General features: G+C 46.3%; 5 protein-coding genes and 4 non-coding genes across 15 annotated transcripts in view; 3 read left to right on the top strand and 6 right to left on the bottom strand.

Moving 5' to 3' along the window:
- The window catches only part of pitpnm3 (PITPNM family member 3), an 856,450-nt gene extending 840,962 nt beyond the window's left edge, over positions 1-15,488 (bottom strand). For both annotated transcript variants that reach the window (XM_038814215.1, XM_038814218.1), the window contains exon 1: positions 15,332-15,488. In XM_038814215.1, coding sequence (XP_038670143.1) covers positions 15,332-15,353 — 22 coding nt within the window. In that variant the 5' untranslated portion in view covers positions 15,354-15,488. The remainder of the gene's footprint in view (positions 1-15,331) is intronic.
- Positions 15,489-53,247: 37,759 nt separating this feature from the next.
- Positions 53,248-128,008, bottom strand: kiaa0753 (KIAA0753 ortholog). Of its 2 annotated transcripts, XM_038814211.1 has the most exons (18): positions 127,699-128,008; positions 126,848-126,991; positions 125,156-125,759; positions 106,143-106,249; positions 103,587-103,649; positions 101,582-101,803; positions 96,467-96,677; positions 95,849-96,072; positions 95,126-95,277; positions 94,690-94,818; positions 92,435-92,524; positions 91,739-91,826; positions 89,778-89,861; positions 72,848-73,018; positions 72,097-72,178; positions 60,585-60,705; positions 58,104-58,325; positions 53,248-54,773 (listed from the first exon to the last, which is right to left on the bottom strand). In XM_038814211.1, the coding sequence occupies exons 2-18, from the start codon at positions 126,983-126,985 to the stop codon at positions 54,656-54,658; spliced, it is 2,826 nt and encodes a 941-aa protein (XP_038670139.1). In that variant the 5' UTR covers positions 126,986-126,991; positions 127,699-128,008; the 3' UTR covers positions 53,248-54,655. The 2 variants fall into 2 exon arrangements, with proteins under 2 accessions (XP_038670139.1, XP_038670138.1); XM_038814210.1 differs by lacking the exon at positions 127,699-128,008 and having other exon boundaries at positions 126,848-127,240.
- A 162-nt stretch (positions 128,009-128,170) lies between these two features.
- On the top strand, positions 128,171-139,729 carry txndc17 (thioredoxin domain containing 17). Its single transcript, XM_038814209.1, has 4 exons — positions 128,171-128,428; positions 136,848-136,929; positions 137,914-137,989; positions 139,177-139,729. The coding sequence occupies exons 1-4, from the start codon at positions 128,293-128,295 to the stop codon at positions 139,243-139,245; spliced, it is 363 nt and encodes a 120-aa protein (XP_038670137.1). The 5' UTR covers positions 128,171-128,292; the 3' UTR covers positions 139,246-139,729.
- Positions 139,730-143,804: 4,075 nt separating this feature from the next.
- Positions 143,805-206,670, bottom strand: LOC119974880 (Rab interacting lysosomal protein). 5 transcript variants are annotated; one of them, XM_038814203.1, is made up of 10 exons: positions 206,130-206,670; positions 188,760-188,883; positions 186,543-186,664; positions 176,701-176,913; positions 170,954-171,120; positions 169,201-169,323; positions 166,374-166,463; positions 159,738-159,836; positions 151,765-151,879; positions 143,805-143,949 (listed from the first exon to the last, which is right to left on the bottom strand). In XM_038814203.1, exons 1-10 carry the CDS (start codon positions 206,403-206,405, stop codon positions 143,926-143,928), a joined length of 1,353 nt encoding a protein of 450 aa, XP_038670131.1. In that variant the 5' UTR covers positions 206,406-206,670; the 3' UTR covers positions 143,805-143,925. The 5 variants fall into 5 exon arrangements, with proteins under 5 accessions (XP_038670131.1, XP_038670132.1, XP_038670134.1 ...); XM_038814204.1 differs by having other exon boundaries at positions 176,701-176,898; positions 206,130-206,669; XM_038814206.1 differs by lacking the exon at positions 159,738-159,836 and having other exon boundaries at positions 206,130-206,669.
- Positions 206,671-212,707: 6,037 nt separating this feature from the next.
- trnat-agu lies at positions 212,708-212,781 on the top strand. Its single transcript has one exon. It is a non-coding gene; the product is annotated as a tRNA-Thr (tRNA).
- A 340-nt stretch (positions 212,782-213,121) lies between these two features.
- trnat-agu lies at positions 213,122-213,195 on the top strand. The gene has a single exon. It is a non-coding gene; the product is annotated as a tRNA-Thr (tRNA).
- Positions 213,196-213,738: 543 nt separating this feature from the next.
- trnat-agu lies at positions 213,739-213,812 on the bottom strand. The gene has a single exon. It is a non-coding gene; the product is annotated as a tRNA-Thr (tRNA).
- A 2,481-nt stretch (positions 213,813-216,293) lies between these two features.
- Positions 216,294-216,367, bottom strand: trnat-agu. The gene has a single exon. It is a non-coding gene; the product is annotated as a tRNA-Thr (tRNA).
- Positions 216,368-220,855: 4,488 nt separating this feature from the next.
- prpf8 (pre-mRNA processing factor 8) lies at positions 220,856-264,148 on the bottom strand. The gene is made up of 42 exons (XM_038814202.1): positions 263,994-264,148; positions 260,840-260,944; positions 260,159-260,327; positions 258,393-258,557; positions 257,659-257,877; positions 255,301-255,513; positions 253,660-253,785; positions 252,166-252,271; positions 251,736-252,046; positions 250,138-250,327; positions 249,055-249,174; positions 247,655-247,789; positions 246,976-247,105; positions 246,611-246,807; positions 245,654-245,860; positions 245,096-245,259; positions 244,826-244,952; positions 244,511-244,703; positions 243,345-243,532; positions 241,048-241,286; positions 240,154-240,300; positions 238,829-239,039; positions 238,244-238,360; positions 236,881-237,128; positions 236,499-236,678; positions 236,284-236,419; positions 235,090-235,259; positions 234,745-234,874; positions 234,511-234,657; positions 233,967-234,127; positions 233,597-233,788; positions 232,871-233,108; positions 232,601-232,729; positions 232,128-232,241; positions 231,292-231,465; positions 229,228-229,421; positions 228,369-228,608; positions 226,734-226,875; positions 225,604-225,744; positions 224,998-225,137; positions 222,961-223,163; positions 220,856-221,334 (listed from the first exon to the last, which is right to left on the bottom strand). Exons 2-42 carry the CDS (start codon positions 260,931-260,933, stop codon positions 221,180-221,182), a joined length of 7,002 nt encoding a protein of 2,333 aa, XP_038670130.1. The 5' UTR covers positions 260,934-260,944; positions 263,994-264,148; the 3' UTR covers positions 220,856-221,179.
- Positions 264,149-288,358: the final 24,210 nt, after the last annotated feature.

Raw genomic sequence — 288,358 nt, 5'->3', positions numbered from 1 at the left:
TAAGACACTTAAAGTGGTAAACACAAATTTTCTTGCCTCAGAACACAGAAAAACGCCTGAACTTACACCAACAGTTAAAAACAACTTGCACAACACCCTGAAAAAAGCAGTCTGCACCACCCAAAGTGAAGAGAACAAAAAGAATTCCGAAACAACAAAAGATGATTTGTTTTTCGAAGAATACTACTCAGACACAGCTGAGTCAGTCGGATATGCTTATCACAGCATCAGCGACACGGTCGCAAAGTTCAACACGAATCAACTCGTGGTAGAAGAATCCAACCAGGATGATTTGTTTTTCGGAGAATACTACTCAGACACAGCTGAGTCAGTCGGATATGCTTCTCACAGCATCAGCGACACGGTCGCAAACTTCAACACGAATCAACTCGTGGTAGAAGAAGCCAACGAAGATGAAATGGGTATCAAAGAATACTACTCAGACATGGAGGAGTTATTTGGACATGCTGATCACAGCATCAGCGACACCGTTGCAAAGCTCAACACGACTCTACTCATGGTAGATGAATCCAACACCATGAGGCCATGGCAGCTCGTCGATACATTGGATGACAGCAATACCCAAGACGAAGACGACGCCACACAGAGAGCACAGGAAGACTCCACAGAGCGAGCGATGACAGGCTCCACAGTGCGAGTAATGAAAGACTCCAAAAGGGATGCAAGCAAACACTCCCTGGCGAACACCATGCATGAACAAGACCATGCAGGTAAACCCGCAGTATCTGAGCAACCGCAAGCAGACTATGAAAGTCTAACAAGCTCACATGAACAAAAAGAAGACAATGCACCTCTACCCACTGCATGCGAAGACAGTGACAAGATGATCGCACTCGACGTACAGGATCACAGCGAGACTGACAGTTCTCAGCTTGTCTGTACAGAAGCACAGAGTCGGGCCACCCAACAGTCCAGAGAGACGATGCCGAAAGAAAACATGCAGATTTTGACTCCAGAAGAGGAGCACCTGGAGTCCAAAGACACCAAACAAAAAGAAACCATGCAGATTTTGACTCCAGAAGAGGAGCACCTGGAGTCCAGTGAGATAACATCAACAGAAATCATGAAGATTTTAACTCCAGAAGAGGAGCGCCGAGAGTCCACAGACACCACGTCAATTGTAATCATGGAGGTATTGACTCCAGAAGAGGAGCGGCAAGAATCCAGAGACACCGCGTCAAATGAAATCGAGAAGAATTTGACTCCGGAAGAGGAGCACCAAGAAAGCAAAGATGAGGAATCCAATTCTCCACAAATGATTGAGGTCACCTGCACCGATGCAACATCAGATCATTCGCACCACTCTCGAGACGAAATGCTCAATGACTCAAATTATCCACTCGGGACACGAATAGAGTATAACAAAAAAAACAAAAGTCAAAAGAAACAAAGCAAGAACAAAAACCACATGAAGCGCGACAAGAACAACAACAATAGCAAGAAGCACAGCAGAAACGAGAACGACAACAGCAAGAATAAAAGCAACATGAAGCGCGACAAGACAAACAACAAAGTCAGGAACAAAGATAGCGACAACACCAAAGACAGAAACGACAAAAACAGCACCAAGACCGGCAACGAGAACAACAAAGTCTGGAACAACGACAGTGCCAACACCAAAGACGGAAACGACAATAACAGCGAAAAGTACGGCAACGAATACAACAAAAACAGGAACGACAGAAACAACAGCAATGAAACAACGACTTGTACGCAATGGTACTACGCGGCACATGAAGGACAATGCCGCAGCACACTGCAAAACGATGACAAGACTACAAACATGTCATGGGATGACAACGAATCGCACAAACTCACGTCTGCTCCAGAACGAGCAAGCACACCAGCATCCAAGGCGGATGAGACAATAAATCAACACCACAAGCACAGAAAAAAGGCCATGCCAGTCAACATCAGTGAGGTAACCATGCAAACACCTCGGGATGATGCATTGGGTACTTAAGATAACAAGGAACACCAACAACATTCACAGCGGACTTGCAATATCAATATCACCACGTCATCAACAACAAAAAGAAAAAAAGCTCTGAACAAATTCATCAAGTTTGGACTCATAAATGTTTTTATTGAGATTGGACATATAACTACATTGGCTTTGTAAAATATGCAATAGCACCATCACCTGTGTAGACACGCATATCATAAGTAACTGTTTTCTATAATTTTCTTTAACGATGTACAGCAAATATGTAAAGAGAAAAAGGGGGATGTGGTGATCGTAGATTTACTAGATACAAAACAACTGAGCAAACACCAGAGGGAGAGCTACAAATACACCGGGACAGGATGTACAATTTTCTTTAACGATGTACAGAAAATATGTTAAGAGAAAAAGGGGGATGTGGTGATCACAAGTTAACCAGATGCAACACAACAGAGCAACCACTAGAGGGAGCACGGGAGAGCCATATAAATAGATCAGGACAGGAAGTGAGGACACACTTCACTGAGGGCAGAACTTGGAGCAACACATACACAAGACACTCTTCACAGCAGGCGGGCTGGTAAGCAGGACACACAGCAAGCAAAGCTGGTAGTTAGCACTGGAAGGTGGTTCTAGGTCGAGCTCTGGAAACTGAACGAACTCACAATAAAGCATCTTCTCCACACTTGAGACTACGAGCTTTATTAAGACACGAGTAACAACACACTTTGTGGCCTGCCTTCCCTTATTTCCTTCAGGCAGCCCCACAATCAGGAGATTCTGTCTCCTGGAATGATTCTCCAGGTCCTCCACATTCTCCCTCAACCACGTCTTGCTCTCAGCCATGGGCATCAACTGTGCCTCCAACGACGCCAGCCGGTCCTCATGTTTCACCACCGACTCTTTCACCTTCTGAAGCACCAAAATGTGCAACTCCAGCCTCTGCTCCACTCTCTGAATAGCCGCCCTGAGATGCTCTACCACTGTAGCCAGGTCCTCTGAGACCTCCTGCCTCTGCTGCTGGAACTTAGCATTCAAGAAGTCCACCAGTTGCTCAATAGGCCACTGGGCAGGCAACAACGCCCTAGAGCCCTCCGCCATTTTTCTCTCTGTTGCACTTCGAGAAACCTCCCGGCCAGACTGCTGCTTCTTGCTGATTACACTCCTCATCTGATAAGCCGTAAACCAGCCCCACCAGCTCATGCACCTTACACCAACAAAAATCCCATAAATCGAGTGAAAAAGGACCAAACAATTCCGCCTCGAGCGGGAGCCATCAAATGTGCGACCACTCACTCCATGGCCACCACTGGAAGTCCCCAAGGTCAGAGTTTAATGATAGCCAGCAGAATTACTAGTTAAAAGATACATTGTACAATCTAGTTTCCATTCCTGACCTTCCAGTTGTTGTATGGATGATGGGATGCAATAGTCTACTAAACTTGTTAAGAGCATTATGCCTGCAAGAATACAGGTTCATCAAACCTGCGCAATGCCAGTATTTAATACTCGACTGATTTGAATTTGACAGCAGTCATATGAATCTAAACCTTTAAAAAATGGCCTGACCGACATGGAGCGACGTTTGACAATATTATTAATGATTCACTAATGCAACGCGCTCTCATTGTGCAAGACCTGTTACTTTAGGTTGACTTATCTACTGATTAGGATGCAGATTAAAGAATGACATTTACACTGGACAAATTAAACAGGAGTAGAAAGAATGCAATGTATAAGGGCAATTACTATCGGAACAAATGATTGCTGCATTTTAATTAATGGCCACAATCAAAGATCCTGCATCAATATCACATCAGAAGGTGGGAGAGCAGGGCAGCCATGGAAAAGTAATAAAAACGTCCAGAAGTACAAAGCTTTCTAGCTGAGAACTAATTGCGATTTGGGGCAATTTGTGGACAAAAGATTGTCTCATTGGAAAGGAAACACAGTAGATGTGGGTATAGTTTTAGAAATATCCTTCCCACCCCTCCTCGATAACTGTATTCACTACACTTCTGTTGTCTGACCTGAGATAGCAGATTGCAGTTGTCTCCCAGAATAATCACTGACATTGTGTTTTTTAACCAGCTGTCAGAAATCACATGGCTCACTCTCCCTCTGGCACCTCAAAACAGGAACTGAGTGCAATTGCTTTGCCGGACCCACTCCAACACTGAGTCTGGGAAGACCACCTTTACAAATCAGAATTGCCTTTGTTGTGGTGGAAAATTCTAGCTCGAAAGGAACTTGCTCCACCTTTGTCTTTAAAAATCCATCTTTGAAAATGTAACTTAAGAAAATGTTAAAATTATAAATGCCTCAATAAATTATTTTCTAAAAAAAAAGAAAATGTAATTTAAGCCCTTAGCAAGATGCAACCATGCATTGCATTGAGCCCATCCAAATGAGGTTTGTTTTTTTCTACATCAAAGCTAAATCTGTTGGGGAGACAGAGCACACTCCTCCCTAGACAACTCTGGTTGTCACAAATCATTTATTTATATTTGATATAAAATATTCCTCTGACATCGGTATGCGTGTGATTATCCTGATGAGTACAAGATGAAAAATTTTGACAAAATGTCTTTTTTCAGCAAGAATCAAGTTCTGTACCACCGAAGGACTATAAAATATACGGGTGAACTAAAAATGCAAAATGGTTGTGCATGAAGCAAAAGGCTACCTTAAAACAAATGGAACGTCTACTTAATATTTCATTTCGTACAAAAGGCGCTCTCATGGCCTAAGACTGCGACAAGGGCAAACGGAATACAAGATGGATTTATTGACCAGAAAAATCATTTGGTTTGTCTCCAATGAAAGAACATTGGTTAATAATCACCATGATTTGACTTGAAAATAAGATTCAAGCAGGTGCATTAGATCAAAGTTACAGCAGCTAATTTTTATGGTGAGGGAAAGAGAATATTTCACATTTTTATGTACAAAAGCACCACTAGTAAGAATCCGATTAAGTAAAATGTATTTTGTTTTCTTTAAATATTTTATTAAAAGTTTACATTTTTACACTGTACAAGAGATGGATGAAACGATTATTATTTACAATTTACACATTGTCACTTTTCGCCACCCCCTCTCCAACCCCCTCTTTGTTCCACCCCCCCCCCCCCCCCGACTCTCCCCCTCGCCCCCCCCCCCCTTTTCTAATGTCTCTGGGTCCTATCTTAGACCATTCCCTTCACCGTAGATGATTTGTTTTGTCTTTTGTCTTATAGCTTTGTAAGAGGCCCTCTGGTCCACGTGTCGGTCTCTCCCTGAGCTCCCTGCTGGGTTCCCTTAAGTCTCTCCCCGCTGTTGCCCTCTCCTCGTGCCTGTCTGCTTTCTGTGGCCCTGGTGGTTCCCATGCGTCCCCCCCCCCGTCCCCCCCATCCCCCCTCCCCCCCATTCTATCCATTGTTGGCTTCAAACAGGTCTCAGAACAGGTTGATGAATGGTCCCCATGCTTTGTGGAGGACATCGTCCGACCCTTGGATGGTGTATTTCACCTCCTCCAGATAGAGAAATTCTGACAGGTCTGCCAGCTCAACTGTGCGTGGTGCTGCCGATCGCCAGCCGAGTAGGATTCTCCAGTGTACGATTAGGAAAGTAAGTGCAAGGGCATCGGCCTTCTTCCCCATATGAAGTTCTGGCTGGTCCGATACCCTGAAGACTGTCACTTGAGGGCACGGCTCCGCCCTCACCCCCACAACCTTAGACATCGCCTCAAAGAAGGCTGTCCAGAACCTGACAAGCCCGGGGCATGCCCAGAACATGCGGGCGTGGTTGACAGTGCATCCCTGGCACCATTCACACTTGTCCTCCACCTCTGGGAAGAACCTGCTCATTCGGGTTCTGGTTAGTTGCGCTCTGGGCACCACTTTCAGCTGCATAAGGCTTAGCCTTGCGCAGAAGGAAGTGAAGTTGGCCCTGCTCAGTACTTCGCTCCCAAGTCTCCACCCTACTTCCGTCCATAAATCGTCCTCCCATTTCTGCCTTGTTCCTTCCAGTGCTGAATGCGTTCTTTCTAAAAGTCGTCCATACATGTCCCCGCAGTTTCCTTTTTCCATGCTGTCCTCATTACGAGTGCGTGAATCAATCCTGCCAAGAAACAGTGTCCACAAGAGTGTCACAATGTTAGGATATCATTTCAAAGTCTTAGCCCCGGTTATATTGATAAGTAGAGATTGGATCCAACCATTTGTTTGAAACTAATTGTAGCAAAGGCACAGCTCTCGGAGTTAAATATGTCAAATTAACTCCAACTTCAAGAATCTCATCGCCAAGACAAATTGCATGCCAAAGCCAACTTGGAGGCTGTGCAGTTAAACAGTTGGAGGATTTGCAGGCACATTTTGCCCTTCTGGCTGCCTGCCCAATCAGCTACAAGAAAACGATCTAAATTTGTTTTTGTATGCGCACATGAGTTAACATACACAGTGCCTTGCACCTGCACATTAGGAGACTCTACTAATCCTGGAGCCAAGATTGAAGAGATATGAAATCACAGCATACCTTCCAAAGCGTGTGTGGCACTTAAGGGACATTGGTTTGGCCTGCTTAAATCCCATCCATGGGCCTTTTCTGGAAAAGAGGTTGCTACCATTTCATTTGCTGAGTTAGTTTTCACAAGTTTGCAATGAGACTAACAAACACTGACAGAAATTATGCTTGAGGAGATAAACTAGGCCAAACAACAAAAACAATTAGTTCAAGTTTGAAACTTGGATTGAGGCAGGGGTCTCAGGTTTCCTATGGCATTCCAATAGCAGCTTGATGCGAGCAGTGATGGCAATTTAAGATCTGAATTATACTCCAATACTATGACACAAATATTGCCGTCCACTGTTGTACAAATGAACACATAAAATATGCAACATCCAATGGTCACCAGATCTCTGAATGCCATGATCTATGATTAAAATGCAACATGGAGGGACTTATTCAAGTAAGGAGTAACTATCTCCAGCACAAACTTTATTCTATATACATTTCAGCTTAAATTCTCACCCTTCATATATGAGATTCATAATTCACAAATTCACCCTACCTGAGAGCTGGTCTCATTGTCCCATTTCATCCTTTGCCTCATTTGCCATTGTTTCTTCCTTTCTGGTATCAAGGATCACAAGCTTCAACACTGATACCAAGACGCCTCTGGACCCTTCTTCCCTTTCACTTTCCTCTGACCCCCCCCCCCCCCCCCCCCCACCTTCAATCTCATTTTTCATCAACTTTTCATTGTTCCCTCTAATCTCAACTGATCAGTCCTCAGCAGAAGGCCTGACTGCACCCCCCCCCCAAACACATCAATGAACTTGAGTTCTGCATGATGCTTGGCTCTTCTCATCTTTTGTGTTCATTTCTTGGCCGAGTCTTCCCTTCCCCTTGGCAGACCCGTTCTACCATTTGCATAATTGTTTTTCCACCTGGACCCTTCTCTCTGGGCCCTCGCCATCTCGATTGTCAGGGTCACACCAGCAATTCAGAATGAAACAATCCCAATTTGGCCATTCCCCTTGTTTAAATTAACCTTCCCAACTTGCATCTGAGGGCAAGGATGGCACTGTTGTTGTTAGATAAACAGGCCTTGGCCTTGTAACGGCTGAATGCCAACTCTGGGATACCTCGTGGACCATAACCACCAATGGACATCAAGCTGTCTTTTCCCAGACCATCACTGACATTGACTCCTCTGGAGATGTCCCTCTCCAATCTGCACCTTTTAACCTCATAATTCCCCAAAACAGACAGTCTGGTTCTACTATTGTCTCGGGGTCTCTAGAAAGACAATGAGCCTGATAGAAAAATAGGCTATTTCTTCCTAGCGTAACCATTTCCTCTCTCGTATCCAGTCTCTTCTTTTTTTTATAAATTTAGAATATCCAATTCATTTTTTCCAATTAAGGGGCAATTTAGCGTGGCCAATCCACCTATCCTGCACATGTTTTGGGTTGTGGGGGCAAAACCCACGCAAACACGGGGAGAATGTGCAAACTCCACACGGACAGTGACCCAGAGCCGGGATCGAACCTGGGACCTCGGCGCCATGAGGCTAACCACTTGCGCCACTGTGCTGCCCCATCCAGTCTCTTCTGAATCCACATTTCCGATTCTTGCAATGCTCTCTGCCACTTTCAGTTTCCAATTTTCTGGCCTTAGCCACTTCCTTTTCATTACTGACATCAAATCTCTCCATTCCCCACCATGGTTAGCCTGAGGGTCTTCTGCTTCTTCCCTGAGAGGAGAGCCAACTAGTCCCATTCAACCATCACCCTCTTCCCCTGACCGAACATGTTTTTACTTTGGACAGCTTCACCACTGACTCCACTAACTGCCTTGAAAAATAAAAAAAATGTTGTTATAGGAACTCCTATGGATCTTAGCAACCTTTTTATTTGATAGGTGTAATATTCCTTGTTCCAGTCTTATTCAACACCGCTCCACCACCTCTTTTTCAACTACATAATTATTAATTGTATCATGGCATCTTTCTGCGTTCACACCACGCCAGAAAATGTCATCACCTTGACCAACAATTTCTAACCCTCCGTTGCCATCATGTGGTCAACCGCCAATTCTTTCCTTCCTCAACTTTGTTCTGAATTGGTGGAAGACTGATCTTAATCGGATAAGACAAGATTTGGCCAAAGTGGACTGGGAGCAACTACTTGTCGGAAAACATACATCAGGGTAGTGGGAGTCATTCAATAAGGAATTAGAGAGAGTATTCATTTCTCGTAAAGGTAAAGGGTGGGACCAAAAAGTCCCGAGAACTCTGGATTTCAAGGGAAACACAGGATTGGATCAGGAAAATCAGATGGCAGATACAGAGGGCTTAAAACAGAGGGGTATAGAAAGTACAAGAGGGGTCCCTAAAAAAGAAACCAGGAGAGTGCAAGGGGGCATGAAAAATACTGGCAGGGAAAATTAAGGAGAATCCCGAGAGGGTAACCAGTGAGAAGTAGGGCCTATTTGGGACCAAAGTGGCAACTTGTATGTGGAGCCAAAAGATGTAGGGGAGGTATTAAATCAGAATTTTGCACCTGTGTTCACTATGGAGAAGGACGATATAGATATATAAAGCAGGGAGGCAGACTGTGATGTGATTGAACAGATTAGCATTGAGAGGAAGGATATGATATGGGCAGCACGGTGGCATTGTGGTTAGCACAGTTGTTTCACAGCTCCTGGGTCCCAGGTTCGATTCCCAGCTTGGGTCACTGTCAGTGCGGAGTCTGCACATTCTCCCGTCTCTGCGTGGGTTTTCTCCAGGTGCTCCGGTTTCCTCCCACAGTCCAAAGATGTGCAGGTTAGATGGATTGGCCATGCAAAATTGCCCTTAGTGTCCACAAAGGTTGGGTGGGGTTACTGGGTTACAGGGATAGAGTGATAGTGTGGGCTTGGATAGGGTGCTCTTTCCAAAGGCTGGTGCAGGGCTGAATGATCTCCTTCTGCACTGTAAATTCTATGATTAGCGGTTTTAGTGTGCTTAAAAGTGGATAAATCCCCAGGCTCAGATGGTATGTGAGACAAGAGAAGAGATTGCAGGCGCTCTGACGTTAATTTTCAGATCCTCTCTGGCCACAGGTGAGGTGCCAGAGAACTGAAGGACAGCTAACATTATTCAAGAAGAGAAATAGAGAAGAATCAGGTAATTATATGCCAGTGAGGGGTAGGGAAATTATTGGAAACAATTCTGAAAAAAACAGAATTAATCTCCACTTAGAGAGGCAAGGATTAATCAAAGATAATCAACATAGCTTTGGCAAGGGGAGATCATGTATTACAAATTTGGATTGAATTTTTCACAGATGTGACTAGATGTGTTGATGAGGGCCGTGCAGTTGATCTAGTCTACATGGACTTCAGTAAAGCTTCTGATAAGATCCCACATGGGAGACGAATCAAGAAGGTAAGAGCCCATGGGATCCAGAGCAGTTTGGCAAATTGGATCCAAAAGTGGCTAGTGGCAGGAGGCAGAGGGTGTTGGGTCGAAGGCTTTTTTTGTGACTGGAAGCCTCTGTCCAGTGGTGTACTGCAGGGATCGGTGCTGAGTCCCTTGCTGCAGTGTACTTTAATGATGTAGACGGAGATGTGGATGGCATGATCAATAAGTTCACAGGTGACACTAAAATTGATGGTGTGGAAAATAGCAAGGAGGAAAACCTTAGATTACAGGGCGACTTAGACGGCTGGTCAGATGGGCAGAACAGTGGTAAATGGAATTTAGCCCTGAAAAGTGTGAGGTGATGCACTTTGGGAGGACTAAGAAGACAAGGGACTTCACCGTGAACTGTAGGACACTCGGAAGTACAGAGAACCAGAGGGAAATCGGAGTGCATGCCCAGCAGGACAGGTAGATGAGATGGTTAAGAAGGAATATGGGATACTTTCATTTCTTAGCTGAAGCACAGAATATAAGAGCAGGATGGTTTTGATAGAGCAGTTTAGAACACCGGTTACGCCCCAGCTAGAGTACTGTGTGCAGTGCTGGTCATTACATTATAGAAAGGGTGTGATTGAACTAGAAAGGGTGTAGAAAAGATTGATCAGTGTGTTGCCTGGGCTGGAGCGTTTCAGCTATGAAGAGAGGCTGGATAGGCTGGGAATGTTCTCCTTCGAGTAGAGAAGGCAGAGGGGAAACCTGATTGAGGTGTCCAAAATTATGAAGGCTGTAAATAGTGCAGATAGGAAGCAATGTTTTCCCTGAGTAGAGGGATCATTAACCAGGGAGCATAAATTTAAGGTAATGGTCAGTAGATTTTGAGGGGATTTGAGGAGAAACACTTTCACCCAGAGGGCGGTGGGAATCTGGAGATCACTACTTGAAAGAGTGGTAAAGGCAGGACACGCACAACAGTAAAGAAGCATTTAGGCATAGACATAGAATTTATAGTGCAGAAGGAGGCCATTCGGCCCATCGAGTCTGCACCGGCTTTTGGAAAGAGCATCCTACACAACCCCATACCTCCACCCTATCCCCATAACCCAGTAACCCCACCCAACACTAAGGGCAATTTTGGACACTAAGGGCAATTTATCATGGCCAATCCACCTAACCTGCACATCTTTGGACTGTGGGAGGAAACCGGAGCACCCGGAGTAAATCCACGCACACACGGGGAGGATGTGCAGACTCCGCACAGACAGTGACCCAAGCCAGAATCGAACCTGGGACCCTGGAGCTGTGAAGCAATTGTGCTATCCACAATGCTACCTTGATGCTTGGATGAGCACTTGAAACGCCATAGCAAACAAGGTGACAGACTACAGATCACGTGCTGGAAAATGGGATTAGGATGGATGGTCAGCACAGACACGATGGGCCGAAGGGTTTCTTTCTATTAATAATCTTTATTAGTGTCACACACAAGTAGGCTTTCATTAACACTGAAATGAAGTTACTGTGAATATCCCCTAGTCGCCACACTATTGCGCCTGTTCGGGTACACTGAGGGAGAACTCAGAATGTCCAATTCACCTGACATGCACGTCTTTCGGGAATTTGTGGGAGGAAACCGGAGCACCCGGAGGAAATCCACGCAGACACGGGGAGAACGTGCAGACACCGCACAGACAGTGACCCAAACCCTGAATCGAACCCGGGTTCCTGGCACTGTGAAGAAACAGTGCTAACCACTGTGCTACGGTCTTTCTGTGCTGCAAAACTCCATTACTCTATAACTATTCTGTCTATTGTTTTGGGGATACGCTATCAGCCGATATTTATTATAAGTCCACTGACACCCACAGCTATCTGATTACACTTCCTCTGCCCTCACTTCACTGTAAGGATTCAATTCCATTCTACCAGTTTCTCCACCTCTGTTCCATCTGTTCTGACATTGCCACCTTCCTCACGCATGCTTCAGACATGTCTTACTTCTGCTCGACCAAAGGATCTCCTCTACCACTTCCCATTTCCCTCACCCCTTCCCCTTCAAAACCATGATAGATGTTCCTCTGGTCCTCACCATGCACCGCACCAGCCTTTACAGCCTATCGATGCACCTGCACCTACAGTGTGATGCCATCGACACATCATCTCTTCCCATTTCCTTCTGGTTGTCGTGAAGGGAATGTTTTCTCTGCAGTACCCTGGTCCACTCTTCAAATATTCCCAATATCCATTTCCTCAGAAACGTTTCCCTGAAAGTGTGGGTAATACAGTGCTTGCCCTTTCACCTTCTCCCTTTTCACCATCCCAGGCAATTCAGCCCATGTGAAACAATAGCACCTCTATCAAAATATTATATTGAATTCACCACTGACAATGTTAGAATTCGAAGAGGAGGCAGAATCCCTACAGTGAAGAAGTATGCCATTCGGCCCATCGAGTCTACACTGACCCTCTGAACGAGCACCCTACCAATGCCCACTCCGCCACCCTATTCCTGTAACCCCATAACACCACCTCACCTTTTGGACACTACGGGCAATTTTAGCACGATCAATCCACCTAATTTTTGCGCATTTTTGGACTGTGGAATAAAACTGGAGCCCCCAGAGGAAACCCCCACAGACACGGGGAGAACGTACAAACTCCACACAGACAGTCACCTGAGGCTGGAATTGAACCCGTGTCCCTGGCGCTGTGCTGCTAACCACTGTGCCGCCCCAATGTGATCATGCTTTACATTGGGGAGACAAAACACATTGCAGAACTCTAATGAAATTACAGGATTTAGACCTAGAGCAGATTTAGAGTCGTTTTTGTCAATGCAGGCTTGATGGGCCAAAGGGCCTCTTCTGTACTGCATGATTCAATGATTCTTCCATTCAACCGGTGAACTTAACTCTGAGCTTCTGGTCACTTGCTATTTTAATTTGCCAACCCACCCTGACCTCTCTGCCCTCAGCCCCCTTATGCTGCCCAATGAAGGTCAACTGAAGCTTGAGGAACATCCCCTCATCTTTCACTTAGGCACCTGACAGTCTTCGGAACTCAACATTTCGTTCAACAATTTCAGATCGGGAAACCAACTGCTACCATTATCTTCAGACAACACACACTGGCAATAAGGGCAGCACCGTGTCACAGCAGTTGGCACAATGGTTAGCACTGCTGCTTCATAGCGCCAGGGACTAGGGTTCGTTTTCGACCTTGGGTGATTTGTCTGTGTGGCGTTTGTACATTCTCCCTGTGTCTATGTGGGTTTCCTCTAGAAGCTCCGGTTTCCACCCACAGTCCAAAGCTGTGCAGGGGAGGTGGATTGGCCATGCTAAATTGCCCCTTACTGGTCAAAGGTTAGGTGGGGTTAAGGGGATAGGGCATGGGGATAGGTAGGGTGCTCTTTCGGAGGACTGGTGCACACTCGATGGGCCGAATGGCCTTCTTCTGCACTTTAGGGATTCTATGAGTTGCCCCGTGGCCATTCACATCTCTACCAGACCCATTTTTATAGCTCGTCCCATTACCACCATCCTTTTAACATTCAGTCACCCTTCCTTCCATCCTTTCACACTCGTCCTGTGGCGATGAGGCAGAGATGGGCTCGGCGTTAACGCAGACCTTCCCCACGACCCAATATCCTGTCAACACAGACTGGCCAGCGGGAGTGCAGGAGGCGAGGGAGTGCAGGAGGCGAAAGAGGCTGGTGTGCTGGCCTTTGCGTCCCTAGTAGCCCGGCGAAGGATTTTGCTACAGTGGAAGGACGCGAGGCCCCCAAGCGTGGAGACCTGGATCAATGACATGGCGGGCTTCATTAAGCTTGAGAAGGTTAAATTCGCCCTGAGAGGATCGGTGCAAGGGTTCTTTAAACGGTGGCAACCTTTCCTCGACTTTCTGGCTCAACGATAGGGTACTGGGACAGTAGCAGCAGCAACCCGGGGGGGTGGGGGGGGGGGGGGGGGGGGAACGTTGATTATGTTGGCTTATTTTATTTAAATTTGATTTATCTAATTTTAATTTATGGTTAAGTTCTCTTGTTTGGGGGGAGGGGGGTGGGGGAATGTGATACATGTGATGTTACGGTATGGGAGGAATTGTGGGTGTTATGGGGCTGTTAGTTGCATATTACTGCTTTTTGCTATACTTGTTATATTTTCTGTAAAAAATTCCAATAAAAATTATTTATAAAAAAAAAACACAGATTGGCCAGCAATATTCAGGCAATGACCACTTGGATCAAGGGCAAACTCAAGGGCCACAAGAAGTAAATACCTCCCGGGCAAGGGGAGAGGAGAAAGCACAAAGACAGACCAACAGCAATTAAAGTGCACCATGCAGTGTGGGCGCGTCTAGCCCATTGCCACATACTTTTGGCCAGGTCAGAAATTGTGATGCCACTTATTTTTTTTAACTGCACAGCAAATATGTACGTCAAAGACTGTTGGAACGGATAACGCAGCACACGAGTGTCAGGAGCAATTAGCTGGCCACAGTGTTAACAGAGCAATAGACATTAGTGAATGTGCTGTCAACTGCAATCGGAGGTAGCATCTAGTGCTGTGTTCCGCACAGGTTCACTATTGACTGGGCAGATGTGCCTCATTTTCTCACCAGGATTTACTGCTGGCATGTGGAGTGCATCTACAAGGAATCTGGCGAAAAATTGATGAGAGAGAAAAAAAAAACAATTGCAGCCTGCCCTTCCACACCCCTGTTTTAGTTCGGCAACAAACATTCGGCGCTGTTTTGCAACACCAGATTACCCCGCACAAGTGTCAGTCGCCTGCCCGGCTCGTGTTGAATCGACAATAAATTCTAAGAAACAAGACAAGAGGAAGAAAGAGAGAGACACACACACGCAAAAAAAAATCTAAGGAACGTTAATCAACAAGTATTTCTCCCTTCTATATTATTCACTGGGTCTGAGACTGTCAATCCCAGTTCCATTCATGCAATGCAGAAGAGGAAAGTGGGTGAAATGATAAGAGATGGATTTTTTTTTGGAGGGGGGGGGGAAGAATAGGGAAAAGGTGAGTTTAAAGCTGGAGGAGAGGTTTCAGTTCAGGACACCGAAATGCTGGGGAAAGATTTTTCAACAAACGGCAGATCTCTGCATCTTTGAATGAAGGACAATTCCCCCCCTATAGGTTCAGTAGCCGAGTATCACTTTGGAAGCAGCGCTTCATCCAATTCGCAAATGTTTCCGCGCATCAATGTAACCTTTTTTTTTTGCAGAACTGCTGTGATCAATGGATACATTCCCAGTGACACAGCCGAGGAGTTGGACTAGTTTTAATTCTCCCCCCCCCCCCCCGCCCCCTCCCATAGCAATGCTCTGCAGTCTCGCATGGCAATAGTTTCACACTTCTTCAAAAGTGCAGACGCCAAAACGACAACAAGCAAAAATATAATATATATTTTTTTAGCAACACAACACAGCCGCAAAGGGGCAAGGAATTGGTGCCACTCGCCTTTCGCTGATGCCTTGGCCATTTCTCAGCGGCGTCTCGCAGCCCCCTCTTGTCGTTGTCTTGCAATTCCTCTTCCAGCACGACCTACAGTGGCAGGTAGCAAATGTTAGATTCCCCTGGTTTGGGGAGAGAGCCTGCCTTTCATTGCGACTTTGCCTCTCCGCTGGACGGTGACGTTAGATTGCCCCCAGTGGCGCTGCCGAGGAACTGTTCGTACTTGCAGTCGGCTCACTGTCGGCATCTGTTGCTGTGCCATGATCTCGAATCTCCACAACCAACACATTGCATTTCTGTGGAGCTTTTAGCCTGGGGATGTGCCCCAGGAGGACTTCACAGGAGTATTCAAGACGGATATGCAGATATTAAGACCAAAGGGTCTGGGTCAGGAAAGCCGATTTTGGAGGAATATGGGTGGCACGGTGGCACAGGGGTTAGCATTCTTACCCAACAGCGCCAGGGACTCGAGTCAATTCCGACCTCCGGTGACAATGTGGAGTTTGCACATTCTCCCCGTGTCTGCGTGGGTTTCCTCTGGTTGCTCCGGTTTCCTCCAACAGTCTAAAGATGTGCAGGTTAGATAGATTAGCCATTCTAAATTGCCCCTCAGTGTCTAGGGATGTACAGCTTAGGTTATGGGGAATAGGGCGGGGTGGGAGGTGGAGAGGACCTGGGTAGAGTGCTCCTTCTGAGGGGCTGTGCAGAGTTGATGGGCCAAATGGCCTTCTTCTGCACTGTAACAATTCCATGGTCTCTGATGAGAATTAGATGGAGGCATAAGAGGTTTATTCGGGCGTGAAGATTTCTGTTACATCTGCATGCTACTGAGATATCTGTCTCTTCATAGCTGCTCGATTGCCTGAATGGACATCCTGTTTAATTATTTTTTGACCTCCTCTCCTGCCAACCTCATGGATGTATTCTCATATCTGCTGATGTCTGATTCTGTACAATACGAATCACAGCCTCCTCACAGGGCTCCTGCTATTAAAAATGTCACTTAATTCAAAAGTAATGTTGCCAGATCTCCAAAGTCCCTCTCATTAAAGTTTAAGAGCCCACCCAGGTAAACTTACGGAAATGTAGATAAACTACATGCAATTATTGGACTGGTGTCTGGCATTTCAACACATTGTCACCAGGTAAGAGGCAGAGTTGACATTTGTTACAGTGTAAACACTAACGTTTGGATACTTTTGCTGCCAAAATCTCAAGAGTCCTCAATCCAGCTCTGATCACAGGCACCTATCATGCCATATTTTAATTAGTCAGCGAGTTCCCCATGATCACTGGGTATCAGAAAATTACCCCTCAAATGACCACCTCTCTGCAGTTCAGTGATAGATTGGAACCTGGGATCTTTCTGGTCTGCTCACCATTGCCCCTCATCTTTGTTAGGCTCCCATTCCCAACAACTTTCTCAGCCTACCAAGCCTGGGGAGATGCTGATGTGACATAACCCGAAACATTTTTTTCAAGAGGTTTCGTCGACCATGTTATTGGGTGGCCAACACTGCAAAAATCATTGTCACATATAAAATAGCCAAGCATGCTGAGAGCAAGAAAACTAAAAAATAGATCTTTTATTTCAGCTCTAAAAGTGTGACAAAAATAGAAAGTAACAAACGTGCAGAGGTCAGCAGGTGAGGAGTGTAATAGTTAAATATTTGACCACATTTGTGTACAGTTGAGTATTTCGCCCATTCAGCCTTCAGTTTTGCCACTGGACATTTGGGTTCATAAGGGCACAATCCCCATAATGATCTTTATTATACACATTCCCCCTTTTTTGTACTCATAAAGTGAACATAAACTAGATCGACACTCCAGGATTTTGTCGTGTGCATTCACTTTCCCGGTAAGTTTTGTTCATTTCGTTCTTTTGGCAAGTTCAACTATTTAATCCTTTGCAGAACTGCACCAAATCGAGAGAAATGAACACTTGCCCTGGAGCACAGCTGTCACTCTTCTCCTGCCCTTCACAGAACCACCCAACCTCACAGATTTAGAACAAGTGCAACGGTTGACAGTAAAAATCAAAGCCTGGGTATTGACAAAAGGAAGCTACAGTGTGAATCTGACAGAATTAATCTGGTGAAAGGCTGAATGAAAAGTAAGGAACAAATATTTTCACGGGATGTAGACGGGGCACCAGGTGGGCCCACTCTTGCCTTTCTGGTTCCCAAATCTGACGTTTTGGTCTCCTTACTTGAGAAAGGATGTACTGGCACTGGAGGGTGTGCAGAGGAGATTCACTAGGTTAATCCCAGACCTGAAGGGGTTGGATTATGAGGAGAGGTTGAGTAGACTGGGACTGTACTCGTTGGAATTTAGAAGGATGAGAGGGGATCTTATAGAAACATTTAAAATTATGAAGGGAATAGATAGGATAGATGCGGGCAGGTTGTTTCCACTGGCGGGTGAAAGCAGAACTAGGGGGCATAGCCTCAAAATAAGGGGAAGTAGATTTAGGACTGAGTTTAGGAGGAACTTCTTCACCCAAAGGGTTGTGAATCTATGGAATTCATTGCCCAGTGAAGCAGTTGAGGCTCCTTCATTAAATGTTTTTACGGTAAAGATAGATAGTTCTTTGAAGAATAAAGGGATTAAGGGTTATGGTGTTCGGGCCAGAAAGTGGAGCTGAGTCCACAAAAGATCAGCCATGATCTCATTGAATGGTGGAGCAGGCTCGAGGGGCCAGATGGCCTACTCCTGCTCCTAGTTCTTATGTTTACTAATCCACACATCCAGATGAAGGAAGATCCTTGGGATGGGGGTACAAGATGAAATGCAGAAATCTATGGCTGAGAGCTGCAAGGCGGTGGGATGCACCGTCAGATTTAGCAATTGAAACAGAGATCATTTCAAGGTTTAAGCATATGTTAGATAAGTAACTGAAGGAAGGAAACAGAAAGGAAATGAAAGCGGGATGAACAATTGGAGGAGCACTCCTTCAAACAATGGGAAAATGTTTAAGTTTTCACTCCTCTTTAATTCCATAGAACCCTCCAGGATTGTCCATATTCAATACTGAATTCAGGTGATAAGAGAGCGTTCGTTGCTGGTGACCACTGACATTGACACACTCTGACTGGTGGGAACATTTCACTCACCAATCTCCATCGATGTAATACGTTGTTTTTTTTAATGTTTTTCATTTTATTATTAATTTGAGGTAGGAGTAGTTCCCCTTCATTTTCTCTTCACTGCCTCAAGTACACTACAGTGTCATATAACAAATCAGATTGCACCTTAAGAATCATAGTAAAGCAGAAACCACGTCATTGTGAGTATAGTTTCTGTATAACTGCATCATTAGGCTGATTCATTCATTTTCAAATGATAGGTAGATGCTGATTTCTGAAGGGCAGCACGGTGGTGCAGCGGTTAGTACTGCTGCCTCACGGCAACGAGGACCCGGGTTCGATCCCCGCCCCGGATCACTGTCCCTGTGGAGTTTGCACATTCTCCCCGTGTTTACATGGGTTTCACTCCCACAACTCAAAGATGTGCAGGCTAGGTGGCTTGGCCACACTTCATTAGAAAAAAAATAGTTGCCTACTCTAAAATTTATTTTTTAAAACATGCTGATTTCCAAATATTTCCCTTAAGTTTTCCCTTGAAATTATTTATTATTAGTAATTCAAGTTATTTGATGAACATACCAAAGTATACACACACATTTCCATTTATGTTTTAGACTGACAACTAATAATTGTTGACATTTTGCTGAACGCCTATAGAAAGGACTAAGAATTTAGTTGGCTTTCAAACTGGTACATTATGGCAATCGACCTGCTCATTGTAATAATGTTAAACTTGTTGTTGTAAACTTGTTTTAACCTCAGAAATGATGGCAGTTGCTGGAAATTTGAAACAAAATAGATATTGGAAAAGTTGAGCCAATTAGCAATTTAGATACAATCTGTGAAGACACGCTCATGTTTCAGGTGTGGAACCCACATCAGAACTACATTATTTTAGTACAGTTACATACCAGTTGCAACTCACCACGCTGCATCATTTAGCAAACCATAATGCACATGGTGACAAAGGCCATTGGCATACCGGCAAATTTTTAATAAATGATTTCCCTTGGATGACACTTTTTAAAGGTGATAACATGCTCCGTAGAACCAGTGAGGCATAAGAGCTATTTTGTGATGTGCTTGGCCAACTCACATTAAGGCTCTTGTCCAAAAGTTATTTATCTACCCAGAAGCACACATGATAGATAGCAATAGGTGAGCTGCAAGAGTTATAGACAATCAATGACTTGGCTGGTCATTTTACAGTGCCGGATGAACCCTCTAATGTGTATAGATATCTTGAACTCTTTCATTTCTGGCCCAAGTCTTGTCCAGGGTGTGATCAAAGATCAAGGCAGATAATCCCGTGCAGTATGAGAGGGTGCTGCGCTGTTGTCAGTTTGGATGGGGCATCAAGCTGAGACCCTGTAGCACTTTTTTGGAAAAAGAGCAGGGGAGTTATTCCTGGTGTCCTGGTCAATGTTTATCCCTCAATCGACATCAGATCATACTGCTGTTTGTGAGGGTTTGCTGAACGCATGTTATCTGCCACCTTTCCTACATTACAGTAACTACACTTCAAAAAGTGCTTAATTGGCCAGAAAGTGCTTTGAAATATCCGGTGGTCATGACGCATGCTGTGTGAATGCAAGTCTTTCTTTCATAATTCATAGATTAAAAGGATACAACACTGTCCATTTAATTAACGAAAGCAGCTTTCATCCTCTGAAGGTTTTGGTATCAACAGAATTTTTTTTAAAGTTTCAAACGGTGACCGTGGCTGCCCTTGACACCAGTCAATGGGAATTGGAGGGGGGGAGACCCTCCACTGGTTGGAGACACACTTAGCACAAAGGAAGATGGTTGTGATTGTTGTAGGGCAAATTATTTTAGCACAAGGAGTTCATTAAGGTTATATCCTGGTCCCAAAAGTTTCACCTGCTTCACCGATGATCTTACTCATTGGAGTTGAGCAGAAAGAGAGGTGAGCTTTTTGACATGTATAAGATTCTGAGGAGACTTGACAGGATGGGTGCTGAGGTGATGTTATTTTCGGAGAATCTCGAATGGGGTGGACATAACTTCAGAATAATGGGTCTCCCATTCTAGGTGGAGATGAATTGGAATTTTCTCGCTGTGTATCATTGAGATTATGAAATATCTATCCCAGAGCACTGGAGTCCAATAATAATAATCTTTATTATTGTCACAAGTCCGCTTACATTAACACTGCAATGAAGTTACTGTGAAAATCCTCTAGTCGCCACATTCGGGTACACAGAGGGAGAATTCAAAATGTCCAAATTACCTAACAGCACATCTTCGTGACTTGTGGGAGGAAACTGGAGCACCCAGAGGAAACCAACACAGACACAGGGAGAACGTGCAGACTCTGCACAGACAGTGACCCTAGCCAGGAATCGAACCTGGGACCCTGGCGCTGTGAAGCAACAGTGCTAACCACTGTGCTACCGTGCTGGGTCATTAAATACATTCAAAGCTAAATTATTATTTTTTAAAAATTCTTTTCATTTCATCCAATTCATTTTTTCCAATTAAGGGGCAATTTAGTGTGGCCAATCCACCCAGCCTGCACATCTTTGGGTTGTGGGGGCGAAACCCACACAAACACGGGGAGAATATGCAAACTCCACATGGATATTGACCCAGAGCCGGGATCGAACCTGGGACTTCGGCGCCGTGAGACAGAAGAGCTAACCCACTGTGCCACCGTGCTGCGCTTTCAAAGCTGAATGAGACAGATTTTTAATCGAGAAGGAAGGGTTATGTGGAGCAAGCAGGAGACTGCAGCTGAGGTTAACATCAGATCCGCCATGAGCTTCACGAACTGCAGGGCAGGCTCAAGAGGCTGAATGTCCTACTTGCTCCTATTGGTTTTTTTTACATTCTTATCTTCCCTCCATCATAAAGCCAGAAGTGGAGATGTTCATTAATGACTGCACAAATATTCAGCACTATTCACGCTGCCTCAGGTGCTGACGCAATCTGAGCCTGCATGCAGCAAGACTTGGTCAATAGCTGGCTGAGAAGGGGCAATTAGGGCTGATTTTGCCGGCAAAGCTTACAAGATATAATTTTAAAAAACATGGCTGGGGGTGTGAAAAGGGTAGCCTTTCGCCTAACTACAAGAACAAATCTGCTAAAGATGCTGTCATGTGCTATAATTAAACAGGGAAAGTAACGTCCAGTAATTGTATAAAGATTATTGCAACCGGTAGCCATGTAAACATTGGAGAAAGATTAACAGATGCTCAGTCATTAAGTAGGTCGACTGAACCCTAACCTGCCTCCAGGTTGTTCCTGGAAGAAAGCAAAAGCGCAAAATGCATTAAAGCATGCATTTAGTCACCCATTGTATGGTTGTCAACTTGCCTTGTGTCCTTGCAGTATTGAAAATGAAACATTTCCAGACTTAAAAGTTGCTCTGTAAACACTTACATAATGGAAACAACATTGCTGTCAGATTTTTGTGGCAGTGGGTAGCATAGTGGGACAAAAGATGAACTCAAAGGCAGTATTAGAATGAAAATTTCCAACGAGAACCAAGGACAATCCATTATAATGCCAAGCCAAATATGACAGGCCTTTGAGGGCTTCTAATTTACTCCCGCAATGACAGCTTAGCTTTCCATGCAAGAAAAATCAGCTACCATGTTCGAATAGCTTATATCAGTGAATACATAGACTTGTGCAGACCTCGATTAAGATTCCAAAAGGGGACCTGTAAAGACCTAACTTGGGCAAAGTTTCTGGCTCAGGCTCCTCTTCCTGCAAGTAAGACCATAAGACGCAGGAGCAGAATTAGGCCTCTCGGCCCACCGAGTCTGCTCCGCCATTCAATCATGGCTGATATTTTTCTAATCTCCATTCTCCTGCCTTCTCCCCATAACCCCTGATCCCCTTATTAATCAAAAACCTATCTATCTCATTCTTAAAGACACTCAGTGATTTGGCCTCCACAGCCTTCTGCGGCAAAGAGTTCCACAGATTCACCACCCTCTGGCTGAAGAAATTCCTCCTCCTCTCTGTTTTAAAGGATCGTCCCTTTAGTCTGAGATGGTGTCCTCTGCTTCTAGTTTTTCCTATAAGTGGAAACATCCTCTCCACGTCCACTCTATCCAGGCCTCGCAGTATCCTGTAAGTTTCAATAAGATCCCCCCTCATCCTTCTAAACTCCAACGAGTACAGACCCAGAGTCCTCAACCGTTCCTCATATGACAAGCACTTCATTCCAGGGATCGTTCTTGTGAACCTCCTCTGGAACCTTTCCAAGTCCAGCACATCCTTGCTTAGATACGGGGCCCAAAACTGTTCACATTACTCCAAATGCAGTCTGCCCAGAGCCTTATACAGATTCAGAAATACATCCCTAGAAGGAAAACTTCAACCATTTCCCTGCTCAGGACCATGGTTAAAATAGCAGTCAATTCCCAATGGAGCTTGACCTGTATCTTTAAATTGATTTCTTATCAATTGGTCTTCTCATCTGTTCCGAAGAGCAGGTTACAAAATCTAAGCAAGCAAGGCATTGGCAGATGAGTCCGCCAAATGTTTTAACTTCCCGCTCACCTGACTTCCGGTGATGGGGATGTACTGAGAACTCGCACTTCAGGTGGCTCTCCTCCTACAAGCTTGAAAAATAGGGGGCTGGATTCTCTGTTTTTTGGCCTATGTTCCCACGCTGTCGTGAGAACTGTGGTCTTTTACACCAGGAAAACTGGAGTCAAAAGGCACAGATGCACAGCCTTGTGGGGGGGGGGGGGGGGGCTAGCAGGCAGCTGCCTTGGAGCTAGTAGCTCCAGCTGCTGATATGGCCCCCGCACTTCCGGGTCAGAGGCCTCGCATGCGCACGGCGGCGGCCTCCAGCGGACTCAGCCCACAGACATGGACCATGGAAATAGTGCCCCTGATCGGCCGCTCGCCCGCCCCGGACCGCCCGCACACATAGCCCCAGTCCCGAATGAGGCCCCCCCCCACTCTCTGATCGGCCGCTCGCCCGCACACATAGCCCCAGTCCCGAATGAGGCCCCCCCCACTCTCTGATCGGCCCGCCCCCAACTGTGGCGGTCGCGGACTGAGTCCGCAGCGGCCTCGCGAGTATTCTGAACGGCAGGATCAGATTAGATAGTTTTGCGCATACGCACCGATGATCGGGCACGCATGCGCAGAGCGGGCGAATATTTTTTACCTGTTCCTGCCGGTCGGGGATGGAGAATAGTGGGGCGGGCCTCATGCAATGGCTTGAGGCAGTGGATACCCGGCGCGGGGGGGGGGGGGGGGTCCTGATTTTGTGCAGGGAAAACGCAATTTTGGCATCGGGGTGCGGAGAATCCTGCCCAGGCTCTTTTTGCCTGAAAAACACCCACTAACACCAAAAGAATCCACACACCGCTGCCACAACATGACAGAGAGAGAAAAATTCCAAACATCAGCCACTCCAGAGGACGGGTAGAAACCTGGAGCGGTAAAAAGCCTAGACAAGCAAACAACTGATCTGGCCAAACCACGAGGTGGAGAAACTCGGGCATTGCCAGAGCAAGAGGGACTGGCCCCCCCCCCGCACAAGAAACCCACCACAACACGGGATGGGTGGAGGATGTTTTCTCTCAAGATAACTGAGAGGGAAATGGGAAGAGACAGTGTCGAACATTAAAGCTGCGGTGAAGGGTAGAGTTGCCGAAGCTATGGCGACCCTGGATAAGGCAGAAAGCCGACTGGAAGCCCAGGAGGAAACGATCGAGGAACTGGAAAAGGCTGCAACAAACGAGGGCGACCAGATCATCGTCCTAGAGAAGGAGGTGGCACGACTGGTCGCGATGCAAGGAAACCTGAAAGGGAAAATCGAGGACCAGGAGAACTGGTCGAGGGCCTACTGGAGGGGGATCGAAGGTAGGAATCCCACAGACTCTGTCAGACATTGTCAAACTTGGGGGCGCGACCCGCGGTTGGGTCACGGAGCCGTCCGTTGCAGCGCTCCCGCCACGCAAATCCGCGCGCAACAGCCGCAGCAGCCGGCTTTTAATAATGTCGGCTGAAAGCGGCCTTCAAAATGGCCAGGAACAGATAAAAAATATTCGTCCGCTCTGCGCATGCGTGCCCGATCATCGGTGCGTATGCACACAACTATGCGCATGCGCAGTGCGGCCGGATTTTCTAATATGGTCGCAGCCTTTTTTTTTCAAGTTCGGGGGGCCAAAGGGACCATGGGGGCCAAAGGGACCCAAAACCATTTCCCTCATTTTTGTCAGCAACAAACAAGGTAAGAGAAAATGGTGGGTCGCGCAGGTTGGCCGGCGTGCATCGCGAAGGTCGGCTGGGTTGGGTCCTGAAGGTTGGCTGGTTGGTAAAAATGGGTGCCCGGAAAAAAAGTTTGAAAAACACTGGACTATGTAGTCCAAATGCTGGGTAACCTGTTGGGAAGGGATAGCTTCCCCAACCCACCAGAAATCGATAGAGCACACCTGTCACTTCGCCCAAAACCCAAAACCAGGGAACAGCCGAGGGCAATAATCACCAAGATGCACCAGTACGAGGATCAGGAACAAATCCTGCGATGGGCCAGACAAACCAAAAACTGTGGGCGCGATTCTCCCAGCCCCGCGCCAGGCCGGAGAATCACCGCAACCATGCCACGCCGCCCCGGCGCCGGTGCACGATTCTCCGAGGTGCGGAGAATCGGCACCATTTGCGCCGATGCATTTGGCGCGGCGCCGGTCACGGGCCACTGTACGAGGCCAGGCTGCCAAGTCTCCATCCCAGATGGGCCAAGTGGCCGCGCGGAAAAAGCAGAGTCCCGCTGGCGCCGTCCACACCTGATCGCTGCCGGCGGGAACTCTGCGCGAAGGGTGGGGGGGGGGCCTGTGAGGGGGGAAGGGGCGCCGTCCCCGGGGGAGCCTCCGATGGGGGTCTGGCCCGTGAACGGGGCCCACCGATCGGCAGGCCAGCCTCTCCCTCCCCCCCCAGGCCTACTTTATTGCAGCTCCAGCCCCAGAACCCCTGCGCCATGTTACGTCGGGGCCGACGCATTCCGTAAAGCCACCGCACATGCCCGGGTTGGCGCTGCCCCGAGTGCGTGCCAGAAAGTGAGGCTGGAGCGGCGTGAACCGCTCCAGCGGCGTGCTGCCCCCCCCATGGGGCCAGAATCACTAATGCCCGCGCCTGTTTCGTGCCGTTGTGAAATGCGACGGCGTTCATGACGACGCTGACACTCTGTCCTGCGATCGGAGAATTGCCCCCTGTAACTGGGAAGGCCACTGGATTCGGATTTATCAGGACATTGGAGCCAAGCACCAGGATGAATTTAATAGGGTGAAGGTCGCGCTGTACAGAAACGGTGTAAGGTTAGGAATGCTGTACCCAGCCAAGCTCTAGGGCACATTCCAAGGCACGGAACAAAGCAGGAACTACGGATGCGAACATGTTCACCTGGGAGAATGGATTAGAGAAGCGGCAGCAAGGACAGCGATAAAGAGCCCACAGGCAGAGATTATAATGCTTAATATTTACCTTTTACATTCTGTACAGCCAACTGTGAACCATCGCCATATCGACCACTTCGGATTCTGCTGCCTCCTTCTGGAATGAGAGCTGAAAGAGAGGGAGGTATGAACGAGTGGTTCAGAGCGTAGGAGAAGGTGAGAGGATTGGCGGACAAGAAGCTCATGGATCGGGTGACTGGAGGATGCACAACTGATCCCAGGAGGGGGCCACCACACTAACGGGGTAGCTACACCGGCAAGCATGCAGGAGAGGGAGGCCGCAGTGCATCTCCCGCAAGGGGGAAAGTGCCTGGCGAGGGAGGACAGACACTGGGAATAGGGGGACTACTAGGGGACGAAACAAGGGGAAGGGAGAAGGGAGAAGGGAGTCTGTTTTGTTATGCTCTTGGCATAGCATAAACTGCTTCCTTGATGTGCACTCTGACAAAGGAAGGTTCGGACTTGGAGATAACTTGAACACGTTTATTGAACTGTTAACAATTCTCCTACTTGGATTCGACTCTCCTGTTAATCCTGCTATAGCTACTCAGACTGATGTACCAGTCTGCTACAATCCAGGTGGTGGGTGTGATGTGTTCAATCAATCCTGTGTACTCACTGAGAGTCTCCACTGGAAAGAGGAAGATCATGTGTGCTGTGTCCTTTTATATGGGTTGGTGTAATGCCCCCCTGTAGTAGTGTCACCTCTGTGTGTATCGTGAATGCCCATTGGTCGTGTCCTATCTTACTGGCCTATTGGTTGACTGTCTGTGTGTTATGTCTCTGGTGCTCCCTCTAGTGTCTATCTAGTCTATGTTTATTTACATTAACCCCTTGTGTTTACAGTGATGCATATCACCACAGGGGCAGCTACAGGGTAGGGGGGAAAGTGGACAAAGGGGTGAGAAAACACCACAAGGGAAAGATAGGTAAAGAAAGACTAAAGGCATTACGTTGGCTACAACAGGCCACACGTGGTGACTTGGAACAAAATGGCGCTGCAAGAAACCATTTTGGAGGGTCCCTGAACAAAGGGAAACCCCGGAGTGCAGGAGATCATCCACATAGCCTCACGGTAGCATGGTGGTTAGCATCAATGCTTCACAGCTCCAGGGTCCCAGGTTCGATTCCCGGCTGGGTCACTGTCTGTGTGGAGTCTGCACATCCTCCCTGTGTGTGCGTGGGTTTCCTCCGGGTGCTCCGGTTTCCTCCCACAGTCCAAAGATGTGCGGCTTAGGTGGATTGGCCATGCTAAATTGCCCGTAGTGTAAGGTTAATGGGGGGATTGTTGGGATACGGGTTACGTGGGTTTAAGTAGGGTGATCATTGCTCGGCACAACATCGAGGGCCGAAGGGCCTGTTCTGTGCTGTACTGTTCTATAGCGAACTCACAGCTGGCAGCTATGTTGGGTGGCCCTTGGTCAAAAGGAAACCCCGGAGTGCAGGTGCACAGTATCATGGGGTAACAGTGCCTGTGGCCATCTTGGATGCCCCACCCCCCTAACAAAGGAAAACAGCAGAGTGCAGGGGTGCGTCCACCAGGTAAGTATAGTTGATCCCGCAGGATGCGGGGACAAAAACCCCCCATCGGGATTGTCACCTGGAACGTCAGGGGACTTAACGGCCCAGTGAAGAGATCCAGAGTCTTCGCCCACCTGAGAAGCATGAAAGCTGAAATAGTCTTCCTCCAAAAGATGTACCTGAGAGAGAAGGACTGACTGCCGGTAGGAAGGGCTGGGTGGGGTAGACCAACCATTCCTGCAATGAGGGATGTTGAGGACGAGAGATAGGGGGTAGTCATACTGTTAAATAAGAGGACGGTGTTTAAAGCGACAAAGACAGTCACAAACCTAGGGGGACAGTATGTCATGGTCAGCGATGTCCTGGACAGAGCACCGGTAGTTCTGATGAACGTGTACGCGCCCAACTGAGATGACACAGAGTTTGTAAAGAAGACCATGGCAGAAATCCTGACATAGACACACACCGACTGATCATGGGGGGGGGAACTTTAACTGTGTACAGGACTCACGGACAGGTTGAATCCCAAAACGGGGAAAGTCTCCAACATGACGGAAGAACTCACCTGCTCACCCAATTTATTGGGGTTAAAACTCAGGCCTATAGATGAACACCTGTGCTTTTTCTTTTCGCTATCATTAGTGGCACGGTGGCACAGTGGTTAACACTGCTGCCTCACAGTGCCAGGGACCCGGGTTTGATTCCAGCCTTGGGTGACTGTCTGTGTGGAGTTTGCAATGTCATCCCATGTCTGCGTGGGTTTCCTGCGGGTGCTCCGGTTTCCTCCCACTGTCCAAAGATGTGCAGATTAGAGGGATTGGCCATGATCGATGCGTGGGGTTGTGCCTTTTTCTGCACTCTAGGGGTTCTATGGATTCACATTGATTCCAAAATCATTATTTGTGGAAAACTTCAAATCATAGCGATCTTTAGTCTCTATTTTACCTTGATTCTCCAAATAAACCCTAGTTATAACTATCAAGCCACAAGCCATACCACCTACTTTACACAATTCAGGATCAGATTTAACTATGACACACCCCAAAGCTTAACATCTGCAAGCACTGGTCCTGAACGCTAATGTGAGGAATGGTCATTTTGGAAAGGTCCAGAGGTCAGCCGGCTGTTGTAACATTGTTCCTAATGCAAGTCATTGCCTTCAGGGAAAAAAAACAGATCAAGAAAGCAAATGTAAAAAGAAAAAACTTTTTAAAAAATGTTTTATGAGCTCTCATAACAGCTGATGCATTCTAAAAAGCATTATGTGCTGCTTAATTTATCTAATTGTCCATCTTCATTCGGTCCATCGGTATAAATCCTATGAAGTTTTCCCATGACGTACTCTACCTTCAGATATACATTTATATATCCTCACAACCTGTTTGTACAATACTCGACCACTTCTGTCGAAAGGCATCTGTCATCTTCACACACCACAATAATAGAACTCCTTTCAATGTAGCAATAAAATGACACCGCCACCAAGTGGTGAGAATCTGTTCATTGATCCGGAGGAGAGCAGAGAATTTATAAATCAGAGAAAGTCCAGTGGAAAAATAAAACATCCAATAGAAAATTGCAACCCCGACAGACCTAAATATAAAAGAAAGCCTGTGTTTAGGGTCAGTATAAGAAGTGAAGTGGTGCGACTCTCCGTTTCAGAAACTAAGGGCTGGATTCTCCGAATTTGAGGCTTTGTCCGGAGCATGTGTCCAGTCTTTTGACTAAGAAGTCGGCGCTGACCCCGCACCGATGTTCCGCCCGGTGGGGGTCTAGCAGCCACGCCACGTAAAGCCCCCGCTTTACCTGCAGATACGGATGGAGAATTGCCAGATCTGTGGCCGCACACGCGCATGGCTGCGACCTGGAGCAGTCGCGCCAAACAACATGGAGCCGGCCGCATGCGGACCCGGCCTGCCAGATAGTGCCTCCCTGTAACGCCCCTCACCACCCCCGGACCAACCCCCACCAGTCCCCCAGCCCCTGCCGAAGCCTCCTGGGCCAGCGGAATGCCTTGCCAACCGACTGTGGCGGCGCTGGACCTCGAAAATTGTGAGCATACGTGCCCCACGCCGTTGGGAAGTCAGCCCATCAGGAGCGGAGCATCAGGGGAGGGCCTCAGGTGACGTCCTGATGCCATCCCAACGGCATGCGGTGTACTCAGCCATGATGCCGTTTTTGAGGGGGCAGAGCGTCCGAAAAACGCCGCCGCCCCGATTTCCAGTGTAGAAACGGATTCTCCGGCCAATCGGCGAACGCGGTTTCCGTGTCGACAATCAGAGACCCCCACCCTAAGTGTTGACGTAAGCACTGAATTGGTAGTGTCGTATGACAGGAAAACTGGCACCGTATCCAGAGGAATTAATCAACTGTTAATGAGCTAGCACCGGCACCACGTGGAACATGATCGATTCCAATGTAAAACGGTGTCCGATTCGCAGGAGTCGGGGTTGACATTCTGGAGGCTGACAAGCTGCAGCTGTACGGAAGCACTCGACTGCCCACACACAGCCAACAAGATGGCAGCAAGAAGAGCGGCATCCCGTTTCACCAATGCGGAACTGGAGTCACTGCTGGACACAGTGGAGGAGAGGCGAGTCACCTTGTACCCGGGGGTGGGTTGCCATCCACCGGCGTGCATTGGGCCCCCACACTGCCAGGACTGAACAGCAATGCCGTATGAAATTGCACAACCTCCTCAGGGCAGCCAGGGCGAGTAGGCAGCACTGTGTCCCTGGCACTAACCCCCGGCCCACACATCCCTAACCCCCACCCCCCCTCTTGCCCAGAGGGTGACTGAACTATCACCCTGCACCACAGGTCCCCGCCTCCATCCCCCAGGAGAAGCCGGGCCACAATCATTGGGACAGGGAAAAGACCAGAGGGGAACCGCCAGGCCTGTGGTGTCTCACCGCAGCAATGCAGCGGGCACTGGACATGATCGGTGGGTCCGGGGAAAGGGCAGTCACCGAGGCAAAGGTCGGCATCGGGCGAGCAAGTGAGACCCTGTGGTTCCCCATGTCAACTGTGCCATCACCCCCACCCCCCCACCCGCAGCCACCCCCCAATACCCCCCCACCACCCCCCCCACCCCTACACTCCCATCCCCCCACCACCCCCACACACCCCCAACCCCTACCACACCATCCCCCAACCCCCCAATCCCCACCATCCCCTCAATCACCAACACCCACCTCCACACCACCCCCCTCAATCCAGGGATGCCCATACCAGCCCCCCTTCACCACCCCCGCAGCACCCCCCTCCACCACAATATCCCCACGCCACCCCCCTCCACCACTGCCACCCCACCACCCCCAACCCCACACCATCACCACTCCACCACCACCCCCCCACCCCCCCACCCCCACACCCCCACCACCCCACCCACCACCACCCCCACCACCTCCACCCACCCCTAACCCCCACCACACCATCCCCCACCCCCCCCAACCCCCACCACCCCCTCAAACACCCACCTCCACACCACCCCGTCAATCCGAGGATGCCCATACCAGCCCCCCTTCACCACCCCCACAGCACCCCCCTCCAACACAATATCCCCACGCCACCCCCCTCCACCACTGCCACCCCACCACCCCCAACCCCACACCATCACCACTCCACCACCAACCCCCCACCCCCACCCCCACCCCCACCACCCCCACACACCCCCAACCCCCACCACACCAGCCCCCACCCCCCCAACCCCCACCACCCCCTCAAACACCCACCTCCACACCACCCCCGTCAATCCGATGATGCCCATACCAGTCCCCCTTCAGCACCCCCACAGCACCCCCTCCACCTCAATATCCCCACGCCACCCCCCTCCACCACTGCCACCCCACCACCCCCAACCCCACACCATCACCACTCCACCACCACCCCCCACCCCCCCACCCCCACACCCCCCCACCCCCACACCCCCACCCCCCCCACCCGCCACCACCCCCCAGCACCCCCACACACCCCCAACCCCCACACCATCCCCCACCCCCAACCCCCACCACCCCCTCAAACACCCACCTCCACACCACCCCCGTCAATCCGAGGATGCCCATACCAGCCCCCCTTCACCACCCCCACAGCACCCCCACCACCTCAATATCCCCACGCCACCCCCCTCCACCACTGCCACACCACCACCCCCAACCCCACACCATCACCACTCCACCACCACCCCCCACCCCCCACCCCCACACCCCCACACCCCCACCCACCACCACCCCCCACCACCTCCACATGCCTGGGGCATCTCAGCGATGACGGCGAACCCCACTGCCCAGGCAACCTGGTGGGCTCCATCCATGTTGAATTTGATGTATTGTGTCAACCAGCATATAGCACCACCTTGATGGCACAGATGCACCTATGCATGGAGGTCTGGGAGATCCATGGTGTGGTGAAAGTAATTCACACTGTAATATATATACCATATTATTGTAAGCGCAGTTGCGTTGCCCGACCACTAAGGGGAGTAGCACTGGGAATGCATAGGGGTTTGTACAGCGCTCCACCCTTGGCTCCACCCATGGCTCCTCCCACTGGACTGCTGTATAAAAATCGATGCCCAGAGCCAGCCAACCAGTTCATCCAGGGTTCATCGTGTTACAGGCTGGCTCTGTTGTAAGTAGATTAAAACCACTTTTCATATCTTAAAGCACGTGTCTCATGAATTGTTGGTCTCATCGCATGGCAGGTCCCCACTAGGCACCTGGAAGGACCCCGTGGCATAAAGGTTCAGGGCGACCGTCATCTTGAGGGCCACCGGGAGCAGGTGTCCTCCCCATACCCGCGTGATGTCAGGTGCGCCATGATCTGACAGATATGTCGCACTGTTCCACTCCTCAGCCAGAGTCTTCGATGGCATGCCCGGTCCGGCAGGTCCTTGAATGACAGCCGCTGCCGGTAAGTACACTGGAGCCTTATACGCAACTTCTTTCCACCTCCTCCTTGGCCTGTTGGGCAGCCGGCTCTCCATCCTCACTGGCTGGCTCCTGTTTCTCTGGGCAGGCTCTGCTGTTTCAGAGCCCCCTCGAGCACCTCCAGCTCGAACAGCCTCAGTGCATCCCCCAGGGCTGCGGTGACCAGGATGAAGACCACCATTCCTGATTGAATTCCAAAGTCCATTGTCTGCAGGGGGTGAAAGTCAGACATGTTAGCATGGTGTGTATCCCAGTGCATAACTAGTTCCACCAGCTACACAATGGCCCTGCTCCGCACTGCAGAGCCTGCCCCCCTCCCCAATCGGCCATTTCCCCTGGCACTCTGCCCTCCACACACCTGGCCCTGTCGGTGCCCGGCACCGTGGGGGCCTCAGGCTCTGGTACCTGCCCCTGCTGCCAATGGTACCGGTGGCTGGCACTACCCATGCCAGCTGTATGCTCTGTGACCCCTGTCAGGTGCCTGCAGGGGCTACTGTGGGCGTGCCTGGGTGGCGGCCAGTTGGGAGGGCAGAGTTGGTGGGGGAGGGTGCAGGGTGGTCGGGGTTCGGGGTTCCCCAAACAGGCGCCGGACTGTGGCGACTAGGGGCTTTTTACAGTAACTTCATTTGAAACCTACTTGTGACAATAAGTGGATTTTAATTTCAGCCTGCAAGGCAGCCATCTTGCTGCGCACCCCACTAACAGTCCATCGTGGCTCGCAGCTGTGCAAAGTGCGACCAGCCATCTTGGTGCTCCCACCCGATCACCCCCGCATCCCAGCCCCCACCCACTCGCCGACCACCCCCGCATCCCAGCCCCCACCCTCTCGCTGACCACCCCGCATCCCAGCCCCCACCCTCTCGCCGACCACCCCGCAGAGGGCCAGAAACCTGATGCACGATCAACTGTACAAAGACTAAGGTTGGATACAACTGTGGCTTTATTGCAGTAAGATGTGTGGCCTCCTACAGCAGCTGGCGAAATGGCTGCTGAATAGAGGACACGCATATTTATACTCTTCTTCCTGGGCGGGGCCAGCAGGCAGGGGCTACTGGCGAACCTGTAATACAGGTCCTACCTTACATCACCTAATACAGGTGTAACAGTGGTTTACCACATTCACCCCCTGTTAAAAATGAGTCCGGCGGGGGTAGTGGAGAACTATATACAGTAGTGAATTTATGTATAGTGTTTTATCAGGGGAAAAAAATGTCCTTTGAAAGTCTGGTGCCAGTTAGAGATTCAACCAGTCTGGTGCCTTGACGTTCCGCTGGGGGCGACGTAGCGGTGGCGGCGATGTCGATGCTGGTGATAGCGATGCTGGCCTGATGTTGGATGACTCCAGGAGTGTGCCAAAATCCTCTTCATCCTCTGGCGTGGGCAGGGGAAGGAGGTATGGTCCTGGTGGGGTTTATGTTGGGAGCGCCGGGGGAGGGAAGGGTGGCGCCGGGCCGGAGAAGTGTGTATGGGTGGAACCTGCTGGTGCCAGGTCCCTGAGGGAGACAGTATCTTGGCAGCCGTGGGTGATGCCACATAGGCATACTGGGGGTTGGCATGGAGCAAGTGCACCCTATCCACCAACGGGTCCACCTTGTGGAGTCGGACTTGCCTACGGAGCAGGACCAGTCCTGGAGCTACGAGCCAAGTCGGGAGCGACACCCTGGATGTGGACTTCCTGGGGAAGGCAAAAAGACGTTCATGGGGTGTGTTATTCGTAGCGGTGCACAGTAGTGACCGGATGGAGTGTAGTGCACCAGGGAGGACCTCCTGCCAGCGAGAGGCTGGGAGGTTCCTGGACCATAGGGCCAGTTGGACAGCCCTCCATACTGTCCTGTTCTCCCTCTCAGCCTACCCGTTTCCCCGGGGATTATAGCTGGTCGTCCTGCTGAGCAGTAACTGACGCAGCTCATCACTCATGAATGAGGATCCCCTGTCACTGTGGATGTAGGCGGGGAAACCAAATAGAGCAAAGATTGTGTTTAGGGCTTTGATGACGGTGGCAGACGTCATATCGAGGCATGGGATGGCAAAGGGGAATCTGGAGTACTCATCGACCACACTGAGAATATATGTGTTTCAGTCGGTGGAGGCCGATAGAAGTGCGGCTTGCACTCCGCACAGACCTGGCAGTCCCCGGTGACTGTCCATACTTCCTCGACGGAGTAGGGCAGATTGCGAGCCTTGACAAGATGGTACAATCGTGTGACCCCCGGGTGACAAAGGCTGTTGTGTAGGGCCCGGAGTCGGTCCACTTGTGCGTTGGCACATGTACCTCGGGATAGGGCATCTGGGGGCTCGTTGAGTTTGCAGGGGCCTTACAAAATCTCGTAATTATAGGTGGAGAGTTTGATTCTCCACCACAAGATTTTATCGTTTTTGATCTTGCCCCGCTGCGTGTTGTTGAACATGAAGGCTACCGACCGTTGGTCAGTGAGGAGAGTGAATCTCCTGCCGGCTAAGTAATGCCTCCAATGCCGCATAGCTTCAACGATAGCTTGGGCCTCTTTTTTGATGGACGAGTGCCGAATTTCTGAGGCATGAAGGGTGCGGGAAAGGAATGCCACGAGCCTGCCTGATTGAGGGTGCTGGCAAGTGCAAAGTCTGATGCGTCGCTTTCTACTTGGAAGGGCAGTGTCTCGTCTACTGCGTGCATCCCGGCCTTGGCTATATCAGCTCTGATACAGGTGAAGGCCTGTTGTGCCTCGGCTGTAAGGGGAAAGTGGATGGACTGAATGAGTGGGCGGGCCTTGTCCGCATAATTTGGGACCCACTGGATGTAATAGGAGAAGAACCCCAGGCAGCGTTTGAAGGCCTTGGGGCAGTGGGGAGGGGAAGCTCCATGATGGGGCGCATGCAGATGGGATCAGGCCCCAGAACTCCGTTCTGGACCACATAGCCGAGGATGGCTAAGCGGGTTGTGCTGAACATGCACTTCTTGTTTTAGGTGAGGTTGAGGAGAGTGGCGGTGTGGAAGAATTTGGCACGGTTGGCGTTGTGGTCCTGCTGATCATGGCCGCAGATGGTGTTGTTGTCTAGGTACGGGAAGGTGGCCCACAAACCTTACCGGTCGACTATTCGGTCCATTTCCCTTTGGAAGACTGAGACCCCGTTCGTGACGCCGAAGGGAACCCTGAGGAAGTGATAGAGACGACCGTCCGCCTCGACAGCAGTGTATGGACGGTCCGATTTACGAATGGGGAGCTGGTGGTAGGTGGATTTTAGGTTTATCATTGAGAAGACCCGGTACTGCACAATCTGAATGACCATGTCAGATATGTGTGGGAGGGGGTACGTGTCGAGCTGCGCGTACCAATTGATGGTCTGGCTGTAGTCCACAACCAATCTGTTTTTCTCCCCAGTTTTAACGACTACCACTTGGGCTCTCCAGGGGCTGTTGCTGGCCTCGATGATGCCTTCCCGAAGCAGCCGCTGGACCTCGGACCTGATGAAGGTCTTGTCCTGGGTGCTGATCCGTCTGCTCTTGGTGGCAACGGGTTTGCAATCCAGAGTTAGATTGGCAAAGAGGGAGGGTGGGTCAACCTTTAGGGTCGCGAGGCCACACACAGTGAGGGGTGGTAGGGGCCCGCCGAATTTGAGGGTAAGGCTCTGGAGATTGCACTGGAAGTCCAGACCTAGTAGTAGTGCAGCACAGAGATTAGGAAGGACGTAGAGGCGGATGCCGCTGAATTCTACGCCCTGGACCCTGAGAGTGACCGTGCAGAACCCCCTGATCACGATGAAATGGGATCCGGAGGCCAGGGAGATTCTTTGATTGGCGGGGTGGACCGCGAGGGAGCCTTACCGTTGGTGCTCCCAAAGTCCAGCAGGCAAGAGGTCACGTGACCGTCGATTCTCACACTGGTCGAAGCGGTGGCCAGGTTGTGCGGACAAGACTGGTCGATCGTCACTGAGGCGAGCTGCGGTCGGTCGTCGCTGGCATCAGAAGATGGAGAGCGTGGGGGGCCCAGGTCGTGGAATGCTGTCGGCATCCATGCCCCATGGGGAAAACAAGATGGGTGCACCTGAAGATCCTGTGGGGGACAAAACGGCGACGCCCATGGGCCGCATGTTGCAGGGGCTGGATAAGATGGGCAGCACGTTGACTGAGGGGGGGAAGATGGCGGCGCCCACTGGCCGCTCGCGGCCCCAGTAGGTGAAGATGGCGGCGCCCACTGGCCGCGCGTGGCCCCGGGAAGTGAAGTTGGCGGCGCCTACTGGCCGCGCGTGGTCCGGGAGAAAGATGGTGGCGCCTATTGTGTGTAGGTCAGGGGGGGAGGGTGTGATAGCGGCGACTGCGCGGGCCTGGCACACTGCGGCGAAGTGCCTCTTTTTGCCGCAAGCTTTGCAAATGGCAGTGCAGGCTGGGCAGCGTTGGTGGTGGTGCTTCTGCTGGCTGCAGAAGTAACATTGGGGACCCCCGGGGTGCACAGGTTGGCGTGTGGCGCAGGCGTACTGGCTGGGTAAAGCCCCGGCTGGGGCGGCCGTCTGTGCTGTCCACGAGGGATAGGTGGGGTGGGCGAACGGCCGGAGTGGTGGGCCTGAGCATTACGTGAGGCGACTGTAATGGAGAGTGCTAGCTTTTTAGTCTAAGCTAGGTTGAGTGTGGCCCCTTCTAGCAGTCTTTGGCGTATGAGGTCCAACCCAATCCCTGTCACAAACGCATCGCGCATAAGAAGGTTGGAATGTTCGGTGGCCGTAACGGCCTGACAGTCACAATCCCGGACGAGTGGGATTAGGGCCCGCCAGTAGTCTTCTATGGACTCACCAGGGAGTTGAGAGCGAGTGGCGAGTACGTGCCTGGCGAAGAGTGTGTTCGTTTGCTGTGCGTAGTTTTCTTTGAGCAGCGCCATGGTGTCTGCATAGTCTGGGGTTTCCTGGATCAGTGGAAACAGGTTGGAGCTCAACCTTGAGTCCAGGATCTGTATCTTCTGAGCCTCCGTCGGAGGGGTGGTCGCTGAGTTGATATAGGCTTTGAAGCAAGCCAGCCAGTGATTAAAGTCCTTTTTGGCGTCGCTTGATTGCGGATCCAGCTGCAGGCGATCTGGTTTGATTCGGAGGTCCATCTTTTAGAAAATCTTACTGCAATAAATTGATGCACAATCAATTGTACAAAGGCGAAGGTTAGATACAACTGTGGCTTTATTGCAGTAAGATGTGTGGCCTCCCACTGCAGCTGGTGAAATGGCTGCTGAATAGAGGACACACATATTTATACTCCTCCTACTGGGTGGAGCCAGCAGGCAGGGGCTACCGGCGAGCCTGTAGTACAGGTCCTACCTTACATCACCTAATACAGGTGTAACAATTGTTTACCACACAGCCCAAGGCCATGCCTTTGCGTGTCTTACCTCCTCTCTCTCCCTTATCGGCCACGGCGCTGATAACTAATTTTTAAAACCACAAGTGAAACTCACTGTCGGTAACTCCCCTGGCGGAGGCGGAGTATCGAGGAGGCCCCGGAGAATACCAGGTCGTGCCCGCTAATGATATACGAATGGCGTTTACTGTACGTGCCGCGTCGAAAACATTGACGCTGCTGTCGATGCACCGGAGCAAGGCATTCTGGCGTGAGCCTGGCGCCCGCCATGATTCTCCTCCCAATCACGTTCCGTGATTCCGGCGTCAGGCGACAGAGAATCCCACCCAAGATCTTTCTAATGTTCACTGCACATTGAAACAGGAGTAATCGCCTACAGAAATAGTAGCCTACAATTTTCTCTTTATTTTCAATTTTTAATTTAAAAAAAAATTATGGTTTTATTGGTAAATGTGTCAAGAGTGTCCGTGTAGGGTTTGCACATTCTCGCCGTGTCTGCGTGGGTCTCCCCCCACAACCCAAAGATTAGGTTGATTGGCCACGTTAAATTGCCCCTTAATTGGAAAAAAATAATTGGGCACGCTTAAAAATATTTTTTAATGTGTCAAGCAAAAAAACTCATATTACTCATGAATTGTGTACCTTTTACACCAGTAAAATGATCTCCCCCAACTCAGCACAACCTTCATATTACTGCATTACTGTTTATTCTATAGATAGCACAGCAGCACACTTGCTTCATCTAAAATAGAAACAGAATGTCAATGCAGCGCAGTTCTAGACTGATGGGAGTTATTACGTCATTCACAGAATTAATCAAAATCAAATGTACTTATTGCTTATTGATTGCGTGATGTATATAAAGAAATCATTGAAGACTTTGAAATGCAAAGTATATTCTCTGTGCCCTTGGTCAGAAATGGCAAAGGGCGATAATTCTACACTGAACGACAATGTATCCAAAATTGAAAGTGAAATATCTAAGCCAAATGTACTTTGTTTGATTATATTACACATGGGCTCAAATGACTGCACAGCACATTTTGGATCTTTTTGCATTTTAATCAATGCCATCCAAAACTCATTCACATTACAAAGTGATACAAATCACTGCTATAAAGGAGCTCAAAATATTGGCACCAATTTTCCCTGACCTTTACCCCTAAACAAGGCTAAGATCAATTTTTGCCAGGCCTGTCCCTCCTTAGGGAGCCCCAGGACATTTCCCGCTAATCAAGGAAAAGCAGTGTCCCCTGCAAGTGTAGTTGGCCCAGGCCCCTCAGCCACATACCAGAGGTGGTAGGGGATTTCCCACCCATCATTTAAAGGGGGCAGAGGGGCACAGTGTTTAGCACTGCTGCCTCACAGCGGCAGGGCCCCGGGTTCAATTCCGACCTTGGGTGACCGTGTGGATTTTGCACATTCTCCTCGTGTGTTTCCTCCGGGTGCACTGGTTTCCTCCCACTGATGTGCAGGTTAGGTGGACTGGTCATGCTGAATTGCCCTTTCGTGTCCAACAGGTTAGGTTGGGTCACGGTGCTCTTTCGGAGGGTTGGTGCAGACTGGATGGCTGAATGAATGTAGGGATTCTATCATCTCCATTTTCCTCACTGTCAGCTCAATGGGCATCCAAGTGGAAAGGTAACTGAAGAAACTCTGATGGGGCCAGTGCTGCGGCCCATGCAGGCTGTGAGCTCTGGGGATGTCATGGAACAACCCGATGATAGGAGGAGGCCTCACTTTTATTCATAACTTTACTACTTTAATTATTCAGGTTAGAGGGGTTACTGGCCGTACGATTGTCAGGCCTTTAGCTGCATTGAACCGTTTCCCCCTTTTGCCAATGTTAGGCCTATGCTGAGGTTATTAATAGCCCAAGACGGAAAATGCCAAACTAAATGATCCCCATGAGACAACCAATGGACAAGATATCACTTTTTATAACTTTTACTTCAAATCAAAATCAACAAATATTAAACATGAGTCAACACGCAAATTGCAATCAATATAAAGTACAATTTACACATTCAATAGCAGATACAACAAAGATAGATTTCACATATATTAGTTCCGTCAGCACATATGGCATCACCTTCAACCACAATGGCGGAATTCTTCCATTCTGAGACGAAGCGTGGCGGCGAAGGTTTCCAGCGGCATCTTTCCTGCTGGCCGGAATGGCAAGATCCCATATGGCTCCCCCCTACCCACCTGTCTTCACCAGACCATGCAGGATGTCAGCAACCCAGAGGGAAATGGTTAGCAGTCTCTTGAAGATTTATGTTTCTTGTTTCTACCACCTTCATCTGAGCCCATCCTCCGCAAAATGTCCATGTCTCACTAGAACCTCTATCTGCCGCACCTGAAGCACTCATCCATCCTCTTCCAGTAAACGATGTGGTAACCCTTTCACTCCCTTGCTTGTGAGCTTTTCATGCAGCTTTGTTGGGGTCCAGCTTTCCTCCTCTAGGCTTTCCGTTGTTCTTTTTCATCCACGCCCCTCAGCTTGCCATCATGAGCCCTCACCTTCAGCCACCCCCACCTTGCACAGCCCCCTTCCACTTCACCCCCGTTTCTTTGTCACTTTCGCACTGCCCCTGGTAACTGGCCAACCTGAATTCCAGATTGACGCAACCAGCGGTGGTGGGGGGGGGGTGGCGACGTTACAGTGGTGTGGTATATGAATGGGGCGGCCACAAAGGGGGGGGGCACCATGAAGAGGGTGCTGCGAGGGGAAAGTGCTGCGTAGGTGGGCACCACAAAGGGGGGGGTGGCACAAAGAGGGGGGGGGGCAGCACAAAGGGACGTTGTTTGTAAACACTTGCTATGATTGACAGTCCCTCGCCATATCAAAAGCAGCTAAGTGCTTCCTGCTGTGGAAAAGATGAAGTCAAAGGCATTGGCTGTTTTGATGTGGTATGTGGCTGTCAATCACAGCAAGAGCGCTTATAAAGTGGTTAGCATCAGGGCAGAGTAATGGGGATGCATTCAAGCATGAAGGGAAAGGGCAGTAAACAATCCACCAAGCAGCTGTCTCTGGAGTAATAAAACTATCAATCACTAGTTCATGCAATGAATTAACATGTGAAATTATATAGAAACAAATCTAGAAACTAGAAATTTGGCCCTTCCAGCCTGCTCCACCATTCATAGTGATCATGGATGTTCATCAAGCTCAATATCCTGATCCCACCTTCCCCCATATTCCTTGAGCCCTTTAGCCCCAAGAACTATATCTAATTCATCTTTGAAATTACACAACATTTCGCCTCAACTACTTCCTGTGGTAGTGAATTCCACAGATTCACCACTCTCTGGGAGAAGAAATTTCTCCTCACCTCAATCCCAAAAGGTTTACCCCTTAACCTCAAACTATGACCCCCTAGTTCTGGACTTCCCCACCATCGGAAACATTCTTTCTGAATCTACCCTGTCTAATCCTGCTAGAATTTTATAAGTTTCTATGAGATCCCCTCTCACTCTTCTAAACTCCAATGAATATAATCTTAACCGACATAGTTTCTCCTCATATGACAGTCCCACCATCCCAGGAATCAGCCTGGTAAACCTTTGCTGCATTGAAATTGCCCCTGAAATTGAATGCAATCATGGAATTTACAGTGCAGAAGGAGGCAATCCAGCCCATCATGTCTGCACCGGCCCTTGGAAAGAGCACTCTACTTAAACCCACACCTCCACCCAATCCAGTAACCCCACCTAAGATTTGCATTTCAAAGGCTGTCAAGGCATTTCAAGCCCTTTAAAGTGTACTGGGCTTTCTCAGCAGCCTCTGACACTTTTAACAGCTGCTGCTTTGAACACTTTCGTCTGAGGCAGCAGATGTTGGAAAACGAAATGTGAAAATGTGGTCATTTTTCACCCGAATGCCCGGACTGCTCTTCAGCATTCAGACAGGGGTCTGATGAGGGAGGGGGCGAGGTCTCTGATGGGGGGGGGGGGTCAGGCAGAGGAGGCAGGATTTGCATTGATGGGAAGGGATGTTCCGATGTACTTTGGGGGCACCTCCATTATGCACTGACCCCCTCGACCCACCGCGTGGTCCACCACATCAGGGCCACACTTGATAATACCTGCACCAATTCACGCCTCCGCGAATCCTAACAGAGAGACCTGGAGCATTACAGGGGCCTGGAAAATCAGCCCAATAATTGGGTGCGAATGACCCATTTGTATCTCCCCGCTGTCAAGGGGCATGTTGCTTGCTGCTGCCACCAGCGGGTCCAGAGCATCGCAACTGGATCGGCCAGCTGTTTTTAGGCTGTCACTCGATTCTAATCCAGATGGAGAAACCCGCTGTCGGCAGCAGAGAATCTACCCCTTCGTCATTATTTGAGAGAACCCTGCCCATGAGATGCACGTTTTAAAACTAGGGATCCATCCCAATGAGTTGCAGAGGCTAAGAGTGCTCCAACTTCAACCCTTGTAATTATCTGGTCACAGTCAGGGTGGGATTCTGGTGTTACAACCATCCTCACTGGGAGATTCTGTGACATTCGAGGCAAAACTATGCATCACCGGCATCCACACGTGCCACCTGGTCACGGTGTATTAAATGAGCTGGCAATGTGAACCTTCGGCAGACATGGATCTACACCTACAACGGGCTGAATCAGGTCTTTGACCTTTCAGCACTTTTCCTTTCATGATTATAGGCTTGAAGTAGCATGCAGATTAGGAAATTTACCTTTTATTTACTGTTAAGATGAGAACGTGAATATCTCATTACAGTAAAAACTGAAAGCATTTTTCTGTCTGGATTCAACCACTCATCGTTGCAAAAGCTACCTGTGCCTGAATATGGATATTATAATTCCTCTTCTCAGAACAATTAGTATGTATGGGCTCTTTTCTTCTGAGCTGTTCAATTACTTTGGCACCACTGTGAGTAAGAATTCATTTAAAATCCACCATCCTATTTGCATTTGTGCCAAAAATAGCACATTAGCCGGCGTTGTCACTATCAGGAAATGGCAGAGATGCTGAACAAATATATTGTGCCTGCCGTCACAGGAGAAAGCACATGCTACAATTCCAAAATGTAGAGCAATCAAGGAGCCAATACAAGTGAAGGCTTCCAATAATTAATATCAGCAAGAGAAAAAAACATGAGAGAAAATCAATGAGCTCAAATCTGACATATCCCCAGGACCTGATGGCCTACGTCCTCAGGCTCTAAAAGAGGTAGCAGCAGCAAACGGAATATACTGGTTCTGGTTTTCCAACATCACCGAGATTCTAGAACAGCCCCAGCAGATTGAAAGTTACCAAATACAACGTCACAATTCAAGAAAGGAGGGAAAAGAGAAAACATACAGGCCACTGAGCCCAACATCACGAGTCAGGATAATATTGGAATCTGTTAAAGAAGTTTTAATGATACACCTGGAAAATGGTCAAAGTCAACATAGTTCTATGAAAGAGGGAAACTCTTGAGTGGTTTTGATGATGCGAAGGATAGGGTATATAAAGGGGAGCCTGCTCAAAAAGCACGCCATAAGGGCACCAAACAAAACTTAATATGTAAGATAGGGACTCATGAGATGGGGGAAATATATTAGTCTAGATGGAGGGTTGTTGATAGGAAGCAGAGAATTGAGATTAACAGGGCATTTTCATGCTGGTAGGATGTGACTAGTGGAGTGTCATAATGATCATTGCTGGCACCTCAGCTATTTACAAACAGTATTAATTACTTCAATGGAGACTGAGAATATATCTAATTTTGCTGACTGTACAAAGCTAGGTGGGCTTTCAGAATGTCCAATTCACCTAACAAGCACGCATTCCGGGACTTGTGGGAGGAAACCGGAGCACCCGGAGGAAACCCACGCAGGCACTTGGGAGAAAGTGCAGACTCCGCACAGACAGTGACCCAAGCCGGGAATCAAACCCGGATCCCTGGCGTTGTGAAGCAACAGTGCTAACCACTCTGCTACCATGCCGTCCACTAACTGAGACGGTTACAGTTTAAATGTTGTTCAAGTGTAGATCCGTGGTTTTATTATTATTCCCGATTTTATTACAGAATCTTATGATCCAAACTCTATTCACAAAACAACCCCAAATCCTTAAACAAATTTATCAATACTATGAGGATGATTCAGCAACTGCATTGCACCCAGCTCGGATCCAAACATGCCGGGTGACTAGCAGGAAAGGCCAGAATCGAGATTTGCACCGGGCACGAACCATTTTGCAATTCACCTGATCTGCTCCTGATGGCGAGTTCCGGATCATGCCCAGAAGTATCAAGAATATTTTAAATCCTAATTTGCATTCATTTCAATCTCATTAACGAGATTGAAGTTGAATGCAGCGGTCTGCTGGAAATTATCCGACTCCCCAGCAGGAAGTCACATGGGCGTCGCTTAGTAACTCTTTGAAAAACAGGAAGCTAGCGTAATGGTTACTGAGGGGAAATGAGGAGGCGAGTAGCCATTTCCATTTTCCAACATGCAGCTCAAGGGCACTGAAGCTGCTGCCCCAGTGCTTGGGGGGGGGGGGGGGGGCGGGCTTGGTCAGGAGGCTGAAGCCTTCTAGGTCGGAGGTAGCCCCTCAGTCGGGGGAGGTGAGGGGCTTTGCTTCTGTGAGGCCTTCAAGCCATCTTTAAATATTATGGAGACCCATAACAAGGCAACTCCACCTGCTGCCTGTCTGTCCTACCAAACTCTTCCAAGACAGAGCCCTGCCACTGCTTCTATCCTGAAAGTCAATTTCACTCCCTTTGACTGTGAGCAACCTCTAGCTTCACAGCTGAAGGCTATTTCAAATGCGGAATTAGCCTCGTTAGTTGTGAGAGTACTTCGCAGCTGCAGGTTTGCTCCTGCTGGTGGCTACAGATGCCTGGAGGCCGCTGGGGCTCTTTCCTTTCTTTTCTGTAGTCGGAAAGAAGGACAATTTTTTCTAAGATACTTGGGTCCCGGAATGCCGGGCCCAGGGGTACGTGGTGAGTTCAGAAGGCAATCCGGGTTGAAGCAAGAAGACGCTGTGGGACCCGGTGCGCGACATTGTTCCAAATGGGCCATCTGATGACACCGCTGAAGAAATACTTTTGCAAATTGCAGATGGGTTTGTTGCTGGTGTAGTGAGTGCTGCATTAAACTGGCAAGGTACCAGTTGGCCACGCTGGAAGTCAAGGATGTTAGACTGCAACTTGAGCGGCCGTGGAATGTGTGGATGCCAGGAATTGGTTCCAGTGAGATTGGGCCGGTGAGATTGCACTGCTGCAGCTTCTGGATGGAGAATGATACTGATACGTGGAGCAAGTCACACGTTGACAAACAGATCATTTCTACGACAAAGTTCTGGACATGATAACACTTTCTCAGGCTTATCCTGTGTTTCTGTTCAGGAACCTGCGAGGGGTAATACCATGTGTTTTCTTTTTTAAGAAAATGAGCTGAAACAGCTTTTTAGTGGTACCGATATGGAATGGTGATGTTTCATTATTGCTCAATGCTTAGTGCGATATGTGGAATATTACATAATTGATTTTCAAATCTTTGTGACTGTTGAGGGTTGGCTGTGGGTGACAAGGGATAGTCCCTGAGGTCATGGCTGATGATGCCCATGCAGAGGCCTGAGACCGATATGGTGAACCACAGAATAAGGCCTATGCTGCCACCCGTACTGTCATTGAGCAGTGCATCGCCCTGCTGAAGATGCAGTTCCAAAGCCTGGACTGCTCTGATGGGGTCCTGCAGTACACCCCGTGAAGGGTCTCTCAACTTTGTAGTGGTCTGCTGTGCCCTCCACAATCTGGCACAGCAGCGGGGTAACATGCGCATGGGGGAGCAGGAGGAGGAGGGATATGCATCCGCATTGGAGGAGGAGCAATAGGCAGTCCAGGAGGAGCTGCAGGATGAGCCCATGGAGGAGCAGGAGGATGGAGGACAGGAAAGGGTCCGACATGCCAGGAAGAGCAGGGAGGCCCTCATTGTCTCCAGATTCTCTTAGGACAAGGCTGTGGCCATCAGCTCAACACCACCCCCTCAATTTCCCTCCCTCTCCCCTAATCTCCTTTCCCCTTCCAATTCCACCCATTCCCCCATCCCCCAATCCCCCCCCCCCACCATTTCTCTCCCCCCATCCCCCTCCCCCCACATTTCCCTCCCTCTTCCAGTCATACCCTCCCCCCACCATTTCCATCTCACCCAATCCCCGTCCCCCCACCATTTCCCTCCATCTCCCATCCTTAGCTCACACCCATCCTCTGAACGGGATCTGCATTGGGGGCTTGAGGTCTTGCCCGATGGGGGCGAGGAACAGGAGGTGGGGGGCATGCGCGCCATCTGTGAAGATTAACGTGACAGAGGCGTTAATGGGGTGTGACATGTGTTAACAGTGAACATATTACTGTGACAGATTTTCATTCCCCCTAGCCCTAGGTAGTGACCTCACCAATGCTGACTCAGTGCTCCTCACTCTTCCTGATCCTCCTTGGTCTATGCAATGTCCAGGTGTGCCCCCAGGATCCACATCAGAGGTGGTGGCAGCTTCCTTCTCTCCATGCCCTGTGACCTTTGGCCGATGTCCTCTAGAGGGCCTGGAGCTGGGAGGTGGGGACCATGTCCAACTTACTCATGTCATTGGCATTGCCATGACCTGTTCTGCCCACTGTCCTTGAGATGCGTCGGTATCAGGAGGGGGAGATTCGGACGAAAAGGAGACCCGGGTGGCAGGTCCCCTGTTGGCCTCTAGCATTTCCTCCTACCTTACGGTGCCCGCAGGGGCCTTGGCGGACAACATGGGGCAGAGGGGCAGCTGGATTGAACATCAGAGGCCTCGGAGTCATCTGCGCTGTCAGTCCTGGAGGTTCCCCATTGTCTGCACAATGGTGTCAATGTCCTCAGCGATGTTCCTCAGTGACAGGGCCACCTTCTTCTGGGCAGTGGGGAGAAACAGAAAATGGACAGCGTTAGGCAATCGTATGCATGCGGCACAGTGAGTGGGCAGCTGGTGACCTTTATGAATTGGGCACCCGGCTGTGATGGGCATTCTGGTGCTGTCATGTTGTGCAGGCAGACTGCTAGCGGGTGGGGTTTGGTCGCACTTTGGGTTGGGGGCGGGGGGGGGGGGGGGGGGCTGATACTAGAGATATGGTGCTGGCTACTCACCCTGGTCATCCCGAGGAGGTTGTGCAGCTTCTTCCGGCACTGCTGACCGGTCCTGGCGACGGAGCCCACGGTGCTCACAACCTCTGCCACCTGCACCCAGGCACCACATTATCACAATTGCACTGTTAATTATCTTATAGATCTCATGGGATCTTGTGGGCTGTGGTCACAGGTCGGATCCCTACAGGTAGCAGGGCGATGCCAACAGGGTGAGCAGAAATCTAACACTTCTCCTTGGGCATCAAGGCTGATCCTCCACCAACTCTAAACAGGGTGACGCTGAATAGAAAAGTAAAGATTCAGGGCTGCGTGGAAATCGGATGGGTAAAAGCTATTGGGCTTTTTTTTCAGGTGGGGGCCACCATGCTAGAAAACTTCCTGGTAAATGGGAGAAATGCGAGGGGGGAGCAGTAGATGAGGGAATGCACTCAAGAGAGGCTGAGAGGGATAGGACACCTGGCTGGGGAGGTTGGGGAGCAAGATAGGGGCCAGTAGAGGAGGGGGCAGGGGGTACATTGTTCGATTGAAGTTAGATTGAAGTTGGGGGAGGTGTAGAATGTTGGTCACACAGGTTACACAATGGTATGGGTGGGAGAAGGAAGGCAGCAGCAGCCATACTGGACAAGCCAGGGCAAGCCTGGGCATGCAGGGTAACATCCATGAGGCTGCCCTGCTGAATCCTGCATGAAGATAGCCATCTGGAATGCGCGGATGGCCCAGTCAAAAAGTCAGAAGTCTTCGCCGACCTGAAAATCTCGAGGGTCAATGTCATCGTTCTTCAGGAGACGCACCTAAGAGCCATAGACTAGATGAGAACAAGGAAGAGCTAGGTGGGATAAGCGTACCTATCAAGCTTCGAAACAAGGGTGAGGGAGGTGGCAATAAGAGGGTAACCTTCATGGCGACCAACATGGTGATGAACCGGGGGATGGTACATAATGGTGAATGGGATTCTGGAAGGACCCCCAGTGGTACTGGTAAAAGCGTACGCCACAAACTGGGATGACGCAGAGTTCATTAAGAAGACACTGGTAGCAATCTCCAATCTCGACTCCCACCAATTGATCATGGGGGAAGAGGGGGTGGGGGGGATGGGGACTTTAACTTCGTCCTGGACCCGTAGGTGGACCGGTGCTTCCAGGGGTAGTGGCGGACAGAATACTCAGCAATAGTTACTTCGGACCACGCACCACACCACATGGATGGGAGGTTGGAGGCAAGTCGGGCCCATCATCTCAATGGAGGCTGGACACGGCCATCCTTGCTGACAAGGCTTTTTGTGAAAGGATGGGACTATCCTGTAGACAAATACATTAGCTATAACGAGAACGGGAAGGCCCTCCTTCCACATTCTAGGAGGCACTGAAGGCAATGGTCAGGAGAGGGTATACAGGTAACATAGGGATGGGAAAGGGGAGAAAGAGGGCAGCTAGACAGTGGCAGATCGACTCCATACTGGAAGTGAATCCGCAGTACCGACTGTGGAGCTGCTAGCGGATTAGAAAAGACTACAAATGTGTTTGAGCTGATCTCAACCAGAAGACAGTGAACCAGCTCCGCCGGACATGGGGGACCTTCTACCAATACGGGGCCAAGGCCAGCTGCCTGCTGGCCCACCAGTTGAGGAAGCCGGTGGCTGCACAAGAGATTGCACATATCAGGGACAAGGGGGAGTGGTGGGGTGGCAAAAATGTGGTCATGGCTCCAGAGATCAATGATGCCGTTGCAGCCATCTACAATGGACTGCACACAGGTGTCGCCGAGGTGAAGTACTTGCTGGACAGGCTGGTCTTCCCAGTTGTGGGGTAAGAAAAGGGACAGGGATTGGAAGCACCGTTGGGTGTAGAGGAGGTCATGGAGTGCATCAACTCCGTACAATCCAAGAAGGTGCCAGGACCTGATGTGTTCTGGATGGATTACTACAAACGTTTGTGGCAGTGCTGGCCTCACAACTGCTGGATACGACTCACTGCCGAGGGAGGCTTTGCTGCCCATTCTGGCAGAGTCTTCGACCTCACTGAATCTGAAATAAAACTCGGCGGAGTGTGGGTCATACAGATCCATCGCATTCTTGAACACTGACACAAAATTCTGGCGAGACGACTGGAGAGCCACTTGCCAGAAGTTATCACAGAAGATCAAACCGGGTTTGTCAAAGGCAGGCAGCCAACAGCGAGCATCAGACACCTGCTAAACATGGTCATGTCCCTACCCAGGGAGGAGACATCAGAGGTGATCATCTCCGTAGACGCAGAGAAGGCTTCGACCAGGTGGAGTGGAAGTATCTCTTCTAGGTATTGGAAGAGTTTGGGTTTGGGCCAGTGTACATCTTCTGGGTGAATCCGCTGTACAGCGCTCCCATGGTAAGCGCTCAGACAAACGTCACTAGCTCAAATTACTTCCATCTACACAGAGGCACAAGGCAGAGATGCCCATTGTCCCCACTGCTGTTCGCTCTGGCAATTGAGCCACTGGCTATTGCACTCAGATCGGTGGAAGAGACAGAACCATAGATCCCTTCTGGCCAGAATGGACACCCCTTGGAGAAGGGAAGAAGAGTGTTGAGGTTCAAGGACATGTATGTGGATGGCAGAGTGGCAACCTTGGGAGGAACTAAGTTCCAACTCCCGAAAGGGAGCGAGCTCCAATATCTCCAGATACAGGACTTCTTCCACAGGGAGGTCCCATCTTTCCCTCGGTTACCCAGAAACGCCTTGCTAGACAGACTAATAGCACAGGATGAGCTAGGGGAAGGAAAATGTACAGATATGTAGAGGAAGGGCTCCACTGGACTAAACAAGGAGGTGGAAAGAGGAACTAGGCCTCGAGCGAGCAGGAGGTCTCGAGCAAGATCTTGCACAGAATAAACTCTGTGTCCTCGTGCGCAACTGAAGATGGTGCACAGGGCACACCTGACCAGGACATACATGAGTGGGTTCTTCCCAGGGGTGGAAAGCAGTTGTAAGCGATACCAGAGGGGTCTGGCTAATCACTCCCATATCTTCTGTCCCTGCCCAAAACTGGCCGGATTCTGATCCATGTTCTTCAAAGCCATGTCTGAGGTCATGGGGGTCAAGGTGGAACCACGCCTCCTGGTGGCATTCTTTGGGGTGTCAGAACGGCCAGCATTCTTAAAAGTGAATGGAGCAGAGGTCTTGGCCTTCCCGACAGCCTAGCGAAGACGCCTACTTGAGTGGAGATTGGCAGTGCTGCCTAATGCCTCAGCCTGGCTGGCAGACCTATCGCGAGATTTAACGGCCTCGTCTTGTCACCCAGAAGGATGCAACGTGGCCATTCAATCGCGCCCTATATATTTGTTGTAGTGAGTTGTATTGAAATCATGGAACGGCCAACACAAAAAACAGCAAAATGCAAAGCTTCTCCCGACCACTAATATTCTCTTTCTGGCTGAATAAGCAGCCGAACCAATCAGATCAGAAGAGTCTCACAGTTGAACCTCCAGCTAGGTCAGTAGTACTTGGAGTTAGAGAGGGGATCATTCAGCCTGGCTTTCATTTCTGATCGTGTTGCGGCAGATGAGAATGGGATCAAGTTTGACTGTGATTTATTAAAATTCCACTACTGACGTTGGCAGGAATTTCTTATACAACCTGTTAATCTTTAGTTACTTCCCTGGCCACAGGTCTACAGGAAGGTACAAAATATTTCACTTCCAGAAATTGCATGAGTCTTGAAATACATATTTACTGAACCAAAAGATTCCTCCAAACTGCAACACATACCAGCAAATAATTTTAAATGTTTTATTTCATAAATATTTATAAATATAAAAGAACAATTTTCCATAAAAGGTCAAAATCATCCCAAACATATCCTTAAAAAAATGTTACAAAGTATGTAAACATAATTGGTTAGCAATAATCTTATGACGGCTAATACAGGTCCAGAGTATTGAATGTTTCAAAGTATTTCAAAATATTAACACAAAACTGTGGAAGCGCCAATAACTGTTTTAAAACTGTATATTAAAATTAGCTTCAGACAAGCACCACAAAAAAATAAGATTTTATATACATGAACTGAAGGTCTGACCCCCCCTAATGGAATAAAGTTCAACTCTACTTTGCATATATGTCTCTCTTTCCACTTGTGCTTGATGTAAAACTGGGCTTTTTCTGCAGTCAGTGGACTCAAAGGTAAACTTACTACTTGGCGGATGACCCTGCAGCTGTTGATTTTCAGTTTTCCAAAGTTTGCGATACCTTATGAAATTTTGGGTTTCAGCATCTGATCAAAGCACAGAGACAGATACCCAAAGCCGGAATTGAACCCAGGTCCCTGTGCTGAGGCAGCAGTGCTAACCACTGTGTCACCCCAATATCATATTTATTAAACAAAAAAGAACCACAGGAGTACCAAGCACAATCAGAAATCACTTCCTTGCACCAAGGCCCCATTAATTATTCCCTTCAATCAAATGCTAAGTTACAAAAGTCACATTTTCCTAGGAGTATAATAATAATCTTTATTAGTATCACAAGTAGGCTTACATTAACGCTGCAATGAAGTTACTGTGAAAATGCCCGAGCCGCCACAGTCTGGCGCCTGTTCAGGTATACAGGGGGGAAAATTCAGAATGTCCAATTCATCTAACATCATGTCTTTTGGGACTTGTGGGAGGAAACCCCCGCAGACACGGGGAGAACATGTAGACTCCATACAGTGACCCAAGCTGGGAATCTAACCCGGGTCTCTGGTGCTGTGAGGCAACAATGCTAACCACTGCTAGGGGCTTTTCACAGTAACTTCATTGCAGTGTTAACGTAAGCTTACTTGTGACAATAAAGATGATTACTATTACCACCGTGCTGCCCATATTTCCCATTAACTGTTACTTGGTCCCATAACCAGCATTGCCAAACTTTCTCCATCTCAGTTTCTTGCCAATTGAATGGTTAGAGAAGATTAGCAGCACAGCACCAATGTGTGTTGAGTGGTTGCCAGAATGATGATGCACCAAATTTTTGATGTATAATTGCCGCATCCCTCAATGTGGCTGTACTCCCTTTACACCAGTTTCTTTTAATAGTTATGTGAGCTTTCACTTGTCCAATTATGCTGAACAGCATGTGCCATTCCAACTGTAACATCCATTAATCAGCTTGAGGATTCCCAGTTGCATTACAATAAATTGTGGGAATATTATTCTTCCCTATCAGTCAAACTAAAACATTTATAAAATTATCCAATTTAGTCACTTTATTTAAATAGATTTGTGGAATATTTTCTGCCTGGAGCTTCTGGCATCCTTTGGGACGTGCTGATATGGAACATATTTTCAATGTTCTAATCTGCAAGTCTTAAAGACAGTTTGGATGCTGTAAACATCTTTAGTTTTGAAATATGCTGCAGTTTTATTTTAGCACAGGGCTAAAGAGCTGGATTTTAAAGCAGACCAAGGCAGGCCAGCAGCACGGTTCAATTCCCGTACCGGCCTCCCTGAACAGGCGCCGGAATGTGGCAACTAGAGGCTTTTCATAGTAACTTCATTTGAAGCCTACTTGTGACAATAAACGATTTTCATTTCATTAATACCATTTTATGTATGCATTGAATTTTACCCAGAATGCATTTCCTGAAACTAATTAGGTACATATGTTTGGAACTGCAATGTCCCATTGCTACTTACTAACTTGCCAAGCTGGCAAATTAATCTGAAAATGTAGGTAAAACATGAGTGAAGTTCCACGTTTGTCATCTTGGCAGATTAGTCTTACAAGTAGGATTCGTAGTTCTTGACATCATTCTTGAAAGGCAGTGAGCCTTTGTAATTACAACCCAAGTCTACATGATTTCCTTATATAAGCATATAATTTTCTCAACACACATCATGCTATCATGTCTCAGAAATATTCCAAACTAATTTTGTATGGAGATGCGTATATATTTAATCCATAGGTTACATCCTTAACAGTGATTTTCAGATGCATGTGGTAAATAGGTGGAGAATGGACAGAAAAAGCCAGCAGTGTATGTGTAATTGTTAGTAGGCAAGTCACTGTGTGTCGGAATCTTGAAAATGTAGAGGTGGGAAATCAGGTAGCCTGGCTGCTTATCAAGGACCTGCAACTGCGACTCAATGTGGTGTCAGGTGCCCTTATTGTTTGAAGAGTGGAAAGCAATACTTTGGTTCAGCAGGCCACATCGGTGAGCACCTATAGCAGCAACGTCACGCACTTTCAAATCACTGAACACAGAAATAATACCCACAAGCTATTCCAAAAATAGACTTTCCAAAGCTCTATAAGGCTTTATCTAAAAGTAAGAGGGAAAATATTTTAAATATAATTCCAAATGGCCATTTCCTAATGTACAGTTGCTGAGTAAACATAGAAAATAGAGCAAGAGTAGTTCATTCGGCCTTTGATGCCTGCTCCACCATTCAATATCATGGCTAATCCTTGATTTCAACATCATACTCCCATGCTCTCCCCATACCCCTGACACCTTCAGGGTCTAGAAAACTATTTCCTTCTTAAATACATTCAGTGACTTGGTCTCCACAGCCTATGTGTTGGAGAACTGCAAGGGTCACCACCCTCAGCGAATAAATTTCTCCTCATCTCAGTCCTAAATAGCCTAGGCAGTATCTTGAGACTGGTGGCCCCTTGTTCTGGACCACCCCCTCCAGGCAGAGGAAATAACATTCCTGCCTCAAGTCTGTCCAGCCCGGTCAGAATTTTATACGTTTCAATTGAGATACCCTCTCATTCTTCTAAACACCAGTGAATACAGTCCCAGCCGACCCAATCTCTACTTGTATGTCAACCCTGCCATCCCAAGCATCAGTCTGGTGAACCTTCGCTCTTTGGCAAGTTTATCTATTCTTAGATAAGGAGACCAAAACTGCACGCAATACTCCAGGTGTGATCTCACCAAGGCCTTGTACAGCTGCAGTAAGACATCCTTGCCCCTGTACTGGAATTATCTTGCAATAAAGCCCAACATACCGTTTGCCTTCCTAACTGCTTGCTGTACCTGCATGCTTGCTTTCAGTGACTGGTGTACTAGGACACCCAATCGATCACCATTTAAATAATACTCTACCATTCTGTTTCTCTATCCAAAATAGATACCTTTTCACTTATCAACATTATACTGCATCTGTCATGTATTTGCCCACTCTCTCTACTTGTCTAAATCACCGTGAAGCCTTGTAGGGACAAGAATTGGCAGTAAGGGTATAAAATAGTGTTGGGTGCTAAAGAAAATCACTCCTAGCTCTGTGCACAAATTTAGGAGATTAATACGTGTTTCAGACAAGAAATAAAAAAATTATATTTCCAAACAGGCTAACATTTCAGTCACAAGTATCTTCTAGACTCCAGTGATGCTGAGATTAATATGTGCTCAGTATTCATGGTAACAGGTAAACATGTTGATATTACATTACTTTGAAAACAGGTCTATCCGCAGCACAATTAACGTAGAATCTTTCAAATGATACTGGATAATGTCTCTCGCAGCAAGATATCCACTCTGAGCACGGCTTTAGACCACACATCAGTATAATCTAAAGAGTGTACACAGTTCAGAGATAAAATGATGGTGGTCTGTGAAAGTAGCAAGTTCTACATGGCTTCGAAAGTCTATTTTGAGAAATGCAAATTTAATAATGAAATTAATACAGCAACTTTCAAATCATTAAATTGTATGGCAAGACGAAAGGTAAAATAAAAGGAATTGTTATACATTAAATTGAATTTAAAAAAAGAATCAACTCCAAATGAATTTGTGATGAGCATTCCATGTACAATGTACAAGTCATGCTTGGCGTTGTGTTTTCAGGTGACAACTAATGTTTCTTTCAAGATCTCAGGATTCACATTCAATATCCCTCTTCCAGTGACACTGGGGCACGCTTGTGTTTTTCTTTTACTCTACAGGCTGCACAAACTCAGAAGTGAACAAAGCTTCTGCATACTCCTCACATACATTTTGCAGTTCAGCTGCTACATCATGTAGACCTTCTTCCATTAGCTCTTCAGCCAAGCTAGGAAAAATAAAAGACAGGGCATATCAGCAAAACTATCCAGTCAGTCAAGCGAACCTGTATAAATCAAAACCAACCACGCTACAAAAATATTGATGCTCAGAGATTAGCAGGTAACCGTGGAAAATACATCTTCTCATCATGCAATAATATTCTTGCATAGTTTTTTTTCCAATTATTTCAATGCTTAAAATTTACCAGAGAAAAATAAATAAAGCTCCATTTAACAACCCATATCAAATCAGGACAATGGTTCATATAAAGTTAGATGCATTTAAAAAAATGTTACAATAGTCATTTAATAAAGCAAAAACTGTACTAGAGGTCTATTGGGTAACATTACCCTATCAATCTACAGAACCTGTCGAGCTTTAACTTAATTGTGAGAACCACATTTTCATTAAGTATGTTTAACAAAGTACATCTTTTCATTGGTCAACATATTACAAACATCTCACCAGTAGAACTGTCATTATCGCTTAACCTAATTCTCAGAAGCACTAAAGAATTGTACCATACCATAAATAAATCATAATTTGAACAATTTTGCATGGCACATAAATGTAATGCATCACACTAACTTCAAAATGAATGAGTATTTGAGCCTGTAAACATTTTCATTTAAAGAGTAACAGTTATATGTCACCATTCTGCACCAAGCAAGGTTTAAGAGGATAATTCTGCACCAAGCAAGGTTTAAGAGGATAATCAGGTGCCTTTGAGTTATCTGCCAATGCCACCCTGTAACCAGCAAGACAGCAACTCAAAATAAATTATTTTCATTCACTCCTCTCCCACCCTGGAAGGATCAAGATTGAAATTTGCAACTGTTAAAATTGTAGTTATGAACGTGTATCCTGGTATGCTTACACTAGTATAGAAAATTACTGGTTTGAAAAAAAAAACTGTTACATCCAGTGCATTAAATCTCGGCCAAAATGCAACACCTACACATGCTTATATTTCATTCTAGGTTTTTATTTGTTAAATTTAGAAAATTCTAAGTCACAGCACCCCCTAATTCCTGGAATTGCTAATGCAACATAAATACTAGAGTACAAACTGGAAAGCCATAAAATTTTGTTCCCTTTAGCACTTGAAGGAAAATGTTTCTATTAGAGGAATATTGAGTATGTTTCTACACTTATCACTCTGAATTTGGCAACTCGGTATTGTAATAGAAGTTCATGGGTCCATATCATACGCACAAGTTCTCTGTACCCGTTCCAATTTTAAAAGTTCTATATCTTTTAGAACCCAATTAAGCTGTAACCCCATGAATCAATTATTCGAAAGCTTTTCATTTCTTAGAAGATAATTTAGTAACCTTCACAGAATCTTCAAGCAGAGGGGTAAAAATATTTAACGATATGTCCAAGGTGTCATGAGAATGTCACTTTAAGAAATGTTTGGCTACTCATTTTACTGCAGTGATGTCAGAATGTGGGTGGAGTCGAGCTCTGGTTCTGCTTTTTAGTTTCACTTTGAGAAAAGCTTGGGCATGTCTGTCTTTTTGGTTTTGTTTTTCAGTGTGTTGCAGCTGAAGTCCGACAAAGCAGCTGTACTGGTGATCTGTCTGTCATGAAGGACTATCTCTTAATCATTTGGTGAATTCTGAAGAATTATAAATGTTTTCAGTAGTGAATGTAAATCTGATGTGTTTATGTTTAAAGGTTTGTTAAGTCTTCTGGGTGTTAAAAGAACAGCATACAGATTACTTAGTGTTGTATTCTTTGGGTGGCGTATTTGATTTATTGATTGCTAAAATGTTCACTATTTGTTTTAAAAAGGTTAACTCGAGTTCATGGAATAAACATTGTTTTGTTTTTAAAAATATTGGTCCATTTCTGCTGTACTCTAGAGTGAGCCGTGTGCTCCCCATATCACAATCTATTAAAAGTTGTGGGTCAGGTGAACTCCATGATACACTTTGGGGTTCTCTAAACCCTGGCCCATAACACAAGGAAATTAATACTCAGTAAAATTACAGTCGATACTTTTAGAATGAAATAACTGGACACTGGCAATATCATTGCGAACATTAATTGCAGACAAGCCAAATCCAATTAAATCTACATTGGGTACTAAATCTATCGTACAATAATTGTCTAAACTGGAATTGCCCTATTCAGTAAGTTGTAAGAAAGCTGTAGTTCAAGTGCAATCTTCATTTTTTAAGATTCTACTTTCAAAGATGCGAATGTCAAAGTACAGTGAGCAAATACAATTAATACCGAAAATAAAAGCAAAATACCGTGGATGGTGGATATCGGAAATAGAAACAGAAAACGCTGGAAAAACTCAGCAAGTTTGGAATCCGTGGAGAGAGAGAGAGAGAGAGCTGACAACACCCAAAAACTTGGATTTGTTTGGCATTATCTCAAAACAAAACAATTTTTACGTTCAGCCTTTTGTCAATAAAACTACATTTTTGCCCAAAGATATAGCAAAACAGTCAGTATCAAATTAATCTTATCTATACATTAAAATAAACTTTGCTGATGCTGGAAATGTTAACAAAACATTCCACTATTCAACAGATCATCCTTTTCTCTTCTTTCCTAAAAGAAAGGTACAAATTCCTGAAGTAGAACATGATTGTTGTTCCACATCCTGTTCTTTATATTTGTCCAGTTACTGTAGCTAGTATAATACTGTTCAGTCATGTCAAAACATACAATTGCCCAGAGCTCTGAGAGACAGCTATTCACAATTATTTCTTCCAATCTAAACGTATAGTGTTCGCTGAAAAGCACAAGAGGAAAAAAAAATGCAGACCCTGGAAACCTGAAGCAAAATCACTAAAAATGCATGCCAGATCAGATCAGCAAGCTTCTGAAGGAAAACAGACCCAATTTACTTTGGGCACATATTCTTGGAAGAAAGGCTTGCACCCAGAATGTAAATTTACCTGTTCTGTCCACAGATCCCGACTGATCTACTGCATGTTTTCAGTTCTGGCCCTGGGATTCAATGCTTACAGCATAGTTCTCGCTGCAGTTGGAATACCAACCACAGGATGAATGATGTTTATGTCGCCCAACTCCTTCATTCTGTGTTGACTTGTTGGTTGCCACTTCAACTCCTTTCTCTTTCCACTCTGATTATTTTTAAGTTAAGCACCAAATGGTAGATAAACTAAATGAGAGTAACACTTTGGTTTAATGTAATGAAATGGAGTGGAGAAATCTAGCACAAACTCCAAATCTTTATTGGGATATTTAAAAACTGGTAGATATACAAGATATACAACGTAATATGAACTAAACAAACCAATAAGAACAGTATATGGTGAGTATTACTTGCCCAACGATATGCTTTATTAATTACCTTTCAGTAATTAACCATGGGTTAAAGCTCCCTACAACCTCATGCGAGATCATTTTTAGATGTTGCTCAAATCTCTCATGGTAGTCAAATATCCTTTGAACCATTCTTTGTGGTATTGGAAGTGCAATACCACTCTGCTTTTTCCTGGATGACGTCTGGGCCAAAGGTTCCAACACTGAAGCAGGCTCTGGTTTTCCACTCCAATCCAAGTCCTCAGCAGGGCTAAATTAAAACAAGAAAAGTTAAGACAGTGACACATTTATTTTCATTAAAGCAACCTAAACATGACCTTAACCAGAATGTATAACTGACATGAAAGTCATATATTCAAAAGCTAAAGATTTCACATTGCAATAGATTTATCATGATTCGCAATTGAACTGGGTTTCACATAGTGCTCTCAAAGCTGGACTCACATGTTTTGCCCTCCATGAACTCACTGCCACCCATATAGTAACTTGCAGCAAGTTCTGTTCATCCATTACCCTGTGCGCACTGATCTTCGGCTCCCAATTTAACAATGTCCTGAGTTGTAAATTTTGATCCTGATTTTCAAATCTCCGATGACCTCGCCCTTCACCAGCTCTGGAACCTCCTGCAGGCTTACTACCCTTGGAGATCTTCGTGTTCCTCCACTTCTCGCCTCTGCCACATTGTAATAACACCCCACTGGCAACCATGCCTCAAGTTGCCTGGGTTCTCTGCTCAGGAATACCCTCAGTGAGCCTCCATCTGTCTAACATTCTATCCTCCATTAAGACGGTCCTTAAAAGCTATCTCTTTGGCAAGCTTTCGGTCGACCTTTGCTAAATGCACCCTATGTGGCGAGTGTCAAACTTTGTTTGATATCACACCTCTGCAGTTATTTGTGACATTTTAGTGTAATACAACACTATAATACATAAAAGCAAGTTGTTTTTGGAAGTACTTTGGCACAGCAAGTGAAAATCATGCAACTTTCTCAATTTAAATAGTCCTGAGGAATTGAATATTTGTACTGGCATAGCCTCACCAATTTAATACAATCCCACAAAGGGTTTCCAGAAGGGTCATTACAACTTTAAAGACATAGCTGGTTCAATGGATGATAAAACTGACTCCATCAGAGTCAACCATCCCATTTCATCTAACCTCTTGGATTCTCTGTTAGGAGCTATGGGAAGCAGAAGGAACTGGATGCTAGGTTCCAACTGTAGTTCAGCCAGAATGGCACCAAAGATACAATCAAAACCAACTTATGAAAAAAAACTCTACTGGTAGCTCAGTTATCACCCTTGCCTGAAAAATGGATACAGCAATATTAATATCAAACACTTAGCAACTGAAACATGGGAAAAGGGTAATGTTTTAACTGCAGAAATTAGAGATAAAAGGGATTGAGGACATAAATTTATAATTAACTGTTTGCAGTGTTGTCTGAACAATGGCTATAAAAAGCCTGTTTTAATTGACATTTAAGCCAAATTTATCCAATATAGTTCAAAAAAAGACAATTTCACTATGAGCTACACTTGTCAAGGACTTTGGCTGCAGTTATCGGCCACTTTTGAACTCATGCAAATTTAATTTGAAATCATGCCAGGCCAACTCACAATTGTGATCCTAAAGTGCGCAGTACAAATCCAATCTTTGACCGTACAAAGGTCTGCACCATACATTAAGAAGATACCTCTTGAAAAACCAAGATTACCAATCCTATAATACAATATGTGGCCCTACTTAAAGCTGCACATGTCGTTCCTCTAGAAATCCTACTTCAATCTTAATCTTGGAAGCTCAAATGAAGTGCGATGGGTGCCAGGCTGATAATGTTACAGCAAAACAAACTGTGGGGCTGATTTTCAGGAGATGATCGGGAGGGCAGAATAACTAACTTGCTGACTTTTTGCTTTTTTTTTTAAAAGGACCACCCTATTTTCTTACCAGAATAGGGTCCAGCCGAGAGCAAATGTCAGGAGCCCTTTGGATTGGGTAAAAAAAAATTACAACATAATGGCAGATGATCAAATCCCTGAAAAGAGCAACAAAAGGTGACGGATCTGCTCATTGTGATGGGTAAATTTAACCAGAAAACAGAGTGCTCCATATTTTTCTGGTTTCTAAATTATTAGTTCAAACATGTGCAGGTTTCAATTTTTGTTTTTAAATGGCTATATTATGCTGTTTCATTTGGAGATAAAGATACCATGTAATGGTGCACCAAGGTGATATCTGGACGTGTAAATGGTAATTTCTTGTCAGCACAATACAAAAAATAGAAACAGCATATACCGATGTAATTCACCAGAGGAGAGCGCGTGCAAAGGGAGGGGGGGGGGGGGGGGGGGAAGGAGGAGGAAATGAGCGAGGAGAGAGCGCAAGAGAGGCAGAGAGAGTGCAAAACCAAGCGAGAGAGAGTGAAACCGAGCAAGGGAATCAAGCAAGAGAGGGGGAAAGCCAACGAGGGGATCAAAATTAAGCAATAAAATATTCATAACTTACTCAACTTCTAAAGGCCTCTGAATTATCGTATTCATAGTTGGGTCACTTTGTTCGACAGTTCTGGTGATTCTGATTGGCTGTGGGGTACGTGGCTTTGTATCAATTAAGACAAACTCTCTTTCTGTGAGAACAGAAACATCAGTAGAACAGTAATCAGATGCAGGATTTCTTTTCAAAACATCAAATTAGCTCAACGGGTTTTCTTTCTGCACTTTTGAACTTGATTTAATCTGGTTGATGATTGTAGTATCATAAAGGCAGAAGTATCTATCCATAACCATGGTCATTTAAAAATTAATTCTAGGACAACATTACTGACAGTCTGTTTGAATAAATCATTCTGGCTGCTCAAAGATGTATTATACAAGGCATCTAGTAATTTTTCCATTGAAATTACATTGTTACCATGGATTAAACATTTTCACTAATGATTTATAATTACGTATTGTTGGGAAACAAAAGTTGTTTTAAGTAATCTTTTTTGCATTTGTGGGTTATTAGAAATAAGATATAGCTTCAAGGAAGTTTAATTTTGTGTTTCTGTGTAAGATAGGGCTGAAACTTTAGTTAGCTTCATGTCAAACAAAAGGTGCCTGCACGTCTGTGGGTTTTGGTAACTTCAAACTAGGCCTGCATTGTAATTAAAACATTTACAACATGAAAACAGGGTTTAAAGAAAGACTAGGCCTTTGCTTAGCAACGAGGGACTCACTGAAAAGCATAAGCATTTGTGGGTCAGTTAGAACCAGGTATCGGAGAAGAAAGTAGCTCTCACAGAAACTGTCAGCAGGGAGGCAGGACAATGGAATAAGGGGCAGAAAGCAAGTCAAGAAACCAACGGGCGAAAAGAGGAATCGCATGAAAATTGAAGTTTTTTCAAATTCATTTATGGGATGTGGACGCCGTTGGTTAGGCCAACTTTTTTTGCCCATCGCTAGTTGCCCGTCAGAAGGTGTTAGTGAGCTGCTTTCTTGAACCGCTGCAGTCCTTGAGGTGTAGGTATACCCACTGTCCAATAGGAAGAGGTTTCCGGATGTTGCCCCAGCGACAGTGAAGGAGCGGCAATATAGTTCCAAGTCAGGATGGTGAGTGACTTGGAGGGAAACCTCCAGGTGGTGGGGTTCCCAGGAACCTCATTATCAGAGTCATTGTGAATGGTGCTGAACATGTGCAGTCATCTACAAACATCCCCACTTCTGACCATATGATGGAAGGAAGGTCATTGATGAAGCAGCTGAAGATGCTTGGGCCTAGGATACTACTCTGAGGAACTCCTGCTGTGATGCCCCGAGTTGAGATGATTGACCTCCAATCACCATAACCATCTTCCTTTGTGCCAGGTCTGACTCAAACCAGCAGGAAGCCCCCCCCCCCCCCCCCCCCCCCCCCCCGGCCCCCATTGACTCTAGTTTAGCTAGTTCCTTGATGCCATATTCGGTCAAATGCTGCCTTGATGTCATGGGCAGTCAGTCTCACCTAACGTCTGGCATTCAGCTCTTTGTCCATGTTTGAACCACGGCTGTAATGAGGTCAGGAGCTGAGTGACCTCAGCGTCCGTGAGCAAGTGATTGCTGAGTAAGTGCCACTTGATAGCACTGTTGATGACTCCTTCCATCACTTTCCTGATGATGGAGAGTAGACTGATAGGGTGGTAATTGGCTGGGTTGGATTTGTCCTGTTTCTGGTGTACAGGACACACATGGGCAATTTTCTACAATGCCAGGTAGATGCCAGTGCTGTGGCTGTACTGGAACATCTTGGCTAGGGGTGTGGAAAGTTCTGGAGCACAAGTCTTCAGTATTATTGCCGAAATATTGTCAGGGCCCATAGCCTTTGCAGTATCCAGTGCCTTCAGACATTTCTTGGTATCACATGGGAGTGAATTGTATTGACGGAAGACTGACATCTGTGATGCTGGGGACCTCGGGAGGAGACCGAGATGGATCATCCACTCGGGACTTCTGGCTGAATATTGTTGCGAATGCATCAGCCTTGTCGTTTGCACATATGTGCTGGGCTCTTCCATCATTGAGGATGGGGATATTTGTGGAGGCTCCTCCTCCAGTGAGTTGTTTAATTGTCCACCACCACTCACGGCAGGATGTGGTAGGACTACGGAGCTTAGATCTGATCCTTTAATTGTTGAATCACTTAGCTCGATTACTTGCCGCTTATGCTGTTCGGCACATAAGTAGTCCTGTGTTGTAGCTTCACCGGGTCGACACCCCTTTTTTCGGTATGCCTGATGTTGCTCCTGGCATGCCCTCCGGCACTCTTCATTGAACCAGGGTTCATCCCCTGGCTTGATGGTAATGGTAGAGTGGGGGATATGCCAGTTAAAGGGACAAATAGAATTTGAATCGAAACAAGATGCTGTTAACTGAAGTTAATGAAACGGGCAGAGAGGGGCTCCCAGTTAGAGAGAGCTGAAAGTGCAGATCTGGAGAAATTGGCTAGTGAGAAGCCAGACTTCTTAAGTAATCCTAAATTTGGTGACACCTTAATATAGCCTGTGAAGCATATAGCCTGTGAAGCAGAGTGTTCTGTTGGCATAGCTGGGTAGGCGAGAGATTGTATGGAAGCTTGAATGGAGGTGGTAATTCAAGGCAGAGGAATACTGAAAGGAGAGGCTGAAATCCTGGAAGTTGATCTTTGGTGGGCAGACAAGAGATAGTGTTGTTTGGGAGAAGATTCTAAAGCATGTTTTTAAAGGGTAGAATTTAGAAACACTTGTGTGGAAGCTAGATTCCAGTGTAGCCAGTTGGCTTAGTGTGATCAGCATCTGGGGGTGATTTGATGAGAAATCCATGGAAGTTCAAGCGGGTGGTATTTGTCACTTGGTTTCAGAGTGTGGTGTGTCTGGCCGCAGTTGGTTGGTTGGTTTACGTGGACTGTGTATTTATTGAGAACATTGGAGTACAAAATATATTTTGTAACTGGTGTTATTCATAAAATCTGTGAAGATATAGGTGAAGGAGTATTGTAATTTAGTCAATCTTTTCATGTTTAATAAATATTGTATTATTTTGTTAAAAGTTAATTGGCAGTCCTCGGACTCTGTCCATCTACACCTCTTGGTCTATTGAGCTCTGGATTCTTATTAGAAAAAAAAGTGAAACTGACACTTAAAAAAAAAAGGACTATAAATATGATTCCAAAACCAAGCAGTTATACATGCCAGGAAAGGCTGAAAAGGCTGGTGCTTTTTCTATAGAAAAGAGAAGGCTGAAGAGTGACCTAGTAAAAAAGTTGTTTAAAACTCTGAAGGGGTTTGGTAAGGTTAACTTTAAGACGTTTCCACTTGTGAGGTCAAAACTATGGGTCACTGTTGTAAATTTGGTAGTCTGCTTGAACACACCAAGATCACAGGATAACAACCAGGTCATCCACTTATTAGGGTTTGGTTGAGGGATAAATATTAGCCAGGAGTTAAAGAAAACCCATTCTCCAAAACAATACTGTAGGCTCTTTATATTCACCCTGGAGGGTTCCAGTTTAAAATCCCATCCGAAAGACAGCATCTCTGAATGGTATAGGCTGAAAAGCCTCCAAATAGGCCTTTTGAGCAAAAATGTCATACAAGAGTGTCGCAAATAAGTCTTCTATTCCTTAGCATTAGCCTTGGAGAAGATGGGAGCCTTTTGGGATGCAACGGGTACATCTGAATAGGAAGAATACTGCAGCAAGTCCTCGCTTAAGGTTGCACGTACACCTCCAAGCACCCTCCACGTGTACGCTTTTGATGCCAAATTACAGAGCAGTTGCTTCCATGCTGACAAGAGGAAATCGATGGGCAGAAACTGTGTACCCATTTCGGGGAAAATAAGTTTGAAAAATACTGTTCTAAAGTACAATGCAGAGAGGCGAGTACTGCCATGTTTTCAAATTTTGAATTTGTGTGTTGCAGGATTCATCACATCTTCTTTGCATTTGTACTCTATACGAACCAGAATTCTCCAATCCTCCCTAGATACAGGGGTGTTGTCAAAGAACTGGAGATCTGCAAACATTAGACCCTATTCAAAAAAAGGGTGCAAGGCTAAGGCAGCTACAGGCCAGTTTTAAGTTCAATGGAAAAGCTTCTAGAAATGTAATTTGAAAAAAAAATATTAGCCACACTTGTCCAAGTGACTGTTAAGTAGAGAAAGCCAGGATGCATTTGTTAAAAGCAAATAATGTTTAATTAACTTGATAAGCGTCTTTGATGAAGTAGCAGAGTGGGTCGATGAGGGTAATGTGATTGTTATGGTGTATATAATTTTCAACAAAGGCATTCGTATAGCTAAGCAAGAAGAAAGAAGTGCTAGGATGCTAGAACTCCAGAGAGCAAAAGACATTAAAAATATTAGCCATTGGGACTTCCGGTGGCGGCAATGCGCAGTTGAGCCGCACATTCGGCGGCTCCCGCGATTAACGGACTTCGGGGCTTTTTTTAGGGCCCCCAACGGAGCTGAGGAGGCAAATCCTGATGGGGGAAGAGGCCAGGAGTCGCCCCAGCGGTCCCATGGTCTGGACCAGGAGTGGGGCAGAGAGAAGATCGAGGAAAACACCCAGGAAAAATCGTGGGCAGGAAAACAAAATGGCGGCCGGCGAAAGCTTTGAGGAGCTGAGGAAGTGGGTCCAGGAGCAGCAGACGATTCTGCTGCGCTGCTTCCAGGAGCTGAAGTTGGAGCTGCTGGAGTCCCTGAAGGTAACCAACAGGGAACTGATGGAGACCCAGACAGCCCAGGGGGCTGCGATCCGGGAGCTGCAGCAGCAGGCCGCCGAAAGGGAGGACGAGGTCGTGGCCGTGGTGGGGAAGGTGGAGATGCACGAGGCGCTCCATAAAAGATGGCAGGAGCGGTTCGAGGAGCTGGACAACCGGTCGAGGAGGACGAATTTACGGATCCTGGGCCTCACGGAGGGGCTGGAGGGGTCGGACCTAGCGGCCTATGTGGTGATAATGCTAAACTCGCTGATGGGGGCTGGGTCCTTCCAGGGGCCCCTGGAGTTGGAGGCGGCCCACAGAATTCTGGCTAGGAGGCCCAAGCCGAACGAGCCGCCGCGGGCGGCGTTGGTGAGGTTCCACCGGTTCGTGGATCGTGAGTGTGTGCTCCGGTGGGCCAAGAAGGAGCGGAGCAGCAAATGGGAGAACACGGAGGTGCGGATCTTCCAGGACTGGAGTGGGGAAGTGGCGAGGCGGAGGGCCGGGTTTAACCGGACGAAGGCGGTGCTCCACAGGTGAAGTTTGGAATGTTGCAGTCGGCGCGTCTGTGGGTCACCTATAAGGATCGACACCACTATTTTAGTCCCCGGAGGAGGCGTGGGCCTTCGTGCAAGCCGAGAAACTGGACTCAAACTGAGGGTCCCCCTGATGGGGGATGCTGCATAATACTGTATTTATTTATACTGTATTTGTATTTGCTGGGTTTAGGGTAAGATGTGGGGTGGCTTTAGGGTGGGTGGGGTGATGTCGTACGGGTTTTTTCTTTATGGGTTTTCAAGCAGGGGTTGGGTGGACGGGTTCGGGCAGAGGGGTAAACGGGGAGCTGGTGGGGGGGGACTGACAATGGGAGTGGCCCTGGAGGAGGCGGGGCCTGGCAGGGCGAAAGCGCGGGCTTTCTGCGGGATTCCCGCACTGTGAGAGGGCGGGGGCGTGTTTTCTTTTCCCGCGCAGGAGCGGGGGGAGGGTGGACTCGTTGACGGGCACTCCCACGTTGGGAGTAGCCGAAAGTAGGGCGGGAGCCGCCGGGGTCAGCAGAAGTTAGCTGGCTCACGGGAGTGCTGTAGAGGGGGGGGGGGGGGGGGGCTAGGAGGGGTCCTAGCCTTGGGGGGGGGGGGGGGGGGGGGGGGTACCGGGTTGCTGCTGAAACGGTCAGGAAGGAGCTGGAGGACGCAGGGGGTGTTGGAGGGGGGAGTTGCCGCCGTGGGAAACTGGCAGAGCGTGGGACGCTGGCCGGGGGTGGTCAAGGGATGGAGTATGGCTAATCGGCAGGGGAAGGGGGCAGGGAGCCCTCGGATCCGGCTGATAACCTGGAATGTGAGGGGGCTGAATGGGCCGGTCAAAAGGGCCCGAGTATTTGCGCACCTGAAGGGACTGAAGGCGGATGTGGCCATGCTCCAGGAGACACACCTGAGAGTGGTGGACCAGGTCCGGCTGAGGAAGGGGTGGGTGGGCCAAGTATTCCACTCAGGGCTGGATGAGAAGAGTAAGGGGGTGGCGATCCTGGTGGGGAAGAAGGTGTCGTTTGAGGCGTTGAAGGTGGTGGCTGATAGTGGCGGGAGGTACGTGATGGTGAGTGGCAAGCTGCACGGGGAGCGGGTAGTGTTGGTGAATGTTTATGCCCCAAATTGGGACGATGCGGGGTTTATGCGGCGTATGTTGGGCCGCATTCCGGACCTGGAGGCGGAGGGGCCTGATCATGGGGGGGGACTTTACCACAGTACTGGATCCCCCATTGGATCGATCCAAGTCCCGGACGGGTAGGAGGTCGGCGGCGGCTAAGGTGTTGAGAGGATTCATGGACCAGATGGGGGGAGGGGGGGGGGGGGGGGGGGGGAGTGGACCCTTGGAGGTTTGCGAGGCCAAGGGCCAGGGAATACTCGTTTTTCTCCCATGTACATAAGGCCTACTCGAGGATTGATTTTTTTTTCTCCTGAGCAGGGGGCTGGTGTCGAGGGTGGAGGAAGTGGAATACTCCGCCATTGCCATTTCGGATCATGCCCCGCACTGGATGGACCTCGGGCTGGGGGCAGAGAGGGACCAACGTCCGCTCTGGCGCATGGAGGTGGGGCTGCTGGCAGATGAGGAGGTGGCCGGAAGGGTCCGGGGGTGTATCGAGAGATACCTCGAGGCCAATGATAACGGGGAGGTTCGGGTGGGGACGGTCTGGGAGGCATTGAAGGCAGTGATGAGGGGGAATTGATCTCCATCCGAACCCATAGGGAGAGGGGGGAGCAGAGGGAAAGGGAAAGACTGACAGGGGAGATGGTGCAGGTGGATAGGAGATATGCGGAGGCCCCAGAGGAGGGATTGCTGGGGGAGAGGCATAGCCTTCAGGCCAGATTTGACCTACTGACGACCAGAAAGGCGGAAGCTCAGTGGAGGAAAGCACAGGAGGCGGTGTATGAATATGGGGAGAAGGCGAGCAGGATGCTGGCGCACCAGCTCCGGAAGCTAGACGCGGCCAGGGAGATTGGGGGAGTGATGGATAGAGCTGGGAAGGTGGTGCGGAGGGGGGTAGATATCAATGGGGTCTTCAGGGACTTCTATGGGGAATTGTACCGGTCTGAACCCCCGGTGGAGGGGGGTGGAATGGGGCGCTTCTTGGACAAGTTGCGATTCCCGAGGGTGGAAGAGGAGCAGGTGGAGGGACATGGGGCGCCGATCGAGCTGGAGGAGGTGGTCAAAGGGATAGGGAGCATGCAGTCGGGGAAGGCGCCGGGGCCGGACGGGTTTCCGGCTGAATTCTATAAAAAGTATTTGGACCTGTTGGGCCCCCTGTTGGTCCGGACCTTTAACGAGGCAAGGGAGGGGAGGGCTCTGCCTCCAACTATGTCACGGGCGCTGATTTCCTTGATCCTGAAGCGGGACAAGGACCCTCTGCAGTGTGGATCATATAGGCCGATTTCGCTGCTGAACGCCGACGCTAAGCTGCTGGCAAAGATCCTGGCCACTAGAATAGAGGATTGTGTGCCTGGGGTCATACATGAGGACCAGACGGGGTTTATGAAGGGAAGGCAGCTGAACACAAACGTACGAAGGCTCCTCAACGTCATTATGATGCCGGCTGTGGAAGGGGAGGCGGAGATAGTGGTGGCATTGGACGCGGAGAAGGCCTTCGATAGGGTTGAGTGGGAGTACTTGTGGGAGGTGTTGGAGAGGTTTGTGTTTGAGTGAGGCTGCTCTACGAGGCCCCGATGGCAAGTGTAGCCACAAATAGGAGGAGGTCGGAGTACTTTCGGCTGTATCGGGGGACGAGACAGGGGTGCCCCCTGTCCCCCTTGCTCTTCGCGTTGGCGATTGAGCCCCTGGCCATGGCACTGAGGGAGTCAGGGAACTGGAGGGGCCTGGTGCGGGGTGGGGAGGAGCATCGAGTGTCGCTGTACGCGGACGACCTGTTGCTGTATGTGGCGGACCCGATGGGGGGATGCCGGAGGTGATGAGGATTCTTAGGGAATTCGGGGGTTTATCGGGGTATAAGTTGAACCTGGGCAAGAGTGAGGTGTTTGTGGTGCATCCGGGGGATCAAGAGGAGGGGATTGGTAGGCTCCCATTGAAGCAGGCAGGGAAGAGCTTCAGGTACCTAGGGGTCCAGGTGGCGGAGAACTGGGGGGCCCTGCACAAGCTCAACCTCACAAGATTGGTGGAGCAGATGGAGGAGGAGTTTAAGGGATGGGATATGTTACCGCTGTCACTGGCGGGGAGGGTGCAGTCCGTCAAGATGACGGTGCTCCCGAGGTTTTTGTTCCTGTTTCAGTGCCTCCCCATCCTTATCCCGAAGGCCTTTTTTAGGAGGGTCAACAGGAGTATCACGGGATTTGTGTGGGCGCATGGGACTCCGAGGGTTCGAAGAGTGTTCCTGGAACGAGGCAGGGATAGGGGGGGGCTGGCGTTGCCCAACCTCTGTGGGTACTACTGGGCGGCCAACGCAGCGATGGTGCGTAAGTGGGTAATGGACGAGGAAGGGGCAGCGTGGAAGAGGATGGAGGCGGCGTCTTGTGTGGGCACGAGCCTGGAGGCACTAGTAACGGCGCCGTTGCCGCTCCCTCCAACGAGGTATACCACGAGCCCGGTGGTGGCGGCTACCCTCAAAATTTGGGGGCAATGGAGACGGCACAGGGGAGAAATGGGGGGCTCGATGGAGGCCCCGATACGGGGGAACCATCGGTTCGTCCCAGGGAGCATTGATGGTGGATTTCTGGGCTGGCACAGGGCAGGGGTTAGGAGGTTGAGGGACCTGTTTGTGGAGGGGAGGTTCGCGAGCTTGGGGGAGTTAGAGGGGAAGTTTGGGCTCCCCCCGGGGAACATGTTTCGGTACATGCAGGTTAGGGCGTTTGCCAGGCGGCAGATGGAGGGGTTCCCCTTGTTGCCCCCACGTGAGGTACGGGACAGGGTGCTCTCGGGGGTGTGGGTTGGAGGAGGGAGGATTTCGGACATATACCGGGTAATGCAGGAGATAGACGAGGCCTCGGTGGAGGAACTGAAGGGTAAATGGGAAGAGGAGCTGGGTGAGGAGATTGAGGAGGGGACATGGGCGGATGCCCTGGAGAGAGTGAATTCCTCCTCTTCCTGTGCGAGGCTTAGCCTCATACAGTTCAAGGTGCTGCATAGGGCCCACATGACTGGGTCGAGGATGAGCAGGTTTTTCGGGGGCGAGGACAGGTGTGCTAGGTGCTCGGGGAGCCCAGCAAACCGCGCCCATATGTTTTGGGCGTGCCCAGCATTGGGGGAGTTTTGAAAGGGGGTAGCAAGGACGGTGTCGAGGGTGGTGGGATCCAGGGTCGAGTCAGGCTGGGGACTCGCAATTTTTGGGGTTGCAGTGGAGCCGGGAGTGCAGGAGGCGATAGAGGCCGGTGTTCTGGCCTTTGCCTCCCTAGTAGCCCGGCGGAGGATCTTGCTCCAATGGAAGGATGCGAGGCCCCCAAGCATGGAGGCCTGGATCTCTGATATGGCGGGGTTCATTAAATTGGAGATGGTGAAATTTGTCCTGAGGGGATCAGTACAAGGGTTTTTCAGGCGGTGGCAGCCTTTTCTGGACTTCCTGGCGGAAAGGTAGGGAAATAGGCCGATAGCAGCAGCAGCCCGGGGGAGGGGTTAGGGGTAAGGATTGGGGGAGGGAGAACTGTGCACATGGGTTTGTGGAGGGTGCTATCTCTCTCTTTTTTGTTTTTTTCTGTTTTCTTTTTCTTTGTTTTTGTTCTTTCCTTTTGTTTGAAGTTGCTCTTGAAGCTGGGGGGGGGGGGGGGTATTGTTCATGGGGTGTTACCGCGGTTGTATGTTAATAGAGTTAAGATGTTTATATTTTGTATTTTGTAAAAATTTCAATAAAAATTAAAAAAAAAAAATATTAGCCATCTTAATTTTCAGTTCATACTGTTTTTCTCCCTTATAACCATTCCTCCATTTTTTCTCCTCTGCCTCCTCATTGTTTTCCAACCACGCTACTTCTTTCAAATTCTCCCCAACACTAATTGTTACTCGGAGGATATTGGCCGCCGCCAGTGCTTTATTTCAATTGATGGGATGCGTGCATCATTAGAAGGGCCAGCATTTGTTGTTCATCCTTAATTGCCATTGAATAGGTGGTGGCTAGCCAACTTCTTGAAATGCTATGGTGTACGTGCACCCAAAGTACTGTTAGGAAAGAAGTTCCACAGTTTTAGCCCATCGACAGTGAAGGAACAGCAATATAGTTCCGGGATGGTGTGTGGCTTGGAATGAAGCTTGCAGATTGTGGTGTTCTCCTGCATCTGTCCATCGTGGTGGGAGAGATCACGGGTCTGGAAGATGCTGCTGAAGTAGTCTTGATGCGTTACTGCAGTGCATCGTGAAGTTGCTAAGCACTGCAGGCACAGCGTGCGGCAGTGGAGTATATCAATGTTCAGGTAATGAATGGGATGCTGCCAATCAGGCTGGCTGTTTTGTCCTGTATGGTGTTGAGCTTTGAATGTGTTGGAGCTATACTCAGCTAGGCAAATGGGGAGTATTTCATCACACTCTTGAATTGTGCCTCGTAGATGGTGGACAGGCTTTTGGAAGTCAGGAGAAGAGTGGAGATATTTGCTACATAATATCCAACCCCTAGCCTACTCTTATTGCCACAGTATTTATGATTGGTCCAGTTTCGTTTCCGGTCAGGGCATTAGATCAGGTGATGATGATTATCCTTTTGCTTTTAATCTAAAAACATGCATCATATGACATGAGGAACATGTGGTTACCTGTTGTAGGTAAGGAATACTATTATTCCAGCCACACAATTTTCACTCTCTCTGGGGAAGTTTCATACAAACCACTGCTCCACAGGCATTGGCCTAAAGCTGGTCTGCGGGCTGGACTGTGACCACATGGACAGAATGTGCAAACTGCACACGGCAGTGACCCGGGGCTGGAATCAAACCCGCGTCCTCAGCACCATGAAACAGTAGTGCTAATCTTCATCCCATAAAGCTGTGGAGGTCAATTCCATGAACATTTTCAAGGCTGAGATCGATAGGCTTTTAGGGGAGTGAAGGAGAGAAGGTAGGGAAGTGAACTTAGTGAGTGCTAGATCAGCCATGATCTTATAAAATGGCAGCGCAGACTAAAATATTTGAATGGCCTATTCCCGTTCCTATTTCCTATGGTCTTCCTTGCTCCTCGGCCCCGCATCTAAAAAAAAAACATGGAAATGCGGCCCCGCCCACTCAAAAAAGGTTGGACAAGTCTGCTATAAAAGTAACAGACCCAAGTTAGCAACTAAAGACTGCAACTATACAACAGAGCTCAAACTACTCAAAAAAACAGATTCACAGCTCCATGGCAAATTACCTTGCTTCTCTTCCTCAGCCCAAAAGTCAGGATCAGCATATTCGATCTGGCAAATTCTTCTGCAAACTGCCTCTTGGTATCTCTAGTAATTTATTGAAACAAAATAGCAAAAATAAGAAAATATTGAAAAAAGTGCAGACTGTAAGACTATTAAAACATGCCAACATTAAGAACTTGCAAAATTAACAGTTTCTCTTGGCAAATGTGGTATTAGCCTCGGCTCTAGTGGATTACTAGTCACGCAGGTTAGCGAGCTGGTTTGTGACGCAGAGCGAGGCCAGCAGTGCAGGTTCAATTCCCATATTGGCGGAGGTTATTCATGAAGACCCTACCTTTTCAATCTTGCCCCTCGCCCGAGGTGGTCTTCAGCTTAAATCACCACCAGTCAGCTCTCCCCTCAAAAGGGGAAAGCAACCTATGGTCATCTGGGACTACGGTGACTTTACCTTTTACTAGGTCACAGTGAGATCACAGTGGATTACCATTACCACACTGACATTGTCTCCATCCACCCCCAACTTCTCCCCACAAAATTAAAAGTTAGAAAATTCACACTTTGTTAGAGATTATCCGTTCGGCCACAAACGGAAACCTTTAGAAATCAGTAACTCCACGTAAAAGTCGGTTTGTTGAATGAGGTATACTTGCGTTTACCAAGTCATAATTATTGCTGGGGTACCTTAGAAAGTCTAATTTTTATACTTGTGCAATGTCAAATTTCTACAAAACCCAGGCCATCGAACATGCTTACTTCCATCTCCTCTATTCTCTGCAGCATGTTCTCTAGCGTAGAACCATCTTGCAGCACCAAAGCTTCGGAATGAGCTTTTATATTTAGCTCCAGATTCAATAACTCCTGTGCCGTGTCCTCCAGCAGCTCATCTAATAGTTTTTCACCAAGGACGTCCGCACTCGCTGCAGCCTTTAAAAAAGTAACACATGCAATTTGATTTTTACAATGAATGTGCCGACATATTTTTACAGGGAAAAAAATAATAATTCTCTACTGGTCAATAGTTGGATAGAGTTGGGGTTGTTCTGCTTTTTACAGGAGAGGATGCCTGCTAAAAATAATTGTAAATATTTTTTAAAAGAGTTGCAACTCATTGCCAAATTTATAGCATCAAAAGGATCAAAGCACCGTTGCCACATTAGGATATGGTGGGTTTATGTGGTCAAGCTGAATACCGTGAATCACCAAGCACTTTGTCAAAATAAAAGAAAAATAGTGTGACATTCACCCCAGCACCCAGAAAGAATTGAGATATATGCTTTGTGAGCCCCTCTTCAGTATCTTTAACAGGCCATTACACTCATGGACTAATTGCTTGTACTGGAAGAATGCTCAGAGTTCCATTTTTTTTTTAAAGGGTAAAAGTGGCAAAACCAGGGAGTTATTAGCCTACTTAGTTTGACTTTGGTTATCGACATGCTTGAAGGGGTTACAAGTATACAGAAAAGCTGGAACAGCGTATTAGTGATTAGTGTAGTCGGGGCTGGTTTAGCACAGTGGGCTAAAAAGCTGGCTTGTAATGCAGAAGGAGGCCAGCAGCTCGGGTTCAATTCCCGTACCAGCCTCCCCGAACAGGCGCCGGAATGTGGCGACTAGGGGCTTTTCACAGTAACTTCATTGAAGCCTACTGGTGACAACTAGTGATTTAAAAAGTCGCCGGTGTTCCATGCATTTGGTGAAAATGCTGATAAGAGTTGCAATTCCTAAATCCTTCCTTTTCGATGTTTCTTTTTCCAGCTTTGGGAGTCGTTTCCAAACCTGATGGTGCCAAAGAGGATTACCTTACCTTCCTTAAAAAAGTTGAGTATGGTGTCCAGGGTGGAGTGGAAGCCTTCTTTGGACTCATTATTGGAGGGCGGCATGTTGCACAGGGTTAGCACTGCTGCCTCATGGCATTGAGGACCCAGGTTCGATCCCAGCCCCAAGTCATTGTCCGTTTGCACATTCTCCCAGTGTCTGCGTGGATCTCACGCCCACAAACCCAAACTAAATTTATATTTAAAAAAAATCATTGGTCTCCAGGGTTGGGGTGTTGGCACTCATGACCACTGCCTGCAGCTTCTTGGCAAGTTGTAGACAGAGATTCAAGAAGCATTTGCTGATGGTGTGGGAGCTCCAAGAATCGGTTGATGAGATCATTTTTGATGGCAAATCTAATTCCATGCATCCCGGGCTGATCCTCTGTTTTCTTCTGCAGAAGGTGTGACCACTGCCTTCTTTCCTCAGTTGCCCTTCGCCTGCTCTTTGAGTCTCTTGCAGAGCAGCAACGTCAGTGTTGAAGTGGTCGAGTTCAAGGGCAACAAAGGCAGTTCTCCATTCCAGTTGATTGCTTTGCTCGTTATCCATGAAGGTTCATACACCAGGGGCGAAATTCTCTGCAGACCGTCGTAACGCCGATTTCCGGCGAGCAAAATTGGTGTAGATGACTCCGGCGTGGGGACCTTATTTTAGGCGGCTATTCTCAGTTCCCGGAGGGGCCAGCAGCGGACTGACGCGATACGCGTCAGTTTCACCAGCTGCGGAAGTGGTGAGACCCGCCGCTTTTGGGGGGGGGGGGGGGAGAGGAGGAGAGAGACAGACCGGCGTTTGGGGGGGGGGGGGGGGGAGGAGGAGAGAGACAGACCCGGCAGTTGGGGGGGGGGGGGGGGGGGGGGGGTGGGAGGAGGAGGAGAGAGACAGACCCGGCATTTGGGGGGGGGGGGGGGGGAGAGGAGGAGGAGAGAGACAGACCGGCATTTTGGGGGGCGGAGAGAGAGAGAGAGAGAGAGACAGACCGGCATTGGGGGGGGGGGGGGGGGGAGGAGGAGGAGGAGAGAGACAGACCGGCATTTGGGGGGGGGGGGGGGGGGAGGAGAGAGACAGACCCGGCATTTGGGGGGGGGGGGGGGGGGGAGGGGAGGAGAGAGAGAGAGAGAGAGACAGACCGGCATTTGGGGGGGGGGGGGAGAAGAGAGAGACAGACCCAGCGTTGGGGGGTTTGCGGCGTTGAGTTGAGTTGAGTTGAAGGGGGGGGGGGGGGGGTTTGCGGCGTTGAGTTGAGGGGGGGGGTTGCGGTGTTGAGTTGAGAGAGGGGGGGCGGCGTTGGAGGGGGGGACGGGTGGTGAAGGGGGTAGGGGTGGTGAGGGGGGGGTTGGGGTAGGGGCAGCGGCGGGGGGGCGACGGATGCCCGGGGCCAACGCACCGTCGCCCCCCCTCTGCATGCAGCTGCCCCTACCCCCTCCCCTCACCACCCCTACCCCCTTCACCACCCCTACCCCCCTCCAATGCCGCACCCCCCCCACTATCGCCGCACCCCCCCCCTCACTAACGGAGGAAGGAAAGGGGGGAGGAGGAAGGAAGGGGGGGGGGGAGGAGGAAGGAAGGGGGGGGGGAGGAGGAAGGAAGGGGGGGGGGAGGAGGAAGGAAGGGGGGGGGGAGGAGGAAGGAAGGGGGGAGGAGGAAGGAAGGGGGGGGGGAGGAGGAGAGAGGGGGGTGTGGGTACCGGCCTTCAGAGGGAGGGGGGGGGTGTGGGTACCGGCCTTCAGAGGGAGGGGGACGGGGTGTGGGTACCGGCGTTGAGGGGGGGGGGGAGACCCGGCGTTGAGGGGGGGGGGGGGGGGGGGAGACCCGGCGTTGAGGGGGGGGGGGGGGAACCCGGCGTTGAGGGGGGGGTTGCGGCGTTGAGGGTGGGGGGTTGCGGCATTGCGAGAGATGGGGGGGCGGCGTTGGAGGGGGGTAGGGGTGGTGGGGAGGGGGTTAGGGGTGGTGGGGAGGGGGGTAGGGGCGTTGGAGGGAGGTAGGGGTGGTGAGGGGGGTGGTTGGGGTGGGGGGGTGGTTGGGATAGGGGGCAGCGGCGTACAGAGGGGCGGGGCGACGGTGCGTTGGCCCCGGGCATCCGTCACCCCCCCTCTCTGCACGCCGCTGCCCCCAAACCCCCCACCATGCCGCAACCCCCCCCCGATGCCGCAACCCCCCCCGATGCCGCAACCCCCCCCCCCCGATGCCGCAACCCCCCCACCCCGATGCCGCAACCCCCCCCCCGGATGCCGCAACCCCCCCCCCGATGCCGCAACCCCCCCCCCCCCGATGCCGCAACCCCCCCCCCCGATGCCGCAACCCCCCCCCCGACACTGAACGGCGGCAACCATCATCAATGGTTGACGCCGTTTTAAAGCTACTGTGATTTTCGCCGACGTGACCCGTGGCCACGTCGGCGGGACTTCGGCCCATCCGGGCCGGAGATTTGTGGAAACAAAATATAATGAAATCCCGCCGGCGCCAGCTGTTTTCAGAGGCTGCCGGCGGGATTTGCACAGCGCTGGTTTTTGGCCGGTCAGAGAATTAAAAACCCTGCGGGAGCGGGATTAACGCCACTGCCGGCCGATTCTCCGACCCTGCGAGGGGTCGAAGAATTTCGCCCCAGGTTTCAAAAGGGAGTTTTAACTTTGATTTTTTGGAGTCTTCCGGTGGCGGCTATGAAGGAGAAAGTCGCACATTTGGTGGCTCACGCTCGGGTCGGACATTTGGACCTTTTCCTCCTGATTTCCTACCGGACTTGAACTGTAAAACTGAAAACAGAAGCAATTGTGTACTGAATTCCCACATCGGTGCATGGAGAGAAAGACTAGAAGTGCTCGTAAAGGCAGAAACAGAAAGACAGAGAAGGCTTGGGCTGAAGCTACAGCGGGAGACAGCATGGCGGAGGACCGGACCTCTGGTTTGTCGACCCAGCAGTCAACGGAGCATCAGGAAGGCTCTGCTAAGCAGAAACAGGACTGCTTGGACCTGATAAAAGAGTCGATTGAGCGGCTGGAGCTTAGATTGGATGCCCAAGATCGGGCGATCCACAAGGTGGAGAAGGTGCTGGCTGAGCAGGAGGAACATCAAACTACGGTGGAGTTGGTGGTGGGGATGCTGAGAGACCAGCAGAAGAAGCTCCTGGAGAAGGTGGAGGACCTAGAGAATACGTCCTGCCAGCAGAACTTGAGAATCGTTGCGCTCCCAGAGGGGTCCAAAGGAGCGGGCGCTGGGGCATACATCGCAGATATGTTTGAGAAGCTGCTGGGGGATGGGGCATTCTCCCGACCCTTGGAGGTGGACAGGGCTCACAGAGCACTCGCGAGGAAGCCGCGAACGGGAGACCCGTCGAGGGCAATGGCGGTGCGATTCCACAGTACTTGGATAAGGAGCGGATTCTACAGTGGGCCAAGCAGAAATGGAGCTGTCAGGTGGGACAATAGTATCCTGCGGGTCTACCAAGACCCGAGTATGGAGGTGGCCAGGAGAAGAGCAGGCTTCAACCAGATTAGGTCAACCCTTTTCAAGAAAAAGGTGAAGTTCAGACTGTTGTATCGGGCGCGTCTCTGGGTCACATACAAGGAACAGCATTTTTATTTCGAGTCGCCTGAGGACGTGCTGGACTTCGTGAAAAGGAAAGGACTGGTGGTGGACTGAGAACTTTTGCACTTTGCTGCAACGTTCATGTTTTTTTTTCTTTTTGTTTCTCTGTTCTTTTGAAAAAAAGTTGCTCGTTTTTAGTTTTGTGGAAGCTGTTTGTAACGCCTTCTGTATTGATTTGGAACCAGTGGCAGAGCTGAGTGAGTTAAGGTTTTCATTTGCACTGTTGGGGGATGGAGGTGTGCTTGTTTAGATTTTGGTGTTTTTCTGTCGGGCAATTGTGTGGGGATTGTTTGATGTTGGAGTATGTTTGTATGAGTGGGGGGGGGGGACGACGACGACGACAGTAGGTGGGAGACTATCCGGGCCAGGGATGGGGGCCACCAAGCTAGCTGGGCAGACGAGCTCACGGAAGCGCAGTATGTTCAGTTTATCAAAGGGGTTGGGTTACAGAGTGTTGTTACTAGGGGGAGGAAAATGTTCTGCTGACGAGGGAGGGACTCGGGCCAAGGGACAGAGGAGGTTGGGGGCGGAGGCTGCCTGGGGGCAGGCCGGTGGAGGCGCAGAGCATGCTGAAGGCGGGCCCAAAAAAGGGATGGCTGATCGGCGAGGGCAGGGGGGGGGGGGGGGGGGGGGGGGGGGAGAATGAGCCCCCCACCTAGGCTAATCATCTGGAATGTTCGAGGGTTAAATGGGCCGGTCAAGAGGGCACGTGTGTTTGCGCATCTTAGGGGACTGTAGGCGGATGTGGTAATGTTGCAGGAGACGCACTTTAGAGTAACTGACCAGATTAGATTGAGGAAAGGCTGGGTTAGTCAGGTCTTTCACTCGGGACTGGATTCAAAGACTAGAGGGATCGCGATCCTGATCAATAAACGGGTGGTGTTTGAGGCAGATAGAATAGTTTTGGAAGGTCAGTACATTATGGTCAGTGGGAAACTGGAGGGGGTGCAGGTGGTATTAGTAAATGTGTATGCGCCAAATTGGAATGATGTGGAGTTTATGAAGAGGATGCTGGAGAAGATACCGGACCTGACTCGCACAGGTTGGTCATGGGAGGGGACTTCAACACATTTATTTACCCTGGCTTGGACTGGTCAAGCTCGAAAACGGGCAGGGTGCCAGCAATGGCAAAGGAACTAAAAGGATTCATGGACTAGGTGGGTTGGGGGGTGGATCAATGGAGATTTGGGCAGCCAAGGGTGAAGGAGTTCTCCTTCTACTCACACATGCATAAAGTGTACTCCCGGATAGATTTCTTCATTTTGAGCAGGGCCTTATTGGCAGGAATGGTGGACACGGGGTACTCGACAATCACAATCTCAGACCATGCTCCACACTGGGTTGAACTGCAGGTTAGTAAAGACAGTAACCAGCGCCCGCACTGGAGGTTAGATGTGGGACTTTTGGCTGACAAAGGGGCGTGCGACCGGCTGAGGAAATGTATTCACAGCTACCTGCAGGTCAACGACACAGGGGAAATTTCAGCAGTAATGGTCTAGGAAGCACTGAAGGCAGTGGTCAGAGAGTTGCTGATCTCGATACGGGCCCATAGGGAGAAGGTGGACAGGGCAGAGGCGGAACGACTGGTAAAGGAGATATTACAGATCGATAGGAGGTATGCAGAGACCCCAGAGGCAGGGCTTTTAAGGGAATGGTGGAGGCTACAGGTTGAGTTCGGCTTGTTAACCACAGGGAGGGCGGTGGGGCAGCTGAGAAAGGCAAGGGGGGGGGGGGGGCGATCTAGGAGTATGGAGAGAAGGCCAGCAGAATGCTTGCACAGCAGCTTCAAAAGAGGGAGGCAGCAAGGGAGATAGGGAAAGTAAATGACGGAGATGGGAACCAGGTTGGAGATTTTGATGGGGTGAATAAGGCGTTTAAGGATTTCTACAGTAGGCTGTATTGGTCAGAACCCCCTACGGGGCCGGAGGGGATGAGGCACTTCTTGGGGGGGGGGGGGGGGCTGAATTTCCCAAAGGTGGACAGGGAGCTGGTAGAAGGACTGGGGGCCCTGATCGGGTTGGAAGAGATAGTGAACCCGGAGCTGTGTGGGTCCTACAGGCCGATATCCCTGTTGAATGTAGACGCCAAACTGCTGGTCAAAATTTTGTCCTCCGGAGACTTCCAGTTGCGGCTATGCGGAGCTAAGCCACACATTCGGCAGCTCCTGCTATTTAGGGACTTTTGGGCCGTTTCGAGGGCCCCAAACGGAGCTGTTTCTACGCATCCCGGTGGGGGAAGGTGCCTGGAAGAACTTGCCCCACACTATATGGTGCTCACCTGGAGTGGGAAGAAGAAAAAGGCTGCAGTAACTCCCCCAAAAAAACGGGGGAAGAAAAACAAAATGGCGGCCGGCACTCCTGCTATTTAGGGACTTTTGGGCCGTTTTGAGGGCCCCAAACGGCGCTGTTTCTACACATCCTAGTGGGGGAAGGTGCCTGGAAGAACTTGCCCCACATTATCTGGTGAAAAAGGCTGCAGTAACGCCCCCCAAAAAACGGGTGAAAAAAAACAAAATGGCGGCCGGCGCTCCCGCTATTTAAGGGCTTTTGGGCCGTTTTGAGGGCCCCAAACAGTGCTGTTGCTACATATCCCGGTGGGGGAAGGTGCCTGGAAGAACTTGCCCCACACTATATGGTGAAAAAGGCTGCAGAAACGCCCAAAAAAAAACGTGGGAAGAAAAACAAAATGGCGGCCGGCGCAACACCCGAGGACTGGTGGAAGTGGGCGCAGGAGCAACAGGCCTCGCTCCTACGTTGTTTTGCTGAGCTGAAGGCTGAGCTGCTGGACTCCATGAATGCAACTGCGACCAAGCTGCTTGGGACCCAGGCGGCACAGGAGGAGTCTATTCGGGAGTTGCAGCGGCAGGCCGTTGAAAGAGAGGAGGAGGCCGTGGTCCTCGTGGGAAAGTGGAGTTGCACGAGGCACTTCATAAAAAGTGGCAGGACCGCTTGGAGGAGCTGGACGTTCGCACGAGGCGAAAGAATCTGAGGATCCTGGGCCTGGCGGAGGGGCTGGAGGGGTCGGATCTCCCGGCGTATGTGACCACGTTGTTGAGCTCGTTGATGGGAGCAGGGTCCTTCCATTTGCCCCTGGAGCTCGAGGGAGCGCACAGAGTGATGGCCAGGAGGCCCAAGGCAGATGAGCCCCCGAGGGCGGTGCTGGTGCGGTTCCACCGATTCAGTGACCGGGAGTGTGTGCTGCGCTGGGCCAAGAAAGAGAGGAGCAGTAAATGGGAGAATTCGGTAGTGAGGATCTACCAGGACTGGAGTGCGGAAGTGGCTAAGCGGCGGGCCAGGTTCAACCGGACGAAGGCGGTGCTTCATGCTAAGCAGGTCAGGTTTGGAATGCTGCAGCCTGCGCGCCTGTGGGTGACATACAAGGACCGGCACCATTACTTCGAGTTCCCGGAGGAGGCGTGGGCCTTTGTACAGGCGGAGAAACTGGACTTGAACTAGGGCCTGGGAACATACTTTGGCCGGCGTTGTTTCCGCTGTGGCTGTTTTGTTCCAACTGTTTCAACTTTTTCAACTTCGAAATGTGTGTTATGTATGCTGGTTTTCTTTTTGCTCTGTTTACGGGTGGGTTTGTCTGTTGGGTATGGTTGTGGGGTAGGTGGGGAGTGTTGGGGGTTTGTGTTCTATATGTTCTCTTCTGTACGGGGCTGGGGATTGAGGGGAAACTGGATTTTGGGGAACTGCGTCAGAAGGATGGGGTGTGGCATTGTGAAAGCGCGGGCTTTCCTCTGGTTTCCCGCGCTGCGGGGCAGGGGGGTGGAGCTTGCGATGGGGGAAGGGCCTCTACGGGTCTTTTTTCCCGCGCTGCAATAATGCCAAGGAGGTGTGGCAAGAGGGGGATGACCCCAAGCCGGGAGGGGATAGGTTTTGGCGGGAGCTGCCGGGGTCAGCAGAAGTCAGCTGACTCACGGAAGTACCATGGAGGGTGCGTCGCGGCTAGGAGGGGTCCTAGCCTGGGGGGGGGAGGGGGGTGGGGGGGGGATACCGGGTTGCTGCTGGAACGACTAGGAAGGAGCCGATGAGGGCCGGGGGGGGAAGAGGAGAGGCGCTATCGCCATGGGGAACGGGTCGAGCGGGGTATGCTGGCCTGGGGCGAACATCTGCCAAGCTATGGCTAGTCGGCAGGGGAGGGGGGCGGGTTGCCCTCTGATCCGGCTGATTACCTGGAACGTGAGGGGGCTGAACGGGCCGGTTTAAGAGAACCAGGGTGGTCTCCCATCTAAGGGGGTTGAAGGCGGACGTGGCTATGCTCCAGGAGACCCACCTGAAGGTGGCGGACCAGGTCCGTCTGAGGAAGGGGTGGGTGGGGCAGGTTTATCATTCAGGATTGGACGCAAAGAACCGGGGGGTGGCGATTCTAGTGGGGAAGAGGGTGGCGTTTGAGGCGGCTGAGGTGGTGTCGGACAAGGAGGGCAGATATATCATGGTGAGGGGTAGGCTGCAGGGAGAGAAGGTGGTGCTGGTGAACGTATATGCCCCGAATTGGGATGATGCTGGCTTCATGAGGCGCTTGTTGGGCCGCGTCCCGGACCTGGAGGCAGGGGGCCTGATCATGGGGGGAGATTTTAACACAGTGCTGGATCCCACACTGGACCGGTCCAGTTCAAGGACGGGTAGGAGACCGGCGGCGGCCAAAGTGCTGAGGGGATACATGGACCAGATGGGAGGGGTGGATCCCTGGAGGTTTGGGAGACCGAGAGCGCGGGAGTATTCCTTTTTCTCTCACGTCCATAGGGTTTATTCCCGGATAGACTTTTTTGTCCTGAGCAGGGGGTTGATCCCGAGGGTGCAGGATGCCGAGTATTCGGCCATAGCGATTTCGGACCATGCCCCGCACTGGATTGATCTGGAGATGGGGGAGGCGCGGGACCAGCGCCCACTCTGGCGCCTGGATGTGGGGATGCTGGCGGAGGAGGAGGTGTGTAAGAGGGTTCGGAGAAGCATTGAGGGGTATCTGGTTACCAATGATACGGGGGAGGTCCAGGTGGGGATGGTCTGGGAGGCTCTGAAAGCAGTGATCCGGGGGGAGCTGATCTCCATCCGGGCCCACAGGGAAAGGAAGGAGAGGAAGGAGAGGGAGAGACTGGTGGGAGAGCTTCTGGAGGTGGACAGGAGATATGCGGAGGCACCGGAGGAAGGGTTGCTGGGAGAACGGCGCAGGTTGCAGGCCAATTTTGACTTGCTGACCACCAGAAAGGCGGAGACACAGTGGAGGAGGGCGCAGGGTGCGGTATATGAGTATGGAGAGAAGGCGAGCAGGATGTTGGCGCATCAGCTCCGTAGGCGAGATGCGGCTAGGGAAATTGGGGGAGTGAAGGATGGGGGTGGAAATGTAGTGCAGAAGGGGACAGAAGTAAACGGGGTCTTTAGGGACTTTTACGAGGGATTGTACCGGTCGGAACCTCCGAGGGGGAGAGAGGGGATGGAGAGCTTCATGAACAGGCTATGTTTCCCAAGGGTTCAAGAGAGGCTGGTTGAGGGGCTGGGGGCGCCGATAGAGTTGGAGGAGCTAGTCAGGGGGATCGGGCAAATGCAGTCAGGTAAGGCCCCGGGGCCGGACGGGTTCCCGGCAGAATTTTACAAAAAATATGCGGACCTGGTGGGTCCCCTGCTGGTGCGAACTTTCAATGAGGCGTGGGAGGGGGGGGCTTTGCCCGCGACATCGTCGGGGGCACTGATCTCTTTGATCCTAAAACGGGATAAGGACCCCTTGCAGTGCGGATCATATAGGCCTATTTCACTCCTTAACGTAGACGCTAAGTTGCTGGCGAAGATCCTGGCTACCAGGATAGAGGATTGTGTGCCAGAGGTAATTCATGAAGATCAGACAGGGTTTGTCAAGGGGCGGCAGCTCAACACGAATGTGCGGAGACTGCTCAATGTTATCATGATGCCGGCAGTGGAGGGGGAGGCGGAGATAGTGGTGGCGCTGGATGCAGAGAAGGCGTTTGATAGAGTTGAATGGGGGTACCTATGGGAGGTGCTGGAGAGGTTTGGATTTGGGGAGGGATTCATCAAATGGGTGAGGCTGCTTTACGCGGCGCCGATGGCGAGTGTAGTCACAAATGGAAGGAGATCGGAGTATTTTAGGCTTTATCGTGGGACCAGGCAGGGGTGTCCCCTGTCCCCCCTGCTCTTTGCACTGGCGATTGAACCGCTGGCCATGGCGTTGAGGGAGTCAGGGAAGTGGAGGGGTCTGGTGCGGGGGGGGGAGGAGCACCGGGTATCGCTGTATGCAGACGACCTGCTGTTATATGTGGCGGACCCAGAGGGGGGAATGCCGGGGGTGATGGAACTGTTAGCGGAATTTGGGGGCTTCTCGGGCTATAAGCTGAACTTAGGAAAGAGCGAGGTATTTGTAGTGCACCCGGGAGATCAGGAGGAGGGAATTGGGAGGCTCCCCTTCAGGAGGGCAGTGAAGAGTTTCAGGTACCTGGGGGTGCAGGTGGCCAGGAGTTGGGGGGCTCTTCATAAGCTTAACTTCACCAGACTAGTGGAACAGATGGAGGAGGAATTTAAAAGGTGGGACATGGTGCCGCTATCGCTGGCGGGCAGAGTGCAATCCGTCAAAATGACGGTTCTCCCGAGGTTCTTGTTCCTCTTCCAGTGCTTGCCCATCTTTATCCCTAGGGCCTTTTTTAAAAGAGTGACCAGCAGCATCATGGGATTTGTTTGGGCGCATGGCACCCCAAGGGTGAAGAGGGTCTTCTTGGAGCGGAGTAGGGATGGGGGGGGGCTGGCGTTGCCCAACCTCTCGGGGTATTACTGGGCGGCCAACGTGTCGATGGTGCGTAAGTGGGTGATGGAGGGGGAGGGGGCAGCATGGAAACGGATGGAGGAGAGCGTCCTGTGGGGATACAAGCCTGGGGGCCCTGGTAACGGCGCCGTGGCCGCTCCCTCCCACGAGGTATACCACGAGTCCGGTGGTGGCGGCTACCCTCAAGATTTGGGGGCAGTGGAGGCGACATAGGGGAGAAGTGGGGGGCTCGATGGAGGCTCCATTAAGGGGGAACCATAGGTTCGTCCCGGGGAACATGGATGGGGGATTTCGGGGATGGTATAGAGCGGGCATTAGACAGCTGAAGGACCTGTTTATCGACGGAAGATTTGCGAGCCTGGGGGAGTTGGAAGAGAAATTTGGGCTCCCGCCGGGAAACATGTTTAGATATCTGCAGGTAAAGGCATTTGCTAGACGGCAGGTGGAGGGATTCCCTGCGCTCCCCGCGAAGGGGGTGAGTGACAGGGTGCTCTCGGGGGTCTGGGTCGGGGAGGGGAAGATATCCGATATCTACAAGCTTATGCAGGAGAAGGAAGAGGCGTCAGTAGAGGAGCTGAAAACGAAGTGGGAGGGGGAACTGGGGGAACAGATCGAAGACGGGACATGGGCTGATGCCCTGGAGAGGGTAAATTCTTCCTCCTCGTGTGCGCGGCTTAGCCTCATCCAATTCAAGGTGCTGCATAGGGCCCACATGACTGGGACGAGGATGAATAGGTTCTTTGGGGGTGAAGATAGGTGTGCCAGGTGCTCGGGGAGTCCAGCGAACCATGCCCATATGTTCTGGGCATGCCCGGCATTAGAGGAGTTCTGGAAGGGGGGTGGCGAGGACGGTGTCAAGGGTGGTGGGATCCAGGGTCAAGCCAGGATGGGGACTCGCGATCTTTGGGGTTGGGGTAGAGCCGGGAGTGCAGGAGGCGAAAGAGGCCGGTGTGCTGGCCTTTGCGTCCCTAGTAGCCCGGCGAAGGATTTTGCTACAGTGGAAGGACGCGAGGCCCCCAAGCGTGGAGACCTGGATCAATGACATGGCGGGCTTTATTAAGCTTGAGAAGGTTAAATTCGCCCTGAGAGGATCGGTGCAAGGGTTCTTTAAACGGTGGCAACCTTTCCTCGACTTTCTGGCTCAACGATAGGGTACTGGGACAGTAGCAGCAGCAACCCGGGGGGGGGGGGGGGGGGGGGGGGGGGGGGGTGGGGGGGGGGGGGGGGGTGGGGGGGGGGGGGGGGGGGCGTTGATTATGTTAGCTTATTTTATTTAAATTTGATTTATCTAATTTTAATTTATGGTTAAGTTCTCTTGTTTGGGGGGGGGGTGGGGGAATGTGATACATGTGATGTTACGGTATGGGGGGAATTGTGGGTGTTATGGGGCTGTTAGTTGCATATTACTGCTTTTTGCTATACTTTTTGTTATATTTTCTGCAAAAAATTCCAATAAAAAAATTAAAAAAAAAAAAAAAAAAATTTTGTCCTCCAGGATTGTGTTCCGGACGTTATTAGGGAGGACCAGGCGGGGTTTGTTAAGGGTAGGCAGTTGGTTGCCAATATAAGAAAGTTGTTAAATGTGATCATGATGCCCCCGGAAGGTAGGGAGGTGGAGGTAGTGATCGCAATGGATGCAGAAAAGGCTTTTGATCGAGTAGAATGGGATTATCTGTGGGAGGTACTGGGACGGTTCGGATTTGGGCGGGGCTTTATTGACTGGGTCAGAAATCATGAGGATTCTAGGGGAATTTGGCCGGTTTTCAGGGTACAAGCTAAATATGGGGGAAAGTGAGATGTTTGCGGTCCAGGCAAGGGGGCAGGAGAGGCAATTAGGGGAGCTGCCGTTTAGATTAGTAGGGGAAGCTTTAGGTACCTAGGCATTCAAGTGCCACGGGAATGGGACCGTCTGCATAAATTAAATCTGGCCCGGCTAGTAGACCAAATGAAGGACGATTTTCGGAGATGGGACGCGCAGACGGTGAAGATGATGGTCCTCCCGAGATTCCTGTTCGTGTTTCAATGTCTCCCCATCTTTATCCCACGGTCCTTTTTTTAAACGGGTCAACAAAGCGATCTCTGGCTTTGTTTGGGCGGTCAAGACCCTGCTGGTAAGGAAGGTAATGCTTGAGCAGAGTCAGGGAGAGGGCGGGCTGACGCTGCCAAATTTTAGTAACTATTACTGGGCAGCGAATATAGCCATGATCAGGAAGTGGGTGGTGGGGGAGGGGTCAGCATGGGAGCGTATGGAGGCGGCTTCATGCAAGGGCACCAGTTTGGGGGCGTTGGTAACTGTGCCTCTGCCGTTCCCGCCAGCATGGTACTCCACCAGCCCCGTAGTGGTGGCGGCCCTGAGAGTCTGGGGGCAATGGAGGAGACATGTGGGAGCATCGGTCTGGTCCCCAATCTGTAATAATCACAGGTATGCCCCGGGAAGTATGGATTGGGGGGGGGGTTCCGGATATGGCGGAGAGCAGGGATTGAGAGGATGGGGAATATGTTTATAGAGGGGAGCTTTCAGAGTACGAGGGTGCTGGAGGAGAAGTTTGGGTTGGCGAGGGGAAACAAATTCAGGAATCTGCAGGTGCGGGACTTCCTACGTGAACAGGTGTTCCTACCGCTCCTACCATTAAGGGGGATTTAGGACAGGGTAGTTTCCAGAGGGTGGGTAGGAGAAGGTAGTGTCTCGGACATTTACAGGGAACTTATGGGGTCAGAGGAGACGCAGACCGAGGAGCTGAAGCGAAAGTGCGAGATGGAACTGGGAGGAGAGATAGAGGATGGTCTATGGACGGACTCGTTGTGTAGAGTCAACGTGTCCGCAACATGTGCCAGGCTCAGCCTGATAAAATTTAAGGTCCACCAAAAAATACCTCAATAAAATGTTTATTTTTTTAAAAAAACTTTGATTTTCTGGGACTTCCGGTGACGGCGGGCGGGAGGCAGCCGCACACTGGAGGGCTCCCGCTCGGGAATAGAAATTTTGGAGTTTTAACGCCCGGTCCCAGGGCAATGGAGGTTGAAAAAGCTGCAAGAAGGCATAGGGAGGAGAAATGTTCACGTTTGGAAGAAAAATGGCTGTGAAAAAGGGGGTTAATGAAAGTCTGCCGGTGAGTGGAAAAGTCAGCGCAGGAACTGTAAGGAAAGCGCAGGGTGTAGCACCAGGGGAGGCCACATCGCTCACAGCAGAAGAAAGGACCAAAGTGATGGCTGTGGAACTTGAAAAACATTTCACAAAACACATGGAAGCGATGAAGAAGGAGATGGGGGTGGGATTGAAAGTGCTGGCGGAGGAGACGATTTCCCCGGTGAGGGCAGCGGTATCAGGCGCAGCAACGCAAGTGCGGGAGCAAGGCGAGACACTGAAGGAAGTGGAAGAGGCATTATCGCAGCACAGTGATCAACTCACCTCGATGGGGAAGGAGTTGCAGAGGGTGATAGAGACCAACAAGGGTCTGCGAGTCAAAATGGAAGACCTGGAAAACAGAACCAGGCGACAGAATCTGAGGATTGTGGGTCTGCCCGAAGGGGTAGAAGACACGAGGCCGACGGAGTATTTTGCCATGATGTTGGCAAAGCTATTGGGGGAGGGAGATGATCTCTCCCGATATGAACTGGATCGGGCTCATCGGTCGTAGAGGCCTATACCAAAGGCAAGTGAGCCGCCAAGAGTAATAACTGTGTGTTTCCATAGGTTTAGTGTGAAGGAGAAAGTCCTGTGCTGGGCAAAGCAGAAGCGGATGGTGCAGTGGGCTGGAGCTGGTATACGCATATACCAGGACTTTACGGTGGAGCTGGTGAAGAGGCGGGCTGCCTTCAGCCGGGTGAAGAAGGCACTGTCCATAAGCAAGGTGCAGTGCGGCATTGTGTATCCAGCGAAGCTGAGAGTGACCTACAAATCCACGGATTTTTATTTTGGGACGGCGGAGAAGTTTGCGAAGGCAGAAGGACTGTGGCAGAATTGAGAAATGGTTGCGTACCGATGTAGCCCCATGTAACTTTATTTTTTCACTGCGTGTTGGTGTATGTACTAAATGAGTCGACGCTGTATATATTTGGACAAGGAAAGAGATGGGACTTTTATTTGCAATGATGGTTATTTGGGGCTTGGGTGTGTATGCGGGGGTTGTGTGCTGAAGGGGATTTCTTGGCTTTCTTGGGACCGGGCAAGGGTGAAGGAGACCCGGGCGGGGTCGTCTTAAGCCGGCCAGTGAACGCGTGTTGAGGTGGGGGGAGGGGCTGCGGCCTTCAGAGCCTGGTAGAACAGGTTTCGGTGAGTCTAGTCGGGGTGAAAAGTTGGGGGAAGGAACCGAGGTTGGGGGGAGGAGTTTACAAGGGGAAGTGATGGGGAGCAGTCTGGGAGGGGGGGGGATGTCTATAATTCATGGGTGTCATTCACTGTACTCTTTTGGGGATTGGATAGTGTTGAATATTGGGGAGCGGGGGGGTGGACTATATATGTCAATGGTGATCATGACCATAGGCGATTCCGGATTTCTTTTTTCCTTTTTTTTCCACCTTGGGAGGGTTTGTTTTATTCTGTGCTTATACTGTCAGGTGGGCCGTTGTTTTGGGGTGGTGGGAGGATGGGATCGTTGTTGTTAATAAGGGGATTGACATTGTATTCGTTACCGTTTTCTGTTTGTTGGTGGGGGGTAAATTCTGAAGAAAATGTGAAAATGGAGAATAAAAACATTTTCTGACCACAGGTAAGATGAGCCTGCTGGGAGTGTTTTCAGACAGATCGGAGGCAGAATAGACTATTTTTAGGGCTCCTTTTCTCGCCCTTTCTCCGTGCGGGGTGAGAAGAGTGGATCCTGAAGAGGGCTGCTCAGTATATACGCCATCAAACGAAACGAGAGCAGTACTAGGCTCTTTGGCCCAGTCTGCTCCATTATTCAACAAGATCGGTTTGTTTGTGTTTCAAATTCCACATTCCCACCTACCCCTGATTAGCTTGGATTCCCTTGCTGAACAAGAAACTAACCACCAACGCCTCTGGAGGCAGAATCCAGAGTCACACAATCTTGAGGGAGAATATTTCTCATCATCTGTCCTAAAAGGGCGACCCCCCCAACTAGTTCTGCTCTCAGGTGGTGTATCAGGCTAGCTCCTAGAAGAAGAGCTGGCATTCTTTGTGAGGAAGGCAGTTTTGAAAGACACTGCCTGAGATTGACAAGCATAGGCCGAATAAGATCGCTCTTGGTTGTATCTGCAATTCATAGTTTATAACCAACCGTAATTCATGTTTAACATACTGATTCTGGATTTTAGATCAGTGTTTACCCAAGACAGTATCTGGCGTTTGCTTTGACTCTTGTATAGTAAAAAAGGTCCTGCTTTAAATGTTGTAGCTTTATTCTTTCGGTACATAACTGGTATTTTGGATTCAGATTCCTTTTTGAATAAATGATACTGGTCTCGACTGACATAAGAGAAGAAAAACAAGTTCAAATTCTACTTCAATTGACAACAACTTGGATGTGGAGCACTATCACTGGTTTATAAATTTATTTACCTTTTCAGCAACTTGTAATGATAGCTGATGTTGTAGTGAAGAGTCTTTGATTCGAGTTCTCTTCTCCCAAGAATCACTTACAGCCTAATGAGTAGAAAGAACCCACATTTATGTAATACCTCATCACATCCACAGGCTGACTCAAGGTACTTCAGAACCAACGTATTACTTTTCAAATACGGTCAATTCTTGTATTCAGGTGAACGTTATGTTACGCAGATTTTTCTTTTCTGTCCTTTGGTGGCCTCCTAAGCTAACAACCATCAGAGAGGCATAAAATCTATCATAGCAGACTTCAAAATAATGCTGCAGGTAATTTGAGTGGGTGCAGCACAAGAACAGGGATAAAGTCAAGAAATCGGAAATCTCCACTGACTACAGATGAGCAATGAGCGACTTAGCTCAGCAATTCAGTTGCGAGGCAAATATATCTCAGCAAAGAAAACCTCACGCTAGTATTGCCTGATACATTTACATTTCGATAAGGCACACACCATTAACGTGGCTCATGTTTCCAGCACTTCAACAGCCCATAATACTTGATGTTCAAAAAGCAATTATAGCCCATACTTTTCTCTCAAAGTAATCATGAAGCTAACAGTGTTTGCTATTTTTCATGCACGAATGGTACACCAACGTCAGGCAAAGAACAGATCTAGGTTAGGCTCAAAACAACCGAAGGTTGATGCCCAAGATGCACCACACTGTCATTAGGATCTCTTTCTACTTCACCATTGGATTTCATTGTATTCTATTCACTTACTGTACTTGCACGGGAGATACAAACTGATCTTTCTACTTTGTCAATCTTGTCATTTAAAGAGTACTTGGAGCAGTCTAGATAATAGTCTAACAACTACTGCAGTCTAATAAATGTTAAAAGTTAACTTTCCCATGTATTTTTCTCTCTTCTAACCTTTTGTTGCCTCTCTCAGCTCTATCTGTATGCAATTCAACAATAAAATTCATCCACTCCATTGTTAATTTCACATTCATTCAATTTGGTTGGTTAAGGAGTTACACTGTTGGTATCCAAATGAACGGAGCAAACAAATTTCCAGTTTATCTCAAAGTGAATTGATCAGCTCTCACTTTCACCAACCTGGTCCTACAAAAATCTTCAGCCCTAACCAATAGCAAACACAGTTGTAAGCCCTACTACAATAGAATATGGCCATTTATTTTTCCTATCAGATGAGGGGCAAAGGAAAATAAAGAGAGCACTACAACTTCAGCAGAAGAAACACTGTACTGACTGTCCAGTGAATAAAATGTGGAACCCTTAATTGAAAGCAGCTTCCCGAAATCAATAACGTACTGAACTGAATGATGTCCGATATGATGTCTGCAATTTGTCTCACCCTATTGGAGCATAAAACTCACATGTAACGCTGTTCCAATGTTGCCAACGTAGCAACATTGCCAGCACAAGTGTTTAGGTGGCCTGCAATTGCATTATCAGAAATCAAACACTGGAGTCAACAACTGCTCTGGCATTTTGACATTCATAGATTATCATAGAATTTACAGCGCAGAAGGAGGCCATTCGGCCCATCAAGACTGCACCGGCTCAACACCTCCACCCTATCCCCATAACCCAGTAACCCCACCCAACACTAAGGGAAATTTTGGACACCAAGGGCAATTTATCATGGCCAATCCACCTAACCTGCACATCTTTGGACTGTGTCAGGAAACCTGAGCACCCGGAGGAAACCCACACACACACGGGGAGGATGTGCAGTCTCCGCACAGACAGTGACCCAAGCAGGAATCGAACCTGGGACCGTGGAGCAATTGTGCTACCCACAATGCTATCGTGCTGACATTGCATAGCATTTAGTCAGAATATAATGACCGAGATGGCTGTAAATTCACAACATTTGAAAAGCAAATGTCCGACTGTTCTGACTTCCAAGGGAGTTAAAGCCAAGTCAATTAAAGCAGTATGTATTTGATACCTGTGCTTGGTCTAGCAAGGGCTGAAGCATCTCCCGAATTTCCTCCTCTGCTTTTACAATCCATTTGCTGGGGGAGTCAGCTTCAGATCTGAAGAATATTTAAGTAAATATTTTTATATCATACATTGTCTAATTTTATGGCAATATTTTAATTATTTATTTCAAATCTCTGTAGCTGGGAAGCTATGAATATATAAATAAATAATTTTGCTTTTAAAGTTAGGTCATTGGTACTATGGAGGCGGTGGCGTAGTGGCATTGTCACTGGACTACTAATCCAGCGACCCAGGGTAATGCTTAGGGGTCCCAGGTTCAAATTAGACTATGACAGATGACTGAATGAGAATTCAATAAAAAAATCTGGAACTAAAAGTCTAATGATGACCATGAAACCATTGTTGATCATCACAAAAGTTCATCTAGTCCACTAAAGTCCTTTAGGGAAGGAAATCTGCCATCCTTACTTGGTCTGGCCTACTTTTAATTCCAGATCCACAGTATGTGATTGACTCTCTCGCAAGACACGCAGTTTTCAAGGACAATCAGGGATGGACAACAAATTGCCAATGATGCCCACATCCCAGGAAAGAAGAAAGTATAAAAAAAAAGTTTTTAAAATCAATGAGGATTCAAGGATGGCCTCCTAACTGGTTTATTAAAGATCTACATAAAAACTCGAAGTTGCAGAAATAGTACCTAATTTTCTTAATTCTGTCCATTTCTTTTATGCAGAGTTCATTGAGCTCCCTCATCCTGCGGGCAGTCTCAGAATCAAGCCAAGCCAACCTAAAATTGGTTTAAGACAAAAGAAATATGAGCGATGTGAAATTTATGATATTCAGATAACACTACTGTTAGTGTTAAATCCACGGTAGACAGAACGCATAGCGTCATAACCCCAATGGAGATCATGGGAAATCGTATAGTCATGATCCCGAGACCTCCATTGCGGCTATAACACTATCCGTTCTGCCTACCGCGGATTCAATACTGGCCACGAGGATGGGATGCGATCCCATGCGTGCAAAGCACAATGGATCTGCATCCCATCCTTATCGCCAGTGTTGAATCCGCGGTAGGCAGAACGCATAGTGTTATAACCCCAATGGAGGGGCCAGGATCACGACTATACAATTTCCCATGACCTCCATTGGGGTTATAACAGGTAACAGAAACTAACTGAGCTCGGTAACGTGTGCCCTTAGAGGGACATTATATTGTGGCTTCCAAAGAACAAGAGTGGAATTCTCCGTTCTGCAACGCCGAAATTGCAATTGGGCGGAGAATCACGCGTTGGCCGAAAATAGACAGTCACCAGGTGCCCAACAGAATGCCATGCTCCAGTGCCTCGACAGGAGCACGAATGCATTCCATGCCACACGCTGGTGTGACATGCAAATTGTACACATTAACGGGCCAGGTCTCCCATGATGCTTCGCCTCCACCAGGCTGGATTACTGGCGGTGAGGTTCACTTGTGGTATTGAGAAATTGTGAATGGGCGCCATGGTTGCTGAGGGAGAGAGAGACGAGAAGTGTCCAGCATTGCAATTGTTTGCTGACAGTTGTGCCGCTGGTCAGTGGCATCTGCCAGGGACAGGAGTAGTAGTGATGGGGGGGCCGGAGGTGGGCCATGGGGTTGGGGTGGACGTCACACACCATCATTGCCACTGCCTGCAAGACAGCCATGTGGATGCGCAGCCGTTAACTGTCCACTGCAAACTTAGTGCCGTGAGTTAGATGGGTGCCTCCCAAGGCTACTCCCCTAGGTACACTCTGGCCCCAGCCAACCAGTCAACAGGGTGGGCATGCTCCAGCACGAACATGTGCCATCTTCTAGGCTGGGATGAGGGGGTGTGAGGAGTAGAGTGCTTAAAAGGTAGCTCCTGTTCATCAGGCTCTCCAATGCTGATCCTGACCAGTTGCATTTGACACACCGGCATGCATTGGAATCGCACTAGTTCCATGTGGCGCCAGTGCCAGCCCATTAATGTGTCCTGAATTGCTCCGGGACCGGCGCCGCTTTCGGGGCAGTAGAATACTTGTGATTCAGTCACGGCGTCAGCACTTGAGTATGTCAAATGGAGAATTCCACCCCAATTCTTTCAGCAGCAAGGGGTTTCAACCATTTGATGCATCATTTTTTGATAACTGATACTAGTTAGAAATCCAACAGACACGGATGCTTGCTGGATAATATACACAAAATAATTTAGGAAGTTTTCTCAATAAGATTATTGTAGTCTTGAAAATAAAATTAATACAGCATCTGCAATCATTTTAGTTTCAGTCCCGTTCAGCCTTGGGAATAGTAGCATCGGAGAATAAAATAGCATCAAGCACACCCAGGCCAGTGAAAACATGGTTAGAATAAAATAATTTCACTCTCTTTTTTCAGCTTAGAAAATAGCACTGCATTATTTTGCCATTTTCCCCACACCAATAGTACTCAGACTGCCAAATTAGGGATAGTTTTGTGCTATGAGTCGATAAACTGTATAAACTATAGACTGCCCAAACTAATTTCAAATAGAAACATTATGCACATTGCCAAGGTACTTCCAACGACTGAATCCAACCAAGTGATGAAAAAACAAGTCCAGCCATCTACATTATTGCCTTTCCTTGCTGCATTTTTCAAATAAACTGGTCCCCATCTATAACAATTTTCTAAACAAATCATTGATGTAGCTTAACTGCAGGGGGGAGAACAATTTTCAAACTAGCAACAAGTAATTTTAATGTTAATATCAGAATATTTTTCAGACAGAATTTTTCATACAGAATGAACAATGTGTAGAAAATGATGAAGCATTGGAACGGTTTGTCCAAGGACAGAACATTGCAACTGAAAGCATTAGAATTTCCTGGAATGCATGAAAATGGGCCAAATGGCCTCCTGAATTTTGCAATTATTTTAGAATCAATGCTCACTGAAACTAGCAGCTCTACCTGATTGCTTCAGTCTTTGCAGTTTCTTGCCTTTCTTGTTCCATTTCCTTTAGCAAGTTAGTTTGACTTTTGTCTGCAGGTTTAGATCTGCAACATTCCAATCTTGTTTGCTGTTTCTTCCATGGAATTCTAAGCAAATCACAAAAATTATATTCTAGTCATAGAACATAGAACTGTACACATGCACTAAATGTTTTAAAGCATATTTGTCTAATCCAACAATAATAGCAGCACAGGCCAAATTTACATTTTTTGTGTTGCAACTAGAATAAAAGCAATCATATTTTAACAAAATACTGTGTCAAGTTTATAATAATTACCTTTCAAATAACTGAAATATTCCGTTTTTGTTTTTTTTGCACAGGAAACATGTTCCGAGTATACCACTGAGACAACATTACAATTGTGTTTGCACATTATTGTACAGGTTACTTGCCGTTTAGAAGATGCAAGGGGGGAGGAGGGGCATCCTGGAATCCAGGGAGGTCTGCTTTCTTTAAGTGGTCCCTGATTTTTCTTTAGTTCTGAAGATACTGTAGCTTTCTGAAAGCAGGCTTGCATTGCAAGAGTGCTCTGTCCCTTTTGCAGCTAAATTCATTCCATAAATTAAAGAAAAATAAGCAAAAATGGTGATGGACTAAATTACTTGACCTTTCAATATAATCAATGAGATTCAATGAAGAATTCTAAAACTGTAGTTATAATGGCAGATGTTCAGAGCCAGCAACAAACTTTGCAGTCATTGACAGTAATCCCTAGTTACTATGCACTGGTCAGAAGCCAATACATGCTTATGAGAAATTAAAGCTGGCAATGTGGAGTTGCACTGCTGACTCCTGTTCAATTTCTGACTGCACAGGTTTTAACACTATCAGTCCAGACTCATGCTTGATTGGGTAATTGTCCCAAGTTCACAGCATTACAGGAAGACTGCAACAGTGCAGCCTGTGGAAGAACGGGACATCACAGAAAGCAACTTCTGGAATCGCACTTTTAATGCAATGTGAAGTCAGAAACCACTGTCAATTTCACTGTGTAATAACAGTGAACACTGATGGTATTGCTATTATTAGTACAGCAAAATCCAGACCATGAGATTAGTAGGAAGAAAGCATCAACACCAGCCACCAGTATAAATACAACCAGTGTGCAAACTTACGCATGACCTGTTAGGCAGCAGCACCCCTTTCTTAGTTGCCTTTCTTTCCGTAACAGATTTTTTCAAGGTTCCAACACGCTGTAAGGCATCTAATCCAGCCGTCAGCACAACATTCCGATCAGGAGTTGGAGGGTCTTCCCCCCATTGTTGTTCCTCATGTAGAGGTAGGGACTCTTTACCACATTGCTGGGCTCTGGGATGTTCAGCAACATGGACACTTTCATCTGTGCAGAAAATGTAATTTTAAGAAACCACATTTTATTGATGGATGCACTAATCCAAAAATATTTATATTTCTGTCCTAGAGTCAAATTAATAATGGAAGAGTATTTTCACACAGACCATGAAATATTTGTTGTTTCCGACCAAAATTGTACAAGTGATTATAATGTAATGCATTGTAATTATCTGTAACAAAGACAAAGTAGAATAATTTTGTTCTGCTAATGGTTGGTAAAACTTTGCATTTCACGCAAATGTAATTTCAGAAGAGATGACTTGCTAATCTGTGTAATGAGAAATTGTCCACGTCACAGGCACATTTAAATCTTCCCCTTTTCTCAATATTAGTCTCATCAGATTTGACAGGGAAAGTTTTAAAGAAATGAAATGACTTACCAATTTGCACTGTCTTAAGAGGAGGCAATTGTTTTGGAGCACCTGGAACAGTGTCCTTTGAGACCGATGGTTTTTGTGCTCTTTCAGCAGAACGGCTTCTATGTCTACCTACGGACCCTTTTCTGCATGGTGGGGAAACACTTCGGGCTCTCTGTGGCAATTGATTTGATTTCTTTTGAGGAGGTTGCTTCCCAAGCAGTAAATCCAGGTCCTGATAAATGAACAAAATTAAACATCTTTGGTCTCTGAAGTAAGACTTTATATTCATTCATGAATATTTTTTTCTCCCCATCCTTCATTATACAGAAAAAGGGGGTATTTTGGGGAACACAAATAAAATAATTGCAATTGAGGGACGAGCAAAGGGAACCAGGTTTGCAAATACAAAAGCGGGTTGCAATAAAAAACAAATCGATGGGACAAATAAGGTTTGATGTTTAAATCTGAGGATTAACGACAAAACAAAGTCCATGACGAATGTACAAAATAACAGTTAGGCTACATAGAATCTTCAAATAGTTTCAGCACAGAAGGAAGCCATTCAGTCTGTTGTGTTCATACTAGCTCTCTGAATGAGCAACTCAGCTAGTCCCACCACTCCATTGCCCTTTACTTGTAACCCTGCATTTTATCTCTTTGGATAATTAGCCAATTTCCCGTTAAAAGCCATGATTAAATCTGCCTCCACCACACTCATTGCATTCCAGATCTTAACAATCTGTTGTGCACAAGAGCTTTCATACCACCTTTGGCATCATTCATCTTAAATCACTGTCATAACCCTTCCACCAGCTTCTCCCCGCCTACTCTGTTCAGACTTCATGATTTGAACAACTATCAAATCTCTTAAACTTCTCTAACCCAGCTTCTTCAATCTATTCAAGTAACTTGAACCCTTCAACCTGGAACTAGTGTGTTAAATCTTTCTGCACCCCCTCCGCGTGCCTTCACATCCATCCTAAGGTGTGGTGCCCAAAAGTGGACAGAATACTCCAGGTGAAGCTGAAACTATGCTTCATAAAGGTTTACTGTAACCTCCTTGCTTTTGTACAAGCTTAATAAAACCAAGGGTCGTGTATGCTTTATTGACCACTTCCTCAACCTGGATCATCCGCTCCAGGGGTAACATTTTAACTTAAATTTGTTAAGTTTCTGCTGGAGTTTGTGTTTAATTACACTGTCCTCAAGGGGCTGGCAACTTGTTAATTAGTTTAAGTAATATACTCAAAAGGGTCTCCCAGATCTCCCTGTTCCTGCAGCTCCTTTAGAATTTTACCCTATATTTTATATTGCCTCTCCTTGCTCTTCCCACTGAAATCCATCACTTTGGACCTTGCTGCATTAAATGCCCTGTGTCTGGTCATTCCAAATTTTCTCCTGAGGCAATCGGTCAGGTTTGAGGGCTGCTTTCTTCCACTCTAGTTCAATGGGTTGAGTCTGAGATGGCTGATAAACCAATCTGCAGTCTGACACATGCAGGGCAAGTGGTGCTTGGAGGGCCGGCGAGGTGAGTTGTTGGGAGATTGTGTACTCTCTTGGACACCTCCAGTTTCTGCAGGAACTCAATAAAAGTTTCCCGATCTTTTCAGTACGTTCCAAAATGAAACTTATCCATTTGGTCAGTCACCAGCCAAGGGTGACTGAGTCAGCAGGGAGCAAAAGACTTTGATCTGTTGCTGAGCCTATGCCTGGCTACTGATTCGAGTGGGTTTTCAGTTTCAGCTAGTGGTCGATTCAAGAGGGAGTCTGCAGGCCTTGGGAGGTTCAACCAAAATGTATTTAAAAGATGTTATTTAAAACACTACATACTGTGATGTTAGACTGCCTGGTTGCCCATGCAAACAGCCAATGACATCATCTCTGATGGTGTCACTATCAGACTGTTCTCTCGTAAGATCATTCTCAAGTGCCCCTGTTCAACTACAAGGCTGCTTGTGAGGAAACACCAAAAACAGTATGAATACATAACACAGCTGGCCCAGCAAGGAAGATTGAACATGGGCCTGGAAAGCAGCAAGGATTTGGGTCCAGAGATCAAAGATTTGAGGCCCCAGGTGTGATGTGGAGTACTTGTGGGGAACTAGGCCCCAGCGAGCCCTCTCATAAGGGGGGACACGAACCTTCATATGATCAGGCCCGTTCTACCGACCGGTCTATATCAATCATAGAATCCCTACACTGCAGAAGGAGGCCATTCGGCCCATCGAGTCACACCAACCCTCCAAAGGACCACTGTCCTCGTAGTCCCACCTAACCTGCACATCGTTGAACACTAAGGGGCAATTTAGCATGGGCAATCTACCTAACCTGCAGATCTTTGGACTGTTGAAGGAAACAGGAGCGCCCGGAGGAAACCCACTCAAAAACTGAGAATTTTGCTGTCACCCAAGATCAGAATCAAACCCGGGTCCCTGGTGCTGAGGCAGCAGTGCTCACCACATGAAGCCTCCGCTATCTTTCTCACAGTTCACAATATTTCCAAGTACAATCCACAAAATTTTGAAGTGATACCCAGAACACGCCACATCATCAATATGAGGCATATAATACCGACCGAGAGGGAACTGCACTGTACACATTCCTCCAGTCCGAAAAGCTATTTTCTATCACTCGCATTATTATTTCCTATCAGTTAACAAAACTTTGTACCCACTGTCTCTTTTATTCCAGTTTGTCTGCCCATTATGTGGTAATTTATCAAACACCTTTCTGAAGTCCACTTACATCATATCAACTGCATTATCCTTATCAAACCCAAGTTACCTCATCAAAACACTCCAGTTAACAAATCCATGTTGTCTTTCCTTCATTAATCTACATTTGCTCCAGCGGCAGTTAATTATGTCCTGTATTTTTATTCCCAAAGGCTGCAATACAGTGTACAGTTTTGAGCTCCATGCTCTACTGAAGATAAAGCATGTTCAACATTAAAATAACCATCATGGTAACAAAATAAAAAGCAGAATACTGCAGATGTTGGAAATTGGAAATAAAAAACAGAAAATGCTGGAAGGCTCAGCAGATACAGGGCGTGATTCTCCGACCCCCACGCCGAGTGGGAGAATCGCGGGAGTGCTGGGCGATTCCCGCCACGCCGCCCTGGCACCCGCACGCGATTCCCCCACCCCCCAAAGCGGCGTGCCGCGCTACATGACAGGCCGCTCGGGGAAATCGCCGCTCACCGTTGCGAACGGGCGAGCGGCGATTCTCCGGCCCGGATGGGCCGAGCGGCCTGCCCAATCCGACGGGTTCACGCCGGCCAACCACACCTGGTCGCTGCCGGCGTGAACAGCGTGTGTGGCCTGTGGGGGTGGGGAGAGAATAGAGCACCAGGAGTGTGCTCAGTAGGGGTCTGGCCCACGGTTGGTGCCCACCGATCGGCGGGCCGGCGTCACTAAAGGACGCACTCTTTTCCTCCGCCGCCCCGCAGGATCAATCCTCCATGTCTTGCGGGGCGCCCGTGGGGAGGACGGCAACCGCGCATCCACGGGTTGGCGCCGGCCAACCTACGCATGCGCGGGTGCCGTCATTTAAGCGTCAATGGCCGCGTCATTTATGCGGCGCCGCTTTGACACGATGCCAAGGCCCGGCGCGTGTAATTGACGCAGCGCTGCTCCCAGCCCCCTCGGGGTGGGAGAATAGGGGACGAGGAGCAGCCTCCGACGCCGGAGTGAAACACTCCGGTTTTCACTCCAGCGTCGGCACTCAGTCTCCCGTTGGGAGAATTGCGCCCACAGACTTGAAACATTAACTGTGTCTCTCTCTCTCTACAGATGCTGCCAGACCCGACAGCATTGTGGGCAATGAAGGGCAGGCAATAAATGTTGGCCTAGCCAGCGACTCCCACATAGTGTACATTCATTTTTAAAAACCAGCTGAGTCTTTCCAGCATTTTCTGTTATTACTTATGCAGAGATGATAGGTCAGAGAGAAATATTAGGGCGCCTAGGGGCGCCTAAAATCCCACCCCCTCCATGGCAGAGATTCTCCGCCACCCGGGAAGTGGCGGGGGCAGGAATCTTGCCACTCCGATCGGAGTGGCCCCTGCGGCGATTCTCCGGCCCGGATGGGCCGAAGTCCCGCTGCTGGGAGGCCTCTCCCGCCGCCGAGGTTTAAACCACCTCTGGAATGGCGGGCTCAGCGGCGCGAGCAGGCCCCCGGGGTCCTGGGGGGGCGGGGGGCGATCGAACCCCGGGGGTGCCCCAACGGTGGCCTGGCCCGCGATCGGGGCCCCCCCCCCTCAGAGTCCGGGCCAGTGCCCTGGCTGCTCTATTTTCTTCCGCGGCCGCCACGGCCTCCGCCATGGCGGAAACGGAAGAGAACCCCACATCGCGCATGCGTGGACTGGTGAAAGCCTTTCGGCCAGCCCCGCTGCCGGGGGCGCCGGTTTTTTGCGCCGGTCTTCTGGTGGCAATCGCTCCGGCGCGGGGCTGGCCCCCAAAGGTGGGGAGAATTCCCCACCTTTGGGGAGGCGCGACCCCCGAGTGGTTGGCGCCACGCCCCTACTCCGGGACCCTCCGTCACGCCGGGTAGGGGAGAATGCCGCCCCAGAGCTGAACATAGTTAAAGTGTGAAGACTGAGGGGGGAAAATTAATTTTCATTAGTTGGTAAAGAGATGACAAAACTCACAATCTCAAAAGCACTAGATACTAAAGGGGGTTAGTTAGGAAAACAACTGTGCAAGCAAATAATTAATGGAAATATAAAAGGCTTTACTACAAATGGCAATTGTTGTTATTCAATTAACTGAATTACAGCTTTCTAAAAAAAAGTACTGATAAAGAACATGGAGAGTTTGGGCAGAAAGCAGAAGATGGGACTTTGTAAAGTCAGTTCAATGAAACAAATTCATGAGTTAAAAACTGAATAACTTTGTACACAAGTTTACTGCACTAGCCTATTTTACAGTAAACAAGAGGATAATTTCAGCTTGCATATAGCCATGAGGAGGGATGGAAAAAATAGCAACCCTTTGCAGTCTGTTTTGGGTGTTTTAGGAGTTCAAAAACTCTGTTAAAGGTGTCTATATTACAGAGGCGCTCCTAAATTCAAACTTCATTTTAGCACTGGAATATTACACCTTATTATTTCTTACATTTTTTACAAAGACTTACCTCAACTTGCTGAAGGATATTAATAATGGTTTCGGATATAGAAGAGTCCATATCACTTTCCATTCTGGCAGAGCAAAGGGAAAGCTGTCGAATCAACTGACCCAGCTCCTTGTAATAGGTAGGAATCTGCTGTTCTGATTGTCCAGAAAGCTGACCAACAAACATTTGTAATGCACGCACAGCCCCTCTATGTGCAGCTGCTAACCGAGTCATGGCTCGAGACTGAAAGATGTAAAAATTGCAACAACAGCCATTTCAGAAACATTTATGTTAAACTGTTGTCAATAATTTGATAGGTAGAATCATTGTTTATTAACCTGTGCTTTTGTTAAAGATGAGCTTACTTTTATATTGAGCATCACCCAAGGAATTGCCATGTAGAAAAAGCAACTGCGAGCTGATAACATCACAGTGGGGGAAATAGGGCATTTGGGACACATGTCAACAGGTCAAACAACTATATATCTATCCCCTTAATCAATCAGGTTGAAAGATTGCAAAATAAATACAGCAAGAGTGAAAAAGAAGTACAAATTAGAATGGGAAAGGTTGGAGGCTGTTCAGAGTTGGTTTACTAGATTGATACCTGGAATGAGTGTGTTGTCTTGGTTGGAAAGTTTAGGCTTGTTTCCACCAGAGTTTAGAAGAGAGTGAGGGGTGTCTTGATTGAAGTGTACAAGATCCTGAAAGGTATTGACAAGGTGGATGTTGAAAGGCTGTTTCCTCTTGCAGGTGAATCCAGAACTAGTGGGCACTGTTTTAAAATTAGGGGTAGACCTTATAGGACAGAGATAAGAATTTTGTTTCCTCTCAGAAGATTGTGAGACTTTGGAACTTTGGTTCAGAAGGTGGTAGAAGCAGAGTCACTGAATATTTAAAGCATAGGTAGATAGATTCTTGTTAGGCAAGGAAGTCAAAGGTTATTGGGGAGGCTGTTAGGAATGTGGGACTAAACGATCAGCCATAATCTTATTGAATGGCAGTGCAGGCTTGAGGGGCCAAATGGCCTATTTCTGCTCCAATTTCATCTGGTCATTATGTCAAACCAGGTAAAGGAAGAGAAATAAAAGAAAAGTGCCAAAGACAAAAGCTTGAATAGTTTCACATTTTAAAATCTCTAACAATTAAAACCTGAAGGAATAAGACTCAAAGCTTGTAATAGCAAATGTGTGGTAGCAGAGAAGTTGATTGTTAAAAGCACTTAGGCTGGGATAAACCAGACTTAATTTAGATAGCATGTTTATTCCTATCTACAAATACAACAACCTCGCGCCATTCAATGTATTCACCATGAAGAAGGCTGCAAAGTGCTGTTTTTTGCAAAGCTAATGATGGAGCAGTGCAACTTGGACATCATTTTTGGTTATTTGAGTTTTAACAACACATCTGCCCCGTCTCCCAAATTTGATATACCATTTGCACATATATAAAATGGTGGGCACCATTAACCCAATTTATATTGACAGGGAAATCTGGAACAATATATTCTACCTGTTGTATCCAAATAATAATTTAGTTAAATCAATAAAGGTTGACTGTAATATTGAAGAAATGGGACGTGGGGGGGAGGGAGAACTACCCAAGCAAAATTTAGAACATACATAGGACATACAGTACAGAAGGAGGCTATTTGGCCTATTGAGTCGGCACCGACCCGCATTAAGCCCTCACTTCCACCCTATCCCCATAACCCAATAACCCCTCCTAACCTTTTTGGACACTAAGGGCAATTTAGCAAGCCCAATCCACCTAACCTGCACGTCTTTGGACTGTGGGAGGAAACCGGAGCAACCGGAGGAAACCCACGCACAAACGGGGAGAACGTGCAGACTCCTCACAGTCAGTGACCCAGCGGGGAATTGAACCTCGAACCCAGGCGCTGTGAAGCCATAGTGCTATCCACTTGTGCTAGCGTGCTGCCCACTTTCTCTCATCTTTAAAAGAAAAATATCCAATTGCACCAAGATACATATTTTTCCAAAAAGAAAATATTTAACTTTCTTACCTTTTTGGTATGTTTTATTTTATGTGGACTTTGTTTCTCTATCTCGTCCTGTATTTCATTTACCTTAATTAAACAATACAAATGAGTACACGGTCAGGAGAAACAATTGCCTTGATCAGGCATAAGGGCATAAACAAATCCTGTTTCATTACCGGCATTTTTAAATGATTTGGATACAGAACAACCAGCTGCTAGATCTTCACAAAATATTTAAAACATTGTTGAAATAAGTGCATTTTGAAACTTGTGTTTTTAAAAAATTCATATAAATACTATCCTCTCCAGTATATTCATTATGTTCCTTTTTCAGCTGCTACACCAGTGCATTCACTATGTTCTTGTTTCAGCTGCTACACATCTCAGTTTCCCAAAAAAGTGAAGCAGGCACTCAGAGGAGCACATATCTCCACTATACTATGTTAACTTATTGTTATTACAATGCCACAGATTTTCCTTGATGATTTTCACCGTTTGGCTGATGCTCTTAACTACAAATCTAAAAAAATATATATTTTTATTAAGCGTTTCCATCTCACCTAGGAAGCTACAGGCTTATCCATATCCAACAATCTGCTTTGAAACCACTGCTCACATTCTGACAGCTGTAATAAATTCCACCACAGCAGCTGAGACAATCCAGAACATTTTAAAATAATCAGCAACATTCTTTAAAGCAAGGCATTTGTCTTATCTCCCAAGGTAAAAAAAATAAGAGTATCCATATCGGCATCTTCGTCAAAAGCTACTCAGTTTTTCCATGGGCCGGTGTACCAATTTTCACTGAAATCCATCCATTCATTTTCAAGATATATTGTTTACAAACTAAATGCATTATGTAATAAAACTTCTATTTCAAGTCTATGAATGCAAACATTAGGATTTATCATGCAAGCCACCTTTTTTCAGCAAGTTGAAACAGTAATTTCTACAAGGTGAATAGGTTATGGCAAAATGTTCTTCTTTTATATAAAAAAAGCATACATTTACCAGAATAAAAATTATGGAAATTCCAATCCCGTCAATAAAGCTTTTACAATCAACATGCAAGATTTAACAGAGGGAAATGCTCAATTGTTATTATTGCATGTGTAATAGTCCTTCCTGTTTATTTCCGTTGTTCACATTTCTTTTGCTTAATTTTGGTCCATAGACCCAGAAATCGCACTAACCAGGTTCAAAAACCGCTTCTTCCCCAGTGTTACCAGATTTCTGAATGACCCTCTTATGGACACACATCTTCTCAACTTAGTACTACACTCCGTTTGCTTCACCCGATGCCTGTGTCTATGTATTTATGTATGTGTTATGTTTTTCATGTACGGAACAATCAGTATGGACTGTATGCGGAACAATACTTTTCACTATACCTCAGTGCACCTGACAATAAATCAAATCAAATGTGCCTTTAAGCAGAAGTCTCAAAGTTAAAACAGCCCACTTGCCAGGTCACAACATCCCTAGGTTTTGTATTCTGGAGAAGAAGCCAGACTCCACGGCATCAAGTGGATCTTGGGGACCAGGTTTTGTGGGGAGTCAGTTCGACTGGTTAACAGGCAACTGGTAAGTTGGCTAGGGACGGTGTTCTGCCTAACAATGGTCAGTGATTGGTTCTTGCGCTATGCTTTTAGAGAACTGGGCAGGTGTGATTCGACTTAGAAGTGCAAGGAGCTCTTGTCAGCACGCTGGAGAGAGAGAGAGAGAGAGAGAGAGAGAGAGATATAGAGAGAGAGAGAGAGAGAGAGAGAGAGAGAGAGAGAGAGAGTGACAGACAGAATTGCTCTATTGTTCTGAAAAGAGTGAGTGCCTGGCACATCCTTTGCTGTGAAACTGAAATGATGCGGAGTCTGAAGAGAAAGTAGACAACCTTGCCATAACCTTTTTTTGTTCCTAATAAAAGAGGTTACTTATGTTTTAAAATTACAAACCTCGTGCTTATAGTTTATTGGGCTCAACCAAGGACGTTGGACATTTTAAATAAAATAAAATTTCACCTGTGTGGTAACTCTGGGTTAAGTGGGGCTGGAATAGACTGCGCACTAGCCCAGCGTGTTGTGACAGGTCATAAAAGTTGTGAGGATACTGGTTAAGATTTGAAGGATAGCAGCTAATTCGTTAAATACAATGGTGCAATCCAAATAAATAAAACTATCCAAATAAACATGTATTATACAGTCATTAAGTTTTTTTTTAAATTTAGAGTACCTATTTCATTTTTTCTAATTAAGGGGCAATTTAGCAATCCACCTACCATGCACATCGGAGTTGTGGGGGTGAAACCCACATAAACATAGGGAGAATGTGCAAACTCCATACGGACAGTGACCCAGGGCTGGGATCGAACCTGGGACCTCGGCGCCGTGAGGCAGCAGTGCTAACTACTGCACCACCATGCTGCCCGAGTCATTATGTTTTTGCAAGTGACAAATTCATGTGACTTGTTGACCTTTCATGCACCATTTAATAAGTATGCAAATTGTGTCACCTGGATTTGATCTGCAATGGAAAAACTGATCACAATCAACTATATACTTAGTAACATTTAATCTCAGTTCTCACTTGCTGCTGCAAAACATACAGCATCCTCGCAGAGCGGGTGGCCTGTTCCTGTCTTTTTATCTGCATTCTGCGCTCTTCATCAGGGTCCAGGACATCCGCATATTTCTCTAACAAAATAAAACAAACCTTATGTATAGTACATCACCAGGGTAAATTAGAAACAGCAAAATGATTTTCCTGTTCATCACAAATGTCACATTATTCAAAGAGCTGCTATATTTTTGGAAATATGCCAGGTGAAAGACAGAAGAATCAATCTGCATGCTGTGAACTGTTAACATTGGTTAACAGCAAATGATGGGCTGGACTTTGCTCTTGGCAGCCAATGAATGATGCTAGCTATTGATTGTATTAGCACACCGACCTCCAATTGGATTTTGCACTGGAACTTACTATAAATAGAAAGCTATTTAAGCTTCTTTCAGGGACAGGTTACAGTACAAACAACTGTGAATTTCCTGAACCAGAATGAAGAACCTTTAATAAGCAGTATGCAATCTAAACTGGGCAGCATCAGTTAGAATAGTTATTATTTGGTAAATCAGAAGAGAAAGAAATTATGAGAGAGCGCACAACAGAAATAATGTTTTTAAGGTTTTAATGTATTTAATTTTTTTTTAAACTCTTCAATAATTCCATATTCATAGAAATTAATTTTCAGTATAAACAAGTTTGCTTGGCAGGACTCAAGACTTACAACATCTTAAAAATTTACTTACATAGGAATGGACAAGAAACAAGGCCTAATTTTTTTCTGGCAAATTTCATGGGTATATATTACAAAAATACAGGAATTTTACACCATCCCCTGTGTCTGCACGTATATAACAGTTGCTGGAGGGCCAGGTTAACCCAGACAACAACATCCTGATTTCTGTTTTTATCTATACGTGTAGTTGCTGTCCAATTTACACTTTAATAACAATTAGTGACATTAGCCTCACCATTATTTCTACAGTAAAATTGGTCAATACAGGTCTGAAATAAATACTCTCAAATTTTCAACTACTTGCAATTTATTTCCACAGAACAATACACATTTCCAACACATGTGGTCAGCACGGTAGCACAAGTGGATAGCACGGTGGCTTCACAGCGCCAGGGGCCAAGGTTCGATTCCCCACTGGGACACTGTTTGTGCGAACTCAGCGGAGTTCTCCCCGTGTCAGCGTGGGGTTTCCTCCGGGTGCTCCAGTTTCCTCCCACAGTCCAAAGACGTGCAGGTTAGGTGGATGGGCCATGATAAATTGCCCTTAGTGACCAAAAAGGTTAGATGGGGTTATTAGGTTACGGGGGGTAGGGTGGAAGTGAGGACTTAAGTGGGTCGGTGCAGACTCGATGGGCCGAATGGCCTCCTTCAGCACTGTATGTTCTATGTAACCTAAGTCACTATGGTAACTCTTTGATAAAGCAAGCCACTCAAAGAAATTTATCATCATACAAGAACAGTCACAGAAAACAGCATTAAATTCCAAAATTAGTACAGTCATCCAAAAGGCCTTCTTGATTAATTTGATTTCCCCCTCATTAAAAAAAGGTTGAAGTTATACTCAGCAAGAAAAGGTAAACCATCACCTTTTATTTCAAATTCTAACGAACTACACTAACCATATTACACAATCAGTGAAAGCATTTTTTTAAATGTGGAATAGAAATTCAACTGGATCATAAGGCAATTGTCAGATCTGCTGTGAAGTACTGACTTTGAAGTTACGATTAGTTGCAATATAGACTCCAGCAAAATGTATATTAATCTGGAGAAGTCCAATATGCCAGCTGATCTGATGAAAGGTCACAACCTGAAATGTTAACTCTGCTTCTCTCTCTCTACAGATGCTGCCACACACATTGAGAATTTCCAGCATTTTCGGTTTCGAATTCTACCCCTCCGGGCAGCACAAGTGGATAGCATTCTGGCTTCAGTGTCTGCGTGGGTTTCCTCAGAGTGCTCCGGTTTCCTCCCACAGTCCAAAGACGTGCAGGTTAGGTGGATTGGCCATAATAAATTGCCCTTAGTGACCACAAAGGTTAGGAGGGGTTATTGGGTTACGGGGATAGGGCGGTAGGGAGGGCTTAATTGGGTCGGTACAGACTCGATGTGCCAAATGACCTCCTTCTGTACTGTATGTTCTATATTCTGGCTATTGTTATGGGATCTAGACCAGAACTCTGCGAAGAAATGTTACTGCACCACAGGAGTGATAACAGTGACCAGTAAACAGTTTTTATATTAAAACAAACTTTAATTTGAACACAGAATTAAGCACATTAGCAACAAAGTGTCAGGTGGATGAACCTTTAAGAAATGGGTGTTTATCAAATAGCTGCAGTGATGTCAGTGTGTGGGTGGAGCTGGGCTGTCTGTCTTTCACTTTTGTTTTTGAGCTGGCAGCTGCAGTGTGTGTTTGGTTTCGTTTTCAGAGATGAAGAGCTGCATTCAAAGCAAGCAGTTGTATAATGATCTCTCTCTCTACAAGCTAAATAATAAGACCATAAGACATAGGAGTGGAAGTAAGGCCATTCGGCCCATCGAGTCCACTCCGCCATTCAATCATGGCTGATGGGCATTTCAACTCCACCTACCAGCATTCTCCCCGTAGCCCTTAATTCCTTGCGACATCAAGAATTTATCTATCTCTGCCTTGAAGCCATTTAGCGTCCCGGCCTCCACTGCACTCCGCGGCAATGAATTCCACAGGCCCACCACTCTCTGGCTGAAGAAATGTCTCCGCATTTCTGTTCTGAATTTACCCCCTCTAATTCTAAGGCTGTGCCCACGGGTCCTTGTCTCCTCGCCTAACGGAAACAGTTTATTTGCGTCCACCCTTTCTAAGCCATGTATTATCTTGTAAGTTTCTATTAGATCTCCCCTTAACCTTCTAAACTCCAATGAATACAATCCCAGGATCCTCAGCCGTTCATCATATGTTAGACCTGCCATTCCAGGGATCATCCGTGTGAATCTCCGCTGGACACGCTCCAGTGCCAGTATGTCCTTCCTGAGATGTGGGGCCCAAAACTGGACACAGTACTCCAAATGGGGCCTAACCAGAGCCTTATAAAGGCTCAGTAGCACATTCATGATTTCAAAGTAAAACCTGTTTCTGCAGAGCATTTAAAACTGCTGTCTTTATTTTAAAACGGGTTTAACTTATGGATGTTGTTTGGGAAGTAATTACGGGTTACCTATAGAATATTGCATTTGGGAAAGTATTAGTGTGTGTAGTTGATAAAATGTTTACTGTGCGTTTATAAAATGTTAACTGGATTCATAGAATAAACATTGTTTTGTTTTAAACATAGTTTAGCTCTCCGTTGCATCACACCTGTACAGTGGGCCATTGTGCTCTCCACAACCAAAATCTATTTAAAGTTGCGGGTCAGGTGAATGCCATGATGTACTTTTAAACCCTAGCCTATAATACAAAGAAATAGATTTACAATTAACAGGTTCAACATCTCAGCTTGCTTTCTGAAACCTGCCTCTACACTCCAATTAATCGACCCATATATTTCAAATACCACTATGTATAAAGTTAACAACCAGGTTTTACTTGTTTATCTTGGTGCAGAGTCCTTGGAGAGAAAAACCTCTTTTAGGAACAAGCTGAAAACCTTCTGCTCAGCTTAGCGCCCTGGAAGCAACTTTTGTGTTGACAGACCTGGCCCCTCCCATTAGCTACACCTTCTGCACTCAAAGCACACAGCATTCTTTTGTCTCTTGTTCCAAGATGTGCCTTGATTTGATCAGCCAGTCTCGAATGGATACAAAATTACATTTGCTCTATATCTGCAACGAGGTAAAATGGCTTTTAATATCCAATAGCAGAACACTTCACCTGCAAAAATCACTGATTACCTCACTTTTAATCACACCTCCGGCAGAGATGCTATTTGCAAGCATTTAACCCAGGTTTTTGTTACTGCAAAAATACAAACTATAAAGTATGACAATTTCTTATATTCATCACCACTATCTAATTGACCCAACCTTCAAGCAATTTGACGGTCTTTAGGAATTACACAAAACATCATTACAACAATGGACCAACATATAGACCAGTCCAGGCAGACTTCTTGCACGAGTGACGTTCCTCAAACTCCCTGGATGACATCAGTTTGCTGCCTCCACCCAGGCTTGCTACCCCACAGCCTTCAGTTTTCACGTACTAAACACTGAGCCTTCCACTCCTCTGACCCATTGCAAGTATTTCCTTTTAGAGACCTGCGACAGTCACAAAATAACAAATTTTCCCCATGAGACCTTTCAATATTTTGCCTATTTGGTAAGCTACTGGTTGACATAGTTCTTGCAAAATTACAAATTAGTAGCTTTAGAAGAAAAATAACTGTGAAACACAGGCAAGACCAGGATCTAACTTTCTATAATGTTCATATGTTTACTATAACAAAACCTCATGTAGATTAGAATATTCACATGGTCGTGATTTGCTCATTCAGAAATTCTTAAAAGTTCACTCTCAACACAACTGCAGACTGCCATCATCCCAGATCTTGGCTCGACTCTTTGGAATCCTACTAAGTGGCCTACAGCTGCCATGATTCTGCTATTCACAGGCAAAGGCTAGGACATCAGCGTTCCTCCCCTCCTGGAGCGCCAGCGAGTCCAACACCCAAAGATCGCCACCAATGGGCACAGCTCCAGCCTGATTTCCACAATCTCCAACATGAGTCTCCTTTGTTGAGATTAAAACTCTCAGGGCCAGAACGTGTGAATGGCTCGCCAGCCCCCTCAAACAACACTCACACCTATCCTCTAATCCGGGGAAGAACCCACTCATGCGTGCTCAAGTTAAATGCGCTCTGTGAACTACTTTAAACTGTATCAGCCTCAGCCTGGCACATGATGAGGTGGAATTCATCCTATGCAAGATCTCGCTCCACATCTCTCCTCCCCAGCTCCTCCTATAGTGCTCTCCCTGTCTCCAACAACCCTCATATATATTGGATATCTTCCCACCCAGTCTCATCTCGAGATAGCATCCCTTTAAAAAAAATAAATTTAGAGTACCCAATTCACTTTTTCCAATTAAGGGGCAATTTTAGCGTGGCCAATCCACGTAGCCTCCACATCTTTGGGTTGCGGGGTCGAAACCCACGCAAACAAGGGAAGAATGTGCAAACCCCACAGTGACCCAGAGCCGGGATCGAGCCTGGATCCTTAGCGCCGTGAGGCAGCAGTGCTAACCCACTGCGCTACCGTGCTGCCTTGAGATAGCATCCTGACTATAAGTATAGGTCCCGGTAACCAGGGGAACAAGGTTTAGCACCTGCAAATACCTGAACGAACTCCCCCCTCGGGAATTGAAATCTCTCCACCATCTCCTCCAGTCGTGCAAACCTACCTTCACCAAAGAAATCCCTGAAGCTCTCAACCCCTTCAATCTTCCAAATCTTATACATTGCATCCATTCGAGGTGGCACAAATCTATGCTTCTCATAGATTGGTGACAGTAATGATATTGCTCCAAACTTAAGGCTGCTTAAATTGGTTCCAAATATTTAGAGATGCCACCACAACCAGGCTCGGAGAGTACCTGGCTGGAGAAAACAGAAGAGGGACCATAACCAATGCTCTTCGACACAAACCTACACAGCAAGCCTTCGCCATCTGCTCCCACGTTGGCATCGACTCCTTCATTCACCCTCGCATTTCCATAGAAATTAGAGTGCAGAAAGATACCATTCGGCCCATCGAGTCTGCACCCAGCCCTTGGAAAGTAACCCTACTTAAACCCACGCCTCCATCCTGTCCCCAGAACCCAGTAACACCACTTAATGTTTTTGGGAACTAAGGGCAATTTAGCATGGCCAATCCACCTAATCTGCACATCTTTGGACTGTGGGAGGAAACCGGAGCACCCGGAGAAAACCCACGCAGACACGGGGAGAATGTGCAGACTCCGCACAGACAGTGAACCAAGGTGGGAATCGAATTTTGGACCCTGGAGATGTGAAGCAACAGTGCTAACCACTGTGCTGCCTTCTATGTTCTCTATGTTTGCAACCCAGCAATAGATCAGATTTGATAGCACCAGCACACCACATTGCCGCTCCCTTGCAGGAAAGCTCTTCAAATCGTGGGAGTCTTACGACCCAAGACAAAGACCAAGATTGAACTTATCAACCCGAATGAAAATTTTTTTTTTTTTTTAAATCATAGAATTCACAGTGCAGAAGGAGGCCATTCGGCCCATCAAGTCTGCACCGGCTCTTGGAAAGAGCACCCTACCCAAGGTCAGCACCTCCACTCTATCCCCATAACTCAGTAACCCCACCCAACACTAAGGGCAATTTTGGACACGAAGGGCAATTTACCATGGCCAATCCACCTAACCTGCACATCTTTGGACTGTGGGAGGAAACCGGAGCACCCGGAGGAAACCCACGCACACACGGGGAGGATGTGCAGACTCCGCACAGACAGTTAGGGAGGAAGATCGGGAGACATTGAAACACAAATGAGAACCTTGGCAGAATGTTCATTTAACCATCAGCACTCTCCCTGCCAGGGATAACAGACGGACATCCCACCTCTTCAAGTACCCCTTCACCCCCTCCACCAGACTGGCCAGGTTCAGTTTATGCAGCAAGGTGCAGTCGTGAGCCACTTAACTCCCTAAATTCCTAAACCTCATCTTGGCCAGCCTAAATGGCAGTCTCCCCAAACCCACTTCCTTCCCCAGGGGACGCACAGGGACAATCTTGCTCTTATTCACATTCAATTTGTGAAGGACCCAAACTTAGTTCCATTATCCTCCCCACACCAGAGAGGATCTGAAACAGAGAGCAACAGGTCATCCACGTAAAAGGACATCCTGTGCTCCGTGCCCAACCCCTCTCTCTGTGCCCCTCCACCTGCCTGACAATCTAAGCACGATGGCCAGTGGCTCAATGCCAGCACAGACAGCAACGTGGACAGTGGGCATCGCTGCCTTGTACCCCTGTACAAACAGAAGTACCCTGAACTCACCACTTGGTACGTACACTAGCTGAGTGGCACTGTACAGTAGTCTCACCAAGTTGGCCCAAACCCAAATCGTCCCATAGTCTTGAAGAGATACTTCCACTATATACGATCAAATGCCTTCTCTGCATCCATGGAGATAATTACCTCTGAACATTCCCCAAGGAGGACGACAGGGGAAGCACGGTAACACAGTTGCTTCACAGTTCCAGGGTCCCAAGTTAGATTCACGGCTTGGGTCACTGTCTTTGTGGAGTCTGCACGTTTCCCCCGTGTCTGTGTGCGTTCCTCCGGGTGCTCCGATTTCCTGCCACAAGTCCCGAAAGACGTGCTGTTAGGTGAACTAGAAATTCTGAATTCTCCCTGTGTACCCAAACAGGTGCCGGAATGTCGCGATTAGGGGCTTTTCACAATAACTTCATTGCAGTGTTAATGTAAGCCTACTTGTGACAATAAAGATTAATAATTAATTAATTTGAAAGTCCCCTGATATTGACCAACAACTGTCGGCCCTTGACAAACCCATTCTGGTCCTCAGAGCACCCCTGGCAAGCACTCCTCCAGACACGTTGCCAACATCTTTGCATCGGCATTCAACAGTGAAAATGGGTCTGTAAGACCCACACTCCATGGGATCCTGGTCCTTCTTCAGAATCAAAGAGATTGATGCCTGCACCAACGTGGCCGGCAGCACCCCTCCCCCTCTTCTAGGACAGAGTCATTAAACATCCCCAATAAATGTGGTGCCAACAAGGCAGCTATTGTTTATAAAATTCCAACGGGAAACCATCCAGCCCTGGTGCCTTCACTGTATGGAACTAATATAGTCCATCATCTCCTCCAATCCCACCAGTGCCTCAAACCCCTGCCTCTTCTCTCCTTCCACTGCCGGGACGTCCAACCGATCCAAGAACTGCTCTATCCCTATGTCATCCTCCGAGGCTCAGATTTATACAGCCCCCAGTAGAAAGCATCAAATGCCCCATTAATCACATCTGGTGTGGTAATCTGCCTTCCTCCCTCCTTGTCCTTAACCTGCACGATCTCCCACGTGTCTGCCTCAACTAGTGAAGGCTGGCCTTCTCACCATACTCCATCTGTAGCCTCTTTCTCCCGGCTAACATCTCCACCATTGGGCCGGAGTATTGCCGGTCCACCTCCAGAATGCAGTCAATCAACGTCTGCCTTTCCATCCTCCAAACCTTAACCCTATCTGCAAAATTATCTCTCCCCTGACCACCACCTTCAGCGCCTCTCAGAACGTGGAGCGACCTCCCCATTCTTGTTAAAACCCACATAGTTCCCCGAAGCAACCTTCTCACAACGCTCCTCATTTGCAAGGAGCGTTGTGTCATCCTCCATGGTGGCCCTGGGCTCAGCCAACCTCCAGCTACTTATCCACATGTGGGGTGCAATTCGTTATTACAATCACCGAGTACCCAGCCCCCATTACCCCCGGGAGTAATGATTTCCCCAGCGTAATGAAATCTATTCGGGGAGTAGACCCGGTGCACGTGCGAGAAGAAAGACCCTCCATCGCCTGGGTATCGAAACCTCCACGAATCCACCACCCTAACCCCCCCCCCCCCCCCCCCTCCCATCTGTTCCATGAACACTGCCAGCTCCTTCAGCATCCCCTAAAGACTTGAAAATTAGCCTATCCATCCTTGGGTCTAATACACAATTGAAATCTCCACCCGTAATCAATTGGTGCTCCTGGATGGCCGCCAACACCTTCTTGATAAAGTCTGTGTCGTCCCAATTCGGTGCACTAATGTTCACTAAAGCTACCGGAGCCCACAGGGCTAAAGAGCTGGCATTGAAAGCAGACCAAGGCAAGCCAGCAGCACGGTTCAATTCCCGTACCAGCCTCCCCGAACAGGCGCCGGAATGTGGCGACTAGGGGCTTTTCACAGTAACTTCATTTGAAGCCTACTTGTGACAATAAGCGATTTTCATTTTTCATTTCATTATCGCGTATCGCACTTGTCCCCCCCCCCCCCCCCCCCCCCCCCCCCCTTCTTCCAGGGTCCATCAAAATACTGGCTGCTGTGAAGGCCATTCCAGTTGATCAATACTGCCCCACAACATCAAAATTAACACCTGCCCCACCCATCCCTTCCTTAGCCTCATCTGGTCCCTAATCCACAAATGAGTTCCCTGCAAAAAGACTACATCCATCTTCAAACCCTTCAAGTGGGAAAATACCCAGAACCTTTAACCCCCTTCATGTTCCATGTAACCATCCTAACTGGATAAAAGACAGACACAAAGCACGCTCAGTAAGCTTTGCGCAGGTGAAGGAGACACAGCCTGAGTGAGTGAGACACAGCCAGAGTGGGAATTGGAACTTGGTAATTTGGGCAGTGTGGTAATTCGGCACAGAGGGTGAGGAGGTGCTGTTTGCCTTTTTGTTCTGTTTCCTTTGTTTGGCTTTGTAACTGGTAATTAGCAGGGAGAGGTCCAGAGTGCATTCCGGGAAGCAGGGAGAAAACCAGGGAGCACCCTGGGAAGGTAGGGGTGATATAAAATCTTACCCCCAGGTACCAGCAGCCTTCATTTTCGGGAGCGACAGAAAGAGAGAGCGAGAGAAAGAGAGAGATGGGGAGCAGCTTGGGAACATGCAAGTGATAGATATTATGCTATTCTGAGTGATCCGACTGGGGGAGGGGGGGATTGAAAAGTAACGTCACAGGAAAGCTGTGACCGGATTGGCTGATAAGGAACCTGCACTAAATTTAAAAATTAAACATTGTTTTTTTAAATAAATTTAGATTACCCAATTATTTTTTCCAATTAAGGAGCAATTTAGTGTGACCAATCCACCTACTCTGCACATTTTTGGGTTGTGGGGGCGAAACCCACGCAGACACGGGGAGAATGTGCAAACTCCACACGGACAGTGACCCAGAGCCGGGATTGAACCTGGGATCTCAGCGCCGTGAGGCAGCTGTGCTAACCACTAGGCCACCGTGCTGCCCTAAATTAAACATTGTTAAACTAATTAAACATAATTAATTACTTAATCATATTTAGAGGGGTATCTCAGCCAGAGATCGGAGAGTACTGTATTTAGCCTTTACATTTGTAGAAATTTAATGCTGGGAAACATATAGTTAACAGTAACTTTTTTTTCTTTAAAAAAAAATGTAATTTACTAATTAATTAACGCAATGTCAATTAGAGGGGTGCAGTGCTCTGACTGTGAGATGTGGCAGGTCCGGGAGGCTTCCAATGTCCCGGATCGCTACATCTGCAAAACGTGTACCCAACTGGAGCTCCTCACAGACCGCAAGATTCGGTTGGAGCAGCAGTTGGATGCACTTAGGAGCATGCAGGTGGCGGAAAGTGTCACAGATAGCAGTTATATAAATGTGGTTACACCCAAGATGCAGGCATAAAAATGAGTGACCACCAGAAGGGGCAGGCAGTCAGTGCAGGAATCCCCTGTGGTTGTCCCCCTCTCGAACAGGTATACCCCTTTGGATACTGTCGGCGGGAATAGCCTATCAGGGGAAAACAGCAGCAGCAGAGCAGTGGCACCACGACTGGCTCTGATGTTCTGCATGGTGGGTCAAAGCGCAGAAGAGCAATAGTCATAGGGGACTCGATAGTCAGGGGCACAGATAGGCGCTTCTGTGGACATGAAAGAGACTCCAGGATGGTATGTTGCCTCCCTGATGCCAGGGTCCAGGATGTCTCTGAATGGGTGTGCGGGCATCCTGAAGGGGGAGGGAAAACAGGCAGAGGTCATTGTACATATTGGTACTAACAACATAGGCAGGAAGGGGCATGAGTTCCTGCAGCAGGAGTTCAGGGAGCTCGGCAGAAAGTTAGAAGACAGGACCTCAAGGGTTGTAATCTCGGGATTACTCCCTGTGCCACATGCCAGTGAGGCTAGAAATAGGAAGATAGAGCAGCTAAACATGTGGCTAAACAGCTGGTGTAGGAGGGAGGGTTTCAGTTATCTAGGCCACTGGGAGCTCTTCCGGGGCAGGTGTGACCTGTATAAGAAGGACAGGTTGCATCTAAACTAGAGAGGCATAAATTTCCTGGCCGTGAGGTTTGCTAGTGTCACACGGGAGGGTTTAAAACTAGCAATAGGTCAGAAGGTGAGAAAATTGAGGGAGAACTAGGAAATAGGGCCATTATGGCTCTGAGGAAGAGCAGACAGGGAGATGTTGCTGAAAACAGCGGGACTGGTGGCCTGAAGTGCATTTGTTTAAATGCAAGAAGTATAACAGGTAAGGCAGATGAGCTTGGATTAGTACTTGGAACCATGATGTTGTTGCTATTACAGAGACCTGGTTGAGGGAATGACAGGATTGGCAGCTAAACATTCCAGGATTTAGATGTTTCAGGCAGGATAGAGGGGGAGGTAAAAGGGGTGGAGTTGCGCTACTGGTTAGGGAGAATATCACAGCTGTACTGCAGGAGGACACCTTAGAGGGCAGCGAGGCTATATGGCTAGAGATCAGGAATAAGACGGGCGCAGTCACAACATTGGGGGTTTGCTACAGGCCTCCCAACAGCCAACGGGAGGTAGAGGAGCAGATAGGTAGGTAGACAGATTTTGGAAAGGAGTAAAAGCAACTGGGTTGTTGTGATGGGAGACTTTAACTTCCCCAATATTGACTAGGACTCACTTAGTGCTTGGGGCTTGGACAGGGCAAAGTTTGTAAAGAGCATCCAGGAGGGCTTCTTAAAACAATATGTAGATAGTCCAACTAGGGAAGGGGCTGTACTAGACCTGGTATTGGGGAATGAGCCCTGTCAGGTGGTAGAAGTTTCAGTAGGGGAGCATTTCGGGATCAGGTGACCACAATTCAGTAAGTTTTAAAAGTGCTGGTGGACAAGGATAAGAGTGGTCCTAGAGTGAATGTGCTGAATTGGGGGATGGCTAATTATAACAATATTAGGCGGGAACTGAAGAACAAAGATTCGGGCGGATGTTTGAGGGTAAAATCAACATCTGACATGTGGGAGGCTTTCAAATGGCAGTTGAAAGGAATTCAGGACCGGTATGTTCCTGTGAGGAAGAAGGATAAATATGGCAAATTTCGAGATCCTTGGATAACGAGGGATATTGTAGGCCTCGTCAAAAAGAAAAAGGAGGCATTTATCAGGGCTAGAAGGCTGGGAACAGACGAAGCCCGTGTGGAATTTTGATACCCATTGATGCCCCACCCCAAACAAAGAAAACCTAGCCAACCTAGGCTAGTAACAAAATACCCACAAAGCAAAAAATACCCCCCCCCCCCCCCACCCCCCCCCCCACCAGGTAACCAGCCACAGCTCGACTCTCTCCCCTACTTTCCTCCCAGCTAGCATACCTGCTAGCAGGCTGGCCCCCAGTAGGGGAACAAGACCAAACAAGAAAAAGCCAAAAACCCTCTTTTCTGAATTCCTCATCGATCAATTGCACATACCACCCCCCTTCGATGAAACAAGAAACCCCATACTACCATGGGAAAGAAAAAATAGAAAACATAAAAGCAAAAACACAAAGAGGCAAGAAACACAAACATGTAAAATTCAAAACTCCACAACGTCCAACAACCACAATCAGATCTTCCCCAAGCCATTGTTACTCAAAGTAATTTGCCTCCTCCAGCATTAAAAGAATGTTCTCTATCCTCAAACGTGACCCATAACCATTTTGGGTACTCCACTCCAAACTGCACAGTGTTCTTGTAGCGTGTTGCCTTAGCCTTGTTGAACCCAATTCGTTGTTTTGCCGGTTCTGCCCTAATTTCTTGATAAATTTGGCTGGGATGGCCCTCCCACCTGTTCTCTTGCGTGGCCTTTGTCTATTTAAAAATCCAGTCCTTGTCCAGATACCCATGGAGGCGGATTATGACTACCCGCGGTGGATCCTCAGATCTGGGTTTCTGTTGCAATGACCGGTGGGCCCATTCTACCTCAGGAGGGTTCAAAGAACCCCTCCCCCACCAATTTCCCGAACATCTTAGCCACGTACTCTGTGGCATTCATACCTTCAACGCCCTCCAATAACCCAACAATTCTCAGATTCTAGCACCTGGACCAGTTCTCCTGGTCATCCACCTTGGCCTTCAATACCTTTTAGGCCTCCGCCAACAATGCCAGTTCTGCCTCCAAAGAAGTAATCCGGCCACTGTGATCTGAGACCACCTCCTCCACCTCTCTGCAGTTCCAACTGCTGTTCCACCCTATACAAAGTAACGCCAATGTGTACCACCACCACCTCAAATTGCTTTGCCCATTGGGAGGGCATCGACAACATGGGAGGGCTTTTCCATGTTTTCTTCCATGGGGGCCTTCACTCAACCTCTGTCTCGTGTAGTATACTGTAGACATCCCACACCAGAGGAGAAACCAACAAACTTCAATTACTCCACCTTTCTTTCCAAAACCGTGCTCGTAAACCAGGCAAAAATGGGCCAAGAAACCAAGTCTCCAAGCAGGAGCCACCTTGTGTGCAACCATTCACCTCATAGCCACCACTGGAAGTCATCCAAGAATTACTTAAATATGTTATAAAAATAAACTCAGTACTCAGACCAAGAAGGCTGTGGATGCTCAGTCTTTGAGTATATTCAAGGCTAAGACTGATTCCACTACAGTCCAAAGATCTGTGTCCAAAACCAGCCACAATCTTACTGAATGATGGAGGAGGCTTCAGAGGTTATATTGCCTATTCCTGCTCTTCATTATGCTCCAATTAAACCATGAAATCTTCCACTAAAAGATACATTCCATAATCAGAGACAGAAGACAAGCCAACAAAGACATAGGCTTGGGACAACAAATTGAGAAATTAAAGATGTCCTGTCTTATCTGGGGCAATGTGAGACCTCTACGAGGAAAGACCCAGAGTAAATAAATGATCTGGCATGTTTATGATTTGGAACACATCAATGGGTATCAAAATTCTATCTGAGGTGACTTACTTGCATCACAGAATCTTTACAGTGCAGAAAGAGGCCATTCAGCCTATCGAATCTGCACTGGCTCGCTGAATGAGCATTGTACCTAATCGCCTCTCCTGCCTTATACCCCTGTAACCTTCCACATTCTTTATTTTCAGTTAATAATCCAATTACCGCTGGAATACCTCCATCAAACCTGCCTCCACCACCCACTCAGGAAGTTTGTTCCAAACTCCAACCACCCTCCAAGTAAACTTTTCTTGCCTCTCATCAGTTCTACACTTTTTGCCCATTATTTTGAATTAGTGCCCTCCAGTTCCTAATGTACTCGAGAGGGAATAGTTTCTCACTATTTACCATGCGCATACCCGTCAGGATCTTAAATACCTCTCATCAAGTTTCCTCTCAGCCTCCTTTTCTCCAAGAAAAACAGATCCAACCTCTTCAATCTATCCTCACAGCTGCAATTGTTTATCCCTGGAATCATTCTTGTGACTCTTCTCTGTACTCTCCTCAATGCCTTCACATCATTCCTGCAGTAAGGTGCCCAGATCTGGATGCACTACTCCAGATGAGGCCCACTAGTATCTATACAAGTTCAAGTTGGGTGGCACGGTAGCACAGTTGCTTCACAGCTCTAGGGTCCCAGGTTCGATTCCTGGCTTGGGTCATTGGCTGTGTGTAATCTGCACGTTCTCCCAGTGTCTGCGTGGGTTTCCTCCGGGTGCTCCGGTTTCCTCCCACAGTCCAAAGATGTGCAGGTTAGGTGGATTGGCCATGCTAAATTGCCCTTAAGTATCCAAAAAGGCTAGGTGGGACTACTGGGTTTCGGTGTGGGTTTAGGTGGGATGCTCTTTCCAAGGGCCAGTACAGACTTAATGGGCTGAATGGCCTCCTTCTGCACTGTGAATTCTATGATTCTATGAACATGACCTACTCTTGTACTCAATGCCCCCATTAATAAAACCCAGCTTTCATATGCTTTAATAACTGCTCTCTCAATATGCCCTGCCACTTACAACGGCTTCTGTACATATATAGAGGTCCCTTTGTTCCTGCACCCCATTAAGTGTTTTACCCTTTCCTTATACTCTCGCCACATTCTTTCTGCCAAAATGAATCCCAGCACACTTCTCTGCATTGAACTTCATCTGTCACTTGTCTACCCAATTTATCAATATGTTGAGGTCCTTCAGAAGTTAAAGACAATCCTCATCATGTCATTTGCAAATTTTGAAATAATGTCCTGTTCACCATAGTCTAGGTCATTAATATATCTCAGGAAGAGGGAGGGTTTTAACACTGTCCCCATGGGAACTCCAATCTGAAAAACAACTATTTATCACTACTCTGTTTCCTGTCACTCAGCCAATTTCTTATCAAAGTACCAATTTCCCCTTTTATTCCAGGAACTAGAATTTTGCTCACAAGTCTGTTAACCTTCTCAGTTAGCACCTCAAATAACTGTAGCAAGTTGTTAAACATGATTTTTCCTTAATAAATTCATGCTGGCTTTCCTTAATTATCCTGCACCTGTCCAAGTGACTATTGACCTTGTCCGGAACTAACGTTTCCAGAGGTTTCCCTACCACTGAAATCAAACTGACCAGTCTGTAGTTGTCGGCATGATCTTTGCACCCTTTTTGAACAAGGGTGTGTTGCAATTCTCAGACCTTCTGCCACCACCCATGTGTCTAAAGTGCATGTGAAATTTCCATTCACCTCCCTCAGTAGCCTTGGATGATTCACATCTAGTCCTGAGCAATTTTAAGTAACGTAGCCTTTCTAACACCGCCTCCTTCTCAATTGTAAATTCCTCGAGTGTGCCAGTTACCTTCGGTAATAGGGAAGATGCTGGAATCTATCATCAAGGAAGAAATTGCGAGGCATCTGGATAGAAATTGTCCTATTGGGCAGACGCAGCATGGGTTCGTTAAAGGCAGGTCATGCCTAACTAATTTAGTGGAATTTTTTGAGGACATTACCAGTGCAGTAGATAACGGGGAGCCGATGGATGTGGTATATCTGGATTTCCAGAAAGCCTTTGACAAGGTGCCACACAAAAGGTTGCTGCATAAGATAAAGATGCATGGCATTAAGGGTAAAGTAGTAGCATGGATAGAGGATTGGTTAATTAATAGAAAGCAAAGAGTTGGGATAAATGGGTGTTTCTCTGGTTGGCAATCAGTAGCTAGTGGTGTCCCTCAGGGATCCGTGTTGGGCCCACAATTGTTCACAATTTACATAGATGATTTGGAGTTGGGGACCAAGGGCAATGTGTCCAAGTTTGCAGATGACACTAAGATGAGTGGTAAAGCGATAAGTGCAGAGGATACTGGAAGTCTGCAGAGGGATTTGGATAGGTTAAGTGAATGGGCTCGGGTCTGGCAGATGGAATACAATGTTGACAAATGTGAGGTTATCCATTTTGGTAGGAATAACAGCAAACGGGATTATTATTTAAACGATAAAATATTAAAGCATGCCGCTGTTCAGAGAGACTTGGGTGTGCTAGTGCATGAGTCACAGAAGGTTGGTTTACAAGTGCAACAGGTGATTAAGAACGCAAATGGAATTTTGTCCTTCATTGCTAGAGGGATGGAGTTTAAGACTAGGGAGGTTATGTTGCAATTGTATAAGGTGTTAGTGCGGCCACACCTGGAGTATTGTGTTCAGTTTTGGTCTCCTTACTTGAGAAAGGACGTACTGGCACTGGAGGGTGTGCAGAGGAGATTCACTAGGTTAATCCCAGAGTTGAAGGGGTTGGATTATGAGGAGAGGTTGAGTAGACTGGGACTGTACTCGTTGGAATTTAGAAGGATGAGGGGGGATCTTATAGAAACATTTAAAATTATGAAGGGAATAGATAGGATAGATGCGGGCAGGTTGTTTCCACTGGAGGGTGACAGCAGAACTAGGGGGCATAGCCTCAAAATAAGGGGAAGTAGATTTAGGACTGAGTTTAGGAGGAACTTCTTCACCCAAAGGGTTGTGAATCTATGGAATTCCTTGCCCAGTGAAGCAGTTGAGGCTCCTTCATTACATGTTTTTAAGGTAAAGATAGATAGTTTTTTGAAGAATAAAGGGATTAAGGGTTATGGTGTTCGGGCCGGAAAGTGGAGCTGAGTCCACAAAAGATCAGCCATGATCTAATTGAATGGCGGAGCAGGCTCGAGGGGCCAGATGGCCTACTCCTGCTCCTAGTTCTTATGTTCTTACCTTCTCTCTCCCTTCAACCCGGGTAGCATCCTGTTTCTTTGTTAGACAGATGCAAAGTACTCATTTAGAATCTGCTGCTTCCCTGCATGTCTCCTCTTTTATCCCTAATCAGCCCTACTCTTTCTTTTACCACCCTTTTATTCACATGCTTACAGAAGAACTTGGGGAATTCCCTATTATGTTAGCCTCTGGTCTCTTTTACTGCTCCCTTCTTGCATTTCGGATTAGTATTTTTTCCCTCACTTCTTATTTGCCCCTTCTATGTTCAGCCTGATTCACCCAGAAAGATGATGCAGTCCTTTATCATATATACACAAGTTACGATTATATGGTTCTGCTAGACAAACACAGGCAGATACAAGTTGCCATTTAGAGTTTCTCGGGGATCAAGAGAATCGAGGTCCAAAGAAGCTAATTGACATACATCTACCATTGTAGAAGATAACTGCACATCAACCTTAGACACTAGTCTCATCAGCAAACATATATTCATCAAGCTGTTCCCATGAAATAATTTTTTTAAAGTACAGTCATGTTATGTGGCACGGTGGTTAGCACTGCTGCCTCACAGCTCCAGGGTCCCGGGTTCAATTCCGACCTTGGGTGACTGTCTGTGTGGAATTTCCACTTTCTTCTAGTGTCTGCATGGGTTTCCTCCGGGTGCTCCGGTTTACTCCCACAGTCCAAAGATGTGCAGGTTAGGTGGATTGGCCATGCTAAATTGTCCTTGGTGCCAAAAAAGGTAGGTGGGGTCACGGGGTTACAGGGATAGGGCGATGGTGTGTGCTTAAGCAGGGTGCTCTTTCCAAGGGCAGATGTAGACTTGATGGGCCGAATGGCCACCTGCACTGTAAATTCTATGTGGGTGTCATTGGCAAGGCCAACATTTGCTGCCCATCCCTACTTGCCCTTGAAAAGTGTGGCTTAATTTCAGAAGGAAGTTAGGAATCAACCATTTGTAACCTCATGTATTTTGTCAATTAACCCTATCTACTGATTATTTGTACTGCTTTTAGAACAGTCTCAAATAGGAGATAATGTTGATTATCATTGGAAATCAGATGGATCACCTTCAGAAAATATTTAAAATATTATATTCCAGTAAAGAGGCATGTAACAACTCAATGGCTTTACTCGTCATGCAAGAACAAGGGTGGTAGAAGGCAAACTAGATGGACTGAGGAATTGCTAGATAAAAAAGACCAATACTCCTATGCTGTTAACTATGATTCGAAAGGTTAATAAATAATTCTTGATTTGTGACTTTGTTGTTGCATTCCTCTTCAGTAGCATTTGAGGAACCTAATTTATTAGTGTAAATGCTAAAGCAACAAGTGATTTAGCGCAGTTCAAATGAATCAAAATTAAGTATCATTCACACTGCCTTGGACCCAGAAGGGGAGGCATAAAGGGGTTAAGGCTTCATTATAATGCAAGATAAAGGGTCCTCTCAAAGAATTTAATCCATGTGTTCATTAATTCAAACATCTGAAGATGCTGATAGTTAAAACATTCAGGGCCTAGATAAGGTGTTCTTTGAGGGTCGGTGCAGACTTGATGGGCCGAATGGCTTCCTTCTGCATTGTAGGGATTCTATGATATACTGATTTAGAAATCATCCAACATTAGATGCTAGATGGAAAAAAAGTATTTTCAAAGATTCAATCCACAATATTGAAACAGGGAAAACTAGCAAACAAGAAATATGTGGGAACAATATGTAGCCTTTGGGTTGCAATTTGTTCCAAGATTATGCCTAGTAACTCTAAAGCGCATATTTTGACTTGCAAAATGCATGAAGTTGAAAGATAATTTCCAGTTTACACCAGTGCCTTATGTTATGCAATATCAGCAATTACATAATTAACTTGGTATTACAAAAAAAGATGCTATACCTTTCTTGGAAAGTTCCTCAATTTTCTGAAAGTACTTGCTGAGCTCTGTTCTCAGCCTACGGATCTCTTCAGCAGTTTTATTGCCCTGGTTCTGGCGATTCAGATCTAGGCCTGGGTCATGTGTTGGTGGTGAATCAGAGCGGGCAGGCCTAGCTTGGCCTTGGTCAGAGGTATAAATATAAACCCTGGCACCAGACTTTGTGAACCCCTCTTTTGAAGCGTGGTTCCTTTGGTGTCTCAGTTTTGCAAGGCTCTCGATTTTCGGCCGATTCCTGATACACGCAGTATTCTCAACGGATTTCCCCTTCACTCGATTCATATATTTTGATGTTTCGGATTGATCTTGCTCAAGTTTACACAAGTAGTCCTTCACCTGTTCTTCCAGGTGCCTTTTTTTCAGATCACGTTTTGCCATCTGAACAGCCAAATTCAGCCTCTCTTCCGATACAGTAGAAAATTGCACAGAGCTCCGGTTACTCTGGGCATCATCCAGAACATGCGGCTCACAAGATGGATGTAGTTTTTCAATTACAATTGGACGAGGGTCCATGACTGTCACAGCCATGTTGGATACAGTACTTAGTGCATCTTTGTTGAATTTTAACTAAAAAAAAAGAAAAACTTCAACAACATATAGACATTTAAATTATAATTAAGGAAAAGTAAGTAAGTAAGTAAAGTTGCCATCATCCCAGATGACCTTAGGATGCTTTGAGGAGGAGAGCTGACTGGTGGTGGTTTAACCCAAGGATCACACCTTGGGCGAGGGGTAAGATTGAGAAGGTGGGCCTTAATGAATAACTTCAGCCAGCACAGCAATTGAACCCATGCTGCTGGCCTTGTTCTGCATCGCAAACCAGCTGTCTAACCACCGAGCTAAACCAGCCCCCATAGCAAGGATACATCAGTCTAAAGATGTGCAGGTTAGGTGGATTGGCCATGTTAAATTTCTCTTAGTGTCCATAGATGTTAGGGGTTATTGGGATAGGGCAGGGGAGTGGGCCTGGGTGGAGTGCTCTTTCAGAGGGTCGGTGCCGAATCGCCTCTTTCTGCACTGTAGGGATTCTATGATTAATGTTTATTCCTTCTCCTCCAACCAGCAATGGAGGCAGCAAAAATATTTATTCCACAAAACATTATAAATAACCAAAAGGTGTATCAGGGCAATCTGAGTAAGTTGCCATCCAATTCTCTCCTTCAACAAGTATTGATAATCAATTCACTGTCTTCCTGTGAGAATCGTCACAAGATATGGAACTTTTATGGGTGGGGGGGGGGGGGGGGGGGGGGGGGTGGGGTGGGGTGGGGGGGAGGGGAAGAGAAATAAATCACAGGAATTAATATTTGTGGCCCAAATATTTGTTGCTTTATTCCATCAATGTATGGCACTACTTCTGAGCAATTTATCTGTCATACATAAATCGTGATATTTTTCTTTTGCACAAAGACTCGTGTCATTAAAGCTGCCATTAATTACAGAAACACTTAATTAAAAAGAGAAGAATTGCTCCACAGAAGCAAATGGAAAATTAAAAAAATTGAATTACAAAGTTATTCATAACTGAATTCTCTTATACCTTCACTAATATTAATTTAATTATTATTGATGTATTCTGTTTAACAGCAAGTGCAACACATTGTTAGTTGGTGTACAGTTCAGACAGTAACCAAAGGGGTAATGTAACCATATACCTGAGTCTTGTAAAATTGTGGCCCGTTCTGTTCACTCCGTCCAACATTTTGTCTAGTTGGTATGGAAGGCACCAAAGCCCCAAAAGGCTGGGCTGGGTTCATAATGTGCGTGTGGTGATGCTGAACCTTGGTGGCCATGGTTATCTGCATTGATCAAATGGAAGCAATTAAAATATCCAAACTCTATAAAATGGGAACATAAAAGTGCACAGATAATTATTTTTTTAAACTTGATTTTAAATCCCAAAAAAGGACGATTAAAGTAACAAAAAATGGGAGAGGTTTTTAAAAAAAAGAAACAAGTTAAAACAGAATGAACAGGACCAGACATAGAACATACAGTGCAGGAGGCCATTCAGCCCATCAAGTCTGCACCGCCGACCCACTTAAGCTCTCACTTCCACCCTATCCCTGTAACCCAATAACCCCTCCAAACATTTTTTGGTCACTAAGGGCAATTTATCATGGCCAATCCACCTAACCTGCAGGTCTTTGGACTGTGGGATGAAACCGGTGCACCCGGAGGAAACCCACGCAGACATGGGCAGAATGTGCAGACTCCGCACAGTGACCCAAGCTGGGAATTGAACCCGGGACGCTGGCGCTGTGAAGCCACAGTGCTAACCACTGTGCTACCGTGCTGCTAAGTAATTTAACAGACAGAAGTAATTTATGGGATTAAATGGGGAAATGAGGGATAAACATCATTAACTAAAGGCCCGTCAGTTTTATAAAGGGCGGAAACTCTGAGTTAATGATCTGCGACCAAAATTAATTGGTATTTGGGAAAGTGCGGGCTAATAAATGAAAAGAAACACACATCTGCGAAAGGCTAATCACGTTTGGCTAACCCGAGTTATTTGATTCCCCCCCGGTTTAGCGGCACTGCTTAGCTGGTAACGGGAACACTGCAGCCATCCACTGTCAACTACCGCTCCCACCCCGGCCTAGGCTGTCGGCCAGTCGGCGTCACAGGCCCGAAGCGCCGACTGTTGCCAAGCACCCGGTTGCTAGACAGCAGAATCCTGTAGCTGGCGTCACCCGGATCGCTCTGTGCGCGGCGGGGGCGGGGGGGGGGCTGCTGGGAACAATCTGCGCTCGTGGCCCCGTTTAAAACTTGCGCCACCTCCGCCGCCGTTGCCCACTGCCGCGCTGAGCTGAGCCGCGCACGCGCAGGCCCCCACCCCGCCGCGCCATGCACGGACGCCACTCACGCCCACTCCCGGGCTGCGCTAAACCACGCACGCGCGGAGACCCCGAACTCTCCCACTCCCCGAGACGCGCACGCGCGGATCCTGACCCTCCGGCCCGGAGTCATGCGCATGCGTTTACCTCCCCCGCCCCTCGCCAAGGAGAGAAGCAGTGGACGGAAGCCGCCACCTTAAAAGCTTCTTCTGCAACCAGGGGTGGGGCGCGCGGGCTGTTCCGTTCGTGCAGTGGCTGAGATGATTACGGTGGAAGTGTCCGGTTTCGCGGAGTTCATGAAGGCTGTGGACGACAACAAGGGCAAGACGATCTTTGTGTATTTCACCGGCGCGAAGGATGCCCAGGGTGTGAGCTGGTGCCCAGATTGCGTGACGGGTAAGAGATTGAAGCTGCTCAATGTCCAGGGGGGGGGGGTGACTACCTCCTCCTCCTCTCTGCAAATGAACATTAACCCCGGGTGTGCAAAACTGCTGAAGCTACACATTTCCAGGCTCAACAGTAACTAACTAGATTGTTAACGGGGGCAGGAGCATTCAGAAATTATTAGTTTTGAATACGACCCGTTCAGTTTGAGTACTTTTATAATAAAAGCAGATAATGCTGGAAATGTTCAACGACATCCGTGGAGAGCGAAACCGTTAATGCTTCAGTCCAGAACTTTGCTAATTTTTAGTGGAACTTATCACCAGGGTGTCAGACCTTCCTTTAAGACACGCATCAACTGACAATTCTTTGTGTAGACAAGAGATTGCATAATTAGAGATTGCCTGCAAGTAGATTTATTATGAGATTATTAATTACTCCCATCTCATTGTGCAATCCCAGGATCAGTATAGCATTCTTTCTGGTTGGCTTTGGAATATGCTCTTTGATTTACTGCATTTTCCAAAATTTGTCCCTTGTTCCCCACTGCTTAAATCTCTCTCTACCTCCCTAGTTATGCAGCTTGCAAGAACACTGGTATGGATTTGGGTATCTATCCCACATTCTGCAATACTGATGGCTCACAAACTGGGACCCACTTGAGCCACTCATTCATCCCTCTAATCTGTTTTGTCCAATGCCAATTTGCACATGGCTTGGGTAATCCAGATATGACCTTTTTTGAGGTTCTACTTCTTAAATTGGTGCCTAGGTAGTCATACTGATTATGTAGAACCTCCATCTTTATCCTGCCTATGACGTTGGTAGCTACAGGGTCGACTACAACCTGATTCTTTCCAGCCTCAAGCAGATGTCCTGAATGCTGGCACTGAGCAGGCAACACAGCCATCTGAACCTGTGCTCTTTGCTGCAGTGAATTATGTCCATCCCTTTGACTATATTATCCCTTAGTACCACTATGTTCCTTTTTGCTACCACAATTGAATGGCTTCCTGTACAATGGTCAGTTTACTCATCCATCTTGCAATCCCCACTCTCATTCAACCAGCAGGAAAAACTCAGACCTTTTGGACAATCTTTTTTTTTACAATAATTTTTATTCACATTTTCACAAAAAAGAAAACAGTAACAGAAAATTCAAAGAACAAAAAGAACAAACCCCATCTCCTGAAAAACCCCTGCACTGACCCCCTTAGGGCAAATGTCACCTTCTCCAATTTAATAAATCCTGCCATATCATTGACCCAGGCCTCCACGCTTGGGGGCCTCACATCCTTCCACTGAAGAAGAATCCTCCGCCGGGCTACTAGGGACGCAAAGGCCAGAACACTGGCCTCTTTCGCCTCCTGCACTCCTGGCTCCACTGCAACCCCAAATATTGGATTGACCCTGGATCCTACCACCCTCGATACTGTCCTTGTTACACCCTTCCAAAACTCCCCCAGTGCTGGGCATGCCCAGAACATATGAACATGGTTTGCTGGGCCCCCAGAGCACCTAACACACCTGTCCTCACTCCCAAAAAACCGACTCATCCTTGTCCTGGTCATATGAGCCCTATGCAGCACCTTAAACTGTATGAGGCTAAGCCTCGCACATGAAGAGGAGGAGTTCACCCTTTCCAGGGCATCCGCCCACGTCCCCCCTCAATCTCCTCACCCAGCTCCTCCTCTCATTTACCTTTCAGCTCCTCCACCGAGACCTTGTCTACCTCCTGTATCATCTGGTACACTTCAGAGATTCTCCCCTCTCCAACCCACACCCCTGAGAGCACCTTGTCCTGAACCCCACGCGGTGGCAGCAGAGGGAACCCCGCCACCTGCTGCCTGACAAACGCCCTTACTTGCATGTACCTAAAGGTGTTCCCTGGGGGAAGCCCAAACTTCCCTTCCAGCTCACCCAGGCTCGCGAACTTCCCATCTATGAACAGGTCCCCCAGCCTCCTGACACCTGCCCTGTGCCAACTCAGGAACCCGCCATCAATTCTCCCCGGAACAAACCGATGGTTCCCCCGTATCGGGGACCCCATCGAGGCCCCCACCTCCCCACTGTGCTGCCTCCATTGCCCCCAAATCTTGAGGGTAGCTGCCACCACCGGGCCTGTGGTATACCTCGTTGGAGGCGGGAGCGGCAGCGGCGCCGTTACCAGCGCTCCGAGGCTTGTGCCCACACAGGATTCCATCTCCATCCTCTTCCATGCTGCCCCTCCCCATCCATTACCCATTTATGCACCATTTCTGCATTGGCAGCCCAATAATACCCACAGAGGTTGGGCAGTGCCAGCCCCCCTCATATCCCTGCCCCGCTCCAGAAACACCCTCGGGGTCCCGTGCGCCCATACAAATCCCGTAATGCTCCTGTTAACCCGCCTGAAAAAGGCCTTCGGGATAAGGATGGGGAGGCACTGGAACAGGAACAGAAACCTCGGGAGCACCGTCATCTTGACTGACTGCACCCTACCTGCCAGAGACAGCGGCAGCATGTCCCACCTCTTAAACTCCTCCTCCATTTGCTCCACCAGCCTTGTGAGGTTAAGCTTATGCAAGGCCCCCCAGCTCCTGGCCACCTGAACCCCCAAGTACCTGAAGCTTCTCTCCGCCCTTTCCTTTTGGACAATCTTAAAGGCTGAGACTCCTGTGCCCTTTCCTTCTTGGTCCCTTTACCTGCCTCCCTTGCAGTCACACTCTCCTGTCCCTGACCACTGACCAAATCGGAAGACCCTGTCCTAAAAATTGACTGCCTCCTAATACAAAGTATCCAAATGTGATGAATATAAGAAATTGTTATACTTTCTAGTTTGTATATTTGCAGTAATGTTTTTAAAAACCTTTGGTTCAATGCTTATATGTCTGCTACAGCTGTGATTAAAAGTGAGGATATTAGTGATTTTTGCAGGGGAAGTGTTTTGCTGTTGGATATTAAAAGCCATTTTACCTGTTTACAGATAGAGAGCTGGAATGTAATGTTAGAACAGATTGAGCCTGGCTAAACAAATTAAGGAACATCTTGTAACGAGACAAAATATTCCTGTGTACTTTTTGAGTGCAGATGGTATAGCTAATGGGAGAGGCTAGGTTTGCCTGAACAAAGGAGCTGTATCAGCTGAGCAGAGGATTTTCAGCTTGGTCCTAACAGAAGGGTTTCTCTTTCTCCAAGGACCCTGTACCAAGATAAACAAGTAAAACCTGGTTGTTAACTTGCTTAATTGGAATTTAAGAGGCAGGTTTCAGAAGCAAGCTAAGATGTTGTACCTGTTAATTGTAAAGCTATTTTGTTGCAAATGTGCTTAATTGTGTTCAAATGAAAGTTTGTTTTAATAGAAAATCTGTCTACTGGCTAGTATCACTCCTGTGGTGCAGTAACATATTCTCACAGTTTTACCAAATGCAAATAGTTGGGTTCTAGTCTGGAACCATAACAATTGAGGGATCTTTGGGATTTTAAAAGTATAATTCCTTTTTTGGTTCGTGATTATTGAGTGTGAGGAGCTATTGCTTTCATGTTGTTACTCTTACTTTAATAGGGAGTGACTTGTAAAATGGCTCTTTCAGAGGCTGAGATTCCTGGGTTCTGAAGAGAATCCCTGCAGTGCAGGAGGCCATTTGGCCCATAGAGTTCAGACCCTCTGAAAGACCACCCCACCTAGGCTCACCCCTCTGCCACAACCCCACCTAACTGAACAACTTTGGATACTTCAGGAGCAATTTGAGCAAAGTCAGTCCACCTAATCTGCACATCTTTGGACTGTGGGGGGAAACCAAAGTACCTGGAGGAAATCCACACAGACACAGAAAACGTGCAAACTCCACACAGTCGCCCAAGGCTGGAATTGTACCTGGGTCTCTGGTGCTGTGAGACAGCTGTGCTAGCCACTGTGCCACCCTTCTGGCTGGCTTACAAAAGGTGGTTAAAACAAAACTTTTGGAATTGGAGGGCAAGTTGCAATTGAATGAAAGTAGAGATAACTGAAGCAATTGCCCAGCATCTAAATTTGGAAGGAGTGTCAGAAACATAGCCTGGGTTGTGGCAACAATCATGGGAATTAACTAAAATTCAGTGACAAATGAAGAAATTGCAACATGATAAAGAAATGAGACGGCTTGAATTAGAAGCAGAGGCAAGGGAAAAAAGTTGATAGTGAGATGATTTTGAATTTGTTCTTGAATCAAGGTTTGGTTTTCTACATTTTCAGTCTGCAACAGATAGAAACTGGGGTATTGAACAATCCACGGTTGGTCAAGGTAAATGAGGTCCACTTGGGGATATTAAAGACATTTTGCCTCCGATCAAAAAGCAAGTGAAGGAGAGATAAGAAAACTCAGCTGTTTCATTGCAATAAAGTTGGACACCAAGTTGCAGTGTTGATGGCTTAAGAAAAGTACTGAAGACAGACTCTTAAGCCAGTGGGATTTATTGAAGTGGCAAAAGAAACCATGGTTGCAGCTGAGACGCACAAGTATGTACAGTCTGGATGATAAACAGGCTTCAGACCTTTTTTTAAAGATTTTATTTGTGAAGGTAAGATTTAGTGACATGGGTGTTGCTGTATTACTACAAGAGGATGACGAAGGGGCAGAAAGATCTAGTATTTTTCAAGGAAACTGAATACACGTCAAAAGAAGTATGCAACGGTAGAAAATGTAAAGTTGTTTGGTATTTGGAGTTGTAGCATTTTAACATCAAATTTCTAATAATTATCAGACTATTATTTATATCGACCATAATCCCTTAAAGTTTCCAGATATAAGTTTACAGATCGGGATGCAAGACTGTTTAGATGGAGCATATTGCTGCAACTATTTAACTTAAAAATTATGCACATAGCAGGAAGAAAGAACTTGTACCCAATTCTATGTTTCCAATTAAGCTGCAATTTAGCATGTCCAATCCACCTTTCCTGCCCTTTTTTGGGTTGTGCAGGTGAGACCCGCATAGGCACTGGGAGAATGTGCAAACTCCACACAAACCAGGATCGAACTCGGGTCCAAGGTGCCATGAGGCAGCAGTGCTAACCGGTGCGCCGCCATGCTACCCCAGAACACAGAACTTTATTGCAAATGCTCTATCACAACTTTGAAATAGGAGAAGAGGGCAGCATGGTGGCATAGTGGTTAGCATTGCTGCCTACGGCGCTGAGGACCCGGGTTCGAATCCCGGCCCTGGGTCACTGTACGTGTGGAGTTTGCACATTCTCCCCGTGTCTGCGTGGGTTTCACCCCCACAACCCAAATGATGTACAGGATGGGTAGATTGGCCATTCTAAATTGCCCCTTAATTGGAAAAAATAATTGGGTACTCTAAATTTAAAAAAAAAAAGAAATAGGAGAAGAATGGAATATCTAACCTTGAAGGCCCTGGAAAATGAAACCATCTTTTCATATTACTGGCTCATTTTTTTTAAGGGGGGGGGGAGGAAAGATGTGATAAATATAAGAAATTGTCATAGTTTATAGTTTGTATTTCTGCAGTAATGTTTTTAAAACCCAGGTTAAAATGTATACAGACAGTATATCTGCTAGAGCTGTGATTAACAGTGAGGTAATCTAATTTTTGCAGGTTTTAACAGTTTGATCCTGCCTAAACAAATCATGGCACCTCTTGCAACAAGAGACAAAATAATGCTGTGTGCTTTGAGTATAGCTGGTGTCACAAATGGCATGGGCCAGGTCTGTTTGGACAAACGAGTAGCTTCCAGGACTCTGCTGAGCAAAAGGTTTTCAGCTTTGTCTCCAAGGACTCTGCACCAAGATAAGCAAGCAAAACCTGGTTGTTAGCTTTATACATAAGTGGTATTTGAAATATATGGATTGCTTAATTGGAATATAGAGGCAAATTTCAGGAAACAAGTTAAAGCATGTTTCAGGAAGCTAGTTTAGATGCTGTACCTGTTGATTGTTAAACTATTTCTTCATGCTCATGTACTTTAATTCTGTGTTCAAATTAAAGTTTGTTTTAATATAAAATCTGTCCACTGGTCACTGTTTTCATTCCTGCAGTGTAGTAACATTTCTTCAGTTTTACCAAATGCAAATAGTTGGTTAAGATCTTGGATTAGAAACCAAAAGTGGGGTCCTGGTCCGATTCCACAGCACAAATAACATCCCCCTCCAAAATGCATGGCAGTGTCTGTAATTCCGACCCCAGCTCATGAAGCTGCTCGAACTTCAAACACTTGCTTGAAGACTTCTTTGCCATAAGATCAAACTGGCAACCAGGAGCAACAATCTGCAGCTGTGCCACATCACCTGCCCTGCCTTCCTTTTTGTTCAACTTGCCTCCAGTTGCTCAACTATTTTGAACCTTGGAATAGAGTAAACCTTAATCACTTACTCACCAAATATGTAGCTTCTCTGGCAGCATAGTAAAACCACTTCTGATGGCTGAGAAAGTTAAAAAGCAAAATTTAATAAGTAAGGATACACCTTTTTCTTCCTTCCCGTAACTCCCATGGCCAATCCACATAACCACATCTGTGGGAGTAAACTGGAGCACCTGGAGGAAACCCACGCAGACATGGGGAGAAAGTGTAAACTCCACACAGACGGACACCCGAGGCAAGAATTGAGCTGGAACTGTGAAGCAGAGCTAACCATTGTGCCACCCCGCAGTACTTGCAGTAAACCTGACCTAAAGCACCTTTTTCATCCTACGCACTGAATTCCTACTTTGAACCAAATTCCCAAATATACCCACTCAGTCTCTGTCTCACTTAGGATGAAGTCTGCCCCCTCTGATCATGCGCTTTAAAAAGTCCCTTTCGTATATAGAGCTGTGGTGAATCACGCTAGCTTAGTGATTATAAGACGTGGAAGCAGAAGTAATCCATTCAGCTCATCCAAGTTGAGGTTGCTCCGCCATTCAACGAGATCAGGACTGATCTGATGTAATCCTATATAAACCTCAGCTTCATCTTCCCACCTTATCCCTGTTACCCTTGATTCCCCTGCTGATTAAAAATCTGTCTGTCAACCGTGAACATACTTAATAACCCAGCCTCTACGGTAAAGAATTCCACAGATTCCCTCTCAGATTATAGTCCTCGAGTCTCCCATATGGGGAAACATCCTCAGCATGTAGCATGTCAAGCCCCCTGAGAATCCTATATGACTCCATAAGATCGCTTCTCATTCTTCTGAGCTCCAATGAGTACAGGCCTCAACCTGCTCAATCTCTCCTAATAAGAAAATCCCTCCAGACTCCACACCCAGGGTCAACCTAGTGAACTTTCTCTGGACTGCCTCCAATGTCAGTATATCTCTCCTTGGGTAAGGGGGGTAGAACTGTTCATAGTATTGCAGGTGTGGTCTTGTATTATTTTAGCAAGACTTCCCTATTTTTATACTCCATTCCATTTGCTTTCCTTATTATCTGCTGAATTTGCATGCTAGCTTTTTGTGATTTCACAAGGACCCCCAATTCCTTCCTGCTACAGTAATCAACATCTATTCAGGCAAGGGCTTTTGGGTGATTGACGGTTAACTGTCACTAAGGCAGCTGCACGTTTCACTAGACTACTTAACTAACGCAAAGACTGTTAATTCTTGGTTTGGTTCTAGGTCAAAATCTGACTCTTGCTCTAAAATTGAACATGAAAAGGATTCACCAATTGAATTTCCCACTTTGAACCAAATTCACAAATATACTCTATCTCTGTCTCACTCAGGCCAAAGCCTCCCCTTAGTGTCCAAGCTAAATGTCAGGCAACTGTTGAGCAACGTGGCAACCTCCAGAAAGTGGCACTTGCTTCACTTGATGAGTGGCTAGTGGAGGATAGTAAACTGTTGACTGAAAAATGGAACCTAATTTGTGAAATAAAAGATGAGCCTAACCGTCAAGTTGCAGAATAGAACCAGCAAATTATGAGCAAACGATCCAGCAAATTAATCCAGCAAAAAGATCAGCAAAATATTTTGATATAAATGTGCAGATGTTTAATAGATATTGAACCCACACCAATTAAATTACATTTCTTGGGTCACTGTCCGTGTGGACTTTGCACATTCTCCCCGTGTGGACTTTGCACATTCTCCCCATGCCTGCGTGGGTTTCACCCCGCAATCCAAAGATGTGCAGGTTAGGTGGATTGGCCATGCTAAATTTCCCCTTAATTGGGGAAAAAAAAATAATTGGGCACTCTAAATTTGTAGAAAATAAATTACTTTTCTTAATGTTTATAAACTTTTAAAGTTAAATTCATAAGACAGTAAAGTTAAATTTAAATTCATAAGACAGTGTTCAGCAAACACTTCAAACTTGATTTCATTCTCCTATCCAGTTGCCATTGTAGTTTTGTGTTCTGGCTCTCAATCAGTATTATCTTCAGAGGCATATTGGAATTGATTTCAATGAAAATGAAATAGCCACTGTCTAAAGTCTTGGAATCCAGTCATTTTTCTTCTTAATTCTCCAGCTGAACCAATAGTCCGTGGCGAACTGGATAAACTGCCTACCGGATCTGTCTTCATCCATTGCCAAACCGGTGACCGGGTATAGTAAGTTTATTTGTGTCTGTTTGAAACTTTTTTAAACTATAATTATTTGCAAGCGAATGAAGCATTTTCCCAACTCATACTCCATTATATAACAGTATACATTACCTCATAGAGATCATGTTTAGCACAGGGCTAAATCGCTGGCTTTGAAAGCAGGCCAGCAGCACGGTTCGATTCCCGTAACAGCCTCCCCGAACAGGCGCCAGAATGTGGCGACTAGGGGCTTTTCACAGTAACTTCATTTGAAGCCTACTCGTGACAATAAGCGATTTTAATTTCATAGTTATACTGGAATAATACTTGAATAACAACTCCATTTGGTCTTTTATTATGATCTGGACTGGCAAATCAGGATTACACCAACACCAGTAAATAATATGTAAAGCATAGACTCCTGGTCCAGGTACTCCATTTGAATTGAGTACAAATAAGTAGTTAAATTATCAATTAAGTTTCTTCAATTATATGAACCGTAAAGACATAATTATCCAATTGTACTCTTTGGTATCTTTTAATGGCAAAATTCGATTGCAGAATGACCAGTTCAGGATCGGAATCGGGTTATCTTTGAAAATGGGGATTGGTATATTACCGGAAGATATTAAACTTTTAAAATAAATTGATAATTCTGAACTTGATGGGATGTAGTGGTAGGAACCTTTTCTTTCCAATTTTGGCATTGGCCCTAAGGTAAATGATATTAAATTATATTAATGAAGGCATAAGTGTTACTTTGGTATTGAAACTAGAACTTTACTGCACAAAAAAACATTGCTCAACAAACTGACTGATGCAGAATGGTTTCAGATAACCCAAATTATAATGCACAGCCTGTACAAAACTAATCTCTGAACTAACCAGACAAATCGCTTCAGCAATCGTGAATAGCCAGTCAAGAACCTGTAGAATGTGATGATAAGTGAAACTTTGACCCCTGGGTCAATGCTTAAATAACATGCCTGTTTTACCTTCACACCTGACCAGCTGGAAGAATCCTGAAAATGACTTTCGAATAAAGCTGAAAGTGAACGCTGTACCAACTCTCATGAAATATGGCACAGTGAGTAGTCCAATCCTCAAGGCCAGTCCTTCCCCTCAGTAACACAAACATCAATTGGCCTTGGCATGTGAATTTATATGATATAGTTTGCACATTAATTGGCCTGACACATTAATTGGCCTGACACCTGAATTTAGGTGCAGCTTTAAACTGGGTTATGGCAAAAGATTTAAAGATAAAATATGATCTTTACTGCACTCTTGGATTAGTTTATCACCTTGTTTTTGTATGTGGTACGAAGTCTATTTTTCATTCCAGTTCTGATCTTTTTGATGGGTGTTTTCATGTTTCTCCTGTTTGTATTTTCATTCTGGAAACTTTGAAATTGGGAATGAAATAGATATTCTCAATTTTGAAAGGGTTATCACATTATCACAAAGACCAAAGCATAACATTTTTAAAAAAATCATAAGAATATGGAATGCTTTGCTATTTTAGTTGCTATTATAATGGGCGGCACAGTGGTTAGCATTGCTGCCTCTTGGCGCCAAGGACTCTGGTTCAGTCACAGCCAGGATCACTGTCCCTGTGGAGTTTGCACATTCTCCCCATGTCTGCGTGGGTCTCAACCCCACAACCCAAAGATGTGCAGGCCAGGTGGATAGGCCATGCTAAATTGTCCCGTAATTGGAAACATTTTTTTTAAAAAAATGTTTTATAAAAAATCACTTGAATATGGATAAGTAATTAAAAAGGAGCAATACAAGGCAAATATGATTTCTTTTTAGAGAACCCAATTAATTTTTCCAATTAAGGGGCAATTTAGTGTGGCCAACCCTGCACATCTTTGTGTTGTGGGGGCGAAACCCACGGAAACATGGAGAATGTGAAAACTCCACACGGACAGTGACCCAGAGCCGGGATCGAACCTGGGACCTCGGTACCGTGAGGCAGCAGTGCTAACCACTGCACCACAGTGCTGCCCAGGCAAATATGATTTCAATAGCTTGATTGAGTTAGAAAGTGAGCACCAACACCAGGCTCTGCTGGATTTTGAACCTGTAACTACTAAATCCTTTATAACCATAAAGAGCAATCATTTTCTTTCTGTTAATTGTGTTTGTTTTAAAATAATGACCAGGTGTATTGGGGGAAAATATTAAAATTGCTTCTGTGAGATTTATCAAAAATGTTATTGTCAATGCAAACTGAGACATTCCACTTTCCAATTTATTCTTGTGTTTCAGCCCCAAAAGCTGGTCGAAGAGGAGCTATTTAAGCCGGAGCTTGTGAAAATGCTGTTCACAGAGGACTGAAACTTCTTTAGTGTAACAAATGCAATCTTCAAAGCCAATAGACCATGCCTAGCTTTATTTTGTGATTGGTTTCCACAAAAGAAGATATGGCAAGGATACAAAAAGTGAAACTGAATGACATTCCTTTCTAATTTGACTTTAATTATCTTGTAACCATTAAAATATAAATGGAATTGGCATCCCTTCCCCTGGTTTGAGGGCATCTTCAGATGGTCAGGGCATTGTCTGTTTTTGAAATTGTTTGAATAGTTCACAGGGGAAAAGTGAAATGTAATTCTATTTAAATTTGCAGTGTGCCATCTGGGAATGAATCAGATACTTGATTTTCCTGATCATGCCTTAAAATGTATATTCTGCAGGTTCGGATATTAAGGAATTGTAATATTTGGATCATTACGGTTTGGAATTGTCTTTTTCCACCCTGAATCATTTTCAAAATGGAATTAAATGTTTCTATTGATAAAAATGTATATCCAAAATAGCATTACCTTGACTTGTATTTTTTAATAATTTTCAAAAGCTTTCACTGTAGATCAGTGGCATCAGAACAATTCTGTATTGCAACCCAAAACATCTTGGTCGAAACATTACAATCCTAGCTCCCAGACAGAATGTTTACAATATCTTTTTTGGATTCTGGCCACAGTTGTACCTCCTCACTGCTCCCGAATCAGTGACGCGACGAGGCCAGTAAATCTCACGAGATTCCTCTAACAAGGTCTCATAAGATGTCGATCTCTCTCGTCACTGGGTGGGATCCAGATTTGCATATTCAAGTGAGCAGTTAGCCTCACTTGAATACGTCTGCTGCGCTGGCGTATCCCAGGGCGCAGGATTGGATGTCCATGCCTGAGAGACCTCGCTGTCGCACCATTTAGCACTGGTTTCCACAAATCGTGGACCAGTCGTAACAGCACTTCAGAGGCCTTGTGTGGTCAGGCTCTGGGCAGGGTGGTACCGTGCTACATTAATCAGTAAGTTAGGGCATTGGGGGGGGGGGGGGTGGTGTCTGGAGGCCACGGTCATCGGGGCGGCACTTTAAATACGGCGCCCCAATCTCTCAGCTCGTCAGTGCAGGAAACCGACAAGGCCCGAAGCGGGGGGAGAAAAGAGTCCCGTTATTGGCGGGGTGGTTCTCGGCGCTGCAGGCACTAAGAAACACTGCTAAATGTGCCCAAAACTGGACTATTTTTTAAATTAAATCGCGCCCTCCATCTTTAATTTAGATTTGTATTGAGAGTGAATTATTACATTACCTGCGCTAATCGCTTTACTGGATTTAACAGACTTGTAGGTTACAAAAATCAATGACTGACTGCGAGGGCCGGTTATGATGAACCACAGGGGTTTGAATTCATTGAAGCCTGACAGTGCCACATATAAACACACAAATCTATATTACTGCCCCACTTTTATTTTTAAAATGTCAGTGGGAGAGATACCCAGGAATGGTACTTGAGGAATTCGAGATATTGAGAAGCATCTTCAGTCAGCCGTTGTCAGTTTGGCGTCGTAATCCTGACCATGAGTCATTTTTAAAGAGTCTAGATCGTGGTCAGAATGAAGATGATTAAGGGGCCTATCAAAGTCCCACTCTAATCCCGACCAGGCTATTCAGTCTACCCCTCTACATACATAGTGGTCTGAAATGTGCTCAGTTGGAATTCATAGCATTTAACATTTTTAAAGCAACTGATTTAAGAGGGTGCCTCCATGTTGAGGCACTCTCTCTCTACTCTTTCACTCGCCCTCTAATTTAAAAAAAAAATCTTTATTGGGCCCGACTATCAAATCCCAAATGAAATACTTGCTTCACCCACCCTTCCATAACCTTGTCTGATCCTTAATCTGCAAATGGGTCTGCTGCAGAACACCACATCAGCATTCAAACTCTGAAGGTGCGCAAACATCCTAAATCTTTCTACTGGGCAGTTCCAACTCCCTTACAGTCCAGGTTACCAGCCCGACCGAGTCAGCCATTCCCACCATGTGGGGCAGTCCAGCAACTAATCAGAGCCCACACAAGGCCTACCCAAGATGGCCACCAAATCCCCATCTGAACAGGACAAAGAAAATGCCATGGCCGCAGTCCTAGAACTAAGCTGCCCCTCCTCAACCCACCTCCTGGCAAAGTCCCTCCCCAAAATCACCCTGGTGAAAAGGGCCAAAAACAAGCTACTCTGACGAGGACCACCTTGTGTGCGACTGCTCTTCTACATGTCTCCACCGGAAGTCAGCTAATGATTAATGATTTAGATGGAGACCAAGTAATGCATCAAAGTTTGACAAGTATGCCAAAATAAATGGAAAGGTAAGCTTTGGAGTTGGCAAACGCTGTAAAGGGATATAGGTCGGAGAATCCCGGGGGGGAGATTGCACCCTGCATCGGCTTCCCCATTCACCGGTGCTGTTTTTCGGGGGCCCGTGGGATCGCCGCGACTCCCCTGGCAATTTTCTGGGCCCCAAGTGGCTGACGAGTTTGGCTGAATCCTGCCGGCATAGGTTACTCACCTCCCACACAGCAGGACCTGGAAGGTGAGTGTGCGGAGGCCGTCCTGGAGGGTGGGGTGGGGGATCCGACCCCTGCGAGGGGGGTGTGGGGGGGAGCCACGGTGGCCTAGCCTGCGATCGGGGCCAACTGATCGGCGGCCAGACTGGTTCCCTAGGGGCCTACTTTACTCTGCGCCAGTCCCCTGTAGGGCTCTGCCATATTGCCCGGGGGGCAGCATGGAGAAGGGAACCCCCGCACATGCACAGAAATATGACTGCCGTTCCGCGCATGTTTGGAATCACACCGGCCGTTCCGTGCCGGAGGGACCACTCCGGTGGCAATCTAGCCGCTTAGAAAGGGGAGAATTCCTCACTTTCGGGGGCCATTGACGCCGGAGTCATTAGTGCTGGTTTTCAAGCCGGCATGGGGACATAGCTCCATTATTACAGAATCCCGCCCATAGTCTGGGCAAGTGAGCAGCAAAATGGCAGATTAGGTATAATACAGGGAAATTAAAATAATTCACTTTGAGCATGAGAATATAAAAAAGCAGAACAAAGTGAGAAACTTGAAGTGTTGATAGTCAAAGAGACTTGGGGTTTGTTCGTATAAGGAATGCAGAAAGTTAGCACGCAGGTGCAGCAAGCAATTTGGGAGGCAAATAGCACATTGGTCTTTGTTACAAGGGAATTGGACCACGAGAGTAGAGAAGCCTTGCTACAGTTGTACAGGGTTTTGGTGAGGCCACATCTGGAGTGATGTGCAGCTTTGGTCTCCATGTTAAGAAAGGCCATACTTTTTGGAGTTGCTATAGCAAAGGGTCATTAAATTGGTCCCCAGGCTGTGGCGGTTGTCCTGTGATGAGAGGCAGAGTAAATTAGGTTAATATTCTCTGGAATTGAGAAGGACGCTGGGCGATCTCCATGAAATATCTTCAATTCTGAAGGGACTTGATGAGGTGGACGCTGAGAGATTGTTTCCATTGATCTGGGAATCTAAAACAGGCACCGCCTCAGGATTAAGGGGTGGATCATTTAGGACTAATAAGGATAAATGTTTTCACTCGAGTTGTGAATCTTTGGAATTCTCTGTTCCAAAGGGTTATGGATGCTATCGTTAATACATTTAAGACTGGGATAGACAGATTTTTGACATCTGAGAAATAGGATATGGGGAGTGGGTGGAAAAATTAGGTTGAAACCCAAGGTCAGGCATGTTCATATTGAACGGCAGAGCAGGCTCAATGAGTTGTGTGGTCTACTGCTCCTATTGTGTTTGTAAATAGCATGCTGGTTCAAAAATTCCAATTTATTGAATTCATATTCACAACTTCCATGGTAGGATTATTTTCCCCCCAAATTAAGGGACAATTTAGTGCGGCCAATCCTCCTACCCTGCACATCTTCAGGTTGTGGGGGTGAGACCCACGTAGACTCAGTGAAATGTGCAAACTCCACAAGGACAGTGACCTGGGGCTGCGATCGACCTAACCCACTGTGCCAATGTGCTGCCCCAGCCTTGTAAAACCATCAAATATTAAAACTTGTGCAAGCTGACAAATTACCCAAATCAAAGTCGCACCCGATACTGGGCTAGTTATAAAAATGATAAAGTTATGTGCCCCAGCAATCTGCCCTCAAGTCACGCAAACTGCTGGAGCAACCCAAACATTTGGCCACCAATTTCCCCCTTCCAAAATTGAAAAACCCCACGGGTTTCATTTTCCAAAATGGGAAATAACCCAAAATTGGCACCTTCTGCAGCCCAGTACTGGTAACTAAATTGTGCATCATGTATCAAGAGATAACAAGCAAGTAGATGACTGGAAGACTTGAATGTAATGAGATCCAACGAGGCTTTTACTGAAGGAATACTAGAGTTGTTTTTTTTTATAAATAAAGCTTTATTTAAAAATAGTTTTGAAAACCTGAATTCTTTACAATTGCACAAAATAATTTTTTTAAATGTCAATTCCTGTTAATATTTATGAAATTAAACTAAATTCTGTGTACTTAAAAAGCAGCAAGTCAGTCAAGTTAAATATATATTAAAAGAATATATACAGATATATTTTCTCTCAGTTTTATTCTTTGGTTTGTGAACATTCCGCATGCAAGTTCACTTCCTTGGGGTCAATGGTTTCCCAGGCTTCGACTGAGGTTTTGGTTGCTGATGGTGCTTTGGCACTGTTACCGCGATAAAGAAATCCAAACCTGTGGGAACAAAGGAATGGAACAATTTGGAATAGAAAATCAATCTCAATAGGGAAGAAGTCACCCTGGTTTTAGCCTCCTAATCCCTTTAATTCAGATACAAATGGACAACAGCATACAGAAAGTAGTATACTGTGTGGTGCAGTCAGCTGTGCTGTTGGCAGTAAAAGTACCTGGATCTCCCCCAGAAACCGTGTATTCTCAGCCTTTGCCAAAGTACCGAACGCCCACATTGCTAAGTTTCTCCTTGACCAACAAGGGTAAACAAAAATGTGAGGGTTAAAAAAAATAAATCGTTAGCTCTTTGTTACTATTGTCACCGATGCTCGATAATAAAGTCTGTAGAATTGTACGCAGTTGATTTGCAATTAAATGGGATGCTGAGTGGAAAAAAGATAACTTCCAACTCGTGCAGAAGGCAAATTGTCATTTCAGCCCACCTGCATCTTGCAATTTAAAAAAAAAATCATTTCATCCGAGGCAATTAATGACTATTGCCAGAATAGCCCAGCATCACAAACCAGAGGTTGCAAGTCCCAATATCTTACATAAAAGCAGCCATTTGAGATTTGCTTTCCTCACTTGCTTCCACAAGAATTATCTCTGCTGAACACAGCACGCACATAATATTCAGCCACAAGATCCCAGACTCAACCCTTGTATTGGGCTGAATTACAACTAGACTCAGGGCAGAATTCAATGGAAAATTACGAAGTTAATTTGTGTCGGGTTTTTCGGGGAGTTTCCCTCCAGCTCTGCCGGCGAGTTCCCCACTGCTATCCAGTGATATTTAGTCACTTTTTTGGCCCTGGGGAGTATCTCGGCGGTTTAGCGCACGCACAATTTTTTCAGCAGTGGAGTGCTGAACTCAGTTCAGGCTGCCATTTTGAAACGGCACCCTGATCTCCAAGTGAGCTTGTGGGTCCCTCACACCTCCATCCATGGGAGATGTCAATGCCCCACATACATGGGCACAACACCCCAAACCCACCAAGTGACGACACCCCACTATGGGGTCCCTGGGACCCCCTCTTCAGCCCCCCCCGCCCACAAGCTTCCTTACAGCATCTCCTTACAGCAACCTCCCAGAGGTCCTCAGTTACCTGCCCTGCACCCCCCCCCCCACCCTTCAAACCCCCCCCTACCCTGCTTTCATGGGCATAGCCCCCTCATGCCCTAATCCTTGGCAGTCACCTTGCCATGTGGCCACCCTTGCACTGCCACTGGCAGTGCTATTGCCAGTTTGGCAGTGCCACCCAAGCACCATAGCTGTGCCAGGGTGGCAGTGCCAAGGTTCCCACGTTCCATGGAGAGATCCAGGGGGCCACCCTGCACTATGCCTGACCTCCCAGGGGCCTCCAATGGCCGGGAGAGCCATCTCCAGGTGCTGTTCCGCCTGGTTGTGGTAGTCACCACTGTTGCATTATATACTGCATACGAGGGTATTACGGTAAGGCGCCTGTACTACAGGTACTGGGGTAGATCCCTGCGAGTATAAATGTGTGGGCTCTCCGAGCTGCAGCCATTTCAGCAGCAGCTGCGGGAAGCTCCACATCTCTGCGTAATAAAGCCTCGATTAGTCTATACTCTCGTATCGTAATTGATAATCAATTGATGCACTATCAATTACGAGACGAGAGTAGAGAGTAATCGAGGCTTTATTACGCAGAGATTTTAAAACGATGGATCTCTGCATCAAGCCTGATCGCCTGCAGCTACACCCTCAAGCAAACAACGCCAAGTCAGCCGTCACACATTGGCTAGCTTGCTTCGAGGCATACGTAGGATCTGTGACTGACCCCGCCTCAGAGGCACAGAAGCTCCAGATCCTCTACACGCGGCTCAGCTCGGACATCTTCCCCCTCATCCGGGACGCGCCGACATACGCTGAGGCCATGGCGTGACTGAGAACTACACGCAACAGACCAACAAGATCTACGGCAGGCGCCTCCTCTCCACGCGGCATCAACTCCCCGGTGAGTCTGTTCAGGATTTCTGGCATGCCCTGCAACTTCTAGTGAGAGACTGCGATTGCCAGGCCGTTTCAGCTGCTGAACATTTGGACTTGCTACTTAGAGATGCGTTCGTTACAGGCATAGAGTCGGCCTACATCCGCCAGCGACTCTTGGAAGGGGCTACCCTCGACCTCACGGCGATCAAGAAACTAGCGCTCTCGCTCATAGTTGCCTCACGCAATATTCAAGCGTATGCCCCGGACCGCGCAGCCCACCCCTTCTGGACATAGTGGACCCCGCCAGCGAACGCCCTACCGTGCACCCCATCAGCGACTGCCCCCAGCCAACCCCAGGCCTGCGCCATGCGGCAACCACACAACCCTGGGGGGACCCAAGTGCTAGTTCTGCGGACAGTCAAAGCACCCCCGACAACGCTGCCCGGTGCGGAGCGCGCTCTGCAAGGCCTGCGATAAGAAAGGACATTTTGCTGCTGTGTGCCAGGCCCGCTCGGTCGCCGCTGTTGCCCCGGCACCCCCCATGTGGACCCATGGGAGCTGCCATCTTCCTTGCCACAGACCTCGTGCGGCCCGTGGGTGCCTCCATCTTGCTCCCCTTAACACGTGCGGCTCGTGGGCGCCGCCATCTTGCCCGTCTCGGGACCCATGCTCGTCGGACACCTCATCGGGCCGCTCATCGCCAGCAACCGCCGCCGACCAGCCACACCTGGCCTCCGTTACGATCGACCAGACACGACTGCACAACCTCACAACCTCGTTGACGACGGTGAAGATCGACGGACACAAGGTTTCCTGCCTTCTGGACTCCGGGAGCACAGAGCTTCATCCACCCCAATACGGTAAGGTGCTGCTCCCTCACGGTCCACCTCACCAACCAGAGAATCTCCCTGGCCTCCGGATCCCACTCCGTGGTGATCCGGGGGTACTGCACCGCCACCCTCACCATCCAGGGCGTTGGGTTCAGCGGCTTCCACCTCTACGTCCACCCCAATCTCGGCGCTGCCTTGCTACACGGCCTGGACTTCCAGTGCAACCTCCAGAGCCTAACCTTTAAATTTGGCGGGCCCCTACCACGCCTTACTGTATGCGGCCTCACAACCCTTAAGCTCGACCCACCTTCCCTGTTTGCGAACCTCACCCCGGATTGCAAACCCGTCACCACCAGGAGCAGACGGTACAGTGCCCTAGGACAGGACCTTTATCAGGTCGGAGGTCCAGCGGCTGCTACGGGAAGGTATTATCGAGGCCAGCAACAGCCCCTGGGGAGCCCAAGTGGTAGTGGTAAAAACTGGGGAGAAAAACAGGATGGTCGTTGACTACAGTCAGACTATCAATCGGTACACGCAGCTCGACGCGTACCCCTCCCTCGCATATCTGATATGGTCAATCAGATTGCACAGTACCGGGTCTTCTTGACAGTGGACCTGAAATCTGCCTTACACCAGCTCCCCATCCGCAAGGCGGACCGCCAGTACTCCGCATTTGAAGCGGACGGCTGCCTTTACCATTTCCTTAGGGTTCACTTTGGCGTCACTAACGGGGTCTCGGTCTTCCAACGGGAAATGGACCGACTGGTTGACCGGTACGGACTGCGGCCCACTTTCCCGTACCTGGATAACGTCACCATCTGCAGCCATGACCTTTTCCAAACGACGCTAACCTTTCCAAATTCCTCCACACCACCAAACTCCTTAACCTAACCTACAAGGTGAAGTGTGTGTTCAGCACGGACCGATTAGCCATCCTCGGCTATGTGGTCCAGACGGAGTTCTAGGGCCCGACCCCGATCGCATGTACCCCCTCATGGAACTCCCCCTCTGCCTAACCCCATGCCTGGGGTTCTTCTCGTACTATGCCCAGTGGGTCCCAAACTATGCGGACAAGGCCCGCCCACTCATTCACTCCACCACTTTCCCACTGACGGCCGAGGCTCACCAGGCCTTCAACCGTATAAAGGCCGACATCGCCAAGGTCGCGGTGCACGCGGTTGATGAGACGTTACCATTCCAAGTCGAGAGCGATGCATCAGACATCACTCTGGCCGCCACCCTCAACCAGGCGGGCAGGCCCGTGGCATTCTTTTCCCACACCCTCCATACCTCCGACGTTCGGGACACCTCAGTCGGAAAGGAGGCCCAAACCATTGTAGAAGCTGTGCGACATTGGAGGCATTACCTTGCCGGCAGGAGATTCACTCTCCTCACTGACCAACGGTCGATTGCCTTCATGTTTAACAACAGAGGGTAAGATCAAAAATGATAAAATCTTGAGGTGGAGGATCGAGCTCTCCACCTACAATTACGAGATTTTGTATCGCCCCAGTAAGCTCAACAAGCCCCCCGATGCCCTATCCCGAGGCACATGTGCCACCGCACAAGTGGACCGACTCCGCCACCCAGGGGTCACCCGCTTTTACCACTTCATAAAGGCCCGTAATCTGCCCTACTCCATGGAGGAAGTCAGGGCTATCACCAGAAACTGCCAGGTCTGCACGGAGTGTAAACTGCACTTCTACCGGCCAGACCGTGCGCGCCTGGTGAAGGCCTCCCGCCTCTTTGAATGCCTCAGTGTGGACTTCAAAGGGCCCCTCTCCTCCACCGACCACAACATGTATTTTCTCAATGTGGTCGACGAGTACTCGAGATTTCCCTTCGCCGTCCCATGCACCAACATGACGTCTGCCACCGTCATCAAAGCCCTTAACCCCATCTTCGCTCTGTTCGGTTTCCCCGCCTACGTCCACAGCGACCCGGGATCCTCATTTGTGAGCAATGAACTGCGCCAGTACCTGCTCAACAGGGGCATTGCCTCGAGCAGGACGACCAGCTACAACCCCTGGGGAAACGGGCAGGTGGAGCGGGAGAATGGGACGGTCTGGAGGGCCGTCCAGCTGGCCCTATGGTCCAGAAAACTTCCAGCTTCCCTTTGGCAGGAGGTCCTCCCCGACGCCCTTCACTCCATTTAGTCGCTCCTGTGCACTGTGACTAATGAAACTCCCCATGAACGCCTCTTTGCCTTCCCTAGGAAGTCCACCTCCATGGTTTCGCTCCCAACATGGCTGGCAGCTCAAGGACCCGTTCTCCTCTGTAAGCACGTGCAGCTACACAAGGCGGACCTGTTGGTTGAGAGGGTACAGCAACTCCTCGCGAACCCGCAGTACGCCTACGTAGGGTACCCCGACGGCCGCCAAGACACAGTCTCCCTTCGGGACCTGGCACCAGCTGCGTCCCCACACACCCCCCTCCCCCCCCCCCCCCCCTGCCCCGGCACTACCCTCACTTCCACGGCGCACCCCACCACAGCCCCCGCTCCAGGACAATCCATCCTCCCCTTGGTCCCACCCGTGGATGAAGAGGAGGTTGACACGCTCCCGGAGTCACCGATGACCGAACCAACGCCGGCTTCAACACCACACCTGCGGCGCTTGCAACGGCGGAGCAAGGCGCCTGACCGTCTAAATTTGTGGACTCTTTCAAAACATTTTTACCAACCTGTATGTAAATAGTTTTCAACAACCTGTATGTAAATAGTTTCCAACAACCTGTATGTAAATAGTTCCCAACAACCTGTATGTAAATAGTTTTCAACAACCTGTATGTAAATAGTTCCCAACAACCTGTATGTAAATAGTTTCCACCACCCCCGCTGGACTCTTTTTTTTTTAAACGGGGTGAATGTGGTAGTCACCACTGTTGTATTATATTGTACACATGGGTATTATGGTAAGGCTCCTGTACTACAGGTACGGGGGTAGATCCCTGCCTGCTGGCTCCACCCAGTAGGCGGAGTATAAATGCGTGGGCTCTCTGAGCTGCAGCCATTTCGTCAGCTGCTGCAGGAGGCTCCACAGGCGTGATTCTCCGCTCCCCACGCCGGGTGGGAGAATCACGGGAGGGCCGGGCGACTCACGACACGCCCCCCCCGCTCGGAAGAATCGCCGCTCGCCGTTTTCACACCGACCGGCGATTCTCTGACCCGGATGGGCCGAGCGGCCTGCCGTTCGCGACCGGTTCACGACGGCGGCAACCACACCTGGTTGCTGCCGTTGTGAACATGGTGCCAAACGCTGGTTTGAAGCTTGTTGGGGGCGGAGAGGGGAGTGAGCACCACGGCCGTGCTCTGGAGGGGACTGGCCCGCAATCGGTGCCCACCGATCTTCGGGCTGGCGTCTCAAAGGGACGCACTCTTTCCCCTCCGCCACCCCACAAGATCAAGCCGCCACGTCTTGCAGCGGAGGGGAAGACGGCAACCGCGCATGCGCAGCTGACGTCACTTAGACGCAAGCGTCAAGGCCCGGCGTCCGAGAGTTACGGAGGGCCGCTCCCAGCCCCTCTGGTGGGGGTGAATAAGGTGAGAGGAGCGGCCTCCGAGGCCGTCGTGAAACTCAGCCGCGTTCACGACGGCCTTCCCGATTTTTCGCGGGAGCGGAGAATTCCACCCCACATCTCTGGGTAATAAAGCCTCGATTACTCTCTACTCTCGTTTCATCGTGAATTGATAGTGCATCACTGGTCCATGGTCTTGTGGACCAGTACTGATCGGCCCAGCTGTGGCGTCCGTGGGATGGCCGGTAGATCGAGAGAGGCTGGCAGATCCCAAGTAGGAAGGCCTTAAGTAGGTTTAAGACATACTTTAGCGAGCTTTGTTTGGTCCCACCCCTTTTGAGCAGCGTTTCAATTCTGATACCTCGTGGGACTTGGCTATATTCCGTAAGGCACGAAGGCTACCGGGAAGCCTGCGGGAGTCTTCACCGGGATCTCCCAGCCGCGTTGTATTCTCACTCGAGCACAAATTGGCCACTGGATCACACACAGTTTTGGTCAGACTGGCAAATGGAAGCACCTCTCATTTCCCCTTGCTCACAATCATAAAATCATATATCTTGCAACACTGAAGGAGGCCATTTAGCCCATTGTGCCTGTGCTAGCTCGTTGAAAGACCCATCTAATTTGTACCACTCCTTGTTCATTTCCCAGCAAATTTCTTTCCTTCATACAAATTGATCCCCAGTGGAAAATTGACAAAGGTGGAGGGATGTCAGATAAGTTGGACTGTGATTCCCTACAACTGGCTGGTCTTGAACCATACGCGTGCGGGCAATGAACGGGGGGAAACGTGGCTGGCACTCATCCTGGTATCATCACCTTTAGAAGGGGAGAGAAAGAAAGGGGGGGGAATGCACAGTCTCCACATTCTGGTTTCTGCAAATGAATCTGTGAAATTAATTCACCGCAGACTCAAATAGATGCCAGACACTGGACCCCCCCATACAAATCACCCTACAGCTGTTACATAGTCAGTTCAACTCGATAAGAATAGGTGTCAAAAATAAACAAAGCTTTGTACTGGACAGTTCAAAAGAAAGAATCATTGTGCACATTCAAATGCCCAGCTCTATCACAGAATTATCAATAAAATGCAAAATACTGCAGATGCTAGAAATTTGTAAAAATAAAATACTACAAATACTCAGAGCAAGATAAGGGTTAACGTTCCAGGTTGGTAATCTCTTGCTCATGACAAAAGTCATTGATCCAAAACGTCAACAATACTTTGATCTAAAAAAAAAGAATCAAGATGCGTTATACAAAGTAATAAGATAGCATGTCTGGGCACACACCTAATTTGATAGCATCTTGTTTACACATTACCTGAAGCTTGAACTTTAAAAAAAAATTCCTTCACGCAGTTACCCAACTGAGAAACGTTGGGGGTTTCCACAGATAGGAGAGGACTATGCTTTCTTGGCTAGGCCACTCAAGTGGTGTGCCGGGCAATTGTGAAATAATTTATTTCCTACCAGCTGGATAAATCCAGAAGGGCCACTGTCCAGCGGAACCCACCTGAATTGCACGCGACAGCTGGTCGTGGAGGGACATTGATGGCTGTCGTGGGAAAGTCTGAGATCCAGACCATCCCACCTTCCCAGCTGGAGGGGGATGTGTGGTAATGGGTGACCTGTAAAGGGAGGGGTACACAGTGAATGGAAAATACTGGAAACTACTAATAGGCAAATACCCAGAAAAATTATTTTTCATTGAAAACTAAACAACTCTTAAGTGGTTTCCTCAACTGAAAGAAATTTCCAAATGAGTGATGTTTAGGCCAACATATACGCTATCATTTGCATCCACTTGGGAGGGTGCGCGCATGACCTCTATTTGCTACCTCATCTGGGGGATGCCTCCTCAGGCAGTGGAGCCTCAGTACAGAGGAACTTGAGGCTGCAGCCTTCCAACTCAGAGGCGAGGCTGTAATCCACTGAACATGTCTGGCACACGCAGAAAGAGGGTACAACACCTGCGAGGCTCCACTCCCAGCTCGGTGATGCACTGGATAGGAGCTGGAGCCCACCGGACGGAGGCTGGAGGAGCTGGAACGTGTTTAGGCTGTTACTGCGAGCTGCATTTCCAGAGAGCAAAACTGCTCACCTGGCACAGAGCATCGCCAGAAGCAGCCCTTACAGAACCAAAGACCACTCGTGACTCTTAGACACGGCTACATAATTGTCCCATCACTTTGGATTACAAAAGTGAAAGGGTGACCAGTGATTAGGTCCCAGGCTGGACAATGTTTAGGCTGGCAAGTTATCTAGGTTGGGTAGACACAAAGGAAACATGATTTCCAGCGGGAGAATACAAGAACAAGGGGTCGTTTGAATTAATAATAGTAGTAATAATAATCTTTATTACGGTCACACGAAGGCTTACATTAACACTGCAATGTAGTTACTGTGAAAATCCCCTAGTCACCACACTCCGGTGCCCATTTCAGGTACACTGAGGGAGAAATCAGAATGTCCAATTCATCAAAGAAACACGTCTTTTGGGACTTGTGGGAGGAAACCGGAGCACCCGGAGGAAACCTACGCAGACCCGGGGAGAACATGCAGACTCCGCACAGACAGTGACCCAAGCCGGGAATCAAACCCGGGTCCCTGGCGCTGTGAAGCAACAGTGCTAACTACTGTGCTACCGTGCCGCCCTAATCCTATTGCAGTGATGGAAAGCGTTTTTTTTTTAATGGAAACTGTTCAGGACAGGAGAACCTAATCGAAAACAATGACCTGATGATCATAATGTATGAAATGAAAAATGAAAATGAAATGAAAATCGCTTATTGTCACAAGTAGGCTTCAAATGAAGTTACTGTGAAAAGCCCCTAGTCGCCACATTCCGGCGCCTGTCCAGGGAGGCTGGTACGGGGATCGAATCGTCCTGCTTGGTCTGCTTTAAAAGCCAGCGATTTAGCCCAGTGAGCTAAACCAGCCCCTGAAAGATGGAAGATCAGATTTTGTTGGAGCCAGTACAAAACGAACGTGATCTTTCTGGATACAAAGATGCAAAATGGCAACTTGTTAGCGGAATTGGATAATCTGCAGTGGTATTGCTGGAGATTTTCATAGGATGGAGCTCAGTGTTATGGTGCGAGGTTTATTCATTGGGTTCGCTCCGCAATGGTGCATAACAATTTCCATTGATCTTATTCGTGCATTAACTATTCAGCAGAGAGCTTTAATTAATCCAGTGTGAATGTATTTAACAGAGGTGCTGAAGTGAATTCAAGCTGATGAAAAAGTAACAATTTGCCTATTTTATAAAGCAAGTAACTGGCATTAAAGAACTAAAAACAATTACAAAAAAGTGCAAAATAACAAACCCAGAAATTACTGCAAGTGTTCTTAAAGGTTAAGGATGACTTGAGATTTTTAACTATCATGAGCTATGCTCAATAACCTAATTTTATTATTTTCTGAGGATATGAAAAGTGGGCTTTACTCATCTAATGAAATGACGTGGAGATGCCGGCATTGGACTGGGGTGAGCACTGTAAGAAGTCTTACATCACCAGGTTAAATTCCAACAGGTTTGTTTCAAACACTAGCTTTCGGAGCACTGCTCCTTCCTCAGGTGAATGGAGAGGTATGTTCCAGAAACATTTATATAGACAAAGTCAGAGATGCCAGACAATGCTTGGAATGCGAGCATTTGAGGGTAATCAAATCATTACAGATCCAGAGAGAGGGATAATCCCAGGTTAAAGAGGGTGACTTGTCTCAAGCCAGGACAGTTGGTAGGATTTTGCAAGTCCAGGCCAGATGGTGGGGGGGTGAATGTAATGCAACATGAATCCAAGATCCCGGTTGAGGCCGCACTCATGCGTGCGGAACTTAGCTATAAGTTTTTGTTCGGCAATTCTGCGTTGTCGCGTGTCCCGAAGACCGCCTTGGAGAACGCTTACCCGGAGATCAGAGGCTGAATGCCCTTGACTGCGTAAATGTTCTCCGACTGGAAGGGAACATTCCTGCCTGGTAATTAGAACATAGAACATAGAACAGTACAGCACAGAACAGGCCCTTCGGCCCTCAATGTTGTGCCGAACCATGATCACCCTACTCAAACCCACGTATCCACCCTATACCCGTAACCCAACAACCCCCCCTTAACCTTACTTTTATTAGGACACTACGGGCAATTTAGCATGGCCAATCCACCTAACCCGCACATCTTTGGACTGTGGGAGGAAACCGGAGCACCCGGAGGAAACCCACGCACACAGGGGGAGGACGTGCAGACTCCACACAGACAGTGACCCAGCCGGGAATCGAACCTGGGACCCTGGAGCTGTGAAGCATTTATGCTAACCACCATGCTACCCTGCTGCCCCCAATTGTCGCATGATGCCTGTTCATTCGTTGTCGCAGCGTCTGCATGGTCTCGCCAATGTACCACACTTTGGGACATCCTTTCCTGCAGCGTATGAGGTAGACTACATTGGTCGAGTCGCACGAGTATGTGCCGCATACCTGGTGGAAGTTGTTTCCACATGTAATGCTGGTATCTATGTCGATGATCTGGCATGTCTTGCAGAGATTGCCCTGGCAGGGTTGTGTGGTGTCGTGGTCGCTGTTCTGAAGGTTGGGTAATTTGTTGCAAACAATGGTTTGTTTGAGGTTGCACGGTTGTTTGAAGGCCAGTAGTGGGAGTGTGGGGATGACCTTGGCAAGATGTTCATCTTCATTGATGATGTGTTGAAGGCTGCGAAGAAGATGTCGTAGTTTCTCCGCCCCAGGAAAGTACTGGACGATGAAGGGTACTCTGTCAGTGGTGGCGATCGATGAGTCGAGCGCCATATCCCGTTACACATGGAAAAACCATCCACCAGGTACGCGGCACTTACTCGTGCGACTCGACCAATGTCGTCTACCTCATACGCTGCAGGAAAGAATGTCCCGAAGCGTGGTACATTGGCGAGACCATGCAGACGCTGCGACAACGAATGAACGGGCATCGTGCGACAATCACCAGGCAGGAATGTTCCCTTCCAGTTGGGGAACACTTCAGCAGTCAAGGGCATTCAGCCTCTGATCTCCGGGTAAGCGTTCTCCAAGGCGGTCTTCAGGACACGCGACAACGCAGAATTGCCGAGCAAAAACGTATAGCTAGATTCCGCATGCATGAGTGCGGCCTCAACCGGGATCTTGGATTCATGTCGCATTACATTCACCCCCCACCATCTGTCCAATCCTACCAACTGTCCTGGCTTGAGACAATTCACACCTCTTTAGCCTGGGATTATCCGTCTCTCTGGATCTGTAATGATTTGATTACCCGCAAATGCTCGCATTCCAAACATTGTCCGGCATCTTTGACTTTGTCTGTATAAATGTTTCTGGAACATACCTCTCCATTCACCTGAGGAAGGAGCAGTGCTCCGAAAGCTCGTGTTTGAAACAAACCTATTGGACTTTAACCTGGTGTTGTAAGACTTCTTACTGGTCTAATGAAATGGCAGATTCAGCAGTGACTGGCATTTGTTACCTACAATAATGAGGGCCATTTAAATCCCTGAAATAGTACAAGGAAGCCCCAGGACTTTTACTTACTCAACAACTTTTCATCAATGCAAGGTGGTCTGAAAGGGACGAGTTGAAAGGTCTGTTCCCTCACAAAATAATGGGAGAAGATAGAAGGTCTTGATGATGAATGTGGAGAGTTAAACCCGAAGAAAACTGCTACGGTAAGGCAACAATACCACTCTGGATGAGATGCAGGAAGTTAATCTCTGCAAAGATGTTAATCCCACTATGTTATATATACATTTTTTTAAATTTAGAGTATCCAATTCTTTTTTTTTTCCAATCAAAGAGCAATTTAGCGTGGCAAATCGACCTATCCTGCACATTTTTGGACCGTATGAGGACACCGGATCACCCGGAGGAAACCCATGCAGACACAGGGAGAACGTGCAGACTCCGCACATATAGTGATAGAAGCCGGAACTGAACCTAGGACCTGGAGCTGTAAAGCAACTGTGCTAACCACTGTGCTACCGTGCTGCCCTTAAACTTGTCTTCGTCGCATGCAAGACTTAAGATTCTTCGGCCGCACGTGCTTTCGATTGAGCGCAAACCGTCCGGAGAATGCTGGGGGAGGCCTGCAGCGAGCCTCCCGACAGGCTTCCCGCCTGCCGGGATTCTCCGAGACGCCAAGAGTCAGAACACTACCCCAAATGGGCGGGACCGAATGACACTCGCGGAAGTAGATCGTAAACCTACTAACGACCTATCTGCTCGGTCCAACGGCCTCCCTCGATTCTTCAGCCTCCCCAAGGAGGCTGCAGCCGGGCGCCGGTCAATGCTGGTCGACATAAACTGCCACCCCGGCACTGCCAAGGTGCCTGCATAGCACTGCCAAGCCAGCAGGAGCGCTGTCTGGGTGCCAATGCAAGGGTGCCCAAGTGCCAGGGTGGCACTGCCAAGGGTCAGGGGGCCATACCCATGAAGTGAGGGTGGAGGGGGGTTTGAAGGGTGGAGTGCAGGGCAGGTAAAAAGTTGTCCCCGGGAGGTTGGCGGGGCCCTAGAAGGAAGGGTTTGCACTAAGGGGGCTCAAAAAAAGGGGGAACCTCCAGGGACCGCATAGCAGGGTGTCCACGTGCATGGGGAGTGACATTGCCCATGGGCGGGGGATCCACAAGCTCATATAGAGATCGGGGCACCCTTTCAAAACGGTGGCCGATCTCAGAGTTCAGCTACATAGTGCTAAAAAAAATAATTCTAACTTTAGGCTATACCGGTGAGAAACTCCCCAGGGCCTAAAGAATTGACTAAGTGTCATTGAATAGCGGTGGGAAACTCAACTCCCTGAAAAACCTGCCACAAATGAACTTAGAACATTTTTGGGAGAATCGCGCCTTGAGACTCATACAGTTTAAGGTGGTGTATAGGGCTCATGTGACAGGGTCTAGGATGAGTCCTTTTTTCCCATGGGTGGAGGATATGTGTGGACAGTGTGCAGGCAGTCCGCCGAGCCATGTCCATATGCTTTGGACGTGTCGTGTTTGTCTTTGCCTCCGGTAGCCCGGAGACGGATCTTGTTGTGCTGGTGGGACTCAGAGCCGCCAAAAGCGGGAGCATGGGTGAGCAATTTGGCAGAATTCCTCCACCTAGAAAAAATTAATTTCGCCATAAGAGGGGTAGAGGAGGCATTTTCCAGAAGGTGGAGGCTGTTTGTTGACTTCTTTAAGGGAAAGTAGCAAAAAAAATATATATATATTTTTTAAAGTCATCGGCCCATTAAAAACAAATCACACCATTAGGTCAGACATCAAAGGATTGAGGATGCAAAACCAAAGGCTTGTGACCAGCACCATAATGTTCAGATTCTGTCACGTTGCCCTACAAACAAGAACATAGGCCGGGATTCTCAGAGTCCGCACCAGGTCGGAGAATCGCCGGTGACGCGGAAAATTCCCACCATGCCGCTCCGACGCCGGGACGTGATTCTCCGACAACCGGAGAATCGTCGCCAATCGTGCCTGCGCGGTCAACGAAAGAGGCCCCTGCGGCAGTTCTCCGTGGTCGACTGGCCGAATTCCCGCTAGCATGGTTCCAACCTGGTACCACCCGGCGGGAACGGACCCACGGCCGCAGTGTCCATCCTGGTGCGGGGGCTGGGGGAAATCAGACTCCGGGGGCGGGGGGGGCCTCCACGGCATCATGTCCGCAATTGGGGGCAACCGATTGGCAGGCGCCCGGGATCTGGAGGGGCCTACCTCCTTCCGCGCAGGCCTGTTGTAGAGCTCCGTCATGTTGCACGGCGCCGGCATGGATACGGCCACCACGCGCATGCGCCGGCGTGGAGACAGCCATCATGCGCATGTCTGGACCCACGCCGGCAGTACAGGGCTGCAGTCCAGTGCTGTGCTGGCCCCCTGAATCGCTGGGCCTGAAGGCCCACTGTGTTTACGCCGGCGTCAACACTTAGCCGGGATTTCGGAAAATCCCAACCATAGTTTCACAGAGAGACTCAGTAGTAATAAGTGACTATAGTTAAAATAAGGTGGCATTTGGGGGTGGCAGGTGGTGCAGTGGTTAGCAGTGCTGCCAATGGTGCTGCGGACCCAGGTTCGATCCCGGCCCTGGGTCATTGTGCAAACGCTCCGTGTCTGCGTGGGTTTCACCCCCACAACCCAAAGATGTTCTGGTAGGTGGATTGGCAACACTAAAATTGCCCCTTAATTGGAAAAAAAAATAATTGGCTTCTCTAAATTAATTTTAAAAACGGTGGCATTTTGACATCTTTTGTCACTTACTTATTTGGATTGGAGAAAAAAGTCAAGCCGCAGCCAATGTCCTCAGGAAAACCTGGACCTAAAAGCCTCTTCCTTGCATTGTTCACCTCAAGCATCAAAACACCGTGGATGAATGGCAGCATGGTGGTGCAGTGGGTAGCACTGCTGCCTCACGGTGCCAAGGACCCGGGTTCGATCGTGGCCCCAGGTCACTGTCCGTGTGGAGTTCTCAAAGGAAATGCCGTGTCTGCGTGGGTCTCATCCCCACAACCCAAAAAGATGTGCAGGATGGGTGAATTGGCCAGGCTAAATTGACCCTTATTTGGAAAAAAAAATGAATTGGGTACTCCAAATTTTTTTTTTAAAAAACACTGGACGCCAGGCTGCAGCCCTCACACCCAGAGTAAATGGAAAACAGAAACTGTTACAGTCTCCAAAATGAGCAGTTACAAGCATAGTCACTAAATATGTAAAAAAATATATATATATATATATATTTTATAGGAGAGACATTCTATGAGCGTCTGCATACTTTTATCAAAGTGTAAATTAGAAAGATAATTCCTCCCGGATTGACAAGACCATGTCTGGTTACAAGTCACAGAAAACCTAGTGGGCGTCAGGAACAAAACAGTGTGGATTTAATCCTGGATTTTATGCTATGGGTTTCAATGCAGATTGATTTAAATTGTTACTTTCAGTGATGGTACACACCACAGCAACTTTGTTCCCTTTTGCCTTGTAACTTCGCCATTTATTGCCCTGACCAGTATGTGTAAATGTACAGAAGAAACTCAATGCTAGTTGTTAAACTCATTGCTAACTCAGGAATTCCACCATAAAACAAGTGTCCACAAAAGCAGCTATTAATTCTTAAAAATAAGTCAACAAAATTGATGAAATCCTGAAAAGTGCCGTTAATGAAAATGTTTCCCCCCCCTCCCCACTATTTGGAGAAAAGCTTCTCGGTCTGAAAGCAAGAATGTCACTTGGATCCTAGTTAATTGCAAGAATAAATCTCTAACATTCACACGTCTATCTTTTAAAAAGATTATTTAAATATAGTGTAGGGCTAGCATCTTAAGAGGTTATGGGTTGTTTGATTCTCAGGTCCTTCTCCTCAATTCATTTTCACAAACAGCAGCAGCAATGTTATATATCTATATATTCATATATTCTATGCTAATGTTTAAAAACTCGCTTCCTCGAGGTTTACATCCATAAAAATAATTCTCACATTTACCTGGCAGACAGTACTTTGCAAAGCAGTTCCAAAATCCAGATCTGGATTTCATGGGAGACAATACTTTGCAAAGTAGTTCTACATTCTGGAGGTGGATTTCTGGAAAGCAAATGCAGAAACATTATGCATAAGCAACAATATATTTATTTCAACTCTACTAAACACACTCATTCATGTTACGGTGCTAAAATGAACAATTATTCCAGTAAACTTGTTCATTAATGAACACTGAATTGCGTATTTCATTTGTATGGTCGTTTCCCCAAAAATAAAATCATTGATTGCAAAATAGCATTAAAAACCATCTACAATTCCTCATCTTATAATAATCTTTATTAGTGTCATAAATAGGCTTACATTAACACTGCAATGAAGCTACTGTGAAAAGCCCCTAGTAGCCACCTGTTCGGGTACACTGAGGGAGAATTCAGAACGTCCAAATTACCTAACTGCACGTCTTTCAGGGCTTGTTGGAGGAAACCAGAGCACCCGGATGAAACCCACGCAGTCACAGGGAAAACGTGCAGACTCTGCACAGACAGTGACCCAAGCCAGGAATCAAACCCAGATCTCTGGTTTAGTGCTAACCACTGTGCTACCGTGCATCTCACATGAATCTTTGCACTGGAAGTACCCATTTGCAGAATCTACCCAATACCTCATATTATACGAAAGAACAGATCAGAGAAAATGGACAAATTTTAGTCATGGGGATACTGCAGCATGGGTTTACATGGCAAACGGATGAGGCTGCAGTATTTTGCAAAACTGTTTCAATCCCCTTATTTTCAGAACATGGCAGCCAATCAACAGCACAGCAAAGTACTGACTTAAGTTGCTTGCGAGGGCATGGAGGTGCTGTCACACAAATCAGTGCCCAATTTCTTATGTGGGAAGTTATCTATTTCAATTTTAGCCGTTCCACAAAACAAAATGCGTTGGGCGGGGTCACGGTGGTGGAAATCACAGGGTCCTTGGCCCAGAGTTATTTAAGCATGATTATGGAATCTTGCTCATGCAATTTCATGATCTGTTGTTTTTCTTTTATTCATTCAAGCGATGTGGACTTCGCTGGTTGTGGCCCATTCCTAATTGCCCTATTTCCTGACATTGCCACAGTTCAAGTACTGTACACATCATTAGCTGTGGTGCAATTTGGGATGTTGAGTTTGTGAACGCTGCTATATAATAACTAACTTTCCAATTCCATAAGCTGTTTGCCAAAGTCACCATTACCAGAGAACTCACCTTCAGTGGGTAAGAATACGTTTGAGGGGGAGAGCTTAAGGGTTTACACACAGGAGCTGAGAATCGCTAGAAAACAGAACATTGAGCAGAACCAACCACAGTCGAGGAACATCAGACCCAGAGGGAGATTTCGATTAAATGGGGTTTCGATTAAATGGGTGTATGAGACAGTTCAACAGTAACAGGAGAAAGTTAGTTATTATATAGCAGCGTTCACAAACTCAACATCCCAAATTGCACCACAGCTAATGATGTGTACAGTACTTGAACTGTGGCAATGTCAGGAAATAGGGCAATTAGGAATGGGCCACAACCAGCGAAGTCCACATCGCTTGAATGAATAAAAGAAAAACAACAGATCATGAAATTGCATGAGCAAGATTCCATAATTAGCAAATCAGATCGTCTATTTTAATTAGGTTAGTTGAGGGATAAAGGCCAAGACAGGGTGAACTCTCCTGCTTTTCTTCCATTAGTGCAATGGAATCTTTTGTACACCAAGAGTACAGATCTCAATGTAACATTTCATTCAAAAGACAGCATCTCAGACAGTGAAGCACTTGAGTTTCAGTTTCATGTGTGTCTGCAAGTCTCTAGAGGGGGACTTCAACCCACAACCTCCAACCTGAGAAGAGAGAAGGCTCTTAACCTCCAGCATCAACATGCCCATCTTAAATGTGCTATGTGCTTGTGGAAAGGTTATTTGGCAGTACTTTTTGTTTTCAGTGGGGTTTGAAAAGTGTGTGCATCATTTATTAAAAAGGCATTCGTTTTTCGCAAAAGGCCTCCAAAGCCCCCCCCAAATGCCTTAACCCAGAGTTGACCAAACTGTGGGTCACGATCCCGTAAGATTTTGGGGTTATCAGCAGCTGGACAAAAACGGTGGTCATGACACTCTGGCTGAATGCCAACAGGCACGAAGCTGCTTCAAATCCTCATGGTTTTAGCGCCTGCCTCCTCCTGGTTGTTGGAGGAGTTGCTGTCAATAATGGGATCGTCCCTGCAAATTATGGGAGGAGGATAAGGTGTCTATGGAAGGGGTTAGTTCAAGTGGGAGGAGGAATTGCGATGACGCTGGAGGAGACACTGTGGTGTGAGGGGCTGTGGGAGGGGAATGCCTCAAACTTGTCCACGAGGCTGGGGTTGATACAGTTGAAGGTGGTACACAGTGCGCAGTTGGCGAAGTCAAGGATGAGCCTGCTGTTTGAGGGGATAGAGGATACTTGCGTGTGGGAGGGGCCCGGCTAATCATGTGCACATGGCTCTGGTTCCAGCCCAAAGTTGGGGAAATTTTGGAGATCGTTTTTTAGCACCATGTTGGTGATCCGGCCATGTGGATTTGGAGCTGGGTCCCGTGCAGCCATATTGGGGGTTTTGGACCTGCTGGAGCTGCGGACAGAAGCTGGGGCAGATATTTTAGCCTTCACCTCATTGATCGCTCACAGGTGGGTTCTGTTGGGGTGGAAGTCAGCTTCTCCACCATGTGCCTCGACGTGGCTGGGGGATCTACTGCACTTCTTACATATTGAGACAGCAAAATCTGCCCGGGGAAGGGGGGGTGGAAGCAAATGAGGGTTCCATAAGAGACGGGGTTTGTTTATTTCGCATTTTGGACAGCTAGTTACAGGCAATTGTTGGGGGGTGGGGGAGTTGGTGCAGGGCTTATTGTATTGGGGGTGTAATGTTTTTCTTTTGTAAAATATTTAAATGCTAGAAATTTGAATTAAGATACTTCTTTAAAAAAATCCTCAGCTTTATTTATTGGTGGGTGTGGCCTAATGGACATATCTTGGGAGGCAGATTGCTGCTGCAAAAAAAACCTATGAAAAGGCAGGTATTTTTTAATTTTCAAAAGAAACTCCTGTAGTTTAAACAACTTCCACCACACTGAACCCTTTGCCACTCCCCCCCCCCCCGCCACCCCACCAAACTGTCTTTACCAAAATCCTCTCCTCACCTGACAGTATTAAAAATAGGTTTGCTATCATTCATTCTGTTGAGATTTGCGTTCTGCACAAACTCCAGATCTCATGCTTTCCCTTGCTTCAGAATCACAAAATTAAAGTGGAATTCATCAAAATGTAACAGCTTTCTGTACAATGTTGTCATTAGGAAAGTCTTAAAGGGAAAGGCGGGGCGTGGGGGAGAAAATTGCTACAGAACTGATGTGTTGGGCAGGCTGGGTCGATGGGGACTGCACTTTATGCAGTGTAGCGAGAGACAGACCTCCAACACTTGATAAGATGCAACACAATTTTATTTAACGTCTTAACTACTATACGTGTTCAACTGTGGGTTGACACTATACTGACTTGACTGGAGACCTAGTACTAGCCTGACTAGACTTACTAGCTACCACATGGTGTTTGCACTGGCTAGCTCACGAACTCTGACTGTCTCAGTGGCTGGGTCCCGAGAGAGCGGGAAACCTAGTGCCCTCTGGCTTTATAGTGGTAGTGTCCTGTCTGGTGATTGGCTGCTCTGTTCTGTGTGTTTACTGATCATCCTGTGTGTCAATCACTGCCTGTCTGCACTCCATTATATACATAGATGTATATTATGACAAGAATGTTCAATGTATTATGGCTGTATTCGGCTCCCAAAATATGTTGTTAAACTGCAATCCATGTGTTCAATCAGTCAAACACCTGACTTCTCAGGAAGTCCACCCACAGGAGATTAAAGTGGACAGGTTCACACTTGGTCCACTGTACGCGTACCCAAAATGCTCTCCCATTGCGTGCTTTTTAAAACTCCTTTCTGGAGTCACAATGTACACCTATAAAAACTCCAAATAGTGTTTTAAAGAAGATAGTTGTCCACGGAAAGGTGGCAGGGCACATATTGTGACTCCAGTTTCCTTGTTGACTTGTTTTTGCAGGTTAAAGAGTTATTTGCGACAGGAGCACGCTTCAAGGATTCACAATAGTGAAAAGAAACAAGATAGTCCAAAATGAGCTCGACCTGTTTCATGTGCAGCTGCTTGTCCAACATGGCAATCACGCGTCTTTAACAACCTTTATCAATACACAAGCATAGACTCAAGACGACACCTCAAGAGATGACATTGAACCCTGACCTGGAAACTGGGTTGCGCAAGTCCTCATGTTTCAATCTCAACAGTGTCTCCCAAGTTTCCAAAATGACATGTAAGGAGCACAAGCATATTCCTTACTGCAATATTGGATAAGGATAAACAACTGGTACCCTTTAGCCACATCTGAAGCTGGTGTTAGTCCAATTATTTGTATGTGCTGGACCCTCTGTTCAGCTTACAAGCAGCGTCAAAAAGGGATTGCCAGGGTAGACGTAGAGTAGATGGTTCCCCTTGTTGGACACTCTAGAACGAGAGGCCATAGTTCTAGGCCCAGGGGTGGCAGATTTAAAACAGAAATGAGGAGGAATTACTTCACTCAAAGGGTGGTGAATCTGTGGAATTCTCTACCCCAGTGTGCAGAGAATGCCGGAACACTAAACAAATTGAAGGAGGAGACAGATAGGTTTTTAAGTAGGAGCGGGATGTAGGGTTATGGGGATTGGGCAGGAAGGTGGAGAGGAGGCCGAGATGATTTCAGCTATGATCGTATTGAAAGGTGGAGCAGGCTCGAGGGGCCTAATCGTGCTCCTAGTTCTTATGTTCTTCCCAGTGGATAAAATGGGTGCAAGACAATACCAGAAGAATTGCTCAAGGTCCTTGTTGCAACAGAGGTTTTGCCATGAGGCAGTTGTCACACACTGGATATACTCAGGAGAAACTAACCCGACAGATCACCTGCAGAAAACAGGTATGTTCTTTACTAGAAAACAACTCTCCTGATCACCACAGTACCCATCTCCTAGATCCCAATCTCACCAGGGCCCCATCCGACCAGCTATCCTCCACCTCAGTGAGTCCAACACTTTCCTGTACACTAGTAACAGGCTGGACTTCCTGCAAGCACCTCCCACCGCTTCATCATATGGGAATGAAGTGTAAAGTATCTTTGCCTCCCAGGTATCTACGCAAATGCATTTCCAGGTCACAACACCAAGCTACTGCCAGGCAAATACTTACAACGTATAACACAGAAACAGGCCATTCACCCAGCCAATCCGTTCTAACATTCATCACCTCATGAGCAGCAGACCTAATCCTAGGTACTTGTTGCACTTCCACATCTCTTGTGAGCCACCTAACCAATTTCAATCATATACTCTGGTCATCTACACGGAGAATCCCGCCCGAGGTCAATAGACTTTTCCATTGTCCACATCTCGCCCATGGCGATCTTGCGGTGGGCGGGGTGGGAAAATCCAGGGAAAATCTTAGTGACTTTTTTGGGCACTGGAGAGTTTCTCACCAGTTTAGCCCCACAGTTAGAATTTGCTTTCCGTACGAGGGAGCTGAACTGAGAGAACGGGCAACCATTTTAAAAGGGTGCCCCGATCTCCAAGTGAGTTTGTGGGTGACCCACACCCCCTGCTCATGGGCAATGTCCCCCCCACCCCATACATGGAGACTAACCCCTCCCCCTCCCAGTGAGTACACCAATACCTCTCTCCAGCACCTCCCCCTCACCATGCACCCTTACAGGCCCCCTCCCTTCCAGGACCCCACCCGTCACCCCACAACCTCCCAGAGGTCTGTACCTATCTGCCAAGCACAGCCCCCACCTTTCACCCCCTCCAGCTTCCTTTCATGGGCCCCTCTCCCTCAGCCTCTGAGCCTTGGCAGTGCCACCCTGGCACTTGGGACATCGACCCTGCACTGACCCTGACAACCCAGGAATCTCCGATAGACCAGGAGACACCCTGGGTGCCATTGCGTCTGGTCCATGTTTGTGTGGACCAGTGCCGAACGGTGCCCGGCTGCCGACTCGCTGGAGAGGCCGGTAGATCCTGGGCAAGTTTAAATCCGACTTCGGCGCGTGGTTTGGTCCCGACCTTATTGGAACTGGGTAGATCCCGCGAGGTGTGAAGGTAGCCGGGAAACCCAGTGGACGCCTCTCCCAGCATTCATCGGCCACACCACGCTCGAGCGAGAACGAAGTGCAGCCGGTGGATCGCGCCCATGTTTTAACTGGAACACTTGTCCATCATCCCATTTCTCTTAATTCACAGTTCTTCTAAACATTCCAAAACAGTGTCTGCAAATTATCGGTTGGGAGAGGACGACCCAGGGTTTACTGGAACGCACTGGGTGACTGCGTGGGCACACTCTGTATGAATAAAAAAATTAAGTCATAAAAATGCTCCTCATAGTTTCAGACACCCCCCTGTTCTAATGAGCGAAGTCAGCCAATAAAGCATGAAGAAAAGAAAAACTAACAGAAGACAATAAGGGATTCATCAGAGAGAGTTAATTAAAATTAAAATTACCATTAAGAATTAACATTAATTCAAACTCACATGGATTTGATTCTGGACTCTGGTGGCTTGGCATCCACTTCATCTGGGGAGAAGCAGGGAAGGGAAAGGGCTTCTTTGTCCTCTTCATCACTGGACGGAAACATAGTTAAAGATTTTTTTTAAAAATGTGCGAATTGCAATCAGTAAAGTGGCCTTTTCAGCCCACAATCTCTTGAAACTACAGATGGATTCCAGTAATTATAATATTCCTTATGGCCCGCCTAGAAATTAACAGCAAAACCAGTGCAGCGTGGACCATCTGCGAAACACATTGCAGCAACTCACCAAGGCTGCTTTGACAGCAAATTCCATACCTCTGACCGCCACTACCTAGAAGCACAAGGGCAGCAGATGCATGGGAACACCATCAACTGGGAGTCCCTCTCAAAGTCAAGCACCATCCTGACCTGGAAGTTTAATTGCCATTCCTTCCTCGTCACCAAGCCACAATCCCGAATATTCCGGAAATCCCTTGCTGACAACATTGTGGGTGTATCGGCAGCAGTTCAATATGGTAGCAGCTCAGCAATACTTGCCCTGGGGGCACAATGGCATAGTTTAGCACTGCTGCTTCACACAGCCAGGTATCCCAGGTTCAATTCTGGCCTTGGGTGACTGTCCGTGTGGAGTTTGCACGTTCTCCCAGTGTCTGCGGGTGCTCACCCACAGTCAAAAGGTGTGCAGGATTGGATCAATACATGGGTTATGGGGGATGGGGCAGGGAGTGGTTGTCGCTGCACACTCAATGGGCCGAATGGCCTCCTTCTGCACTGTAGGGATTCTATGACAATAAATGCTTAAAAAGTCACCATGACAAGTTTCTGCTGAAGGGGACTCCAAAAGCTAAGATGTTTTGACACAAGGATATCCATGGGCATATTTTTAAAGCATTGAAATATTATTCAATTATTTAACTGCACCACTGTAACCAGTAAATAATTCTCTATAGTTTCTCACAGTTACACACTGGGCTGATTAGTATGGCTAAAATGGGTTTGACCAAGTTAGCGAATATAAATCAATAAAAAATTTTATTGCAAACTAATTCCTCAAGTTGTGTTCTAAAATGGTGCCGGATTACACTGGTACATGGCGGCATTTAATTTACCAAAAATGTAAATAAGTTTGAACAGAAAAAAAGTGAGCAAGGAAATTAAAAACATGGCACAATTGAGTGCAATTGGCACCCATATCACCAATTGTACCCAATGTGGCCGTTGTGTTATGCCCTTCAAAAGCAGCCACATTTTGTTACATTGTACTTTTCATGGCAACAACAAACTGGCGGGTAAATATGGTGCAAGAGTGCCAGGTCAAATTCAGCTTTCTCTTGCTGCTTCGGAGAGCTTAAAACCACCACAACTCGCTTGTACTTCTGCAAAGTAAAACATCCAAAAGTCGGATACAAGGAGGAGGAGGAGGAGCCTGGAAGATTTGGCAGTGCCATTACGTCTCTGAAAACACCCAGCGACGATCGGGAGTGTGAGAGGGTTACAAAGAGTCACCACGAAAAGACAATTAAAGTGGCCGGTTGCAAATAGACAAATTGCCGGGGGAAAAAAGAAAACCCACAAAATAGCAAATTTTCCCCCCTGGTGCAACATAGAGAGGGGCAACCACAAAAAGACAAATTAAACTAGCACTGCAGTTTTGCTGGGTAGTTTTCGGCTGAGCCACCAGATGGAGCACCTCTCCAGCGCGTACTTGTGGAGAATAAAATTGGTGCACTTTCAGTTCTTCCTGCCCTGAGAGGGGTGCCACTTACTGCCAAATCCAGAAACAAAACAAAACATGAAAGGGGTACAACAACTCCAGATGGAATCGCCTTGTGGGAAATCCCAAATTAGGGACCATTAACACAAGATAATCCCTAATAAAAACCAATTAGAAATTCAGGCCAAGCTTCTTTACTGTCTGGTGGTGGGAATGTGGAACTCACGACCACAGGGAGTGGCTAACGTGCCCAGAACGAGGGAAAGAGGAATCGAAGGATATGTTTATAGGCCGGGTGAAGTAAATATAGGAGGCGGCGGCTTGTATGGAGCATAAACACCAGTGTAACGTCCAGTTTCTGCCCTATAAAATTCTATGACGCTCCATGCAATCTGACCTCAACTTTGCCCAGAGGTCAGGGCAGCACAGTGGGTTCGCACTGCACCGAGGTCCCAGGTTCGATCCCGGCTCTGGGTCACTGTCCGTGTGGAGTTTGCACATTCTCCCCGTGTTTGCGTGGGTTTTGCCCCCACAACCCAAAAAGATGTGCAGGATAGGTGGAGTGGCCACGCTAAATTGCCCCTTAATTGTAAAAAAAATTAATTGGGTATTCTAAATTTTTTTTAAAATTCTTTGCCCAGAGGTTTAAAAAAATATTTTTTTCCTAAATTGCTGTGTGTCCCATTTTCAATAATTACCTTGGCCTCGATAGTGCAGCATTAGCATACCGTACTGTTCATCTGGGGATCATTTTCTCCGAGGAAGCGGTTAGATTGAAAGAAAACGAAAACAAAGTTCTGCCGGGGTAACGAGATGGGTGGCAAACTAGCCTGGGTGGTGGGTGTGGGAGTCATATGTGGTCCCCATTCCTGCAAGAACTTTCAACCTATGTCATCCCAGTGTTAGCTGCGAAGGAAAACTGCACTGCTGGTCAGGGGGGCGGAGAAATTAAGAGGTCAAGAGGATCGCAACTGGAAAAAAAAACTGGTCTCTGATGTAAATGGAGGAAATGTGGTCACAAGATCACATTTGAAAGGCAAAAATGAACGCAGAGTAGGGTCAGAGTTTCAGATCAGCCTCTCCCCTGGTGGCCTTTGCATATTGAAGCACTCACCTGCTGCACATGTCCTCTTGTATTCCCAACATCTTAGCCTTCACTTTCTTCCTCTGCTTCTTAATCGTAGTCTTGATCGCTTCCATGAAAATTGCTGGGCACTTCTCATCATTGAGGATCTCTCTGCAACATCAAAGCAGATCTTCTCAGTCTCCATCGCACAAGGCAAAAGACAGTACCTTACACACCATTTCAGCTGTTCTGCACTTCCAAGAAAGTATCAAGAGCTAAATTGCATTAAACCATAAACTGTAGCGCAGTGGTGATGGCCACACTAAGAACATGGAGCTAGATGAGGCAACATTTCAGCTTGACCGAGCTGTCTCTCATAGCCCCCATTTGCAGAAACCACAAGTTCCCACCAGCCATGCTGGACACCACCTTAAAAAAAAATGGAGACAGGATGGGGAGGACGCTAACAGTCAGGGACTTTTATATAGGGGATAGATTAGCGACATTGAGCGAACTGACGGAGGACCTGGAACTATCGACAGGACAGGAACTTAGACACCTCCAGGTAAACCACTTCCTCTGCTAGGAGACAGTTGGATACCCCAGGCCCCTGGGAACCACATTAATAAGGGATCTGATAACCACGGACAGTAAGGAAAGAGAAAACTGTGGGAAAATCCACGGACAGCTACTGGACAGGTCAAGACTGCCACTGGATGAAGCCAGACGAAAATGAGATGACGAACTGGGGACAGAAGTGGGTGAGGGACTCTGGAGTGAAGCACTGCGCATGGCCAACTCCACCTCCTCCTGCACAAGGCTCAGCCTCGAGCAGTTCAAAGTGGTGCACAGAGCACACCCAACCAGAACCTGAATGAACAGGTTCTTCCCAGAGGTGGAGAATAAATGTAGATGATGCCAGAAAGGCCAAGCCAACCCCACCCATTTGTTTTGGGCCTGTGCCAAACTTGTAGGGTACTGGACAGCCTTCTTCGATGCAATGTCCAAGGTTGTGGCGTGGGTGGAGCCATGCCCGTGACTGGCAATCTTCGGGGTATCGGAACAGCCAGAGCATGGGGAAGAGGGCAGATGCCCTTGCCTTTGCTTCCCTAATCACACGCCAGAGAATCCTGCTCAGCTGGCGATCAGCAGCACCACCCACAGCTGCAGACTGGCTGGCAGACATGACGGAATTTCTCAGTTTCGAGAAGATCAAATACACCATTCGAGGGTCAGAAGAAGGCTTCCCCAAAGCATGGGGGGCAGTTCGTTGGCTTGTTCCAAGACCTGTTCAAAGCAACAGCGTGTAGGGAAAAAGTGAGGGATGGGGGAAGACAGACAGGGACACGCAACTCTTGGAGGGGGGTGGGGGTGGGAATGGGAACGGAAGGCCCCCCTCTAACCCACAAGGGCGGCAACAGAAAACAAAGGGAAAAGGGGAGAATAGGAGCTGGGGACAGGACACCCTGAACAAAAGAGGAGGATGCCAAGGAGGGGCAAGGGAAGGGGAAGGGAACACAAAGATTGATAATATGTATACAAGAACCACACATGCTGTAAATATTGAATGTAAAAAGTGTTACTGTGTATGAATTGAAAATGGCAATTGAAATATTTTTTAAAAACCCCTTAAACCGTAAATAGCACAGGGCATGCATTTTTAGATCGCAGTCATCTGATTATACAGATAGGGCGATTCTTCATCTTTATGAGCTGGGGGGGGTTGAAACACAATCTTAAAGCGCTGCAAGACACACATCGCCACCTGAACCTTTTTGTACACCACACAATACATGCCCACCTCTGATAGTACGCTAGTTCCTCCTGCACTAAGAACAAGTTAGCTTTTAGCTCGTTGCGCTCTTGCAGAATCTGTCGCATTTCTTGCTTTGTAAAATAGGGCCGGTTTGGGTCTTTCACATCGATGATGATTTTGTCAGCCATGTTGATTGCTGGTGTTTTTGTGATCTTCAAAAGAAAAGAAAGAAAGGTTTGAGGACATTCAAAGTCTACAACAGTTATCCAGCAACAACAATGTTCTCTTGGTTCAATTCGGATTTCAGACGTGATAGTCACCTTTTTGCTTTCTAAACAGTGTGCCAACAAAACCATGCTTCATGCCAAATATTTTTAAATATATATAATTTAATCTACCCAACTCATTTTTTCCAATTAAGGGACAATTTCATAGAATTTACAGTGCAGAAGGAGGCCATTCAGCCCATCGAGTATGCACCGGCTCCTGGAAAGAGCACCCGACCCAAGGTTAACACTTCCACCCTATCCCCATAACCCAGTAACCCCACCCAACACTAAGGGCAATTTTGGACACTAAGGGCAATTTATCATGGGCAATCCACCTAACCTGCACATCTTTGGACTGTGGGAGGAAACCGGAGCACCCGGAGGAAACCCACGCACACACGGGGAGGATGTGCAGACTCCGCAGAGACAGTGACCCAAGCCGGAATCGAACCTGGGACCCTGGAGCTGTGAAGCGATTGTGCTATCCACAATGCTACCGTGCTGCCCCAAATTAGCATGGCTAATCCACCTAACCGGAACTTGCAACATAAAGGTGCCTACCCTAATTTGCATCACTGTACTCTCCACATTGCAACCCACTCAGATGGAGACACTGCATCAGCAAAGGCCCATCAAGGACAATGCTTCAGGAGAATACGAGTGAACCCGTATCCTGTGCCTTGATGTCTTGCGAATGGGGAAAATCACGTGGGATATTTAAGACGGGGTTCCCAGAGGAGGATTACTTTACAAGGGGAAATATATTAGTCACAATCTTGTTTGAACCATCGGCGACAGTCATGTGACAGGCCCACAATTTGTCTGTTAAACCTCTGCTTTCTCTGCAGGAGGCCAAGCAGCTGAGACACTGAGGAAAGATGACCCAAGTGGGTCCCACATTCCTCCCCCTCACTCACTTCAATCCATCTTGCAACCTTGAACCCTGTTTGCTGGCCATGACTATCCAGGGATGCTCCTGCTGCAGAGAATTAAAATAATCCAGCACCACTGACTCCAAGTGAACAGCCAAATAATTGTCTATGTCTTTAAATGCAAGCATCGGAACCACCAAAGAAAATTCGCAAGGCCACCCAATTCAGACGGAAGCTAGCCAAACTACAGACTGTAGATTGCTTTCATTTTTATTGACTCTAGTTTGACTAACCTATCCTTCCCGATTCTGTAATCAGTGGAAAGTATTTTATTAAGATCAGTTTAAGCTTAAGAAAGCTAATTGCTTTCTTTGTTAACTTCAAAAAAACCTGTCCAATCATCACAGCGAGTAAACAGTTCTCATTAAATTCACAAGCACATTCTTTTCAAACTAATAAAAAGTCTGTTGCGGTCAAATGAGGAGAGGGAAACGAGGGGTGACATTTGACCACTCCTCACATGATAGGAATCAGTTAAAAGACATTTGGTCAATGCAGATCCTTCACTGGTTAGGATCTGGATTGACAACTTTCATCTTTCCCGGCTGTAATTAACAAGATGTTCCAGTTTCTTTTAGAATGCTTTGGTACCAATCTAATCTGGGGCTGTCAAATACTACATTTTCCAATTGTCTAAGTATTAATCCCTGTACTATTTTGTTCCAGGACTTCTTGTGGGGCAGCGGATAACATCCCTGGCCTCGGAGTCAGAAGCTCCAGGATCGAGTCCCACCCCAAGACTCGATGGCCAAGGAAAGCGAGTTCATAATGTGGTCAAATTTGTTGAGTATGTCAACCTGCAAACCCTTCGAAACACACCAATGGGTGATACGGGCAGTAAGGTGGCACAGTGGTTAGCACTATTACTCCACAGCTCCAGGGACCCGGGTTCGATTCCCCGTTTATGTCACTGTCTGTATGGAGCCTGCACATTCTCCCCATGTCTGTGTGGGTTTCCCCCGGCTGCTCCGGTTTCCTCCCAGAAGTCCCAAAAGACGTGCTTGTTAGGTGAATTGGATATTCTGAATTCTCCCTCGGTGTACCCGAACAGGCACCAGAACGTGGTGACTGGGGTTTTGCTCAGTAACTTCATGACAGTGTTAATGTAAGCCTACTTGTGACACTAAAACGGTGCCAATTTGCGATTGACACTCAGGAGGCCGAAAGCTGCAGCTGTACATATACAATTCACCCCTCTTCTTTCCTCCTCTCCCCCCCCCCCCCCCAAGGTCGGTATGCCGACCAGTGAGGAGGAGGGCAGCACGGATGGCAGCCCTCGACAAGAGACCCAATGCACCCTGGAACTCGAATCCGAGGATGACACTGACTTCCCGTCACAGCTGTCTCCAATACCCTCCGACATCCCAGAGACACTCACCTCCATCGGACACTTTAGTAAAGAGGCTCCTGGGACACTCTCTGGTGTGCACCACACAGCTGATCAGGTACATCAGGTGGAGGTAGCCACCTGAGGGGGTAGACGGTCAGAGAGCAGGCCAACCCAGGAACTAGTTGCCGTCCAGACAGGTTTTGGGCTTCTGGAACGGACAGTCTCATCGATTGTGGAGACGTAGTCCCTCGCTCTGCAGACTGCATGAGGGGTTCTCACCGAGCATTCAGCACCTGCAGGCGCAAGTGGAGGTGTCCAACCGCGTGCAGGAGCAAGATGTTGTTCCAACCATGCGTGCCACCCAGGCCAACGTCACGGTGGAGGCAAGGTTTTTTGCTGTGGATCAGCATGTCCAAGACCTGGGGCATTCGGTGCAGGTGCTGGCAGAGGCCCAGGACAGGGTTGCCGACTCACAGGCAGCCATGTGCCAGAGCCCCTGGAAATTGCAGCGGCGCTCCTGAGCATGGCCCAGTCACAGCGGGCTACGGCTGAGAGCATTGTGGCGGCATTGCCCAGGCGCTGGCCGACATGGCGCAGATAGAGGTGGCCCAGTCCCAGACAGAGATGGTGTATTCACTGGCTGATGTGACACAGGCCCAGAAGATGGTGGCACAGTCCCAGGTGGTGATGATCCACTCGCTGTACTCCGTGACCACGAGCATGCAGACTCTGGCCGAGACCAGAGCGGCAGTGCCAGGTGGCGAGAGAGCCTCAGAGATTAGCTCCACTCGTACCCCTATCCCATAGAGTAGCCTAGCGGCCATCAGCACACCGAGGGAGGAGGTGATGGTGCCCATGCTGGTGACTCTCGCAGGGGAGTTGCCGGAACACTGCAGCATCTCGGATCCTTCCTCCTATCCCTGGTGCATCTGGGGGGCAGCAGGCACAACAGGGCAGCACCATGGCATCAGGGTCACCCGAGCAGCAGCTGGGCCCATCCAGGCCCTGTAGCCCCAGAGCATGGCTACCAACCGGGACCCAGTTCGGGAATCGCAGCAGGTAGCCTCCACTCCTGATGGACCATCTGGGAATCCACCTGGACATAGCGTTAGGGCCTGTAAGGTCAGAAGGTTAGACACCAATTAAGTCGGCACAGATGCGGGGCACAGTTTAGTTATAGGGGCTAAGGCACGTATCTCTAAGTATTTGTGCACATTAAACACCTTTAACACTGTTACAACCTGCATCAGTACTCTGTCAGATGGGTCGGCTGGTCACAGAGGGAGTGCGGGGCTCACCATCCCCAGATCACTCCAGCGATCCGATGGGATTGTGTGATGGAATGACCAGCTCGCATGCAGGGTTCACCCAGGTGGACAGTGGAAAGTGTTACCATTAGTGTTGCCAGAGTCAGACATTGTCATGCAATTCGGAGCACCAGCACGGGTTTTCATCATCGTCTATCCCATGGACTGGACCCAGTGTTACTGCCAACACTGGGCCCGCAGCCGGTGATGTGGCAGGTATGTTTCACGGAGGGGGTTTGGGGCCAGACATGAATGATGTGCAGCTGATGGGCACATATCAGCTGCAGGTTCATCAAGCGGCCTGTCATCTGCAAATGTTCATAGGGCGACATGCATCCCATTGATCACCCCCTGGTCCTGGGCATCCCAGAGATGGCGGCGGACCCTGCTGCCCGGGCATCCTGATGGATTTGGTCCACTGAAGTGGATGTATTGCGCAGCAAGCTCGGAGAGATCTGGGACAGGTCCCCACACAGGGCCTGGAAGGAGCCCATGGTGTAGATGTTCAGGGTGACAGTGACAGCCACTGGGAGGAGGTGACCTTCCCCATTCCCCGCAGTGTCAGGTGTACCATGATCTGGCAGACACGTCACACTGTCCCCCTGGTCAGCCGGAGTCTTCGATGACAAGCCCAGTCCGGCAGATCCTCATATGACAGGCGCTGCCTGTACACACGAGGCCTCACGCGGCGCCTCCTTTACACCTCTTCCTCAGCCTATTGCACGGCCGGCTCTCCATCCTGAGTGGCTGCCTCCTGTTCTGCTGCTGCAGCTTCTTCCTCCTTGGGCAGCACCAGTTTGTACAGCTCCATCACCCAGGCTGTGGCAACGAGCAGGAAGGCCACCATTGCTGGTTGAATTCCAATATCCATTGTCTGCAGGGGCTGAAAGGCAGATATGTTAGCACGTTGCATACCCCCGAGCCCAACCAGGTTCAACGGCCAAGGCAGATATGTTAGCATGGTGTATACCCCCGAGCCCAACCAGGTTCAACGGCCAAGGTTGACACTGCGGGCTGTTCTCCTGCAAGTCTCCCCAACCACCCCACCACAAAAAAATAAATAAATAAATCAATGCCCAGCACCATGGGACTCTGGGCCTGCCGCTGCCCTTGCAGGGGTACACTCCACAGCTCAGTCTGGCGCCCCCGTAGGGGCTACTGTGGGTGTTACCCTGGGTGGGCTGCCTGATGCCCCGCTGGCGGGTGGCAGCCGGCTGGGTGGTGGGGTGTATGGCAGAGGTACCCAGATGGCCGGTGTCACTCTGCAGAATCAGGGGCCAAGGTGGGTGGTCAGTGGGGTGAGCAGCAAGATGGCTGCCTTGCAGGCCACGGTAATGGTGGTCCGAGCCCGGGCACCGCCCCAGTCCCATGGGCAGTCACCACCCCAAGTGTCCAGCCCGACAGCCCACGGTCGCGACTCTCCGTGACTTACCTCCTCTCTCTCTCCCTCACGAGTCGCAACGCCGCTTTCACAGTTTTTGAAAGCACAAGTGAACTGCGCCGTCGGGAATTCAGGCCACCATAGGTGGAGAATCACGGAGGCCCGGATCGGACCCGCCAATGATATGCCAACAGCGTTTACTGTACACCACTGGCGTCACATTGGTGAGAAACCGGCGCACGCCGCGATTCGGCATCGGAACCGCTTCTCCGCCCAATCGCGTTTCCCGATTTTGGCGTCGGCCGACAGAGAATCCCACCCCTTATCTTTCACTTTCTTCATAGATACACACACACCAGGTTAGGCCAAGTAGCTCCTGTAGATCTTTTTGAGGAGGTAAATTATCCTTGACCAGGTAGAATATTACTGAAGAAAATTAGTATAGAAATTGAAACACAACAATTGCTCGACACATTTGGGGGATTATTCCACACGGACCTTTGAAGTAGGGACTTGAACCCAGACCTTCTGACATAATGGGCAAAAAAAGTGCTCCCACCGAGATTATAATACCTCGTCATCAGTGCCTTTTTCTGCCTTGATATTAGCCAGGTTGGACTGCAGCCTGTCTATTTCTTTGTCCTTTTCCTGCACCGTGACTTCCAGTTCTGCCTTCTTCTCCAGCACATTTCTCAGCTGAGTTTGAACCACGTTTATTTTATGCCGCAAATCATTGTTAACCTTAAGGAGTCGATCCAACTGCTGCTGGAGCTGGAATAAAACAATCTGTAACATTCAGATCAATGGGTTGCACCATTGTTTCAGTTAATGCATTTGTTTTGCAGATATTTGCAACGTCAAAAGTGATTACATCGTACCACAGTGTTTATTAATTTTCTCTATCCCACCCCTATTTTGCTCTTCTCCTAAAATAAAAAAAATAAAAAGAGGTTAATTAGGTCTGCAGACTCGAAATGTATTCCTGGACACGTGACATTCTGCCTCACGCAGTCAAACAGTACTCCTTCCCAAACTGCAAAAAAAACACCAAAGAAGGGTTGAATGAAAGTGAAGGAAGATCAATTTTGAAAAAAAAAATAATGCTGGGTCATTCACAGAAGTGTTGAGAAGATAATGTTTTAATTCCTGAAGAGTTCACGATAACCAAGCTTCTGGATTGTCCTTTATAGAACATACAGTGCAGAAGGAAGCCATTCGGCCCATCGAGTCTGCACCGCCCCACTTAAGGCCTCACTTCCACCCTATCCCCGTAACCCAATAACCCCTCCTAAACTTTTTTTGGGTCACTAAGGGCAATTTATCATGGCCAATCCACCTAACCTGCACGTGTTTGGACTGTGGGAGGAAACCGGAGCACCCGGAGGAAACCCACGCAGACACGGGGAGAATGTGCAGACTGCACAGACATTGACCTAGCATGGGATGAGACCTGGGACCCTGGAGCTGTGAAGCAACAGCGCTATCCACTTGTGCTACCGTGCTGCCCACGGTATCATGTAATCAGTTCCAGAAGAATGCACCCGCTTCCTCCCTTCCTGCTGAAAACCAGACATCTTTAGTCCCAATCCAAAAATCAGATTAAATTCCAAAAACCAGAGCATCACACGTCGAAACAGGATTAAAGGCCCAGTCTCAAAATACAAGAAAGTACTTTGGTCTATCTGGCTGATCCTAGAGTTCATAGACAACAATTTATTTTCTGAACCTGCACTTTGCTGATCCATTGGTACTATCCATAATTACATTCTTCTACACAACACATTAAACTGAATCTGCCCACCTAGGTTGAGAACCACGGTGCCCACTTTCAAGAGCAGGGAAGTTCTCTCTCCAGAATTTCATAGAATTTACATTTGAGAAGGAGGGTATTCGGCCCATCTAGTCTGCCCCGGCTCTTGGAAAGAGCATCCTATCCAACCCCACACCTCCACCCTATCCCCATAACCCAGTAACCCCACCCAACACTAAGGGCAATTTTGGACACAAAGAGCAATTTAACATGTCCAATCCACCCAACCTGCACATCTTTGGACTGTGGGAGGAAACCAGAGCACCCGGAGGAAACCCACGCAGACACGGGGAGAACATGCAGACTCCAACAGACAGTGACCCACGCTGGGAATTGAACATTGGACCCTGGGGCTGTGAAGCAATTGTGCTAACCACTATGCTACCATGCTGCCCACAAATCCTGGACATCTCTCAACCAACAACCCTAAAATCAGATTATCTGGTCGTCTGTAATAGCATTGCTGTTTGTGGGACCTTGCTCTGGGCAAATTGGCTGCTGAGTGTCAACACTTTTCATCAGCCATTAGACTTCAAAAAAGTACTTCGCTGGCTGTAAAAAGTGTTGTGGGATGTCCGGCCATCATAAAAGGCGCTATACAAATCTTTCTTTGTTTTGTTAGAGAATAGGCAACACCGTCTCTCTAAGGGTTTCTACACAATAAGCGGTGTCTACTTCATTCTAAGTAATTGCAGTGTCCCAAAATCATACAATGTCATAATGTCACATTCACTTCCAAGACACCTTGGGCAGGATTTTCCGTTGGCTGACGCCAGAATCGGGAAATGCGATTGGGCGGAGAATTGGTTCTGATGCTGAAATTGCGGCAGGCGCCGATTTCTCATCAAATCGCTATTCTCCTTCGCCACGAAGTGTTGCAGAACGCATGTACAGTAAACACTGTTGGCATATCAATAGTGGGCCTGACCAGGTATTCTCCGGGGCCTCCGCGATTTTCCACCTCCAATGGGTCGAATTCCGGATGGCGAGTCTACAGACTGATGTGGAGACTTGCAACAAAAATGCCTGAAGGTGTGGTTCAGGTGCCTGACTGCTCTGGAGGGGCCCTCCAGTATGATGCTGAGAAGGTAATTGCATCGAGGCCGCCAGCTGCATCCTCCACAACATCGTGCAGCAGAGGGGCAATGTGTTGAGAAAAATGAACGCCTGTCCTTGTCCGTTGAGAAGAATGCAGGGGAGGGCAAGGATGGGCAGAACATGGGGCCCAGGCAGGTACAGGAGGCCGCACTACGTGCGCGCCAGGGCCAATGTGCACGGGATGCTCTGATCGCCTCCAGGTTCACCAACTTTTTGGGGGGGGGGGGGTCACACCACATCCACACCCCCTCCGGCCAATACATCCCACCCCACGATCCCTTCCCCCACCCAGCCACAGCATCACACACACAGCCATCCCCGTCCCCCTCAGGCAACCCCCTTCCATGATACATACCTGCCGCTCTACAGAGGTGTGGGCCCTGGGTTGGTAGTAACAGCGGGTCTGGCCCATGGGCTGGAGGATGATGATCACCCATTCTGCAACGAGCTCCGGTGCTCCACACTGTTGGACAATGTCTGACTCCTGCTCACGGTAATACTTTCCACCATCCACGTGGGTGATCCCTGGATGCGAGCCAGCCATTCCATGGGGTGGCGGAGAGGATTGGCAGCACAGCCAACCCACAACTGCCCATTCCCTCCCCCTCCCACATCCGCCCATTCTTCTCCGCCCGGCTGAGGGCGTTGTAGACAACCGTGATGGGAAAATCAGCATCATTCTCGGACTTGAGGGCTCCCAACGTGCTGTTGTCCTCGGCACATAGGTGGTTTGGGGGGGGGGGGGCTCAGGCTGTGCCACTGGCTGGGGGTGGGGGACACCTGCCCCATCACCAGCAGGTCCTGCAAGACACAAAGCTAGATGCATGATTAGGCGGGTGGTGTTGGGTGTTGTGAGGGGGGTTGACACACATGGCATGGGGAACTGTAACTCAGCGGGGTCACACTTCCTCGCCTGCAGCCGACCTCCACCCCGCCGACTTCCCTTTCCTCAGCGCTGCCAACCATGTCCAGGGCCCTCTGCTCAGCCACGGTGAGGGGCCGCAGGTCCAGTGGTCCCCCCTCCAGTTTTCTGGATGGTGTGTGTGGGGTGTGCGGTGTATATGCAGCTGCAGCTGGTCAGCCTCTTGAGTCTCAATCGCAAAGCCAGCAAATCCTGCATCATTTCTCATTGGAATCAATTGTGTTCCACGTGGCGCCAATGGTAGCCCCTTGACAGTCGCTGAATACCGCGGTCCAGGTGCCGTGCCAGCTTTGCTATCCTGGAAGTCCACAAATCCTGTCCCGGCATCAACATTTAGTCACAGGAATGGAAAATCCAGCCGCTTGACCTTTACACGCCCTTTCACTCCTTCACCTAAATGTACATTTCGGAATTTTTTTTTCATTATCAATTTAAAGTACCCAATTCTTTTTTCCTGAATTAAGTGTGGCCAATCCACCTATCCTGCACATCTCCTTGGGTTGTGGGGGCGAGACCGGCGTAGACACAGGGAGATGTGTTGGGGCAGCAGGGTAGCATGGTGGTTAGCATAAATGCTTCACAGCTCCAGGGTCCCAGGTTCGATTCCCGGCTGGGTCACTGTCTGTGTGGAGTCTGCACGTCCTCCCCGTGTGTGCGTGGGTTTTCTCCGGGTGCTCCGGTTTCCTCCCACAGTCCAAAGATGTGCGGGTTAGGTGGATTGGCCATGCTAAATTGCCCGTAGTGTGCTAATAAAAGTAAGGTTAAGGGGGGGGTTGTTGGGTTACGGGTATAGGGTGGATACGTGGGTTTGAGTAGGGTGATCATGGCTCGGCACAACATTGAGGGCCGTAGGGCCTGTTCTGTGCTGTACTGTTCTATGTGCAAACTCCACACGGACAGTGACCCAGGATCGAACCCGGGTCCTCAGCGCCGTGAGGCAGCAGTGCTAACCACTGCGCCACCGTGCTGCCCTGCGTTTAGGGATGATTTTCTTCCCCCCAGAAGTACTCAGCAGTTGGTTGCATTCCAAAAGAAAACTGAACAGACAATGCACTTTGCACCAAGGACAAAACGGCAAAAGGTTTCAGTCGGACTGGCGATCATTTTCAATCACTCTTGCTCACTATCCTAACGGTCATATCCAAAATCCTTGGTGGCTGGTTATGAGCAGCAAAGCCATGTCGTACACTATAATGAGAGAATGTCTGGCATGATGCTGTTGTCTGAATAGTGTTCCATAATAATGGGGACATGCACTGTTAATGTGATTATCAATGAGCTCATACAACCAAGTATCTGTCTATTAATACTTCCCAGAGGTATAGTATAGCCACGATCTTCTGTCGGTTTACTATTTATGGTAGGTCAAAATTATACTGTGTTCATGTCTTGGCGACACAGCGTCCCCAAAATCTCAGTGTGTGTGTGAGTCACTGAACCTTTATAGCACAAGTACTGTGGGGTGGGTGGGGGGCCTGCTGAAGTCCAGTGAGAAGAGTTTGTAGTTGCCATTGAAAAGTAAAATGTGCGTTATAATGTCGGGAAACGCAGGAGCAGCGATTTGGAGATGTTCATAAACAGATGAAGGAAAGCACTAACTAGCTATGCACGGAACATCCAGCATTTGCTGATCAGGAACACAGCATTTTAAAACCCCAGGCCCTCCCCGATGCTTTTTCAATTGCCCAAAATACAAGTTGTATAATTTCCGGTTACATTCTTAGACATGTTGCAACCAATTACTCTAGAAGGGATCATAGGCCCAAGCAGCATAAATTGATCATTTGACCCTCATCCATTGACAGCGGTGTATACTGAACTAACTGGTTCAGAATTAAAGCTAAATTCTCTGTGGAATGCAAGTTGACTTCTTTTCAATTGGAGCTTGGGTGCAAAACGTTCTAGACGTCAGACTTACACATTTAAAGTAAACAAAATAACGGGCTGGTTAGTTGCACATGAACACTGAGCAGTACATAATCCCACATTTCATCATTTTTACACTGTATGTGCCCTCAAAGTGACACCCAAGACAAGAATGTTTCCTCCGGAATGGATAGTTCAAACATATCCCAGGACACTGAAGGCTTCTTCAAGGAGGCAGAAGGATCGACAAACCAGATCATCTCACCCTCAGTTTGGAAAGCTTTCATAGATTGAATAGGGAGGGGGAAAAAACGAATGTAAACAGCAGTGGCAAAAATACATTAAGCGTGCAGCAATAAACCATTCACAGTTATGCCTTCAGCTGCCTTGGTTCCACATTCTGGAATGGCCTTCCTGAACTCTTCACTTCTCTCTTCCCCCATAAAAACTCTCCCCAAGTCCACCTCCAAGGGCAGCACGGTGGCACAGTGGTTAGCACTGCATTCTCACGGCGCCGAGGTCCCAGGTTCGATCCCTGGCTCTGGGTCACTGTCCGTGTGGAGTTTGCACATCCTCCCACTGTTTGTGTGTAAAATCTTGTGTTGCTCCCACAACACAAAGATAGGCGAATTGGACATGCTATACTGCCCCTTAATTGGAAAAAACTCAATTTTTAAAAAAAGTCCACCTCCAAAACGAGCTTTCCATTGCCCTTCCTAATCTTTTCCTTATATTTATTAAGATTTAGTTGCATTGAGAAAAAAAATTACATTGCCACAAGCAAGGAGAAAAAGAAAAAACAACTCGACAAACACAAATACCGATTGGAACAGGAGAACTGCAATCATACAATCATTAGACAAAACTAAATGATCGTGAAAACATGGCTAAATGGTGCACCACCCCCCTACACCAAACAAGCCCGCAGTCATCACGAGTAAATCAGGATAAACTTCCCATGCCATGATCGGGCACACACTAACGTACAGCCCCTCAACTCCAGCAGCGTCAATGGTACCAATGGCCCATCACACCTCCTCTTTCCGGATATCAGACCCATCTGCACCCATTTGAGGGCCAAGAACGGATTTGTCATATCACTCAAACAAGGTGTCACACCTGTCCAGTGAGGATAACAAGATATCCAATAAGGCACAGAATGCAGCCCATCCCCAGGCCCCCCAGTGTACAAGAGAAGCAAAAACAGCGCCCTCTAAAGGAGGGACATCCAGAAACCCTAGGGGCAACAGCATAATAGTCACAGCACCAGGCCTGGCCTAGCCCAGCACCAACCGACATGCAACAAACAATAATCCCAGAACCTCCAGCACACCCCAAAAACCACCTGCTGAGCCCGTTCTTTTCCAACCCCTTCCAGGGAAATGCACCATCCGCACGTATACTAATAGGAAGAGGGTAATTACTCCAGCTCCAGTCATGGGGGGGGGGGGGGGGGGGGGGGGGGCTAGCCTAAGAAGAAGAACCATCAAGGCACCCAACAACTGGGCACCCCGGCACAAGGGAATTCTCCCTCCTCAACAACAATAATCAGTCCCACCACAACATGCCCCAAAACTAACCATTGTGTTCCAAGAGCTCAGGAGAGGAGTAAAGAGAGAGTCCGAAGCGAAGGAAAAGAAAAACCTCAACTCAGCAGGAATCAGACGGAACATATTCCTCCCCAGGATACAACTCTGCCCAGGCCAATGGAACGCATTCCTCCCCAGGATACAACTCTGCCCAGGCCAATGGAACGCATTCCTCCCCAGGATACAACTCTGCCCAGGCCAATGGAACACATTCCTCCCCAGGATACAACTCTGCCCAGGCCAATGGAACGCATTCCTCCCCAGGATACAACTCTGCCCAGGCCAATGGAACGCATTCCTCCCCAGGTTACAACTCTGCCCAGGCCAATGGAACACATTCCTCCCCAGGATACAACTCTGCCCAGGCCAATGGAACGCATTCCTCCCCAGGATACAACTCTGCCCAGGCCAATGGAACACATTCCTCCCCAGGATACAACTCTGCCCAGGCCAATGGAACGCATTCCTCCCCAGGATACAACTCTGCCCAGGCCAATGGAACGCATTCCTCCCCAGGATACAACTCTGCCCAGGCCAATGGAACACATTCCTCCCCAGGATACAACTCTGCCCAGGCCAATGGAACGCATTCCTCCCCAGGATACAACTCTGCCCAGGCCAATGGAACGCATTCCTCCCCAGGATACAACTCTGCCCAGGCCAATGGAACGCATTCCTCCCCAGGATACAACTCTGCCCAGGCCAATGGAACGCATTCCTCCCCAGGATACAACTCTGCCCAGGCCAATGGAACGCATTCCTCCCCAGGATACAACTCTGCCCAGGCCAATGGAACGCATTCCTCCCCAGGATACAACTCTGCCCAGGCCAATGGAACGCATTCCTCCCCAGGATATAACTCTGCCCAGGCCAATGGAAGGTAAAGACACAGATTCTTAAATTCAAAGAACATTTGAACAAATCCAAAAGAAAACCCCAAAACAGGTTAGCTCTAACTGGGAGTCTTATCCTCAGTGAAGACTGAACTAACACTACCAAGTTTATCCACCCATCCTGGCTCCATTCATAAACAAGATAGGGGATGATTTTTAAAAACACTCCTCCCCCACCATAAAACATAATAACTAGAAGGCGTAGAACTGTGCACAAATCACATTCCCCATAATTGACTCAACATGATTTTGCTAGAACAGGATAATCAACTACACAGGCCACATTTCGTACTTCCCCACAGAAAAAAGTGACAGCAACAAATAATCAACAACAGGGCAGCAGGGTAGCATGGTGGTTAGCATAAATGCTTCACAGCTCCAGGGTCCCAGGTTCGATTCCCGGCTGGGTCACTGTCTGTGTGGAGTCTGCACGTCCTCCCCCTGTGTGCGTGGGTTTCCTCCGGGTGCTCCGGTTTCCTCCCACAGTCCAAAGATGTGCGGGTTAGGTGGATTGGCCATGCTAAATTGCCCGTAGTGTGCTAATAAAAGTAATGTTAAGGGGGGGGGTTGTTGGGTTACGGGTATAGGGTGGATACGTGGGTTTGAGTAGGGTGATCATGGCTCGGCACAACATTGAGGGCCGAAGGGCCTGTTCTGTGCTGTACTGTTCTATGTTCTATGTTACACAATAAACAGAGATTATGTTCATGAATGTAGAAGAACTGCAGGGTATATTGCAGGATAAAGACATCTTCCATGTTGCATGAGGATGCAAAGGATAAAAAGGATCAACAAGCACTCTTCAGGATCTCTCAAGGATTCCAATGATCAAAGCACAAGACATCATCACTTCCACCATGCCATCGCTCCAATGCCAAGGCATTCCACAGCCTTGGCCCTGTCTATGGGACATGACTGTACCCAATCAGCCATTTCCAACCCCTCATGACAAGCATCGAGAATAGGACGATGTAGGAACAGTGATCGGTGGGCCCTATCAACTCCTGGCCTCAACAGGATACGTTGTGCTCCATTGAATCTGATACACCCAGCCTCAAAATCAAGATTGTCAAAGAATGGCAGCTAATTTTCAAACTCAATCGGGAACTTGTCTCCCACCTCTCGCCAGGGACTAGGCTCGGGGGCACACTCCACCCGGACGACCCCTGATCTCCTGATCCAGTCGGGATAGAGGGCGCATTATGCAGCAGGATTTCGATGACACAAAGGTGGCCCCTAACCAGGGGCAGTACTCGGAGTTCAAGACCCTTCTCATGCGCCTTCACTGCTCTTCTCAAAGTACACCGCGATAATTCAAAGTGAGCTCTTAACGACTTGCAGAGCAGAGATCCTCAGCCAAGAGAACATCTTCGATGGCAGCCATCATCCAGGTGCACACAGCACAGCCAAGGCGAGTGCCCACTCAGCAGGAACTCTGCCACTGCAAACTGAGCCCCACCTCACTCCGACCGGCACAAACAAACGAGGATTTTACATTTTATCTCAGCTCTTTTATTTTGAGTTAGAATTCCTACTCTGCAGAAGGAGGCCATTCGACCCATCGAGTCTACACTGACCCCCGAAAGAGCATCCGACCTCGGCCCATTCTCCTGCAACCCAACCTAACCTACATAACCTTTATCAATTTATCATGGCCAATCCACCTAACCCACACTTCTTTGGAATGGAGGAGGAAACAGAGGAAACCTACGCAGACACGGGGAGAAAGTGCAAACTCCACAGTTACCCCCAAGGCCGGAATTGAACCCGGTCCCTGGTGCTTTGAGGCAGCAGTACTAACCACGATGCCTTCCTCGTAAAAAATAAACAAACAATCAGGAACTTCCAGGGTCATAGCGCAAATAATGCAGCCCAAGAAAAAGCAAACCTGAAATGTGCAGCAGGATGAAATAAAGGATCAACACACAACTGATCAAATCTTTACTTATTGGGCTCAGGGTCTAGTTTTCCCTCACGTCTTTTTTTCTACATTAAGGTGCGCTATAGAAATGCAAGTTGTTCCGTTGCTGTTGCAATTGCTTTTGCAATGTGACAAATGATTCAGAAACTAAATTAAAATCTGGTTATTAAATTATACCAGGATTGGTTTTTTTTCAAGTGCTTCATCAGCAGATCAGTTTTAACTTCTACTTTCCAATTCCTCACTCTGGGTGAACTGAAACAGAAGCTAACAAAAATAAAATATGAGTCCCAACACAGGACAATGGGTCACTTACTGCATCAACGTCTTCGTTCTTACAATAGATCTCATGACCTTTGGCTCGGATTTCATCTCTTTGTTGGTCAACGACCTCTTTCAGCTTTAGCATTACTTCCCGTTCTTTCTTGGATAAGTTGTCTGATAAAAGAAAGGCCGTCAGCAAAATCTGTCCTTTCATCAAAACAGTACAAAGTTCTGATGAATTTACTCCAAATGAGGTCCTGTAAAACTATGGTTGAAATCCTAGAATGCACAGGTCAGATCTAATCCCAGTCAAGCCCTGGCAGGATACCTACAGATACGATAGGAGGCAGAGATAATAACAATATTACTCACAATTTGCAACATTTAAATTAGCCTCCTCGACTCCCACCGTGTGAAGGCAAGCCATGTCCGAACACATGTATTCCTTCAGGCGCTGTTAAGCTGGAGATTGTGACACCGTAGTGAAGTATCCTGCCATAGTTACAAGCTCCAATTCAACAGCCCTGCTCTGTGCCTATCTGACCCTCTACTGTGTAACAACATTTGACACAGTAAAACTGCACCACAAATGTGTTATCAGTGACACAGTGGCCACAATGTTATGGCTTTCGACTCTAAAGCTGGGAGATCAGAGTTTGAATTCCAGCCTCCGTCGGCATTCACAATTGGACTCTTCTGGCCAATTTCTGGCAATCGGCAGACAGCATTATCGAGGCACGGTAAATAGAAGAGGATTGGGAGGTGGCAGCAAGACTTCCTTCACTGCTCAAGGACACTTCCTGACCCACAAAGCAAAAGAGAAACAGTACTGGCACAGCACTGGCCCATCAGTGAAAGCACTATCTTTTAGTCGGTTTATAGGGGGAAAACTCTATCTCGGGGATGGATAAAGCTGTGAATTTTCATGCCCAAATTGTGTTACGATTGGATGAATTTTCCCAACGATAATGATGGGTCACATATTCTCAGGCAGTGCAACAACACACTGATGCTCAAAAACGTGTTCAGATTTGCCAAATGCAGGGTCTCTGAACTCAAGTCTTCAAGAAGAGCAATTCACCAAAAATAAAGTGAAGAAACTAATTTTAAAAACTCAACCCTGAATCATTCTTTCTCGGTTCAAGCTGCACCGTTAGGAGTCTGGGAGTAACTTGCCCGCCTGACCGTACAATCAACATCAGAAGAAAAAAAGTGGAGAACCTAATTTTAAAAACACAAATAAATTATACATTACATAGCCAGAAGACAGCGGCACATATTTAGAGGCTTTGTAAAGCGCTGTTCAGGCCTCACTTTGCACATTTCTGGCCAACAGGCTTCAAAGAGGCCATACATTTTGGCTGGACAGCTGGTGCCTGATGCACAACAGTGCCAACAGCACGGGTTCAATTTCTGTACCGGCTGAGGTTATTCATAAAATCCCGCCATCTCAATTTTGCCCTTTGCCGGAAGTGTGGTGATCCTCCGGTTAAATCACCAGTCATTTGGCCCATAGAGTCTGCACTAACCCTCTGAAACAGCACCCTACACACGCCCACTCTCCCGCCCTATCTCTGTAATCCTACCTAACTTTTGGACACTAAGCGTCAATTGTAGCATGGCCAATCCACTTAACCTGCACATCTTTGGACTGTGGGAGGAAACCGGAGCACACAGAGGAAATCCACACAGACGTGGGAAGAACGTACAAACTCCACACAGTCACCCAAGGCTTGAATTGAATCCGGGTTCCTGGCGCTGTGAGGCAGCAGTGCTAACCACTGTGCCTCTGTGATTAGAAATAGAGAAGGCATAAGTTTGTGGTTAAAGTGTTTCCCTTTTTTGTTTTAAAGAACTGTTTAACGTTTAATTGTAGAGCTATTTTTCTGTGATGTTAATGTGGTTAATCCTGTGTTAATAATAAAGTTTGTTCCAATGTAAAAGATCTCTACTGGTCAGTGGATTTACTCCTGGAGCAAAGTATCCTTTTGTCAGTTTCATCCAGTTTCCCAACATAAATTGAGAGTCTGGTCTAGCACTTTAACATACGGAATCGGATCGTACAGCCTGGGAGTTTTCAAAATGTTCTTTAAATGATCGAATAGCCTTTTAATCGCCTTAAACGTAGGCTTTTATATTCTAGAAAATCCCTTACAAATGCAGGGTGCTATGCATGTCTATTATTGATAAATAGGATACAAAGCAACACCAGCTGGAGGTAGTGTGAACTACAGATAAAGGAAGTAACGTGAACAGAAATTGGATTTACCTTCCTGGGACTGAATTTCAACCAACTGGTTAACAAGATGCTGGTTTTCATCGGTCAGCTGTGAAATCTGCTTCTGCAGTTCCTGGATTGGTTTGTGCCACAGGTTTGTTTTATGTTCCAGATCCTGAAATACACAACAACAGGTAAGTAAAATGTACATGCTGCACGATAGTAATCGCATGCTGGGAGACAGATAGCAGTAGATTAAACTCAATCCTAGGACTTGCAACAACGAAAGCCACTCCCAGATAAAAGTCTCCTCTTTGCTGGCTTTCGAGTGAATCTTGTGGGAACACCTTAACTTTGACGTCCCTCTTCTCCCAATCACACATTATATGATGTGAGCGTATACCACTGTTCATTTTGATATCTCAACGCCTTTGGATTCCCAACCTAACATTATGGGAGCGTCTTCACTACAAGGACTGCAACAGTTCAAGAAAAGGGCAACAATAAAATAAATGTTGACGTGCTATCACTGCCCATGGGCAAGATCTGTAAAAATCACAACTCAATTTCAACTGGGCACAAGGCTGAAGCACATCTGCCAGTCTATCCTAAACTTGTGACAATCTGTCAGTCACTCAGAGGCCAGTCTGGGTTTATCATTGGCACAATTATCGTGCACGAGCTCTTGGCCTTGTGGTAACATTCCCAACGGGAATTCTGAAGGATTCAAACCCCACTCTAAGCAACCCCAGCGAGTAGAGACAGGTGCTCCGACTCCAATTCTACCCATTATTATTACCATTCAGTGTGATTCTCGTATCTGGAGAATGTTGGTGTGGGTTCCCACTCTACCCTCAACAGGTATGGGGTTAAAAGCCTATAAGGAGGTGAAGAAGAAATGTATTTGAGGTGAAGCTAGATAAGCACATAAAGGAGAAAGGAATACAAGCATAAACTCAAAGTTATATGAAGCAGGGTAGGAGGATACTTATGAGCAGCATAAACTGGTAGGGATAAATGGCCTGTTCCTGTGTAATAAAACCCTCCTGCTATATAAAGGATTAACCCTCTCGACTGGAATATAATGATGGTCATGACAACGGACAGAGCATTCACAATGTGGTCTAGACTTAATTAGCCTGCGCTTCCTTCATATATAATAATTGTGTTCAGGTGCTGTGCACTAACTGTGGATTCACTGCTGTTCCAATAATTGGAAAATACTGAAACCATGGTTTTTGGATTAGGAAGTGTATGCTTTTAATGTGTATCGCTGTAAATAAAATTTATAATCGTGTAAAGATTGGCTCCAGTTCTACCCTTAACCACCTGACTTTCTGGAATATAACACACTACTCTGCACTTTTGCCAGAGTCCAGCTACACAGGAGGCCCTTTACCCATTGAGTCTATGTCAGCTCTCTGTACAGCAAACCAGTCAGTCCCATTTCCCACTCTATACCCACAGACCTGCAGGTTTATTTCCCTCGAGTACCCTCAATTTCCTTTTGAAATCATTAATTGCCTCTGCTGCCACCACCCTCATCGGCACCAAGTTTCCAATTGTTACCACTTGCTGAATTTTTAAAATTCTCTCTCATTTGCCCATGTATCTCCTGCCCAAAATGTTAATCTGTATCCCCTACTCCTTGTTCCACCAGCGAATGGGAACATTTGTTTGTCTACCCAATTTAGAATTGTTATAATATTGTACACTTATCAGATTTCCCTTCAACTTCCTTTGTTCCATAGAGAATAACCCTAGCTTCTCCAACCAAACATTGTGGTTAAAATCCCCCATTCCTGGAACCATCCTGGCAAATCCCCTCTGCCCCCTCTCAAAGACCCCCACATCCTTCCTAAAGTACAGTGGCCAGAACTGCTGAACTAACCACAACGTTTGAAAGCACAACTCCCCTGCTTTTGTACTCCATACCTTCATTTATGAAGCCCGACATCCCAAATGTTTTGCTAACTATTCTTGAAACATGCTCTGCCATCCTGTGGATTCTAATGGTCCATGGGAATGCAAAGAGGTGGATGGTTTAAAGTGGAAAGATTCCTGGCCCGAGTTTTTTTCAATAAATTTAAAGTACCCAATTCACATTTTTCCACCACAATTAAGGGGCAATGTAGCATGGCCAATCCACCTACTCTGCACATCTTTGGATTGTGGGGGTGAGACCCATGCAGACATGGGGAAAATGTGTCAACTCTGCACAGACAGTGATCTAACCCAGGTCCTCGGCGGCATGAGGCAGAAGTGTTTACTAAAGTTTGAAATTGTTGCATTCAGTGAAAAGCAGAATAAAACTAGAATTTTTTCAAAGAGCCTTCAAGTTCCTTCAGAGGTCTAAAGCAAGTTTCACATTAAAAAGACAAACGAGGATGGCACAGTGGTTAGCACTTCTGCCTCACGGCACCGAGGACCCAGGTTCGATCCCGGCCCTGGGTCACTGTCCGTGTGGAGTTTGCACGTTCTCCCCGTATCTGCGCGCGTCTCACCCCCACAACCCGCAGATGTGCAGGGTAGGTGGATTGGCCATGCTAAATTGCTCCTTCATTGGAAAAAAGAAAAGAACTGTGTATTCTAAATTTATTTTAAAAAAAATAAAAAGCCAAACGATAAAGGGGGAACACTGATTTAGTTGAACACTAAATCAGGAAGTTGAACTGAATGAAGCCAGTGCAGCAACTGTCAACTACTACCCACCCATACCATTGTAGTGATATTTCAATGTCAAATTGATAACTATCGTATCCACCAGGCAAAAAAATTGCATAACTGGAAATTCCACAATAAAATATTGTAATGAAGAAAATCAACGAGTACCCAGACAAGGCTCTTCCAATAGGTGGTGGCTAAACACGAGTCGGATTGGATTTACTTCAAAACAAATACCGGAGATAAAGGGGACAGATTTTCCTTTGTGTGGTGTTCTTTATGATCAGGGTGGACATTGTAGTGGTCACAAAGACCACAAAAGCTAAGTTCATTAACAAAGCTAACTTTTATTTGCGCTACTTATTATAGCTCGACACTTACTCCTATTGTAAACTATAATCTAATAATCTACAATCTACACTCATCTCGTCTCTATCTAGAACTGTACTCTGATCTCTCTCTGTTCCTGAGCTTTCCTCTCCAGCCCTCTCCCAGAAATCGGAGTCAGTGCTTCATATAGTTCCGCATCTAACTTCATCTAGTGGTTAATTATGACATGACATTAACCCTTTGTATTCTGAACATTTCCCATAATGTCACACTTTGGAGCTGTGCCTGCTCCCCACCTTTAAAAAAAAAATCGAGAGGGTAGCGAAAGAAAGACAGAAAAAAGAAAGAGCGAGACAAGAGTTAGAGAAATTAATTTTGCCTTGCTAGAAAGAAAAACATGGGTTCCGACAACTGGTTTTAACACGTCTGCGAAATGCACTGCTGAACTGGCTGGGGCGGGGGTGCCTGGGAACAGCTCAGGGAGTTTCCAAGACAAAAGCTCGGCAGCATACACTTTCACTGCTGACTTTGCAACCCAATTGGTAGCATTCCATAAACTGCTCCTGCGTCTGATGCACGAGTTTGCTGGTCATGGGCTCTGACAACTAAAGCAGCAGCTGCTATGAACCATTGGGTTAGTTTGAATCTTGGCCAAAAAAAGACTGAGAAAAAAAGAGTTCTGAATGAGAAGTAATGCCTCTTCGAAAATACCTAGTTAAAACCATGATTTTCTGTAGGATATTTAAAATGATGATGAAGAAGATGGAAAATATGCTTTGTTTATAAAAAGGTACATCCAGACCCCAGTTATTGTATCTTTTCCTATCAATAACAGGAGCAATGCAATACAACACAGATCAATGCATTTTATTCCTGCAAGTGGAGTCGGCGGTGTTTGTCACAGGGAGATCATGCCTAACAAATCTGACTGAATTTTTCAAGGAAGTGACTAGGTGTGTTGATGAGGGCAGCACAGTTGACCTAGTCTACAGGGAGTTCAGTAAGGCTCGCACATGGAAGACCAGACAAGAAGGTAAGAGGGAGCTCATGGTGATCCAGAGCAATTTGGCAAATTGGATCCAAAATTGACTTAGTGGCAGAAGGTGTTGGGTCAAAGCTTGTTTGTGACTGGAAGCCCGTGTGTCCTGTGGTGTACCACAGGGATCGGTGCTGAGTCCCTTGCTGTTTGACCTAGACCCGAATGTGGGAAGTTTGATCAGCAAGGTCACAGTTAACATGAAAATTGGTGGTGTGCTAAATAGCAGGGAAGAAAGTCTTAGATTACAGGATGTTATAGATGGGCTGGTCAGATGGGCAGAACAGTGGCAAGTGGAATTTGACCCTGACAACTGTGAGGTGATGCATTTTGGAAGTACTAACAAGGCAAGGGAATACACCATGAACTGCAGGACGCTGGAGGTACAGAGGACCTTGGAGTGCACATCCGAAGTTGCCTGAAGGCAGAAGGACAGGTAGATGATGTGGTTAAGAAGGCTCATGGGATATTTGCCTTTTTTAGTTAAGACTTAGAATATAAGAGCAGGGAGGTAACGATAGAGCTGCATAGAACGATCGTTAGGCCACAGTCTTGTGTAGTTCGGGTCGCCATACAATAGGAAGGATGGGATTGCATGAGAGAGGGAAGATTCATCAGGACATTGTCTGGCCTGAAGTGTTTCAGCTGTGGAGAGAGGCTGGATAGGCTGGGGTTGTTTTCCTTCGAGCAGAGACGACTGAGGGGAGAGTAACCTGATTGAGGTTTAGAAAGTTATGAAGGACGCAAATAGGGTAGATAGGAAGAAGCTTTTCCCCTTACTAGATGGGTCAATAACCAGGGGGCACAGATTTAAGGCAAGGGGCAAGATATTTGGAGGAGATTTGAGTAAAAGCTTTTCACCCTGAGGGTGGTGGAAATCTGAAACTCACTGCCTGAAAGAGTGGTAGAGATGGGAACCCTCACAACAGTAAATAAGTATTTAGATGAGCACTTGAAAGGTCACAACACACTCGGGCAACACAGTGGTTAGCACTGCTGAGGATCCGGGTTCACTCCTGGCCCCTGGCCCCCTGTCCGTGTGGAATTTGCACATTCTCTGTGTCTGCGTGGGTTTCACCCCACAACACAAAGATGTGCAGGGAAGGTGGACTGGCCATGCTAAATTGCCCCTTAATTGGAAAAAAGTAATTGGGTCCTCTAAATTTAATTTAAAAAAGAAATGCCATAGCTCCCAAGACTATGGGCCACATGCTGGAAAGCAGGATTAGAATAGATAGGTGCCCGATGGCCGATTCAGACACAAAGGGCATCTTTTCTGTGTTGTAAAATTCTATCACTCTAAGCACCACAAAATATGGCACCAATTGTGAAAGCAAAGCCTGATTTCATTAAAAGAAACACCAAAACAAAACTTCAAATCTCACAAGAACGAAAAGGACAGAAACAGGGTTTAAAGGTCAAAGGAACAGCCAATCATCTATCTGATAAACGGTTGAAAAGGATATTAAAAGGAGATATTCCTTCTTGGGGAGTAACGCTTTTGTTAGACTAGATTTAAATCCAGCCCCTAGAGCTGAAAGTGCAGACTACTAAATCCACTAAATCATGTGGTGGACATAGTGCTAACCAGAATTACTGGAAAAAGTTAAATATTCAAAAACAAGGGACGTAAATGGTGTCCCACTAATAGCAAATGAGAGGAAAGGGTTGAGAATGCTAGATGATTGCCCCTCAGGTGTTTGGTGCGGTAGATCTTTGGACCCATCATTTTTCAGTTCCGAAATACAACGTGTCACTTTGTAGCCTGTCCTCGGCTTGGAATACGAAAGAGAAACCAGTTCTGTTGGGAATATTTAGTCTTAACTGGAGAGAGCCGCTGGGAAAGTATTATACGCCTCTGTCAGGGAACAATTTAATTAAAATCCTCCCACCTTCCATTTCTCAAAAGAAAATCATTGAAATGTTTATGCAGATTGCCCAGAACTGAATCTAACTAAAGGAAACTCTTGGGCTAGATTTGAAATGAAAATGAAAATTCCTTATTGTCACGAGTAGGCTTCAATGAAGTTACTGTGAAAAGCCCCTAGTCGCCACATTCCGGCACCTGTCCGGGGAGGCTGGTACGGGAATTGAACCGTGCTGCTGGCCTGCTTGGTCTGCTTTAAAAGCCAGCGATTTAGCTCAGTGAGCTAAATCAGCCCCTTTAGGGGTCAAGCCCTCACATTGAGGGGCTAGGCCCGCGCCCGAGTGGTTTCCACTCTGCCGGCTGGCATGAACGGCCTTTGGCGCCACGCCAATTGGGGACGAAAGGGCTTCGCCGGCTGGCGGAAGTCCGCGCATGCACCGGAGCGCCAGCGGTGAAGACCATGGCGAAGGCGGAAGAAAAAGAGTGCCCCCATGGCACAGGCCCGCCCGCCGATCGGTGGGCCCCAATCAAGGGCCAGGCCACCGTCGGGGCAACCCCTGGGACCCGCGCCCCCCCCCCCCCCCCCACCCCTAGAACCCCAGAGCCCGCCCGCGCTGCCAATCCAGCCGGTACCAGAGGTGGTTTAAACCATGCCGGCGCGAAAGGCCTGTCAGGGGCAGGACTTCAGCCCATTGCGGGCCAGAGAATCGCCGCAGGGGGCCCGCCGACCGGCACGGTGCAATTCCCGCCCCCACCGAATCTCGGGGGGCTCGGAGAATTCGGGACACGGCGGGGGCGGGATTGATTCCCCGGGCGATTCTCCGACCCCCCAATTCCGCCCCAGATTTTGCTTCAGTGTGATTTTACTTTTTAAAACAATAAATCTTAAGGAGGTTTTTTTTGTTTTTAAACTTGAGCTACGTGTTCGACCAGCTGTGCATTTTCTGCTGTTTCAAGAAGTCTGGAGAACTCACTGGGCAGGTCGTGTCTATTTCCAGTGCATATCCCATAGGAAATGGGTTCATTGTTTAAAGCTATAGTCTGAGATCCAAGAAGAATCTTAATACTATGTGCCAAAGAAAACTTCTGGCTCATAGCTTGCCTTAGGCTCTTTGGAGACCGCCAATTAAGAATATTGGGAAGGAAGTGCAACAAACAAACAGAAGCAAACAAGACTCAAAGACTGAACTGACAGCTAGAATTAAATCATCGGACTGCAGAATCAAATAAGAGTATGATAATTCAAACAGGTTCGCCAATGCTGTGTGTCCGATTCTTAAACATGGCCCAGCTCCTGGCCTCAAACAGTGGAAACTTTAAAACATATACAAGCATTCATTCAGTAAATAATCCACTGTGCCATGCGCCCTGCAACTGAATCACCTTCAGAATACATACATACATAGAAGATAGGAGGCCCTTTGAGCCTGCTCCAACATTTATCACAATCATGGCTGATCACCAACTCAACAGCCTCATCCTGCTTTCTCCCCATAGCCTTTGATCCCATTCTCCCCAAGTGCTATATCTAGCCACTTCTTGAATATATTCAATATTTTAGCATCAACTACTTCCTGTGGTAATGAATTCCACAGGCTCATCACTCTTTGGGTGAAGATATGTTTCCTCATCTCTGTCCGAAATGGTTTACCCTGAATCCTCAGACTGTGACCCCTGGTTCTGGACACACCCACCATCGGGAACATCTTCCCTGCATCTACCCTGTCTAGTTCTGTTAGAATTTTAGAAGTCTCTATGAGATCCCCCCTCATTCTTCTGATCTCCAGCGAGAACAATTCAAAACCTAGCCAATCCCTCCTCATATGACAGTCCTGGCATCCCTGGAAACAGTCTGGTAAATCTTAGCTGAAAGAATCAAATGTAGAGTTATTTTCCTCTATTACAGGACTGACGACATTTTTGAACAAAAATTCCGTGCTTTGGGACATCAAAGTTGGAAAAGACATTCTATAAATACTATTCACAAATCAATTGTCCGAACATCTTAAAACAATCACTTCTAGTTTTAAAACCGTACCTGAGCAGCATGCGCTCTTCCTAATGGACATAGGGCAAAGCATAAATATACAATCGCCATTCCTCTATATGTTGCCTTATAACCAAACTCCTCCATGTGAAATTTAAGTGTACACTTAATTCAGCTATAACTTGTACAAACTTGGCAAAACCATCTCTGTAGCATAGCATACAGCACAAGATGGAAGTGCCAAGTCTGCTGCTGCACATTCAGAAACTTTGGACTTCTGATAGACCTACTCAAAAATGGTGACTGGAGCCAGAGTCATGGCACTACTCCATTGAATTTGTGGGATCGGAATACTGGACCAGTTGTCAGACTAAGTACAATGGGTGCTGTAACCACTCGCTTTCTAACCAGCACTGTGCCAGTAAAAACCCCTCCCACTCATGACTGGCCAGGGAAGAGACTTGCAACAGAACATTAAAAAGAAAGCTTGGAGGGCGTGACAAAGGAAACAGTGACTTGACGAGGAGAACGTTCAAACCACAAGTGGAAATATCGACCCTATGGAGACGGAAAACATGCAAAAAGAAAGGGATTGCAACATTCAAAATAAACACTGGTCTGCCAGGGCCATGAGCTATAAATAACCACCAATAACAGGAGAATAGTACAGTGACTGGTTCCATAAACCAGTGAATGCATGAATGTGTCAACACATGGTTAGTGAACTTTGTCATCGTGTAGCGAAATGCTGCACCGGGCTTCCAGCAAGTTTAGAGTTTGTGCATAAACTTCCCTCGATGCGCATTGAAACTTTCAGTGTCCATACAAATGTGAAAGAAGTGGAGAAAAGCATTAAGCCAATTAAGATAACATTTGACACAGAAACCATTCAGATCTATTTAAATGAAAATTAAATTATAGCTCCAGTAACCATTCATTTATAATAAAATGAAATTTGAAATGTGGCCCAAGTTTTCTTCCATTAAAATGTTAACCTGTAGACAGTGCATCCTAATTTGAAACCTAACCAGGCCCCTCTGCATGTTTGCTAAACGCATTTTTATCAGGAAGTGTTCAGTGATTATGCCCCATGTGCTACCAACAGGAAACTCCAAAACTCAGCATAAGATTCAGAGGAGGTTCAGAGTCACAATTCCTTATGTCCCAGAGAACTCACTACACTCCCTACAGATGGAGCCCCTAAATGGGCACAGTCTAGTGGTGAACCAAAATTGTTTCATGTCAGATAATCATACTTATCTTTATATAGTGAATGAATATAATGATAGAATGATACAATGCTAACTTCAAAACTAGCCCCTTCCTCATATCCTACAAATAAAATGAGAATCTTATTCTTACCGTTGTACACTTCATAACATATGATAGACCCCAGTCTGAACCCTGTCTTAGCAATGCTCCAAAGCCATTTTCTCTTTGCCTGCTCACATAAGAGCTGCTCTCACGATTTAATGTGAATGCAGGTAATTATATCGTGCATTAATAAAAACGAGGAGAGTGTTGAGTTCACAGGGATGAGTACAACACGGATGGCTTGCTGTTATAAACCATATTTGGATTACTGTACGCAGTTTCCATCTCCATACATAAGGAAGGATATACTTGCCTTGGAGACAGTACAGTTGGTCCCTGGAATGAGAGGGTTATACTTCAAGAGGCTGATTAAATTGGGTCTATATTCTATGGAGTTTAGAAGAATGGTGGGGTGATTGCATTGAACATACAAGATTCTGAAGGGGCTTAGACACGGTAGACATAGTGGTTGTTTCCACTAGTAGAGTATACTGGAAAATCACAAACCACTCAGAAAAAACTAACACTTTCTGAAAAGATATAAACAGAGAGCCTCTTATTCAGCACGCAGATGAGGCACATTAAGCTGCGTGTCTGAGAATAAAGGATACATGTCATTTGCATTAGCAGCCCGTATTACACAGTCACTGTAGATAAGCACCAACAGTTGTGTGTGCATTTTTAGACCACTAATCTTTCCCACGTGTAAAATAATCTGCCTTCCCCCTACAAAAAACATTCACAAGAAACTTCCAGGAATAAGTAGATTAATTACCATAATATTACATTGTGTTAAAATCAAGCCATTCACATGCTTCTCCGGAGAGAATTTATGAAAAAAAGAGGCTGAAGAAGGGGCTCCATGTTGATATCTTTTCAGAAAGTATTAGTTTTTCCTGAGTGGTTTGTGACCTCCCAGTAGACAAACTCTGCTTACCCCACCCCAGCTGTATCAGAGGCTCAGTGGGGCCTATTCATGGGTGGGGCATGAAGCAATCTTAGGAGCACCTGAAGGGGGTTTCGATTTCTCTTGGTGATGTGCTACCTCCTACAACTATGAACCCGCGAGGCAGCGGTGGGGGTGAATGACTCTTAAAAAGGTGTGATCTATGAGGACACAAGAAATAGGAAGAATAGACCAGCTAGAACTTATATTTTGGCATTTCCAGTTGTTTATTCATAATAAACCATACCTTTAATCCCCCTGGCTGTAATGCTGTTGAATTAGTAACTGGAGCACAATCCAAATCAAAGAGCCATTTCCTTGTACTTTCAGAAAAGAGGTGTAGGTTAGGTGGAGTTACAGGGATAGTGGGAAGGGGAGGGGTGGGGAGTAGGCCTAGGTAAGGTGCACTTTCGGAGAATGGTGCAGACTCAGTGGGCCGAATGGCCTCCTTCTGAACTGTAGGGATTTGGAGGAGATGAAGGAAATGGCCTGCTGGGGAACGGATAAAGAGTTTGTGATGTTTCACCATTAGCTGATCATCATTGCACTGTAGAGAAGGACGGTGTTGGTGTAGAAAGCAGGGAGGGAGACTATGCTATAATTGAACAGATTAGCACTAAGTGGGAGTGTTAATGGTCTTAGTGTGAAGCATTCACTGAATGATATGAATATCTCAAGAGGGCTTAGATTTCTACAAGAGCTCTTGATGATGTGCTATCTCCTACAACTATGAACCTATCGTCATAATATCCACTCATGTATATCATGAGATGCAGAAAGGCAGTGATTGACACACAGGATAACCAATGAACACACACGACACAGAACAACCAATCACCAGACAGGATACCACCACTATAAAGCCCACAGGGCATTAAGGCTCTCCCTCTCTCTCAGGACACGGCCAGGGAGATAGGCGCAGTGCACAGGCCAATGAACATCATCACCATGTGATAGAGAGCTAGTCTGGTCAAGCCAGTAGGAGGTTATCCGTTAGGTTAATAGAGTGTCAACCCACAGCAGATTATGTACAGCAATCAACAGGTTCAATAAAACAGTGTTGGACCATCTCCTGTGTCGGAAGCCTGTTTCTCGTTTTATTGCATCCAGTTGCAGTCGATGTTAGACCAGCACCGATAACACATCATGGTACCAGAGAGCTATTAACTCTAACAAACCTACCTCGAGTGAATCTCCAATGACCAGCACGCAGCCATCCAGCGACATGGAAAAGATCCAACCTCCTCAGCAACTCCGGATCTCCAGCAACCTCGGCGTCAACTGGAAAGTCTTCAAACAGAAGTTCCTTCTGTAGATCGAGATCTCCGACCTCGAGGCAGCATCGGATGCCAGAAAGATCGCACTGTTCGACTGTGGGGGACAATGCCACCCACATCTATAACTCGCTCACATTTGCCAATGGTGAAGACAAGATTAAGTTCAAGACGGTTCTGCTGAAATTCGACAACCACTGCGACATTGAGGTGAATGAGAGCTTTGAACGGTACATCTTCCAACAGAGGCTTCAGGGTAAGGATGAGCCGTTTCAGTCCTTCTTGGCCCATCTCCGCATCCTAGCGCTGTCATGTAATTATGACTCGACGGCTGATTCCATGATCCGGGATCAGATCGTTTTCGGGGTCCAGTCCGACTCCCTGCGGCAGCAGCTCCTTAAAATCAAACAGTTGACCCTCTCCGTCGCCGTCAAAACCTAGTGCTTTGTCCATGAGCATGCCAGGAATCGTTACTCCCGCATCAGGGCGGCAGAAAATGCAAAACTAGTCTCCCATGAGGCAGAAAGGGTGCATGCCATCGCAAAAATGCAAGGCCTGAGCACGGAGAAGAGTGGCCGTTTCGCGCACTTTTCCCGGGTCCCTACGCCTGCACGCCACGACCGGGTGGACGACGAGGCCCAAGACCCCGACGTGCATGTGCGAACGCGGCCGACCGCACTGCACATGCGTGATAGCGCACGGAACACGCTGACGTCAGCGTCATGACGTGTCCAAATTGTGGCTCCGCCCATTTAAAGCGGCAATGTCCAACCAGAGGTAGTCGATGTCTACAGTGTGGAAAGCCTGGGCATTACGCGGCCTTATGCAGGTCCGCTCCACCAACCAACAGCCAGCGATCCCAGCTGCAGCGCAGACGTGTCCGCTGCGTACAACAAGGCATGCAGGATTCGGATCCCGACAGCCCAACGGACCCCAATGCTGACTGCCTCGAGTCTACATACCGGGTGGGCATAATCACCACGCGCGAGCTGGTCTCTACCATGCCTGCAAACCGCCTTTCAATCCTCACTGTGGATCCTGACGACGAGTGGTGTGCTGTCATCACGGTTAACCAGTCTCCCATCCGATTTAAATTGGACACTGGTGCATCTGCAAACCTCATATCACAGTCGGACCTCGACAGCATCCGAAACCAACCTAGCATTCTTCCACCAGCCTGCCAGCTCCTTGTCTACAATGGCAATGCCATAGCTGCCAGGGATCGTGTCAGCTGGGTGTATCAAACCGAATGCCATCCCAGTCATCCATGCACCGCACCGGGTGCCGGCTCCTCTAAAGGGTTGTCTGAAAACGCAGCTACGAGAGCTCCAAGACCAGGGTAACATCTCAAAGATCACGGAACCAACAGACTGGGTCAGCTCCATGGTCTGTGTCAAGAAGCCCTCTGGTGATCTTCACATTTGCATTGATCCCAAAGACCTGAATCGCAACATCATGCATGAGAACTACCCGATCCCAAAGCGCGAAGAGTTAACTTGCGAGATGGCTCATGTCAAATTCTTTACCAAGCTGGACACCTCCCGTGGGTTCTGGCAGATACAGCTGGACGAGTCCAGTTGGAAGCTGTGCATGTTTAACACTCCGTTCGGCAGGCATTGCTACAACCGCATGCCTTTTGGCATCATATCAGCTTCCGAAGTATTTCATCGCATAATGGAGCAAATGATGGAGGGCATCGGGGGTGCGAGTCTATGTGGACGACGTGATCACCTGGTCCACGATGCCCGAGGATCACATCGCTCGCCTCAAACAAGTTTTCCAGAGGATACATGAAAACGCCTTCCAGCTCAACAGGGCCAAATGCTCATTTGGTAGGTCCGCTATCAAGTTTCTAGGTGACCATATTTCACAGCAGGGTGTGCAACCTGACGCTGACAAGGTGCTGGCAATCAATGCCATGAAGACCCCAGAGGACATAAAGGCGGTCCTCCGTTTCATCTGGATGGTGAATTTTCTCGGGAAATTCATTCCCAACGTGGCATCCCACACCACAGCCCTCTGGCATCTCGTAAAAAGTCAACAGTGTTCCAGTGGCTTCCCGCACATCAAGCGGAGTGGCTTCAGCTGAAGGTGAAGCTCACCACAGCCCCAGTACTGGCATTCTTTGACCCAACCAAGGATACCAAGATATCCACAGACGCAAGCCAGAACGGCATTGGGGTGGTGCTCCTCCAGCGAGACGACTCCTCGTCCTGGGCTCCAGTGGCACACGCCTCCAGGGCCATGACTCCGACCGAACAACGGTATGCCCAGATCGAAAAGGAGTGCTTGGGTCACCTGACAGAAATAGTCACGTTTCATGACTACGTTTGCGGCCTGCCAAAGTTCACGGTGGAAACAGACCACAGGCCTTTAGTCCACATAATCCAAAAGGATTTAAATGACATGACACCTCGGCTGCAGCGAATTCTTCTTAGTCTCCGCCGATATGACTTCGAACTCGTCTACACACCGGGTAAGGAGCTGATTGTCGCGGATGCCCTATCCCTGTCCGTCACCACGCCGTGTGAACAGGGAAACTTCATCTGCCACATTGAAGCACAGGTGCAGTTGTGTGCCAGCAGCCTCCCAGCCACTGATGAACGAGTTATACAAATACGCAAAGAAACTGCAAAAGATCCCCTACTGCAGCACGTGATGAAGTACCTCGCCCATGGCTGGCAAAAGGGGCAGTGCCCCCAGTCTTCAACGTTAAGGACGAGCTGACGGTTGTTGAGGGGATCCTTCTTAAACTAGATAGAATCGTCATTTCCCAAAGCATGCAAAACATGATGCTCAGACAGATCCAGGAGGGTCACCTGGGAGTCGCGAAATGTCGATGCAGAGCTCGGCAGACAGTTTACTGGCCTGGCATCAGCCAGGACATTGCCAACACAGTCCTCAACTGCACAACATGCCAGAAGTTTCAACCAGCTCAGCCCAAGGAAACGCTGCTCAAGGAAACGCTGCAACAGCACGAGATCGTAATCTCTCCGTGGTCCAAGGTGGGGATAGACCTCTTTCACGCCAATGGGTGTGATTACGTGCTCCTGGTTGACTACTTCTCCAGCTACCCGGAAGTGGTGAAACTGTCGGACCTCACGTCCAAGTCCGTCATCAAAGCCTGGAAAGAGACGTTTGCCAGGCATGGGATACCACTCACGGTAATGAGTGACAATGGTCCATGCTTCTACAGCCAAGAGTGGTCCGACTTTGCACGATCCTACCACTTTAGTCATATCACATTCAGTCCCCATTACCTGCAATCAAATGGGAAGGCCGAGAAAGGGGTCCATATTGTCAAGCGGTTGCTGTGCAAGGCTGCAGACTCAGCCTCAGATTTCAACCTGGCGCTATTGGCATACAGGGCAATCGCTCTGTCGACTGGTTTGTCTCCGGCGCAGTTGCTCATGAACCACAACCTGAGGACGACTGTTCCAGCCATCCATGTTCCAGACCTTGACCACCTCACGGTGCTGCAGAAGGTGCAGCGATCCAGGGACCAGCAAAAGATCATGTATGATGCTCATGACACGGATCTGCCTGCGCTGGCTCCAGACGATGTTGTTCGCGTTCGGATGCCTGAGGGAGGTTGGTCAACCTCAGCTGTTGTCGTCAGACAGGCTGCTCCCAGGTCTTTCGTTGTCCAAATAGCTGATGGCTCCATTTTACGGCGGAACAGGAGGGCGCTGCGTAAAGTTCCCTGCCCATCACCCGAACGCACTTCTCCGCATGACATCATGCCACCTCCGTCCACCCCCCCCCCAACCTCTGCGGCGATCGACAAGAATTCGTTGCCCACCACAAAGACCGAATCTATTGACTTAAATCTTGTAAATTTTATTCAGTTTGCTCCCTATCTGCACGATAGACACCTTCCCATGTACATATGTTCATTCATTCCCCACTTGTGCATAGTTATGCTTGCATATACCGCCACGTTCCAAAATTTATTTTAAAAGGGGGAGATGTCATAATACCCACTCATGTATATCATGAGATGCAGACAGGCAGTGATTGACACACAGGATAACCAATGAACACACACAACAAAGAACAACCAATCACCAGACAGGACACCACCACTATAAAGCCACAGGGCATTAAGGCTCTCCCTCTCTCACAGGACATGGCTAGGGAGATAGTCGCAGTGCACATGCCAATGAACATCATCACCATGTGATAGAGAGCTAGTCTAGTCAAGCCAGTAAGAGGTTATCAGTTAGGTTAATAGAGTGTCAACCCACAGCAGAATATGTACAGCAATCAACGGGTTCAATAAAACAGTGTTGGACCATCTCCTGTGTCGGAAGCCTGTTTCTCGTTTTACTGCATCCAGTTGCAGTCGATGTTAGACCAGCACAGATAACACATCACCTATCTGTGGAGGGTGAGTGGCTCAAAAGATAGGACCTATAAGAACATAAGAAAGAGGTGCAGGAGTCGACCGAATGACCCATCGAGCGTGCTCCACCATTCAGTACAATCATGGCTGACCTTCTCCCTCAAAACCACTTCCCCATCCGCACCCCATATCCCAAGACACCAAAAATTAGTCCACAAAATCTGTCCAAGTGAGGCAAGAAACATTTTGACTGCTTGCTCTATCATACTGAAACATGGAGTGTGCAGTTGGGAGAAAAGTACTGAAGGTACTAATTGAGAACCTGGAGATTGCAGAAGATGTAGTCAGAAAGAAGTTAGGTTAAAGAGGGGAGTTGCTGGAAACAAGGTCTGCCCAGGGAGAGCTGCTGTGCAGCCACAAACGAAAAAAACTGATGCCTGAAGATCAATCGTATAAATCCCCATCGCTACATTGTGCTGAGCTCAGAAGAGGACGTTTAGTATAGGAAACCGATTATTATGGATGCAGAAACTAGAAGCTGCATTAACTACCCCCACAGCCCTTCCAGTTTGAGACTGATCTGTCACTGGGAGATGTGCTTCATTCCACTGCACTTTTGATAATCCTGCTCTCCAACTCAAGCCAACTGTTATGGGATAGTCTGCTCATTGTTGGACAAGCAGCTTCAGATAGTTAGATTCAGCAACACTGCTCACACTTGGCAACTGGTAAATCTTAGCTCTTGCCAACCTGCACCCAAGTACTCTGGTAAGTATGATGCCCCACCAGGGATAGAGAACACATATTAGACAAAAAGAAATTCTACTGCTGCAGCTTTACACAATTTTAGTTTGCACCAAATATGAACTGACAGCACCATGGAGCCACGTTCAATTTTAACCTTCAGTGACTGCCTGTGTAGAGTCTGCACGTTCTCCCCATGTCTGCGTAGCTTTCCTCCAAGTGCTCCAGTTTCCTCCCACTAACCGAAAATGTGCCGGTTAGGTAGATTTCCCATGCTAAATTGCCCCTTAGTGTCCAAAAGGTTAGGTGGGGTTACGGACCTGTGTGGGGTGCTCTTTCAGAGGGTCGGTGCAGACTGGATGGGCTGAATAGCCTCCTTCTGAATTCAATGGCTGAGTAAACACAATCTGCAATGCTCGTCCAAGAAATTCAGTTCCCCTTGTAATAGATGTGGAGACGCCGGCGTTGGACTGGGGTGAGCACAGTAAGAAGTCTTGCAACACCAGGTTAAAGTCCAACAGGTTTGTTTCAAACACGAGCTTTCGGAGCACTGCTCCTTCTTCAGGTGAATGGCTGAAGAAGGAGCCGTGCTCCGAAAGCTCGTGTTTGAAACAAACCTGTTGGACTTTAACCTGGTGTTGCAAGACTTCTTACCTTGTAATAGAGGAACAGCATTCCCCTACAACTCATATAAAACAGTACGAAACTTATAAATGTAACTAACAGTCTCTTAGTGAAACTGCCACATCTGCATTGCGATGCACCCAAAACCACTCTGTACCCATGATTACACAGCTGGAATGCAGTTTATAGAAATCAGATGAGGGTGTCTAGGAATATCTGCTGTACATACAAGTGTCAAATTTAAAGAAACAGTCTGAAGCCCAGCACTGTCACTAAGGGCGGGCACGAACCTTGTAGTGGCCCGTGCTTTTCTCTCCGTCCTGCAACATCACGAAGGCTCGGATCAACTCCTGCTCGGTGCTCCCGTTCCTGGTCACGAAACTTTCCAGCATCTCCAAGACGCGGACGATTTTGGGGATCAAGCCTTCCACCACCTTCTTGCCGTGAGTGTCAATCAGCTTCTCCAGCTCGGCGCCGATCAGTTTGGCGATCTCGTACACGTCGTTCACCCCCAGGTTGGCGGCGGCTTTGTCCAGGCAAGAGGCGAGGCAGCTTTCCGTGTCCATGGTGGAGGTCGGTGTCGGGTTAGGTGATTAGACGGTCGAGCCGGACGTGACCTGGGGATGGAACGCAGCCTGGGGATGGAACGTGGCCCGGAGAGCTGGGGTGGGTGTTGTGTCAGTGGATGGAAGGATCAGTGTGCACGGCCAGACCCCATTAGGAAGAAGGACTCGCAGGGACGATGTTTTCCCGCTGCAGCCAGCCAATCACTCAACCAACTCCCCGTCAGGCTTTTATACGGGCGCTGCTGTTTCCTTTTTGTATTGGGCTCTGATTGTCACGTGCACCTCAAATAATCACGTGTCGGGGTCATCTGGTCCAATCACCGGCCAGTGCTAGTGCCCCGGGGGCTCTCGCTGCAACTGGTGCAGCCGCTTCCCGGACTGGGAATTTATAGCTGCTTGCTGTCGCTCTGTAACAGAGCTGCCAATCTCTCCACCGGTGCCTTGAGTCGCCCGGGATTGAAGATTAATTTCCAATGCATCGCTGGGGGCAATCCCAGGAGGGGGAAACAAAATCACAGGGGAATTTGAAAAGAATGATTTCCTTCAATTGGTTATTGACTGATTTGTTTTGAAGGTTGGCGATGGGAGAGAAGAGGATGCTTGGATTGGCAGGACGGTTCACGGAATGCAGAGTTTACATCGGAACTTTAGAAGCAGGAGTAGGTCACCGGGCCCTTGGCAATACAATCATGGCTGATCTGGTTGTGCTCTCAGTTGTGCCCTTGACTGTTCAAAATCTATCTGATTCTGCCTTGAATAAATTCCATGACCCACTGTTTTCTGCGGGATATAATTCCACAGACTAAATGTTATGGAGCTGGTAGACCAGGGTATTCCAAATCCCAGAAGGGAAACTTGAATCACCCGCCCTCAACTGTATCCTGCGATTTAATATAGTGTGAGGAAAGATTTGGAAACCACGGAATGTTGTCTCAGATGTTTTTGTGATGATTTCAAATAAAATAAATGTTTATTAAACAATAAAACAAATAATAAAGTCAAGTAGAATTGCATTTATTTGAACGAATCTCTTCAGAAGCTTAATTACCTTCATTTCATGAGTCCACCTTCAAGAGTGTAACTGCAAAATTCACACCTTGTCTCCTCCTTTGAACCTCTGACTCTTACTCAAACCCTTACTGATATGTTCCTCACTTGCTAGTTGCCTTATGTAAACATCTGTTTGCAGTCTTGTTAGGCTCATCAACATATCAAAAGCACTACTTCCATTAACCTAGCCAAAATGCCCCTGCCATTAAACAGCTTCCATTTTTAAATAGTTCAAAAATATAGAAAACATTCCAATTTACTGGGTTTCCCTGATTTCCATGTTATCGTGATTTTTCCTGACATCTGAGAGAAAGAAAATTCTCATCTTCATTTTGAACGATAGACATCTTATTCTTAAACAATATCACCCTTGTTCTCATCTCTCCCACATGTGGAAACAGCCTCCTTGTATCGAATCAACATCTCACATGTTTCAAATAAGATCACCTCTCATGCTTCTAAACTTCAATGTGTATAGGCCCAACCTTGTCAACCTTTCTTCATCCCAGGAATGAGTCGAGTGAACAAAATAAAAGCAAATTACTGCGGATGCTGGAATCTGAAACCAAAAAGAAAATGCTGGAAAATCTCAGCAGGTCTGGCAGCATCTGTAGGGAGAGAAAAGAGCTAAGGTTTCGAGTCCGATGACTCTTTGTCAAAGCTCAAAGAGTCATAAGCTCATGAGTGGACTGAACATTCTCTGAACTGCTTCTAATACAATTATATCCTTTTTCAAATAAGGAAACCAAATCTATACCCAGTGCTTCCGATGTTGTCTCACTGAGACCCTGTACAGCTGCAGTTAAACTTCCTTATTTGTATTCCATTCCCCTTGCAATAAATACCAACATTCCATTGTTTTTCAATTTGTAGTGGGAGGATGGAGCTCCATGTTGATGGACATGTGGTCAATGGGAGTGGAGGGGTGGGACTGGTCGAGAGAGGAGGTCAAACATTCACATTTCCAGGATTATATGCAGCCAGAGTTGGCAAAAGAACAAAATGAAACAGGAAGGAGGGTCCAGGCTCAAGTCAATAGCATGAAATCAAGACCACCATCGCCAACAAGCAAAACAAAATTACAAACCACTTATGGCCATATTAAAATAGCATCTGTGCCTGGCCCCTGTGCATAGTTAACTCAATGCAATGTATTTTTTTGATAAAATAGGAAAATAGTGCAATTTCAAATCAATCGGAAAAGTAAAAGCTGACATGTTGATTGTCTGCTGAGCTTCCTGAGCTAATTTCCTCTCCCATCATAAACACCACTGGCTTCCACCTTCATAATATTGCCCATCTCTGCCTGGCCTCAGGTCATCTGTGGCTGGAATCCCACATGCATGCCTTTGTTACCTCTTGACTCCACGATTTGAATGCTGATCTCGCACTTTCCACCCAAGCAGAGTTTGCCCAAAGCTTTGCTGCCCCTATCCTAACTCATATGAGTTCCCAACAACCATCACCCCGTGACATACTTTGGCTCACGGATCACCTACAACACCATTTTGAAATTCCCTGTTTTCAAATCCCTTTACCACACCCTATCTCTGTAATCTCCTCCAGTGCTACAACTCTCTGAGGCATCCACGCCCCTCCAATGTTAGCTTCTTGCACATCTCCCCCATTGATGGCAATATGTTTAACTACCTAGGTTCTAATCTCTGGAGTTCCCTCTCTTTTACACTTACACTTCACTCACCTTACTCATTCTTTAAAATGTACATCTTTGACCGAGCATTTGTTGACTTTACCTAATACCCTTTCATAAGACTGGCTGTAATGTTTAGTTTAATAACTCATGTGAAGCATCTTGGGGCACTTTCACTATATTAAAGATGCCACATAAATGCAAGTTGTTGTTCCCTCTGCTGATGGTAACTGCAGCAGTGATGATCAGCCTTGTAGGAAGCTCCTGAAAAGCTTCAACAATAACAATTACAGGGAGAGGAAATTATAAGGTCCATATTTGGCAAACCAGAAAACTTGGAAACGCTGCCAAAGCTCCAACTAAAACTATCAGCTGAACAATAACCCGAAACACAACATACAAACGAGGAGTTTGGCCCCTCAAGCCTGCTCCATTGTGGCACAGCTGTTCGCGCTGCTGCTTCACCGCACAATAAGACCAGGATCAATTCTGGCCTTGGGTGACTGTCTGTGTGGAGCCTGCGCATTCTCTCCGTGTCTGCATGGGTTTCCTCCGGGTGCTCTGGTTTCTTCTCACAGTCCAAAAATGTACAGGATTGGCCATGATAAATTACCCCTTCGTGTCCAAAGATATGCAGGTTAGGTGGGGTTGTAGGGATAGGCTGGTGGAGAAGGCCGAGGTAATGTTCTCTTTCAGAGGGTCGGCACAGACTCAATGGGCCAATTGGCCTCCTTCTGCACTGTAGGGGTTCCATGATTCCATCATTTAATAAGATCATGGCAGATCTGAGAGTTAGTAATCTTAACTCTGCATCCGACCTAGCCCAATAACCTATCACCCCTTTACTTACTACGAAGCTATCCATCTCTGCTGTAAATAAAGAGTTCCAAAGACTCATGGCCCTCTGAGAGAAGCCATTATACATGCGAAAACAAGAATTTGCATGAACTATGTAATTTGAGCTGTCAAACATTCCTTCATGTCCAAGGGGAAAAATACAGAAACATTTTAAAATCTGAAAGGAGACAAACATATGTTGAAGACACAAAATCTTTAGGAGCGACTTGACACTGCTCCATAAAATTTGCATTTTTAGATTTAAAATGATGCATCCAGTTTTAAATTTAAACGTGTTTAAATATTTCACTGTTAATATATTTTTAATCTTGTTAAAGCGATAACAAAATGGTATTTGAATTTTCAACAGACTACCTAGATTATCACCTGATCAAAGATGGCATTAGCAGTTAATGTCCCACATAAAAGTCTCCTGCCCGAGTTTACATTAGCACTTTATCTGATCCATCTCCAGATTCCTTTATAGATTCACTCTTTTCACCTCCAGTTTGTTCTAGCATCCGTCTTCTTCTGTCCACTTAATTTAATCTAATGTTAGGAGGGGTTATTGGGTTACGGGGATAGGGTGGAAGTGAGGGCTTAAGTGGGTTGGTGCAGGCACGATGGGCCGAGTGACCTCCTTCTGCACTGTATGTTCTATATTCTAATGCTCTTTCTCAATTTGACTGATTCTATTCTTCCATTTCCCTCCCCGCTCTCACCTCCTCTCAGTTCAGCTTGGCAATCATCTCCTCTACCCAGCTCAAGCTTTCACATCTTTACCATTTCATATTAAAACTGACACCATTCCTGACACTGGCGCTTCTTTCTTTCTAGGTTCCCCAATTCAAGCTGGCACATTTCCCTGACCCCCGCAGCTGGCTCTCTTTCTCCCTTTTCACTGTTCAAGCTCTGAACATGGAGGCCTTCATTTTATATTTATACTTTCAGGAGATATGCATGTTACTGGCTAGACCAGCATTTATTGCCCATCCCTAATTGCCCTGGAGGAGGTGGTGGTGAGCCACCTTCTTGAATCGCTGAAGCCCTTGTGGTGTAGATGCACCCACAGTGCTGTTAGGAGATCTCGGATTTTGACCCAGTGACAGTCATGGAACAGCGATATAGTTCTAAGTCGGGATGATGTGGGGCTTACAGGGGAACTTGCAAGTGGTGGTGTTTCTGTGTGTCTGTTGCCCTTGTTGCCGGTTTTAAGGTGCTGTCAAAGGAGCCTTAGTGAGTTGTCGCAGTGCATTCTTGTAGATGAAATGAAAATGAAATGAAATGAAAATCGCTTGTTGTCACAAGTAGGCTTCAAATGAAGTTACTGTGAAAAGGCCCTACTCGCCACATTCCAGCGCCTGTTCGGGGAGGCTGGTACAGGAATTGAACCGTGCTGCTGGCCTGCCTTGATCTGCTTTAAAAGACAGCGATTTAGCCCTGTGCTAAACCAGCCCCTAATTTCACATTTCACATGTATAATGGCTTCTCTCAGAGGGCTATGAGTCCTTGGAACTCTTTATTTAGTTACAGCAGATGGCACACTCTGCTGCCACTGTGTGTTGGTGGTGGAGGGAGTGGATGTTGGAGGTGGCGGTTAAAGTGCCGATCAAGCGGCCTGCTTTGTCCGGGATGGTGTCAAGCGTATTGAGTGTTGTTGGAGCAGCACTCATCCAGGCAAGTGGAGAGTACTTCATTACATTGTGCCTTGTAGATGGTGGTCAGTCTTTGGGGAGTCAGGTGAGTTGTTCTCCACCTGAAAGGGTGGTAGAAGCGGGAACCCTCGCTCCATTTAAGAAGCATTTAGACCAGCACTTGAAACACTACAGCATACAAGGCTACAGATCATGTGCTGGAAAATGTGATCAGAATAGATAGGTGCTTGATGGGCCAAAAGGCGTCTTTCTGTGCTGTAAAACTATTTGACAATCGCAGTAAACAATTAAGTGGTTTCTTAAATAAATGTCTGGTAAATGATTGAACTCTGACATTATTCAAAGAACACTGCCAAATGTTCAGGTTGTTGGGTTACGGGTATAGGGTGGATACGTGGGTTTGAGTAGGGTGATCATGGCTCGGCACAACATTGAGGGCCGAAGGGCCTGTTCTGTGCTGTACTGTTCTATGTTCTATGTTCTATAAATGTAAAAACTGACAGAAGGCAACTTCAAATCACGATCGCTGCGTTTTCTCATCCATTCCCTGACTTGCGGAAAGATCCTCTAAAAATGATCAAGTTGTACCAAAGCACAATTTGGGCCCTGTGAATAACCTTCTCCCAAAATGTGCGGTACGAAGGTCCTTAATTGTGCTAAAAGCCTTCTTTGGCTGCGAAAAAATTGTTCGCACAATTACTGAAATTCAGAGCATTTTTATAGCATCCCTCAGGTCGGCCAACAGAATACTCCCGAACACTTAAATTGGATAAAAGCAAATTACTGCGGATGCTGAAATCTGAAACAGAAACAGAAACTGCTGGATGATCTCAGCCAGGTCTGACAGCATCTGTGGAAGAGAAGGGAGTGGACTTTTCGAGTCTGGATGACACCTTGTCAAAGAGACAGGCACTTCAGCCAACCAAGTCACTTAATGCATTTTTTCAGATGATCAGCCGAGAGCGAGATTAATCCCGTTTCCAGTCTTGTTTGATTGTTCCTTTTGACTTAAGTCTTTGAACCCTCTCGAAACTAGTCTTTCAACCCCTCATACAAAACGCACATAGTATCCTGTTCATTAAAGGTCACACAAGCTTCTAACGCCAGCTGGTGCCGTGGCTTAGTTGGTTAAAGCGCCTGTCTAGTAAACAGGAGATCCTGAGTTCGAATCTCAGCGGTGCCTTCTCCACAATCGGGCATTTTTAATGTAATTCCACACAGCAACTCGTGGGGCGAAGCGGGGAAGGTCTTGTTGGTGAGACTGTTGTATCGTCCAATTTACTCTGTTGTCAAGTCGCAAACCTCTGGTATAACGAACTTGCTGAGGAAAATTGTTCTTCCTCGGGCATCAAGAGATATTCGTGATGAATGTTAAAATGCTGCAAGATTATATTTATAATAATAGTTACAAATGCGCGAATATTTGAAAGAAACCCGATGAAAAAAGGAACAGAAACAAAAAGAGCTAAGAACCGATAGATTTATCTCATTCTCTACCGATTAGATAACACTTTTCAGTATCTGGCGTCGTGGCTTAGTTGGTTAAAGCGCCTGTCTAGTAAACAGGAGATCCTGAGTTCGAATCTCAGCGATGCCTAGTGCGTTAATCTTTTAATATAATTCCTTCTCCACCTCACATGCTTACGTTAAATCTTTAAATCTCAGAACTGTTACACATTTTGGTAGCATTGATTTTCTTCAATGATAAAATGATTTGTTGTTTTTTTCCATCACTCAGGCATCAGAAGCAATTTACATGTACATGGCTGAATAAAACAACGCATTCGGGATCCTAACTAACTAACTAAAGAGGCAGAAACCGTCCTCGCGTTAAAAAAAACACTTGGAAATGGGCTTGAGGTGCTTCAGCGTGTGCATTGGGTTTACGAACCAAGAGCTGGGAAATGGGATTCTGCTGCATCGTTACTTTTTGGGCAAATGCTGTCCACTTTATACTGCAATTTTTCTACATTTGATTACTTAAGTAATGTGTCAATGCAAATTAAATCGGGTTTAGCAATGTATTAACGAAGCACATTAAATCTTTCTAGTTGCTGTTCGCTCTCCGAAAGTAGATCTGACCCTTGTGTGCGAGAGGAAATAAATATGCCCTTCCATTAAAAATGCCAGACTGTGGAGAAGGCACCGCTGAGATTCGAACTCAGGATCTCCTGTTTACTAGACAGGCGCTTTAACCAACTAAGCCACGGCGCCAACTGACAATTTTTTTGAATAATCAGTAATGAATAAGCTACACGACTGTCAATTTCAACTCGAGGATGTTACATGGATATGTGTCTCTTCGTCTCCGGACTTTCACCACAGATGGAAGTCGACAGCCCCACATTAATTCTGGTTCATAGACCAAACTATTTTTTCCCCCATAAACACGCTAATCTGGTCACCAAATACTGCAGTGAAACGATACTAGAAGTAAAGCGGGGGGTGAACGACAGTGGAAGTCTTCAATTATCCGAAATTGATACATACAAACCTAGAAAATTTACACCACAAAGCGGACAGCATTTGACCAAAAAGTAGTTGTGCAGCATGATCCCAATTCCCACCTCTTGGACCATAAACCCTACACTGAAGCACCTCAAACCCATTTCCAAATGTTTTTTTTTAAATGCGAGGAAGGTTTCTGCCTCTGCCACCCTTTTGTTAGGATCCTGAACGAGAGTACAACTATTTTCAATTTGTAAAACTGTGAGGAAAGGTTGCTGCATCACAGGATTGTGATGTGTTAAAACAAACTTAAATCTAATTACAGAATTAGCCACATTAGTAACAAAGAAACAGCTTTACAGTCAACAGTTACAACAGTGTTTAACTAAAAGTATAAACCTCAACTTACATCCTAAACCTGCCACTATGTTCCAATTAAACAAATCAAAATATATGAAATACCATTCATGAATAAAGTTAACAACCAGGGTTTTACTTTGTTTTTTTATGTAGAATCTTTGGAGAGAGAACCTTTCAGAACCAAGCAGAAACATCACTATTCAGATTAGAGTTCTCGCGGCTGCTGACTCTTCAAACAGACCTGGCTCCTCCCATTAACATCACCTGTACCCAATTGTCTCTTCTTACAAAATGTCCCTTGACTTTTTTAGCCAGGACCAAACACAATGTCCCTCATAAATTATCTAAACCCCAGGGGCCCTTCAAACCTAAACGGTATTCCATGAACTAGCTAATCTCTAAACAAGTAAATATTTCTCAAGGTTTAGTACCAGAACACTTCACCTGCAAATCAAAGATCACCACACTTTTACAACACCTTAATCACTGCTCTAACTGTCATACCATCTGTATTCATCTGATCCTAGGTTTTAATAGCATTACTGCAAAAAAATAAAAAATATGACAATTTCTTACATTCATCACACCTTCAGGCAGTGGATTTCAGACTCAACACTACCTCTGATTGGAAATAATTCCCCTTCGATCACATCTGATCATTCCACCAATTACTTTAAATATTTGCACCCTGCACCCTGGTTATTGGCCATATAATATCATCTGCTCATATGTGTCTGCCCATTTCACCAGTTCATCAATGACTTCCCAAAATCTGTTGGTATCCTGGTTCTTGTTTACGATATTTTTGGGTTTCATGTAATTTGTAAACTTTTAAATTATGCTCCGTTTTACTAACGTACTTTGTTAAATGCCATTTGAAAGTTCATGTACACAAAATCAACCACACTACCCTCATCAATGCTCTGCATTACCTTATCAAAGTGCTTAATCGGATGATTGAGCAATCATGATGTGGGCGGCATGGTGGCACAGAGGTTAGCACTGCTGCCTCACAGTTCCAGGAACCCGGGTTCAATTCTGGCCTTGGGTGGCTGTCTGTGTGGAGTTTGCACTTCCTCCCTGTGTCTGTGTGGGTTTTCTCTGGGTGCTGTGGTTTCTTTCCACACTCCAAAGATAGTTAGATGGATTGGCCGTGATAAAATTGCCCCTTAGTGTCCAAAATGTTAGGTGGGGTTACTGGGATAGATAGGGTGGAGGCATGGGCTTTCGTAGGATGCTCTTTCCAAGGGCTGGTGCAGACTTGATGGGCTGAATGGCCTCCTCCTGCACTGTAAATCTATGGTTCTATGTCTTTAACAAATCATGCAGACTTTAATTTATTAGCCAATGCGTTTCCAAATGCCAATTCATTTTGTCCCAGATTATTGTCTCTAGATATTTTTCCACCACTGATTGCCACTGCTTCAGCTTTAACCCTCAGGATTGGGAGGTTTTTGTACTTTGAGGACAGCTGATTGTTTAAGTCCTTCCGAGTCTATTTTACCCTATGCAATACTGCTACATTGGCAAAATCGCCTTGTCTAGTTCCTCTCTTCACATGCTGAGATTTTTCGAACGTTTTCTGCTTTTACTCCCCAAGAATGTATCCTTTTGGGTGCGTAAACCCACCTCCACTCTTCCTTTGATGATTCGTTTGCAATGTATGTGCTACCCTTTATGTTCTTTGACCTTCCTAATCACTCTTCTATTCAACTTCTCTACTGTATTATGAACCTTATATTTGTCATAAACCTTTTAGCCCCTATATCTTCATTCATCCAGGAAACTCTAGCTTTGAAAGAAAAAAAATCTTCCGATGTCGCCATATTCTGCATTCTTCTTATATATAATTTCTCTCTGTTCTGTGAAAGAATTTCCTTCAACAAAAGGCACTGCTGAGATTTGAACTCAGGATCTCCTGTTTACTAGACAGGCGCTTTAACCAACTAAGCCACAGCACCAAACCTAAGCTATTGACCAATACGTCACGGCTCTGATGTTACAATATTTTGACTCACCTGATGAATGAGCTACACTCTGAAAGCTAGTGATTCCAAATAAACCTGTTGGACTTTAACCTGGTGTTGTAAGACTTCTTGCAATATATTTGCCAATACCTATACTGGTTAGATTGTTTTGTGTTGAGTCATTTAACCTTCTCATATTCTCAGTTAAGTGTCGATTCATGTTTCTCTCCATGTGAATTAGCACCCGGTTTCCCTGGGTTTCTGTGGCTATGACTCATCTTTCATTCTCACTCCACAGTATAAATATTTCCCACTTTCTCTGTCTGTTAGCTTTGACAAAGAGTCATCGGACTCGAAACGTTAGCTTTCTTTCTCTCCCTACAGATGCTGCCAGACTTGCTGAGATTTTCCAGCATTTTCTCTTATGTTTCTCGCCATGTCATTATGTTTGCTTGTTCCTGATCTTTTTCATGTAACAGGAATGTGGCTTTTCTTGTCAGACAGGTTCAATTGACCCAACATAGGGTTTATAAATTAATAAGCGAATTGAACTCTCTAAAATACATAACAAATAAAAAAGATCAACTTTCCACCAGTAAACAGTTTTCGTATTGGTCGTTTTTTAAAAAATGCCCACTTTCTAAACTTTTGCAACACATGGTGGGTATCAGCTGTTATTTCTTTAGATTGGGGATGCAGGTAACGCAATGCTATTGCCACTGGACTAGTAATGCAGAGACTTTGAATTCAATAAAAATCGGGAATAACGATGACCATGAAATCAGTATCAATTGTTGTATGGTGGCACAGTAGCACAGTGATTAGCATTGTTGCTTCACAGCGCCAGTCCTGAAAGATGTGCTTGTGAGATGAATTGGACATTCTGAATTCTCCCTGTGTACCCGCCAGGCGCCAGAGTGTGGCGACTAGGGGTTTTTCCACAGTAAATTCATTGCAGTGTTAATGTAAGTCCACTTGTGACACTAATAAAGATTATTATTAAAAACCCATCTGGTTCACTAATGTCCTTTAGGGTGTCATGTGAGAGTACCGTTAAGAATTGGATGTTTAAGAAAAGAAATGTACCTTTAAGAAATGAAGCTGATCATATTACTGAAGTGCTGTAACGGGGGGAGCTAAGCTCACTTCTGCTTTTTGGGAGTTTTAGTTTCAGTTTGAAGAAAGCTTGGGTGTGGCTGTGAGCTGCATTGCTGGTGATCTCTGCCATGAAGGACTATCTCAATCCTTTGGTGAAATCAGAATTGTAAAAAGGTCTCAGTATTGAATATAAATCTAATCTGCTTCTGTTGAAGGATTTGTTAAGTCTTTTGGATGTGTAAAGGAACAGTTTGCAGGATTGGGTAGTGTTGTATTATTTTCAGGGTTATCTTTGAAGTAAGGAGTGTTAAGAGATCCAATGTTTATTTAAAAGGTTAATTTGAGTTCATGGAACAAACATTGTTTTGTTTTCAAAACCACTTGTCCATAATTGTAATACTACACCTGGGGAACAAGCCGTGTGCTTCAAAAGCAACAATCCATTAAAGGTGGGGGTTGGTTGAACGCCATGATACAGTTTGGGGTTCTGAAAACACCTCTCCCATAACAAGGGGGAAGGAAATCTGCCACCCTTATCTGGTCTGGCCTAAATATGACTCCAGATCTATGGCAAGGTGGTTGACTCTCAAATGCCATCTGAAATGGGGGGCAGTTAGGGACGGGCAACAAATGCTGGCCCAGCCGGTGCCGCTTACATCCTGTAAATGAATGTTTTAAAAGATTTAATGTTCCCAGTCCTTTCCTCCCATTTCTGCTTATTTGGGGGCTGGGCCAGCATATGTGAATGCAAGACCAAATACAAGCAGTTCTGTTTAAAATGAGTTGGAGTTTGTGGAGGGGCAATTGATTCAGAATACAAACTTCTTTCAGGACATATTTCAGCAGTCTCAGGACTGTGATAAAGTCAGATTGTTAAAGATTTGAACTTATTCCATTTTCTTTTTTTTTTGTGCAAAATTCCACTCTTGAAAACCCCCTGTGTTGTATTGAATTTGTAGAGCTAGTTGGATTCTAGGCTGAGAGGACAATTGGACATCATCTGGAAAGAAGAATTGGAGAAGGATGCAAAGGTGAGCAGATGCATTTTTCAATTATGGAGACTTGGAATTGGGTTACTGGGAGAGGGACTTCCGATGGCGGCACGTCATTGGAAGTCGCACGTTGGATGTCTCCTGCTCGAGACTCTGGTTTTTGGATTTTAATGCCCGGTTCCAGGGCAGTGTTTGAATAAGCTGGTGCAGCAAGGCCTAAGGAAGGTGGGGAATGTCTAAGACCCAGAAGAAAGCCACTGGGAAGAAGGGGGCGAGCAAATGTTCTCCGTCGAGTGAACAGATCAACCCTGCAGCAGGAAAGATGGTGGAGGCTGGAGTAGGAGAGAACTACGACTTGGTGCAGGGGCAAGGGTTTAGGTAACTGCAGGTTTGGGATTTTGCAAGAAAGATTTTCCCACCTTCCTGATAGTGCTGGCCTCTTCAATGCTGGAGGCGGTGTTGTCAGTGGGGGGTGCTGAATCACTCCTTGAACCACTGCAGCCCATTTGGTGCAGATGCACCAAAAGTGCTGTTAAGTTCTAGATTTTGACCCAGCAACAAAGAAAAGGCAATACTTCCAAGTCTGAATGGCGTGTGACAGAGGGGAACTTGGTGGTAATGTTCTCATCTATCTGTTGCCCTTTTTGCGCTCTTGGTGGCAGAGGTCACAGCTTTGGAAGGTTCGGTTGAAGGAGCCTTGGTGATTTGCTTGGTGTGCAACTTCTATTGGGTACACTGCTGTTACTGTTGGCATTGGTGGAGGGAGTGAATGTTTACGGTGGTGGTTTGGCACCGATATAGCTGACTGCTTTGCCTGGATGGTATTAAGCTTCTTGAGTGTTGATGGTACCGCATTCATCTAGGAAAGTGAAGAGCAATCCTTAACAGTCTTGACATGTGCCTTGTAGATGGTGGACCGGCTTTGAGGAGTCAGGCGAGTTACTCACTACAGAATTCCCAGACTCTGACCTGCTCTTATCGCTAGTATTTACGTGGCTAGATCAGTTAAGTACATGGCTAATGGTAGCACCCAGATATTGACGGTGGGGGTTTTAGCAATGGTAATGCCAGTCACTATCTTGTTGGGAGATAGCCATTGGCTGGCTAGTGTAGCATGAATGCTACTTGCCACTTAACAGCCCAAATATGAATCTTGTCTGGCCAATATCTCCATTAGTCTCATTATTATCAAGAGACTTCCAGAATAATTAGTGGATGCTTTGAGCATTAACCTCAAGGTGCTGGAATGCAGAGAGAAAATGGCAACTGAATTCAGAGTTTTTGGATGACATCGCTCACATCTACAGGGTCTAACTCATTCAGGATCTTGCTCAAGTGGCATTGCTAGAATTGCTTTCATGATGCCATCTTCCCATCAGATGCCTTCTCACATCATGACAATGTCAGAATAGGGAACCTAGATAACTCTGTATTCGAGCAATGCAGGCTCCAGAAGAAACCACTACAATGCCAAGAGGCTTATGATACCACAGCACTCTAGTCCCGAGAGGTCACCTTGGGTGCAGCAGCAGGTCAGAATTAACCTTAGCACAGAAAAGAACCAATGATAGGCACTTGTCATAATTATTTATTATGAATTGTAAAACCAGTAATAAGTCCAATGTGCTTCAGTTCTTCTCATGTTTGAGAGACTGTCTGGAGGTCAGTTTGCATTGGGAGGAAGAATTCTTTCAACAGTTGATGCCTTATTAAGGAATTAAGGGACCATTAAGGGAGCAGTAGATTGCACTTAAAGAGGGTCATTTGCTGGTCAACCTCTCCCTTGTCCAATCCTATCCTTACGTGCATCTCTCCTTCATTTTAAAGGACATATATGGGAATATAATAATAACTTATTGTCACAAGTAGGCTTCAATGAAGTTACTGTGAAAAGCCCCTAGTCACCACATTCCTGCACCTGTTCGGGGAGGCTGGTATGGGAATTGAACCTGCGCTGCTGAATATATGAATATATAGGGAATATCCATACCGAGTCCAATGATAATGGTTCTATGAAAGATGGGTGAGAAGTAAAAGATTTTCCTGCTGAAAGGTAGCTTGCAGAATTGCATTTTTAATTGCACAACTGAGCAAGTAGTGCTTCAGTCGAAGTTGATAGTTCAAGGATTGTAGAAGTTCAAACACATCAATCTATCCACTTCCTTGTTTGACAAGTTTTGAAGGTAACTTATCCCTCTTTTGGGTATGCTTAACTTAATCAGATAATGATCCTGTTCCAGGAATTGTAACTACCATCACTTTGTCATTTTCATATATGCACCACTCTAGTGGCAGCTGCATTTGCTACCAGTGGCCAACTATGAGAACTGATGGTGCATTTCAGAACAGGAACGACGGTCACATTTTGAGGGGTACTTACCAGCCAATTCTGGTCATTACATGTTCATCATTTTATTGTATTTTGAATATCACAACAAAAGCCACTTGTAATTAAAAAAATTATTTAAGCTTTAATCTCTTCTACAGTGTACACATCACTGCACAACAGAAAATTACAGATATACTAAATGTCTAAAACTGTTCAGCTCTCAGATGCCATAGTTGCAGGCAATTATTCAACACAAGGCTACTGTTTCACAGATATCGCACAGAATTTGGTGTTAACATATACTACGAACAAATTTAGAGACCATAAACTGAATTTAAATTCGTTTGTTGAATATCAACAGTACAGAAGTTCCATTCTCTTGGTTTTCTAGGAGTACATGTCCTCTCTGTCTGCATTGTAGATCTCCCCCTCTTGCAGTGAAGCAAAGTTCAAGAAGTGAGATGGTCTGTGAACTTCATGGTAAAACTCTTTAGGGTTGGCCAAATGCAGCTCATATTTCATGTTGGGATCATGGCGAACACCTAATAAAAAAGATAAACATTTAATCTAGGAGGCAGGCTTCTCGAATTGTCAAAAAATTTAAGATAATTCTATTTGATTATGAAAGATAAGTTAGTTGGTCAGACAGTAATTTAGCTAAGAACCTAACAAAGATACACAAGTTAAAATAATAGGTGGCTTATAGATTCCTTCAGGTTTGGAGTGCAGTATGGAGTTCCATCAGATGTAATGCTACCTGCATGGCAGCAAATTTCAAGCATACTTTGTCAGTAGTAAAATAAGGAATCATAATCCATCTAAACTAATGCCAATTAACATGTTTTACGTAATTAATTTTCATGATTATACAGATAAAATGGACAAGCTTGAAAACGTACCTAAAAACGCAGAAAAAAACTATGTTTATGCAAGTTGTGTTTTTAAAATAAATTTAGAGTGCCCAAATTCATTTTTTCCATGGGGCAATTTTAGCATTGCCAATCCACCTACCCTGCACATCTTTGGGGGCGAAACCCACGCAAACACGTTGAGAATGATGAAAGTTGTTTTGACAAAATAATCAGTAGTTATGGCAAAATGAATATTTAAATAAAAAGGGGGAAGTTGGGATTTGCATTAAGATAATTTCCGAGCCACCATTTGTCAAATGGTGAATATTAAACTATTTTTCTGAAGTAAATGAAAGCACCACATACACCAGAGCTATGTAAACTATAGTTCACCATCCACATCCTGCATACATAGATTTCTGAAGTGCTTGTCCCCACCTTGTCCTGCTGCTCCTTCAACCAGGTCACATTGTGCATAGAAACTTTCACTGAGATAGCGGGCAGCAGCATAAAATGTGGAGGAGAGGGGAGAAAGAAACAAAAGGAGCACAACAAACTGAAAGAAGGAAATCTAAATGCAGGATAGTGACGAGAACTGTGTCAAGGAAATAAAATGACAAAGAAACTTTGGGCAACCCAGCCTAATCAGATTTATTGCCTGCTGTATATCTGCAACCTTTAGGCTTTGCAATTAGCATTTGACTTGTCCATAAACAAAAGAAGATTTAGACAGTCTGGGAAACAAGCCCCGAGCGCAGTATAAAAATATTAGCCTTTGAGAGAAAAGTAAGTTAATCAAATGAGGAAACTGTGTTTGATCCCCAGTCTAAACCAAAAGTGGACGACCTCAGTCAGGTATGCAATGTGTTTCACAAGTTGGAGTTGCTATTCTTGGGTCAAGCACAGGAACACTGACCAGAGACTTAAAATATTTCTGGTCATCAGTAACCTTTCATAGAAATGCAGGCATCAGTGGGGACTGGATCAGACATTGCTAGGTACTTTATTGATCCATACACCTTTAGGCACTCTAGCTAAGGGTAAATAGTGCTCACATAGTTAAGTATCACCGGACACTGAATTCTATGGTACCGTGCACCAGCAAAAACACAATACCTTCAGGTAATCAGGAAATAAAATGGACAGAAGGAAATAAAAAGGCCTGGCTTGGGAACATACTTTTCAACAACATCAAAATAAAGATCTGTGCTGTACTACGTCATAGCTGAAACCTAGAACTGCTTCGAAATAGCATCATGTTAATCATCTTATATAGGCAACTCTTAGATTTAAAAAAAAGACTTTGAAAGTACTTACCCATGAAGTTATAGTTCCAGGAGCTCTGGCCAGGGACCATGAAAAAACCAAGGAATCTATCCGACAACAACATCTGTACCCTTTCATAGTGGGAAGGCAGGTACCCCTTAGGGTTGTTTCCCTTGTCTGTGTTCTGTCTACCCCATTCATACCCACTTGGAGTAAGTTTGTATGCCGTCAGTGTGCAGGAACCTGGAGTAAAGCTGAAGAAAAAAAAAACTATTACTACCTACCAGATGTATGGAAGTGTTCTCGAATCATGCTCTAGTCAACTTGAATTCTAACCTCCTCACTGGTCTGTTCTGTTCAGACCACCAGCACCAATCTCTGGGCATTGGCAAGCTTTTCTAATGTCTCTCTTTAAATTACTGATTTTTCACATTTTGGTGCATCTTACAAAATTCCATCTAAACTCAAACACTGAACTTAAAATGAACTTCAAAAATGAAAATTGAGCTATAATATTTAGCCAGAGTATGTAATCAGTCAAGATTTAAATACTATGCCAGTGTAAGGGTTAACACTTACTCAATTCTGGCATAATTACAATCAATAAATTTTTGGTAATAATAATCTTTATTAGTGTCACAAGTAGGCTTACATTAAAACTGCAATGAAGTTATTGTGAAAATACCCTAGTCGCCACACTCCAGCGCCTGTTCGGGTACACGGAGGGAGAATTCAGAATGTCCAATTTACCAAACCGCATGTCTTTTGGGGCTTGTGGGAGGAAATGGAGCGCCAGGAGGAAACCTACGCAACATGGGGAGAACATGCAGACTCCGGACAGTGATCCAAGCCGGGAATTGAACCAGGGTCCATGGCTGCGAAGCAACAGTGCTAACCACGTGCTGCCCTACAAAAGTGATTCCTTTCATTATTATTTGCCTTATGAAATCAGGTGTGCTCAACCTTCACTGAAGGTGCACTAGGTATTTTAATATGTAGCTTATAATGTTTAATATGTGGTAATTATTAAAGAAAATTTACATATTCAAGTACCCAAAATCACTGTGCTCTGCTTGAATAGAAGGGATTAAATGGAATTATCTATATGAACCACTCCAAGTAATACAGAAAATGCCAATGAATTTGTTAATTTCTAATTCATTACAAAGGGATCACTGATATAAATAAATGCAATATTGTGTTTTGTTACAGATTAATCACTGTGAAACATTAGAGTAGAATGTCCTGTGGAGGAATAATGGGAACCCCCTTTGTCAACATCTATTTACATCCAAATTTTCTGCCAATTTCATTGGTGTATACTAAAACCTAAAAACAGACAAAAGTAAAATCCAGTGTAAATAACTGGTGCCCGAGGATGGAGCTGAACACAGACCATGTACTCTTTAAATATCAAAATTCGAGTCTCAACTCAATTAACCGTCATTCGTGAATGTTAGGCACAGCATGCTTACCTGATTTATACTGCTGGTATACAATGCATTCAAAGAAACAGAAAATACGGTGCAGGCCCTTGTAGCTCGGAGACTACAAAAAGTTACAAAAAAACTCAAAAAAGGAACTTCAATTTGCATCTAAACTTCTACGCCTGTTTTGAAGCAGTGCAATTGGACGAGTTTCATGCGATGCTCTTTAGCCTAAAGTCATAACCATAAAAATGAGGAGAGTTGCGGACAGCGGAGGAATTGTTAGGTGGGAATTAAAGAGTGAAGAGATTAGATTTCAGCGTAATTACATGCATGGCGCACTTGTGCCTGAATTTCCACATTGAATACTTGCTTTTGTCCCCAATGATATGCGCCTGAATGCAAATACACAGGAAATGAAAATCGCTTTATTGTCATGAGTAGGCTTCAATGAAGTTACTGTGAAAAGCCCCTAGTCGCCACATTCCGGCACCTGTCCGGGGAGGCTGGTACGGGAATCGAACCGTGCTGCTAGCCTGCTTGGTCTGCTTTAAAAGCCAGCGATTTAGCCCAGTGAGCTAAACCAGCCCCTATTCTACCTCTAATTCTACCTCTGTGGGCCATGACCATTTAAGTTGATCAGGAAATTGAGCATTTTTACCTGCAGGTTATTATGATGGTCTTCTCTCCATCCCAAGATGGATTGTCAGCCATTACTTTAGCATGGGTGGTGACATCTTGTGGTGACAACTGAGGAGACTCATTAGGTTGTGTGTGAATCCAACCAAGAGGTTCCATTTCCTGAAGAAATAATTTCCAATTAATACAGATTTTAATAGAATGTAATAGCAAGAACCTTATTCTTGAGCAACATAGGAAAATGCTGACAAATCTCAGCAGGTCTAACAGTACCTTTGGAGAGAGAACAGAGCTAACGTTGAATCTGGACGACTCTTCGTCAGAGTCTTATTGTTTAACTTGTATTCACTGATGCCTCCAATAAAAGATTAAAAGCAGGCTCGATGACCAATTATTTGAAAATGTATTTCTACACTGATCCAATTTCGGCAGGAATAGTAATCAAACTTCAAAGTTGATATGAAGAAAATCACCATAAACATGTATGGAATTGAGACTTCCCAGATAGTTTATTGTACACATTATATAGGATATTATGTTAAAATTCAAGTAGTAAAAGTATATAGAACTCAAGCTAACTGCGGCTATTACATTATTTACATGGCATTTAAGCAATAAAAATCTATACCTTCAGATATTCATGTTGTGGCAGCTGGTTAGGCAGATGCACAGTCTGATGGGTTCCCCATTGTGGTACCATCACAATACACCTGATTTCCTTCACTTGGGGGTTATCCGGAGGACTCACACCATACAGATATCCTGCAATCTACAAAAGGAAACATTTTGTTACTCCGTCACCTCTGCCATAATCAGCTGAATTTTGTTTTGTTTAGTGCTAACCACTATGCCACCGTGTCGTCCTAATCAGCTGAATTATTATACCTTTTAGTGAAATTTGAACCCTGTATGAAAATATTTGACAAACAAACTCTGCCAATTTCTGAAACAATTCTCAAACCAAACTCAACTTTCCCCTCTATGTTAACAAAGGGGAATTAAATTGCCTAATTAGCTCTGGTCCAAACATCTGATTTGTCATATTCACTAAATGTTCATATTTAGATCAAAGGCAAGAGCAAACACCAACTCCTCTGAAACAGGCAATGGCCAACTATACTGAATCAATTTGTATCATAGATGACAAGACCACAATAGTTCCAGTCGAGGGTATGAGAAAGGGTGTGTCATGAAAAGGAAAAAATTGCCATGGCGTAAAAATCAATATGGAAATATCAAAAACTTAACATGTGGTTGATTAATTAATTGGTATTAGTCATGTAATGTTTTGTTTGGCATTACACAGAGCTATATACCGCTAATATCTCATACATCAGAATTTGTGGGTAGAAAAAAAAATACAGAAATAGGTCGCATATGGATGTTAATATTCTTGCTATGGTTGTTGCAGACAATTACTAACCATTCGTTTTAAACTTAGGTTTACAATCTAGTAATATTACTCTGTTTTGGATATTACCCAAATCCCCCTTTATGCCAGGGAAAAAACGTGTTTTAACAGAAGCTAGCCATTTTCAATCAACACCAGCTGAAGTGAAAACGCGAAGGATCTGAAGGCTGAAACTTTGAACCTCATATTGTTCACATTCTCCAATGTTTAGAATGTGGTACAAATCATACATGTAGTTTGGGAATTTTCAAAAGTTCAAATCAGGTTTCCAGGAATCATTAAGACACAAATTTCCTCCTTAGGCCACATATACAAAACATACTACCACACAATAGGGAAGAGGTTACCTGTGCTCTCAAGTCTGAAATGCAGATAAATTTCTTCAGCACATTCTTGGGCAGGATGTAAGTATAGCCTGTCTCTTTGATGTCATCAGAGGAAACATAGATGTGATTGGTACGCAGATGAAGGTTGGCAGCAGATATCGCTCTGTGCAGAATAAAGCAAGTAAATAACAGGAAACATATACGGATCTAGCATTCAGTATTTCTGTGACTGGGGAATTCTTCACCTCAAACAGTTTGCCCATTGCAATTACATTGAACAAATACCATGGGTTCAAAGTTGAATTATCAGATTATGCTAACCTTCTAGTCCAACCATATATATATTTGCCTTTTTAAATTCTCCTCTCTTTTCATATCTTAGGCAATATATTGAATTATCTAACACTAATAAGCTCAGCTTCTTAATCAGCTGGTTTGAGGAAACTCTGCATCCAGTCTTTGCTTTCAATGCTTAATGCCAGTATTATCTCTGCTATGGCAAATAGGTTATTGAGGTTTTTCCTATTTATGTCTATTGGCAAGCCTAGTGACTTAACGTTATCTGATATTGTATGTCAACATGTGTTGGGACTCAACAGCACATTAGGAGACTTAGGAGAATAAACAAATATATTTTGTGATGGGGAAAACAGTTCTTTTGTTTAGACTTGCTCAAAAGAGATAATACAAATTGTGGTACTTTAAACTAGAAGTCACTGCCTCACTAGCTACCGCCTATCTGTCTCAAGGGGCTTTTCACAGTAACTTCATTGAAGCCTACTCGTGACAATAAACGATTTTCATTTCATTCTAGTCAGTGAAGTGAGTAGAGAAAGCTACCGTAAAGGGCAGGGGCACATATAATTTGTTTCCCTACAATCATCTTTAAATTATGTATTTTACAATTATTACATGTGGTGGGGAAATTTAAAAAATATTATGTTGAGAGTGCCTCAATTATGGGCAGACTTTGCCACATAATCTACATTAGCATCCCATACAATCTGCTTTGGTGTGCCACAGCAATTCAACCTCAGATGCCAAAAAACACTGCAGGCCCTGTTTACAATCATGGTTCATTCCACACTATTATCTGATACAAAGTTATCTACACTGAATAGCCTTAAATGTCTCTTCTCCGACGGAATTGCTTAATTACTAATTGAAACCCCAAAAGCAGCTTTTTAAAAAATAAATTTAGAGTACCTAATTCTTTTTTTCCCCCAATTAAGGGGCAATTTAGCATGGCCAATTCACCTACCTGCACATCTTTTTGGGTTGTGGGAGTGAGACCCACACAGACACGGGGAGAATGTGAACTCCACACGGACAATGACCTGGGGCCGGGATCGAACCTGGGTCCTCGGTGTCATGAGGCAACAGTGCTAACCACTGCATCACTGCGCCGCCCTACCTGATAAGTAACTTAAGGGTCAATAGCCCAGTCTAAAAGCTTAAGAAAAGGGTGATGCAAACCTTTATCTCATGATGAAGCATAAACTTAATTAATTTTGAAAATTAACAATACTTAAAATTCCATTCTCAATCACTTTGGTGACTGTAAATATGTTTACTAGTAAATGGTTTAATAAACAATCTTTTTCAAGTTTGACCTTGCAATTTGCCACATAAATTAATGTTAAAAATAAATCATACCTGACTCTCCATTCAGTTTTGGATGAGAAAGTTTGGGTCTCGTAATTGCTGGTTGTTGAAGTGATGATTTCATCACCATGTTTGTTCACAGTGCGTGTCTGTGTGGCTGTTAGCTGAGACTGCTCTTTGGTCTGCTTTTCAATTTCAGCAATCTGTTGCCTCTGCTGCGAAGGCGCAGAAATCTCCATACCCAAAATAATGTCACGAATCTCCGATTGAGTCAAAGATGCCACATTTACACTTGAATGCAAAATAACAGGTAAATGAAATTACAATATGACTGATAAGCAGAAGTGGTTACGCAGAAATAAAACATAACACTTGCATATTTGTGTATTGCGGAAAAAAAAGAGACATGCTGAAGCTTTTCATCTTGCACTTATCAGGACGCTTGCAAGAATAGCGGTATATAAAGGGAAACAACAATTTATACTGTGTGAGAACAGAATTATCACTGGCTGGCAAGTGGACTCTGATTCTCTTCTGATACAGTATAAATTGTTGTTTTGAAGTGTCCTGATGAATGGAAGATAAAAAGCTTCGACATGTCTCTTTTTTTCTAGCTATACTCTAGTTCTGTACTACCAAAGTACTACTTAGATATTTGCGTTTCTGTAGTTTTGAGTTAAATTTTTATTTAATAGCAAAATTATGATTTTACATTGCATTGTAAAATATTGACCCGACAGACCACTGATACTGCAATTCAACCCATAATTTTAATAAATAATCTAATAATTTGGAGCTTCAAAGCACAAACAAGGACTGCAAATTCCTTCATAAATAATGCTGCTCCAATTTCAAGCCAGCCATGGCATGCTGCAAAACATCTGGCAGGTTTTTTCGCATTTGCACTCACTTGTTTTTCTTGCCATAGTCAGCCAGAATGAGATCTTTCAACTGCACTTCCACCTTTATCCATTCTTCATCTGTCAAAGTTGGCCAGATGTGATGAGGCTCTGTTATTGTAGTTTTGTCAGGTTTCAGAATGACCTTTGCGCGATCATTGTTCACATGCAGTGCTCGAAGAATTAAAATCAGCCGAGAGAATGCCTATAAATCCATCAGTGGGGAATGGGAAGGGAAATATATATTTGAGGCTACACGTTAGTTTTTGAAAATGTATGTTGCAGTTTTCTTAGCTTCCCAATTGGTAAGCATTGACTATCTTGTGCTATCCACCACATAGTCACCTCCACAGAAACAAGTGGCAATTACCATTCTAGATCAGAAACTCTCGCCATACTTGCATTCCATTCACCTTACTCTAACTCAAGTCTTCCAGCTTCTTAACTACAATTTGCAGTCTAGCTCCACTCTCTTTCTCCAAACTGTTTTCCTTTGACTGGACACTGCTTTTTTAAAAAAAAAGATTTTCCTCTTTCTGTTGTCCTGTGTTATTAAACTATGGAGCTATAACAATACCTGCACATTCATATGATGGTCTTTATGCCAAGTACTCTGTGCTTAAATTGACGGGAGTCTACGATCATGAATTTGCACGCTAAATCAGGCAAACATACACTACATATGCAAATTTCTTGTAAGTATGGCAATAGGCTTCTCATTAATCAGATGACTAACTAAATAAAACAGTTTGAATGTTTTTCTTTAATAGTTTCTGCAGTTAGGAGTGGCACAGAAGAGTCACTTAGGTTTCTGAATACTAAAACAGTAGCTTAAGTATTACCACATTCCTATTGGATTCCTTGCACACAGAAAAATAGTGAACTGAACAGAGGGGAAAGAGGACTAGGGAAAACACCAAAGAAACAAGGTTTTGAATAGGAGGGAAGGAGCAAAGTAGAAAGAACTCTAGAGGGAACTTTAAAGGACAAGACTATAGCGAAACAAAATCAAGGAGGTAACTTTATTAGAAAAGGGGAGAAGAATAATTTCAAGTGAGACGGGACGGGAGTTCATTCAACAATGTAAGGCTGGATAAAATGCTAAATTAGAGTGGGGTGAATCCATGGAATATTCTGACAGCGAGTGCAAGAATTATGAAATAATAACACTGATGCAGCACAGCATAAGATTAGTTTAGCCTCATGGTTTTGATGGAGATGGGGAAAAAGGTAAGGACTCAGATACATAATGCGCCGCAGGTGGAATAAATCAATGTCAGTAAAGATTGGGTGATAACAAGGAAGCTCAGCACTGAATATGCCATGGTGATAGCTGGGAAAGTTGCATGTCAAGACGGTGTCACTTCAGTGTCAGTAGGTGAAACAGTCAAGACAGACACATAATGATAGGCCAAATAAATGAATGCCATTCAATTTAAAAGAGGTTCTGGTCATTAAAAAAATGTAAAATTGTAATATCCTCGAAATTCATTTATTCAATCTAATTCTCTACCTAAAATACATTGTAAGCAACTGATGAACAGTCAGATCAGTAAAGGAAAGCAGAGTTGCTCCAGATGGGATTCAAAAACCAACCATACAGTACATAACCATCATACAACATTCTTCCCCTCATTTCACATTTAAAGTCGGATTAATGCTTACATTATAAAGTCGACCATCCATTCTGGATTTTAAGGTGCAAACAAGCATAGAAGTAGACTTCTAGAAAATAGCTTCTCCCACTAGACTCCTTTTATGCCCCATTTGGGTTTATTAAAACACAACATTTTACTAAACAATTACAAAACTTCAGAACTAGCTTGTATGAAGACGAAGGCTGAATGAATAGGAAATAAGTCTAGGTTTGTCCACTGTCCTTGCATACCCAAACTGCGGTCATTAGGAAAGCGTACTGAAAAGTAGTTTCAGAGAGTGTTAATTCCTTTAGTACAGGTTGCAGATTATTTCGGAATAGGAAAGGGGTAAAAACATGCAAGGCACATATTTACAGGATCTGTAAGACCAATTGCATCCACTCCCCATTAAAAAAAATAAAACATAATTTTACTTACAGTATAGGAGGAAATGGTCTTCAGCCAATCATCATACAAGTTAAAGAGCACCATCTGGGGTTCGGTTGCCTTTAAAATCAAATCCCCAAACTTCTCCACTTTTAGGCAAGCCTGGAAAGGCAACTGCAGCTCAGATCCTTTGATCACAATGTTGGGGAAATCCAGCAAATGAACCTAAAGGAAACAAAAATGTCCATGTTAATTTTGGCAGTGAACAAATGTTGCTATCCAGGATTTTCAAGTTGCTTAAAAATACAAAACAAGCTATTTAGTCCAGATTTCAACCGTAGAAATAGTCACATGATTCACAGGTTTGGACTCCTCTTGCCTAAATCACCACTCAGCTGGGCAACTAAACTATTTAATTTACATAAATTGAGCTTTAGTGGAGAGATGTTTACATTCACTGCTCAGAATTTGAAAACAGTATCGGCAATCCTGCGGCACAATGGTTGGCACTGCTGCCTCAGCGCCAGGATTCAATTCTAGCCTTGGGTGTCTGTCTATGTGGAGCTTGTACGTTCTCCCAGTGTCTACATGGGTTTCCTCCGGTTGCCTCCTACAGTCCAAAGGTGTGTGGGTTAGGTGGATTGGCCATGTTAAAATGCCTGTAACGTCCAGGGATGTTCAGGTTAGATCATGGGGTAACGGGGATAGGGCAGGGTGGATTGGGGAGTGGACATGGGTAGAGTGCTCTTTCGAAGGATCAAATGGCACTTGAAGGATTCTACACTATTTCTCAATGCAGCTAAATACAAACTTTCTAACAGTTCAATTTTTATTCCATTTCAACTTTATGGAAAATTATCGGAAAAGTGCAAATAAAGTTTACTCACTTCCAGTGGATCTAACATGCCCTTCCTTGTAACAATGATCTGTTTAGGCTGTTCTTCAACTGGAAGCGATCGGATCAAGGCAGCCACTTCTTCAGCAGTTTTCCATTTTGCCAGCTGAAAGCAAAAACACCCATTACTATCTGTACATTCGACACAATAATATTAAGCAAAGGCTTAAAATAGTAACCCGAATGTGATAAAGATGCAGATATTAATCTATGCGAAAGAGATTTCACCCATATACCAATATTGGTAAAATTAGCAAATCCTTAAAGTGCCATGGCATTTTCATATTTTTCTCTCCTCCTTGATCAAATGAGACTGAAAAATAATTGACATTACAACCCTGTTTTTAAAGGCAAAACCGAAGCATCAACATTTACATGATCTAAACACCCAAGTATTTTGTTGTTGAGGCATTTACTTGGCTACATGCATACAAGATATAGTGAAATACTGCATCAGAATATTACCTGGCCCAAACGTTTCTGCCCAGCCCAAACTGAAGTGTGGATAATTTTAAGGAACAACTGTCCTGTCCTGGGATTGAAGATGAAAATGGCTCCATTAATGGGCTTTGTTGTCAAGTTACCTTCAAATGTCTATGGAAAGAACGCATTTATGCAAGAATAAGGTTTGAAGGGTAGCAAGTACAATGGAAGCAGCATAGTTAACAATTTTTAAAAATATATTTTTTAAGGGAAGATGTTTCACTTTTTAGAATTATGGTTGGTATTTTTTACCTTATGAATGGTGACCCGGTACACATTTGTATCATCCACAAACCATATGATTTGGTTGGAGAAGAGTTCACCATAATTCTGTGAGGATAGGTAAGGTTCAGTTGGCTCGGAAGAGTACAGCTGTAGACCCTTTCGAATACGCTCTCTCAACACATATAAAGCAGGGTTAGCCTTCATGATTTTTGCCATAGCCTGTTGGATCAGTGGCTTGGCACCAGGAAACCAGTTACCATAAGCACTTCAAGACAAAAAATGTTAACTTTCATAAATTTTTCAAAGAAATACCAGGACAGAAATTGGACAAAAAGATTCTTCCAAGAAATGCTATTTCATGCAAGTTCTGATGAATTTACTGCTTAGCATGGCAAGAACTTTGATGCAGCTCAAAGAAATTGCACATATGCACTTATTGTATACAAGTTACATTAAGAAAAAATAATATATTACATATTTATCAGTGTATTCCAGCAGGTCATAAGAAAGAGTAGGCCTTTCAGGCCATCATGTCTGCTCTGCATTACAATAAGATCATCGCCGATATGAGAATGGCCATGCCACTTTCCTGCCTGGTAATGGGAACAGGCAGTAAAGCAGCATTAAGGTCACAAATAGATCAGCCATAACCTTATGAATGGTGCCGGAGCAGGCTCGATGCTAGATCATATGACCTACCAGAATATATTATGAATTTAATGAGACTGGCTGCAGGCCTAGTAGAATACATACCTATGCAGATTATAGGCCAGATCAATAGCAATCAACACACCAGTCGGTGAGGGGTAGATACTCATGTTATCTGTTGTATAGTCCAAGAACTTGGCTCTGGCGTATCTCTCAATATCATGAGAATCATAGTCACCCCATCGCAACTGGATGTCTATCCAGTACTTTTGGGTAGTAGTGCTATCCATTACATCTCTAAAAGAAGTAAATCTCATTAGTATATACAGTATGATTCAAAATAGAAACAAAAAACAGCAGAAAATTTGGACTTTTCATAGATTATATCAATGTTTAAAGATAAACATGGTTCAAGTGGCGATCACATCTGGATAGCAGTATTCCATTTCTCATGAAAATGATAGAATAGACATACTTTGAGTCAGCAAGGAGTGATGGTCTGGAAACATTCCACTTGTACGAAGCAAACAGCAGGATATCAGCACAGGAGGAGTTCATTTTGTAGGATTTTCTGGGGTGAATGGTCTCTTTCTGCACAGTCTCAATCTCCAGAGCATCCAACTCTTGATCAAAGACCTACAAACAAAACCATTTGATATGAAATCTGTTCCACTGCAACAGCAAGTCTCTAAAAACAAGCAAGATAAGCTGAATGATTTGCATGATTCTGAAGATAAACTGCTCACTAAGACTAGCTAAATGTGCATGTTAACTTCAAAAACAGACAAAAAAATTGCAATAATCTCTTTGGACAACAACCCCCCCCCCCCCCCCCCCCCTCTCTCTCAAACCACCCACAAAAAGTCCACCCTTTAACTTTAAAATATCTTTTCACCCATTATTAGTTTCTGTTTTTAAAATCTATTTCACCCCCCCCTCCACGGTTTTATGGTCCGCCTCCATCCAACTTTAAACCAATAAAAGTGTTCAAAAACTGAAGCGGCAGTCTAAACACTAACCTGACACAAGTCCATAACAATGCTCTCATGAATCTTCTGCCACAAATGGGCTCTGAAGATCTGGATTAAAGAAATCTTGAGTGTGGGGATTTTGCCGTGCATGAAGATTCCTGTCAGATCTAACTGCACCTGGAAACCTACATAAACCTGAGGATGGAAAAATATTTTCAGCTCAGTTTTGACAACTCATTTTATAAACAAATTTATTAATTCACAGTAGTCACACAAGCTTACATTAGCTCTGTTGATGGTTGGTGACCACCACAGAGTGAATCTTCTGTTGGGAATCTGGTTCAAACCAGACCGCTGGGCATTCGTCAGCTTCTTCCACTTCATCGATTCCTCAAAACCACTTGCCTTCTCCCTTCAAGAACAATATACAGTTTTAGAACACTTGAAAATCTCTTTCAGTACCCCAAAATCAGACATTTGATTAAAAATATAAAATGCAAATGTTTTTTCTTTGCATATTAAAAATTGGATGATCAAAACATAGATTATATTTATACACACTCGACAGGACCTCCTTAATACATAGTAAGTCTATCATGGGATTTTGTTTGCTTCTAAACCACGTACCAGAACAGGCCCTCCCACGTAGGAAAATAAGTTCCCTTGAAGAGTGTGTGCTCCAGAATGCCTTCAACACCTCCCAGTGCTTGGATCATGTCTGTACGGTAGTTGTTCAAATTCCACAGCTTTCCATCATGTCTCTGATGAGTCCACCAGAAAGGATTCTGCTTTAACACCTGGGAACAATGAAATACTTTAGTTACAAATACTCTTCAACAATTAAAGACAGCCGACTTTCTGCATTTCTATCACCATTCATAAATTGTCTGTTATCATTCGACAATTGTTTGCTCAACAGCAAACCAGCCTCTTACATGAAAACCCCAGGTAAAAATTTTAAGTAAATGTTTAATGTAGTAATTTGAGATGAATATGGAAGGAATGCCACTGGTGGTTGGGACCAAATGATCACAGCTACTTGGTTGCAGAGATGTAGGTACTACAACCTGCCTCTGTGCACCCAAGAGGTGAAGAGAAAGAAAATAATGTGGAAACAAGTAGGTATAAAACACCAAAGTACTTACAGCTGCATATTTCCCTCTCATCGCTAGTAAAAATATATTCATTCGCAAGACTCAACCACAGTGCTGACAGACTAGTGATCATGAGAGCAATATTGGCTCTAATTCTATTCTCGCTTGACCTATATGCACATACACTCTTCTTACAAGAGTTTCTGAGATGTTACCAATTGCAGGAATTCTCAGTGATTTCCCCCCATTGCCTGCCATGTCTGCCACCATTGCAACTGAGATCAGTTAACACAAAACTAAAGATCAAACTCAAGGATCTTACTCACCTGGATGGTCCAACTGCCCAATGGACAAATTCACCAACCCAAGCATACAGTCAACACACAATACTTCCAACATGGTGAAGTTCTCAGTGCTGAGCCATGGAATGATTTGACAGAGGACACAGTGCCACAAATGATTTGGTTCCAACCTCAGTTGTGCCATCAGAGAAAACCGTGAAGCGAAAGTCAGGCATTTCTCAACAGGGAAGTAAATGCTTTTTTAAGATTGATTTTGTACAAGATTGATTCTGCACAAATGACCGGCTGTAAAACAGCACCGAGGGAAGACTGAGAGTTGATCTGCAACTCAGCCAGAGACTGCGATCCACAGAAGTCACAGGAGCTAAGGAGGTAGTGGTGCGAGAAAATTCTGAGAAAAAAAATGTATTTTTAAGAAGTCATACCTGATACTGTTTAAAATCAGTTCTAACTCTCCAGCCCTTATCATAAGCCAGTGTGTGTCTGTCCTTCTGGAACAGCGTGTTAATACGTGGAATACCTCTGTCCCAGGAGTCTTCCAGATCTTCCAACGTTAGGCGCCTGAAATTATAAACAGATTGTCAAGAATGCAAACTAGCATCCTGTCACTATAATTGTTACAACGAATATCAAAACTGACCTATTTTGTGCAATAGCTTCCTGTCGTTTCAGTGCATATTCTGCCCACACTCTCTGCGAATCAATGAACTCACTCTCCCAAGGCTGAATGTAACGATAAAGATTAGGAATCAGTTGATCCTCTTCATGACTCATACCTGATCGGAAATGAGTGATGCCGACATCGGTCTGCTTCGACCACCTATAAGATAATATTTGTGCTTATATTGTAACATAGCATACAAAAGGAGATTTCTCTATTTAAAATTACCAGCAATATCAAAAGAAAATTCTGAAATAGATTTATTCAATGCTGTCACATACATACATCCTTCTATAGACTATCACACAATATATTGTGCTTCAATTGCTCATTTAATTTGAAATATGTTTTTATACAGTACCTCAAGTCAGACTGTGGGATGAGAACGTGACCCATGGAGAGCATGCCAAGTCCACCCAGCTCCTTAGGGGTGTAGAATACCACTGGAGGGAAACGACTTGGCATTTTGGAATTCAGACCAATCTTAATACGGGTTTGAATCTTGTTCTCACATTTCACCAACAGGTCCAATAACTCCTGAGTGTTAACAACTGCTTCACGGAAATAGGTCATCAAGCCAATCAGAGCGGTGTTCCACTTATTGACAATCTAAAAAAGCACAAAAATTACACAGACTTTCTAATAACTTAAAAACCTTTTCTAATTAACCTCAAATTGCAACACCTAATTGTTCAAGTCCTACACCTTTCCCACTGCAATAACATATATTTGTCCCTCACAACACATGGTTACATTGGGCGCAATAGAGAAACTATGGGCGGAATGCTCCACTCCCCACGACAGGTGAGAGAATCACGGGAGGGGCAGGCGACTCACGACACGCCCCCCTGGCGCCCCCCACGATTCCCCCCCCCCCCCCCCCCGTAAGAATCCCCCCCCCCGTAAGAATCGCAGCTCGCCGTTTTTCACAGTGACCGGCGATTCTCTGGCCCAGATGGGCCGAGAGGCCTGCCGTTCCCGACCGGTTCACGACGGCGGCATCCACACCTGGTTACTGCCGTCGTGAACATGGGCGGCAAATGCTGGTTTGAGGTTTGTGGGGGGCAGAGAGGGGAGTGAGCACCACAGCCGTACTCGGGAGGGGACTGGCCCGCAATCGGTGCCCACCAATCGTCGGGCCGGCATCTCAAAGTGACGCACCCTTTTCCCTCCGCCGCCCCGCAAGATCAAGCCGCCACGTCTTGCGGGGCAGCGGAGGGGAAGACGGCAACCGCGCATGCGCGGGTTTGGGGCCTCAGCCGTCGTGACGTCAGCCGCGCATGCGCGGGTTGGAGCTGCCCAACCTGCGCATGCGCAGCTGACGTCACTTAGTAGGCGCCGCCATCGCGTCATTCTCTGTGCGCCGCCTTGACGCAAGCGTTAAGGCCCGGCGGCCGAGAGTTACGGAGCGCTGCTCCTAGCCCCCCCGGGGGGGGGGGGGGGGGGGGGGGAGAGATAAGGTGAGAGGAGCGGCCTCCGAGGCCGTCGTGAAACTCGGCCGAGTTCACGACGGCCTTCCCGATTTATCGCGGGAGCGGAGTATTCCGCCCTATGGATAAAAAGATAATTTTCAGAGCTGGCAGGCATCAACTCTGAATCTACAATAAGCCCAGGCAGATTTAATTAAAACCGCATTTTAAAAAACATTCAACATTTTGTGCTGCCATTTTAAATAAGAATTTTTAATACAATAATGCAACGGTGTGTTTCATGCCAATAAGTACCTTAGTGAAGGTGGTAGAACCAGAGGCCATGAGAATTTGGCGTACTCTGTTATGGAACCGTTGCATAGATTCGTCATCCACTCTGAGGAAGCACTGAGCTGTACGCTCTTTGGTAACCTATAATACAAATGTTTCAAAATTATATAGCACCTCTTGAACACTCACATTAATCCATTTCATAGCTGATATTAACCTGGACACTAGAGGAACTCTCCAGCTATTCGGAGATAACATTTCTACACATGAGCCAAAGGAGATAATTCTTTATTTTTTGAAATACAAATAGTACCTGAGCAAGTCAAACAAGGTGTCAAGGAAATTTTAAAACAGAATGGAATATTACTTCTGTATTTTGCTACTTGTGTTTCTTGGATTCCATGGTATGCAACAAATATAACACACATTTCAGTAATTCACTATCATATTTTCCAAATTGCTTTCCCGTTAGCTAATTATTTCCAACACATATACTTGATAATCGTAAATTTCCACATTTTACACTGAAGCTAATGCTGACATGGTAATCGATCATTCCAATCAAGTAGTCATAATAAAACAGAATAATAAGTACTACATTGTTTATACCTCATTTTGTAAGTTCCAGACTCCATCTTTGTGAGTGAATTCCTCATAGCTTGTACGGCATTTGGGAAGAATGCGGCACTCAAAGCCAGACATGTTGAATAGCAGGTTGGGATTGTCTTTGCTGTATACAGATACAAAACTGTTCTCCCACTGAATGGTGGTAACAGACCTCGGCAGCCGATTCTTGATGTCCCAAAACACTGCTCGACCACTATACGAAAAGGTGTAATATTTGAGCAAATAAAAATACAAACATTCATCATGAATAAACAATCTTTTAGCGACTACACCAAACTAACTAGAATCAAATGATGTTGACTGGTTTAGGCTTTCTGGCAGTTCGTTAAGATCATTTTACTTTTTGGCACTTCATTTGAGATCTTGACCACATGTAAACCTCTAACAAAGTACTTTGAACAGACTTCAAATCTCTCTATTTCTAAGCCAAGCTCAGCAAATTATTATTGCCTTTTCTGGAATCTCCTGCAACAACTGGTTCCAATAATCTGCGCTGCATTGACCTGCTAGCAGCAATGCTAACATTTTCAATGCATTATAAAAGAGCCCGTGAGGGACAATAAAACTACTGAATGATCTTTTTTAAATTAGAAAGGTGTTTTTTGGGGCAAAACGTCTATATAACGATTTCCTTTTGACCATAAAGTCTACCAATGACATTCCTTTATGCACAATGTTAATATTAATTTAGTCAGTTCTTTAATAAAAGCGACAGCAGTGCATTTTGTAGCCTGATGTTTTGTAAAGATTCTCTTCCTTATTTCATAACCAATAGGGGCACTGGGGCCAATAAGATGTAAAATATTCCATGAGAAAGGAAAGAGAAAGGACTGCCTTTCCTATCCTCGGCACTTCACAGTCAATTAATTACATTGAAATGATTGCCTCGGTTACAAAGGCTAATTTGGCAGCTATTTGCACACAGCAACGTCCCGCAAGCAATAAAGATAACTAGCTAATTTGTTTCTGGTCGGGTTGGTTGAAGGATAAATGCTGGCTCGGTTATTGGGAAACTTCCCCAACTCTTGTATGAAGAGTCACGAGATCTTTTTCATTCAGGGGGTTATGGTTCAACATCTCATTTAAATGACCACAACTTGTCAATGGTGTGCTAACTCAATGTTGGACAAAAGTGTCAGTTTGTTTCCCCAAGCTTAAGAGTGGAATTTGAATTCACAACCTTATTACTTATTCACATGGACTGAGTTTGAAAGACTACATTACAGGTTGTGTAAATCAGATATGGCAACCAGCTAGCAAAGGTTTCCAATGATCAACAATGATTAGGTAATATTTTTGACACTTACAGGTTGACATCGTGCTTCATAAGCCTCATACGTGCATCTCTTGGCCAACACTTCTTGTTATTGTACCCTACAATGTTCTCATTGTTTGGATCGGGATGTTCAGTAAGGTAGCGCTGAATCAGGTCTCTGGCTTCATCAGCTGAAAATCTGTACATAAAGATTTTATTACATGCGTTTCTTGGTCAACACACAATTGCTGTTAAATGACCTGCTGGAAAGGTTTTGCTTTTGAGGATATTCAGTGAAAACAGGATTAGACTCAGAACGTAAAAAATCCATTAACATGTACGTGTCAATATTTTTTTGGGGGGGGGGGGGGGGGGGGGGAGGAGATGGTATTCAGGGGTGTGGGGGGTTGTCCCTACACATGGTTGGCACAGTGGTTAGCACTGCTGCCTCACAGCTCCTGGGTCCCGGGTTCAATAATCCTGCCTCAGGTGCCTACCTGTGTGGAGTTTGCACTTGCGCACAGTGCACCGGTTTTCTCCCACAGCCCAAAGTTGTGCAGGTGACGGGTCAAATGGCCTCCTTCTGCACTGTATATTTTATGATTCTACGTCCCTAGGGGGTCCGTACAATAGTTTCCCAGAAGTTAGAAATGGTTTTAATCTTTCTGATCTATTCTGGGTTAACTAGTGATGTAATCCAGTCGGGACCCTCCGAAGTTTGCGATTTAGTTCGCATTTTCAGATGGCTCCCGATACATATCAATAGCCCTGGGGAAGTTTGCACTTATAGGCAATTGCCGTGCAAATGTTACATGGTAATGACCGAAGGGGATTTCCCCATTGCATGTTTTAAGTATCCCATTTATAGATCATTTGTTACAAAAAGCGACAACCCACTTAGAACTGTGTCTTAGACTGTGCCTTGGTTAAGGAAATACTTTCTTACCTGAAAAAAATGTGAATACGCTCAATATATCTGCAGAAAAGTCTGACAGGATGAGCTACTTCTGTGGCAACGTCCTGGTAACTCAGAAAATCATTTGGCATTTGCGGTGGACCAGCCATTTCACTGGCTCTGTGGAGACCCAATACAAGCAGATCCAGCACCAGCCCGTAGTACTGGACAATAAAGGAGGCAAACTGGAGCCCTCGAATAATGCCATAGGAATTGGTGTGGTTCATGTCCTTTTGTATAAAAGAAGAAAAATGTAAAGTCTGGTCTAAAAAATGTTCCAAAACATTTAAGAAAGCTACAATCAAAAAATAAATGTACTTGTACCGTCAATAATGCAATCTAATTCAGAAAGCACTTGATTACAGCAGTAAAAATGATAAACCACTGAATTCTTGGTGTATACCCAATTACACACCTCAATGGCCTCAATTGCTACTGCAATTCCTACACAATCTGCACTAATCGAGTTGAAGCCTTGAACGGTACAAGGCATCAGGAAGTGATCTTATAAACTACTTCAGCTCCATTCAACATAGTAAGAAAGCATACAAAATCCTGTGCTTTATAAAATAGGGACAGAGTACAAAAGCAAAGAAACCATGGCAAATATTTGTAGAACACTGATTCAGCCTTACCTGGAATAGTGTGTCCAATTCTGGACGTCACATTTCAGAAAGGGCAAGAAGCCATTCAAATTGGGGCCCGGTTTAGCTCAGTTGGCTAGACAGTTGGTTCACGATGCAGAGCAAGGCCAGGAGCTCAGGTTCAATTCCTGCACTGGCTGAGGTTATTCATAAAGGCCCTGCCGTCTCAGCTTTGCCTCTCGTCTGAAGTGTGGTGATCCTCAGGTTAAATCACCACTCGTCAGCTCTCCCCCTCAAAGGGGAAAGTAGCTTTTGATCATCTCGGACTATGGCCACTTTACCGTACCTTTTTATTTGCCATACTGACCAAGGAGTTCCTCTAAATCCTCAATCAGGCTGGCAGACAACAATGCCCAAGATCAGAGTGCTGTGTCAAAGTGGGAATATCTGCATTCATTGCATACGCTAACAGGTTTGAGGTTTATTGGACTGAAAAGAGTCAGTCACTGCAACCATGGGGAAAGCCTACATGAACGACAACCGTATCCAACAAACAAAATCTAGATACCCTCAGACTCGCCAGAATCAAATCTCAATAGACTGCACAGTATTGCATCAATCAATTTTGGTTGAAACTCTGCAAAAGCATACAATCTGTTGCTGAATCTGGGAAGATGAATCAAGAAAGCAATAGGCCCAGCATCAACCAAATCAGCTCCATTGAAGACAAAGTCAAGGATGATCATCACTGAACCTAGAAAGCAGATGGAAAGGTGGATAGATCACCATCTAGAACTCTACGTCACAGAACGTTGTCACTGAAGAAACTCGCAGCCCCATTCCAGACTTTCCGGTCATGGAAAAGCTGGGCATCAAGCCCAGCACAGTAGTGCTCAACAAGGCCATTGACAGTCTTGCTATTGATAAAGCCCCAGGAAATGATGGCATTCCAGCTGAAATCTGAAAGCTTCTGAGGAAAGAAGGCTATCTACCTGGATTCCTGGCAATATTTTTTCTTTCTGTGAGAACGTGCACAGCTCCGTCACTTACAACAGAGCAACTTCAGACACTTTCAAGAGTGGCATAGAGGGCCCTGGCATCAAATATTTTCCATACTGCTTTTAGACACTTTCAGCAACTCAAATGAGGGTGCCTAAATGCATGCCAGAGCTGACAGCAAGCTGTTCAATCAGGCAAGACTACACACCAAGACTAAAGTGTATAATTTCCTAGCCCCCGAGTTGCTGATCATGCCATGTTGATTTCCCATACTGAAGTTCACTTGAAGCAGCATACAGACCTGCAAGGAGATTGGACTGACAATCAGAAGACCAAAGTTATGGGCCACGATGTAACGACTCCACTTTCCATCAACATCGACAATATTACTCTGGAGGTCGTTGACAGCTTCACATAGCTTTGATCAACAATTACTGGTACTGTCCCTTGATGCCAAAATCAGCACCAGGATTGCCGAAGGCCGCAGCTGTCATGTCTAAAAAAAAGTCTAAAAGAAATGAATGCCTCCCCACCAGCGACATGGCTGTACCTACATAACAAGCACTGCAGTGGTTCAAGGCAGCACACTACCAACTTCTCACAAGGTAATTAGGAATGGGCAACAAATGCTGATCTATCCAGAGATGCCCACATGCTGCGAACAAATATATTTTTTACAATCAGCATATTAGAAACTACGCATACCTTATAATTGATGACAACGTTGTTCTTTGCTGTCATGTAATCAGCAATGTTGTGATCCACAATGAGACGCAGCAACCTGTTCAGCAAAGTCAGATCAATTTTCTCATACATCTTCTCAAATCTGGACTCTAACATGACATTGCATTCACCATCAGCTGTCTCCCACACGTCCTGAAGATTGTTGATGCCTGTTAAGAAACCATTAAATGATGGTAAATCTTAACACTAACCAAATGGTGTTCGTATAGATTTCTAAAATAAATCAATTCATATTGGGCGGTATTCAACACCCCCCCCCGGCCAGGTGGGAGAATCGCTGGGGCACCGCACGAATCACACCACGACGCCTGGCACCCGCACGCGATTCTCCCACCCCCCCCCACCCCCGAAAGAGGCGCCGCGCGAATGGCGCCGGGCTGCCTGGAGAAGCGGCGATTCTCCAGCCCAGATGGGCCGAGCGTAAACGGGCGAGTCCCGCCGGTTCCACCCACACCTGGTCACTGCCAGCGGGTACTCATCGCGAAGGCTGGGGGGGGGGGGCCTCCGATGGGGTCTGGCGACTCGCCGATTGGCAGGCCAGCATCTTCCCCCCCGGTCCTACTTCCTGGCAGCCCCAGAACCCCGGCGCCATGTTGGTGAGGGGCCGGAGCGCTCCGCAAAGTAACCACGCATGCGCTAGTTGGCACCGGCCCAACTGCACATGCGCGGAACCCAAGGCGCCGCATCTTTTACGTGGCACCGGGTCTCTGACACCACGCCGAGGCCCCGCCCCCGTAAACCGCACAACGCCCCTACTAGCCCCACGGAGGGGGGAGAATAGGGGTCTGGGAACAGGCGCAGGAGTAAAACACTCCGGTTTTTACTCCGGCGTCGGCAGTTAAGACTCCCGTTGGGAGAATCCCGCCCTTAGTTTTATATCGGTTTAGCTTAATAGGTTAATTATCCCTTCAGATAGATGCAATTCAGTAGGTCCATGATCTTAAAGTTTTTTTCTGCACTACTCTATGGAACAGGTCACAAATAAAATGATACATAACTGCTTTGATTAATTTTACTAAATGAGCAATTGACTGTGTAGAAACTGAAAACCCAAATATACATTTTGACTGTTATTTTGATGACAGTTACTTGTAAACAGCAAGTTTTAATGGGTAAGATGAACGTACCCTGGCACCACTTGTATACAAGTGATGGAGGCGGTTCTGTATCAGCTGGCTTAATCCAAGGAGGGAATAGCCTTCGCTTGTCAGCTTCATACCACAAGTACTGATCAAGGTAAGCATCAGTGATCTTCTCTAATGGTTCAACATCATAAACTGGCACCAGGTGGCTGTACAAATCCATGAACTCAATTCCAACCTGTCATTGAAGGAAGGTTTAAAAGAAAATTAATTTGAAGATAGTGAAAATGTTTATATGCAGTACAGTATGCATTTATTTGGAACTGGCTAGTACAATCTTGAATTTATATTTTCACAAACCTCTTTGAAAGCTCTCTGTGTGAGCAAGTGTCGTTTGATCCTGGATAAAGCCTCATGAGGGTTGTCATAGGCCTGTTCAATTAAACCCAGTTCCTCCCTCTGTGACTGGTTCAGCCTTGATTTCACACTGAAATGAAGTGCACAATATCAAAGAACATTGATTCCTTTTAAAACTGTTAAATTTCAGCACATGTTGCCAGGCATAAATAAAGCCAAGTCTCACATTAATCTGTTAATTTTTCAGTTTTACCCTCAAGTATGCGCATTTACCTGTAAGCTTCTTTAAGTCTTTCCAGAGCCAAGATCAGAAGTTTTGTATCGTGCTTGTAGGAAAGAGGGGGGAAAGGAATTGGAGAGAAGCGCCTGCTCTCTAGCCAATGCACAGTGGTGGTGTAGATGGCAACAGCTTCTTCAGCAGTGATGTAGGGACCATCCTAGCCGAGAGATAAAGATTTTAATACTTCCAAGTAATTAGACCAGACTTGTTGACAATTCTTAAGCTTTCCGAGAAATTGTTATTCAAATGAACAAAATCTCACCACACTTAGGTTATTATTAATACTTCATTAAGAAATGAAGGCAACTAAGATTATTGAAATACTCACATTTTGATGTAATTATTTAAAACATCAGTACTGTAAAATACTAAGAAGCAACACCATAACTTTCCACAGCATTTTCTTGACCATTAGTAGTAGATATAAACGCAGTAATTCGAACATTGACATTCTTACTAATCAGTAAGAAGGTTATGATAAGCTATTCATATTACATTTTAAAGATGTTCAGCAAAACAAATTAATATTTTTCAAAAACATCCACGCTCACCTTCAGGTAGTTATGCTGTCTTTCCTGTTCTGCCTTCAAGTACAATCTGGTTAAGCGACCCAAGTTCTTCTTGCACACAGTTTTGTCTACAGTTGCTCCACGACGAATACGTTCTCTGTTGTAATGAGCAGTATTTGTCCACCAGTCAGCTTTGGCTTTCACGTACCGAAGGATCATGTTCTCAATTGGAGTTGGCAGACCTGGAACCTATTAGAACAATATCAAGCCTCAGGTGAGATTTATTTTCTTATATATTTAAACCACATAATTACACATAAACTATAAGACAACTACTAAATTAATGCACACAAAAGAAAGTGTGCGCACTCTTGTTTAAATCAGAGGTTATAATTAACTCTTGAACAAAAATTACATCATGCCCATCCCAACAGCTTCACCAATAAGAGAAACTGGAAGTTGAACGGAGCACAAAAATGTTACATTTAAACACACGAGCCAAAATTAAGAATTTATCAGTCCCATAAATAATGACATTTTTTGGGGTAAGCATAGGACTCCATATTTGATATTGGCAAACTTAACAACATAGAAAGACTTCTACAATTGCAAAGGGACTATTGGAGAAAGGCGAGGCGTGGATGTTTTAAAAGTACATGTGAGACTTGTATACGGCCAAGGATTCTGTGCTTGCCTGGACAACACTATTCAGACAACATAAGACCATAAGTCATAGCAGCAGAATTAGGCCACTTGGCCCATCGAGTCAGCTCCACCGATTCAATCATGGTTGATATTTTCTCATCCCCATTCTCCTGCCTTCTCCCCATAACCCCTGATCCCCTTATCTTGAAACATCTTGAAACTAAAATAGTTATCCTATTTTTTATTCAATTACTGCTACAAAACACAGAAGTATTAGCGTCTGAGAAAATATTCTCCAACAGCATATCCTTGTTTACAAGTATTAATTAATGGGCTTATTATTCAAGTACATACCTTCCAAGGAATATTTGCCTTCCAGCATCTCCAAGCTTCACTCAAATGCTGCAAGATTGTCCTGGCCTTGTTTTGTTTGATTCCTTCAGGCATCATATCTAGGATATCGTGCATAACAGCTGCCCGTAACTCCAGGTCAAAGTGAGACTCCACACGCTGTTTGGTCACAGTCTTAGCTACCCCTTTGGAATGTCGACCTAGTTGGGGAGGGTTGAGAAAAGTTGGAGATTACATTGAATTGAGAGTGAACGTTTTACAACTGTCAACAGGAAGGAAGGAGATAAAATAGGTTAACCATTCAACCAGGCTTCCCCTTCGGAATTTGTGTGAAAGCTACATTTTCTAAAGACAAAAATTTTATTAACCTTCAAACTGTCTGGCAAGCAGGTTTCCCAACCACCTCTCTAACAGAGGAGTTATACCCCTCATGAAGAACAGCCACACTCTCCAGCCAGCAGCCCAGAATCCACAGCCTGGTCCTTTGCCTACTGGCCCCTATAAAATAAACAACAACAGGAGCAATTATTAGCAAATTAGCTGTGATCTTAAAAGTACATACATAATACCAAATATACACATTATATTTTGTACACAGGCTAGGTTTAAAACTGTTTCTTGGGAGTACAGAATACTGCCCTAATATGTTCTGAAAGAGTTGAATAAAATGGAGAGTTTAACCTTTATGGAACAACCGTAGCCTGGAAGGTGGCATTTCTTTTCCAAATGGAGAAGAACGAAAAAACAAAGGCATATTAATCTTTTGCCAAAACATTTGAAGTCGAGGCAGGAAAACCAGTACCTATACTCAGTTACTGAAAAGTATGATTTTGATAGGCAGTGATGGGGGTCAATGAAGTAAAGACATTTTTCAAAATGTTTTATCAAAACATCACAAAATTGCTAACAATATTATAAGAACAAATTAAAATCACATCAACACCCTGGATCTCGGACAGATCAAGCCCAGCTCCATTAAAATTCACAATGGTAACATAACACGTTTTTGTAATTCAAACTTAAACAGTTATATAAAACACTGCTTACTGTGTTAAATCTGTAATAGATAAGGTGCTTCAAATCTTTACACATTCGGATCTGTCTCATCAGCTTGTACTTATACCTGTACATTCCAGTCAGTTGTCCAACATGTGCAAAGATATATTGCAATCCATCTGACAACTGGTGACAAAAAAACAAATCAAATTTAATTTCATAGATTCAGAGTCTAGTTATTTCAAAATGAGCCAAGAAGTAATTTGTTCCTAATCTATATAACACATTTTTGTGCACATGTACACAAAATCTCTATAGTGTAAATTGGATATTAGGCCGGGGGAGGGGGGAAAGAGAGAGAGAGAGAGAGAGAAAATGAATGAAATGAAAATCGCTTATTGTCACGAGTAGGCTTCAATGAAGTTACTGTGAAAAGCCCCTAGTCGCACATTCCGGCGCCTGTTCGGGGAGGCTGGTACAGAGGGAGAGAGAGAGAGGTTAGACTCATCCAGAGTCCTGCTCAATGTTATGATTTAGACTCAGGCTCAAATGCAACATAACTGCTCCAGGGGTGCAAAACTATTTTCTTAGTCATAGCCTAAATACACACCCAGAATGGTAGGCTCAACTCGTACATTGATTCCTATCCAATACACTAAATTATAGAAATGAATAACTTGTATTCCATTTAAATTATTTTTATAGCGTTAATACATTCAAGTGATTGCGTGTGTTGCCAATAGAATCATTCTAGTCTATTTCATGATAATCAACGAATGGCAGATCCTTGCAGTACACTAATAACTGATTCGTCCACTGTGATATATATATATATATATATATATATATAATGTAGCAATTCCAAGATAGAAATCTTGGAATTTAGTTTCTTTATGAGTATTATTTCCAAATTAAAACTTTCCTTGCAAAATCCTTTTTTTAAAAAAAGGGGCAATTTAACATGGCCAACCCATTGACCCTGCACATATTTGGGTTGTGGGGGTGAGACCCATGCAGACATGGGGAGATTGTGCAAACTCCACATAGACAGTGACCCAGCCCGGGACCGAACCAAGATCCTCTACGTCGTGAGACAGCAGTGCCAACCACTGCGTCACAGTGCTGCCCTCCATTCAAAACCCTGAAGGTCACTTAACTTAACAACCTAGTTCAGACCATAAGACATATGAGTAGAAGCAGGCCAGTCCATCGAGTCCGCTCCACCATTCAACGAGATCATGACTGATCTGATATAATCCTCAACTCTTTTCTTGCCTTATCCCCATAACCGGATACCCTTATTGATTAAGAATACGTCTATCACAGCCTTGAACATACTTAACGACCCAGGTAAGACCAAAAGACATAGGTTCAAGCAATGATAAGTGTGTGCACAATATACTTGAAGTAGTTTCTGCATTTACAGAAGTTTCAAATTTAAATTGATGTACCTGGAAGGCATCCACATTCCCCAACCTGTACTGTACATGACTGTCAACAACAAGCTTTGTCAAGCGTAGCACCTCACGGCACAAATGGAACGCATTGCCAAATCTGGACTTCTTACGTTCCTGTAAAAATGAACAAGTTGGTAATTTTTCTACACTGGCTTTAATAACCACAGGAATCATTCAACATTTACTTTTGCACCTTCAGTTGAAACATCATAATTTTCATTCAAAGAAAACAAACTTTCATAACCTCCTGGCTTTATGGCCAATGTGATGTCTGTGAGCAGCAGGTTGCGCACAGAAAATATAAATGACAGAATATGGTTGGCCTTTGGGAGAACTTTCCTGCTCTTAACAAGGAGTGTCATTGAATCCTTAGTCTAATAAGAAAGATGGGTTTAACATTGCATTGAAAGATGGCACATTCAAATCTCTATTCTGAAATTTATATCAATATTCTGAGGTAAGAGTGTTGTCACTCAGCCAAAGCTGATGTTGTTTGAAGAGACTATCTAGGAGGATAATTCAACTCAGTTCACCGAATTATAAAAGCACAAGTACTTTGGAATGTTTTGAAAAAATGGAGCCAAGCTTTGGGATTCCATTAGTGGTTACAAATAACAAATTTCAATTTTATTTTAACCACTCTCTTAAGATTACATTGTATGAACATGAATTCTGATTCAGGCAAATTACAGTAAAGAGAACATTTTTGTTCTTCTAACTTACCAAAAACAGTTTTGCCTAGAGCCATAGAGTAATAGAGCCGCAACATAAAGTGCTGTGGTTTCAATAGCAAAGACCCAAATTCATAGCAGTTTAATTAGATAGTTTCAATAGAAGAAAAGAAACCATCTAAGTGTTAAAAAAAACAAGTCCAACAGGTCAACGGATATCAGGACAAAAATAACTGTCCATTGCAGTAATTCTAAAAGAGCTTTAATATTCATCAACTGAAATTTTTAAAAAATACAATTATCCAGTGTCGGATTGAGTTTACCAGGTCTCCTCCAAATCATAATTGCACTGCCAGTTGTAGAGACTCTACTAAAAAGCTGAACTAGCGCTCAAGATCATATTTACCTTAGTAGTGAGGGTTTTGACTGGCTTCAGGTTGAAGTTGTAGTCTAGATGCAGATAATTCAGATTCTTGCGGTGGATTAACAAGTTCAGCATGTTGTAACCTTGGCGACACACCTGGAGGCCCACCTCTACCCAATCAAGTTTGGTCGACTGGAAAAATTTTGTTGATTTGAACGAACGGAATAAGTACCTGAAATAGGAATAGTGAAACATAAGCATTAAATTGAGAGTAGAACGAAAACCTCAACGCCTTTTCTTCCCCAATTAAAAGCTTATTTTACCTTATAAGAGGCCAGGCCAGCCCTGGGATATTTCTCTGCCAGGGACGTGAACCACTTTTGCGTCATTGTCAGGAGATGCCTTGAACCAACGTGGGAAACGGGCCCTTCTGTTTTCCCAGACAACTAAGACATGACGGGCAAACACATTTACAGGATGTTGGTGTCCATTAAAACTGGGAATTGTTTGCCCATCTGACTAAGATAGTATGATATATTCTTAAAAAACTCAGCAATAGGATTGTGAACACCAGCAGATAGTTGTTGTTCATTGCAAAACCATTCTTGAACAAAGTCCATAAGAAGTGAGATGAGATAATACAAGTAGCTCTGTTCACCGTAAAGGTCCAATATAAGCAGGTAAGAATGGCACATTTAGCCAGCATATGATCAGAGTAGAAACAACTACATTCAGCATTTCTACCAGCCATGTATTACAAGTGTTATACCATGCAAAGGAGTACTTGCTATTGAGATTGAATGACCAAAACAGAAAAAAATATTCTATTCTCCAGCATCAACATCTATCACTATGTCACAAAAAGGAATAATACTCTCTCCTATTTTGTACAGGAGCCATTCACTAGTTTTATCCAGGAGGGACAGTTGATTTGTTATGCAATTAACACTATTCAGTGATTAGGACTAGAAAGGTTATGACAAGGCCAATCCAGTTTCCTTTGTGAATTGGGCGCAATCAAGCTGCGCACTGGTCCTCAAATAACAGACAAGTGTCAGGCAATCAAAGACCCTGAAGCCTTTATCATTTGCTTAAGAAACAAATTATTTTGCACCAGCACTGCTAATCATTTGGTCTTTTTCTCCCTCGTCTCTGTGCAAGCCTGGAATTTCCTCTACCATTATTATCTACATGGGCGGCACAGTAGCACAATGGTTAGCACTGTTGCTTCACAGCGGCAGAGACCCGGGTTTAATTCCTGGCTTGGGTCATTGTCTGTGCGGAGTGTGCACGTTCTCCCTGTGTCTGTGTGGGCTTTCTCCGGGTGGCTCCGGTTTCCTCCCACAAGTCCTGAAAGACGTGCTTGTTAGGTGAATTAGACATTCTGAATTCTCCCTCTGTGTACCCAAACATGTGCCGCCGGAATGTGGCAACCAGGGGATTTACACACTAACTTCATTGCAGTTTTAATGTAACCATACTTGTGACACTAATAAAGATAATCACTGATCCTCAGAATCATCAAAGCTGACAACTTACTCGTCATTAAACAAATAGGTTACAGATGCAGAATATTGAATTTTTCATTGCATTGGTTTCCAGTCTTTGAATAAAACAAACTTATAGAATATTCAACCAACCTTTTCTTTTGTGCTTTGGGTGGTCTGTGTTTAAGTGCATTCAGTACATAGTACTTCAGGAGTTTCTGGTAAGAAACCCTAACTTTGACTGGCTGCCCTGCTGGACAGTGCTCACGGTACCAGTTCTTAACTAACGGAATGTCCAGTGCTCTCCTTGTTTTTCCAGACCTCAAGTTAAAAGGTCTTGGTGCCCAAAGCAATGCTATGCCATTAGCAGTATGATCAGAATACAAAGGAGATTCTTTCAGGAATGGTTCCATGCAATCAGGAAGTTCAAACTCTTCATCGTCATCAGGTAGTGGTTCCTGGCTCTGAAATGAAATGCAAAAGCATGTGACAATCCTTTGTTTATTGTAGTTCTGCAACTAAACTGGTTAAAAAACATAAATTAATTGCAATAGCAAGACTATGCTAGTTTAGAGTTGATTACCTTAACAGAGTGTCTGTGAGAGATTGGATTAATCAACGGGTCAAAGTAAAACGCTGGCAAATCTGGATCTTCAGTTTTAATGAACACAACATTTGGTGTGTGGTACCTAAAATCCAAATAAAAGATTACGTGAAGACTGATATAACAGCAAACATCAAATTTAACAGGCCCCTCCTCTAGAATACATGATTCTGTTGGGGAACAGATTCATGGATGTGAAAAGGACTACTCTCCAAGTGCAAATCAAGACTGTAATTATTGCGAGGACGATTTCATCACTTGGTATCACACCAACGCCAACCATACCATTGCTTAACACCCATATATAAATCCACTATCAACAAAGTTCACTGGATTGCAATCAGAAGAAAGATGACTTACTTTGGCCTCCAAACCTTTGGGACACAAAGCCAATTTCACACCCAGGCTCCTATCTTAACCAAAATCTGCTTAATCAGCAGAAGCATTGAGACCTTCTGCTCAGTATTATGCAGTCATATTTTTATTGACCGAGCCACTGAGAATTTTATACGTCAAATCTTCTTTCATAATTTAACAGTTCAATGATCAGTTAATTTTCTACTCTCCAAGTCTATCTATGTCTGCATAACTTTTAAGGCAAGGTAGTTTCAACGGAGGCCACTCAAACCTGATTTAGACAGTCCTGCCAGGTGAAAAGAATCAGTTTCAGGTACAAAAACCTCTATTTCGACAGCAGTTTAATGCACTTCCCAAAGAAAAAAAAAGTACATTTGCCTGTTTGCTGCAAATAACAATAACATTTGAGACAGACTGGATTACAAGGAATCATGAGGATGCGCAGGTGATTTTGTTTTTTTAAATATAAAAATAAATAACCCAAGAATATAATTGCAAATTATCATTAATTATATCAGCAGCCACAATGAATCAAGCGGTAATATTAAAGGGACTACAATGAAATACTGGGCCTAAACTTCCTAGTTTCTTAGAAAGCTGATCCCTTCTCGCCTGACGCCAACAAAGGCTGGGCAAGAACTGTGTAGGGCAGCAGGCTGAGGGTCTCAGTTAAGGGCTGCAGAAGTAAGGAGACCACACCCCAGCATTAGCTGCCATAAAGAAGCCATTCAGAAGATAGAGAAAAACAAAGTTTGTAAGGTAGGTGGGCTGCAAGACAAGCAGAACCACCCAAAGTTTGCAATTTAAATCATACTTTTGGATGCTTCCATTTCCAGGCCAATTTTCCAGTGGAATTTTGAACTTCCCAGCAATCCTTGGCTGGGGACTTCCGGGGGCACGCCCGAGCATTTCTTTCGGGTACACCCCATTACAAGCCTGGACATTTCGAACTATTATTGCAGATCAGAAAAACTTACTGACGATGGGTGTTTCAAAAATTCTCTATTCTTTTGGCCTAACTGATAAATGCATATCATTTATCAGGAAATGTATATACTTATGGTACGCATTTTAAATCTAGGACAGGCATAAAATGGTTTACACTTGGCTACTTACCAGGTGAGATGAACATGATGGGGTAGGTTATTGTACAGGTATGGGAATGCTATTTTGTATTCTGTTCTGATTGGTTGTCTAATGATGATCTTGTTGATGTCATTGAATTCGTTCCAGTCTTCATCCCTAACGGAGGCAAACAAAATTCAAACGATCAAAGCTATATTTCAATTATTTAACTGGAAACCAATTGCATATCATGAAATTCATAGAGTACTGATCTCCTGCTTTTTAAAAATAGCCCAGCGCAAGCCAAGCGATCTCAAAAAAACATTCGAGTCAAAACGCAGAACTCTCTCACTTTTTTTGAAAAGGAGATGCAAAGCTCAACTTCTGATTTCCCCAGCCACCTATTCCCAACCCATAGCCAGGAGGAAAAGCTCCCGTATGGCGCAGGTCAGATCAGGAATCAATTAGGCTGGGACATAACTCTATAGTGATAGCTTCGCCATGACACTGTGTCCTAATGCATAATGCTTACACTTTTCTAGCTTACTATTACTACATAACAATGACAAGCTTAGTTATGTACAGTAGTTAGTGTGAAATCAGTTCATTTCTATGCTGCAAACGTATTTACTCAGTCAACAAAATATGTGCAAAACCTTATGAAGGTGACCGCAGAATGCTGCACTAATAAACATTAAAACAATCAAAAACCATTTAATAAGATACCACCTTATGAAAATTACAGCAAATGTAATAATTAGCATGTAAAATTGAGAAAGGAGAAACGTGACAACATAGCTGGACAATTGGAGGAAAGAAAGCAAAGGGGTAAAAGTAATCCTAGAAAAACCTGAAAAATCTGTTTTTAAAAAAGAGATTCATCTTATTTACTGTATACAAATACATTAACTGGGCAAGAGGATGCAAAGTCATCAATTGGGAAATAAAATGCAGATTCAATGGTAAAATTTTACAAATGTAGAGACAGAAAGATCTGGCCATATAGGTACACCAGTGATTGAAACAGTGAAAAGGCCATTATAAAAATTGGAATCCTTGACTTTGTACAGGAGGTAATGTTGAACTTGCGCAGGGCTTCCATTTAGTTGCAGTTTTGAGTACAATGCAGTTTTGGCCACCCTACTATAGAAATGATATAAAAGCAGTAGGGAAAACACAAATGAAAAGGCATAGCTTCATCAAAATTAGGTTACGAACGTGACTAAAGCAATCCGGACTTATTCAGGAAGGTTAAAGGCTGAGCTGACTAAAGTCAAGATGATAAAACTGATAATTTATGAAGATTGTGCCTGCAGGCCAGTAAAGTGGTAGTGAATAGTAAGAAAAGTTAATGGGAAGGTTTTAAATAATGCCTGCATCGAGGGTAGTTAGAATATGAAATACTGTCTCGCACACACTGGATGAAGTGGAGTGCATAAATAATTTTAAAATAAATATCTGAACAGTTACAGATGAGAACAAGCAGGAAAGTAGGATTAAATTAGATGGTTCATGTGTAGGAAAAAAGGTGATGAGCGAAATGGTTATTAGTGCAGCATTCTCCGGTCACCTTCATAAGCATTCAGTGGTTGTAGTGAGCCACTGTACAACTTAATAGAAATACCAATGGCAAGCTCCTAAATTCACTGTTCACTTAATATCATGACACAGGATTCCAAATGAAGTACTTACTGTAGATTCACATCCCGAACTAGAGGCTCAAACTTTGGTCCACCTGGAATTGCCATGTTGAGAGCTTTGGAAGTAAAAAATGCTTTCAGATCAAACAGATAGAAGTAGTTGTCATCCACTAAATCAGTTAGCAACTGATTAGCCAGGCGATAAAGAGTGGACATCATTGGCAAAGTAAACTGCCAGCGACGATAAGTAGATCCATTCACATACCTAAATTGGGACAAAATAATTCTCAATTCAAACACTTTCTCAGTGTACAACCTTAATATTATAGTGAATTGTGATGTTTGAACACGGATATGTAGTTGAATGGGTTAAGATTTTCCTATTTCAACAAAGCAGCTTTAATCCAAAGCAATTCTTCTAATTATAGAACAGACGAAAAAAGGCATTCACAAAATCAAAGTTACTGACGCTGAGCATTTCATTACTAATAATGAGGTATAAAAGTAACAAAGAGCCATTTTTAAAATCACCCTCAACATGTTCCTCTCCTGAAATGAGTCGTTTAATTTGAGAATAGAGTCCAGAGGTTCCAGTAATATTCTGGTACTTCATTAGTGGTCAATCTTCACATGCAAGCCAAACAGTTAAAATGTTAATATGCTTTTAGATCATGGAGGCATCACCACGAAACCTAATTTTGTCCTCACCTAGAATGCCCTCATGTCTATTTTCTAGCGGATGATGAAGTAGGACCATAACTGCTAAAAAAAAAATCTTTTTTAAAAAAATTGTATTTTACTTCTGTGGGCGACAGAAAGAATTGGGCTTTACCGCATTTTGTAATGAGCTAGAGTTTGTGGTCAGTGGCAAAGGAGTTTGTTGCTGACCTCAAAGAAAACTTCCCACAAAGCTTTGGAAGCTTTCTTTTTCCCAATGGTAGTTTAAATTTAGTGGCAAGTTAAGGGGATCAAGGGACATGGACCAGCAGTGATGTCAGCAAGCAGGCTATCACACTGAATTATTTTCAGACAGCAAACCAGGAAGTAAAAACCACAAATTATTAGCACTTTGAATTGGGTAACAAAATAAATAATTGAATTTAAATCAAAGCTTATTGTGTTTAAATCGAAGCTCAAATATCAAGTCAAACACGTTATTTTTAAAATCTGGACTTTGTCCAAATGGAGAGATTTCAAATTTCTCAAATATAGAATTACCTTTTCACGGTCAGCGAGGGTGCTAAGCAGTAATGATGAACTTAATACACAGTTAAAAACCCAGTTGCACTTCATTCAATAAGGTGCAACTTTCCCCCCAGTTTTTGTCAATTCACCGATTGCTTCAAGGTTGTTGAGGGACCTCAACAGCACTCCTCCAGAGTGCAGAATCGCCGACAGCAACTTTGGATTTCCTCGTTATTCTATCCAAGTGTGAATTTCTGAAGTTGCTGTTAGTTTCAGTGGAGTAATGACAGCGACCGCCACTATATATCACAAAATCCAGACCTTCTATACATTAGTTCTTCCCACAATTTTGTCCTACTGACAAATTTTTGCACTTGCAATAAATAAGCCTAGTAAATTAATTTAAATCTGTCAACATCAATTTTTTTTTGCACCAAATGGCAAGGTTGTCAAACATTATTACTCTTAAACGCCAACACATCAACTCATATAGAACTAAAGAAAAAAGGCTATGGATTAACATTCAATCGAGCAATAGGGCCAAGATCACTTCTTTTTCAGATGGAAGCCAATTACAGGCAAAGAGGGATCACTAACAATCATGAAACAATCTATATGCACGTAATTGTTTAGCGATTGAAAAATTTTGAATTTTCAAAAATATTCTGTGAACTAGTTTTTCTTTTCACCTGAATTGACAAAGGGCACTTTTGGAAGGATGGAAAATAACAGACAGTCTGTTTATCCTCTACTTCTGAACCTGTTACCTGTCAAAGGTAACTGTTCATTTACAACAACTGATATCATTTTCATTAATCTATGTTCATAACATTTCTGGCAGCTGGATTTTAATTTGCATTGCTCTCCAAATGTACTTTCTCAAACTTAAAATCAGACAATTGTTTCCGTATTATTTAGCTACTTTGCTTGGCCTTCAAACTTAAAAATTTTTTTTTTTTTTTTTAAAGTATGCAATTATTTTTTTCCCCAATTTAGGGGCAATTTAGCATGGTCAATCCACCTAACCTGCACATCTTTGGGTTGTGTGGGTGAAACCCATGCAGACACGGGGAGTGTGTGCAAACTCCACACGGACAGTAACCCAGCGCCGGGATTTGAATCCGGGTCCTCAGCGCAGTAGTCCCAGTGCTAACCACTGCGCCACATGCCACCCCCCTTTAATCTTTTATTACATCAAAGCACTGTACAAGACTCAAAGTCTTACTTTGGGTTGTCTTTCAGTGGTTGGTGATCATATAACCACTCAGCCACTGGTCCGTCCTCTTCCGTATCAAGTTCCATCTGAATTGCTTCGAGTGGCTCCACGTCAAGTATATTGTCTGCATAGTCCAGTGGAGGCTCCTCATCATCAAAAGGAGGAAACCGCATCCTCTTAAAATGTCGTCTATCACGTTTTTCACGTCTCATCATAATCCACATGGTTCTAATGAGAAAAGACTCTTAATGCATTTCATTACTAAAATGTCCTCTCCATGATAAATGCAACTCATTATCATGTGGCCATGGAACATAGTGAAAAATAATTCTGCTGAGATAGTAAATGTTAATTCAGGAAACATGCTTCATGGATTTATTTTTAACTACAAATTTTACTACTAGTACAATGGAAAATGATCTTCTGAATAAAAAAAATCCATGCAGATTGTTTCTTAAAGCTGAATGCAAGACCGTATGTTTTGTTGAGAACCCAATGTTCAACTTCAACTGAAATCCAGGGTTTGGAATCAGTAAGTATAATCATTAATACAAGGTATTGAGTCCTGATGTTTTGACAAAATTCATGTACCATTAATTGTGGAAAAAATGGCAGCCACAAAATTGATCATCCTTGTATCAACTAATTTGATCCTGATATGTTTATGGGCAAAACACAAAATACTTCAGAAACGCTGATACACTTTTGTTGAAAGCTCTTAAAAAATTCAGCATTTTACTTACCCCCACTGAGATATGTAAACTGGTTCAATAACCCATGGGATCTCATTAACAAATGAGATTGCACCAGTGATGTGGTACAAAACCGAAACATCCCTGATCTGCTCCCATGGCATGGGCATGTTCTCCAGTAGTTTCAGAACAGCATGTGGCATGTATTTCAGAGCACTGGAAGGGGCAAAAAGATAATTGTCAAAATATTCGTCTTAGTCAAACAGCCTCATTGTTATGGCAAGATTAATGATTTATGTTAATAATACACACTTTACATGGTATGTTAGGGAAAAAATCATCAATTTTAATTCCTCGGATAAACAATTGCCGTAACATTTTAGACAAGTGTCATATTTTGCTATAACTGGCTTGCACATACCAATTATTTAAACTGGAATACAAAATGACATGAAAGTTTTGAGAATAGGTATATTTGAAGCTGTTAAATAAACTCAAATATAATTTATAAGATTTCTAGCGATAAATGTAATACGTTCTGTCACAAGTAAACCTGTAATTTATTTTGGGGAATTTACTCACTGTCATATGTAAAAAAAGCTATTACTACTACAAACACGAGAATATAGAAATTTAAAATTTTCTTTGGTTTTGTATAGATGCAACTGAAAAAGACCGAAAGTCTCACTTCACTCAAGCAGTCTTTAATTCAATTCCTCCTTCCATCCCAACATATTGACTCCCATCACCAGCAAGAATTTTAGATGAAATGAAATGAAATGAAAATCGCTTATTGTCACGAGTAGGCTTCAATGTAGTTACTGTGAAAAGCCCCTAGTCGCCACATTCCGACGCCTGTCCGGGGAGGCTGGTACAGGAATCGAACCGTGCTGCTGGCCTGCTTGGTCTGCTTTAAAAGCCAGCGATTTAGCCAAGTGAGCTAAACCAGCCCATGGAGTAACAGTTAGAATCTACAGCCAACATGTCATTTAAAGACAGACCAAAACCAGAAATACTATTAAAATAGGGCTTCAGGATTGCAATTTTATAGTAGGTGGTTAATGCAATATCTACGTGTTCAATTTTGTCAGTCATTATAGCTTTCAGATCTTCATTCCTGCACTACCACCTCAGTCCCCCTACCTCCAACCAAATTGTTCCTCACAATAGTCTTCTGCACAAACCTAGTTACTTAACATATGAGCACGGGAGATCAAGGCAAATCCAATAACCGTGCAAGCATACATTAAAATTATTTACAATGTCTGGCTGTTTAATTATGATACTGTACATAATAAAAGGTTACTGTGTTGTAAAGTGTAAAACTACAAATCTGGCGACTGTAGCTTACTGGGCTCAACCAAGGATCTCGGGTATTTTAAATAATATTGAATTTTACCTATGTTGTGACTCCGGGTCAAGTGGGGCTAGAACTGACTGGGCACTAGCCCAGTGTGTCACAACATAATAAATTCTGGTCTAACCAGCGACACCCACGTCCTATAAATTATTATTATTTTATTGAAATCAAAATTAATGTTGGAGTATGAGCAAAAATCAAAACTTGGGAGTAAAGATATATGTTGGTTATTTTGTTTCTTTCCCTGCATTACTGTTGTCTTGCATTTTTCTCTTCAACGGAGAGGGGAGCAAACTGTTGTTATGCTCTGGAATATCATCCAAAAATGGATTAATGCTTTCTTTAAAATAGTAAAAAGCAGAATTCAACAACAAAACAATGAGCATCGAATCGCAGAGCATAATATCAGGCTCAATGTACAACTGCTATTGTTCGACATATTGACTAATTTTCTTACCCGAGGTAGACTCTCTTGTCATGTCTGAATTTGCGGTTTGTCATGTCACCATGGTCACGAATTATCTTTCGGACATGCTCAGGGGGCATGTCCTCCTTTTGAGCATCCACAAAACCAAACTTTCTCTTCTCAGCATATCGTTTAGCCTGAAGTTGCTGCCATTTCCTGGCTGGAAAAACAATTAAAAATTATGAAAAATTATGATATGAGGTGACACTAGAATCGTTATGATTAACAACCATCTCAAAAAAAGTGTCACAGCTCCTTAAAAAATGTTCCGTGACTTAAATCAATTGCTAACAAATGCTGGCCTAGCCAGTGACGTCCATGTCCCATAAATTAATTTTAAAAATTCAAAAGTTATGTTAGAGGATGAGCAAAAATCAAAATCTTGAGCAAATAACCCATGCACACGTAATTTGTCCATTACTTTGGCATTTTCCAAGCAAAGTATCTTATTATTGTCTTGCACTTTCCCCTTTCGCCAAGAAGAGAGCAAGCTGTTGCGTCAGACATTATGGTTTGCCTGTGAACACTATCAACCTACAACAGTATACAAAACATAAAATAACATTTTAACAAAGTACTTCAATTATGATGGGGAAATCATTCAGGTTAATACATTCAGAATTATACACTTTCTGTATCAGAACCAACCACATTAATTTAGAAATCTCTTGCCTTTCTCTTGCAGTTTTTCCTCAGACATGTAATCAGGTACAGGGACTGGAACTGGATTGGGCCCAGGTGCGGCCCTATACTGAAATGCTGCCATTTTTGTAGGTTCTGAGGAAAAAGACAGGGTTTAATTTATTTAATTATCTACAAATACATATGAAGAATTATAATTTGCAGATGGATTATGGTGAGTTGCCCTTTGCCAAGATGTTATAAGTGAGGTATTCCCAATTAAAATAATTTGGGCCATGCACATTCAGCATCCATACACTTGCTTGCCGAAAAGTTAATAAATAACTTCTGTACAGAAATGTCCCCCGGCTGCACGAGATGCTATGTGCATAGGTGGCTAGGACAGGGTTAATTTTTACTCCGATTGTAATGACATACATTCCAAACCAGTGGCAACATGAAGATCGATGGAAATTAAACTGGTTCTCATTAAATGTCAAATAGGTCTTCACATATTGATATTCATTTTCTCCCAAATTGGGTCGGCAATCCACCATATATAATCTACAATTGCAGATCTAAGGAACAGGAGAATTTACATTTTCAGTAAAGAATCTCCTTTGATGCGCAGATAAATACACGAGTATACCAGAACTACTGTCTAATTATCTTTTTTTTTAAATAAAACTTAGAATACCCAATTCTTTTTTCCAATTAAGGGGCAATTTAGCGTGGCCAATCCACCTACCCTGCACATCTTTGGGTTGTGGGGGTGAAACCCAAGCAAACACGGGGAGAATGCGAAAACTCCACATGGACAGTGACCCAGAGCCGGGATCAAACCTGGGACCTCGCTGTCTAATTATGTGGATATGCATGCAGCAGATGCTTTACTAATTTTCTTTAACATCCATGTTTGCAACTGCTAATACTTGAAACATCTTTTAAAAAAAATAAATTTAGAGTATCCAATTATTTTTCCAATTAAGGGGCAATTTACATGGCCAATCCACCTATCCTGTACATCTTTTATGGTTGTGGGATGAGACCCACGCAGACACGGGGAGAATGTTCAAACTCCACACGGACAGTGACCCAGGGCCGGGATTGACCCCGAGACCTCGGCGCTGTGAGGCAGCAGTGCTAACCACTGCGCCGCCATGCCACCTGAAACATCTCTTTCAAACTTTTCTTCTGATCTTTTTGAATGCGCAAACTGAAGTTTTGAACAATATTTTGGGGAGAAAATGGTTATGAGCATTTTTCATGTGACTCTTATTCCCAGTTATTACATCCCGTTCCTTGCATTTGGACACGAGCTAAAAGGTTGTGGATTTGACTTCCACCATGAAATCAAAGTTGATAACTTCATCTGATAGTAGTGCAGAATAGAGTGTGCTGCATTGTCCTTTGAATGAGTAACATCAAACCCAACACAATTTGAGGAGACGGGTGCAGTTCTTTTGGTGTCCTGGACAACAAACCTCTCGAGAACAATGGCACCAAAAACACAAACTGGTCATTCATGTGACTGCCATTTATGTTAACATTTTGACACAGAATGGCTGATTCAACTGTTTTTATAACACATGCATTGTTTTTATATATATGTGTATATATATATATATATATATATGAAATTTCAATATTGTACAGTGGTATCTAAAACCAATAAATATCAGCTAACTTATTTTGCCCAGCACCCCCAAGAGCATAATGGTATTTGAGACAAAGTACAAGTTACATTTACTGAAATGTTCCTTCTGTTTCATTCTCCATAGATGCTGCCCGTCTGGGTATTTCCAGCATTTTCTGTTATTTCAGGTTTCTAATATCTGCAGTATTCTGCTTTTATTAACTTCCACTGAGGGAAAAAATACCTTTCAATTTTCCACCAAATAGAACATTTATAGTCAGTGGGCAGCAGGGTGGCACAGTGGCTACCACTACTGCCTCAGTGCCAGACACCAGGGTTAATTACAGTCTCGGTGACTGTGTGGAGTTTGTATTTTCTCCCCGTGTCTGAGTGGATTTGCTCCCACAATCCAAAGATGTACAGGTTAGGTGGATTAGCATTGCTGAATTGCACTTTGGATGTGCAGGTTGGGTGGGGGTTACAGGGATGGGGCAGGGGAGAGGGTCAATGCAGATTTGATGGGCCAAATGTCCTTCTGCATTGTAGGAATTCTATAGCAAACATCTTATTCTGTTAGCTTTACATAGTTGCGAGTATATGCATACCAAGCACTGATTTAAACACACAAACTCACTAAAGGCCCAGCACAAAATGGGCTAAGCAATTGCAAAATTCCAGTATGCTTGTGGCAGCAGAGCATACAGTTTACTTGCATGTTGCTGTACCATAACCTCCCTAACTTTTAGAGGATACCAGGATTTCAGGAAAACTTTTCAACTTTATCAGGGAGAAGTTTTACAATGTTAAGACTTGGTTCAATTTTCTTCTGTTCCATTCACCAAATTAAATATAATTTAAGAAATGGCATACTTGAAAGGGAGATTAGAACCTACTCTGAAAACGTTACTAAAAATTGAATCATGAAACGTAGGAGATGGCGATTCAGTCCAACCTGCCTGTTCCAGCCCTTTGAAAGAGAAGCCAATGAGTCCCGACAAGTCTTCAACCACCAAACATTAACTGTTTCTCTAGACAGATTCTGCCTGATCTATTATTTTCTCTTGCTGCAGATTTCCAGCTCCCAAGTACTTAGCTTTGCTACCAATTAGTCCCATTGCCTTGATAGAGCCCTTAGATCTGCATTCCCCCCCCCCCCCCCCCACCACCCACCACCCCCCACAAACTTTAAGTGGAGATCCAATTCCCCTTTTCAGTTGTTCGGACCAATCTTCTCCCACTGGCCGAGATGATATAAACATGTGCCAGTATTAACCGTGTTTCACGCTGACTCTGTTGAGGAGGGAGGGCCATGCCATTATTTTCCATGGTAATTGAGGTACAAGGAAAAAGGAACAAAAAAAGAGGGAGAATAAGGATTGAACAGCTGCGCTTCCCTCCCCCTCCCCAGGCGTCGGCACTGAGATCCTGGGGCTGCTGGCGGTCCTTTCTGCAGGAAATCCCTCCAAGCGCCACAATGCAAACCCAGTAGGCCGCAACCCGGGCCCAGTCGGGGCAAGCAGCAGCAATCCCTCCCCCCCTTACTTCAAACACCCCCAAAACCCAACTCACAGAATTAACCCCGAGCGGCCTAACCGACCCCCTCCAGCTACGCGGCCAGCGGATGTTTAATCCCTCATCGGTGACCAGGCCTCAGGCGCCATTCACTCCGTCAGCGAGCTGCGACCGGATGTTGAGGGGCGGCAGTTCCGCCGCCGTGGCCAGCCTCCCATTGGTCCGGTGTTCCTGATTGACAGCCTTCCCCGCCCATACAGGACGCAGCCACCCCGGTCCCTGCAGGTAAACCACCTGTGAGGGACAACAGCGCATTGGAATTAAAAACAAAGCCGAGTGCCAGCGCCTGAGAGCCAAGAGAAAGAGAAGCCACTGCTTCACGGTGCTAACCTTTGGTGCTGAACAGTTCAGCTCAACACGATGCATCCTTCTTCCAGCCCACAGAAGGAAATTGGCATCTTAACATAGAAAAGGTGCTCCACATGGGAGCAATGGACACTTAGTCAAAGAGGTTAGCAAGTGTGGACAAAAGCTTGTTCAAATGAGGGAGATGGGTGGTCTTCAATATAAGGTCTTGAACATAGGAACTAAGAGCAGAAGTAGGCAATTCAGCCCTTGGAGCCTCCTCCGCCATTCAATCAGATCATGGCTGATCTCTTTCTGGTCTCAAAGCCACATCCCCACCTGTTCGCAACATCCCTTTAACCCGTTTTTAAATTCAGAAATATATCAAACACCCTCTTGAATCTTATTTAATGATTGTGACTCCACCGCGCCATGGGGCAGCGAGTTCCACAAATTCACCACCCTCTGCGAGAAGTAGTGCCTCCTCATCTCAGTTTCAAACCTACCGCCTCTCAACCTATAGCTGTGACCTATTCTAGCTTGCACCACAAAGGGGAACATTAGGTCTACGTTTACTTTATCGATCCCTTTTAATATTTTATATACCTCGTGATCAGATCTCCTCTCATCCTTCTAAACTCCAGCGAGTATAAGCCCAAACTGTTTAATCTCTCTTCAAAGTTCAACCCCTTCATCCCTGGAATCAATCTGGTGAACCTCCTCTGAAGGAGAAGCGGCAAAGAGGTTTAAAGGTGGGGATTCCAGCGTGCAGCAGCAGCTGGATGGCTGAAAGCACAGCCCGCATTGTTGGGCCAAGAGTGGGGCAATGCACAAAATTCCAGAATCAAAGCGACGGTAAGTTCTAGGGGCATTGTAGGGGCTGGAAGAGGTTACAGTGATTGAGATGCACAAGACAGGGAAGGGATAAGAATTTTAGAGATTGGAGAGATGCTGTGTGGTTGGCAAAGAGAATCAGACTTCTGGATGAGATGACGTTTACTAAGGCTGAAGGATAGGAGGCTGGTCAGGAGAGCAATAACAACTTGCACAGTATATTTATCTTAGGCTGTTGACCCAAGATGCCGCACTATGTTTAATTTAACATAGTTTACAGTGGAACAAACAAGAGGGAAGCATTCGAATTCCAGACTAAAACTTGGGCTAAAGAGGTAGATTTTAAGGAGGGTCTTCAAAAAGGTGGAGTGGTGGAGATGTAGGGAGGGAGGGAAAAGTTTAAGTTTATGCTGGATGGACGATGATAAGCCTGCCAAGTGACCAGTGAGATAGAAATAGATAATGTTGGACGTACTAAGGGTTCAAGGAGATAATTGATATAACTGGACCTGTCGGTGTTAAAGGCATAAAACAAATTTGTTTTACAGTGAAACTCTTGTTGACTAATTCCATATTTGCTGCTTTGTAAGCTTAGCAAATGTACCATCATTAGCTTTCTGCATGATTCACTTCTGCACAATTATCTGAATCCTTAATAAATCTTATCATTGAATTAACCTGAATATCACAGTCTGGCAGACAGCCTTTCATAGAGGAAAGTGGGAGTTAGGTGTTCAGCACTTATAAGGCACAATCTAATGGAAAAGTTTCTAAGTGTGGTAGTGAGCAGGAGTTGCCGGGTGTCTGCCGATAGCCGACCCAGCGAGGCCATCACCAGTATCGGTTAATTAGGGCACTTAATGATGCTGGCTATCACGCAGAGCTGATTCACCTGGACCGTGCTTGGCAGCTCCCTGCTCAGAAGGGGGAGCAGTTCTTAAACCAATCCTGCAAGCAAACCCGAGACAGCACATGTCCATGCCACTGTGCAGACCAGCCCCATGTTTCGGTGGTGCCTACCTGGCCTGACTGTTGGACATGGTGGAGTCCAGACGGCATACCCTGTTCCCCCTAGGGGGCTGGAGGGTCAGCCACAGAGTGGTCAGTGCTGCCTAGGAGGCAGTGGCCATGGTTGTCAGCGCGGACAGCGTAACAAGGAGGATGGCCATCCAGTGCCGCAAGAAGCTCAACGACCACCGGGCCACACGGGTGAACTGGCATCAGGCTCCTGGCACTGGTCCTGCCTGCCATCCCCGGCCTCCCCCACTGCCCAGATGACCCTGCAGTTGGCATCGCACCACCCCCCAGCACAATATTGCGCCTGTGCCCCAGCACATCCTTGAACCCACCTGCACACCATACCCAGCGGCTGTGCCTACACCTGACCGTCCCACAATGCATGAATCATGTGACTCATGATGCCCTCTCTTTGCCCCCGCAGGAGAAGTTGGCTCAGAACAGATGGGAGAGGGCCCAGACAGGCGGCAGTGTGCCGGGCATCAGAGTCCTCAACCTCTATGAGGAACAGGCCGTGGAGGTGGCAGGGGTGGCCCAGGACAGATTGGCCTACATCGCAGGCCACTGTAGAAGCAAAGCAGCTGTCACCCCCACCCTCCACCAGCACAGCTGTAGTGGATAGGCTTCTAGTGCACAATCCGGTGAGCACCACACAGTTGCTGATGCACATCAGGTGGAGGCAGGAACCTCCACAGGGAGACAGCAGTCGGAGGTCTGCTTGGTCCCAGTCAGATGCTGAGCCTCTGGACAAGCTTATTCCGGAACTGATGCTAGGGTGCAGCCGTGAGGCTATGGGCGCAGGGGATGGCACCAGAAATGTGTGGCACGAGGCCAACATTGGCGACCACAGTGAAAAGCCTGGAGCACGACACCAGCACCATGAATGCATGAATAGTGATGTCCAAGATGTTGCTCAGTCAGTGATATCCATGGCTGAGGGCCTTGACATCATGTCTCAATTGCTGGGGGATGTGTCCCAGTCTCAGGTGGGCATTGCCGAGGAGCCCCAAGCCCATGTCCCAGTCTCTGAGTACCATGTCCCAGATCAGGTAGATATTGGTGAGCATAGCCCGGTCAAGGAGAGGCATCACTGAGGGCATCAACACCATGGTGCTGACAATGGGAAGCCACCAGGGTTGCCAGATCTGGATGATACAGGGGCTTCTGGAGCTCAATCCAGCTGTCCCTCCATCCTAAGGTGGCTCCCAGGGCCCCATGGGCACCGACCAGGAGGAGGGAGCACTGTATGTCAACCCTGCGCCTCCCTACAGGGAGACAACTGCAGTCACCAACCCTCCCGAGTCCTCCCTGGGGTGAGTAGACAGAAAAGCGAGGCACGCCGAGGCATGTGCCACTGGCAAGTTGGCTGGGGCTCTCTGTCTCCAAGTCCTCCAGAGGATGTCCACCAAGAGCATCTAAGGCCACAGGGTGTGATAAGCAACATGTTGTCTCCACCTCTGATGTGCATCTTGGGGATATACCTAGACGTAGCAGCAGAACGTGGAAGGCTAAAATCACTGAGAGGGCATGGGGGAATGGGGGGCACCATCGCGAGCAAGGGACAGTTAGGGTCACGATTGTACACCATTAAAACACGTTACACCCGAGACATGTGAAGCCTTTCTCACGTTATTCCTTACCACAGGCCAGCTTGCACCCCCTCCCCAGTTTGCACTCCCTCCCTCGGCCCCAGCTCCCCAGGCAAGGTGGTCCTAGATCTGCCCCCCCCCCCCCCACAACCCAGGCATACCATGTGTAGGTGATGGGTGTGAGCGGCTGTCAGCAGATAGACAGTAGACAGACTATGGCATATGTTGAGGAGCACCAGAGCTCAGCTGACAGCGGGTTATCATCACCCTTTCGCCTTGTATAGTGACCCGCTGACAGTGTCAAAACAGGTCCATCACCCAGGGGTGATGCAACGCTGCCCTGGGAGGGTGGAACAGGGCGTTTGGGGGTGGGGGAGGGGGGCCTGATGGGTGGCCAGGTCCTCGGAGTGTGTGGCCCCAGCATATGGGCTGCCACCTCTAACCTTTGTCGACGCTGCTGCTGCTGTCTTCTCCGGCGTTTGGCCGCCTTGACTGTCATTGTCACCATGAGGGAACCTGCTGTGGGGTCCACATTATCATCCATACCGTGATATCTCTAAGGAATTGGAGAGGGTGAAAGACTGACAACCAGTTTTGGGTTCCACCCTGGTTCTCTCAAATACCCAAGTCTCCCCCACTCTTACATTCCCTGCCATCTCTCAGGGTGCCATTCAACGATATGGTTGTGCTGAGAGCCCCCGCCTTCCACACGCACGCCCGGCCACAGCAGGGGCACCTGGACACCGGACCCCAGGTCCCAGATCCCGCCGGAATCAGCACTGGGACCGGGCTCAGGTATCCCACCACCTCCGATCCAAACACTCACCCTCTGGTCGCGGGGGTATCCCCAGTGCTGCAGCCATGCTCTGGGTGTTTGATGGTTGGCTGCCTCCTCTGCGGTTTTGAAGGCTACAGTGTTCAGACAAAGTGTCCAGGCCTCTCAGTCTGATTGGGATCCTAGACACTAACACCCACCTGTGACATGGCACATCTGCCCACGGGAATCCGCTTGGGAGATGTGAAGTGCTTGCATTACTAACACTACTAAAACCCTATTAGCGATATCCTTTCGCTGTGCTGTCAGAGGCTGCCACCATCAGTGGGGGTTAAAGTGCCATGCCCATATTGCCACTGACGGGGCTCTGCCCTGGAGGTGTTCTGTGGGGCGGACAGGCAGAAGCTAAAGTTGCCCCTGGTAGACACGCATACATCATCTGGGGGGGGGGGGGTGGCATATTGGATCCGCGGGAGCTAAGACCATTGTGCTCCCCAGCCCTGGGGTGACCCCCCCACCAGTGGTGGCCGACTGCCTTGTCCGGGCTCATTTCCTCCTCCCCCCAGGGGCTCCCACACCTCCCCCGAGCCCTGGGGCAGAAGTCTCAGTGCCCCCAGGCTGACTGTTTTCCAAGATGACTACTCAGCCCCTGTAATCCTCACAGCAGCCATTGCGTTAGCTTCATGTTTTTAAATAGGTGTGCTAAAGGGAATGCGCCAGCGTGACCGCTCACTAGGGTGCTGGTTAGATCACAGGAGGCCGTTAGATAGGGAGTCCTTCCTGTTAATGACATGGAGATTGGCCTTACTTGGTGATTATTGGTTTCTCGCCACGCCTTGGCAGGATTTGCATCTCACCAATGGGATCGGACTAGTTAGAGCGGAAAGCTATCGGCGCCCGATTTCGGAATCTCCCGTGATATTACCGGCTCGGTTTCGCGCCCGACACGGCTCTTAGATCGTGCCCATAATTTCACATGCAAATTACATAATACATACAGCCATAAAATTAGACTTCTGGCACACAATTGCATTCAAATTAAGCATATAATTCACGTTTCAATTCGTAACTAGCTGCATTGCCTGCTGCAGCCATGAGAAAAAGTGTTGGAGGAATGTGTCATTGTACACTGGGTTTACAGCTAGTGCAGACTTTTAACTTTTGGCTGTTAAATTCTGTAATGAGGCTGGAAATGTTGCTTTCAGTTTCATTTCCAGTGAAATGAAAGCAAAGACAGGGACTTGCACTTATTTGGAGTTCAGCAGAGGCTAAAATGTATTTTATTTCTTCGATGTCTGCATCAACCTCCAAGGTGAGATAGTTCACAGGTTATTGGTGCCAACCATTAGAGAATTCACGGCTGAGATGGCTGAATCCTCGGTCAATATAGCTGAGGAATTGTTTTGGTGATAGCTGAAGTATTGAGCCTTTTAACTGTCTCCAGTGGAAAGCTTTGAGTGACAGTCAGGGTGAAGTCATGACAAAGTGTAGGGAAGGATTTTGGTTAAAACTGGAGTTCTGACAGCCAATTGAATGAGGTCATGCTGAAACCAAAGTGGACAGAATGAATGAAAGTTTTAAAAGGTGTATAATTAAAATATATACTTCAGAATCTGACACGGCCTGATCAAAGAATAGTAATACGGTGAATTATCAGGGATTCAGAGAATAGTAATATGGTGAATTATCAGGTAACATGTATTATTTTAATTGTACTCAAGTATGAGTATGTATAATCACAGAATTGTTACAGCCCAGAAGGCAGCCAGTTAGCCCATCCTGTCTGCACCTGCTCTCCAAACGAGCATCATGACTTAGTGCCATTCCTCATACCACTGAACAATATTCAAGCCTAATCAAATAATCATCCAATGGCCTCTTGAAGGCCTTGATTGAACCCGCTGCCACCAGACCTCCAGGCACTGCATTCCAGACCCGAACCATCCATTGTGTGAAAAAGTTTTTTCTCACATCGCATTTGCTACTTTTGCAACTCACCTTAAATCTGTGCCCTCTCATCCCTGACTGATTATTACTAACAATGTTTATCATAAGAATACTGTATAGGAACATGGGAGCAGGAGTACGCCCTCCCAGCCTGCTCCACCACTCAATAAGATCATAGCTCATCTGATTATAGTCTCAACCAGGACCTAGGAGAGGTGGGTGCAGGTGGTGCCAATCACTGGGGCCCGGCGTCAAGGGGCCTGGGCTCAGTGGTCAAGTCACCTGCCATTCAAGATGGTCAATGTTCTAAGGAGCCAATCTGGCCTGTAGACTATCCTGATTGATGGGCTAGTTGGCTAATGATCACTGTTGTTCTGAACAGCAGCAATCATTGGCCCAGGAGGGTGCATCGTGTGGTAGTCACCACTGTTGTATATATCACATATGAGGTGTAATATGGTAAGGCTCCTGTACTACAGGTACTGGGGTAGATCCCTGCCTGCTGGCTCCGCCCAGTAGGCGGAGTATAAATGTGTGTGCTCACCGAGCTGCAGCCATTTCGGCAGCAGCTGCGGGAGGCTACACATCTCTGCTTAATAAAGCCTTGATTACACTCTACTCTCGTCTCGTCGTAATTGATAGTGCATCACATCTTTTCTCAGACTTCATGACTGGACTTGTCAGAGTCATGGGGTTGGGTGCTGCTTTCTGCTTGGCTATCTCTCATTCCTTGCAGTGCTTCAACAAGGTTTTCTGTGGCCTAGGAGCTTTCACCTCCTCACTTCTTCTCTAAATCCTGAAGGAAAACTTCAGGCTTTGGCGAAGTGGTTGGGAGGGAGAAGGCCCTGAGCCACGGTTATCGGAGCGGGGGGTGTGGGGCGAGGGAGTTACTTCTGAGTTCTGAAACTAATCCCTCCAACATTAATTTGATCTTAATTCTTTCTCCAGCTTAGTTTTCATTGGCCTGATTTAATCACAACACAAAGCAACGAAAGTTCCCCATGTTCATATTTGTAACCTGTAATATGCACCACCGTCCCTTTCTGTTAGTGAGGTGTCTTGATTCAGATTTATTTGGATTACTCTAGCTATGTTTACATTTTTAATTAAAATAAGTTTTGCAAAGCATGCAAAATACAAACTGATTGCGTCTATCTGTTGAACTTAGAAACCAAGAAGTAAACGAGAGGGAACTGCGCAAAAGGAATTGAGTATAATGGTAAGGAAGTGTTGTTGCAACTACACAAGGAATTGGTGAGACCGCACCTGGAGTATTGTGCACAGATTTGGTCTCTTTATTTAAAAAGAAGCACCTCTTCCCTCCTCTGAACCAAATTCCCACATGAACAAAATTTCTAACTACACACTTCATCTGTGTCACCCCTCAGGCATAGTCTCCTCTCCGTGCATTCCCTTACTCATTCTATGCTTAATTCCTATGAAAGCTAATAAATGCCTTTTAACCATATTATCTTCAGTAATTACTTATGAACATCCATTCACTAACACTTGGATTGGGCGGCACGGTGGCACAGTGGTTAGCACTGCTTCCACACAGCGCCAGGGACCTCGGTTCAATCCAACGCTTGGGTGACTGTGCGGAGTTTGCACTTTCTCCCTGTGTCTGCGTGGGTTTCCTCCGGGTGCTCTGATTTCCTCCCATTGTCCAAAGATGTACAGTTTAGGTGGATTGGCCGTGCAAAATTTGCCCCTTAGTGTCCAAAGGATTAGGTAAGGTTACCGGGGTGGGCACGGGCCTAGGTAGGGTGCTCTTTCAGAGGGTTGATGCAGACGTGATGGGCTGAATGGCCTCCTTCTGCACTGTAGTGATTCTATGATTCTATGATTAAAGCTGCCCTCTGCTAATTAGATGGGTTCTATGAAAAATACATATGGCAGTCTCAGTTTATTCCAATATTGAAACTCACATTGGGGAGGCGGTAACGTAGTGGTATTGTCACTAGACTACTAATCCAGAGGCTTGGGATAATTATTTGGACACCTGGGGTGCAATTCTCCCCTACCCGGCGGGGCGGGGGGTCCCGGCGTAGCGGAGTGGCGCCAACCACTCCGGCGTTGGGCCTCCCCAAAGGTGAGGAATTCTCCGCACCTTTAGGGGCTAGGCCCGCACCGAAGTGGCTCCCGCTATGCCGACTGGTTCCAACAGCCTTTGGCGCTACGCCGGTCGGCATCGGGGCATCGGGGTTGGCCGAAAAGCCTTCGCCGGCCGGCGTGAGTCCGCGCATGCGCCGGAGCGTCAGCGGCCGCTGACGTCACTACTGGCGCATGCGCGGTAGGGGGGGTCTCTTCCCCCTCCGCCATGGTGGAGGCGGTGGCGGAAGAAAAATAGTGCCCCACGGCACTGGCCCGCCGGCCGATCGGTGGGCCCCGATCGCAGGCCAGGCTACTGTGGGGGCACCCCTTGGGGTCCGATCGCCCCGCGCCCCCCCGGGGGCCCGCTCCCGCCGCCATTTCGGCCAGCACAGAGGTGGTTTAAACCACGTCGGCGGGATTGGCCTGTCAGCAGCGGGACTTCGGCCCATCGCAGGCCGGAGAATCGCCGCGGGAGGCACGCCGATCGGCGCGGGTGGCACGCTGATTGGCGGGGCGTGATTCCCGCTCCCGCCGCTTCACGGGAGGCGGAGAATTCCGGCCACGGCGGGGGCGTGATTTACGCCGGCCCCGGGTGATTCCCCGACCCAGCGGGGGTCGGAGAATTCCGCCCCTGGGGTTGAATCCCACCACTGCAGATGGTTAAATTTGAATTAAATCAAATTTAAAAGTCTAAAGTGATCATGAAACCATTGTCGATTGTTGTAAAAACCTATCCGGTTCCTATAGGGGAGGAAATCTGTCAACTTTATCTGGTCTGGTGCGGCGCAGTGGTTAGCACTGCTGCCTTACAGCGCTGAGGATTTGGGTTCAATCCCAATCTGGGTCACTGTCTGTGTGGAGTTTGCAGATTCTCCCCGTGTCTGCGTGGGTCTCACCCCCACAACCCAAAGATGCGCAGGTGGATTGGCCGCACGAAAATTGCCCCTTAATTGGAAAAAAATAATTGGCTACTCTAAATTTTTTTTTAACTTTATCTGGTCTGGTGTACACGTGACTCCAGACCCACAGCAATGTGGTTGGCCCTTCGTGGCTCTTTGAAATGGCTCAGCAAGCCAGTCAGTTTTTAGGGCAATCAGGGATGGGCAATGAATGCTTTCCAGCCAGCGCTGCCCACATCCCGTGAATGGATTTTTAAAACATCAAAACTAAATTTCCACAATGTAGTAATTGATGGAACCATCAATTCACCAGACACGTGTTTCCGATGTGAATCTAGGCTTTAATCGACTTACTTCAGAGCCAGCCCGTTATCTGTCGATGAACTCGTAGTGAACTCAGGCTGACTCTGGACAAGGGTATTTATACACCTGCACTAGGGGGAGGAGTCATGGGCGGAGCCAAGGGTGGAACCCAGTACAAGTTCCTGAGTGCTCCCAGCGCTACTCCCCCTAGTGGTAGGATAGCGCTACTGCGCTTACAAAGACAGTGCAAATTAACATATATACATCTATATTACATTCACCACATTCACCCCCTGCAAAAAAATCAAGTCCGGCAGGGGTGGTGGTCTAGTCTATAAAGTCAGTCTGTCTGGTGGTCGAATTGTCCGCTGAGATCTGAGGTGCACCGGGTTTGCAGCCTCTTGCGGTGGCTGGATGGGTGTAGTGTGCTGGGGTACAATGGCGGACTCCAGGGAGGGTTGTATCCGAGCTTCATACTCTCCTGGTACGACCGGGGACTGGGGGCGCTGGGGGCTGGCCGGCGCGGGGGCACGGAACTGGTGGAGCGAACTCGTGGGCTCGGGAGCGCAAGTGGGCGGCAGCATGGGGTGTAGAGTGAGAGGTCCTTCTGTGGGGGTAGAGGGGGCGCTGGATCCGGCGGGTGCCAGATCCCGGAGGGATACTGTGTCCTGACGGCCGTCAGAGAACTCGACGAATGCATACTGGGGGTTGGAGTGGAGCAGGCGCACCTTCTCAACAAGGGGGTCGGTTTTGTGCGCCCTGACGTGTTTCCTCAAAAGTACGGGGCCCGGCGTCCTCAGCCATGACAGAAGTGAGACCCCCGTGGTAGTGCCCCTGGAAAAAATGAAGAGCCTCTCGTGAGGTGTCTGGTTGGTCGCCGTGCACAAAAGGGACCTAATAGCGTGGAGCGCGTCTGGGAGGACTTCCTGCCACTGGGAGACTTGGAGCTTTCTGGACCGGAGGGTCAGTACGACGGTCTTCCAGACCATCGCGTTCTTGTTAGTTGAGGGGAGTGGCCCATGTCCCGCGGGATAGGGCATCCGGAGACTTGTTGAGCTTCCCGGGTCGATATTTGATATCGTAATTGTAGGTGGAGAGTTCGATCCTCCACCTCAGAATTTTGTCGTTTTTTATTTTGCCCCTTTGCGAGTTGTCGAACATGAAGGCAACCGATCTTTGGTCGGTGATGAGGGTGAACCTCCTACCTGCGGGGTAGTGCCTCCAGTGACGGATCGCCTCCACAATGGCTTGTGCTTCTTTCTCGACTGAAGAGTGTCGGAGTTCTGAAGCGGAGAGGGTACGGGAGAAAAATGCAACTGGTCTCCCTGCCTGATTTAACGTGGCTGCAAGAGCTACCTCTGAGGCGTCGCTCTCTACCTGAAATGGGGTGGATTCATCCACCGCCCGCATGGCCGCTTTGGCGATGTCCTCCTTGATGCCGTTGATGGCCTGGCGTGCCTCGGCTGACAGGGGAAATCGTGTGGTCCTAAAGACTGGGCGGGCTTTGTCCGCATATTGAGGGACCCACTGGGCGTAGTAGGAAAAAAATCCCAAGCACCGTTTGAGGGCCTTGGGACAATGAGGGGGAGGGAGTTCTAAGAGGGGGCGGGTCGGGGCCCAGGATTCCGTTTTCCACGACATAGCCGAGGATGGCTAGTCTGGATGTGCGGAAAACGCATTTCTCCTTGTTGTACGTGAGATTCAGTTTCTGTGCCGTCTGGAGAAAACGGTGGAGGTTGGCGTCGTGGTCCTGCTGGTCATAGCCGCAGGTGGTGACATTGTCCAAGTACAGAAACGTGGCCCGCAGCCCGTACTGGTCCACCATTTGGTCCATTGTTCGTTGGAACACTGAGACCCCATTAGTGACGCCGAAAGGAACCCGGAGGAAATGGAAGAGGCGGCCATCGGCCTCGAATGCCGTGTAGTGGCGGTCCTCCGGGTGGATTGGGAGCTGGTGGTATGCAGACTTCAGATCCACCATGGAAAAGAGCCGGTACTGGGCGATCTGGTTTACCATGTCTGCAATCCTGGGGAGGGGATATGCGTCAAGGAGCGTAAATCTATTTATGGTCTGACTATAGTCGACAACCATACAGAATTTTTCCCCGGTCTTCACGACCGCCACCTGAGCTCTCCAGGGACTGTTGTTGGCCTCTATAACCCCCTCACTGAGTAGCCTTCGGACTTCTGCTCTGACAAATACCCTATCCTGCAGGCTATACCGCCTGCTACGAGTGGCTACAGATTTACAGTCCTTCGTGAGATTGGCAAAGAGAGGAGGGGGGGGGGAGTTCGCAGAATAGCGAGGCTGCAGATTGTGAGTGGGGGCAGGGGCCCTCCGAAGCTGAGGGTGAGGCTCTTGAGGTGGCATTGGAAGTCTAGGCCTAATAAGAGTGGCGCGCAGAGTTCGGGCAAAACGTAGAGTTTGAATTTCGAGTAACTAGCTCCTCGGATTGTGAGTGTCGCGGCGGTGCGCCTCTGGATCTGGACCGAGTGGGAGCCTGAAGCGAGCGAGATAGTTTGCTGCACGGGGAAAAAGGGGAGCGAACAGCGTCTTACCAGGTTTGGATGTATGAAGTTCTCAGTGTTCCCTGAGTCGAAGAGGCATGGCGTTTTGTATCCGTTGATATGGACCTCTGCCATTGAGTTTCGTAGATTCTTTGGTCATGATTGGTCCAGGGTGACCGCGCTGAGTTGCGGGTAGTCGGCAGCTCGATCAGCTGTGCTGGAGTGGCCCCGTGATGACTGCCCTCTGAGTTCATAGTCTAATTCGAATTCCTCCGCTGAGTTGTCCGAGCGCGGAGATGCCAATCGGGCCCGTGAGTCGCACGTGGCAGGCGGCGAGGAAGATGGTGTCCAAGATGGCGGCCCCCATGAGTCGCACGTGGCCGGCCGCGTGGTGGAGGTTTTCCAAGATGGTGGCCCCCATGGATCGCACGTGGCTGGAGGGGGCGGAGTCAGGGCGTAGGCCGCAGCGTTTCGGACCCCGCGGAGCTGCGAGTGAGGGGAGCAATTACTGCGAGTCGCTGGGGAGTTGGAAGCTGGGGCCCTTTTTGCGAGGCACACTCTTGCGTAATGCCCTTTTCACCCGCAGCTGCTGCAGGTCGCGTTGCGGGCCAGGCAGTGCTGCCGCAGGTGCTGGTTCTGGCCGCAGAAATGGCAGGCTGGAGCATAGTGGCTGGCTGGAACAGCATAGTGGCTGGCTGGAACAGCATAGTAGCTGGGCGGCCGCGTAGCACAGGCCTGGGGGAGTCGCTGGTCGGGGGCCCATGATTGGGTCGCGGGGTCCGCGGGGAACGAGTTAAGGCTGCAGAAGGAGACCTCCATCTTGGTAGCAGCTTCCACAGTCGTTTCTAAGTCCTCGGCCCCCTTTTCCAGCAGTCTTTGGCGCACATAGTTAGACCTGAGGCCCGCTACAAAAACATTGCGTACCGCCAATTCCCTGTATTCTGCCGCGGTAACCGCTTGGTAATTACAGTCATTGGACAAATTATTAAGTTCCCTTAGGAATTCGGCGAGTGATTCCGTAGGCCGCGAGTCGTGAACACATGGCGAGCGTAAACTTCATTAATGGGCCTTACATACATTTTTTCGAGAACTGCTAGCTCCGCAGTATATGAACTGGCCGAGTTTAGATGCGTAGAGATTCTGTGGCTCACCCTCGCGTGCAGTAGACTTAGCTTCTGATCCTCTGTCGTTTCGGCTGTGCTCACTTCGGCCAGGTAGGCCTTGAAGCACTGGATCCAGTGGGAGAAGATTTCTTTAGCCTCTGCACCCTGCGGGTTGAGTTCCAGGCGTCCAGGCTTGAGGGCCGATTCCATAATCGATCTTTACTGTTCTTAAGTCGATTAAATTGATGGAGGCATCAATTCACCAGACACGTGTTTCTGATGTGAATCTAGGCTTTAATCGACTTACTTCAGAGCCAGCCTGTTACTTGTTGATGAACTCAGGCTGACTCTGGACAAGGGTATTTATACAGCTGCACTAGGGGGAGGAGTCATGGGCGGAGCCAAGGGTGGAGCCCAGTACAAGTTCCTGAGTGCTCCCAGCGCTACTCCCCCTAGTGGTAGGATAGCGCTACTGCGCTTACAAAGACAGTGTGAATTAACATATAGGCATCTATATTACATTCACCACAGTATTAAAAATGGTAGAAGCAGAAAGTGTGTAGTGGGAGACATAACAAACTTCACACAGGCGGGGAAAGAGATACCTTTTGAATTTGGTGTTTCATTACCTTGCTGGAGAAAAGTAGAGGGCTATCTGACCTGGAAGAGATTAATGGATGGAATGGGTGCTAAAATTGAAAAACATATATATCAGTTGACCAATATAGACATATATAAATGTTCAAAAATGTATAATGTAACTAAAAAGTGTGTAAATAAATTGAAGGAATGATGTGATCTCTTTATCAAAACGTTCTTGCTCTCAGTTTCATTATTTTCAACTTACATTTTAGTAATTAAATATAATGCAGACATGAACCAGTGAATCAAGGAATTTACATTAAATGATCCATTGTGATCATGTACATTTGTACAAACATTAATGCTGTGTGAAACCAAACTAGCTGTTCAGTCTGTCTACTGTTATCTGATAATGGGAGTCATTTTGTTAGAAGAAACAAATATCTGGGTTTATTAAATATTAAATTCGCAGTTTATTTGAACATTTCAGGAAAATGCAATCTATTAAATGGGTAGTCCTGTGTAGTATTGCTTTAACATTTAAATGATGGTACTTTGATCTGGTGTACATCCAGAAAGGTCCCCTGCTGTATTACATGTGGCCAACTCTCTCCTCTCGCACACAGAACAGACTTCTCTTCATCATCTTCAAACAACAGTGACTGTTGCCAGCCTTCAGGACAGTCAAAGGACGCATCGGGATGAGATACTTTGGGCAAAAATTGCTAAAGTGTCTGAGTTAAGACTCTATTTGAAGGGGCCATTCAGACGGATTTATCACAGTGCTTACAAAGAAGACGCGTGCTACAAGTACCCTCCCGAGAGGAGGCATCTTTTTGCCAGCATGTATCATCTCATAGCAACAGAGGAAATTGATCACAGTTTAGTGAGAATCCTGTTGAATATCTTATGACGACCTAAATAACAGGTGTTCTAGTGAAGACCTTGCGAGGCCTTAGTCACTGCTAAATGGGGAGTAGTTGCTCGTGTACCCGCACTACCGTAACTCAAATTCATTTCCTGCGAGGTGATGGCCCGTCACTCTCTGAAAAAGAATGTAAAGAACAGACACAGGTGGAAGTGAAAGCAGGGAACAAACAAGAAGTGGAAGAAGTAAAAGAAAATTATGAAAAATGGAATATGCTCTCTGGAGAAGTGAAAGCCCTACTCGACATTCGTCCCAGAGAAAGCAACATGGAGGAATTAATGAATCAATTGAATGAAACATTTAAAGCCGACCATCTGGCCATAACATCGGTAATCAGATTTATATGTTACACCTTTTGCATACTGCCAACACTTTGATAAGCACAGATCTGGTCTGCTGCTTTTGTCAATTTACTTGTAATTTGTGCCTGAAAGATTTAACTGAAAATTTTTACTAGTAGCTCATTATTGAAATTACATTGTACGATTTTGTTGCCTCATTTTGTTGCTTGCCAGAGCAACGTTGAATAGGCGGCACTATTTAGATTCCTTAGTGTTTACAAAGCTGCAATGAGACTGGACAGCAGTATTTGCTTTGATCCCATGTTGTATGACCAGCATCTTTTTAATACTTAGAACATTGCATTCTTAATAATATCTTGAGAAAGTGAAATGCAGTCATACATTAATGTTCAAACTTAAGGGAATTCTGATGGAAGTGGTGTTATTCTTACAATATGGTACCTTAGTCGTATCTCTGAATTTCATAGGCGTGCGATAGAATACTTTTATCCCTTTAGTATATATAATTATACAAGCATTTATCTAACATTCCAGGTCCCACTTTATCTGCGCGCTTGTAGTTGTGGAAAGTAGTATTAAAGTACCTAAAGTATTAAAATTAGTTTGTTGCAGATTAACAGTTCAATATGTTTTCCATTTTGGCAGTTTTTTCAGCTTGTGAAAATGTTGCACTATAATCATTTTCTGTCAGATCAATAGAGATTTTGATTATTGCTTGGCAGATTAAGGGTCCAAATGGTAATGACAATTTTGCAAATAATTAAAAGGGGTCAAAACTGTTTTAACAAAAAAATGATGATGTGATTAATGGCCATTTTAGACTCTGCCCAATCAATTCTTTTGTGCAATTAGGTAAGGAGAACTGTTGCAACATATTTAATCTTTCATCGGGCATACTGCAATTTACAAATAATTGTCACTTCATGTATATTTGGTCTTTGAATATGCTGGCTATCAGCATCAATATTCGTTTTGGATCAATTCTTCTGCTGAATGTATTTTTAATGAGATTTTTCCTCCTGCACTAGAGTTCAAGAGCTGCCTACTCCTATATCTTCCTCTAAAACTGTCACTGACAGATTCAGATGTCACACAGCAGAGGCAATACTGTCACTAATATAAAATAATCCTGTGGTGAATTCACTAACCCCACAGTCATAAATTGCTGTCTGAATTGGAGTTGGGGCCTGAAGCTGACAAACACAGTTCCAATCTGCAAAATTTCTTCACCAGTCAAAGTTCAAATGACCCGACAGCTCTTCTAACTTAATAATTAGACTTTGTATTGGCTTTCATTTTGCATGAATACAGTGCGCATCATAAGCTATAGTTGTCTTCCTATTAAACAGCACGACATTCTAATTACCGAGGAAAATCGCAGAGATTTTTTAGTAGTTTATTTAGTCTCGTATGTAGGCATCTTATTGTTTTGTATTTGTAGTAAAGTCTGAAAATATTGGTTAGACTTTTCTGGGCCCTTTAGGGATGGGGTGGTAGGCTGGAAAGGAGGTAAAATGACACAGGAAGATGTGGGGCTAAGTGCCTGATGTCTTTCTGTTGCCAAATCATTTTGCCAGCAACAGGAAAGTTGATTGTGTGGAAACCTACCAAGAGGGCCAGTTCTCTCTTCCGCATCAGCAGAACACGTACCACATGGATAGACCACCAGGTGAAAGCTAATGGCCTCCCAGCATATACTGGGGATGGGCCCTCTTTTATGGGCACTCCATGAACCACACAGTGACCCCCATGGCACCAGAGGTCATCCTCGCAGCAACAGCTTGCTGACTCTTAGCAATTCCTCCACCAATTCCTGGGGCCTACCTATCTGGTATCAGTATTGCCCAAGCTCACATACTTGCTTTCAAGGGCACCTGGTCATTCAGACTCCCTGCTCCTGGTCACTGCTAGCAGTGGCACTGCTCAGGTTGCTGGACTGCCAGCCCTATTGTTGCCTTTTCTGTGGATCTGCTGTAAATATGGCATTGAACTTGGACTTGCTTCTGGTGGTGCTGCGATTGGAGATGGTCGTTGCTGGGGTGCCAGGTCCAAAAGAGGACGAACACATGGTGGACTCTTCTTATGCTTGGAGGTTTTCGTGCTCTTTTGGGCGGTCCTTCAGTTTGGACCCCACTAATTGGGTGATCCCTGATCACTATGTTCGATTTGAACCAATAAATGGGTGGGTGCCTGAATGGCTGGGCATGTCCCAAGCGGTCACTGACCCCGTTGTGTACGATTCCCTAGTACAGGGAGTAGCGCCGAAATATCTGGGACTGTACCGGTCGCTGAAGTACCAGTCCTTTGTCTGGCGGAGGTGGGCCATCAAATGCTAATCGGTCGGGGTTTCGTTACCGTCTGGACTCCTTACTCCGCAAATATACATTTTCAGGCTCTGAGCCTGCCTGAATCTCGCATTGCCCATTTTACCCGCTATGCTTTGCGAGCTTCTCTGTTCCTGGTTGTAAGTGGCCATCCCAGATGCCTACACTCCGTCCTATTGATCCTCAACGTGAAACGTGAAGGATCACACTACTGGGTCTTCTCCTGTTCTCTGACATGCCGGGTACCCACAATCAAGGACAGGTTCTTCCCTACTCTGTCCTATGGGTCAAAATATCTACCTACATTTCCCTAATGCTCTAAAAATTCCTAAGGGGGAATTTAGCATTCAAACCTACATTTCAGACTCTTTACACTAAAAGGGAGAACCTCTAACTGGACTACACTCATGCTGCTATCTAATAATCAAAGAACTTATCTTACAATACAAAAAATATAACCAGTTGCAGCATCACATTCCTACTTATCACTAATATTCATGTACAGAGAAAGTAACTTTATTAACAAAACAACAACAACCGCAAAATTTATTAAGGAGGAAGGGTTCAGAAAGAGTGTGGGGTTTTCTGGAGTCCGAGGAAAGGGGCTCTAAGGGTGTATACTGGAGGGCAGGAGGCTCTCCTTCTCCATTTCCAAAGTCTGATTGACTCCCTCATTTTTTTTAAACAACTATTTGGGAGACAAGACATCCAAAAAAAAATTCTGTCACAGTGCGAGCACTCTCGCAGGCTGTATTTGATGGGCTGATTGGGCGGACAATTTCTCCGTCCTCTGCAAACTCGTTTTCTCCGTCCTCTGCAAACTCGTTTTCCAACCAAGTGATACAAACATGTAAATAGCAGGTGGGGGGGAATAGCAACCGAAGGGTGGCTGGAAAGGGGAAAAGTTGTGGCAAAAGTACATTCTTCAAACCACAGATGTAAAAATCACAGCAAAAGAATTTTGAAAACAATTCTCGGAATGGGGTGTGTATGATCCGCGGCAGGGCAAGAATGGGTGGTATCCCCGGGTAGGGTGGTGATCAGTGCTGTTGCTCCACTACCCGAGCTTGGATGACCAAATGTATAGGGGGTCCTCAGGCAGTGCGGGGATAAGTGCCGTTGCTTCACTACCTGAGTGACCTTCCAAGAGCGGTAAGAGTTTGAGGGTATATGGGCTCCAACAAACTTGTTGCTTTAACTGCCATGTGGCATCAGAAGAGTAGTCATTACTGTATCAGGAAATTATTTGTGAGGCCGAAACACAAAATCGTACAAGTGAGAATGTACAACATTAAATTAAATAAGAAGAGCGGGCAGGTTCCATCAGAGAATAGGACACCGTAAATCTCAATCGGTTCCTCTCTCTCATCATTTGGACACCTCAAGGTTCCATTCCGAAAAGGGTCTCAAAGGGGTTACCATGGTGGGAGTCAGACTCGGAGTCATCACCATCTCCCGGGTGCCAAACACGTGCTTGGAGTTTTAGTGCCAATGCGGCGTGTGCTGATATGGGATCCAGCTCATTGTTCCGTGCCAGATGGCAGGAATTATCGCGGTGCCAATGTTTCATGTTCCGTAGGGCGGTAGGGGCAAGGGGTGTGTCGCTATCATCAGTGGTGGGTCAGGTTCCGGTAACGGCAAATAAATCATCTCTAAGGGACTGAACATCTCGTGGTCAGTGTCACTGGGGCTGTAGTGACTGGGGCCTGGTCTGTGTTTCCAATTTTCAGGGCTCTCGGGGGCATCAGTTGTGCTGTCGCTGTTGCTGTCGCTGGCAGCCGAATCAAGCGTTAGGGTGAAATTTGATCCTGGGGGCGGGGTCAAGGTCATGTCTGTGGACGTGCTGTTGCTTCTGGGGGTGGGCAGGATTGGGTTGCCAGTGGGCGGGTCTCCGCTGTCTGCCATTGCCAATGAGAGGTGGTGCGAGTGGCTGCATTGCGTTCCATAATCCTTAAGCTGGTTTACATGGAATCATCCTGATTTTCCATTCGGATATGTGAGTTTATAAACTGAGGGGCTTGCTTTGTCAGAGATTGAATAGGGTCCTGCAAATTTAGGGGAGAGGAATGACCTGGGGTTGTAGAGGGAGATTATGACTTGCTGTCCTACTGTATACACTGTCAGGTGTACTGTCTTATCAAAGCAGGCCTTACTCTGCTTTCGTTTGCGCCTAGTCGAACAGCTGCAGCGAGCTGTGCTGCTCTAATATTCTCTAACATGTTTTGGACCGCTTTCTCATGGGTCAGGGCGGTGACTGTGGGGCTGGCCAAATCAAGTCCAAATAAATACTCGGTACCCTTCATGGGTTATCCAGTCACGAGGGTATGGGGGTGTAACCTGTCGAACTCAACACCGTGTTTCTAGTAAACATCAGTGTGAATAGGAGCTCTGTGTCCCATGTCGTGTTGTGCTGCCACACCATTTTTCTAAGTGTGGCCTTTTGTGTCCGATTCATGCGTTCCACAATGACGCTGGACTGCGGGTTATAGGCAAGGTGAAACTTCTGTTTTACACCAAAAATCATCATGACATTTTTCATGACCCTGCCTGTGAAGTGCGAACCTTGGTCCGACTCAATACTACGGGGAAGTCCCCATCTGGTGAAAATTTGCTCCATTAAAATTTTTGCTGTGGCTTTGGCTGTATTTGTTCATGAAGGGAAAGCTTCTACCCATTTCGTGAATGTGTCGATGACAACCAACACATATTTGTATCCATTTCTGCAGGGGGGGGAGGGGACCAATATAATCTAACTGCAAGTTTGTCCATGGGCCATTTACAGGGCGGGTGTGTCGTAGCTGAGCTTTCTTCGCATATCTGTTTGGGTTGTTCTGTGCCCAAATCAAGCAATTCTAAACTTAATGGGATACGTCTGTTTTTAAATCAGGCCACCAGCAGAGAGGTCTGAGGTGGGCAAGGGTTGATTCTATCCCTTGGTGTCCATGTCCGTCATGGAATTTGCAAATGATCTCGTTCCTGTCCTGGGTGGGGACTACATAAATACCATCTTTTAAAACGACTCGCTCATGGATTGTCAAAGAATTTAAAACATTTTCGTAGGGAGCTGAGAAGTTTCCGTTTAAATTTTCCTTTAATATCTCGTCTTCTTTTTGTGCTTGGGCTAAGTCTTGAATGTTGGTCTGTGAGACTTGAACCGCGTGTACTGGGCCACTCTCGGGGGGGGTTGCCAAAAGTGGCTATGTCGTGAGCCTGCCTTCGCTAGGGCGTCAGCTTTCACATAACCGGGTGGGGTTCCCAAGCTCTCGATAATCGCTTCAGTACCCACACTTCATTGTGTGCTGGGTTGGAGGGGTCGTAGTTGGCACATGTCTTCTGTCCTGCCTCTGTGGCATGGGATACTAGAGTACGGGTCCATTTGGCCGTATCATCTGCTGATAAACGGGCGCGGGCTAACTCACCAAATACAGCGGTAAAGATCCAGAGGTGTCCAGCAAACGCTGTTGGATGCTCTCCCTTTTTCTGTCTGCACTGATTGAGTCCTTCTACCGGATCTCCTCTATTGTATCCAATGGAATCTAGAATGGCTGTTTTCATGTCTTGGAGGCTACCTTCTCCTACATTTTGTGGGTCGGGAAGGGCTGAACTAACTGATGGGTGTAGGCACATCACTATGAGCTTTATCTCTTCCTGCTCGTCTAAACCGTCCATGAGGGTCAGTTGCTTAACTAGTTCGAAAAAGTGGTGTGGGTCTGACGTGGGGTGGAAAGTCTCAATTTTATCGCGGGCATCTCTTAACTGGGTGATGGTTAGTGGGGTGGTGTACACAAAATCGGGTTGGTCTTCTGTGGTGACCCTGCGCTGTGTAGTGATGGGATTCATTGGGTTGGGTGCTGCCTGTGCAGTCGGTGGTGTGGGTGCTTTCCTTTTCGGGACCTGGGGGCTCTATTCTGATTTTCTGTCTCATTCACACACTGTTGGGCCGTTTCACTGAGTTCCTGCCAATCGGGGCCATCTTCCTGATCTAGCTGTGGGCCAAAGGTATCTCTGAACCCATTCTGAACAGATAACAGTGATTCCAATCTTGCAATTTGCTGCCTGCACTTGTCATGATCCACCAAACTCTGCCTGTGTTCCGTGGTGGAACTGCGGAGTGCTCGGAGGGCTGCCTTCAAATCCTTGCATTGCTTCCTCACCTGTTCTACCTGGTTCTCTGTGTTTCTTCTCTTACCAGTACCGCATGTTGCATGTCCTGGTAGACCTTATCATATTGAATCTGGAAGCTGCTGAGGTGGGCGAGACAAGATTGGTGTGCCCTCTTGACATCATCCATTTCCTTGTCCTTCGCCGCTAGCTGCTCCCAGAGTTGCACATTTAATCTCTCATTTTCACTAATGTTTCCCTCTCTACTTCTCTCCTTCTCCTCAAGCTGTCTACGGAGCGTCCTCATGACCTCCTCTATGCCTCGCAATTGTGCCAAGTAGGACACGATTGCCATTGGTTTATGAACCTTACTCAAACTCTTTTTGTGGATCTCGGTCAGGCTGTCCCACAAAGTCTGTCCTATGCTGCCAGGACCTGTTTCCTCATTCATGCAAAATTCCGACCATAGGGGCCATCCTTTCCACTTTAGGTATTTCCTAATCTCTTCCTCCCATGTGGGACACTGTTCTGATCTATTGGTCGCTGCGACCGCAGGCTCTTGTGGATGCATAAGGCGTTCCATTGCCTTCATGGCCATCCCTACAATTACTTCTGTCTCTACCGGGAATTTGGAACAAGGAGGAATAAAGCGGTGGTGCAAATACGGGTACGGCTCAAGTATTTTCCAGTTTACGCAACTCCCGAAAGTTTCACGCAACAAAATCTATCGAGGGTACCTTATATCCCTTTGTTAGTACACATGCAAATTACACATTTCAGAATTCTGGATGTTTGATCGATAATGGTTTCGCTTGTGGTTTCTTTTACTTTGCCAATTTGGATTTCTAATTCAAACACTTTTGTGGGTTCTCTCGGAGTGACACGGTCACTTCTGGGTCGAGTCCCGTCAGATGTTGCCAATAACTGTTGTGCTTTCTTTTCCTCTGTCCTATTTGACGTCTTCGGACAGAAGCAAGATAGAAATGTGATAGGTTTGGTGCTGTTGAGGAAGGAAGAGGGTGGCAAAATGGCCAGATAGAACAAAAAAGAATGTCAAGGATTGGTACAAGGACTGAGAAATTAAATGACAAAGATCTCCTGGAACAAAAAGGCAAAGGGGGTAAGTAATGAATAAAGCATTGGTCCAGAATAAGTGTTCATGGCAGAATGTGAAAGAAAAAACCTGAAAACGAGATACAGACTGTCTTATTATGCTCTTAGCGTAGCATAAGCGGCTTCCTTGATGTGCACTTGGCAAAGGAAGGTTCAGACGTGGAGATAACTTCAACACGTTTATTAAACTTTACAATTCTCCTACTCGGGTTCGCGTTCGCCACTACTGTTAATCCTTCTATAGCTGACTAACCAGACTGACTAACCAGTCTGCTACAATCCACGTGGTGGGTGTGATATTGAATCAACCCTGTGTCTCTACTCACTGACTGTCTCCATTGGAAAGAGGAAGATCATGTGTGCTGTGTCCTTTATATATGGGTTGGTGTAATGCCCTCCTGTGGTGGTGTCACCTCAGTGTGTATCGTGAATGCCCATTGGTCGTGTCCTATCGAACTGATATATTGGTTGAGTGTCTGTGTGTCATGTCTCTGGTGCTCCCTCTAGTGTCTAGCTACTCTACATGTATTTATATTATCCCCTTGTGTATTTACAGTGATGCTTATCACCACACAGACTGTCATTTGGCCAAAAAATGGCTAAACCGGGGTCAGAGTTCACGGTCTGGAGCTTTTGAACTCAATGTTAGATGCAGAAGACAGAGGGGGCACGGTGGCGCCAAGGACCCAGGTTCGATCCTGGCCCCAGGTCACTGTCCATGTGGGGTTTGCACATTCTCCCTGTGCCCATGTGGGTCTCACCCCCACAACCCGAAGATGTGTAGGGAAGGTGGATTGGCCCCTTAATTGTAAGACTGTAAAATGCCTAAGGTGCTGTTCCTCAAAGCTGAGGACAGAAATATGAGTAATGGAGCAAGGTGGTAAATTATGGCACTTAACCAGAAGGTCCGAATCATGCTTATGGATTGAGCGGAGGTGTCACGCAAAGCAGTCACCCAGTCTCCCTATTATCTCCCCAGTGAAGAGACACATAGTGAGCCGCGAATACAGAAGACTAAATTGAAAGAAATACAAGTTGTTACGATGGAGAAAAAAATGTGGAATCATACATGGAAATATTGGGCTTTGAAAGGGTCTGAGTTGTATATTGTTAAAAATGGACACGAGACACCAAAGATGGCTGAGAATGCGCCACTAGCCACTGACAGGAATGTCTAAGGAACAATGGGGCACTCATTGTGCTTCCAGACAAGGTTCTTGAAAAAACATCTAAAGACTGATTGCTTTCTCTGGTAAAAGCAAAGGGGCATGACGGTTATCTTTTCTCAGACTCTGGGTGTCAGTTGCCTTGATGGAATAATATCCCAGTTTCCATCTTGCAATATACGAAGCAGGTTCAAAGCCGAGCGAAGACAGCTGCCATGGCCATTCTGCCATTCTCTAACTCTGCCTCTGTCGGTCGATCTGTGTGTGTGTGTGTTGAGAAATAGCAGCTGGGACATTGCCACACACTGGACATAATGCAGCAACCCAGGGCAGGGCTTTGCAGGAACATTGAAAACTCTCTCTTTTGGTGAAAACCGATCAGCGAGCAGAAGGATTGCAGCTGGAAAAAGAACTGAAATCTCTGCCGATCTACAGGACGCCTGACCAAATAATCCGCTACTCATCAGCAGAAAAGAATCCTGATGGCCACAA

The sequence above is a fragment of the Scyliorhinus canicula genome, chromosome 12, assembly GCF_902713615.1.
Source record: "Scyliorhinus canicula chromosome 12, sScyCan1.1, whole genome shotgun sequence".
Classification (NCBI taxonomy): Eukaryota; Metazoa; Chordata; class Chondrichthyes; order Carcharhiniformes; family Scyliorhinidae; genus Scyliorhinus; species Scyliorhinus canicula.
The sequence above is the reverse complement of the archived record's forward strand: the minus strand, read 5'-3'. Positions and strand labels throughout refer to the sequence as shown.

What these genes read in the sequence shown, in the direction of transcription:
- kiaa0753 (XM_038814210.1), bottom strand. Translation starts at nt 126,997, where the DNA reads ATGCAGATAACCATGGCCACCAAGGTTCAGCATCACCACACGCACATT. An exon ending in TCTTAAGACAGTGCAAATTG is followed by an intron (nt 96,073 to 96,466) that starts GTAAGTCATTTC and finishes TTTTCTGCACAG; the next exon opens with ATGAAAGTGTCCATGTTGCT. An exon ending in GGCTGAGGAAGAGAAGCAAG is followed by an intron (nt 60,706 to 72,096) that starts GTAATTTGCCAT and finishes CTGTTCTCACAG; the next exon opens with AAAGAGAGTTTGTCTTAATT.
- txndc17 (XM_038814209.1), top strand. Translation starts at nt 128,293, where the DNA reads ATGATTACGGTGGAAGTGTCCGGTTTCGCGGAGTTCATGAAGGCTGTG. An exon ending in CAAACCGGTGACCGGGTATA is followed by an intron (nt 136,930 to 137,913) that starts GTAAGTTTATTT and finishes ACACCTGACCAG; the next exon opens with CTGGAAGAATCCTGAAAATG. An exon ending in CTCTCATGAAATATGGCACA is followed by an intron (nt 137,990 to 139,176) that starts GTGAGTAGTCCA and finishes CTTGTGTTTCAG; the next exon opens with CCCCAAAAGCTGGTCGAAGA.
- prpf8 (XM_038814202.1), bottom strand. Translation starts at nt 260,933, where the DNA reads ATGGCAGCATTTCAGTATAGGGCCGCACCTGGGCCCAATCCAGTTCCA. An exon ending in ACGTTGTCATCAATTATAAG is followed by an intron (nt 241,287 to 243,344) that starts GTATGCGTAGTT and finishes TTTATACAAAAG; the next exon opens with GACATGAACCACACCAATTC. An exon ending in ATGAAGCACGATGTCAACCT is followed by an intron (nt 239,040 to 240,153) that starts GTAAGTGTCAAA and finishes CTTTTCGTATAG; the next exon opens with TGGTCGAGCAGTGTTTTGGG.
- LOC119974880 (XM_038814203.1), bottom strand. Translation starts at nt 206,405, where the DNA reads ATGGACACGGAAAGCTGCCTCGCCTCTTGCCTGGACAAAGCCGCCGCC. An exon ending in AGAACGAAGACGTTGATGCA is followed by an intron (nt 176,914 to 186,542) that starts GTAAGTGACCCA and finishes TGAATGTTACAG; the next exon opens with ATTGTTTTATTCCAGCTCCA. An exon ending in CAAGAGGACATGTGCAGCAG is followed by an intron (nt 166,464 to 169,200) that starts GTGAGTGCTTCA and finishes GTTTCCGTCCAG; the next exon opens with TGATGAAGAGGACAAAGAAG.